Source organism: Zonotrichia leucophrys, chromosome 4 (assembly GCF_028769735.1).
Source record: "Zonotrichia leucophrys gambelii isolate GWCS_2022_RI chromosome 4, RI_Zleu_2.0, whole genome shotgun sequence".
Taxonomy (NCBI): Eukaryota; Metazoa; Chordata; class Aves; order Passeriformes; family Passerellidae; genus Zonotrichia; species Zonotrichia leucophrys.
The window spans coordinates 26,182,376-26,407,044 of NC_088173.1; the positions used below are offsets into that span (position 1 = coordinate 26,182,376).

Genomic DNA, 224,669 nt, shown 5'->3' on the forward strand with positions numbered 1-224,669 from the left:
GAGTGAGGAAAGTAGAAGCACCAGAAACAATTTGACAGAAAAAAATGGAAATTATCTCCCTAAGAAACTTCTTACAGCCTGATAGGCCCTGTCTGAAAGGTCTACATTTTACTGCTGGTCTCAGCAACTCTGGAGTGTTATCACTAAAAAAACACTAACCTTTCCTCTAGTCTCTGCAGTCTCAAGTGTTTTAAATTGCAGTGAACAAAATAGGTCAGGTTCAAGCTTGCAAAAAGCTATCATACCTCTGGAAACTTCCAAATGCTTCTATCTGCAACACTGTTTGGCTTGAGTGAGTGAATCCACTGCGGAATCACAGACCTCCTTACTTTGTGAGCTTAACTGTATCTTCCCATAAATTTAAATTTTATCTTTATAACATAAAATAATTGAGGTATATATTTAAACTTATTTCTTATTCTTTAACCAGTGTTTATTTACAACAGCTGCTGTTACTAACTTGTTGAAGCACACAGATCTTGCTAATTCTTTCTAATATTGCAGATTTTAAGCAACTTCTGTCAGAAAACATCACAACATCAGAATACAAAGTACTTATAATCATGTAGCAGTGAATGAAGATCTTTAAAAACATGCTTAAGAATTGTTGTCCCGATTTTTGCAAACTGCAATAATTTCTCAGCTTAAATGTCCATGAATTTCTCTGTTAGGTTTAACACCATTACTTCTTTGTTATTATAAACAGTTGGATTATAATTTCATGCCCCAAAAGAAAATTATATTTTCCAGTATATTTTGAAATTACACTGGAAAAAGAAACACACCTAAACTTCATCCCAAATAGAGAGACCAAGAACAAGAGGAGTGCAAGCTGAAGTAACTTGATTTACAGTAATAACAGATTGGAGCTGCCCACTAGTTGTTTTCACTACAAATCACGGTAGATAACAATCATCATTATGCAACTTCAGATGAAACCTGTTTTTCCTGATATATAATACAGACACAAATGACCAAAGTGCATGATGAGTTTGGTAATTAAAACAGCGACACAATTCCAAAACTTTATGAGGCTTGTTACATTACCAGTTGGCGTGAGCCTAAAAATGAATGTAAATTACAGTATAATTTTACCAGTCAGTTTGTAGAAATGATGCTTTCTAATTGTTCTCCTTTAATAAAAGAACACAAAAAAAAAAGTCTTTCCTAGTTCAATTTAGTCTTACTTCACAGTCTTACTACCTTTTGTGAAACATTAACCAAGATATTTAAAGTTAAATACAAGGAACGATTCCTTTCTGTTCCTTCCAAAATGAAATTGTGCACTGCATGCTGGCCCCTCTAACATGATCAAAGGTTTGTACCTAGGATGACTGCAGAGCATGGGGAGACCACAGCAACAAGGCCTAATGGGCTGCCTGTTACCCAGCTGTCTCTTTACATTTTGTGTGTGCTGCAGTGAGGGCTCAGTACCTTCAGCATTCAGCAACTGCCCAGCTGTGTAAAAAACAAAGCACATTTAGCATGTTTGAGGCAAATTAATCTTGCAGATTTCATTTTGCCAAACAGAGCAGGATGACAAGGCAACCAAGACCTAGCTAGGCTGCAGTCCTAATTATCTGCACAAACCTGGAATTGTAACCACTACTTCTGACCAAAGAATTGTACTGAATGACTAAGTGTAATTAATGTGATTGTTCTTCTCTAACCTGGACCTTTCACAATGTTTCTGCCTATCTCAGAGGCTGTTCTTCATTTATGTGTTTGGGAAACTTGTAGGAACACCTTCATGGCAGCCCTGAGGAATAAAGACTTCCATTCCATAACTCCCTGAGGCAGGGGTGGTCCTCTCCCATACTTCATCTAGCAGGAAAATGGCACCTCTCCCCAACCTTTTGTACAATCTACATTCCAGTTTGCATCATCACCTCCTCAGCACAGCTTGACACAGATCTCTTTGCCAGGGCTTGGATTCCTCACCAAAAACCTCTAAAGCATTCCAAAAACTTGAGCCAATAAAACACCTCATTCTTTTCTCTAAAACATTCCCAGCATGAGCTCATGGAGAAGAGTTAAGAAAAAGCTGCCACTGCAGGACAACACTTAGATACTCAGGCTTACAAGCTCCTTCCTCGCACACAGGAGGCCTCAGCATTACTAGCTAGCAATATTTCCTCTCAGTGCTCCCGGATTCATGAGGGGGTTGAGCATATCCAGGAAGGCATCCTTTAACAAAAAGGATTCTTTTTCTAGCTAGCTCATATTGCTGTCTACTGCATAAGCCATGAGCAGTCCTAACAATTTATACATCAATATGAAATGTCAGATCTTTGGTTTTATTTCTTCATTAGAGAGCTCTGTTATACCACTTCAGAAACTCTGTTTTGTCCTTACCTTCTCATTTATTCTCTGGAGGAAACTATCTGCTCCCCGTGGGATAATTCTCTGTGCAATTTATTTGGCCTGCAAGGTGAGCATGCTCCATTGACTACCCCTTGCAGGGTAACACCTTGCCTAAAATATACACAACACCTCCATTTTACCTTGATTTTTTCTTTTTTCTCTCCTGATTTAAAGCTTCTCTAAGTGTTTTCTCAAAGTACTCTTGATAAATTACTCGTGCTAATTCAGTGATCCAATTGCTGACAGAGAATGAGGTGGTCTCCTGGCTAACTTACCAAATGCTGACCTTGCACATACACTACAACTTCTAACTGTGAGCCAAGATATCTGCTGACAGGTGGTAACTCCTCCAGGATCTGCTCTCCTGTGACCTGCTGAGTTATTTTCTTGGCTTATTCATTTATTCCCTAAAGAAGGAAATAGGATCCCTCATAACTCTCAATTGTTAAGCCTGGCTCATGCGTGCTCTGACTTTGGTCAGGAACCATGTGGTTGGAGGATTTATATGAAGTGGAAAGGTTGTGATTCCAGCAAGAATTCCGCATGACCTATCAGCTGTGATTTATAGGTCCCTACAATGACCTAAAAGTATGTTGAATGGTTATATTCTTTCAGTCAGTGCTTGGCATTAGAAAGCAGTGCTTTTTCAGGTGATGCAAGAATGCCTCCAGACCTGTGCAGTGCAGAAAAATATTTTTTATAGTAATTATTCATTTCTGAAAGTTGTGCTCTATAAGTCTGCCATGACAAGTCCTGGCAAAGTGTTATCTGCCTTTGATTTCTGCTCAAATTTTTGTCTTTAATTAGCATTACTGCAGGTACATTGCTTAAAAGAATACACTCCTAGGGCACATCATTACTAAAACACATAGTATATAAATTCAGCCTTCCCTTTCACTTTGGTCTCATTGTGTGTTGGAAATTCTGGGGTGGTCTCCCACATTCTTGAACACCTGGAAAGCTTGTCAGATGCCCCCCTCTCCTAAGAGTGAGCTGATCACTATGCTATTGATAGCTGACTGCTTTCTGCATGGCCTCTCATCTTCAAAATGCAGCAAGAGAAAGAGAATATGGAACAAACACAATCCTGCAGCAGTTACAGGCCCAGAACCCATCCAGATACCTCATTCTGAATTTTTTTTATTAGACCTTCATGAAACTATACAGAATTCTGGGTAGAAGGACAAGAATGCACGTCTGCCTCTCCTTTCCCTTTCATAAACAGTGCTCTACCTGTTAGCCGGCACCTTTTCCTTCCTGTCATACAATGTTAGTTCAGCGAAGGATATAGTAGAGGGCAAAGCAAACAAGCAGTAAAACACTCTGACAGCAATTATTTTTGGTAAATCACGTAAGTCTGGAGCTGCCACAGAGCAAGTCTCAGAAATACGCTCAGCCTGCTGCTTAACCAAGCATTCTCTTTCCCATGCCACTCCAGAGGCCATGTGGGAATCAGGAATGCTTCTCCCTGTGCCAGTTACAGCAACCAACTGGTGCTGCTATGTTGCTGGGAAAATACTGGAGCAGCACACCACAGCATTCATATCCCCTTCTCATCCCTGTTCTTCTATCCCGTAAAAAACCCACATTCCTAACCAAACACAACATTACAGTCAGGAAGATAATTTTTTCATAATGCAGCATAAACCAAAGAATCTAACTTTCTAATGAAAGTATATTTACTTTCACTTTTTCATGCTTTTCTGTTAATAAAGTACACACACACACACACACTCACACACACAAAAGTGCTTATCTATTTCAGCTCTACTACAGCTGGCAAATTTGTGCAGTAGTGAGGGCACTTTCTGTTTTCCAGATTTTCAGTGCAGAACATGGACTTTTCAAAAGATCAAAGCAATTAAAAAAGAAATGAGTGTATGAAACTAGCTTCAAAATTGTCTCAGTCCTCCTGCTGTTCCTGGCAGTTTTGATGTGACTTCCCCTGCTTTCTTCTTTATACATCTCTCTTCACAGAATGAAGAACTACAGCCACACACAGGGTTTTCTCAAGAAAGGTTTCAACATAGTATAGATAAGAGTTTTCCTTCTGTATAAATTACATACAGGTTTTTTTTAATCTCCACTGAGAATTACCTTTATATTAGATTATCAAAGAAGATATGCCCACTCTACCTGGACTCTGATTTGAATTTGATTTGTGTTGCAAGTGTAGTAAATTAGGTTACCGCACCTAGCAGAGATGGAACTGATAGCATTCACTCTCATAAAATCTCATAAAAGTATGAATTAGATGTAGTCCTTCACAGAGATTTCTCTTCCTCTGCTAGCACGTGGAAGAGACTTTCAGATGTATTCGAAATGTTCCTTTTGGAATTGATTAAGATGTGGAGACCATATTCAGATCCTATAGGTTGTGGGAAACCAGCTCATTACTTTATGATATGAGATTTTTATGAACCTAGGAGTTACAAACAGAAGCTCAGTTGAACCCTGGCTAATGGGTTTCTGGAGTTCACTCTCAGTTTCCTTAAACACTTTGAATATAGAAGTAAATATATTAGATTTTACTTATCCCAACAGGCTTTTAAATGCCAGGAGAACTCTATTATTGTGAAAAAGTAAGTTTCACTCAGGAAGTTTGAAATCTATCCCGAAGTTGCTGAAATTGGTGAACATCATCTGCATTATTTTGACATGCAGATCAGATTTCCTGAGGTATAGAAACATGTTGATGGATGTTACAGAAGATGATTCTTTGCCACACAGAGCTGCTGTCTCCTTTGTTTTAAGGAAAAGAGATCAAATATTTTCCTTTATTTTAAACACACCTGTGCACACTCGGCCTTATGAATGATTTCATACATTCATTTTTCCAAAATAGTCTGGGAAGCAACCAGAGATCTTCTAGCATGTTTGGAAAACAAAAATTCTCAGCTAACATACACTAAAAGCTTTGGCAATTTTGAGAACACAATCCTTGTACATCAGAGTTATTTCCCATGCTTAAGTATTAGTCAAGAACTTAAAAAACACTGTAGTTCTAGGTCTGTTTTTATGATTCTTTGTAGTTCATTAAAAATAGGGTTTAGAAGCAAAGCAAAATTATCATAAAACAAATTTAGACACATTACAGAAACACTGCAGCATGTAGAGACCCAAAGAATCATATATACCCTTTCAGTTTTGTTATTTTCTCCCTTAGAATTTCTTCTAAAGAATGTTTCATAAAACCCTCAAGACTGCTCAGTCTGGTTTATGGTCAATTCATACCACAATCAGAATTTTGATGTCATTTCACCAATGAACTCTGAAGTTGTACCAGTGTACACCAAAGTAAAATGTGCTTTCAGATCACTTGTGATACAAAGTAGCCAATTAACAGTGGATACCCTGTACTAGATAATTATGAAAAGAGGCAACTGCTGCTTGCTTTGGATTTGTATTTGTTCGTCTGGTTTTTTCTGCTTTTGCTTTTCTAGATGCCAGAGGCAAGAGGAAACTATGGTTACAATGTCAAAGGTAGCTGAGTTGTCCTCACACTCACAGAAGTGCAGTCACTCCATGCAGGGCTGTGCCAACCTGCAGGCTCAGGGCTGCTGATCCTGGGTGGCCGGCAAGCGCTGGGGTGAATCCCAGTGAGTATGGGCAGAAGTCACACACTTTGTGCTGCTCTGCAAGAGCCGTAGCCAGTGCAGTGCCTGAGTGCAGGGGTCTCCTGGCAGTTCTGTCCTGCCCTTGTCCTGTTCCCCTGGTCAGCCCCATGGCAGGCTGAGCACCCTCTCCCAGGAGTGCACTGCTGCAGACTTGTTCCACTGGCTGGGCTGGCTACAGCAAAGGCAACTCCTGTCTATGCTTAATAGGATACTGGACCAACATCATCATTTTTAGGGAAAATAAAATTTAGCAATAAAAAACCCACTACAAAATACCTTTCACTAGGTTAAATTTCTTTTCTTGGACCTTGGACTCCTGACATATTTTTTGATATATTGATATATTGACATACTTCTTGATCTTAAGACTGATTTCCTTTCTGTTACAATTGCCAATACAGCATTTATAGTTATTAACAAAATACATGTTATTACAACCCAGTATGGTAGAGGGTCTGACACATTGACTTTTACACTACTACATACAAAGAGTGAAAGTAAATCACTGTAGGAAAAATAATAAGATATTTTGGAGTTCAGAAAACATGAATGGAGGTGATCTTTTATCTCTTCTGTTCTGATTATGCTATAAAAGAGCATGATTTAGTTTGATGAAGAGCACAGATGTTAATAGATGCTGAATTAGCCTAAAAACACAATTAAAAAGTGGTTCATAGTTTAGATTCAGACTTTGAACTCTGCTGTTAAAATTTGCATAACACAAGATGCAAAGAACGAAATGTTAAAAAAATGTCCTGTAGGAATAAAAGCATTGAAGATGCCCTGAGAGCTTTACTCTGGTCAATGTTGCCATGCCCTGCTTTATAAATCTTGTCTTATCTGTACTGCAAACTGTGAACACGTGAGGGCTCAGCCTGGATCCCACCCACAGTCTACCAAAAGCAGGAAAGAAGAAAAAGACTAGTGTGTGGTCCACACAGCTGACATTCAAGGGAAAGGACAAACACTCAATTGTGCTGATAAGGAGTCTACATGAATAAACTCTCCAGCTCTGCAAAGCATAATAGCAAATGTAAAAGAAATGTGTACAGCACCAGCAATGAAAATGTGAATCAGCAGCAAGATGATTTTTCCTTTGCAAAATGGAAAGTAAGTGCCTGATGATAAAATCTGCTAAAATGAACTTTATTGGTCTTGCAATCTTTGGAAGGAAGCAACCATGCTGGCTTTGCTGGCTTACAACTAAGATACCTAAATATTTTTAAATAAAATAGGAGTCTTCACTTAGAGACTGTTAGACTACCACAACAAATTTATATTTCTTTTATTTGTGTTTAATTATATCTAATATTTTTGTATTTACATGCTTATATAAATTTAGATTTTCAACGGTAGCCCCCACAAATAAAAAGCCAAATCTAGGAACTACCTGCTCTACCAAATTCCTATGTTCTACCTCCCTCCTGCAGACGCTATTTCTCTCCTGGCCAGTGGCCGCGGGCCACCAGAGGGAGCCTGCACAACTCCACAAACTGCAGGCACAGGGAGAGTGACAGAAGGAAAACCGGCTGAGCTGCTCCTGGGGATCCTGAAGAGGATTACTGAAGTGTTCCCAGGTTCCACTAAAACCTTTCACACAGAAGCCAGCCTTCATGGGGCATTATTTTGCTGCTTCAGTGTGGAAAAGATAGGAAGCTGTTCAAAGGGGATGAGGACAGTGAAAAAGGTTGTAGTAATCATGTAGAAAAGGGACCATAAACAACTAGCTATTTCAACGTTATATAAAATTAGTAAAACAGGAAAATAATAATTTATAGCATTAATTCCATCCCATTTCTCTTTCTTTTCTGTCTGTGTAGGGCCTAATCTGCCTACACTGAAAGAGACTTCAGAAAAGGAATTCTCTCACTTTTTGTCAGCACAGCATGGGTGGAATGAAGAAAAAAACAAGGTGACAGACTCAGTACTTGTAATTCTCCAAATATTTGATATTACTTCAAAAATTTCTTTATTAATGAAAAACTACTTTTAATTATTCTAAAAATAAGAAAACTGAACACAGCTTAATAATACATTTGCAACTTTCACCATCCACTGATCAGTGGATGCCTTTTTGAAGAAGATTTGTCCTTTGAATACCTTGCATTTGCAGTCATAGCATTCTAAATGCATTCAGTAATTTCTTTTCAAGCAGCCCTGTGAAATGCCAGGTTGAAGTTTATGAAAACGGTAAGATTTATGGAGTGCTCTTTCAGAACAAATTAGAAATTTCCTGTCATGACTTTATTGGAAAAAGATCAAAGAAACATCTCTCTAATAGTATTGATGGTTGTTATGATGGTAAATGTGTATTTTGCTGTGGAACACAGGAATGCAGGAACATCAAAAGGGAAGTGACGAAAGGGAGCAAGAGATGAAGGATGGGAGGGAAATGACGGCAAAAAGTCACTGACCGGAAACCGTGGGCAGTGGCAAAAGAGGAAACAGACAGGACAGTGTGTATGTGAGATGTCTGCAATTCAATTCTCTTGAATTCAACCTATTTCACAACATCCATCTGTGAAACTATTGGTGGCCACTAATGCCTGACCAGAGAGGCCAGCAGCCTTCCTGAATTGCAGCTTGACAGCCAATACAACCACTCTTATTGACTGTGACAGAGCAGTGTGAATAGATAGCCATGTATTCCCTCCCTGCATACCAGAGACCAGCTGAGCTCATTAGAGCCTACATCCAGGCCATGATTTTTTTCTCAAACCAGTAATTGTTGGATGTATGGAAAAAGCCAGAAGATAAATGTCTTGAGTCTAACAGTTACTGGGAACAAAAGAGCTATCCTACAGTCAAGTGTCTTCACTCACTCTTGACTCCAGCTACACCTAAGCTGCCATAAGAAGTGTTTGCTTACGCTGTTTTATAAATCTTCATGACCTTTATGAATTTTTCCCAATGTCCTTCTATGCTATAAATGCCTCAGATAATTGGAAAAATTGCTACAGGCTGTAAAAAGTTAAAAGGCTTCTCCCCCTCTGAAGAAATAGTCATTATGATTGGGGAAGTTTTCAAGTTAAAAGTTTCAATCTGTTGGGAAACTATAATTTCAAGGATATTTCTTCCATTTCCCACTAGCTACAACATCAAAGATTGGCAGAATAAGAGCTAAGAAGCTTCAATTAAAAAAAAAAGGTCCAATAATGTCTCACCTTGACCACAGCACATCTCTTGTGCCATGTCTAGAACAGCCTCAGTTTAATTGCTTCTGCAATATTGCCAATTTGTTGCATTACTGGAAAATATTGATAGTACTCAATAAATTTTTCTTATGTGTCAAATATTGCAGTCCATAAAGTCCAGGAGAATCATTGTTTTCACTTCTCAAGAAACCGAAGGTTTTGCATGGTGCAGTTCTGACTTACCTCTAAGAGCATTCAGGATTGGAAAAGAAAGGAATTAAAAAGACTCAAGGAGATCTTGTGTACTTTAAGTTTCCTGTGATGCTTCCGGGCCAGGTACAAGCTAAGGGCTCCCTCGCCACCTGTTTGATTTCCTGATTATTTCCATTTCTCATTGTTGGAGGTGGTGGTACTGCACTGACATTTTTACCAAAAGCAATCCAGGATTTGGAGCCTCCAAGGGGTAGCAAATAACACACAAAGGATTTCTTATATTTTTTCCATCTGACTTTTTTGTTGGACATTTCAGGTGGCCACATTACTAAAAAACTTTACAGAAAACAAAGAATGCTTTTTGCTGAGCATCTTAGTTGCTGCATTGGAAGACCTTATATTGATCAGATCCAAAGATTTGACTCAGATAATTCAGTGGTATCTTTGGTTCTTACTCTCCTTATCCAAGCAATAAAATAACTTTGAAGGCAGTAAAGGAAGTATTTTAAGGGCCCCAAGCCATGTGAACACAAGCCTGTGTGTTTGAGATCTGACATCATGGCCACTTTACAGCAAGACATTCATATCACTTCACCCAGATGATGCTTCTTTGCACGTTTAGTGTGTTTTACAGGGTCCTTCTGTTCTCTCTCCTGCACTAAGACACGGAGATGTTGTGTCACTGTGCCCCACCTAACACAAGTGATGCTCTGTACCCACCTGCTTTGCTACAGCCATCAACCCATTTAAATAAAGAGCAGAAATTTACAAACAGGAAAAAATGGCAATAGGTCAATTTAAAAACTTAAAAGATTTTAAAGCTCCAAAAACTTTGTAGCCTAAATTTAAAATTTTTGTTTCCTGCAATGTTTAAATGATCAGATTATCACCTAAGACTTGCACTAGTTTCACATTACAAATTGTACTGCTGGCTCTGGACTTAGGTTGGAGTCTGGAACTCTCAAAGTTTGAGAAAGTTTTCAAGTTTAAACATTTCACACTACTTGTGTCCTAATTATTTCAGTGTACTGGTATCTTTTGATATCAAACTGTATTTGCATGTATTTTTTAATATTTATTCAAGAACGTCTGTCTGAGATGAAATTTTTGTTGATAGAAACACCTGCAGGGATCTATTACAACATACTAATAATGAGAACTGTCTGCTGTACTTAAAAAAGAAAGGATTTTCCCTATAGGTGAACTGAAATGGAAAGGGGGCAGAAGATGGTCTTCACTGAGCAAGGAGGTAACTCAGCAAAGGAGATGCATGTGTGTGCTTCATGAAGGTATCTCTTTTCTTTCCAAATATAAAGTAACAGCTTTGGATGTGGGAAGGAGTGATATGTCTATTCATTTAAAAATATGGCCAATATTTATAGCATTCATATTTTCTCATTTTTAGGTCTCTACTTAAATATAATTGTCTACCATATCCATAATTCTAACTGCCTAGCCCAAGCTTATTTTCCTCTTCAGTTTTTAGAGGATAAACAGAAGAGGCACACAAAATCATTACATGTAACCAAACATCCTGTGTACATAAATGTACACACATCCATGCAGTATCCAGAGATATATACAAACCTATGAATATAGTGTGGACAATTTATGAGAAACAAGATAAATATATAAAGCTACTTAGAAGGGCTCAATTCAAACACCAAAGCACCTCTAATGTATTTCAGTTTTAAGCCCTGATTTTATTTAATCAAAGATATAGGAGGAAAATAATCCCTTACAAGGGTCTACAACACTTTCCAGGTATTGTCCAATCATGAGTGGTTCAGATACAAAACAGGTAAGATGTGTGGTGTGACATGAGTTTAGATGGCAAGAAATGCACCAAAATATTTATGATCAGCATAGCAATTAAAGCATAATAAATGGCTGCCACTAAAACTATTATTCTACAAACACCATTTATCCTACACAATTGCTTAAAAAATATTTTAAAGAAGTGTATATTAATAAATATATGTATACATGCATGTGGATAAGCTTTTTTATACATGCATACATAAAAATACATTCTTATATTATGAAATTTAATTTTTTATCCTTCTAAATTAATATATATATGTTGTCAGTGGACTTGGTTAACCACATAGTTTTCAAAAGTAGAGAAAATAGAAAGTAGAGAAATAGAATGATCAGTAAAGCAAAATTCCAGAAAGAACAGCTGTCTGGAATACAAGTATCCCATTGTTTTTAGGTTTACTATTTCCTGGCTTTTTAAGCTAAATCTTTAATTTCTAGTTGCTTTAGTCAAACATGGGGAAAAAGAGATTGCACCATAGCTTCCACCTACGCTGTCTACCTCAACAATAATTACTATTCTTTCTCTTAAAACAGCACTGGCCACAACCACAGCCAAAAACCATATGACTCCTCAAATGGCTCCTCAGTGTGCACCATAATTCTAATTCTGGCGATAAAATCCTGGCTTTGAGGATTTCAAATACACCATATTGCATACAGTTGCTGAGCATTATGTCTCATCTTCCATATTCTGCACAAGCATAATGGGTGAAAGGGCTCAGAGGAACAATTGTTATTTTTCTCTATCATAAATGTCAGCAACTGACTGTTTTCATTGTGTAGCTTTTATTGCATTACTTGCTTGGTGTCCAATAATCCCTATGAGCCATGATGCTGGAGTTCCACATCCCTGAGCCACTTTCACACAGCCCACACACCACTCAGCATCCTGCTGCCACAATAGTTATTTCCAAAAAAAAACTGTTTTGAAACAGTCTATTTAAAAGGCAAGGCCCACAGAACTGCACCATCCTAACAGAAAGACCAGCACAATTTATTCTGGAGCAAGGGAACACGACAGTAGAGTCAGCATTGCCTGAGTGCTTTGATTTTGTATTTGCAGATGCACCATAAAACTGCACATGTGACAGAAAACAGCATAAATTGTTTATAGGATAGGTGGGTGAGAAACATGGCTCCACTACAAGATTATACATACATGTATATGCTCCTGCATGTAGGAACTGATAAAAGGAAGGTGTGATGTATTACTGATAAGGGAAAAGAATGAATGTCTGTTGTCCCCTAAAGTGCAGAAAAGCAGGAAGGAAAGGTACCGTAAGCTGGTATTTGACTTTTGTACATCCAGTCCAGAACATTGTCCCTGGCAGTAGTTGGAATCAGAATTTTGAAATAAAAGTGACCAATACCATCCATTGTCTAGATCTAAAGTCTTGTCCTAAGTTCAGTATCCTGGATTGAATGCCATTTCCAAAGATTTTATTTCTAAGGACTATAACTTCAGATGTGTTTCCATCAGTTTTCAGATCTGCATAGTTTTTGACCTTCATGCCACTCTAGCTAGAAGCTGCATGAGAAGTATTTAAGGAAAGTCACTTTGCTGACCCATGACTCAGAGGGGTAGCTCTGAATCATTGTGCCTCTGAGGGTTACTCACAGGCTATGACAAGGACAGCTTCTGGCAACACAGGCTTCCCAGAACCTAGAAATAGAAAAACCTCAGATGTTTCCTCTGCCCTACAGTGCCACATCCATTTTCACTCTGACATAGCCCCTGCCCTCTTGCCTGAGCTGGTCGTACACCCATGCCCTTGTGCACCAGGGCCTGCTATGACCCTGCCGGTGGCAATGCCCTGCCATGCTCGGGGTAGGCCGACACTGGCAGCCACAACCTCCCAGCTCCTCTAAAAAGCCTCAGAAAGAGGCAGCAGTTAGGAAGGAGTAAAGAAGGCAGAGGGGAGCAGAGTAATGAGGGATGGAAACAACTATTGTTCTTCAGCTTTGGAAGCTCTGGAAATCCTGAAGGCTTAGCCTGGTTGGAGCCCCTCTGTTGTCGACCACTGCAAAGCAACCAAATGTGGGTCAGTTGTGCATCAAAGCTACAAGTCCATCCAAGCAGCATTACAGGGTGATCACACTGCTCTGATTGTGCTGACTGCAAGGGCAGCCTGCCATCAGCATAAACCACAAGAGACACTGCTGAATCAGCTCCTTCTCTGAGGAAAATGAAGCTAAGAAACCTATAAATCCCAGCAGCTACCCCACCACAGTCCAAGAGAATCACACAAGCTTTCTTCCTCAGCTCCTTCCTTCCATTTTCATTTAGTCAGCAATGAAATGCAGGGACATTATTCATTGGAAAAGAACTCATTCAAACACTAAGATGAGGGCTGGTTGGTAGCTAGGCTCTGATTCATAAACAAGCTGTTTGCATTTAAGGAAGGCATTAATAAGGCAGCTACTTTCAAGCACAGGAGTATTCAATGGGGGGGAAATTTTTTGGCTCATCAGCAGATGGCACCTATTTCACCTTCTTATCACTAAAAGAAAATAAATGGCTGTTACTCTTATTACCTGAGATGAGTAATAATTAGACATAAATTATTATTCTAACTTATCATGTATGCACATCGGGAAGTTGAGTCTTGCTGTGATAATTCCCCCAGATCTTTGGAAATTTTTCTTAAGGAAGCTGTGACAAGATCTGTGAGACAATAAACACCTCAGATCTGTACAGGTTCTAAAAGTGGTCTGTTACACAGAGAATGATTTCTCTGTTCTCAGCACACAAGCTATAGGATGAATGAAGCTCTCATTTTAGTCTGGGTTTTGTATTTGCATTTATCTTCATTTGTATTGCCTGACTTTTGCATGAGATTTATAGCCCAGCTGTGCAACAGTCCCAGCATGAAGCATTCTGTCAGTAAAAATGAAGAGCTACATGAACATGTATTTACAGCAGCAGTTACAACTGATTCATAGAATGTAAACAAACACAAACCCATCTGTAGTTCTCCATGTAAAACTAGTTAAAAAATAGAGTACAGAATTGGGCAGACATATTCTGATTGCTGTTAAATTTGTGATTGTAGACATATGTCAGATATTAGCTTTTATTCAATTTTGCTTCACACAACAAAGGCTATTTGTTCAAATTCAAGGCTCTAGCACATCCTTAGATTGCAAGAAACAAGCAATGGACATTCCCCATGTTCACTCTTCAGTGTGGGTCTACAATCACTACCCAACATCTCAACAGTCTATGATAGGCTGTTTCCAGTTTAATTTAAAAGGAATTGATGCTAACTGTGGCTTGCTGTGATTATGTGCTTTGTTATGTATTTCTTTTATTTTATTTTAGAAGCTTAGCTATTAAGAATATCTGGCAACTTTGAGCATCTTCATCAGTTTCTCTCTAAATCTGCAATTCAGAATTACTCTAGCAGGCAACTACAACACCCATCAAACAACATCAAAAACTATTGCAAGGAGAGGGGATGGGAAGACAGAGTGAAGGACAGAGATTTCCTAGTGCAAACTGTGTCTTGTGGGAAATTACATAATTTAAGCTAAGCATGAGACAAATGCTTCTTCATATTATTATTTTTGTGTGCAAAGGAAAATAAAACATCACCTTTATTCTTGTTCACGCCCCTTCTTCATGAAGCAGAACACCTGCTGTCCACTCCAATAGCAGAAGGTTCTGGCCGTTTTGTGCAGCAAAATGCTACCCAGAAACAACAAAATGGTAGCATTTTATGGCATTCTGCCTGGGTTATATAGTCCCCAACACTAAAATATGTTGTCCAATGGCCTAGATATCAGGGCGTAGATGAAGATCTTCAGTTTTTAATTAATAATACATAGTGCAGAATCTGAAAAGCTATCTATAATTTATGTATCAGTGTCTCAAAAGCAGTCATTCATACATTATATATTCAGACAGAAAATTATCTTGCTTTTATTTTCCAATAAAAAGTGTAAGATGTTACTATGTACCCTACAAAATGGAACAGTGCTACCCAGAGCTTTATAACTCTCAAAAATGCCAGGTTCCACTGGGTTCTCTTTGCTACAAGAGGCTAAAGGTGCAGAAGCATTACTTACTTAGCATCTCTCCCTCTCTTCTACTGGGCTTTTAAAAATGATCAGGCCACTTCTTGGATAAGTGCTAATTTACTCATAGAGTAAACAGAGGGGCAGAAAATGTGAGAAAAATAAGTTTATTGAAATGGAAGGATATTTTTTAACAATAAGGGGTTTCCAAGCTGGACTTAAGAAAAACTAATTATGGTAATACACCACAAGAACTCTACAAAATAGAGGGCCAAAAAAGTAATTTTTAAAATACAAATATATGCAAAGCTATTGCATATAAAGCATGTTGAATATTAACAGTCATTCTCGTCATGCTGTCCTATTTTCCAAGCACCCACCTACTTATGGGCACTTCAAAAAGGAAAAAAAAAAATATGCATACTGCATATGCCAAACGTGCAACTCCTAAAAGTTGCTTTCAATGCTGTATTTTCTCCCTATCTCTAGCAAGCTGCAAAGCTAAAATAATCCTGTATTTTCTCCCTCTCTCTATCAAGCCACAAAGCCTAAAATAGTGATATCAGGGTACATGGTGCAAAAAAAGTCAGTCTCAGACACCTCGGTCTTGGCACTTGTACATGCAGAGCAATGTAGACAAGATGCCAGCAGGATCCAATGAGCCCTCCCTCCTTCCTCAGGTGCTGGAGAAGTAATTTTTGGGAGGCTGAAAGTTCCAGTAGTCTGACAGACCATCTGGACTCTGCAGGACAGAGGGATATTTACAATTGCTTTGATGCAGCTCCATCAGAATGGATGTAGCACCGATGAAAGTGCAATTATTTTTTTCCAGACTTGCCCCTCTTTCATATTCTACACTCCTAAAATACCATTTGCTTTTTTGCCCCTTGGAAGTACTGAAAACAATCCAGCCTCAAAAGAGAAACAGAGTGACTGAAATAAGAAATATTTTTCAATATAAAGGCAAGGAGAGGATAAACCAATATTTGTGATGCATCATATGTGATGATTTGTGTGTAGTGATACTGCGAGGTAGGAGATCAGAATTCAAAAGACAACATTCAGCAAAGTGAAAAAAGGTGCATCAACCCACACAGAAAGGAAGTATAAAATTAATTTTTTTTAAATGTGGATTTAAAGTTACAATCTGAACTTTATTTGAGTCACTTCCTAAAATGCCTCTCATGCAAAGCCATGACAATTACTTTTGACCAGTATTATTTTGGAGAAAAGAAAACAAACAGTTCAGTGTGACTTACAAGCAAACAATCTAGAAGAGAAACACAAATCCTTGAGATTCACAAACGTCACTTTCCTTTATGAAGTCATAGAACGGTTTGGGTTGAAAAAGTCCTTAAAGATCATATTGTTTATGCCTTGGGCAGGGACACCTTCCGCTAGACCAGATTGTTCAAAGCCCCATCCAACCTTGGAAATCTCAACACCCAGTAAAAACATTTTGAAGATTAGAAGGAAAGAATTACAGCTGGGCAGGAAGAATCCCACTGTGACCCAAAATCTCACCATCTGTAAGACAATGTATCCTTGAGAAGACATTGCTTCTTTCTTATTGTAAAAGCGTGCTGGAAGGGACAGTCCATTTCCAGTCACTTGTGCCACATAAACTGCCAGAGCTATTGATAGATTTAGGATGGGTACAGTGGCCTCCACTGGGACAGGAACACACATTTTTTCACTGCTCCACAGCTACAAACAGCACAAGTCATTTTGGCAGCAGGAAGATGCAAATAAGCAAGTCTGAATGGCTGCAGAGCATCATTAAACATCCAGAACACACGATTTGGACTGAAGACAGTATAGCTCAATTTTAAATTCCAGCTTAGCCTCTTTAGCTGCATGTAGTTTGGCTGCTGAGTTGTCCAGGAACATAATAGATTATGATCATTAATTACAATTTAACAGTAATGGATTGAGCAAGGAGAGCCTGCTGGTTTGGTGTTGAAGAGTCCTGAGACCAGCTTGAACAAACTATCACAAATCACAACATCACACTTCCAAGAAAGGTACTTCCTGACTGAGACAAACGGCAGCAGGGATGTGCAGGCACTGAGATGGAAGTGAGAGTCAGAAGTGTCGAGCAGAAGAAACCAAAGACATGGTAACAGCTTTTCCAGCAATAAAGCATCTTTTGCTGAGCAGGCATGACAACACATAATCTAAAGATGTGTGTGACTGACAGTCAATCACTTTATACTGTAAAAGACCAGTCACACTTTTTCATCGTGGGGACTTCTTGTATTTCTCCCTAAGGTGTGTGGTGATCTTTCCCTTGGGTGAGAACGCCCCTCAAGGCTAACTCTCCAGGCTGAGCAAAGAGATTTGCCCACAGTCACTGGTACCGGTCAGTAACATCAATCTCTTCTTGATAAGCTAGCTCTGATTATATTAAGTAAAAAGTGCACTATATTAGTTTTATTGTGTAGTTAATAATTCTGATTACAGCCTTTTGTTCTTTTGACATTCTGTCCTTTTGCTTTTTACTATTTTGCAATTTTACCTTTATTCTCTTCTTTTTTACCAAATCATTATCAATAACAATCTAAATAAGGCACTCTATTTATTCATATTGAATACCCACATTTGGTTTGCCATCATTAATCCTGAAGGACAAAGCAATATAAAGGCTTAATGACACCTCTAGAATCCCTTAGCCAAAAACTTTGTCTGAAGTTCCCATTCACTTCCCTGACACTGACAGTGCTTAGTTGGCCTTTTGTACAGGATGCACACATGTGAACTGCAACAGTACAGACAGGAGTATGGAACCAACACTGCTAGCCAGATATATCAGCACAGTCTGGGCCAGTGACCACATTTCAAGAGCAATCCTATCCAAAAGCTCCTCAACTCAGCCTCCATCCATATGATTCAGGGTCATGACTCTAGGAAAGACATCGACAGCACCACCAAAAAAGTGCTCTGCAGAATTTGGACCAACTGATTTTTGGGGGTAGAAGACATCAGCTATGCCCCAATTTTTTCTTCACAAGTTTTTCTGTTCTAGTGTTTTAAAGAGCAATCCATGTATGTTCATTAGCATCCCTCCTCCTCTCAAATCTTCCCCCAGTTTCAGATTTCCTTACAAACAAGTCTCATTTTTTAAGTCTGGCTCAGTAATCTCAGTTTCCTGTTTGAATTGTTTCACTCCTTTCTTCCATTTCTTTGTTTAAGGATTGGCTTCAGTTTCTTCAGATGTGTTAAGTCAGGAGGATGAAAAAATAAGTAGAGAAAACAAAAATCTTCTTAATCACGTTTATCAGCCATTGTAAAAAGTATATTTTAAAAATGCCTGCAAAACCTCAAGCTCTCTAGCTCAGGCAAATATAAAAAAGAACTATATTTTAGTAGGCAAATGGCAATGACATATATGCTGAAATTGCTTCTGCAATAGGAACTGTTGGATTTTCTCATTAATTGAAAAGCAAAATATTGGCAAATTAAACTGTAATTTCAGCAAAGTTCTCTTAGGTCACATGGTCTGTTTTGTCTGTTCATTTTGAAGAGTTTTCTACAACCTGTTTTTTGAGTAACTCCAATTAAAAAATGGTAAGATCATTTTAGTGAAAGGTTCTTTATCACTCATTTGCCATGTGACAAATGTCTTTGAAGGCTACCAAAAAGTACTTAAGCTCAATGCTATTAGAAAATATTCCTTAATAGACATATTATTTTTTCCGTACTGTTTCAATTGTCTCTGAAAATTAATTTCTTGCTTGAAGAATAATGACTATAATCTGGACTAAATTAATTCTATAGTCAATGGTTAAATGTATGAGCATTACTGAACTAACAGGCAGAGGCTGTAAATCAACATTGTTTTAACAAACCATTACATTACAATAATTACACTTTGAAAAGTAACAAATAGTTCTCCACAAATAAAATGTCAGGACTGCATAATGTTGTATCAGTACTGGGAAGAAGAATAGGCTGCCTTAGTCTCTCAGCCACAGATGATCAATAAGAGGCGAGTGCTGACTATTGGATGGGAGATATATATCACCCTTGCTCTGGTTTCATTATTGGATATTTATCTTTGTATTCCCAAACATCAAAGTCAATACCTCACTGGTTTTAGATCTCCACATGTTGCTACCATCCCATTAAGTCGTCTTAAATTTGTCCTTTGCTGTTTGCCACTTGCAACTTTTCAAGAATGCAATTCAAGCATTGCCTTCCTCTATCTTCCAGACCATTCTGAACAACTCATTTTAGAGGTGAGACAAGCATTCTTCCAGTGTGACTCAAGCAGTCACTACTTTGCTAGAAATACTGGCAAATCTTTTACCAACTTGAAAAAAAATATTACCACATGAGAAAAAAAAGAGAAAGAGTAATGCCTAGGAAGGTATGTCCATTGACATTGAGGAGAATGAAGAGGGAATAAACCTGACTTGCACCAGCCAAGAATACAGCCCAAAGACTGAGTAATCTAGATCTAACAAATCCAGTATGTACGCATCCAGCGATGCTTCCAGTGGACTGGAGAAACACACTGCTCTTGGGAGTCTGAACTGACCTCAAGAAATATTTATTGTCTTCCTGGTCATTCCTTTGTTTGTGGGTTGCATGTGGCAAGACAAACCAGCAGTTCAATTATGACCAAGCTCTACTTATAATCCATAAACCACTGTGTTATAATCCATAAACCACTCTGTTTTCTACTTAATCAATTCAATCTACATTTTTCTAACATCCTGCTGGGTACTGCATCAAGTTATTTATTAGTGGCGCAGTTCTTCAATACACATTTTCAAATAGAGATATAAAAGAACCCTGATGTCAGACATTAAAAATTCATATTTACCAACAATTACTGTAAGATATACAAGACACATCAGGTATTACCTTTCTAAGTGTATAAAAGCATCTTGCTATATAGGATTATATTGGAGTATTGACTTTTTTATGTTGTAAACAGCATTTGAACTGGTTTCTAACCACAACATGATTAATTCATTTTATTATCACTGAAAGCTTAAATGTGGCAACCCCAATACACAGATTTTTGTTAAGCAAAATCTTGAGGATTAATGTGACTTGTACATGCATTCCAAAGCTTAAATCACGGTAACAGGTAATTGGACATGAAATTATATTCCATAGATGGGGGGGGTAGGGAGGGAAGAATTTATTTCTGCTCTCTGTTACACCTGTAAAAAACTTTTTTAAAACCCCACAAATGTACAATGTATGTAAAGTTTTTTCAAAACTACCTAACACTCTCTTGAGCACCGAAGATGCCATGGGAGGAAACAGCTTTTTTTTAGACATGCAAGAATGAAATTAAAGAATGACACAAATCATTTTCATTACATACTGGCAGTGCTTTTATATTCCAGGCCACCTATTTTATATTCTCTTATGCTTCATCTGTGTCATTAACCAATTTAATCATAATGGTACTAAAGAAAGAAGCTATTAGATTTGTCTCACTTGACCCATTTTTTCTTAACCGAGAGTGTTACTGTGTACAGTAACATTTTCTCTTAGAATCATGTTCTGTCCCAGATCTGCTTTATTTTTATTTTAGTGCATGTGAAATTAAATAACAAAAATGAAGGTCTCAAACACAATTTTTTTGCTTTCTTGAAAGCTACCCTACAAGCGGAGCAACGCTCTTTATTCTTTTCTATGTCTTGGTAAGATTTAACCAATATTTAGAAATATATCACAAACTTAGTTTTTCCTTTCTTCCACTAGACAAGAAGAGTGGACACTCAGCTAACTTCATGTTAATTCTTGCAGTAATATCGAACATCGAAATGCAGTAGCTGTGTGCAAGAGAAGAAAATCTATGACTACACAGCATGAATCTAAACTGCATGCAAACTCCTGCTAAAATACAAAAACTAACAGTATCATCTGACATGCAATATTTCCAACTGATTGTGTTAGCAATTACAGCAATATTGTCTGTATTGTACTACAGCCTAGCAATATTGTCAGTGGATTTCACAATGAAACCTACAATAAAATTAAGTTAGTAATCAACAGTGAATTAAGCTTTCAAAACCACTTCAAGCTCTTTGACAGAAAAAAGGCTTTTCAAACCTTAGCAGACCTGTGGAAAACAAATATGTAAGATGTGGAGGAAATTATAATGGCAATGTATTGAATGTTAATTATATCCAAAGGAAAAGCCAACATTCCAACAATAGCAGAATGCTCACAAAGGGAAAAACAAAGGCAGTATTAGAAAGAAATTAGTTTTGACAAGATCAGTGAGGACCTGAAGCTGGAAAGCACTACAGAAGTATATAATTGTCTCCAACTTAGTGTTATGAATCTAGGGTGTTTGGAAGTAAGCTTATATTTAAAATAATTTTACTAAAATTGAAGCTTGAAATTGATATTGAGAACAGCCAAACAACTTAAACACAACACTGACATCATTCCCAAGACATGTTTCTCCTGATTTAACATGGATTTTTTATTTATTTTCCCTCTAATGCAGCACTGCTTCATGATACATGCTGAGGTTGCTTAATAATTTAAGCAGTTTTTCCTTGCCTAGAAACAGTGAGTGTTCTTGCACCTCCAGCATAAATTATAAATTCTGTGGCTTTATGATATATATGAAGTGCAATCATTAGGAGGTTGAAGAACTGGGGAAACCTAATTCTTCTGCTGGACTTGTAGAGAGACTTCAACCTCTACAGACCCCACAGCAAATTTAATTTCTAAGTAGGAGTCTGCTGACACTGGCAGTAATACTTAGTCATATGCAGACATTACTCCAGAGAAAATCTTCATGACTGGGCTGGTAAAAGCAGTGTAAATTGATGGCAATAACCCTGCAGTTAGAGAATTGAGCTGTTTTGCTCTTAGAAATAATTCTGCTGGGTGTAGGCCTCAGTATACCTAACACTGTCTTGAGCTGCAAATAGTCAGAGACCAGCACAGTGTTCACCATTCATGTGGTGTCCTGGTCAGGCCAGTGTCACTGTCTCAAGAGCTGTGATGGCAGCAGCACAGCACAGAAAAGAAACGTGTTCAAGAGTAAACCAGTTGAGCTAAGTAGAAAAGGCCCAGCTGGGTCCAGCTAAAAGCACAGACCCAGAAGACTCAGCCTCACCATCAACAGGGAGAGGTGAAAGTGCACCCACCATGATGAGCAACTTGCACCACACCAAGCAGTCCTTTATGACCACCACAATCGTCACCAAGTCTTACCCTCCCTCAAACTGGGATCTAATAACACAACTCCTGCCCTACCTTCCCTCTCCATCTTCTCAGTGACCTGTCCCAGATGGTCTCCTTCCAGCCCTACGTGGATCACCCCACACACAGCACCTTGGCCACCAGAGGAGAGCACAGGTTTTGCCCTGGCAACTGCAGACCTCTGGGCATGCCATGCACACTGACCAACGCCTCCAGCAAGGCCTCCATGCAGAGCAGGGCCTCTTGCTTCTGGATACTGCTGAAGGTTTTTCTTTCCTTGGCTAGTAGAAGCCTGCCTGTTGTTTGATTTACAACCTGAGTAAAACAAATTGTGTTCTTCCTTTTAGGACTCATTTCCACAGTGCTGGCTCTCACAATGTAAAGAATTGGGCTATCACAATCCATTTTGTCCCTCATCCTGACACCCAGGATAACCCCCTAATTTTGTTTTGTTTTTACTGAAATTAGAGTTCCATTTTAGTTATTTTTATATTAAATACATTTGTATTTAATGATTGTTTTTCTTTTTATGAATTCCTATTTCCACAGTGAAGATCCTCGCAGTTCAGAATGCTCAATCATCCCAACTGCATCCAATCACTTTACCTAACCCATCTTTTAGGAAGCAGCAATTATTATTGCCATGGAAAAATAGTCAGATGCAGTGTTTCTAAATGTTTTATCTTTGACATATTGCATCCTCCATTACAAGATATCTCATTTGTGCTTATCCTGCTCACAGTTCAAGACTACTGACACTGTAGCGCTGCATCCCTTGCACCCAAAACCACAGGACTGGAATGAGGAATTGCCCAGATACCTGTCACTTAAATGAATAAAATCCAAAGGTAAAAAATGAGCAGCAAGAAACAAGGGGAGGCATTCCATGCTCTCTTCCTGATGTACATTTACCCTGACATGACTGGATCTAGATTAGATTTTCCCAGTGTCCTTGTAGCTACATGTTTCCTCTGTGTGGTAGGCCAGCCCAAGTCAGAAATTTACCAAAACCACCCACATGTTAGCAGAAGTGACTGAAAATAACCCCTGAAACATAACAAATGATAATAATCAAAAAGTATCTACCTGTGTAATGATAGAAACAGGAACAGCTCAGAGGTTCAGTTTTCCAAGTAATTCAGCTGGACACAGACCCTGCAGTGTGCAAAGTCTTTACAGAAGTAGTTCCCTGACTGAAGTTCAGCCTCCTGCAACTTGAGGTTTGTAGCTGATTGCAAACTCTGAAGGTGTTGTCACACTAAGACATCAATAAAGACTTCTATGTGAATTTTTCTTCCTCTAATACTGCTTGAATTAATTCTGCAGCCTTTCCTTCAGTTCGTTTTGGACACCCACATTCCTGAAACTGGTGCTTAGCAAATTCACATTTGAGATCTTTAAAACCTTTGTCATGTTTCACTAAAATCAGCCCCAAGACATTAAAGTTCAGGTAGAGAAGGTGAACATAGGAGTTTGGGTGGGCAAAAAGCACACATTTGTGCACAAAGTGGTTTGAAAAGGTTTGCTTCCTTTGAAAACTTATTTCAGAAGGTTCTTTCAGGTTTTCTGTAATCCTGTTTTATGGGGAAACTCCAACTCCTTGTGATGCGTCTGGCCTTTATTTTCAACTTGGAAAATGCCACCTTGATTGATATGTCCTAAATTTGGTAGCCAGTGCAGCAGTGAGCTGCAGTGTCTCTCATGGGCTGCTTGTTTTGACCTTTTTTCAGGTTTTGTTTTACTCTGCACCACTCCAAAAATTAAATACATGGCACAATATCATGGAGGGGCTAATCATACCACACCAGAACACTTGATTGCTGACGGACACCTCCCAGGTGCCTTCCATCCCTGAGCGACTTTTCTCCACTGGATGAGTGCGAGAGAAAACCAAACCCCAGCACTCTGGCACAGCCGGAAAGGCTCGACTCCCACCTCGTTTTCTGCCCACACCCCGAGCACCTCGACAGCAGAGGGCTCTTACGGCGGCTCCGGGGCGATGCCGGCTGAGGGGGTGTGTGTGTTCAGGGGAGGATATGGGTGGGGCCCGGGGGCAGCGGAGCCCCGCGGCCGCAGCAGCCGCGGAGGGGCCCGAGCTTCCGTCCCGGCGCCGGGGCGAAACTTCGGGCCGGGACAGCGCCGTCGGGCCGGGGCAGAACCCTCGGGCCGGGACAGCGCCCTAGTACTGGGACAGCGCCCTTGGGCCGGGACAGCGCCCTCGGGCCGGGACAGAACCCTCGGGCCGGGACAGCGCCCTCGGGGCGCGGCTTTGGTGGCCGGACAGCGCAGGCAGCGGAGCCATGAGCCCGGCAGGTCGGTGCGGGGCGGGTTGTGAGGGCGGGGAGGTCCCACACGGTGTTGTGTCCCGGTGCGGTGCTGCGGGTGGAGACCTTGCCCTTGAGAGTAGCCCTCAAGTGCAAGCTCTGGTCTTGTCTTGTCTCTCTGGTGCATCTCTCATGGTGTCACAGTACCGACGTAGCTTTGCTGAAGAGGAGGAGATGTAGCGCCAAGAAGTTGGGAAATTAAAGAATAAAAGTTGTATTAGCAATGTTAATTCGGTATGTGTGTACCTCCTCTGAATTGGCTCGTCATGTGTTGTGTCATTAATTAAAATGGATCATCCTCTTGCAGTGTCTCAGCTCTCCATATGGGATCCAGCCTGGAGTGTTCAGCAAAACCGTGCTAGACTTTGCACTGGAATATTAATTCCTTGTTTATGCTTTTATTGGTGTTTATTGCAATATCTGGGTGCCTCGAAGCTGTTAGTGTGTATTTTGTTACTTCCTTGGTAGTGTTGGAACACGTTATCCCATTGACTGGTGGAAAAATGTGATGAAAAGTTAAAATTACTTCTGAAGTCCTCATGTAAATCAGAGGCAGCCCTTAATCTGAACCAGAAACCTGTGACTCCATGTCCCTGTGTCCCAGTCATGTGCCCTTATTCACAGAAATACTGTCTATTTATGGCTCCCATTTCCTTCATGTGTCTTTGCAAGGCTCAGCAACACTTAAATCAAGCCAGTGACTGCCAAGCTGGGCACTCAATAAAAAGGAAATGAAAGACATGTAGCAGGATACCAGAGGTTTGACTGACTTGCTTGCAGGGAGATCAGGCTTATTTTCTTATTTTTGTGACTCTTTTATTAGATGGGACAATATTTTATCCTCATTTTCTGAATGAGGAATCAAGAAAGAGAAGTCTGAGAGCCTGAGTCTGAAAAGGTGACTCAATGCTTTGTTTTTCTGTTCTAGTTCATCAATTTAAATTACTGCTTCCAATGTCAAGACAGGTTTTTTACCAAGTACTTTATATTTTGGATCATTTTATAACATCTGACTAACTGCATTAGTTATTAGTTATTAAATGCAGCTTTGTAATGATGTTAGCTTTGCAAGCCATCTTTACCTACTACTCTCATTATACAGATAAAAACACCAGGGAACAAAGGCAGAATGATTTTTCCAGCTGTTTTATAATAAGTTAGTTGTAGATAAAATATCAAAACTCAGTACTGTTTTGCTTTCTACCTAAGGCTGGTGGTGAAATGGGTATGGTTATTGTACTGGTTGTTTTCTGTCTAGATCCAACATCCAGTACTGCAAGTTTCTTTAAAGAAGAAAGCTGCATATATGAGCAAAACTATACTTAATAGCATTTCCAAATATGCATATGCTATCCCAATTATTAGGCAAACTGATGTTTGAGGATGTGAGCACTCAGCAGGGCAGTATTCTGATAATGACAGAAGTAGGCTCAGTGATCATTCTGTATCAATGACAGGATACCACTGTGCATGACCTGGGGGCATATAGTTTGGAGTCTGGATCTTGGTGAATAAAGGCAGTCAAATCCTGAGTATGCATGTGAAATAGCTGGAGTAATTGCTGAGTAAATATGTAAAAACACCAAAGAGGGATGGCTGCTTTCCCAGCTGCTACTCGCAGCCAGTTCCACACATTGGCAGGGGAACAAGTAACAGTAGGCTCAGCCAGCAGAGGATGCACTGGCCTTCTACTCTGGCATCATTTATCTCTGTCCCTTTTTCAGGTATTGCTCTGCCTAAGCCTCATCCACCTGTGACCTCCACACACAAACCTCTTTCCTGCAGGTTTGCCAAAGATTCAAACCTTTCTTTTACAGAAAGAGGTCTGTTGTCCATAATGGTGCATAGAGGTCTGTTTTCTCCTGATGGAACAGCATCTGCGAGGTACTGAGGTTGCTTCAGGTGGATTGCCCAAGGCCTAGTCAAGCTCAAATCTAAAAGCTGTTTGGGATGCTTGGTGGGACAGACAGGCTTGTTACATGTCAGGACTCTGTAAAATACCCTAACCTAGATGAATGTTATGCAAATTCCATTAAAGCTGCTGTAGTTGGTAGAGATAAAACATCTGTAATGCATGATCTTTGATGATATCTGCCTTCCTTTTGAGACAGGAGGCACTGACAGGATAACTTCATTGCTATGCCATATTGGAGTCATCACTCCTCTCCACACTCAGGAATGTAATTATCTTCATTGAGGTCTTTCCTTGGGTGTCCTTTACTTACACACTGGACATTTTTTTCTCTTCAGCTGTTTCTGGGTCAATGTTTATGTAAGTGGTGTTCTGGGAGGGAATCTAGACAAGTAATACTTGATTTTTGTTTTTCTCAAGAATTAGGGAGTGCTTAAATTTTTAGTAGTAAATGATTTTCAGCTCCTTCACTTTTAGGGAAAAACAAGAGTTCTCAGACGATGATTTGATTCAAAATCCAGGAGATCTAGAGGTGGAGTTCTGAAGCAATTCAGTAATACCATCATAATATTAATGTTAATATTCAATATTAATTATTAAATGATATTAATATTATTAATAATGTATTTGTAATTTGAGTATCAAAGAAGCCAGAACTGAAGTACCTCGAAGCTATAATTTGCCTTTGGAAGTGTTGGGATGCTCATTCAGATTCAAAAGTTTATCCTTACAAGCTTTGTTCCTTATGCTGATCCTCTCCCATTGTGTTGCAAGCAGCAATTACTGAAGTTTGCATAGAAGCAATTGATCACCCACATTTGAAAAATTGTAGCACTGATACCACTGGTGTTGTGATAAAGGCGAAAGAAAGCAGCAATCTCAGTTTCTTACAGGAAGAACATTTGTGCCCAGGGACTCAAAACCCACAGTGTGACTCTTTCCCTGTCTGTGTATCTCTTGAAGCTGGTCTTTGAGGATTTGATTAGTTTATATACACCTTTATTTGCTGGTAGTTAATAAAGAATGTTTTATATCCTCTAACAAGCTTGAGCACCCCAATGTAAACAGCAGCAATGGTTTCTGATATAATTACATCCCCCAGGGAGGTCCAGTGATTTCTGACTATTGTTAAAGAAATAAAGTTGTCCTGGCCTTTTTTATAAATCAAAGTCAGACTACTGCAATGTGATTAAAAAGAGCCCTGTGTTTTAATAAATGTAAACAAAAATAATAATTTCAGAATGGTATTGAAAATATTTTTTTGAAACCATTGTGAAGGAAGACAGGGAGGGAGTCATAAATACCAAGATTTAAACTGGAATCTATTTCATGTAATGATATTGATGTTCACTTAGTGTTTATTGGCTCCCTCCATTGTAAAAAAGCAAGGCTTTGTATGAAGCCACAGTGGATAATTTATCACAGGCCTGACAGTTAAAGCAAACTGGTTTTACCATCCCCATCATTACTTTGTTTTTTAACATTTCTGTGAGCTTTTGTGTACAGTTAGGTAAGAAGAGTTCCACACTTGTTTGACACTGAGGCTGTTCAAGCAGCGGTACAGCTGAGTTTGGAAAGCACACATTTACATTTGGACCACATGCTTAACAGATGGAAAGGACTTGAAATTTTACACAGGTGTTTATAAATAGCTGCAGTCTGTGGCTAAGGTTCACTGCTGTTGCTTCTGTTGCTGTAAGAAATAAAGAATTCATGTAAGACCATGAAACTGAAATGCAGTGCCTTTGTCAAGTTTCATAGTTTTTTCTCTGTACCTACTGGTAAACTCACTTCAAGTGAGTTATGTAATCTTGCAGGTTTTCATAGCTGAAAAAAATGTATGACTGAAAACAAATGTATGGCTGTGTCTAGTCTTTCTGCTGGAGAGTACCACAGCTTCTGTCCAGCCCTGCATCCCTGAGTTTCCTTTCTGGGGAAACCAACATCAGAAAGGAGGCTTTCCTGGTTGTCAGAGTTTTGCCCTGACACCAAGTTAAGGTGAATCTAAATGGAGCAACTGGATCTAAGAGCTGACACCTGGTCCTAGATCCCCTACTCTAGACATGCATAAAAGACTTTCCTTGCAAGAAATAATGTCAGACTAAAATATAAACAATCCCCTGTCCCCAAACCTGACTGAGACCCTGTCACATACAGTTCAGTTTATGTCTAGATGTGCTTTATCCTCCACATTTCTCAGCACTGGGGAATGTGTTGTGCCTCTCAAACAAAGCAAGGTATTTTCATGTAAAAATGTAATGAAGTATATTTTGTAATGTAATGAGGAATATTTTCACTCACTATTTATTGTTATACGTGCTTCCAATTAAAAAGAAAATACAAAACCCAAACCCAAAAAGAAATATTAAATTTTTTAGTTGTTCTCTCTACAGGGCAATTGTTAAATCATAAAGAATAAATAATTCAAGTTTGTTTACTGTAGTCAGTATAAAGTGGTGTTTGCCTGTTTGTTTTTAATATTAGAGGAACAATTGTAATAACAAGCATTATTTATTTTCAAGTGGAAAATATAAAAAATTCTAGAAGCTTTGGGAAAAACAGAACAATGAATAGAATGACATTTATGAATTAAACTTTTAAGAAATAAGGTAATATATGCTAAGCATATAGTGTACCTTTCTGTTTTTCATAATTTTCATTTATTTGTGAAACATTTACAGTTTAAATAGATGAAAGAAAAAAATTATAGTATGCCTGGAATGAATTGAACATGGACAATTTTTAGTCATTTGAAGACTGAAAAGAAAAGCCTTAATTTAAGCAGTGCTGTGTCCTCTGTAAAAATGAAAGGCTAAATACAGTACAGGCTTCAAAGGAGTTTATTGCTAATATGCTAGTGAGCATTAAATGAAAACAAGCAGTACTTTAATCAGAGGCCACAAGTGTGGTGTTCCTCTGCTTTATTAAAATTTGTGATTGAAAAGACGTGAGCACTTGCTTTTTGTTAAATTATAATATGCATGGCCACAGAAATAAATTGCTTAAATGAACAAAACCATATTAACAGCAGAAACCAGATCTTCTGAGTTCGATTAGGTTGCCTTTAAAAATATGAAATACTGTGGGAAACTAGCAAATATGCAGTATTAAGTATAAAGCCCTTCAAGAAAAAATTATTTTCCTAAGGTAATTTATTAGTAAAATTCTTTTGCAATGTTTGCAGCAGCATTCCTGCAGTTCAGTTGTGATTGTGTGCTGCTGGCCAGGATTGTGTGCTTGGGCTGGTGTATAAAAACTCCCAAGAAGGTGGCCAGTGTATCTCACCTTGTACAAGCCTAGAACAACTTGTTCCCATTGTAAACTCAGTTTAGAGGGGCATTTTAAGAGGGAAACAAAAAGTCCTCTGAAAAATGACTATTTGATCATTATTTTTCAACTGCCTTTTGTCTGAGAGAACTGAAACAAACAATTCATGTGAGTTAGAGTCTCTATTCAAGTTTACTTCAAACTGAGGGAGGGTGAGAGCCCACATGCAGCAGGGGCAGGGGCTGGAGAGGAGGCTGAGTGAGCCCTTCCAGGAGATGGTTAGAAAGGCATCTCAGATATACAAAAGATATGAAAGAAGGAATGAAGGAGAGGTAAAGGTACTGGCAAGGATAATGGCACAGTTTTTACAATCCTTGATGGGATAAAGTGCAGGGACCCCAGGACCAAAGGGATGGACACAGGAACTTCTCTGTCTAATATGAATTTCATGCCAAAGGGGGAACAATTTTTCAAATGTTCTTTTGGTAAGTGGGAAAGACAAACAGGTGCATTTTATTCAACCACTATTGGTGAATGTGTGTGCTTTATTTTCATAGCTGCCTTTGCCCATTCCCTTCAAACACATTGTACAGGATTGGGAAAGGCCAGGAAGAATGAGATATAAAGAGTAAGTTGGCTTGTGTCCACTGAGTTGTTTTGTAGGCATGCTGTTTGTGGTAATTAGGTGGCTGAGCCTCATCCCCAATGGGCACAGCTGTGAGCAGCAGGTGAGCAGCACTGACAGCAGTGATCCATGGAGGGCCTGGGGCACTGACCCATCACCAAAGGGAACAGAGGGCACACCGGTGCAATGCATGGACAATGAGGGTATAAAAGGCTGGGCTGAAGAGCAAGAAGGGTGGATGCTTGCAGCTTTCTGGAGTAATGTTACTCTGTATGGGCAGATGCTTGAAGTCTTCTGATGGGGTATGGTGTTGTTCTGTGTGGGTGAATACTTAAAGCCTTCTAAAATTGTGTGGTGATACTCTGTGTGTTGTGGCCATCTCAACTGTGATGTATGCTGCGACACTGTTTTTTACTTTTTCTTTGTGTAACAATGTTTATTGCTTTTGGTTTTTTGGGTTTTTTTAACCCAGTTTAAGACTCTGTACTGATTGGGTGCAGCAAAACTGAACGGCTGCCATGAGCCAGGTGAGTTTTTTGGCTTGCTCAGATCCTGCTGCTGAGGAAATTACTCTGTGAGAAGAAGATGAAGGGAGGGACTAGGTTGGGAGGGAAGCTGTGGGAGAGTCTGCTTTGTATCCCTCACCAGCTAGCCTGGTAATGATGTGATGTGGGGTGCTGCAGGCTGCTCCTCACTAAGAGCTGAAGGGGCAGAACATCAGGGGTTGCTTGAGGTCACACAGGTTACTTGAGATCATTTTTCCTGACTTGAGGTCACTGGAGTCCCTGGTAGGGAACACTTGAGGTCATTTGGGCTGACTTGGACAGGAAGCCCCCTTAGTCCAGATGCTGCCTTTGGTCTTTGCTGTTTGTAGCATTCGACCAGGACAGCAGAGACAGCAGTCAGGACAGCTGGACATGTGTGGGCCTATCATACTCAGGTCAAGGTCTCTAACTCTCTGGAGGTTTGTACTTCTCAGCTGGAAGAAAAGGATGGCAGGCTTCAGTTCTCAGTAGCCATAGCAAGGAGCTCTAGTGATTCATGGACTAATATGAACTGTCATTGTCTACTTTATTCCCTTTATTTACTTGCCATTCCTGGTGCAGGGACCAGATGTGAAAAAATCAGGAGGGGCTGTTTCAAGTGTTCCTGGTTGGTAGGAAGGGTTAAATTAATGATAACTAGTGTTTGTAAAAAGGCAAATTGAGACAGAAGAAGAGGAGGGATTGACAGGAAAGCTAATGCCTTTCTAAACAATTTGATGGGTGAAGGTGTGTGTTACTGTCTTTGAAATGGGTCTTCATGTCTCTACTGACTCTGGGCTGCAGGTTGATTGCTGAGCCCAGGCAGCTTGGCTGCTCGAACAGACATGGGTCTGCACAAGCCAGAGTTTCTGAACACTGAGGTAGAGTAGTAGGTTCAAGGGGGGATATGTGGTAGGTGGTTGGGGAGGGCTATATCTTCCTGGGGCCCCAGCCAGTAGGGAAAGGAAGAAGACACCATGTGGCTGAGAGTTTGGGATCAAAGGAGGCTGTGGCCTCCAAAACCTTGAGAGAGAAAACCCCGTGTGCATGTGCCCCAGTGGAATCTCTCCCTTTATTTGTTTATTCAAATAAAATTGCAGGACTCTTGTGTCTCTTTTTTTGCCATAAACCTCTGGCATTTGTGGATTTTCCTGACAAAAGCAAGGCCTTCAAGTAAGCCAGATAGACTTCCAACATCTTTCTGAGACTCTAAATGATTCTAGCTCTGTCCAGAAAGTAAACTCTGGCAGCTTAATCTTACTTGAAGTACCTAAAGGTACTTTGCATTTCAAATTCATCTGAATCTTTTAAACAGTATTTTTTAAAGGTAGGCTTATATTATGAGAACTTTATAAAGATTTAATCAAATAATAAGAGTAGTCTTGCTTGGAAAGGATGTTCTATAGTATCTGGAAAATCTAATAAAAATGCACAAAACTCAATATACCTTTTTTCCTCCACCCCCCTGAGATGTCTGTTTGTAGATATTTCACTGAGTCTCTGGTTGCTGTAGACTTCCTACCTCTAAACATGGAATGCTAATTCCCCAGCCTAGTGTGTCTCAGAATAACTCTATTTAATCAACAAAGCCTTGTTGCTGTGCACTATCAAAGGAAATTTTGCCAGTGTTTTAAATCAGAACTTTAAGGTTCTTATACATGCTTTCTAGTTTTGCAACACAGTAATCTTATTGAAACTTTCAAATGTGTTTCTCTCCCATATCAATTCCATTCCCTGTTCAAAACTAGCTATTTCAGAGGAGGCCAAATCTAATTTGGCCTCGAATGAAATAGTCTGTAATGATTGAATTGGGGGAAAATGTATTTTCAGTGGAAGTTTAGGCCAGATCCTACATTTAACAGTTTGGAAGCAGAAGAATTTTCTGCTTAAAGGGTACATTCAGGATAGTTCCATTTTAATTTTCTGCTAGTGTTCTTGCCAAGCTATTGTCAGCTGGTTTTCTAAGAGTTTAAAAACAGTTATGTTTCATTGGCAAGCTTACAGCCTGTATTTCAACACTGATACTTATAGAATTCATTAAAATGGCAAGCCATGTTTCTGTATCTTAGCTTGTAAATATGTAATATATGCCATAGTTTTTGTACTCCCACATGCTGTTAAGTCCATGCTCATTTTGAATGACATGTATAATAATAAGTAGCGTTCATTTTGAACACAACCATGCCTTAAATAATACAGTTAAAAGGCAGAACTATCCTTTTAAACTGTGACAACTCATTCATTGGCTGTAACATTTTGGAGACTTCTGTGAAAAGTTTTTTTATCAGAAATCGAGGGTTGAACATTAACCTAAAATACTTAAAATATTACAAAAGTCAATTACACTAATTTATTTCTCACCACAATTATGCCACAGATGAGCATTGTAACATTTGAATTTCCAGGTATACGTGCTCTCCCCTAAACAATCTGTTTTGCTTAATAAGTGAAAAAGTTTTCACTTTTGTGTAACAAAAAACCAATCCAGTACTGGATAAATGATAGTTTAGGATCTAAGTCTTTATCAAAGTAGTAGAATTCTTTAGAGGAGTGTTTCCAAACTTAAGTTCCTCTACTTTTATAGGTATTTATTTCTTACTGAAAGATCAGAAGGATGAGAGGAGGTGTAAGCACTGTCATTTTTTGAAATTGACTTTTGAGCATGTTGTTCTGTTTGTGGATATTTCTCTTCTCGGTATATTGCTAAAATCTGGATCACTGAATTTTGATATCATAATGAGAATTTAATTTAAGAAATGTTTCATATTTTTGTGGTCCTGATTAGCCAGGCTGGGTACCTGCAAGGGCATTAAACACTACAGGAGGGTATAGCTCTCCAGTCTGTCCCATCTATAGAGTCAGTAGAAGTTGCTATGCTCAGGTGTCTCCTGAGACACCTGCTTTGGCACAAGTGTGCCCAAGAGAGTGGGAGCTCAACCTCATGCTCATGTTTAGTGTGCTCTAGCACTGAGTGGGTGTGGGCAGGGAGCACTCTAAGAACTTTGTTTCCTAATGCTGCAAGGCTACTTCCACGTTGGTAAGTGGTGTTCCCTGCTAAACAGGATGTGCAGAGCTCAGCAGTGGGGCCTGAGAGCTGTGCAAGGTGCATTGAAGAGAGGTTGTTTTAGACTCGCTCTGGTCTGGTCCCATGGCCTTTGCAGGCAGTGCATGTGAGGGGTGATTCTGAACATTTGAGATGTTTGTGCAGTTATCATGTTCATCTGCATTAAATGGAAAATGGAACAGGCAGAATAAACTCCAGAGATGGAAAATTAAAACTGCACATTGTTTTTCATACCTTTACCAAATGAGCACGTGGTTATTGCTGAGCAGCTGGCACTTGGTAGTGTGTTAAACTGTGGGATCCTGAGGAGTCTTACATTAGACACTAATGAAATACAAGTGCAGTGACCATGGTGATAGACCTATGATGGCATCTGCCTGTTTAATTTTTATATGTTTCTTTTTTCTGAATGCTCAAGAGGAAAGTAAAAATGTAGTTATCCAGATTTGGTTGAACAACAAGGGACTTGATGATGTAAAAAGCAGGATGCTTCATAATTCTTTGGTCCTGGCGTGGCTACCTCAAGCTTCTGAGTTTTACTGTATTTGAACTACACAGGTTCTCTGACTGTAGTGGGAAAAGGTTTATCTTGGTGTCAAAAACAGTTCAGGACAGGTTTGTTTTCACTTTCTTTTCTGTACCTTTGGAACTAGAAATGGATGATAGTGTGTTTCAAAAGGTGGAAGTACCAGTGAGATACTTTTCTTCCAGTGTACACAATTGTGTACTACTTTTCCTGTTTCTACCCCACAGTGAGACTATACTGCAATGTAGGGTGGGTATGTATGTATTGTATAGTAAATCTGTTTGTAAGAACCTCAACATATAGAATTGGTTTATTTCCAGGAAACATCTTTGTGGTCTGAAGCAGTAGTAGTTATACAAAAATATTTCTGCAAGGTCTCTCCACTGGAGGAGGACCCAAAATTGTTACCCAGGTAACTCTCCAATTTGTTCTTATTTTAGGACCAGTAATAATTTTGAGAATTTGTTTTGCAAGGTAGGGGGGAAGGTAATTGTTTGTGTTAAACCTATACTGAGGATGTGTTCTTATTGGAAAAATGTCTTTTGAATCTCATGAAAGCTGCAGCATGCATTTGGGAGTCACATTCAATTTTGCAAATACATGGTTAAATTTGTGAAGGCAGGTTGGCATTCATTTAACTAAGCTGCTTGCTTTATCCAATGGACAGAAATACAAGTAGTTTCTTATATAGCTGGGCTGTAGAATCTGTCTTAAGGCAGTGGAGAGGAAGCAGGGGTGGGTTTAATATAGAGAAGTCAGCCTTCAACTGAATTTGTTCCTGAGTGTTTTATTTAGCTTGGTTTTTAACTCGCTGTTAGCTATGTCATTGCTCATTTTTTTGAAGCTGCATGTTTATGTAATTTTCTACTTCATTTACTTCCTTCTGTGTGCAACATTAGCATGAATGCTGTTAAAAAGTTCAAAACAACTATGAAGTGGTTGTCCACCGCTGATGGGATATTTGTCTTGGGTTGTTCTGTTGTTAGTGTTTGGGTGTTTTTAGTGACTGTCCTTTATTTGTCAGAAAGGGAGGAAAGAAAAGAGCTAAAACTGGAGGACAATTTCTTCTACAGCCTCAAAACTCAGACATGTTATACATCAAACAAAAACTGCTTATCACATTTACTTAAATTTCTGGATGAATGCTCAATTAAATGAGTTGCATTAAAATATGGATTTATAATTGGATTGCAAAAGCAGGAGAAGATCAAGCCATCTAATTTGTGGGATCTCAAAAGCCCTCCCTCAGTACTCTGACTTGTGGCAAAGGAAGCAGTAGGTTTAGAAACCCAGTATGTGTGGATGATACACTGGAACAGGTTGCCCAGAGAAGCTGTTGATGCCCCATAAAAGGAAAGGTTCCCAGCCAGGTTGGATGGGCCTTTGAACAGCCTGGTGTGGTGGAAGGTGTCCCTGCCCATGGCAGGGTCTGGAAATGAGATGGTCTTAAAGGGTCCTTTCCAATCCAAACCATTCGATGACTGCTCTGAGAGTGCTGCCAGATTGCTACAGATTTCTAGTGTCAAGGGTAATCTGTAATTTAGGAGTAGTTGGGATGTCACCTACAGTTATTTCAGTGTATTTAATCACATTACAAATTCAGGTAACACAGAGCATAAATTGCAGTAAATAGTACTATTTATTGTTAAATATTGCCTGGTGATCAGTGTCTGTCAAGACCCTGGCATACAAATTAGACCACTTAATGTGTAGGACACTTTCTTGTTTTGTACATCAGTTGCCATGGTGTGACCTTCCCAGACCTTAGCTGGTGGAATCAGCTAAAGCAACTTACCCAAAATTTTATTTCTTACAAGATCAGTGTGTTTTTGTTTTGTTGTGGAAGCCCTATTTTCTGAAATATATTCTCTTGTGTTAGAGGTAAATGTACTGAATTTCACAATAATGTTTTCCCTAAATAATATCTGCTGAACATGTATTCCATTCTTTGTTTCTTATTTTGAATTAAAGTTAAGAATTTGTGAGAATAGGAAGTAACAATGGAATCAAAGGGGGCAGATAAAAAAAGGCAAGAGAAGGCAAAAGATAAAGCAAAGACATTGAATTTAAGTCAGAGTTTAAATGTGAGGATAAATCCCAAATTGCCTGTACTATGTAAGGATGAGAACATCTAAAGGCATCCTGATAAGAGAAATGCTGGAAATTAAAAAAAATAATTCAGATAAAGAGGATGCTTTTGTCTGCCCTAACAGGACGCTTTGAAATTAAGTGTTTTTAAAAATTTCATGTTTATAAAACCATAGTTATACTATAAGGGAAATCTTCAAGTGGTGGTTACGTCTGGTAGTGCAAACTTGATACAGCTTCCTCAGGTTTTCCTGTGACTTTAAAGACTTGTTCAGGTTTTCATGTGACCTTAAGGATTGTTCCATGGCAATCATAAAGGAGTAGCATATTACTCCAGCTCTTCGTGCTGTCATTATGGTATATTTCTTTTCATTATTTGTTCATGTCTAAATCATTTTTTGAATTACCTGATTTTGTGCTAAAATCTACTGAAGGTGCAATTTGCTCTCCAAGAAGTGACTGTAATGACAGGAGATTTTACCTCTTTGCAATTGCGATGGAGGAGACGGTCTACCTTGAAATAGAGAAATGGTTTCTGTCCTCTATATCCCATGTTTGTGTTGAGCCTTGTTCATTAGAAGCAAGAGCCTGTAGATATTCAGTAGATATTCAGCTGAAAAGATCCATAGGACAGATCAGAGAGAAAGGCCTAAACCAGGAAATAAGGCCATATTGCTTGATAAGAAACAGCTTTTTGGGCATAACATTAGCTTTGTCATGTTTGATAATCAGGAATCTTTCTGGTCTACCTGTGCCAGGTTGGTGCTGTGAAAGGACACCCCAGAAATTTTTTTGGTTCTGTTTTCCCATTGTTACCAGAGGGAAGATAAATGGTTTTCTTTACAGGGAAAACTAACTAGGTCAAGGGTAAACTGATGCCATTTCTACAAACATTTTTTCTCTCTGTAGAACCTAATTTTGCCCACTCCAGACCTCGCTAAGTATAGTAAGAAGAAGGATGAAGTCATGAGGCTTGATTTCATAGAGACAGAGCAAGTATTTGTTTTCACATACAATTTAGCAATTACCAACAGAAGGTACATAAAGGATGAAAATGTTCTTGTTACTTGCTAGTTAAATAGGCATTTGAGAATAGAAGTGCAGCCACTGCTGGCTGATACAGTGAGGGCAACAATGCCCTTTGTTTTAGGATAATTGCTTTAATTGAAACAGGTGTACCACAGCACTGCAGCAATTTTGCTACTTTGTATTCTCACTCTAAAGTTTACAAGTGGCTCTTAAAATTTTCATTTCCTTTACTGGAGCACCTCAGAGAAGCAAAATGAACTGCTTTGAAAATGTTTTCCATTATCTACAAGTAGTTCTAAAGTGCTTTCTGCTGTCTTTCCTGCAATGAGTGCTTTTTGGCTTCCTTCGGGGGATTTGCCTTGCAGAATTCCAGAAACCAAGGGCTGGAGATGCATTTTGAGACACATTTACTGGATGTGTGTGAGGTGTGCTGACTGGGAAAATCAATGCCTTCTTGATGAGTGAGGGGCAGTTTGTTATGTGAAGGCCACTCATTAGTGCTGAATTAAATGTTCTCATTCTATTTCCAAATGTTAGATTGCAGGAGTTGTTTGAAGTGCTAGTGAAACTTTTTCCAGTTTTTATCATACCACTGTTAGTGATCAAGGAAAGCAGTGTGAAGAGATGAATGGTGGAATCTTTGTCAAAAGATTGCAAAGGAGCCAAGAGACTAAAAATCTTTAGATTCTAAAGTCTTATTTGAGCTAGTATGTACGCTTGTCATTCCCATCCCACATACAGCCCAGATAGAAATGAATCTTCTTGAGATTAGAAGAAAAGTTTTGAAAATCTGAGTAAAGAGGGGAGTCTGGGTTATTTTATGCTTCCTGATATTTCTGAGGCTCCATTTCTTTTTCATTGTGTCATGACCCTCATGACTATATCCATAGTTTCATCCTACGGGGTGATGTAGGTGAGTGCAGTCAACTTGTAAAGTCTTGAATAGCTCTATCCTGGCACTGCTTGCCTGGATAAAAAATGCTGCTTCTTTTTGTGTGAGTTCTTATCACGAAAAGATGCTCATGATGATCTTTGAGAGTGTAGTCTGCTATTCACAAAAGAATTAAAGATGCAGTGGATGTCATTCCATATCACTTATATTGTCCAGATTTTTCATCAATATATTATGAGAAAGTGAGCAAGAGCTTCAGTGTCTTTCCACTTCTCCTTTGAGATATTTAACTGCTGTACTTATTTTAACAAATTTTTGCTGATGGATAGTAGTTCATTGCATACTGAGTTCATTCATTTCTTTCCTTTTAAGAGTGATATTTTTAAAAAATCAAACAACTTTCCATTCCCCAAGTGACGACATCTGTGACAGGAAGAAATAAAAGGGACAAACTTTATGCTTTGTCTAGCAGTTTGTCCTGTCCTTTCTCAACCTAAGGGTGGAGAACAACTTGAGCGGTTGTTTTCTTCACAGAGGTATCAAAGGCTGATGAGATTGAGGTGAGGATTGTAAACAGACTTGAATTATGTTTCTGTTGGGGCTGACTGTGGCAGGCTTGATATGTGGTTATGGGCAGCTGAGTGAATAGCAGGGAATTCCATTTTTTGGTTCCAGTACCCTAACTGGAAAAGGCTCTGGACAACCCTGAGAAATATGGTGATCCATCTTTCCATTAAAACTTGGATAAAAGCTCATGTTCAAACCTGACATTTTTTCATCAAAATGTCTTAAGGTAGTGGGACTGTAGAGCCAATTTTTATATCCTATCCTAATTATAATCAGCCTTATTTAAATCAAATAAACTCTGTTAGTGCTGAATTATGGAAACAACTGTAGTAAAATTCAGGTCAAAGATATCTAGAAGTAAAGCATTTCCCCCACAAACCTTTACAAACTCCTACAAACCTAAAAGGCCTTTAAAAAGATCGGGAATGAATTGACACCTGTGCAGTGTCATTCTCAAAGATGAGCATTAATAAGTGCTTCTTGATTATTTCTAAACACACAGAAATGATCTTTTACAGACTGCAAGATTCATAAACTGAGATATCTGTTAAAGAGCAGCTACTAGACCCCAATTTTCCATTTGTTTCTTTTGCCTTCCTCGTGTGTTTGGTGCATTGCAGAGTCCTTGAGGTTTCCTTTAACTCTCTAATATATTGGTGCTTTCTTCCCTTTACTATATCTTATAATTCTTGCCATAAAAGACATGTTCTTTTGCCCTATATACACAAGTTATTGATTCCTTCTTGGTCACAGAAATCTCACAGTATCTAGCAGGTTTTCTCAAAGAGACCTTCAGATGACATGAGTTGTGCTTTCTTGGGCAACCATGCACCAGTAACTAGAGAAGAGTTTTGCTTGTCAGAAGAACCCCTTTCAGGTTATGGATGACTGCAAAAATTCTCTTACTGTTTCTCATTGCTGAACTAATAATAAGTTTTATTTCTACTTTTGAGTCAGTTTGCAAGTAGGAGCAGATGAAGCACAACTTAATTTTGTCAGGATATGGTAGTTTCTATTACATTAACTTTCAAGGGAACAAAATTATTCTCTACTTAGATATATTTCAAGTGCAGTAAATTGAAAGAATTATTCATTAAGAGATGAAAATAATGAAGGGGAAAAAACTCTGGCTGAAAAGTTGAGCATTGTTATTGTATATTCAGTAGTGGGGAGTGTTGCAGTAAAGCCAAACTTGATTGGTTTTTTGTTTCAGGAAAAATAATGCTGTTCTAAAGGCAGAGTTTTGGTGGGTTTTAATTTTCAAGTAAGGTGCCTGCGTATGCATCTGAGTAGAATCTATGAAGATGAAAACAGTATCAGAGGAAAAAGCTACTAGTACATAGAGTGGATTTTTGATAGGGGACATCGTACCTATTTGTAGGGTCAACTTTGACTCCACATTTCTATTCAGGCAAGCATTTCAAAATATAATATTTCACCTTTTAATACAATTTGGGGCAAATAAGATGCAAGCCTTACATTCCTGCTTAATAATGAAGTTAACTCTTAATACAGAAGGGAGATCAATGTTAGAAAAAAAAATATTGCAAGCTTATAATTCAAACCATACCCATGTTTGGTTTCCCAGAGGTGACTTAATAGCACTTGCTGCTTGCTTCAATAAACATTGCACCAAACTGCAGTATGAAAAACCTTGCTCAACAGCATGGCTCTTCCCTCTGTATATAGATAGAAAAGACAAATTAAATAGGGGGAGCATATTGCATTAGAGCTTTATGAGATGTGTGCTGCAGAGCTTTTATTCTATCAAGTGTGGTGCCAGATATATTTCACTCTCCCTTTCTTATACAAATAAAGCTTTCTTTCTCATATATAAAAATCAATATAGTTGAGAAGAAATGCAGTTGAACCTTCAATAAACATCATAAAACCCCTTTCTCATTCCTGCTTAGCCAAGATCAAAGCTGCAGACTGCAGATATTCCATATGGAAGTGGAATTAGTTTGTCTTCTTTTATCCTTTCGATGCATGTTTCTCACTTTCATCTTTAGAATTTTTTGAGTACCTTTTTCAAGCCTTGTACTTTCCATTTGCACAGGGATGAATGAATGTGAATGAAATTCATTGTTTATGAGCTCATGTGCATACCCAAGGTTATTTTTTTTCTTCTCATGCACTGTATGAAGGATCCCCTACCTTGTATGCAGTTGTGGTTTTCTCAGTATTTTGAAAAGGTGGGCGGATTCACAAAAGTGCAGGACAAAAAATAGGGAGAGTTCTACCATGTCCCAGTTGTGGTGGGAAGAGTATTAATCCTAGTTTACAAACTGTAATGAAGGCAAGGCTAAGAGTTAATTCATGGGAATCTGAAGACCTTAGGGGGATGGATTCCTGAGAGCAGAAGAAGAGATGCTCCTTTAGGATTGCAGAAATATGAAATTATATTATGGCTGGAAGTTAGAACCAAGTAAATTCAAAAAAGTTTAAAGAACGGATTCTTAAATTTTCCTTATGGTGTAAGTATTGTCTTTATATCCACATTTTTAAAGAACTGCTCCAATGCTTTTAGTTAATAGGGACTGTATGTAAATAGAAGGTATGGAAATATGATTCCAATATTACCAGGTAGATTGTACCTGGGCTCGTCTGACCCTTGCTGCTGGGCCAAAGGTGACAACTGTGGTGTTTCACCTCAGAGACACTTTTGGCTGGCTGGGTGTTGCAGCTGGGCACTGAACAAATCCAGGCTTGTGGAAACTCAGTTTACCTCAGGTGGAAGGGCTTCAGGCTAGGGTGAAGAGGAAAAGGAGACGGATTCTGTCGGAGGGTTCCTATCCAGAGTATTATTCCATGGTCACTGACATCTGAATCTTGGTAACCACTCCAACAGAATACTGAGCACATGGTCCTGGCTCAATTTAAGCCCAGGGACAGGTGAGGCACCAACCAGGTGGGAGGAGGAGGGTCTCGGGGACGAGGGACACATGGACAGGTCAATGACCCCAGGCCTGAAGGGCGTCCTTTGAACTTGACCAACCACACGAGGCCTTGCTGGAATGTTAAGACTGATTGACAGCCCAGCAGGGGGTGAGGGGGAAGGGGATTTCCACACCTGGGAAGGGACTAAGATGTCTAAAACAGGAAATTGCAACACACTGCAACAAGAAGGTACTTGCTTGTTTCATTTTCTGTGATATGAAACTGTGTGGTCAGACTGGAAGAGCTTTACAGCACTGTTAATACAGGTTCTTCTTTTGAAAGTGTGCAGCAATTCATAGCTTTTTGTTTCTACTTTGTGCATGTCTGTCTGAGTATTATGGAAGATTAGATGAGATTCAGAAAACAACGTTGTGGCAAGTAATTTTTTTTTATCCCAGCATCATAAACCAAACTATTTTGCTCTGACTTAACTGAGAAATACCCTGCTTCTTTTTCTTATTATTAATATTCAACATTTAATTAGAAACAGGTATTTTTCAGATTGTTTTTACTGTGGGAAATGCAGTATTCATCTGTCCAAATACATTTTAACAAATATTACACTGTTTTAGTGTGCTGGTAAGAGTTGGTTAACTTGAAATATCATCACCTGCTACAATGTTGAGCATGACCCTTTATGATTTCCTGTGACAGAAAACTTTGTGGAAGGGTGAGCTTTCACAAATCTTAAAAAGATGGCAACAGTCCTTCAAGGAGTTTGTAGACATGCAATGAACTCAAGAGACTAAATGATAGAATCCCTTCTCTACAAGTTTCAATCAGCTTTTGCTGAGTAAGCTTTGTTTCAAGTATCTCCAGAGGAAAGAATGGATGAACAAATTGTCAAAATAATAATAGAAATAATTTATTCTAAAAGAAAAGGAGGACAAATAATTTAAGCATTAATCCTGGACTGGAGATATTCGTTCAGTTTATCCTTTTATAAGTGGGCTGATGTGGGATCCTTGACAAGTTTTTTATTTTCCTTAGCTACATCTGTACTGTTCTTCCAACAGTGCATCCCACTGCCCACATTGTTTGTGTGCCCCAGAAACATTTTAGCTCTGTGTACCCTCTGTTTCCATATCTCCTGATCCTCACAGTGCAGCAGCTTAGGCACTCAAAGGAGCTGTGGTGCACTGCAGGCAAGTGTCAGTCAGGCTGCCTGACCCTGACCAGCAGGCAGACACTGAGGCACAGTGAAGCAAAGTGCAGAAGCTGTATCTATTCCTCAGCCTCACGTTGTTGCTCCATGAGGCTGTGATTGTCAACTACACTGGGGCTATTAAACCACCCTGGCTTCATGTGTATTACTATTGTGTTACTCATCAAATCACAGTTTTTGGTAATTTCACACGATCATCAAATGACTGAGGTTGGATGGGACATTTGGGAGCTCTCCTGTACACCTAGAGCCAGGACCATATCCAGGCACCTTTTGAGTAGCTCCAAGGAGACAGATTGCACACCCTCTCCAGGCAGCCTGTGCCACTTCTCACACGAAGAAAAAGGCATTTCCTGATGCTCAGAGCAGCCTCCCGTGTTTCAACTTGTGCCTGTTGCCTCTGTCTCAAACTGTGACCCTAGTAACTCTGCGGAAGGGTATTAGTTACCATGTTTTACATCTTAAAGGGAAAGAACTGAAAAAATAGAGTTCTAGATTTCTTTTTGGCAGGTCTCAAGTAATTTTCTTAGAATAAGGACAGTAAAGAAAGATCATGAGTTTGTATCCTGACACCATGCTGACAAAATATCCTAAACATACCAATGAATTTTATAATGAAGTTGGATCATGTTCATGTGTTCAAATACGTATTCTTTACTTCTGTCATTAAAAGCTGTGTTCCATTTTTAATACTACTGCCTATTTGTCAAGGCTTTAGGAGGGAGCAGAATATGTGAATGCACTCTGCTCCCTACACTGCAGTTTCAATACTTATTCTGAAATATTAGTTGTTCTAAACATAATATCCTGAGTTATTTTTCCAGTATTTCTGTGGGCAATCTTTCTGCCTTGGCCTTAGAAATAAGGAGATGTTGTAATTTCAAGGTGATGAGCTGATTTCTGCTAAAGATAATTTCTTCAGCACCTTAAGGTTTTATGGAGGGGGAGGATGGGAACGATGACAGTCCATCTGTCTTCTGATGTTTTTTAATGTATGTAAACCACATTTGAAAATATTTTTTAATGTTTTTTTCTCTTTAGAAAATACAAAAGATATCCTCGTGATATATGAGCAAGAAGCAGAAGAGTGGGCTGTGTATTTAAAATCTCTTTTTGGACTCATAGTGGACAAAGAAGGAATCTTACTCTATGATCTAGAAAATTCATCTTTCAAGCACCAAGAGCTACTCTGTTTACTGTCTTATAAATGTAAACTCCTGATACTCTCATGTGGACTTCTTAACTGCCTGAATCAAAGGAGAAGTTATTTTCTGGAACAAGTTCTAAAACCTCTGGATAATGTGGTAATTCTGCTTTGTGGAGTGGAGAATTCAGAGATTCTTTATGAGATACTGACCTTAGCTGGTGGCAGCAAAGAGATTTCTACTGATCAGAAGCCTGAGGAATACATTTCTGTTGTTAAAGAAATTCTTCAACCAGGTAATATCCTACTGCTTGTTTGTAATCCTTAGGTGTCTTACCTTCTCTCAGCTCTTGCTATTTAGCAAAGATTTTGTCTGCCAAGCAGAATGTTGTGCATCTTTTGCATGCAAGGTGCTATTTTATTGGCATGGGAGCTTGTGCTTGAGAAAGACATCCTGCAGCTCAGGTTTTTTCTCAGAGCTTAACCTAGTTGTAGATGTCCATGAACAACCAAGAATATTCTTTTGAGCACTGGCGTAGAGAGACCCCAGCTGAATGAATGACCTAGCTGGATGTCCCTGCTGCCTTGTGCTTAAGTAGGTGAGGTTAAGTATGCTACAGGGCTTTAAAACTGTCCCCAATGTCTACACACAGTCTCCCTGTATGAGATGAGTGTTTTCAAAAATGCATTTTAGACTCCCCAACCATCTTCAATATTGAATAACCTTTTCCTCAGTACGTATCTCAGACTTGACAATTTGGGCTCATTTGGTTGTCTGTTTTGGTTTCAGAAGGCAGTGTTTGCAATTTCTGTCTGTGTCCTATATGTAGCTTCAGACTGAAGCTTCTTGGCCATTTTTAAATGGGATTAAAACTGTGGGACTGTACTCTGTGTGTGTATGTGTATATATAGGAAGTAACTGTGCTTAGCTACTATCAGTTGACACGTGCACAGGAAATTGCAAACCTTTCTGCAGCAATAAAGAGTTTCCTAGAAGACACAGGAGAGTTCTTTGGTTAGGTCAATGCATTCACAAGAATACTTATTACCTGTGCCCTTGGGACTTCAGTGTAATGCCAGATGTTTAGTAGGTGTTCAGATGATCACTTTGACAGTGACCAAAATCAGCGACTTCAGAGATTAGGAGAAAGCTGAATTAATGAATAGCTGTTGAAGGCCTCAGTGTCAGTGTGTACATCTTTACTGGGGATGCATGGACTGTGGCTAGGATCCGACCAGTTCAGTGGACTGAGCTAGATCCAGGACTGGAGGTGGTGGTGATGCCTGGTGCTTCAGAGCTAAGCCACTCTCCACTCTCTTAGCTTAGAATTGCTCTGGCTCTGGTTTTTCTGTGCACTCGTGTACCCTGGGCATCAGCCAGGCCAGCTTAGATCAGTGCTTGATAGGAGACCTCTGCTCTGCTCTCTGTTGCACAGTGAAAGTGTTCCAAGTAAGAGATTTGCTTTCATCAGAATGATTTAAGCTCTGAGGAAAGAAGATGCCCATGGTGCGTCATTATTTACCTTTGCTTAAAGGTAATGGTGTCTGTGTATAGGATACTCTTCTGTAGAATCTTGTTAAGCTCTTAGCCTTTGTGATACCTGTGACAGGGATTTTGACAGACTGCACATCTGGGAAAGAAGATTTTTTCCCTTTTATTTAAAATTATTTGCTGAGGGGTTGTTGAGTATATACAAGGATTATTTTTCCCTTGGAGCACTCTTTTTTGCCTTTCACTGGGACCAGAAACACAAGATTTCACATTTCTCTTCATGTGGATCATTGTCTTCAATCCCTTTTGTTTTCAGTGCTCGTCCCTAGGCCCTTGTATTCTTGACCCTTTTAGAGATAGTAACGAAAACACTTTTGTGTATATTCTTTGTCGTTTTCAGATCCTTTTTTTCCCACTAAACCCTTCATTACTCTTAACTTATTCTCCCAAGCATTTGTAGCTTCTTGTCTCCTCACTATTGACAAGAGCTATCGCTCTAAAAGTGACATTGAGCCTGAGAACTCAATAATGTGCTTTAATTACAATGGCCATACCACATGCCTTCCACTGCAACTAAATCCTGTTAATCCCTTAGGACAGTGGGCCATCATGATCCTAGGACTAGTGGATGCCAGGGTTGAGGAGTGGCCTCTAGGCAGTTGGAACAGCTGAAGGTGGATGCTAAATCAGGTTGTTATCTCACAGTTTAACACTCTCCAGGAGAGCACTAACAATGGCATAGCATAGGTGCTAGTAGTCACCAGCATTCCACTACAGATTTTCCTACTCAGGAAAGCTCATGGGCAAGGTAAGTTCTTAGCTGTCTCTTCTCTTTGCACTATCCCTGCAGCCTGAGATGGAAGAAGTGTGAAATAAGTCTCATTTTATGTGCCCCCACAATTAATTCACCTGCCAGATGGCACTGGTTTCATCTTCTTGGAGCAGACAGGGCTTTGTCTGTTAAAACTTCCTTCCGGCTCTAAAGTATATGTGCCAAATATACTAGGTAAAATTCAAAACTAATTCAAATGTTGAGTAAAACTAAATGGAACAGAAGATGCAGGGGCTTTTGTACTCAGCAGAGAGCTTGTTTGTAATGTGGTTCAAACACAAAATCTGAATGGTTTGTCATTCCTGTTTGAACATCTTCTTGGAAGAGTAAAGGGAGAGCGAAGATATGGGGAGTGATCTTTCTGACGTATATTTCCAGGATGCTGGCAGACTTTATTATATTCGTCTTCTGCATGAAGAGGATCACAAATATTTTTATTGTTGTCAAAAGATTCTTTTTGCAGGATTTGTTTCTACAATATTTCACTGTTTGAAAATGCCACATTCGGATTCGGATTCTGAGTTGGTTTTGAATTTTGTAGATCCTGTGACTATTGCCATAAAAAAAGAACCCCCAGAGAGGGAGGAGAACATTCAGAAGTTTTATTTTACTATGTTAACATCTAAGATGGTCCAGTGAGACTCTAGAATTGACTTTTCTTTATCAGCTTTTCCCAGTATTGTTGAAAGTAGAATTAGGAAATATATTTTGCTTGCCTCTGTCTTTTCCTTCTCCTGTGTCTTTCTGCTACTTGTCCATGGTCTGCTGAACTGTGTACCCTTTTTTAGGTTAAATTGAAATATTTTCAATGTATTAATTCAGTATCCTGGTGTACTGAACGTAGCTGGGGTTTTTGTTTAATCCTGAAAGACTTCAAATTCAGGCAAGCATGTGTTTATCTAAAGGATCTATAGATAGATATTTACATCTATAGGTAGTTAACTTAAATCCTTAAATGTCCTCAATTTCTCCTGAAGTTGTCCTCAATATTAATGATGCAAAAAGAGAACAGGTCTTATCTAAAACAATTTTCTGTGACGCTGTTTCCAAAATGCATTGACACTTTTATTAAACTTTTGGTGGGGCTTCTTGGTACAGCTCAGGAGTCATAATTATCCATTAGTCTGCTTGTGGTTTTATTAGGTTTCATTTTTTAAAGCTCCACAAAAGCTTTAAAACTAACTCTTGTCACTTCCACTTCCAGATTTTCTCCCAAGCAGTGATATCCCTTTTTTCTTTTAATGCCAAAATATGGACGAGAATTTACTTCTACAAAATTTGATAGTTGAGAACAGCAATCAAATCTATATATATCCATTCATTAGCTGCTATTTTATTAAAAAGTGAGAGGTACATAAAGTAATATAGCCCCACTAGAAAATGGTACCCAGAGTCTTTGACAGCCCAGGAAAGATTCTCAGAACAAATTTGGAACTTTTACCTGAGATGGCATGCCATTAATTTCTGATTGTTTACCTAAAAGATATTCCATGTGTCTGCAAGCAATTTTAATGACCAAGAAGAGTAATGTTAATAAAACTACTTTTGCAACTAGTAGTATGGTATAAATGTGGACAAATGAGATACTAGCATAGGGGGCTTTTCTCTCATAAGTAAATGTGGGAAAAGCAGGCTGAGAGTTAAAATAGGGCTTAACTCATGCAGCTATTTAGACCACTTAAGATACTGAGGGGCTAATTTCCATTGTGTAGACCAAAGAAAAGAGGAAGAAATGATCATATTTTTATCATAACTTTTATGGTATCTGTTTCCTGTTTCATTTCTAGTGCAGTGGCATCAATTTTATTGTGATTTGATGTAACATTGAATACTGAAGTAATGTTTCACATTTTGACTCCACTGCTTTGCTTGTTCTCCTGTAAAATCCTCTTCACATTGGTACTCAAATACAAGTAATGAATGCCAATGGGTTTCCTTAGGCTATGAGCAAGATTTGTGCTCATTTGTGATGACCTAAACACCTGATTTAAGTGGGAACTTTACCATTGGCTTCAGTGGGAAAGTGCTTCACCTAAATTTTGATGCTGACTTGGAGTCTATGAGAAAATTAAGCTCAAGTGCTTAAGCGAAAAAACCCTGAAGTTGAACAAGAAAATGACTAGAATTTTTGGTCTTGTTTGTTTGTGAATACTAAATGCTCTGTGTGTGTGTGACCTAAGTCTTGGTTGTGAAGATTGCTTTCCTGAACACACAAGACTGAATAAATAGAGAAAAGTTGGTGGGTGGTTCTGGCCTTGTTCACTGCCAGGAGAGGTTTCGATAAATGAGATCACATGGTTGTGCTTCTATTTACTCCTTCCCCGATGTATTTACATTGAGACAGTTCATACCACTGTTGGGGTTTTAAGGTAGTGATGTCATCTACTTATTGTAGACCACCTCAAACACCAATTACATTTTTTTAACTAAAATGAAAATAGTCTGTGTGACTGTATCATAAGCACAAGAGCACAAGGGACATTTTGTCAGTTGGTGTGTGCTGCAGTATAGCTCCCATTTCCATTTTGCCCTGACAATGAGTCTTTGAACTGCTCTGCAGGGACTGCTAAGATTACCAGAGTATTACATCTTCCTGAGATGCTTTGCTTCTCCATTCCACTCAGGAGGCATGGCAGTGCAGTGATGGGGGTTGGTAATGATTGCCAACAAAAAAACTGGTTTGTGTCACCAACTTCCTTCGTCTGACATGAGATCCTGGCTATTTCCAAGCAGAGGACAAACTCAAGTGATTGTCTGGAGGCAGCAACCCTGGATAAGATGTTGAGACTGTCATCCCCTGTCACTTAAACTGTTTGACTTCTTTCCTATTTCTGCTCTTTTTTTCTGCAAAATTCTGAGAAGACTTTACTTGTTAGGGTTTGTTTGTTAGGTTTCTTAGCAGCTCATGTTGTAATCTATGTAGCTAGTCATGGTACCCTTGGATTCTGAACTATGTGTCATGTATGTGATGGTTTTTCCTCTTATTTTTGCCAATAATTGGATGGAAAGTTATGACACCCAGAGAAGTGAGTGCACTGGCATCCTAAAGTTTTTTAGCGTGTCTTTTTAGATTTTTTTAACATTTTTTTAGCAGCATTTAGGACACACTCATTAAAATTTAACTTAATAGTAGAAGTAAGATGACTAGAACATAAGTGTTATTGCAACAGCATGTACTAAACATATTGCAATTTTACTTGTTTATTTAGTTTATAATTTTTTAAAAATAAATTAATGACTTTATCATTTTTAGTCTGCTCTTTCGAGGTTTGAAATGGACATCAACCAAATTTGTATTGTTTATGGCCCAGTTATCAGTCAGTATTTAATTACAGTTGTGAGACTGTTTCTCAAGCTGACAAATAATTTAAGACTCCCTACAGGTATGTTTGCAGGTAATGCTGTAAAATGGCTGTGTGGGTCTGTAGACTTACATGTGCTTCATGTAATGTATTATTTAGTCTGACTGAGTCTTGCACTGTGCTTACCAGTCACAATTGCTGAAAAGTTGTCATTGGAAGGCATCTGGAGAAGACCTCTGTGAAGGTACTCCTTGTATATTTTTTTGCACACAACTGTTGTTATAGCAAAATTGGTACTTGTAATTTCACAATAATGTTACTTGTGTTAGATTAGTGCCATCTTCTTGGAAATGGGATAAAATAAGGGGTCCAAACTAAAATTGTCACTTATCCCTGAAAAAAAATGCAGTATGACACCTATTTAAGTTTATAGTAGAAAAACAGAATCAGATTTTACTCTTGGGAGGGTCTCTGTGCACTTACTTAAAAGGCTGTGAGTCCAGAACTTGGTCCTGAAAAATGTTAATACAGTATCTTATGGGGCACAGACTGAGAGAGTTGGGCCTTGAGAAGAGACAAGTGAGAAGGGACCTCCTTGATGTTTATCAGTACCTGAAGGGAGAGTGCCAAGGGGGATGGAGGCAGGCTTAGTGATGGCCAGCAATAGGATGAGAAAGAATGAGCGGAAACTCATGTTCCACCTAAATGTGAGAAAGAACGACTTCTCTACATGGGTGACTGAACACTGGAACAGATTTCCAGAGAAGTTGTTGAGTCTCCCTCACTGGAGATGTTAAAGAGTTGTCTGGATGCAATTCTTTGCCATGTGTTTCAGGATGACCCTGCTTGAGCAGGGAGGTTTGGACCAGATGAGCCACAATGGTCCCTTCCAACCAAACCCATCCAGTGATTCTGTGCTGAATGCTGTTTGACCTCTTTTGTCATGGCATTGATGCACCCTTAGCACATTTGCTGCTGACACCAAGCTGTGTGATGCAGTTGACATACTGGAGGGGAAGGGATGCCATTTGGAGGACCTTGACAGGACCTTTGTGTGGGCTTGAAGTGAGCCCACACAAACCTTGTGAAGGCCAGCAAGGCCAAGTGCAAGGTCTTGCGCATGTCAGGGCAATCCCAGGCACAAACACAGTCTGGGTGAAAAATGGATTGAATGCAGCCCGGAGGACTTACAGGTGTTGGTTGATGAGACCAATATGTGCACTCACAGCCCAGAAAGCTGGCTGCATCCTGGGCTGCATTCAAAGCAGCATGGGCAGCAGGGTGAGGGAGGGGATTCTGCCCCTCTGCTCTGGTGAGACCCCACCTCTAGTGCTGCATCAGCTCTGGAATGAACAACTTATGACCAATGTGGACCTGCTTGAGCAAGTCCAGAGGAGGCCATGAAGATGCTCAGAGTACTGGAGCACCTCTCCTGCAGGCATGCTAGGAGAGCTGGGGCTGCTCAGCCTAGAGCATAGAAGGTTCTGGGGATAGCACAAGGGGGAATGGCTTTGAACTGGAGGAGAGTAGGCTTAAGCTTGATGTTAGGAAGAAGTTCCTTACAATGAGAATGGTGAGGCACTGGAATGGATTGCTCAGAGAACCTGTGGATGCACCATCCCTGGAAGTGTTTGAGGCCAGATTGGATGAGGTTTGTGCAGTCTGGTCTATTGGAAGGTGTTGCTGCCCATGGCTAAGGAGTTGGAGCTAAATGTTCTTTGGGGTCCTTTCCAACCCAAACCACTCTGTGGTTGTGGTACTGTCTGTGACCAGATCTATTGTATTATCAAATGGAGCACTGTCTTGTCTTCCAAACTGCAATGTCTGTATCCATTTAATGCACATGATTCTATTTTTATCTTATACCCAACTCCTCTCGCATTGTTTGCTATATTAACTTCTAGGGAAATGTCTTCCTCAAGAACACTTTTCTCACCAGCTCTGGTAAACTGAAAAAAAAAAAATCAGTCAAAGGGATATTTACTAAAAAAGCATAAATACAGATCTCTCTAGAAAAAGAAATGTAAGAATAAATCCAGGGTCTAGTTCCTCTGTACTAGCCCTTGGATTTGTTCTAAGATTTCTTTTTCTATCTGCAGAATAATAGCTTTATCTTACATTTAAAATACATATAGATTTTAATTAAAAAAATTGGAAATCAGTGTGATGATATCTATCTTATTTCTTCCTAGATAAACCATGGGATGAAAATCCTGGAGATTCTGTGTCTTACATCTATGAAGCAGTTCTTGCCGATGGTGAGTTGAATTCTCCTTGCCTTTCAGAGTATAAAGCCAGTACTTTTCAGAAAATTAAATTTGTTCTCTTACTTCTTGTTAGACATGAAAGGCAATAACCATCCCTACCACAGTATACATTTGTGTAAAGGAAACGTGCCTTGTTCTCAGACATCCACCCCCACATCAATACCCACACAATCTTGCGGAGTGTGAAAAGGGGAGGAGATACAACAGGGTTGAGTTTTTTTACTGTGATTTCAGTGTAGAAAAAAAGACATGGAGAGCTTTCCTTTTTCCTGGCATGAGGAGTTTTGCTTGTAAGAGAGTTGATTTAAAATTTAATTTATGTCAGTCCTACTCACATCACATTTGCAGCATCATTCACCAGGGGCTGGGAGAAGATCTGCATCACAGCTTCAGCCCCTGTTGACATTTGCCGTTTTAGTTTACTTGTAGCTGTGAAAGTTTATAAAGAGTTTTAGTAGGAATTACAGATTAATGAAAGCAAGTTAAGATTTTGCTAAAGAGCTATATAGCATGTTTCCTGTCCTCAGTTCTTACTTGGAGAATTTTATATCTGTGTTGACACTGATGCAAAGTAATTGGCTTAATAGCACCAGCCTGCTTACCAATGCAAAGGGACAAGTAAGTTATTCTAGAATTCCTGGCATAGCAGTTCTGTGCTGCTGGACTCTGAGGTTAGTGGCTCTCTTTCCTATTCAACCCCCTTCCATATTCTGATAAGGGTCTCTTTGTGAGTCTCTTGGCATCTTGGGTGTAATGGTGTGATCTCAAGCAGAAAGCTGCAGTAAAGGTGTGCTGGTTTATCCCTTGAGACCTATTGTCAAGGTTTCTATGAAGGTCTCTTTTGGCCTTGGGTTGAATGTGCCATGGGTCAGTGCACTGAAGTGTCTTGGTATGAAGAGGGCTTTCTGGCTCATCATCCAAGTGTGAAATATGTTGACCCCACCATTCCTCTCATTTATCACTGTTATGTTAAAAAAATGAGACAGTAAAATAGGGAATGGTTAGAGAAAAGAGTCCCAGGAAAAGAAAGGACTGAGGAGATGAGTCCTCTGAGCTACTTCTGTTTTCTTATGGCTGCTTGAAGAGCAGCTTTAAGTCGAAGTTTACTGTCAACTGAATGGTTGATATTGAAATAAAGTTATTTGGGCACTTTCCAGCAAAGTTGTGCATTAAAAGCAAAAGCTTCACTTGAAGTCTTTGCAGAAGTTCCCTGAACAGTGGATTTCAGTCAGCTTTTGGCTTTCATCCTGAAAGCACTGATTGTCTGCAGCCTTTGCTGGTTAATGATGTCTAGTTATTGCTAAGAGGACCAAAGGGATGATCCATTGTTGTGATAAGTGAAAGAGACAGTTAGAAATGAGGGATTCCCAGTAATAGCATCCTGTATGTGAGGTCATGGCTGACTCCCAGACGAGTATAAGAAAATGCATGGCAACATTCCTTCTGTAGGGATGCAACAGGGAAGAGTTACTTGATAGCACTGCAGAGCTTTGGAGGGAAAAGTAGCCCAAGAAGTGGAACGATTGGAATTTCTGACATTCAGTGCATCAGTCAAAGCCAAGAGAGATAAGATGGCAGCTGCAAATTAGCCAGTGTTTGTGCCTTCCAGAATGTAGGGTAAACAGACAGGGTTTGACTTTGGAAGAATTGTGAAATGTTTCCAGGGACTGTCTCTTCTCTATGCTTCTGCCTAATAATAAAGTGTATGCAGTGCTAAATTGAATGGAACACACAAAACAGAAGTGTGAGCAGAAATTATAAGCCAAGAAAGGGTTTTTGCCAGAACCCTATAAATTCCCAAAAGAATGGTGCTTTGAGTGAGATCTGAAGTGGATAGTGGCTTGCTGAAAGCTGAAGTTTGTTTTGTAGATACAAGCATCATTCAAAAGAAAGGATAACCTGAAAGAAGGTGGAATTTTAGCTTGAACTAGAATGAAAGTTGAACAGAAGTATAAATCTAAATGAGGGATCTGAAGCAACAGGGATGGAAAGAACAGTGAGTAGATGACAGGACATATTAAAAACAAGATCACTAAAAAAATACTCCTATATTCATTAAAACCAAGATAGACAGGGAATGAGCAAGGCGCTAACAATCAATAAGAAGTGATTGACTAAAGTGAATTGTGCAAGGCTTTGAGGAAAAAGGTCAGACAGTACATTGGAAAATGGATAAATGTCCGTTTTATCTCCGCTGTTTGAGGGGCCTGGAAAGGCCCTGGGTGGCCTTGGGGCAGCCCGCGTATCGAAGGACGAGAAGAGGCTTCAGTTCTTCTTTCTGGTTTTATGTTTATTAATTGTTTATCTAAAAGATGTTCTTTCAGCCAGCAGAGATCTGCACAGCAGTCAGCCATGAGCACACTGTCTCCGCCCTCCCGGGCAGCCACGTATCTTTATACCCATTGTGACGTATACAATATTTATCATTTTTCCCCAATACCATCTATTGTTATAACTCGGTGTACTCTTAGTAATAACCAATAGAAAGGTGCCACCGTGGCCAAAGAAGATGGAGGAGAAGAGGAAGAAGAAGAAGGACAGGACACACCCCAATTCCTCCATCTTACTCCTCTAAACCCCCCTGTACATAAATCTTAAACTTTGTGTCTCACTCTCTAATTAACTAATCTCTTCACCATTCACCCAGTGAAGCCCTCATCCTTGTCGTCTCCTGTGTAGGGTTAAAGTCCAGCTACCAGACACTTCTGGCAACATTCCAGGAGTCCCGAGCCCCCTAAGCTGGTCTCGGAGGCTCAGCATCTCAGGACTGAGATCTTGAGATCCGACATCTCCCCCTTCTGTTTGCCCCAAGAAAACCTCTTTTACAATCCGATTCATGGCATCTGGGACGACATGGATGAGGACTAGGAAAGCTATTACAATATAAAATCCTAAACTATTAAAACATAAAATCCTACCCTTAAAATTCTTCTCCAAATGGGAGAAATGTCAAAGAAATCTGCCCTTAAAATTCCTCTCCAAATGGGAGAAATGTCAAAGAAATCTACCAGCTGATCAACATATGATCCTTTGTCAGTTTTCCCTATAATAGATAAATTTACCCCATTGCTTATTGCAATTCAAGACTTTAAGGAGAAAACCTCCCAGTCTTTTGTTCTTATACAGAAATATTCAAGACCCCAAAGAGAAAAACCCCCAGAGTCTTTCGTTCCTCTTGTTTCTCTTCTGAGTTGTCCTTTGCAGTCTGAGTCCCGACTTTTGTCTGAGTATTCGTTTCTTCTTATATCTTGTTGAGGAAAATCGCTGGATAGTTGCAGACTTGTTACGAAATGATGCTGTAGCTCTGCTGACAACTGCCTCTTTGTTCCGCGATTGTTGCTGTTTGCAAGCTCACTCAGGGGTTACCTAGTTTTTGATTCAACTGACAATAGGGTTAGAAAACACACAAGCCTCCCCAGGAGGGGAGAGGCTTGGACTCCGAGGGTTTTTTACCAAAGGCACCAAGTCTGGAGAGGGCCCCTCCTCGCCTGAGACGTCACCGGGGGTCTGGCCCGCCCCCGCCCGCGCTCGGCGCATGCGTGCTTTCCGAGCCGCCCTCTGTCTCTCCCGAGGTAATTTTTTCCTCTCCCTTTTTTTTTTTTTTTTTTTTCCGCCTCTGAATTTTCCCCCTTCGGTCTGCCCCGACTCTGTCTCCGCCTCCTCCGACGCTGTGTGTGTGTGTGTGGCCTTTCGTCAGTGTGTGCGGCCCCCCCCGCCGGCACCCGCGCCCGCCGCGACTCGCTCCGGGTTTTTTGCGTCACAACCGCGCGCCCCCTGCGTCTCCCGGCAGCCTTCTGGGATTGTGCAATTTCCCCCATTTTCGCTGCATGGGTCAGACGCCCCGGCTTTGGTTTGTGGCTTCTCCCCCCCGGGTTTTTTGCGAGTTTTGCCCGCCGCGCGCGTTTCTGCTACCTTGCCGGCCCCCGGGGCCGCTGCACCCCCCGGCCCTGAGCTTAGCAAAGCCGTATCTGAACACGCGTCTTTTGTTTTTTCTTCAGCCGCGCTCCCCGCCTGCTCCGCCACTGCCTGGCTGCCGCGAGAAAGCGCCTCCTCCGATCCCTTTTTCTCCCCCCCCTGCTCTCCCCCTCGGTCCTGAGTCCTCCATGCTCTCTGGGCTTTCTGGACGCTTTTTGGGAGTTTCCCAGGGTTTCTGGGTTTTGGGACCGGGTATTTTAATAATATTTCTTGCTCTTTTTCTCCAAGAGCATTTTCCTCTCGGCCTTTTAAGGCCAGAGCTAATAATTTTTTCCTGGAGCCTTGCTCCCCCCTCTCTTTCAGAGAGTCCCCCCCCGGACGTCTGCTGCGTCTCGGGGTTATTTCTTCCTGGCCTTTTAAGGCCAGAGCTAATTTTTTCCGGAGTCTTGCATTGCTCCCCCCTCTTTTGAGGCCCCCCCCCGGACGTCTGCTGCGTCTCGGGGGTCTTCCTTCCTGGCCTTTTAAGGCCAGAGCTAATTTTTTTTTTTGTATGTTTGTGTCACACCTTATAAAGCGGACAAAATTTCCCGTTGTTCTTGGGAAGGTGTGCCCCCATGTTCTTATTTTTCAGGCTTTCTTACCAAATCTGTCGTTCAGAGCAGTCTGGACGTCTCGGTCTGTCCAGCAGATTACGAGAGGTGGACCCAGGGCGCCTTCTGGTTCCAGTCCGGGCTGTTCTGCTACGAATTCTCTTCGGCAGAAACTGAGAGATGGAATTCTCAGTGACTGCTGGTTTTTTGCAGTCTCTGCTGGCTTTTTTTTTTTTTTTTTCTTCTTCTCTCGTTTTTCTTCAGGACTTTGAAGGTGGTGGTGCCCCCCCGAAAGGTTGTGGTGGTCAGAGCTCACCCAGTGGAAGCCAAATGTCCTGTTTATCTTCCCCCGAAAGGTTGTGATGATTCTGGTCCGTCCAGGGACGCCAAGTGTCCGTTTTATCTCACCCCGAAAGGTTGTAGTGATTCTGGTCCGCCCAGGGAACGCCAAGTGTCCGGTTTATCTCGGCTGTTTGAGGGGCCTGGAAAGGCCCTGGGTGACCTTGGGACAGCCCGGGTATCGAAAGACGAGAAGAGGCTTCAGTTCTTCTTTCTGGTTTTATGTTTATTAATTGTTTATCTAAAAGATGTTCTTTCAGCCAGCAGAGATCTGCACAGCAGTCAGCCATGAGCACACTGTCCCGCCCTCCCGGGCAGCCACGTATCTTTATACCCATTGTGACGTATACAATATTTATCATTTTTCCCCAATACCATCTATTGTTATAACTCGGTGTACTCTTAGTAATAACCAATAGAAAGGTGCCACCGTGGCCAAAGAAGATGGAGGAGAAGAGGAAGAAGAAGGAGGACAGGACACACCCCAATTCCTCCATCTTACTCCTCTAAACCCCCCTGTACATAAATCTTAAACCTTGTGTCTCACTCTCTAATTAACTAATCCCTTCACCATTCACCCGGTGAAGCCCTCATCCTTGTCGTCTCCTGTGTAGGGTTAAAGTCCAGCTACCAGACACTTCTGGCAACATTCCAGGAGTCCCGAGCCCCCTAAGCTGGTCTCGGAGGCTCAGCATCTCAGGACTGAGATCTTGAGATCCGACAGATAAACAATATGATCACTGAAATCCTTTGGGGAAATATGAGCTACAAGCAGATCTGAAAACAATTGATTTGCTGCTGAGTGAGGGAAAAGATCCAGTTGTGGAATACTAATGACCATAATGTGAATATACGAGGACTCAGTCCTGTCAGTGATAACAGAATAAATCAGCTCTTCAGCCACTCACAAATATTTTTGTGTTTTCTTTGTTTTTGGTTTCTGTATAAGAAAAGAGCACTTGTTATAATTACTACAGAGCCATATTTTGAGACCATCCCTTGTGGTCCCTCAGAAAATTTTCTGTTCCCCAAAGAATCGTTATTTATCATTTGTACTAAGGTAGAAAAATGAAGCAATTGTACTAGGATCTGGGTGTACAGCCTTGTCACCACAACATAAAATATGAATGCATTATTGTGGAACTACAAAATAGAGCTAAACTCAGATTTAGGTACCCATTAGGTGATGCTCATCTTCTGAAAAGACTCCTCCCCTTCTGTGAAACAGCTTTGTCTTTTTTAACATTTACCACTAAAGCTTTTATCCTAGCACTAATTAACTGTAGCAATTAGAGATGGGCAAGTGGAGCACAAAAGGTAATTTTAAAGGATGATAGCTGTCTGCCTATTAAGTTTAACAGCAGACATGTTTTGGTCCTGCTCAGGGGTCTCATCAAGGTAAGATGTATGTGCATACATTTGTGTCTGTGTCCTTTAGCAAACTAAGCTGACAACAGGCCAGCATTTTTTAACAAAACAAATGGCATCCCCTTCTGCAGATAAAGAGCTCTAAGAGTACCTCTGCTATGCTATTCTTCTCCTATAATGCTATCTAAAATCCTATTTTAATAAAATGTGTCTGTTCTGTTGGATTAAAGGACATTGTCTTAAAAAATGATGACCTCAGATTACCTTCCAGTTCATAGATCTAACAAAAGGGAAATAATCAGGAGTTAGAAAAGAAGCATGGTTTTCAAATGTCTAAAAATATCACTCTTGTGTTCCCAGGAAAGTGGTGTACCTTTTAGTCCACTTTAAGGGCCAATAGCTATTTCAAACTAAAGATGAGAGTAAATTTCCAAGCAGCCTGTCCTCAGTGAGTCAGTCCTGCTGACAACTCTTTTTTTTTTTCCTTCTTTAGTACCAAACATGTCTGGAGTGAGTCTTTCTGCTGACAGCAGCTGTGGCAGCATGGCACAGGAGACATGTGGTCTCTTAGACAAATCCCGTGTAATTTAGAGCTGTACAGATCAAGAACAGTATCATAAATTTAATCCAGACATTGATAAGAGCCCTGTGCAGGTATTGAAGCTCTGGTGTCATTCTGACACTAAGACACCCTCTTTGGTAAATTACCTACTGCAGTCCAAGCTAGCTTCTGTTACCAGATTGATTTAAAGGATGCTGTAACATGGAGTATATTGTTCTGTGTCAGTATACATTCTGACAGTATACATATTATTAATGACATGTCTGAGCAGGGTGAAGGCTGAGAATGCCTTCTACCAGTGCCTCTCCCTCCAGCCTCTCCCACTGCAGTTGTGAAAGGACTTTAGTCATGTTAAACTTCATTATTTTCCATCCACGTTCTTTTTTGATGATTTTAAAGCATAGTCTTCATAAAGAGAATAGCTTCAAACATGGCCAAAAGAAAGTTTGACTCATCAGTCCTTGAGAGTGATACCTGTAAAAACTTAAACCCCTTTTCAGGTTGAATGTTGTGCCTCCCTGAAGTATGTTTTGGTTCTCAGACCCTCCTCTTTGTACACAACAAATCCTTTTGTATGTGTGTATTTCTAAAGGTAGCAGTGTGCCACTTCTGTGTCCAAGCACAGAGTGCAGTTTGAGCCAGTTATGGAAGAATTGAATTGGAGTTTAGAGGTAAAGTTGGCAGCTGCAGCTGGCCCCTTTGCACTAATAAGTGATTTGCAGGAGGATTTTATCAGACTAACAAGTTTTGGAGGTTTTACAACCCTGGATGCCTCTGCTATCAATCCTTTTGTCTTCAGTGGTACTTTTAGTCAGTAGCAGGAGGATAGCCTGTCTCAGTTGCAGCAGCACATCTCATTTTGGGCATTGTTTAGTGCTGTATAATCCTTCACTGAAACAGGTGAGAGCTGTGTGTGCTGACAGCACAGAGAAATGGAACAAAACCACCTAAGTGTTCTTACTGTGGTAGAACTCTAGTAATTCTGAAGTGGATGGAAGGACTCTATAATAAATCATTAGGCTTCAATAACTGAACTTCTGGTACACATAGAGGGACAGACTTCAGTTTACTTCTCCGTGGAGAAGTATGCAGACCCCAGAAACTGGAAATAAAAGGCTTGGGCTCCATCAACAGCTCTGCTCAGCACCCCAATGACCTCAGGCAGGTAGTTATTTCCAAACTAATCAGTATGCCTAACAGAAACTCTTGCTATGTGTCAAACTCAGAGTAGTCATGTTCCTAGTGCTGCTGGTGAAGCTGAAAGTCATGGATTTCATTGCAGAAAAAATAATAAAAGGAATTGATATGCAGTAAAAGAAGAAATCAGTCCCAAGGAGCATCTAAATACATCCATCCTGGCTAAAGCACTGACAAAATCAAACATGTCTCCCAAATCACTGACCAGTTAGAACCAGTTCATTGTTATGACTTTAGATTGCTTCTGAATAGAGTCGCAATCATATGACAGTATATACAAAAAGAAATGCCTACATTTCTTTTAATAATGCAAGTTATTTCTTAAAGATTATTGATAAACTTATGCTAAATTTCCTTTTGCAGTTTGGGGAATTATTTGAAGGCAGAAGCTTTTGTTTTTACTATCAGATCCCAAAAGGCTACGCATAATAAGACTTTCTTATTCTGTTTAGATGCATTCATGATGACTCCATTAGGCTACAGTTCTATCAGAGCGATAAATTGTTGTGTACAAAAACATACCTGATGATAAAATATTAGATGAACATGTACCTCCACAGCAAATCAGTCTTTGCCTGCATGTGTATAGTAACTCAGATGTGGGGTTTTTCAGGGATTGCTGTTATGGGAGAGAAATAGATGTTAATGAAAATTACAGCACCATTGGTTGCTAAGATGACATAAACACCAACTTTATATATAATATTCAGAAAAGGAAAAACTGTTCTTCATAGCTTTTAAAGGAGCTGTCAGTTTGATACTTATTTGCAAGAAAAGTTGTACACCACAGATACAGTAATAGAAATATTTTGGAGATGTGGGCAAAATAGGCCAACTTGCAGAAAGCTACTGTTTTTGACAGAAGAACTCAACCATGCAGGAGAAACTGGGGCTGAGAATGCATTTGAGAAAACAAAAATAACTGTCAGTGAATTTGCAAAAGATAGTACTCTCAACATAGAAGCATTATTTATGTTCACTAATATTTATATTCACTAAGTTTGTTCACTAATAAATATGTTTATCGTGGTTTGGAATTTATTCATCATAGAAAACAAATGAAAGAAATTAAGAATGAGGTCAGACATTTTTGTGTTTAAGTATGTATTAATAATTTTCTGTGATTTTTGGAAACCTTTTCATTCCTAAGCCTTCTCTCACCATTGTAAAAGAAAACTTCAGCAGAGCAGAAAAGGGGACTTGCTTTGAAATAATATCTTAGAGAGTGTTTATGGTAAAAATGAGTAAATCCCACATTTATGCAAGGAACACAGTCCCACTGAAAGAAGCCCAGTGTGGTGTATGTTTTCTGCCTCCCTGTTTTTCACAGCCTTTCTCGGGTAATGTATAGAGCAATTTGTGCAGTTAGAGGCTCCCTTTGAATCACACTCTGCTGTACTTTCTGCTGAGCTCATACAGCATTTACAGATATCCACATTTTAACAGGATTATCTTTCATAAATGTCTATGATAAACTTGTGGCAAATTGCAAGAAGAATATGATGTACAAATGTCTTTTTTTCCTGTTTTTTTTTCCCCACATTACAGACAGTTACTTCATTTTTTTCTGTATGGTTCTTCTTTAATCCATATTTCTGCTGGGCACTCACAGAACCATTTGCCTTCAGGCTTCTGAATTGCAGGGAAGTCACTTATACATGGGAACCTTTTCAGTTATACCTCACAGAACCCAGTGGCACCACCTCTGCCTTTACCTCATGTTGTGCTGGAGAGTGCATCTACCATACTACACAGGATGTCTCCTGCATCTAAAGCATCTGCTGTAATTCTCTTTTAGGTCTTTGACACTGGAACATGCTGACTTTTCTTTCAGGTGGCAAGGTGGCCACAAGTGCTAGATGAACTTGCCATTCCTTGTCATCTGCCTAACTTGATTTACCCACATTTCTCATTCTCCTATGTGATGTGTGATCTAGGGCTAATTAAAGACCTCTTTTGTATTGCAGTTTCAAGTTTTTCAGCGGGCATTGCTTTAGCAAAACTTGATGAAGAGCTAAAATTTGTAAAGCTAGCAGGCATTTTGCGTTTGTGAAACCAGCCTAATTTTGTCGGAGAGATTAATTTCATGGGTAGCCTTAGAAAACACATAAATCTTTCATAAGTTTGTTTTCTGCTATTTTTAATGCCCTAAATCTGTCACATACATTGTTGACTCAAAACATGTAGCAACTACCCAGTAATCAAAGACAGAGAACACTTCTAATTCTCATGTAGACTGCAGTAAGGATAACTAAGGAGTGTATTTGAAAGGTTAGAATTTGTGGGTGAGGGAGAAGGTAGATGTGGTAGGAGAGTTGCTTAGAAGCCGTGGTGAAACATTAGTTGTTGAATATGCAGGAGACTTGAGATGTATTATGAGTATTTCTCAGTTTATGTATGTAAAGGAATACAATTTGAAAGTCATTCATGAATCTAGTTCAAAATGTTCAATTGAAAGTAATAATATGTTTCAAAGGATCTTATGTAAGAGATACCAAGTTGATATATTGAAGTTACATGAATTAGGAAAGAACACTGAAGTGAAATTGAAAACATCCGTGCTGTCCCCAATTAAGTTACAGTAAGTGTGTGTTATATTTTAGTATTTAAAGTTAGTGTAAATGTAAGATCAGTCCTTTCAATGTGGCCATCAGTAGCAGATATTTGTCAAAAGTAAGCAAACAGAAGTAATCTGATTAAAATTAAGCATTACCCTCTATAATTGATGATAATTCCCAGTAGTTCTGCCCTGTTTACTCAAGGGAAGATTGTAATCAATTTTTCCTTTCTTTTTAGCTTTTGGCTCATAGTGTTGTCTGTGCATCAATTTCTTATACTTTGATCCTATAAGAAAGGATCTGGTTTTATTTATCAACTATTTTAATTGTTACTGCTACATTTTAGAAACCTCACTAATAGGTCACCATTATATAAAACATTGTAAGAACGCATTCACCAAGCAACAAATACCCTTTAACAAATCCTCTCTCTTACATAGTCCAGCATAATATTGATGAGCCTTTTATTTTTAAGATCTTCACCCTCAGTTATAAATTCTGAATTTTTCTGAAAGCCTCAGAAATTAGTGGAGCTCCTTAGCCATTGCTTTCAAGCTAAAAACAGGAGTGTAATGAGGGAAAATAATGAAGATGTCCAGAATTTAAATGTTCAAAAACTTGAACATCTGGCAACACCTTCTGCCTACATAAAACAAATATTGTCTATCATTGCTCTATTTGTCTTACTATAGTCTCATTATTGTTGTATTAATACCTTTATGAGCTGCTTTGTTTCAGTTAATGCCAACAAGCCAAGGCTTGCATCATCTCTGGTCTATTGCTTCTTCAGCATTGACAAACAACTTTTCATGCGGTTGTTTCATGTTCCACATATTGGGACAGATTGTGTGCAACTGCTTGTAGGAATTTGAGGGCTGGAGATGGTGGTTCCAAACTTTGGTGCTTGTATTGCAGTGATAATAGAGATCCCTGTAGTTCTTGGACTATTGTATGTGTTCATTGATTGTAAGGTAGACCTTACATTTAGTGGAAGAGGTCTTGCTTGATGGTTTTTAGCCAATAAATTGATAGCCACTTTCAAGTCAGCAGGAGAATACTAATCCTCTTTAATATCCAAGTCTTTGATGTAAGAGCCACATTTATTAGTTGTCTATTATTGGGATAGCTGTGCTATCACAGTAGTGACTGGGTTGAGGTTCTAATATTGCATTTAGATATTGCTAGGCATAATAAAAATATTAAAATGCAATCATTAACAGGAGAAAGAATGTTATCCTAATTTAAACCAACTTATTAGCAATAGGATTAATGTTCTCAATAAATGAATTATTGGCATCAAAAGGTGAAAATTACTATCATCTTTGATAAGTAGAGTGCAGACTTTAGAAATAAAATTGTCATGAACTTTGCATAGATTAGAATGCATCTATGTGATCCTTGAAGAACAATCACTGACAGATGGCTGACATCTGAGAATCCAGTGCCTTCCAGACTTGTTATTCATTCCTTTCATTTTGTCAATCTGATTGTGGAATGTTTCTTGTTACTGTGAGACTCCTTTGCCTAAAGTGGCAGAAAAAATTCAGAAGCGGCATGTGCTTCATATGAGTTATCTTCTGAAGTGGATTCTGTGTATGTAAGATTTATGAGTAACTTAAAATGTGAATACGTTCCCAAAATATGTGCTGTGGGCGTACATAATCACAGGATCATAATCAAAGGAAGGTTTGGGTTGGACAGGACCTTAAAAACCATCTAGTTCCAATCCTATGGCCATAAACATTGACAACTTTTACCAGACCAGGTTGCTCAAAGCCCATCCAACCTGGCCTTGAACAATGCCTGGTGTGGGGCATCCACAACTGTAAGGCATTTCTTCCTAATACATCTACTCTAAGCCCTCCCTCTTTGAGTTTGATGCTATTTCCCCTTGTCCTCTCCCTACATGCCGTTGTAAAAAGTCCCTCTCCATGTTTTTGTAGGCCCTGTTTAGGTACTGTAAGGCTGCTGCAAAATATCATAACTGTTTTCCTCAGCAAGAGTTCAGGGCTTCATTTTTCTAAAGAGCAGTGCTAAATAAAGTCTAGTTTTCACAGTGATAATCAGAAATTATTGCACTTGTATTCTGAGCTGGATTAGTTAAACTTCATTGAACTGTGTGTGGGTTCTCATTCAGAAACAGAATAGCCTTTGTTCAGTGTAGCCTATTTAATTTTTAAAGTAAATTGAAGTAAATGGAATTAATGCTACTTTAGTAAAGTACATCTACATGTACGTTCAGTGTCATTTTAACAATTTATGCTGAATTCATAGCTTTAATTCAGAATTATTTTGCCTTAAAGGCATGAGAATATAAGCAGGAGTAGGATGGCCAGTTTTTACTAGCTGTTGATGGTCATTGAACCTGCTTAACTTAGATTAGATGTTGAAGGAAACTTCAGCTCCTTAAAGGAACTATGGATATTTGACTTCCCTCCTTCCTTCAACAATTAAAGCATATCCCTGGATAAAAAGATTCTACAATAGGATGCCATGGCATAGCTGCATGTAGCAGATGCATTTATTATAGAGGTACTTTGTTAAATCTAAGCCCTAAGGAAGGCAATATTGGTAAGGCAAGGAAACATTCTATATCAGATGAACTGGTGCACATGGGGGAAGTAAAGGCAAGCGAGAATTGAGAAAGTTAACTGTAGATTGCCAGTACTGTCACTGTCTGGAAAGATGTCTGTGCCACTTGGGAGCACTATATGTTTTGTGTACCTCAGTCACTTGGGCACCTTTTCAAAGAAGTGCAAAATGGCTGTGGTACTTCTTTGAGCAAAGCCAAATTACTATTGTTCTGCATTCTGCGATCATGAATTTATTTTAATATTCTGTATCTATTTAAGAGGAAAATACTTACCTCAAAAGTTCTTTGTATCCTTAAATGTAACTGAGTGTGAGTGTTTGATAATTTACAGTAATACAAGACAGTGTGGATGTCTCTCAAGATATTGTCTCACCAGCCAGTCTAGATTTTTTAACTCTGGACTGCATGAAATTATATCAATAACCTAATGAGATGACTGCAGTATACTGACTAATCCTTTGTGATGAAGAGCTGCTGCAGTCCTTTGAGATGAGTGGCAGGAGTGTTTCACACAGGGTAATAGTGTCCGGAAAGGAGGAGTAATGATACAGTTGAGACATAGTAGGCAAAGGATACCTTTGCTAAAACCCAGGCTTAGTCAGAGCTCTGCAGATGTGGTTAGTTGGCAGTTCTTTTTCATGATTAAAATTCTGCGATGTGGTGAAGAATTCACTATATTCACTAAAGGCTCTTGGGCCTTTTCTGGTACAGCCAAACAGAAAATAAACTGATTGTAAGCTACCTTTATCACTGGCATAGCATTTCCAAATACAGATTATCCTATTTTAAAAAATATTTTAAAAATTTTTAAAAAATTATCCTATTTTAAAAAATCCTATTTAAAAACCCATCGTTTTTTCTATTAAGGCAGGCAAAGGCCGTAGATTCTCTGCCAATAAAATCTGTGCCTACTGTCATAGTACTATGTTTCAGATATCACTGCCCTCATGTAAATGATTCCTCTAGACAAGTGGATTGATGTTGTAAACATATAGCATGTGCTTATTTACATATAAAGAAAGGAAGAGTGGTAAAAATCCTGTTTTATTCTAGTGTATGAGCATTCTGAGATGACAACTGGGTGATCTCCTGACTTTGCTGTTCACAACTATTTGTGAATAGACTATCAGTCTAAAGGCTATGTCCCTTTTTGTTTTAGGAAGGCAAAGCATATGTGCAGAGCCTGTTCATGTAAATTAAGGCTTCAGGATCAAAACTTCAGAGGCGTGTTCTTTATCAAAGGAGGACATCTCATTACATTTACACTAAGGGAGTTTTGCCAGGCTTTCATGTGCTGTCCTTAATGTGACTCCAAGTCCCATATGAATAACACATTGGAAACCACATCACTGCCATGTTTTGTTGGTTTAGGATTATTAACAACATTCTTGTTTCACATTCTTTATTTCAGATCACCAGACTATCTCTGATATTAACTTGTCAGATGCCAGGGGAGCATCAGAAGAAACAGACCTCACTTTTAAAACAGAGGTACTTTCTGAAAGATTAGAAAGTGATGAGCAGTCAATATTGGTGCTTCCAAGAAGAATATCATGTGAGGTAAGGCTTCTGGATGCTACAGTCTTTGGAATAACAGTCACTGTTCTTCCCCTTCTCTTGCTGCAATCTCATTCATACTGTATCTGCTGTTTTTCCAAAATTGTCAAGGGATCAAAATGAGAGTGCACCTAGACTGCAGTCGGATTTATGTTGCCTTTGTGTTGCATCCATGCCGCAGTCAAAAGATTTGGAAGTAAAGTCATTTGAAGACAGCTCTATTACAGTTATTTTGAAGCTTGAGTTGAAATATTACTGTCATGTGGGCCTTATACTTCAGAGGGAGCAAATAATCAGGCACTTCTTGAGAGATGTGGGATTTGTCCTGGCAAGAATCCAGGATGGGTGTATGTATACATGCATATGTGCCCATACCATGAATTACACAGGGTTGTGTCAGCACAGACATAGTTTGAGTTTAAATTAAATCAGAAATATTTATATGTCTGTGTGTCTGCATGCATATGCAGTGGACATAAATGTTCATATGTGCTTTTAATCAGAGTGGCTGTGAGGAGCATGTGACAGCATAAACAGAGGAAGTAAAAAATCCAGCACTGCATTCCTTCATGTGAATGGACTTGGACTTGGCCATGGTCAAGTATGGAGGTTGCAGTGTACGTAGAATGTCACAAATTTTGTTTGCTGTCTGTCTTTTAAAGATGATTTACACACATTATTTCATTGTTGAGATCAGTTCTAAGGAAGTGACTGCCTCTAGTTCAGGCAGTGGTAGAGGGCTATTGTCTCACATCACCTGCTGCTTCTAGCTAATGTCACCTTACTGGAAGAGGTTAAGTGGGTCTAAAGTATTTTAGGTTCATCCTTTGTTTTTAAGATGGATATGATTCTTCTAGACTATAGAGGGGCCATAGAAAATGTAACAATTCACCTACATATGCATTTAAAATACTGTTTTAAAATATTCTCATGTAAGCTGAATTTAAAATCCTACATTAAATTTAAATCCTACATTCTTGTGTCTTTCATGTAAGAAAGGAAACACAAAAGGAAAGGTCTTGAAATACTAAAGGAAGCAATGAGATACCATCATATTTTGGTAGTATGATTTTTTTGCATGAAGCTGTTGGTTAAGCAAAGTTCTTTCAATACACTTTCGATATAATGTTACACTTCCAGTATAATTTTCTGAAGGCCTAATGGGAACATATTTTAATTTTGTAGAACCCTGGTGAAATATTCATTCTGTTGAAAGAGGAAATAGATGAAGAAACTCTAGAAGTGGAATTCATAACAGATAATCAACAAATTAGAATGCAGACAGCCTCTTGGAACAAGAAGGTCAAATATGTGAAAGCCCTAGGTAAGAAAAATATTCTTTACCTTTAAGAAAAACTAAAAAGTTTCAACTCCCTTCACTTTTTCTAATAAGTAGTTTTCCTTTCTGCTATTTAGTGGGTGTTTCCTGTAAATGAGTTTTGCACACATAACTTGTAATAATGAAGAGAAGCAAGGCTGTGATTTATGGGAACCTAGGTTCTATTAGGTTGGTTTTCTGTGGTTAAATGACAGGTGGCAGTCTTAAAATGTCATTGATTAGTTACAGATTAACATTCTCCAAAATTACTGCCATAAAATGCAAACCTAATATTCTTTTCTTATGACTCTGTTACTAAATGTGTCATTTTATATTTAATGCAGTAAATCTAGTGGTTCTCCTCTCCATAATTCTTAGTGATGCAGGAAATAGTTTCTTTTCTCTGTTCACATTCATGTAATTTCTCTGTATCACTCATCTTGGCTAGTTCCTAATGGGTTTTTTATTGCTCCATCCATAACTAGTTGATAACAGTTTCAACTATTTAACAGTTTATTTTAAAATCCCCATTCTTGATGGGAGTTAAGAATTAAAACATTTCTCACCTATGTATTCAGAGTATAGTTTGCTATTGGGCTACATGCTGTGAATTGCCAAAGGAACTTACATAATATTTTGTTACAAAATTACTGCAATATAACCTTAGATAGGAGGAAATACTACAATAATAGGCTACAATTTTTCCACTGTGGCTTCTTGGAACCATATTTTGGTAATTCTGTGACTGAGCACTGGTGAGACTGCACCAGTTGAGTGCTGTGTCCAGTTCTGGGCCCCACACTTTGAGAAAGACGCTGAAGTGCTGGATTGTGTCCAGAGAAGGACAATGGAGCTGGGGAAGGGTCTAAAGATTAACTCACATGAGAAGTGGCTGAAGGAGCTGGTGTTGTTCAGCCCGGAGAAAAGACTGATGACTCGCTAAAACCTACCTGAATGGAATCTGTGCCCGCTGGGATTTGACCTCTTCTCCCAGGCAGTCAGTGACAGGGCAAGAGGACATGGCCTCAAGCTGTGCTACAGGAGGTTCAGGTTGGATGTCAGGAGGAATTTCTTCACAGAAACATTTGTTACACATTGAAACAGGCTGCCCAAGGAGGTGGAGGAGTCACATCCCTGGGGATGTTTGAGAAATGACTGCATGTGGCGCATGTGCCATGGTCTTGTTGACAGGTTGGTGGTCCATCAGAAGTTTCACTCAATTACCTTGCAGGTGTTTTCCAACCTAATTGAATCTGAGATTTTCATCCTGAATGCTGGCCTGAGATGATGGCCACACAGGGGCTGAGAGTTCTTTATCTTTGTGATGGTGCAGAGAGTTTGTTTTCGGAAACATGACTGGAAAGTATGTAACAAGCAGGGAACTTCCATCTGCAGCTGGATTTCAGAGAACAGAAGCTGCAATCTTCTTGCATGTATCTCAAAAAAGTCTTCCAAAAATTTTTTTTGTGAGGATACTGTTGATCACAAGCAGATTTCTGAGCAGTTGAAGAAATAAAATGAGAAAAGTTAATGAAATATGAAGAAATTGTCAGAGAGCTGTAGCCAAGTTTAATTATGTTTCATATATCATTTGTGTTTGATGTTTAATCTGTTTTAAAACCTGGAAAAGTGGAAATTTGGAAATATCCTGGTTTAGGTCCATCTAATCTGATGTTATAGGAGATATACTGTGTTTTGTTGGTTTTGTTTGTTTTTTTTTTTAAACCCACATTTGGGCAGTTTCCATTTAAGTGATTTAATGTGATGTACTATTAGTCTAGCTTCTCTGGCCCTATTCCTCTTCTCCATTTTCAGAATTGCCCCTTTTTTCACTGTTTTGTGGGCAGAGTTAGTGCTTTAAGAAGACTGTGCTAGTATGGTCCAGCAGAATGCCTGGCACAACAAGCGCTAATGGGTTGGGAAATGTGCTCATAAAGTCGGCTTGTGCTGCACACACAGAGCAAATCATGCCTAAGTAACAGACTACAAGTGCCTCTCTCCTTGGCTTTTGCAAGGTAAACAACTGGAATGGATTAATTATACTGCAATTTCTGCAGCCTAGCTCAAATACAAATTTGAGAAGCTTGACTGCAATTAAGGAAAAATGTTTCATAAGATGAATAGCAATTGCTCTATTTGTGATAAATGCACTTTTCCTTAACATGTAGGCATAAGGGAGGTGATTATAGGTCATCAAGCTATCAAAGGGCAGTTGGAAATTTTAAGCATTCTGTTTTCGTCTCCTTTCTAATGTGAAGCAATATAATGGCTTTGCTTTATACAGATTTAAAGATATGTATTTTCTTTTGTCCGCTTTCTGATGTTAGACTGCCAAACTTGAATTAAAAAACTGACTACACTGAATCACCTGTGAAATGCAAATCCAGACAGTTCATCAACTCTATGTTTTTCTGTGGTATTCTCTGGTTTTTTACTCATTCCCTGAGATTTCTGGTCTGGGACTGTAAAATGTTTTCAGCTGCTGTTCTGATTTGTTATTTTATAAGATTTTCCTGCTGGCCCTGTATATGTAAATGTCTACTGTGGGGGAGTCATTAAGAGGACAGCACAGATTGAATACTATACTGCACTAGAGGAAATTGAACCCATTTTGAAGAAAGTGGCTGACCCAATAGCTTTCACTTGTCAGGTAAGTTGACTTCTCAAATTTTAATTAAAGAAAAATAGACTGTAAGTGACTTAATGAACTAAGATATAGTGTGCAATCATTTGATTGCACAGTAATTTGTAATGGCTCAGTAGCAGGCTCAGGATTAAGAAGCCTCTGAGATGTCAGGTTGTAAGCAAGTCAGGCAAGAGAAAACAAATTTTACATGATCTTTTTCTGTTTAGAGAGTGCCCAATGAGCAACACACTGCACTGCAAAGGTTGAAAATAAGAATAAATATTAGTGAAGTCCCTCTCCATTTAAAGAGTTATTTTTTGTATGTTCTGAAACCAATAGAAGCAAGTAATCTTAAACCGCATTTGGAGGGTTATTATTCACTCACCATCAAACCAAATTTTTCTGAAATAGCTTGTATGGAAAGCAGTAGGTTGCTGTTCAGGTACAGTCCATTTACAGCTGCTGAATTCTCATTCATGTGATTTGCTGGTTGCCATGCAGATTCTTTGTATATATTCAGAAAAAATCAGGTTTTGAGCTGTGTTTCAGATCAACACAGCAGACTGCAGTGCTCTGCAGCATGTTCTTTTCCAGTGGCACATAAGAAATAACAGGAAAAGAAAGCATATATTAAGGAAGCACAGAATCTCAAGTGTCATTTGTTGAATGTGGGTAGCCCAAGCAGACCTTGCCCGATGTCTATATTATAATTGCAAAGCCAGAACAAAAATAATAGATTGTTTTTCCACTGCAGACAATCTCATTTTCCTGTGACAAATATACCTTATCCACCACCTAAGGCATTACACTCATAACAAAAGGATTAATGAAATATGATGTATTGCATTATTAGTGTTCTATTAAGGATGAGGCTAGGCTCCTTCCAAGTACAAGTTACTTCTGTTCTAGAAAAACAGGGTGTTGCACAAGAAAAATAGTGCAACTCAAAGAACAAATGTGTTCTTAAATTCTTTATGGTATCCATCATTTTTTAGCCTGTATTTTGAAGTATATCTAAGTAAGTCTCAAACAGGTTTCATTTAAACCTGTATGCATAAGGAGTATGCCATAATGATTTAAAATTTATCATTAACATGGTAACCTAGAAACCTGCAACACACAAGGTATTTCCACAGTTATTTGTGGTATTCAGGAGTTTGACCTTTTGTTTAACCAGCATGACTGATATTTATTAAAGTACATGCAATTCAAATCATATTCAAATGCAAAAATAATTCTGTGCAGAGCAGTAGTGTACACTGGAAGATACAGTGGTAGAGTTATGAAGTATGTTTAACATTTCCTCACCTTTACTCCTCTGAATAATAAGCAAGGGTTTAAATGAGCTGACAATGCTATATGCTGTTATTTTTATTGTTTTAGTAACTGAAAAACTAATGTTGAAAGAATGTTTTTAATTGGGTAAGCTCTACAGTCAACACAATGTCTGTGGCAAAGTTGTATTAATACCTCTGTAAGTATTCCTATGTGTCTCATTTAATGGTACCTGCTGGACCTCAGAGTGCAGTACAGTAACTACCTAGGTAGCTAAAATTTTTCTGCAAACTTCTAAAATGAGCTCCTGATTTAATGTCAACAAGCTACATCATAAAGATGCAATTTACAGAACATAATTTAAGTTAATCTTTAAAATATGTTCACAAAAGGAAAACAAAACAGACTTGATACTAATTAGAATTCCCCTCAAGTAGGAGCAGTAGTAGTAACTTCTGTTTAACCAGGATAATTAAAACCTTTGAGACTATCAACTTGTTTGCAAAAGTATCCTGGGGCAGCAGTCATTTATCTATGCAAAGTAACAATCAAACACAATGGAAAACAAATCTGATATAAAATAGGAAAGCTTACAGCAATTATTGATTAAAGCAATATGACCCTGTGATCCAAGGGGAAGTTCAAGATTTTCACAAATACTTGCAATCTCAGAAGTATCTCTATTAAAATTCTGTGGTGAAAGCAAATGGCTGCATTAGTTCGTACCAAAGACACAGTGCTTTGGTAAAATGCTTACATTATTTTCTGTATTGCCTTGCCAACCTTTCCAGCTCCTTTGAAATGCTCCACTTTGTCCCTCAATAAAACCAGAGAAACAAGACCCAACAGCTGTTCAGTTACAGGTATCCATTCCTTTTAGTGATGGTCAGATGAATTTGTGGATCTTAGTGGGAGAATATCAATATATGGTACTTCTGCATTTATGGATCTGGTTTTTGCAAGAAATTAAAGATTTGTATTAGCCAAGGTTTAGATTAAACATAATCTAAGATTTTTACAAATCATGGTTTTGGATAAAATTCTTTGCTACATCTGATTGTCATTTTGAGTTCCAATTTTTTCTGAATTTAAAAAGCATTTACCAACATCAGCCAGACATTTTAAACAACCAAATAAATATTTAAAATGTAATTGAATAAATAATAAAATTAAATTAGTTTCTTTGCATGAGTTCTGAAAGAAAAAAACCTGAAATGTTAAAATAGGAAAAGTTGGGATCATAATAACTGAATCATAGTGCTGAATTGATTTGCTATTTGAGAATGTAGGAGGGTGAAAGTTGGCTAAAGATCATTATTTTTGTTTCTCTCACTTTCACAATTCTGCATTCAAGAAATTCTTACGGAGTTTATGTTCTTACAGTAACCTAATGTACAGAGTGATATTAAGGTTTTTATAATTCATAATTAAACTTTTTTATGTTTCATGTTTTACTTTACATCAGCTAATCATTTCAGCATTCTGCTGGATTTATATGCTGTATTGATTTTTCTCTCAGACTTTCTACCAAATGGAAATATTGATTCAATTATTTAGTGTTGGGGTTTTCTGGCATAGATTTATTTAGTTTCAAAATTTAAAAAAAAAATGAAGCTCAGGTCATATCCTTATTACTCAAGCTGGTAAGTTCATGTTAGCTTGAGTGACTTAGAATATCTGGAGAGACTGAGGAAGTCTTTATGACAAGCTTTGGTTGAATAATATTCCTGTGGTTGTGAGATACTTGGTATCTTAAATGATGTTTTTATCATAGTCATTAAACAGGATTCCAGTTACAGTTGGAAAACAAGAATGAAAATAAACTGCAGCCTCCTCTATGAAAACTTGTAAATATCTATATGATTTATGTGGTGATATATTGTATGCATCTCTACCTGATCCCCAAAGATACTTCATTTGAAACCCTATTTGATATTTCAATCTTCTCAGCTTATATCAACAGCTGTTTTTTTGAAATGTTTCTTTCTTCTCCTCTAGGTATGAAAGCTTTTCATATTCTATCACTGGCTAAAATTGTCAGAAATGCCTGACTGGTTTTAAACCTAGCCCGTTCTCATTGGCAGAAGCAATCCAGACATGGAGGTGCATATAAAGTAGTGTCTGATATGTAAGAACTAATGAAGAACTTCATCTTCATGTAAATGTAACCTTGTTAGTACTGCCTAAGCCAGTGGAATATGCTAATTTACTGGCTGTGGATGCTGTGTTTCAGTGGCACACATTTTCAGGTTAGCAGTTATTAAAGAAAGTAGGTAATCTTATTCACAAAAGTAGCAAAATATGTGCTTGGTGATCTCATTTTTCAAGGATGCTTTTGGAATCCCAGATGTGATGGTCAGCACTTGGGGCTTTTGGGATCACAGCTGTGTCCTGTTGCTCTGGAAAAGGGTGAGGGAATAGAGGCAGTGCCTACAGCTGGAGAGGTGGTGCTGTGACAAGCAGGGAGGCTTGTGGAAGGATTTCCAGTACTGGAGCAGAGAAATTTGCTGTGCTTCAGAGAGTGTGGAAAGAATTGTCTACAAACTCACTAGCTTAGTTCTGAGGGGCTGCAAGGGCATAGAGGGAAACTAGCACTATTGTGTATTTTTCTCTAGTGTTGTAAATCTTTATTTGGACCAAAGGTGGGCTTTCTCAAACTCCTGAGTGGCTCAGAGTTCTTTTGCAGAGTGACTAACTTCCAGTTCAACTTTAAATACAGTTCTGCTTCTGTTGGCTTTGGTGAAGCTTCCCCAGGAGCTTCAAGTTTGTAATGTTGTTGAGATTTCTTGGGAAGATTTCTTGGGCCTATAGAGGTCTGTGTAAGGTATGTTAAAATACATAAACACAGCAGAGTTGCAGTCTGTGAGTGCTCTGGGGCAGGAATGGGCAGTAAAGTAAAAGTCTCTAAACTGAATTGTTTCTTGAGGAGATGCCTTTTATGATATGGAGCTGGATAGGGCAGAGTGGCCCTATTCCTATTTCTGTTTTCCTGTTGTTTTAGCTGTTATCTTCATCTAAATGCTGGAACTGGCCCTTCCGTATGTGAGATAAAAGACATAGCTGCTTTTTTTTTTAATTAACTAATCTTTTTTTCCTGTTGTATCTTTGCTATAGAGGAGCACAATGAAGCTCACCATTACAGCTTAGTTAAGAGCATAGCAATGATTTAAGAGTATAGATTGTTAAACCATTGCTTAAGCCTTCAGATTTTACATCCCAAGAGTAAGAAGAAAAACAAAAAGTTGAGGTGGAAAACTTGAGGCAATTCTCACTGATAACTTTGTATAATAAGTGCATTGTTCCTGACTTGTAATTCATAGAAATTGATAGGCTGGTCATTAGAGGAAAGGCCTGTTCAAGTATGAGAAATTTTAACATGTTAAAAATATTACTTCAAACTTAGTTTGTCTAGAAACCCACTTAAATTCTTATTCTCTGCATAGTGGGGTATCTACTACACAGTTGCTTCAGTGAGTACCAATGGTTTTGAGCCTCTTTATTCATGACACAGGGTCTGCCATATACACTCATCTGAGAAATTCCTGTGGTGTTACTTGGTTTTGTCCTACTCTAGATTGAACTCTGTTAAGGCAATGTAATGATTATGTTTTGAAGACCTATTTGGAATGAGAGAGAATAGTATGGGTTCTTAATTGAATTTTTATATTATTCCTCTTAATAGCATGTAAATGTAGTGTTGTTATTCAAGTTAATAATTTGTGGGTTTTATAGATATTTTGGGAGGTCTTGCATATGCTTTCTGAATTTGCGCAGTAAGTCTTGTGCTCAAAATAGATTTTTATTCTTTTTTCCTAGGTGGAGTCTTTCCTTAATGCTTATTCCTTTCCTTATTGAACATTATTATATGTATTCACTATTATTGAATAAAAAATACTGAGTAATGTAGTGTGACATCACAGAAAGGGAGTGAATTATGAGGAGAAGAAATGCAGTGGTTTTTACATATCTTAATATTGGAAGGGCCAGGGTTAATCATGGGGAAAAATAAACAATCATATTGTTAGCTTCCTGCATAAATTTATTTTCTAATTCTTGGTAGGAGTTGGATGAAAATGATATCCTGCCTCTGCATTCCACATTTTCTGATCACGCCATACTTACTTTTCTTATTCCCTTTTAACAGCCCTGGGAATTAAACTTCATGGCTCATCAGTACATCCCCCTGTCATTTTCTCCTCAGCATGTCAGTCACAGACTTTCTTTTCAAATTCATATGCTAAGCATGTCTGAAGATGTTCTATTTTAGTCATCCGAGAATCATCTTGACCAGAGACAGTCTGGTTGTGGGAAGGCAAGCTTTAACACAGGGCTGCTGACCCTGAGCAGAGTAAAGCAACTCTGCCTGAGCTCTTCTCTGCTGTGGCTGAGCTCCTTTTGGTGCCCAGTGCAGCACAGACTGGGGTACACAGCTGTAGGGCTTGGTGTAAAATGTCCTTACTCTTCAAATCTCTGTAGTCAGGCTGCTCTTGTCAGACCAGGCAAAGAAATATTTAATTCTGGCTACCTTGAAACTTGTTAGGCGTAGATCTTGACTTTCTGCCCAGAAAGAGGCACTCAAAAATCTCCTGGCAGTCCATGCAGATTTCCCTTGTCTGAAGACTGTGTGTTTAGTAGGAAGCTTATCTATCTGGTTGATATCAGTTCCTTGTTCTGGCAACAATGTTTTGTTTTGGCTGATGAAACTGAAGCTGTTTCCTACGTAGACAAGTCCACAATTTTAATGTATAAGTTTTGGGTAGCAGAGAGTTACTATAATCTTTAAACTAATCTTGAATTACCGCTGTAGTACAGCATAGATCTTCCTGTCCTTACACTTCATCCAGGAGGCTTTAAGTCATGTCTGAACTTCATATGTTATAATGCATGTTTATATACAGTGGGATCATGTTGTCATAATTTTTGTGTTAAAATATCTCTTCTATAGTTTTCCAAAACTGTGCTTCTCTTACTGAAAAATCTTGCCATAATACTGTTTTGAGTAATTTGATTTACCAGCATTCTGAGGATAAAGTTAAAAATACATATTCAACAAATGCACTAGTTTTTATCTGGTTTTTTTCTTTCTTTTAAGCAGGCATTGAAATTTTCTTCTGTAGAGAAGGTAGACAATGTTCTGACTTCATTACTGAGAAACAAAATATCTACTTATGAATTCAGCCTACTCCAAAGTGAAGAAGAGCACCATCACCAAGCTAGTGAGTCACTTGTTCTATGTACTGATTTATATTACTGATGCTATGGTTGTTACATATAAATGTTAATAAGACAATCCTTAAGTGTTGAAAGCCTCTAGGGAAATGGAAGAATCCACAATAAAGACAACATAAGCAGAAAAAATGGGAGGAATAATTTTTTAAATCATTGCTTTATGGCTCAGTGCTTTGTATTTATACTTCTGTGGATTGTTGATCAGCTTTGGATTAACTGCAAATTGACAGCTTTGCAGCTGAGCAAATTCATACTTACAGAGAAAATGGTCAGTAAGAGTCATGTGGTGATGCCTGTATATGGTATAGTTTTTTTACTAATTGTTCTTCTGCAATGCAGTTTAAGCTGCACTTTTTCCAGTTATAGGGGAAATCTGAAAGTTTTCTCTATTTGAAAATAATGGATGGCTTTTGATCTTGAAACAGCACTAAACTTCTTCAGTCACTTTTAGTACCTATGCATTTAGTGGTTTTCATTACTTCTGGCAAAAAGATAATTTTGTTATTTTTAATTTTTAAAATAAGGCATCCCAGTGAGCTTAAAGTATGGTTTCTTTATAAAGTAGATACATTATATGGACAATTCAGTTATGCATCAACTGAAGCTGCCATTAATACAAAATGGAGGGCCTTGGTTGAATTCATTAGCCACTTACTGGGGATTCAAACTGGTTTACAATAAACCAAGAGTGTGCTTATTTAGCTTGTGTTTTTAAAGCATCATTATGATGTTATTTGGAATGTGTATTAAACCTCAGCATTTTTAGGAAATGTCTGGGGAAAAAAATTACTCAAGAAAATATGTTTTCTTTCTAAAATACTTGAGAAAGATATGTTCAGGATGCTGCTTGACTTCTGTTTTGTGTAGTTAGACTTTGGTTTTGAGAGAGAAAAGAGCTCTGTACAATCAGTGAACCTACCACTTCTCATAACTAAACCCAAACAAGTTTTGTAGGTAGCACTATGGGGATTGCCATCATGTTTCCTCTCCTTTTCTTTGTTGATGCAATTCACTCCTATGTATTAGATCAACATGATTCAACTTGTAATGTAAAAATGAGATTAAACATCAAAATTAGTGGGAGCAAGTAAATGAGGTGCCTATCCTTGACATTTTCCTGTGCAAGACTGCAGGATAGGGGTGGATAACACAGACTCAAGAGTCTTTCCCTGTGTGACTAATAACTATTAGATCTGGTGGTGTTTTTGAATATTGAGAATAATGCTAACCAACCTGCTATGGCCCCAAAAAAAGCTGGTGTGTTTCAAGAGCAAGTTGACTGCTTGAGGCAATAGTGACCTTAAAATGAGCTGGTTTGATGCGTGGCCCAAAAAGAAGGTGCAAAGCTGGATGCCCAGATTGTTCATGGAAAAATAGATGTTTTTGCAGTGCTGGAAGCACTCAGAATGTGGGAGGCTTAGACTCTCATCACTTTTCTGCCTGAAAGGTATATGAACCTGTGTCTTTGACCCCCATAAAAGCATCCCAAATAGCCACTAGATGTGTCCAGTAGTGGATGAGAGGAGTGCAAGTTTTCAGCATGAAGTATAGGGAAGAGAAATTTTATTGTTCTACATGGGTGCTTTATTCAAACATTCTTGCACATCAGGGTGCAGCTGATAAACTGCTGCTCTTAAAAGATCTCAATATGACCTCAAAATGGACCAAGAATGAAGAACTTATGATTAATTTTTTGGATAACTAATGAATTGCATGGTTTGACTTCTCACAAATTGTGATCTGTGTGAATAAAAACTTGGGATTCTGAAAGTAAATCCAAGAGGCATACAATGTAATGGAATTAAAATGCAGTATGATACTTTCCTGTACAGACAGTGGTTTAGATCAAAATATGATGAGATGCAAGTTTGCTTACATAATTTTTAAGCTGCCAGTCCCATCTCCAAAATGGCTGTTCAACAGTTTTTTAGTATCACAATGCAGTATTTGTGAGCAGCCAGTGTCTAGGCTTGTAATGTCAAGATAGGTGGCAAAGGTGCAAGAGGTTAACTCTGAAACAGATGAGCAAGCTAAATACAGACTGGATAGAAACCACTAGAAAATGTTGTGTTTAACACACAGCTTTAACTGGAGACAGAGCCAAGACTTGTCTGGGATTTTTAGTGATGGTGTCACCTCTTGTGAAAGAATGTAACTAAAGGTGGAAATACTGTCTGAAATATTGTACGTTCCATACTGAATTGATTTCAGGTATATTGTGCACACATTCCTTTATATTCTGGTAATAGAATCCAGTCAAAGCATACCAACAAATCCAAACTCAAATTTCAAAATATTTATTGAGGAATTCATTTCTTTTCAGAAAGCCCTGATTCTCAGAATCCTCAGATTTGGGAGTTTTTGTTGCATTGTTTCCTGTCCAAGAAATAACAATTTACTTGAGGAGAACCTGCTTCATTCTCCACTATTAACTATTTTTCCCTTTTTACAAGTTATTTATTGCTATTTCTCTAATTAAACTCAAGTACTGGTGCTTATGAAAAGTCCTAACTTGCTTTATAGAAAACAGTGCTTTTTGTCACCTAAAACTGCTAGCATCATAGCAAATTCTTTCCTGATTTCTGTAGTTCTTTTTTCCAAGTTGAAACATTTATCCCAAAAGAAGAAATAGAGTCTGGGTTTTTAGCTTCTGGCAGAATAATGGGGGGAGAGAGAAGGTAGTGGTATTGGCACTGTAGAAGTCATCTTATGTGCTATTTAAATTGCTAAGAAAAACAACCCTGTCCTGTTTCAATAATTTGGGAAATAAAAGAAGGATGTCTTACAAGATGTGCAGAAATATCACTGTAGGCTGCTCTGTTTCCTTACTTCAATTTTATGAAAATTCCCGCAGGCTAAGACAATGCTATGATAGAGTAATATTAGATTTTATGCTCTGTTTTATAGCTGAGGTTTTGCAGAATTCTCTGTAAAGAAGAGAAAGGACTATGGCAGGACAAAACATACAAAAAACCCCCAGCAATTCACTCTTAACCTTGTGTATTTCAAAAGGAACTTTAATTAAAAGCTAGCACTGGCCTCAATGTAAGTTGGAAGTTGAAGAAGCCACCTTAAAGCACTTAATATTGTGACACTTGAGGACTCTTTCCCTTTAACCTTTCCTTCCAGCTTGTGATCATCTGCTAACTAGTTCTCAGTGTAGGTGCCAAACAGCCGCAGCTTTTCTCTGTTAACATTCTCCATTAAAGCACTGATGATGAGTAAAAGCTGCTTTACCCCCACTACACCCTTACTGCTTTTGCTCAAGTCTGTATAGTTAGCTGAAATAAGTTGTTCCAGTTTCACAGCAAACAAAATCTCTAGCAATTTTCACCAATTCAGTGTAACAAACTTGCAAGTTCAAGAATGGTATTTTATACCTGAAGCACATGGGCTTTCAAATAATTACAGCCTTTTCCTATTGTGTATAATGCAAAACTTTATTTCAAGTGGTTAAACATGGTATGATGGAATTTTCTTTACAGCAGAACATCTAGCTTGTCTTAAGAGCTCAGCTCAATTTTGAGAATTGGCAGTTTAAGAACAGTTATAATTTAAAAATAAACACAAATAGATCTTTTAGTGGGTTTTTATTATCTGTCATTTTGACAGTGGTACCTATAGCTGTCAGTGATTTCTGCTGTAGAATCGGGTGGAAGGAGAGAAGTTCTTCACATTTCCTACCGACTTGGGAGGGATTCAAACAATTAGTGATGTCTCCTTTCACAATGAGGGCAAAAAACCAAGACTAGAAAGCTTCAATCATCTCTTTTGAGGTCATTAACCTTACTGTATTTCATAATTATAAATGGATTTGGGGGAGGAATTTCTGAGAGGCCAAGTACAAGGACATCTTTTTCCCTTCACTGCAAAGCTATTAGGGTTATGTTATTATTAAATAATAATGGGAGGCACAGCTATTAGGTTATGTTATTATTAGCTAATTGTTATTAGCAGTTAGTGACTACCAGTACCACGGCATGCAGAAATGGTCACTGAAATGTTGCTGAGGTTGCTGGAAGAACAGGCGCCATCTCCACTCTCAGTTTTGCATTTACCAAGACAGCAATTGTACCGAGGCAGCCTCAAGTAGTTCAGGTCTTTGAGGGAGGGCTTCTCATCAAGACTGGGAAAGTTTGGCCCTTGAAGATTACATCCTAGTTTGTGTGAGTGCAGGGTGCTGCCAACTGAGTGCCTGAAAATCAGAGTATTGAAAACTGTCTGAAGTTAGTGAAGCTCAGTCATCTGTGGCTGCTCACAATGACTTGTCTTGTGTCACAACTTGATGCCACCAGGTTTCAGGTTCAGGAGCAGAAGAGAATGAAACTGTCCATTTAAACCACTCATTTCCTTTTGGAGTTTTATGTAGACCTCACTATACCACCAATGCTGCTTTTCAAGTTTTCCTGCCTTTGCAATTTGTTTTCTAAGCAGTCAGAGTATCTCTTCTTCATGCTGTACACTTGGCTTGAAGATCATATCTAGCTTTCCTTCCATTCTTTAGAGTTTTAAATACATGCTCAGCATTATGTCATTTACACTCAGTGGTGATAATTACAGATACATAAAGAGTAAAGAACTTTATCCAATGTCACAGTAGGAGTGTTGCTGTAAAGTATAGGGCCAAGGAAAACTTAAGGCTCAGTGCTAAGTGAATGAACCCTGAATGCAATCTTATTAAAAAATTGGTTACAAAAATCTGAAATGAAATTGCAAACAAGACTCTCTGTATGACATATCTCATCCCATCCAGGTTAAGAACTGGTTAAGCTGAATCCTACAACCAATTTAGAGAAAAGCAGTTGCAAAGCAAACAAGGACAACAAACTTTTTTTTCCTGCTTACTAGGAGCAATATAAAAAAAAAAGTTTGTCTTAGGAAAATTGGTTTATAATTTTTTCTTTTTACCATCCTCCATGGCTGGCTAAGGTATTTCATTTGTTAATGATGTCGTTTCCTGTAATGTTCAAAGTATGTAAGTGTAGGAGTCCTGCCTGAATATCAAACTCAACTAGGGAGGAGTTGAGTGGTGACCAGGCAAAACAGCTCAAGTGCAAGGAGCTGAAGGAGTTTTGGAATACCTCTGTTCTGTGTTACTTTAAGAGTGCAGCAATGCATTCTAAGCAGTTATGTACCTGCCTAGAGCAGGCTTATGAATGTCACCTCCTCCTCTCTATTGGTCAAGTAATCATAGCATCCAGACCATTGGTAATATAGACTTGATTGCCTTTCAGATTTGCAACCAGTTTTTTTTTTATTTCATTACTATGAGTGGAAATCCATTCAGACCATGTTATTAATACTGTGTTAAGGCTCTTTTTATTGATTATATTTGACCTTCTGGTGTTGTCTAATAGGGTGCAAACTATTGAGTACCTATTGCATTGCTGGACATCTGAAAAAACAAATAGCAGAACCCACAAGTACTAAGAAGAGCAGTTTGAGCATTTGTGGAAGTTTTTTTTTTTTTAAATATTAGCTCAGGTCTGAACACTTTTTTTAAGAGAATCTTATTTTTTCTTACATTTAGAAAAATCTAGAGAAAAATAACAAGTCAAATGCATATACTCTGGGCTAAAACTGATAGTTCTTCAAATGACCGAATCAAACCTAGTTTGTGGAACTTTAATTAAAATGTTGAGCCATATTGAGTAAAGAAGTTGTGTAGCATGTACTTTAATACCCCTTGTTGCAGTACTTGTCTCAAAAACCTTAGCTGCTATGCAGTTTTACAATTGCCTATTGTAGCCCAAAGGATTTTAAAGCACACTGCAAATACAAGGGAGTATAAACTACAACACATACTCTTGTTGATGGAAGTTGAACCCGCCAAGGCTTCTAAAACAAGTGGCTTGTTTTACACAGGCACTGTGTATTTACAGTTTCTTGATTAGATTTTTATTTGCCTGGTGGAAATAAAAGTCAGGCAACACTAAATTTGTTTTTAAATCAGTTTAGAGTTGTTAATGGTACTTTTGATTAAACTGTAGCCCACTCAAATACCACCAAAAATAATATTGGAATGGGTTAGTGCTGGAATATTCTTTGTCCAAAATGCAGTCAAAAGTGTCCTAACATTTTTTTTCTCAGTTAGTACTTAGCTATGCCTATTCTAAGAACTGCTCTTGTTCATTTTTTTGAATATTGGGGTGAGATTTTACTCTCTCCCATATTATGATTCTACTGGAACAAAAAGGCTGGACAGGGGAAGTACAAAAATGAGCCAAATTTCACTATGCAGAAGAATGTAAAAATTAGAAAGTTTGTTAAAGACTGGCAGCTAAGAGATTTCCATAAGTCATAAGTTCTTCCAGCACACTATGGGCTGAAAATGTGCTGGCTAACCTGTAGACAACTGATGACAGGGATATAAAATAAAACTCAAGAAAGATAGAAAAAACTGTGTAAACTCCCAAGCTGTAGTCCTGGATGGGAGACATGTGGAAATAGACTGTCTGGAGTTGAAGGGACCATGAAGTTACTGCAAAAACAGGCAGGTTGAACACAAAGAAATTACCAGCACTAACTGGCATTCTTTAAGAGCTCTGAAGAAATTTTAAAGTAGAATATCTGGGTTTCTAACAGTGCAATATTTCATTTTTAGTACTAGGACATGTGACTAACCAGGAGTTGATGTCCAAACCCAGCTTCTCAGGCAATCCTGTGACTTAGAAGCAGGTTAATGTATCATTTCTACTGGACAAACTAATAAAAGTGTTAATTTAAAAAGTCTTCTGCAATGTGAAGCCTGACTTTGTGAATTTCTTGTAGGTTTTTTTTTGAGTCAGTAAACCTGGTTAAGTCAGTAACTGATTGGGTATGGTTGGATAACTGACCAAAGCCAGGAGACGGGCAATTGGGAAAAATCTTTTTTTGCTAGCAATACAAAGTGTTCAGTGTAGCAAGGAAAAAGGCTAATGGGGGCAGGGAATGAGACATTTAGTCTCATTTAGACATTTACTGCATTTATGCAGTAAAATTTCAGATGATATTCATTACAGGTAAAACCAAAGTAGTGCAAGTGAAGAAAAGTAGTCCTATGGTATCATCCAGAATTAGAGGATTTGAGCAGACTATTAGTGCTGAGGAACAAGACCACGCAGTTCCATGAGAACATCAACTTGTTGCTAGGCAGCAGATCAGAAAGCGAATGAAGTACTAGGAATTATTAGAAAAGGAATAGAGAACAAAACAGGACATAATTGTGGCAATGCATGAATTATATGGCACATCCCAAAGTTGAGTATCATGTGCAGCCCTTCTGTCATCTCAAAATAGTTACAGAAAAGCTGGAAAAGGTTGAGGGGAGAGCAGTGTGTGTGCTGGAGTTGGTTCTCTACAGGGCCCAATTAACTGGACTGCAGCCCTTCAAAAAAGAAATTATGAGAATGAGTAAATCATTGGAATTGCATAGAGGGCAGACAGTGATGGAGAATAAGATGAATAAGGGACTGGCAGTTGAGCCCTAGCAGGAGCCGGGCTCAAAGCAAACTACGGGGAGTGATGCCTTGTCAAGGCTGACCCAGAACAGAGACTAGATGGAGCAAAATAATAAAGCGTGTATTTATTAAGAGGCCTCAATAGATCCACCTTGGGCAGCACAACCCAAAATGACCACAAAATGGATGACTGGTCATGGGGTCTCACACTTTTATAAGTTCTGGTCCACTTGCATATTAGAGCTAATTGTCCAATTACAGCTTTAGCCCATGAAGTCCGATCCTTCTTGTTTTCTCTCTTCAGTCCACCATTGTTTATGCCTGAAATTTAGATCATTTGTCCTTGGTCCCCAGCTAGAGAAGGAATTGTTTTGTCTACCTATCCTGTGAAGAGAGCTTACTATCCTCTAATATGAAGCCTAGATTTACTCACTAAAGCAGATCAGAATCTGAAAAATACAAAAGCTAAAACCTGAGGTATGAAGACCATTCCTTCATGCACTGGGTAGGAAAGACCCTCAGGGTACAAAAAGTTGATGATGCCTGGGACAGGCTGGGTGCATGCTTGGAGAAGAGATACACTGCATGCTGACTTATGCATGCTTTTAATTGAAGTTCCTTTTGAAATACACAAGGTTAAGAGTGAATTGCTGGGGGGTTTTTGTATGTTTTGTCCTGTCATAGTCCTTTCTCTTCTCTGCAGAGAATTCTGCAAAACCTCAGCTATAAAACAGAGCATAAAATCTAATATTACTCTATCATAGCATTGTCTTAGCCTGTGGGAATTTTCATAAAGTGGGTACACAGCCAACCACAATTAATCAGGAAGTAGAGTATGAATGTAGAGAGAAGTATTTTCTATGCTTGAGCTCTTTTTCTTTGTTGTTACTTGTTTGGTGGTTGTTGTTGTATGTAACTTGTGTTTGCTCAATAGAGTTAAAATACAGGAAGATGCTGAAATGATAAATGGAATGTCCCAGCTCTCCAATGTAAAAGTGGTTTTTGATAGAAATTAATATCGGGTTATTTCTGATAAATCCTAAAAACTTTTGTCTAATTCATCTTTAAATTCTCTGATTTTTCATTACAAGGATAAGCAAACTTTTCCAGGTGTCTGGTAGTCCTTTGATTTTTCAGAAATTATTTTTAATATCAAAACATAGCATCATAAACCTGTAAAAATGTCCCCCTCAAAAATATTCTACCTGCCAAAGGCATGTCTTGACTGTAGAGTAGTCTGCCCTTTGCAAGAAAGCTTATTTCTCAGTAGAACAGAAGTGCTTTAAAATCCCCGTCAGGATAAAAATGAGATTTCTCAGTTACACCAGAGGCTCCTTTATTGATATGTGTATAGGCACTGTAAAACTGCTAATTGAGAAAATAATTCTTTGACTGTTAGTTCAATACCAGGAGCTTGAAAACTGTGATTCCACAGCACTAATATTCAAAAGACATTTATAGAAAAAGGTGTTCTATAAAAGCAGAACTTTGTTTCTTGAGACTTTGTTTCCATTATACAGATAGCCCTTTGGAAGAATTTCCTACCCTGCTTCACTGTGCCGCCAGATTTGGCTTGAAGAAACTTGCAGCATTTCTACTCAGTTATCCTGAGGCCACACGGGCTTGCAGAATAACCAATAAATATGGAGATGATCCAGAGAGTATTGCAAAGAAGCATGGGCACAAGGAATTAAGAAAATTAATCCAAGAATTGTCAGTAAGTCCATGTGCTTTCTATACGTCATCTACAACCAGGGGGCTAAGATATTGTGCTACTGAGATCCCATAGCCTTCTTGTAAAGACTAATATGTTGTAGTCCTTCTGTCTGAAAATATTGTTGTACTCTTGTCTGAGAAAGAGGGGTCAAAATGGGGTACAGCCACTTTCTTTGTGCACTGATGGTGAAGATCAGAGATTTTTCACTGCTCAAATCTTAGGCATGTAATGGGAAGGAGAACAGTGAGCCAGAAGTACCTTATGTGGCCTGGTTAGATTGGTGCTTTCAGCACCCAAATAATGGTTATATTGTAAGTAGTCTAGACCAGCTGTCTAGAGTAGGAGCTAAAGACTTCTTTAAAGGTCACTTTAAAAGGGACTTTGAACCCTCTTAGCACTGCTGTTCTTCACCATTCAAAAATGAGTTTTTTCCCTGCCATGGTTGTTCGTGCCACTGTGACCGAAGGGTAAATTTTATCACCTTTAGATGGAGTCAATATTTCTTCAGCTGGGTATGCAGGAGGGGTTTGGGGCAATAGTTGCTCTTCCATGTGAAAGGTAATAGTGAAATGGGGGTCTTTCCATAGTTCTACCATGCAAATTATTGCAAATGAAACCTAACAGAATTGCAGTAAAAAAGCAATGTACTGTAGTGACATTTGAGAGCTTTAACCTATTTCAACTCTTTTTGTGCTAACTGCAATATGTACAGATATGATAATTCTACAGTTTTTGATACTGCAATTGAGCTCAAATTTAACTCAAGAAAATGCGTTCCTCTCTACCATCCAGCATAAAGCTGTACATAAAACCATGCTGTCTTCCTGGATCACCATGTTAGTAATTTCACATATAACAATTCTAGCTGCTGTAGTTGCCCCACAGTCATCCACGCACTGGTCAGTCTGATGTGTAAGGTCAGGCTTTTCAGTTCTTGGAGTTTGCCAGTTTGGCTTGAAGAGAATGGAACTGTATTCCCTAACCTCCCTACCTGTGTATTTGGCTAGGTGCTGTTTTTGTATGGTCAGATGCTCCCAGTAAAGTTGTGTGTAAAGGATTGGTAAGAACAGACAGAATATGAATAAGGTGATACTTAATTCCTGGTGAAATACCTTGATTTCTTTTCCAAGATGATCATATGAGCTGAAGGATTGAAACATGGATGAAAAACCATTTTGGAAACATGGTTTCCTTTGATAATTTTTCATGATTAATGATAATGAAAAATTCCATAGGACATTCTTTTTACACTAGTGTTGTAGAAATTCAATTTCTGATGTGTCTTTGTTGTGCACTCCACATGGAACTGGAAGTTTCGGAAAATAGGTAATTTTGGTTTTATCGTAATACACTCATACTCTGGTCTGAAGGTTCTTCAAGAGAATACAAGCATGCATGGTACAGGCAGACTAAGGTGATACACAGAGAGCATGTGGCAATTCTACAGTCTTTTCACTTTTTAATAGACCTTGTCAGTGATGGAAGGCAATGCTTGTGAGAGTGGTTTATTTCACTATGAAAAGCATGTAAAGTGTGTGCATACCTTTGGTTAGCTTTTCTTTATTAATAAGATTACTAATTGTCCTAATAAAGTCTAAGTATAAATTTGTCAGTCTAAAACATGTATTTAATATGGCAATTGATCTCTAAAATGTAATTTTTCTTTAAAACACTTCTCTGATGGTACGTGCCTGCTATTGTTTGCACATGAACAGTTAAAAACAACTGTTCTCTGCTTTCCCAAGGATGAAAACTTATACCAGTATTGAAGTAAAAACTACTCTTTGGACACTGTAAATGTGTGTAGACTGGATAGGACATTCAGTTGTACTACCTGTTTTCAGTTGATTCAAATGGCTTTGCTTACTAATGCAACACAAGTGAAAATCTGAGTGTGCTTCAAGTCTGCCAAATGTGTAATATGAAGATATAGAAACATTAGCTCCAACCACTGGAAGAAAAATGGCTTATTTGTGTCCACTGTAATAGTGCACTTAAGCAAAAACACTTACTGTACCTCTGTAATTGATGGGAATATGGAAAAGAAGTATTTGCATGGCTCTGAGCCAGGAAGAATTTAGTTTAACCATGTTCCTGGAACTTCCCATTACAGCTGTAATGTTGACATTACTTATTATTAAAATACAAGTACTTTTGCATTTGGCATACCTCTCAATGTTTCAAAAGTGTTACTTGTGTTTGGTTATTCCTTTAAGGAATAGCCCCAAAATACAAATAGTAAATCATTGCTTCTATCTTAAAGAGCAGAAGGTTTCAGAAAAATGAGTGCATTAAAACATGCATTTGATTTTTCCAAAATCTTGCAAAGTGTCTTTCATTTGTTGGAGGAAAACCATCAAAACCCAAAAGTGTGATTTTGAGCTGGAGAATTCTTAGGGGAGTAAGAATTCCCTGAGATGATTAGAGAGAGCGCATCAAAAGATGAAGTGGCAACAACTCAGCTACTGTTTCTACCTTCAAGCCCAGCGGGCTGTACAGCCCTTTTTGGTGTCTGCTGAGCAGATCAGTGCCCAGGGCTTTTATTTGCTACTGCTTTGCTGCTAGGGCCCTCCAGCTTCCCTGTCAGCAGGCTTAATAGAAAGGTGCTCAGGGCTGTGTTGGCAAAGGTGGGCCATGGGAGCTGTCTGGCTTTCACAGGGGTCATCTGAATGGACTAAGTGCCCTGTCTCTGTTTGAAAGGGAAACCTCTTTCTGCAGCTGGACACTGACAGTGTCAATGTGGGGAGTGTTACAGCCACAGGAAAGAGATCTGGAGTGCCTGGTGGCTGTGCTGGGAGCTGATCTCCTGATGTGTCAGAGCAAAGCCCAAGGGAAGGATCCCACATCATGAGGCATGCTCCTCAGCTGGATGAACACACACAGAAGAGATTCTTCTGCTTTTAGCACCAGTGTTAAGTGCAGTGCAGGGTCATTAAATGCTAAAACCTCACACCCATTGTGATCCTGTATATATCTGTGCTTCACCATGGTAGTGTCTGCCTTCTGTGTCAGAATTTCTGCATTTCAGATGCTCCTTGAAAATGTCTGCTCTGGTGAGGGAACACTACAATACTTGAATGATTTGCATTAAAGGTACTAAACTGGTGAAACTGTGCTTGAAAGAGTCTTCAGTGAGGATTATAATGAAACTCAGTTTCAAATGTGCCAGCAGTTTATTAAGCAAATTGGGGGTTTTTTTTGCATTTTAGCACAATGAGCATTCATTTCTAATTTCTACATGTTTCATTATAGTTCAGATAAAGTAATTCCCTCTTCTGTAGCATAAAAGAGGGACACACTTAACACTCTGCAATAACATGCTGACTGGTCAGTCTTTTGATTTTTATTCCTCTCTACCTTCAAGTATTTGAATGTTTTCCACAATTGCCTATAGGCTGAATTGCTTGAATCAAGTGTGTCTATTTAAAACGACTAAGAGACATTTGGTAGGAATTCTGGCAGGAGTCCTTGTATTTGAGCCTTTGAGGCTTGGTTGATCCAGCTGATAGCTCAAATGCCAGTAGGAAATGCTTTCCATTAGCCACAGGTCAAAACATACCTGCAGTCAGCTGTTCCAGTACCTGTGACAGGTATTTGTAAAGTGACAGTAGTTCTCTGGCATATCAGGGCTTTATTTCAGATGTTTGCCTTCTGCATATGCTCTGTCTCTGAAAGCTGCTTTGACATGAGCTCGTTCTTCTTGCCACAAGCTGTGGCTTTCTAAATCTGTGTAAAAAAATCGACCTCCAGATTATAAAAAAATCACTGAAATTATGTTCTTATCCAGCACACAAAGTAAGACTTTAAAAATAATGCTAGGAAATTGTCTCTCATCTAGGTGTAAGGAGGGGAGTATGTTCAGTTTGTGACCTGACCATTTAAAATTGGAGATCAGACTGGTAGCCAGTTTAGGCATTTGTGCTTTGGCATAGGAGTAATTCTTTGTTCCAGCACTTTGGGTTTTTAATTTCTTCTTTCTTTTAATGTGAGCTGTGTAACTGAATGTGTCATAGCCAGGAAGATTACTGTGTACCACTGTGGTATACATCACAAAAAACCCCACAATTCAGAAAGTGTTTTATTGGTTGGTTAATGCAAATGCTTTCTGATTGCTGGCTTCAGCCTTTAAAGCAGATTCCTAGGGGTGGCATAAACGTTGTTTAAATATAAAAATGGAAGGGTTGTTTTTTGTTGTCACCACACATTTGAGACAGCACAAATTAATTTTTATTTTTAAAATACCTTCTGACATTTCAGAATTGGTTACCAGAAGCCAAGGACAGAAAAGGGAGGTCAATTGACCTTTTTTTCACCTGCCTTGTCACCAGGTCTGTAACAATTTGCAGCAGAGCAGGAGACTGATAGAAGAATTTTCTTCCTCTGCCACTAGCAAAACTCTGTCTGGATTTCTTGTTTAACCTAATTTTCTGTCTGCCTGCTTGAAGCACCCCTTAGGCAGCTATTGAAAATATAATAGGTATTTAATTCTGTACCTATTGGTGGAAATTCCTTCAGAATGGCATAGATTGAGATTGCCCTGCATGGCTGTTCAGAAGAAGCTTCTTTTCTTTCCAGAAGGGAGAATTACAGCAATTCTAACTCATCTGAGCTACATCCTGCAAAGCCTAGACCCTGAGTTACTGGGTTTACTGCTGCTAGAAGTTCCCTCAGTAGCAGAGAGAAGCACAGTCTTACAGCTGGTCATAATTTTCACTCAGAGCCTATTCTATAGAAGATATATGTTTTGGATAGCAGGGGAGGGAGGAAAGACATTTTTCTTCCTGAAATGCCAAGCTGTATTTTTATAAATCATAGCAGGCTTAAAGGATGGGCAGAAATGTAGTTTGAGAAGTAACTCATCATTGTACACCTCTCCCCTTTCATCTCGTACTTTGAAGTGCCTGGTTGAACCAGAATATAGAATCTCCTAAAGTATCTTCAGCTTGATGAAATAGAAAGCAGTCTACAGAAATAGGGTGTTTTGGAAATTGAGGGTACTTTTCATCTCAGTTGTTTTATGTGAAAAGAATCTTACTTAGCTTTGTAACTACTATTGCCAAATGACAGGAAATCTTTAGACTGCAGGAATCCCTTCACCAAGGATTCTCATAATTTGCTGGGGTGTTCTAGAAGCTCTTCAGAAATCAGCACTTTCTGAACACAGAAGTATTATTCTTCCATTTATTTTTAGCTTTGTATTTCTGTAAAAGGCTATGTAATGTGGCAGAGCTCCTCACCGAGAAACAGATTTTTACATATGTTTGCAATATCTTCCTCAGCTATTAATTTTCTGCCAGAGAAGGATTGTATGTAAAAAGATAAAGAATCTTAGATGAATCTGATTGCTGTCAATAGTTCTTTAATTACTTTAAATGCTATCCCAGTATTGCATGAGGCTGCAGCTCATTGATGTCAAATATCTGGTAGACTATGTGACAGAGAAGAGGATTAGTCTGGTTTCTGAAATTCCTTCTAATCCACCAGTGAATCCTTGGTGAAGCCTGCTGGATTTAATTCTTGCCAAAATATTTTAGTGCACAGAAATGTCAATTGCATGCATTCTTTGGTACACTGGAAATTACCTAGCTGAAATGAATAAGTGACTGTGGTTTTTGATAGTCTTCAGTGAGTGAGTATTCACAAATCAAATTCTTCAAGAGAGGCTTGCTATTATCCAGTCTTGGTGTTTTATGTTTAAGATTAGGTTTGGGGAATTTGTTTTGTTCACGTGTTCTCAGAGGGATGTGCTCCCTGTAATAAAAACTTGCTAGCATATACTGTCTTTTGAGGTCAGGCAATTTAGTGAAGAGATAAGATACAGACTGAGCACAGAAAATTTTGGCTTCAAGAAGGAAAGACTAGATTTTTAATTTTTAAAAACCAGCCATTACACTACTACATACATTTTAAAAGTTTCTGTATTGACTTTTATTCAGGCTAGAATCTTGCACCTTAACTGTGATTACATCTCCTGTCAAGAGGTATGCAATTGAGTGCAGCCTTCTTGCAGAAAGAATGATAAGTGGAATTGCAGATTTGGAAACCTTACTCTTACGTAAGATGCCTATTGAAATTTGTGTGTAATTTAGAATGAATGAGAATGTTTTTTCCAAAGAATTGTCTGGTATTTTGTCTCATCTTCTGATATTCCATAACTATAGCATTGACACAGTGGAAGTCAGTTATTTGCAATTCACTGTTAGTAAAAGCTTTTACAATTTTTAATGGGAACTTGAATACTAATGGAATTTCACACAAAATGCTTGGGAATTAGAAGTAGGGAAAATGCAAAAGGATTCCTTGATGATACCTCAGTTATTAAAGGTATTTAGGATTGTAATAGCTAAAATGGATTTTCAGAGGTTTTTTTGACTGTTTGTTGGTGTGAGATGAGCAAATATACATGGCTAGAGGGGACCATTTGGGAAGGTGGGATGGGGAGTGTCCCATTTTTCAGAAGTACTCTGTAGGCTGAAAAGAACCCTTCTTATAATCTACCTGGATTATTATTCTTTGAATTTGCTTGAACATCTAAAAAACATTTGTCTAAGCTGTTTATGTTAATGAAAAATGCAAATGCAATACTTTATAAGAAAGAAAGAAGTCACCATGTTATGTTGCTGTAGAAATCAGTGGCATGCCTATATCAAATGTGGCCTCTGTGTCTACAAACACCTGTGGATGTGCATAAATTGAAGTAGATAAAGACTGCACTAGACTGAGGATTTGTTAGCAAATGAGCTGTTTCTGCCTAACCTGTGTCATGGAAAGTGACCCAATTGGACATGAAATACTGTTGTGTATACGGGATCATTTTCTGCTGAAGCTAGAAATGTAGGAAGCTTGTAAAAGGTTAGAGACTTTTGTGGAGGTGGGGAACTTTCAGTCTCTGTGTAGGGTGTTTTCATCCTGAGGGCATGAGTTCTCTATCCAAATTACAAACGAGTTGCATGAAGTTAAGCAAGGAATTTTCCCAAGGAGAGAATGCCCCACAGTTTTCTATTTTAACAGATGTTCCTTTCACCTTTCAATTAACCTTCCTGCACTGGTGATATCACTAAGTGTATTATTAGGTATCTTCTTCCTTAAATACAAACATCTCAGAAGCCCTTACAATGCAAAGAAAAAAAATTAAGTCATATAAAATTATCTGCTAGCCCATTTACTGCAGAAGGAAGGATTGCTGAGGCATTTCAATGAAAAGTGTAGATGCAAGTTTTAGGTCTTGCCTCTGTCAGTTGCAGCAATTTGAAGGTATATCTGTGGCTCTCATGAAGCAGGTTTATCTTTACGTAGCATGTGCTGCCAGCCTGATTATCTGGAATATGCCCTTTGGCTGCCTCCCAGTGATCCGTGAGGAATCAAACATTGTCATATCTTACAAGTTGTTGAGAACAAAGAAAGGTAGTGTATCAGCAGTGCCTTTCTCCAGCCTCTCAGAAGAAAAAAAACACCAGAATTTAAAAGAAATGCAAATAAAAAAAGACCACCACAGAGAAAAAAACAGTAGTAAGGCTCTTTCAATTTCATGGGGGAAAATGAAGGAAGAGTAGGAGAGGTAAGGAGCTGTTAAAATTGTTGTGGTAATTATAATCTGCAAGCCAAAACCACCTACATTTTGAGTGACATTGTGAGGTTCTGAGGGAAGTGTTTTGATCCCAGAGCCCTAAGAAAAACTAGGTGGAGAAGCAAGAATTAATGAGTAAAGTTAGGTAAGAGGCTTGCTGAGTCCTTAGCAATCTGAAGTTTCAGTGCTCTGCACAGAACTAATAGTTACCAGGCTTTGCTTCAGCTGTAATTTATTGCTTAATTAGAAAAATTGTCTTTGGGCTCTACATAAATAGGATGACCATTAGGGAACGGCATTTCTCAAAGCTACCAAGCCCATTATATGGAAACTACCTAAGAAAATCCATTTCTGCTCTGCATAGTGTTAGTCCCTTTTAACACAGCCCTCCAAGGTCTCAATTTATAATTCTGTCTGAGGACCCTGCACAGAAGGAACACTCTTTATTTTGCCTTTGATTTTTCCTGTCCCCATATGTCTTACAATAAATTATTTAGTGTTTCATTGCCAGAACTATAGGGTGTCTAGTAATAATAGTTATTTCTTCTTTAAAATGCTTAAAAATGTTTTCTGAGTTCCCACACCCTACCAAACTCAAAAGAACCTGCAGCAGTTGACATAAAGATGTCTCCTTTTGTGGGGAAAAAGCCAATGTAACTGCTAATAGATTGCTTTATAATACATGTTAAATAACCATCACAATCACTGCAGTTGAAATTTATGGTGTGTATGTAGCAGACATGTGCAGGCCTCCTCAACCCCACGAGCCCCATGCCAGAATCTTCATCTTCACGTGTTGGAGTTTTGGGAGCTGTTCTTGGGCAGTTGTTAAAGGCTCCCCAAAGCTCTCACTCTGAATGTGAGGCACATAACTGGATCTTAGCACTCTCTGATGATGCCAACCTTCAGAGCCATGTTGGTGTGATTTTACTTGCTCTTGAGATTTCTGATTACTTTGCTGCTTCTGTAGAGCCTTGGGATGTGACTTGGAAGCCAATATTTTGAAATATTAAAGAACTGCTTAGGACCTGCAGTTAGCCACCTGTGGGCTTCTGAATTCCAGCTGAGTTTGTCTGCTGTTAATAAATACAACTTTCTAAGAAGCCCAAGAATAAAAGTAGGCAGAGATGGCTACTTTTGGTAGAGAATGGAAGAGAATAGCAAGTCCTCCTTGGGCTACAGAGGAAAACAGAAATGAGGTTCTGTGCCGCCATGAAAGTAATAGAGTAAGTCTGACTCCTAATTGCATCATTCAGTCAAGCCTTCAAAGATCCTTTTTAATTAGATGTATTTTAAAAAATGCTGCCAGTTGGTAGCCTGTACTATCTTAAATAAATGGGTCAAAGGATTGAACAAAAGTTTCCATGGAGACTATATATGACTGCAAGGTACTTTCCAAATTAATTAAAGTCTTGTGTTGCAAGGAAAAAGGTTAAAAGGTAACAAAATCTAGTACAGGTATATAGATCTGCAGTCGATTCTGGCCACTGGGGCACTTGTGATCACTGACAACACAATCAGTTAAATTTTAACTGTAAATCTACTGTATAATATAGCATTCTTTCTTCATAACAGTTAAACAGGACAGACCCAGCTGCAAGGCTGAGTTAATCACGCACATACAGAACAAGAAAAAACACTTTTTCTGGAAAATCCAGAACACATAATTTCAGAATTTTGAAAGTAGTTATAATAAGTGAGAACTATTCATATAATTTTTTCTAGATTATTAATTCAAGACTAGAGTTTTTAACTTTTTTCTTTTGTGCATATTAAATGCACCTGTGTAATGCAGAGAGAAATATATTTCCTACTAGGTTTTTAGTAAATAAAACAACAAAGAAGCAGGTTTGCATATACAGTATATCTGAATTGCATTGTGTTCATAACAATTCAGTCAACACTGAAATGTTGATTGGATACTGCTTATTTGTTTAGATAATAACTGTAGATTAGTCCACACATTTTTCTGATTGCAGGAAGTTTTGTGCTAGATTGGTACACAGATTGTTGTAATGGTCCTATCAGTGTTATTGCTTCTATTGGTACTCCACCACGCTCATAACATGACAGTATAGAAGATAGAAATGTGGTTTAGAATAGCCCCTGAGTGAGTAACTATTTTCAGGTTATCGATGTCTTCAATTTTTGATCTCAGCATTGAGAGGAAATATATATGATCATCTCTATATCTAAATTGGTGTCAACAGTGTGATTTAACAAAGTTATTCTAGCCTTTGGCTCATAAAATTTGCAATTATGTTTTTAGCAAAACATTTTGTAATTCTAAAGATGGTTCTTCATTTTATCCTTTGAGTGTTGCTTTAGATGTAATATTCACATATCAGTGTAGCTTATATGTAAAAGTACATGATGATCTTTTCTAGAGCTCAGATACATGAAACTTTATGCATTAAAATGTGATATTATCAATTAAAACTGGAATTATCTCACATTACAAAGATCTGTCAGTATTTGTCATCCTGTAGATCAATGGTTAATTGCTGAACTGTATACTAAATTTTTATCCCAGCTCCTGTCTTTTTTAAGAATTTCGTGCTCAGAGTATGCTAATTTTTTTAACATTAAAGTTGGAAGTTTATTTGGTAAATGTACAAATTAGAGAGATTAGAGACTCTCTGTTCCTATCACCTTTAATGGTCTGCAGAAATGACTGGAAATCTAAGTTCAGAAATCCCAACAAAATTATTGCCCCTGACCAATTCAGATCATATATTATGTCTGGGTACAGAAGAAGAAGAATTCTTTGAATCACAAACTTAATGTGTGTTATTCCACAATTTTGCTGTCTGCAGCTGCTGAGAGGAATGAATGTCAGAGCAGTGCTTTCCTGTGTATTTACAAGCCTCTGAGTCTGGATCTGCCCCACTGTTACTCCCATCTCAGCTATTCTGAAACAGGGCAGAGCCATGAGGATCTAACGTACGTGCCTCAATAAAATGTCATATTCTATTTGGGCTTTTTAATCTATTTCACATTATTATCACACTTTTTGATATGCTGTGGATTAGGAATGAGGTGCAGTTTCATTGTAGGTTTTTCCCATTAGATCTAGGATAGTGTTTATTTTAGCATCATCCATAAGAACTTTATTCTATCCAAAAATACCCCCAATACCATCAACACTCAAAATAATAATAGTGATGTGCATCTTTTGAATAGCGTTTGCAGGAACACAAAATTCTGTGTCTCTTCTGTGATGGTGGGTCCTCTTTCCCTTTTCCATCTGTACATGATGATGTCCAGGAAAAGTCTTTATGTTCTGGGACAATCCTTTAATAGATATAATTCTGGTTAGCATAATATTTTGTTGAGAACCCAATTATGTGAAAAAATTAAATTTTTCCTCAGAGTGGCTCCTAAAGACACATTTTCATTTTTGCCAGTCTCTTTCTTCTGTCTTTTTACAATTACTTTAACTTTGTGCACTGGAAGTTGGTAAAAAAATTGTTCATGTGTCAGGCATCTTTAAACCAGGTTCTGTTTCAGATTAGTCTTAGACTGTGCTTTGCACTCTGGTAAACTTATTCAGTCTTTCAGACTGCTCAGAAAATGGAGTATTAGACCTCTGAACTATCGCAGGTTTAATCAATGCCACTAGGACTTTGGAATGGAGAAAATCTCCTACAGAGAAGTTCTTTAGTCCTTCAGAAAAAAACTCCTTATTTCCCTAACCTTTTTATATGAAAAGGGCTGGAGTAAGTAAAAAAAGAAAAAGAAAAAAAATTAAAAAAGATGACAGTAAAGGAATGATTAGGTCAGAGTCCAAAAATTATTTGCAAAGGACAGTACAGTGCAGAGCAGAAGGCAAAATGCAGATGTGACACTAATCCATGGGCTGTGCCAGGACCCACAGGAGGACAAGGAATCATTGCAGAAATCTAATCTGATTTCTATGCTACCATCAATTCTATTTTACAGAAGTTATTTATGTAAAATTTAGGTTGGTAATTGACCATTTTGTTTGTTTGAATAGTGATGGATTTGTGAGCATCTACCCAATTCTTCATAATTTTGGTAAGTGGCAGTGCTGCAGTTTGCCTGTGAGTTTATGTTCTTTGGGCTGAGCAAGTAGATGTTTCTGTCCCAGGAGACTTGGTAAAGAGTCAAACCTCAGCTGAATACAAAGTTATCAAAGTAACTGAGTATTTTTTTGTTACACCTGGTTGCTATTTTCATTGTAGACCATTGTTTTGATTATTTAAAATATCTATTCCCTTTATCAATTTATTCACAACTACTGCATTTTGCTTTGACTTTGTTCCATAGTTCCAAGCCCTCAATAAACTTGTGGTAGTTTAGGTGCTTTTACTGTCATTTCCTCTTTGTCACTTCTTCTCTCAGTCAAAATTATGTTCATCTCTCTCTTAATCAAGGTAGCGCAACCCTTATTAAGAAAAGGATGAACACCTTTGGGCCTGTTAGATTTTATTTTCTGTACAGAAGTAATGGGAAGGTGTTTTCTAGGATTTGAGAAAAATAAAGGGAGTATAAGTCTGGAACTTTTGTTGTATGTATGCATAGATTTTTAATGTATGTGCGTTTTTTGGTTATTGCTACTACCTAAATTCTGTATGCTAATAAAATAATGGTGTTTGTATAAGATCCTGCTGTATTAATTATGCATGATATGTTAAGAAGATGTAAAGCTATTTTAGTCTACTGTTAATTTTCTCTGACTTAGTAGTGCTGACTGGTGGAATTGGAACACGACAGAGCTGTTGTTCAACCTTACATGTTCTTATTCCACATAGAGAAATGTTTTACTCCTTCATATCAGAGGAGTCTTTTTTAGTTTGAGATATGGGTCCTGACTTCTCTCTCTGTTCCCCTTTGTAACTCCTCTTAATGCCCTCTGTGGTGTTCACAGTACATCTAAATGACAATACCCTTGGAAGGTACCCCTGAAGTAGCTTCTAGTTCTGGAAAAAAGGCAGCAAATCTGCCTTTTGAAATGATGGGTTACCCTGTCCAATACTACTTGTACTGCTTATCAGCACACAAAAAGAGGAAAAGAAATGGCTGGAGCAGAGGTTGGAGCATAGCTTCATTTCACCTGGTATTTTCTGTGATAGCAAGCTGCAGTGATCTGCTCCAAGAGCAACTATATTTGTGTTTGTTTGCCACACTTGGAGGAGTATCAAGACAGCCAGGGATTTGATGTTCAGATCACAGAGACCTGATAGTTTTTTGAACACAGGGCATTTGACCTAGGCAGTTACCTAATTGGAGGGTAATGCAAGTTAGAGCATTATTTCTGAAGAGAAGGAATCTGTTTGTATGACACGTGCCATGTCTCTCTGGCTGTAGAGAGGAAAGCAGACAATGCTGTGGGAAAGCAATACAGCTATCCTAAAATAGGGGAGAGGAAAAAAAAATGAGGGATTCTGTGGTTAATAGTAATGGACAAAGAGTGATAAAAGCATTTTGGTCCCGTTTTGTGTGCTAGTGTGGATGCTGTCAAAAATTTTGCAACTGAGCGCGTTCTCCAAGTGAATCAATGCGTTTTTCAAGAAAATTACTGGAAAGATTAACCAGCTTCATAGCACAGGAGACATGACTGGTAAATTCAGAATTAAAATTCAGGTCTTTCTTTTTTGTGAGTTTCTTGTGAGTATGGGAAAAATAGTCTTTTTTCCAGAAATTCTTGTTTCTTGTTGCAGACATGCTTTTTTGATCGTACTGATCTTCTGAGTGAAATACATTATTCTCTAGGTAAACAGCAGCTGTTCCACATACAGGTGTTATGATTAAACTTCTGTATCCTCACTTAGCTAAATAAACATAATACCCTCAAGAAATTATCTCTTGCGTTGAAGCTAGCAGGGCAAGGTGTTCCTGTGTCTATATGTGTGTACCATGTACATGTCCTTTAAAAAAAACTTGGGCACTTACATGACAACACAGAAAATTAATTTCATGCATTACAGGTAAATCTGCAGTGTTAAAAACTGGCAGACAGGAAGACATTATTTGACAACCAGTATTTTTTAGGTGCTTCCAGATCTTAGTCGTGCTGCACATCTAGCAGTAGATTGGAGATGGACAGCTTGAGATGAGTATAGCTAAAATTACTTATGTAAGCCTCTGTTTGCAGATCAAATATATTCAAAAAGGATACTGTGCAGTTGGGCTCAGATAAATGAAAAGTTTCAAACTTCTAGTTGTGAAGGACTGAGGAAGTAAAAACTGTTTTTTGCAGAAGTAAAATTTATTTTGAAACTTATGAAGTCTAGATAGACTTTTGCATTTGTTTTGGTGTGTTTTGCTTGGTGCAGTTTCTCTTTTTGCTTTTTCCCTGCCACAAAATCTGTGAACATGTAAGTGGTTTAAGACCTATAGAATTCTCATTCTATGAATTCCACTATGTGTTACAGTGATAGTTTGAAAACATTTTTTAGATTAATTATGTGAAGTGTGTGGTCACAAAATTCACAACCTTATTACAGGAACAGAGTAACTTCAGTGACAACTGAGCTGTGTTATTAATTCACTTGCAAGTAGATTATTTGTTATATATTCTCTAATTTGCTGTGTCTTTATCTAAAAGCAACGAGTAGCTAGATCTAGGTGATGAAAAACAGTGGCAATCTATATACAAAATATCAGAAGGAAGTACTTCTGAACAAAATTAGTCCTGGAATCTATATTTTGCATCTGGTGGAAACAACATGACAGGGCTCCTCCTTGGTTTTTGTATGTCTGTGACCAATAAAACATAGTCAGTAGAGAAAGGTTTGTGCCTTTTTTGGCTTCTGACTCATGTTCAAAATTGATTTGCACATGTCACCTCGCCCCTTGTTTTCATAAGAAACTGTAGGCTGTTGTTCACAAAACTGGAGGAAGTGGCTGGTGTGTTGTCAAGTATGCAGTGAGCAGGCAGGGGTTTTTGAGAGGTCGGACTGCATGTGAGGAGCTTGAGGAGAGGTTATCACTATCCAATCTCTATTCCACAACTGAGTTGTCTAGGAGGGAAAAAGTAAGGCAAAGGAAAGGAATTTCTTTCCCTGACATGTTTTTTGCTTTTCCCCACCACTCTTCTTTCTCTGGATGATTTTGAAGGATCCAGAGAGTAGCAGATTGTGCAAATCTATTTCTGTGTTTTCAGCTCCCAAATCTTGTGGTATTATCAAGATGTTTTGACTGGGGCTTTCTGTGTGGTGTTTACTGTAGCTGATGGTTCAGTCACAGCTGTTTCAGTAACTGTTACTGTATCATTTATACATTTCATACTAAACAGACAAATTAAGTTTGGCAGGGATTCTTGCAGCAGGAGCTCAAGATTTGTAACTGGTACAGCTACAAATCCCTCTCTCTCTGCAGAAACTGCCGGATAAGGAAGGGATTTTGACTTCAAGAAGCAATGTGATTCTCATTTCTGAATTTCATTCTGAATTGTGGATCTGCCATTCCAAAGGAATGATGGAGGGAGGAGTCTCCCTGTCCTTTTCCTGCTTCAGTGGGAGGGGAGGAATGTTTTGGGCACACCTGCCCAGACCAGGTTCCCTTACATTGTAGTGTACACTCAGAAAATCCTTCTTGTCTGGGATCACAGGAAAAAGCCAGCATTCAAACATGGGGAGAAATTTAAGACTGCCTGCAGGTAGGCCAGCAGAAATTTTACCATCATTATTTGAGGCTGATAAATTGCATAACTGAATTTGTGATTTTTGTACTGCAGCAGTTTAGAAACTTAGACTAATACACGTTTACTGAGGATTTCAGAGTAACATCATGGCATTTGTTAATATCAGAACTGCTGGGTCTTGTTCAGAAGGTTCCTTCTGGCTCCATTTTTGCATGCTAGTATGTGTATTTTTAATCCAGTCTAGAGACCAGTGCCTATCTCAATTTGCCAATCTGATGTTTGCTAATCCATTTTTGGGGCTTGGGATTCCCCACTCTCTTCTGGGTTACTCATTTCACGTACAGAGATGAGTCATACTCTTCTTGTGAGACTATTAAGACTCTTGGCACTAGAAATGGAATTAAATCACAGAGGAGGTTCTGCAGAATCTTGTGATGAGAAGAATGCATACCAGTTGTCACTGATTCAGTTGCTTGGGGAAATAGCTACATCACTTAATGGTTCAGAATTGAGGAGGCTGAGAGTAAAAGGAGGACAGATGTGAATTTAAATTCAAATTATTGGGTTTTAGCCTAATGGTAAGAATTAGTGAGTTTTAGTTCTGAACCCACAATAATTTTAACTAATATAGCACCATATTATGGCCAATCGTCAGTAATATGCTCTAACATTAGTGATGGTGCTAATGTATTATCCTTATGCTTTATTATTCATTAAGTTATTTCCTTGGATATTTCTTTTAATTTAGTTTCCCTTACTCCTGGACTTGGTCTGTCTTTAGCCTATTGTATGCAGGAGATCTGCCTACCATTAGCAAATTTTACCGATTTCTCAGTTACAGTTTATGCTTTTCCAGAAAGGTCTATGTATTAGCAGAGAACTTCCTCTTTATAAGATACTTTTTAAGGAAGCTGAGAGGTTAGACATACAAACCTGCCACAGATGTATTTCTGAAAATAAAATTTAAAAAAACCCAGTTTTTAGGAAGAAAAAAAATTACTGTAGTTATTTATGAAGTGCTTAGTGTTTTCTCCTTTTTCAATTTTTATTTTCTCTGAGTGTTGCAGGAAATGCTGAAACACTAGAAAGAGCTAGAACTTGATGCAAGCAGCATAAGACTTTCAGAGAGTAAAATATCCCATTATGGAGTCAGCAGCATTATTTGTTATGGCACTTTCATGGCAGATTTTAGTAGTGACTCTCATTTACACCCATATATGAGATTACAACCAAGGCAAACAGGCTGGTAAGGAGTCTTCTCTATAAAGCCCTATTATCTTTCTCTGCTGTATATCAATTTTTAACAAAATGCCTTTCTCTAGGTATTTTAATAATTGCTATGTGAGCAACTTCACTCCTAGGTGTTGCATATTTGTTCATTGGAGCTTTTTTCCCATTTAATTATTCATCTTAAGCTGGGAGCAAAAGAATGCAGAGCTTCAGTAAAGTCAATGCAAAGATGATGGTGAACTTGTAAGGAATAGGAGAGCTCTCAGAGAACGAGTGCCTTCTAATTTTTAAGTTACTTGGCATTTTTTCAAATACTCTTACTGATTAGGGCCTGTTTCTTTATTGAAGATTTTCTGTGTACTTATACATTCTTAAAATGCAGTATTAGCTGTGATTTTTAAGATGGCTTCAGCTAAAAATATTTGATGCTGACTGTCAAAATACTGCTGGGGATGTGTCTGATTTCAAATGACTTGATGATGTTTTCTAAGCAGGTGTTTCCAGATTTTACAATAGTGGTGATCTTAGCAGCACAGTCTGAACTGGACCAAATACATTCAGATGGCTTATGTATGTGAGAAGTGGTTTTGTCAGAATGTCTCAAGCATGCTTGTTCGAGAGATGTGTATGACAGCAGCTCAGTATTCATAGCTGAAATATATTTTAGAGCATAGAATTAATTTGATTTGATAAGTGGCAGAACAGATCTGTCTTTTATTATTATTATTATCAGCAAGGGTTTGTCTTCCCCTATCCCTATAGTTTTTAAATAATAAGAAAATAGGAGAAAAATTAATATTACAACTTTTCTGACCAGAAAGTGTTGTCATTTTACCTTTTAGCCTTAGTGCTGATTTCACAGAACTTTGTTCAAGCCGTTTGTAATTATTTTCATTTTTATTTTGTTATCACTTATTGAAAAGAATTGTGCTTTTTGTGACTCAAGCATTGATTAATTCAATCCTAATTGTGGAACTAATGCCAGTAATACAGTTCTTCTCATTCCATCAGACAGGCTAAAAGATTGCCATTTTCTGCATTCTTCTTTTTTCTTGTTTTAGTAAAGAAAAGCAGTTATTACATTTCTCCAATTTTCAGAAGTAAAAGGATTTTGCAGAATCTTTGAACATTAGCTGGAGTTATTTCTCATTTGGAGATGAAGAAGTTCCTGACCTGAGTCAGAAGTTATCTGAATAATGAAACAATTTCCTCTAACCTCTGCAGAAGTTGCAGTATGAAAAGAAAACTTTCACAATTCTAATGCATATATAACAGAGTATTGGGGTGCAGCTAGAATCATATGCTCTTTATTCATATCTCATCTCATTAAACTGGACCTGTTCATACAGATATATCTTGGGTTTTAGCGGAAATATTCTATATGTAGGGCTGTGTGGGTTGACTTGTGTCATGTTTGCTCTGTATTGGTTATAGTAGCCATGCCCAGAGCTGGAGAGAGACAAGTTGTACTCCACTTGGCTTGCTCTTGCTACAAGGATACCGAAAGATAAGACTAGAGAATCTGTTTCCTGAAAAAGCTTACTTTGGGGGCATTAGACTCAGGAGTATAAGGATGAGAAGTTAGATATTCTCCAGTGTTTGGAGTCAGATACTGTGTCATTCAAAGCCGCACATCCGGCCACATCGGCATGGTTCTCCTGAACCTCGGTGGAAACACTAAGGCAGAGGTTTGCATGTGTCCTCTGGCCATGGACTTGTGGGCTTCTCAGTTTGGATGATTCATTGAGGATCTTTAGGAGTGTGCAGGCAATCTTCCATTTTACAGATGATGTGTTTTTCTGGGAAACATATGTGATGTAGCCCTAATGCAGAGGAGACCTCACCCCCTCACCCAGTGGGTGTAAATCGCGGCCAACGTTCATGTAAGGCAGTAACTTAGTCGTAATGTTGTGGAGAGGTTTTTTTGGTAGGACTGTACAACCTGAGCTCATATTTGAAGTTCAGAAGAGGCAGAGTTCATTATATAAGTACCCTGCATTGTTTATTCATCTTGTACTGATGCTGCTGTGCTGACCTTTCAGCACTGGAACTGGTATGGCCCCCAGCATTAAGGCAATGTAGTTCCTCCAGTTTCAATTGTGTCTTACAGAAATACCTATGCTAGAACAGTGCTTCCCATAAGGCCTGCAGGTAGAAGGAGAGGATTGAGGTGTTGCATAGGGGTGATTTAAATTGCTGAAAGCATCACAGTCAGAGGTATTAGAAAAAGCGGTTTTAATGTGGTGTTGTAGGAGTGCAGTTCAATGGCAAAGTTCCCTTTTCACTGCACAGCACAAGCATTTACTATGATTCAAGGCACAAATGAAAGTTACTATACTACAAGGTTATATTACTATATTACAAGGTATATTACTATACTACAAGTGATATTGGTCACTTACCACTAATCTGCCATGGATAACTGGTCTCTGCCTATAGGACCAAACTCAGGAGGTGCCCCAGTTCAAGAGGAGATCATGATCATCACCATGCAGCCATGGCTGCCTAGCAGAGAGAGCTCAAGGAAGGCTCATTTGGGATAAACTCATTGCCTTGCAGTCAGATTACGTGCAATGGGAAAGGTGTGCATGAGACTCCTTGTAACCCACAACTTCCTGTGCTCCTTGATACATGAGTCTTGGAAAAGGCACCTGCTATTCTTGTTTTACATGCATGGTCAGTGTTCCAAGCTCCTGTGTATTGATGGTCACAGAGTCACTCTGCTCCTTTATGTGTTTTCAGAGAACAGACTGAAACTAGAGGAGTTCTTGGCCTGGCTACAGCTCAGGCCTTTACCAAAAGGTTTTTGGTTTGGTTAAGGTTTCAAGTGCATCTGTCACACAGGGTTTTATGAACTAGTGTATTTATTCCCTTTCTCACCTCCAGAGTTCCAGAGAAGACTGGGAAATTCTCAGCTGTGGCAGAAAGAAAATTCTCAGAAGCTGGACGATACAGAAGACAAAAGGCAGGGCAGAAAGAAGCACCATAGCTGCTTTGGATATTTTCAGATTTCATTCCTCTGAAGTCTGAAAATGGATGCTGGCAGGGAGTTTCTTTCCTTCACTTTTCAGTTTGTAGGTGGAGAGGGAACAGATGATGGACAGCAGCAGCTCAAATTTCTGTTCTAGCTAAGCAGTAAAGCACCACGCTGGGCACTCTTCATCAGTGTTGACAGCAGCAGAGATGGGGGTGGACAAATGATACTAGAATAACATGTACATCACCAGGAGGATGTAGTCCAGCAAATGTGGGAGCTATTTCTGCTTTTTGAGATGCTAACCAACTCCTTACTTTTAATTGAGATTGGTGTCCATTACACAAGGGGTTAAGCTGTTCTGTGTCCAAGCCATTCTTTTACACTACTGTAGGGGAGTAATTGTCTGCATTTCACAGTATTTAATTTCCTTACCTAATTAAACTAGGCTGTTGTACAAAGAGTAAATTCCTCAGTGATTTACTTCATGTTAAGTAGATTTATATAGAAATCCGTGGTATGAAGCTAAATGGTTTCTACCTGCAGTGCCATCTGTCTAGATTAGCTATTCAGGTCAGCAGAGATCAGCAGAAAGGTGGCAGCTAGAATTTATTTTAGCTTTTGTTCTTTGTATTATTTTGCAGAATGCTGTCACCAGTTCAGTTACTTGATGTCTTTGTTGAACATCTCAGTGAAAGGGCCAAAGCTTGTTCTTTTTGGTGATGGACTTCTGATCTGCAGTATATGGGCAGAACAGCAAGAAAAATCTGTAGTTTCTCTCTCACAGATAAACAAACAAATGAAACAACGTCAACTGATTATTTACTATCTCTATGAGACATGCACTGGATGTTTTTTAAATGTTAAAATAATGAAGTCTGCAACTCTTTCATCCGGTAACCATGAAAACACTTGAAGAGATTACAAGCAATGCTATATTGGGATGATGTAATTAATTTTCATTAATATAAATTGTATATATAGAGCAGCTTTACAGAACATTATTTGCCTAGTAACTTGACTGAATGGAAAAATGCAGTTATATAGCAGAATTTTAGGGAAAGACAGGAGGCAGCAGTGAATTGAAGAAATCACCCTGTATGGACTCATGGATTCAAGAGCAGAAACCTGTTTTTAGTCTGTGACAGCATGTAGAGCTCTAGAGCTCTTGTCCATGATGAGGGATTTGCAGTAATATATGTTAATATTATGGTTTATTTTCTACTCATTGAGAGTGAAATTTCATTTCACTTAGCTGTTCAGCCTGATACATGGCAAAAAAGGATTTTTCTCTTGTTTTAATTTTCTTGACAGTAAATCTCTGTACTTTTCTGAAATTTCTGAGCTCTAAGAGGCTTTGGGGCCTTTGTTTACTTAGAGATGGTCCACATTTGCACACTCACTTCTGTTTATAAATGATTGGGGGCATTATTAAAGAAGTAGGGATAAATACAAATACATGCAACTTAGCCTCTAATGGGCTTATATTTACTAAATAAAAACAGAAAGTGGAAGGTTTCATGCAATTCATGGGTGGGGGGAAGCTACTGGGAAGAAGTTTTGATACATGCAGTATTTTAAACACATGCTAGAATAGTGTGATGCATCTGAGCACAGAATTTATTGCTAATTATAGTGATTTAAAAGAAAAATCAGTGTTGTCAAAATGTGGATGGACTACCATGCTCAGAAGAGTGTACTACTCCTCTAAGACTGTACTGAAATTACTTAGCTGCAGAGTTGTTTGGACAGATGGTCCCCATTAATTATTCCAATAATGAATTGGTAAAGACTTCATTACAAGGTTTCTTCACTGAAGAACTCCAAGTGAAGCTCAGCACCTGAAAGGCACTTGTGTGCTTGTCTGTTCCCATTCATGTCTGGATGGAGGTGATTAGATTAAGACACTAATGTAGCTGCTGTTCAGAGTTGACTTGGTGTTATAAAGCAATTGAATAAAGAGATTCACATTACCTCCACCTAGTACATTAAGAACAAAGAGCGCTGAATTGCAGTGTGTCAAAGAGTAGTAGACTTAAGAGAATACAAACCATCAGTTGATAAATTGGGTAAGAACAACATTTTAAGCATGGTAAAAAACTTTTGCATTTGGCCAAGGGAGTGAATGCAGCTTGCTAAAGTTATCTTTTCTCTTTCAGAATAACCAAAACTACTTTCTGCTTCACAAAATGATGATATGATGATTGCAGGATTTTATTGCATCTAGCAAAGCTTATATCAGTTATATGAGTGTGCTTTAACATATTGAAAATAATGTTCTTCAAATCAGAAGGTTGTGAGTCAGATTTCAGGGTGATACATTTCACTTAGGTACCATTGGAAATTAAATAGCAGGCTTGGTTTAATTTTCTCTTCCATATATTTGGAAGGCTTATGGGCACTGATTTTTATGCACAAATAGAGAACATTTTCTGGCTCACTGCCAGAAAACGATAATACCTCCAGCTTGTGTTCACTGATCACTGAACTCTCAATATGTCATAGTTTTATATACAGGTTAAGGTTTGTTCAAAAATATAAAATGGGAAGCTTCTAGTCATAATTCAACAGATTAACCATAACTTTAGAATTTAACCATTCACAGAACACTACAGATCTTTTCTCATAATCTGTGTCAAGAACTGATTCAAGAACATTGCAGAGACCACACATCCATTTGGCTGGATTTCTTAATTTTTATAGATAATTCTTTTGGCCTGTATACATTAGGTAGCAGTGAGTGATCTGTGAATGCAAGGCAAACACTTCTTGGTAGTTTTATATTTTTTAATATTGTGCTGTGGCTATTACTCATCTTTGTAGTCTTTTGAAAGCTCAGTGTTCATGTAGCAGGTGAACATATTGCCAAGCACTGACTGTTCTACAGCTCTCTGATAGGACAAGTAGTGATAAATTTGAGGGATTTCTCCATTGATAAATGAACTCCATGATTTAGGGTTTTACCTTTGCATGTTATTTAGAAGTGATCTTCTAAGTTTTAAGATTGTAGAATTTTGTTGAAGACTGTGTGGAAAACAGCCTGTTGTGAAACCCCTGTGTGTGCTATGAACACAATCCTGCATTTGCTCCATTCAGTGTGAACTAGTAGGATCTTTTCTGGTTTTAGTTTATTTGAATTGGCTAGCAAAATATTTTAGGCTAATCTGATTTGAGAGGTATAACCAAGATTTAGGTATTCAACATTCTTCTTTCACATAAGCACCAAATACTTGCTTAGTTTTCAGTGGAGTTAGTTTCCTCTGTCAGATGCTTGCAGATTGCAGCTTTGTGGCTTAAGAAAGACAGAAGAATCTGAAAGACAGAAGAATAAAGTCTTGAGAGGTTCAAACAAATGTCTTAATGACATGTTCCAAAGATTATATGTATTGTACAAAAATAGCAAATATTTATGAGTGGATTTTCCCAGAATTGTTTCTTCTTATTATTATGTAGAATGGCAAATGCTTTGATGGTGTTATATAATCTGGGGAAAAAATACTTTTAAAGAATTACACCTTACATGTTTTACACTTACTTTGCAAACAGTCCTATACAGTACAGTACTTAGAAGAAAGGCAACTCCATTTTGGATTGACACCAGAAAAACAGATTAAAAAATAAAAGTCATCTTTAGATCTTGTGCAAAGAAGGTATACATTAGATAAACAATGATGACCTATGCAAAAATGTAATTGCATCTACCTTTTTAATACACATGAAGTGCCAGTGTTGTGAATTAATCTGTTCAGTGCCTCCTGGGTGATAGTTTTCCACATCAAAGTAAATCCTAAAAGCCAGGTCTGAAGAAGTCGTCACTGTTTTGACAAGCCCCTTTGTGCCTGGCTGCTGGGAGGAGTGCTGCAGCACTCCTAACCAGTTGTGACAGAGGAAAGCTCATGTGGCATGCCTTGTTTGCCTTGATAGTGTGAGAAGTGTTTTCTCCTTTTATAAAATGCAGAGCTGAGGAAACAGGGGAAACGACCTACCACTCTTAGCACTTTTACATGCAGAGAAGACTTACATCTCACATTGTTATTGCTTAATGCCACCACATTTAAGACATCAGTTTAGAAAAAGAAATTTGAACAGCTGAGCTGTACAATAGCTCGGGTATATGCAAAGGTAGCATAGCAAGAACACAGTGTAAGAAATTGGTTTTAGCCATGTTATTGTAATGTACTACCAGTGAATATGTATTTCTGGAATTTTATTGTGTTCAGCTGGAAATACATAATGGATGGTAGCCACTTTTATTGTTGTATTATGTGTATTTCCAAAGTGTCTTCAGGACATCAGTACAAAGGCTTTTTTCTGATCATTTGTAATAGTTTGCATAGATGATTTGGTAATCCTGAAAAATGCATGAGCATAATCTTTTTCCATGCAAGTTTCATCACAGTTATAAAAGCAAACCTGGTCTTAGGATTAGCAGTCCATTTCCAACTGACTATGATGAAAGGTTTAGCATTTGGAGGAAGGGAATTTAACATACCATTGCCTTGTAAAGGTGTTTGCTTTTCTGCAGACTTTGTAAGAAGAAATGACAAGTGTGGAGCAGAGACCTTTGGGATTGTACTCCAGGGATGAATTCCCATGTGAGCTCATGCCCTGGTACTCAACACACAAGTTGTTCCATGTGAATGAGGAAAAAGCTTTGCTTGGAGTTTGACTATACCAGATAGCGGAAAGTTCACTCCTCGTTCCAGCTGTCTCTGTTTCCTGTTATTTGAGGCCAGTTCTGGGGAAGGTTATGTTGCAGATTTAGTGTTGGTGTAATTAACCCTACCTTTAGGAGCAGAGACCACAGCTAAATCCATTTCCACTTAGTATGACTCACGTAGTCATGTACAATAAACAGGTCACATGCCTTACCCGTGACCAGAGTGCACGCATGCAAAAAAGGACAATTCTTGCTGCTTCCCTCACCCCTGGTCAATATAATCTCATTGAGGAAAGTTAAAAATCAAATATATTTACTATACAATTTAACAGACAAAATATAGAATACATTTAAAGGAGGTATACTGAAATATGACCTTTTTCTAAGGTGTCTTTTTTTTTCTCTTTTGTGACCTGTGGGGAAAAGTACATTCTAGTTTATGTTCATTGCTACTGTTATTTCCTTAGAAATAATAAGACACTTGTTTATTTTTATGTGGTTCCTTATCTCAGTTTATTTCAAATTGACTCCTTTGATCTTCAGATATTTCATAAAATGGGAAATAGGTCTGTACAGTGTCTCCTCAGGATAACTCCAGTAGTATGAACTTTCAAAGTTTTCAGTGGAGCAAAATTTAGGCTCAAATGTCGAGTCTCTTCAGTGGTGATTCAAAATATTATTTTGAGCTGTTTATTTGGTCTAACTTGGTCAAAACCAAATACAATAGAAGGATGGTGTGACTAGAACTGATTGTACACTTAGCATGTGTGTGTGAAATAAGGATCTTAGGTGGGGATCAACTCTTCTACTTCTTCAAGCTCTGAAGTGAGCAGTGTTGTGTGTAAATGAGAAATGAAAACACAGTATTCATAAGTACAAATAAGGGCCAAAAAACTGCACAGGTGCAGTTCATTTCCTCTTCTACTTCCTTGCCCTCTGAATGTTAGATCAGCTCAAGACTGCTTATCTCACATCTGTTTTCAACTCAGTTCCTCTCCATATTCACAGCAATACTTATTTAGCCCAATTATTTTCATAAAAGTTGGTTTCACTGGGTCCTCAGCTTTCAGCAAAGTGGCTGAAAAGAGGTACAGCTTAAAAATCTAAGTCTTAAGTTACTGTGATTAAAAGCTAAGTTGATGTCAGAACAACTTTGCAATTGTAATGTTTCTGAAGTGATCTCCCATGTGACCCATGAGACTAAAGGAAAAACTAGAGAAGAGTCAAATATTGACATTTCCAGGTCAAAGATTAATTCAGATGGCCAGATCTGTCAGGTGCTGTGATCACAGTGGCTGTGTATGTTGTCAGCCTGAAATGGCATTTCCATCCTCAGATTGTTAAGCCTATCAAAAAATTGTGAAACAACAGGAAAGTTTTGAATAATCAGGTCCCAGTTCTTACACAGTAACTTTATAAATGCGCTATCTTGGGAAATAATGCAGTGGGAAAGGCTAAGATATTATAATGTGTAATAATTTGGAATTAACATTCAGAATCATCACCATTTTCAAGCCATGCAATCAAAAGACTTTTTTTTTTGTTATACCCTTTTGCTGAAAAAACACTCCAGCCTAATTAGTGGAAAGCCATACATTCATTTTTTCAGTTGCAAGGACAAAAGTAGTTGTCAAAGATTAATACAAACATGTATTAACATGTCTGTTTTGAATGGGACTGGCTCTGAAAGCCCATTTATTCATTTCACTCCTCACAATACTCGTTCTTGCCTCTCTTATGATGATTTCTGAGCTCACTGTATATCCCAGGGCTTCGCTTCATTGAAGCATGACAAAGACCCAGGATTCTGATTTTCTCCATGCAGGGAGCTCCTAGCTGTAAAATCCATTTGCTGATTGTTCTGCCCTCCAGGGCCAAACTGTAGTAAATGTGTTCTCACTGGGTGTGATTTCACAACAAAATGCTAGACTAATGCAGTGCTCTATTCTAGTGGAATGATATTTAATACTGTTTGGGTACTTCAGCAGAAAATTGAGCTGTGGACACACTGGCACCAACACAACTGCAGTGCTCACAGTGTTTTTTAATAAAGAACTCACTGGCATTGTCTCAGGGTCACAGCAGGTCTCACTGTGGCAGGTATTTGCTGGGACTGATACCACAAAGTCTGGACAGTGCTATGAGAAAATGAAAACAGGACTGCCAGCTTCCACTGTGCTCATTTGCAACCTTTTGACTGGCAGGCATTTTTTGATGTCTCACTCTCAAAACCTGGATTTGATGCAGGAAGCAGTTGGGTGTGTTAATGTTTCATAGCTTTCTATGTTTTCTGGAACAAAATAAATGCTGTTCCTTTAAATGAAGTTATGGTACCTTGCTTAATGGCAGCTCCAAAAGTGTTTGTTCCTGCAAAATGAGGAGACCTGATTCAGCAAAAGTCTCTGTCCCAGATTCCTTGCAGTTCACTGCTGAAATTGAAAGCAAACCATGCAAAATTCATAGGCTCCTGTCTACCTGCATGCAGTGGGTTTGCAAAAGCATCTATGACTCTAAAAATTATAAGTGTTTTTGATGGGACATGAATATTTAAGTTCTTTGAATGAGAGTGATTTTTAAAAACTTTCCCTGATTTCATCCCTATCGCTGAGCTGTAACCTTTGTATTCTTTTTAACTGCTAGGCTGCCAATAAAAGTGAAATCGGAATCAATTAGATGTTTTACCTTAAAAGAACCTCCTAACTTTTCAGAGTGGAATTTATAGGAGAAGTCCATTGACCCTTACACACAATGATGGCAATTCTGAGATTGAGGTAGAGAGATATTCCTGACTTAGTTCATTCAAATTTGTGGGAAAATTAGGTGTAGAGAGTTGGCTGCATTTTCTGGATGTTGGAGGGTGAAGAAGCAGAAACTGATCCTGCCTGACAGCTCGGTGATGTGAATCGTTAAGGACTGGTGTTGATTTCATTTCAACTCTTTGGTCTGCAGTGAAACTGCTGCTCTGTAAATCAGCTGAGAGTTAGGCTGAAACAATGAGGCGAGTTCAAGACTCAAGTTTTTCTTGACAATAAAAGTGAGTGCAGACTTACACAATATTCATAGAGAAACATTGAAATTATTATTTGCCCTATTCACTACTACTACAGAAATAGTGAGATATAGATTCCAGGTATGAGCTAAGAGGGCAAAGCAACAAAAATAATTCTGTGTTTTGTTCATATTATCCCACATCAATCTATTGAAATAAAAAGTAGGGTTTTCTAAGGAGTGTGTGGCATAACACAATAGATTTGCTGCTCTGTATGATGAGCAAGTTTTCAGTTAGGTGAATTTTATTGATGAAAGATGGTCATGCTGACAAAAGTTATTCCATGATTTTATGACCTAGAAGAAGTTGCTTTATAATCCAGGTCCCAGGAAAATAATTTATTACATCTTTTGAGCAGGAATTTTTAATGTGGATAGAACTGAAGAATGTTGTTTGCATTTTTTCTATTTTATAATTCAGAAAGAGCCAGAAGGAATTTTATTACTTTTTTTTTGAAGTTCGCATGAATAAAATACTGTTCTGTCAAGAGCTTGACAATACTGTTGAGAAGAGGTTTTACATAAAATAGTATTGTTACAGATCTTTTTATTGCTTGGTGCAATTTACTTAGGAAAGTCACATCTCTCAGAGCAGGATTTTTGTGTCAGCTCAAGAGTTTATGGTTTATTTTGGAAAAGGAGGTAGTGTTATATGAGCACTGAGCCAGATATTTTAACTGATTTTTAAACACAGTAAAAACAATGAATAAAACTAGGTAAAACTAGGATTTCTTTAACAGTCTTGGGGCAATTCTGAAGCAGTTTTGTCAGAATGCATGCTTTCGAAAGAACTTGCTTTGCATAAGTAGTGTTTTTCGGCAATGCATCTGTAGGTGGAGGATAGAGAGGCATGTTGAGGGGCAGGGAGTGGGCAGACAGGCATCCCTCCATCAGCATCTCTCTGCCGCAGGAGCTAGGGAGCACTGGGTGAAACTGGCAAGAGCTGGGTTTAAAATGTTGCTTTTCACAGAGCAGGTATTGAACTTCTGTCATTTATTCCCACAGGGTGCTGTGAATGCTAAAAGTGTGTCCCTTCGTTCGGTGGGAGGTTGGGTTAGTACCTGGAAGAGAAGGTCGTGGTGGGTAGGTTAATAAGTGGAGGGAAACAGGAAATCTCTTGAGCTAAAAAGGGTTCATATAGAGATTATCAGAGGTGTTTGTGTCCTGCTAGAACTGGTTTGAACCAGATTGTTCATTTTTGTTTTCTAACAGAATTAAATGTTCTATGACAGTTTGTTTGCCCTGGGGTACCAGATGAGCTGGTGAGTAGTAGTAGTAGTGTAAAGGTGAGTAGAACACAGGGGTCTAACAGGGCACATGGGGGGCTACACCAGGCCGTCACAAAAAGGATTTGCAACTGGAGCTTGTGTCCAACTCCTTCTGACACTGACCCTTGACTGACTTGTTAGATGGAAAAGGAAAGTGGGTTCAGACTCACTAATATTCTTTGTTTCTGATGCTCTAACAGAAGAATTTTCCTGTATGGTTTTACCTTCATAAATGTGATTACTTAATCCTCAAACTAAAAAGAAACAAAGACACTTAAGAGCATTTGAATTTCAAAGAGCAGAGCAGAATTATGCCTCCTGTGAGATACCAGTTCAGTCTTTACAGCAGTATTCTTTGACAGACATCCAGAAATGAGTGCTAGCTGTGGATTTTATTTTCAAAGTACTGTGTCTTTAACCACAGGTCTCCTGTGGTTAAAGTTTCTTCCTGCTTTTTTCAGGTGCCCATGTAAATTCTCTAGCTGGGCCAGTTTGCTATGTAATTTGAGATCTGAGTCTTTTCTGATTTCCATATGTACAAGAACAAGCACAAGATGATAACTTCATAGAGAATCATTTTTTTTTGATCAATAAATTTTGGTGCAACATTTCACTTGCAACATAATCTTTTGAAATACATGGTTTATTATACATTACCATTGTTGTGATTTTAACTTTGCCATTATTTCTTCTTGTCTGCTATTTTTATGGCACTGTCAGATCCCCAGATTAGAAGAGCCTATTGACTGAAATCCCCCTATTAATCATGTTTTGCTACTTGTTTTATTGTTTCTGGTAGTTTGTAATGGAATTTATTAGTTTAAATCAGAAAACTTAATTGAGCTCACATCTTGTAGTATATATCTTCCTTGTTTAGACTATTTTGAAAATTATTCTCTCCTGAAGAAAATGTGTCCACAAAATTTTAAACAATGAAAGCAATTAAAAGGGTTGGAAAAGTAGTTATCAGTAGATGACACAAGCTCTTTGGTGCAGCATTACTTCTACAGGATTCCATTTTGAACATGAAATGAGGGTCCTCTACCTGTTGGATTGCTATTTAGCAAAGGGGCTTTGTTCAGAGCCCAGAGGGTTTTGCTTTAAAGAGCTGGTGGTGAAATAGTGCAGGATAGGTCTACACTTTGCTGCTGCAAAGTAGGAAAATAGGATGTGAGGGTGTATGTGTTCTTCACACATACATGCACCTCTTAAGCTTTACAGTTTTCTTCAGCTGTTTGCTTTGGCAAGGCTGAATTGGATTGAGCTGTGTTGAGTAGAAATTGCTTCAATCCATGAGAGAAGTGGAAAATGCAGTTTCCCTTGCGCACCACAGTAGGCACAGAGGCAGCCAGAGTATTCCCTAGAAAGTCACCCTGGAAGCTACAGTTCCATCTCTCTTAACCTCAAAATGGGAGAGTGGCATTTAGTTCCCACTTCTTCTTCTTTAACAATTACCAAAATGTTCCCTGTAGGACTCAGTTTTTCATGTCTGTCTACCCTTACCTGGAGTTTACTACTCTTTAGGTTTGGTGGGTGGGGTGGAGGGGGGTTTCTGTGGTGTTTTTAGGGAAATGAGGCAGTTTCATTTTGGGTAATTGAGACAAACGCCATGGTCTGTTTGCAGGCTTTGGGAATACTGTGTCAATCTCCCATGTCCAGTCACCAGCTGGACAGGGAGAGCAGATTGGCTCTAGTTTGTACTGTGCTGCATGAGCCTACTGTGAGCTGGTTTAGATATTTTTGTGCAGGAGTGAAACTCCGTGCACATCTGTGGCTACTTCACATTGAGTTTGAAGATTTAAGTGGCCTTGATTGTAGACAAAGCAAGAGCTTAGTAGAGACAGCTTTATATCAGATAATATTTGCAGTTTCTTTGAATATTGAGAAAAAGAGAGACTAGCCAATCTCTTCCTTTAACTAGAATGCCACTTTTCTTCCCAGTACACTGAATTTATATTTTGGTAAGAGGGGACTCTGAGTGTGTGATAGAGCTCAAAATGTAGGCTGAATGCAAAGATAATCTGAGATCAGAAGGGAAAGTGAACAGAGCTTTGAAGCAACTTCAGTTGATCAAAATCTGTGAAACTAAGTGCAAGGTATGTGTTTGACTGCAGCTCTGAGACTAGTTGCCCCCAAGAAGATACATACACCAATCTTTCATGGAGTTGCTGCATTTGTTTCTCTTTGTTTTCTCCAAATATACAGTAATTCAGGATAAAAGTTCATTTTTCACTCGGAACAAAAAAATCTTACTGGCAATGTGAATGTCATTTCACTGAGTCAGAATAAGCTGTGTGTGTGTGTGCATTAGGGACTTAATGTAACCAGTCAAGAAAATAGGGATGCATTGGGACATTGGGTTATGCAACCACTTGTAAAAGTTGCATTATGTACCTCACTTTCAAAACACTTAAAATAACCCTCTGAACAATACCAGTAGCCATCAATATAGTCCATTAAATCCCCTGAATAATAATTGCACTGCTAGTCAAGAGGTACAGAAGTAAGTGCACTGGTAATCTCAGTTTAATAAAAGTGTCAGACTCTCATAAGGTAGCTCCTCAGATGACATAAATTGGTTTCAGGACTCCAAATTGCTATCTGAGGATCTGCCCCACAGAATATAATGCAGTCAAGGGTTGTGTGCACCGTCACAAACATTCAACATCTTTAAGCTACAATTGCTGCTTAGAGAGAGCTTTCTATTTTAGATTTGTGTAGTATCACTCCTTACTGTGTTAACTTCCAGCTTTCAGCCAAAGAATTGATAGCAATAGTAAGGTCCTTTGTGGAACTTTTATCTCTTTTCAGTGAAAAGCCTGATGGTTTTTCTTTTTTATTTATTCTCTCTTCTTTTTTTATGCTTTATTGCAATTTCATTATTGTTTCTATGTGCTAACTGAGGTAGGATTTTGAGAGGTGGAAGCACAGGTAGAACAGAGACAATGCAATATGTTGAAAGCCACAATATAAATACAGAAAGCAATTTGTTTTCAGAAGGAGAGCAAACTTTACACTCAGTATAAGCTCATAAATCACACACACTTTGCTGTACCCTACTATCCTTTTTAATGTCATCATCTTGTTGATAATCTTAAAGAATCCTAACAGCAATGACAGGGAAAAGATCCTGGCCTTGACCTAAATTCCCACCTGGCAGACAGTTCCTGCTGATGGCAGTGTGGTGGGCTTGGATGCGCACGGTGCCTCATGGCCCTCTGCTTCTGGGTAATAAATGGTTTTCCAATCAACCTGCAGATCTCATTCCCTTCTGTGACTGTGGAGACATTAGTGACAAATGCATGGCTTCCAGAATGAGTCTCCTGTGATACAGCATCTGAAAAATACATAAAAGCTGAATTTACAGGGCAGATACGCTGCAGGGTGTGTGTCAGTCTGGGCTCCCAGGCAGGGTCTCTGGAAGTGCTCTTGGTGGGAAATGTGGATGTACACGTGGGAAGGGAGCAATTGTGCTTGCTGGTCTGTCCCTTCTGTGGTCACTGGAAGTGGTCTAGACAGATGACAAAAACTGCTTTCCAGGCAAAATGGCCTCTGGAACAGCAATCTTGAAACAATTTCACATGCAAGTTCATTCTGTGGCCTTCCATCATTTTTAGCTATTTTAGATTGCTTTTGTGTATTCCTGTCAGCCAGATTATTTTTAACACTTTTAATCCTGATGATACCAGAGCTTTCATGTCTTTATTCACTGTCAGTAGTCCTTTACCTTGCAAACACTCATTGTAAAATACAACAATATAATACCATCTTGTGGGGGCCTGAATATATGTATTGTTATGGAGAGAGTCCCTGTTAAGATCTATGTATTGTAAGATCTGTGTGTTAAATAAGTGGGTCCTTATGAAGAGAGTCCCTGTAAGATATATGTGTGGGTCCGAGTTGCTCCAAACGAGCTACAGCTGCAAAGTCCTTAGCTGGGCAGCAGCTGTAGCTCGTGAAGGTAACTGGAATAAATAGGGGTGGGTCGAGAGCCCAGGTGGAGCTTCTGACAAGACTCATTGAGAACTGTGCTGCAGAGAAGAACAGCTTGGTGCAGTATGGGACTTGAGAAATATGAATACAACAAGAATGCAACACTATCTGTTGAAAATGAGGCCATTGGAAATAGTTTCTACAGTAAAAATAGTAATTTTTGAACCTTGCACTTAATATCATGGCTCAGCTTACTGCTCAAATAATTTTCTATTCCTTTTAAGTTGTCTTTTTTTTTTTTTAAGGGCCTGATAATATTTTCTCCTAAATTGTCCACTAAATTCATCTCCTGATGCTGTCGGTGTAACATCAAATTCCTGCTGAAGACAGTTGAAAAACCCCTATTAAATTATTTGGTAGACAGGGCAGAAGCAAGATTTTTGCTACAGATCTTTGACAAGCAGCCTTCTGTCTTTGTTTTATAAGTTATTCCATGTGCTTAGTTGGAAAAAAAGAAAGGTAGCAATGGCTTTGTGAGGAGTGCCTGTTGGGTGGTGTATCTGCAAGGTAAACTGGCAGCCAGTGTTCTTGCTATCCCAAGCAAGAAAAAAGAAAAGGAGGAATCCAAAACAAAAGCAGCACAGCATTTTGCATCGCAGTTGTAAAATTCACATGGGGAGGAATTTGAAAAATGTTTTGCTGCAGTCTGGAAATACTGACAGCCTCTCTAAGAGCAAGAGAGATGAGTCTAGTACTCATCAAATCTCCTGTTGTAGACAGTTTTTGCCTGCAGGAATCAAGGAAGAGGAAAAAAAATGGTCTCATTTGCTCTTAATTTCTTGATTCTCCACTCATGGATGTTCAGGGACTCTAAAATTATTCAGGGGAGATGAGGGAATTAGTGGGGCTTATAGCTAATAACTGGGAAATAAGAATTAGGCTGTAACTGCAGATTTTGGGGTAAAAAACCTGGGAACTTTGTAAGATGCTGTGTAGGAAGGTCAAATTGTAATGGATTTGAGTTCTGATGGAAACAGCAGAACAAATCCCTCCATACAAGTCCATCCATTTGCTACAGCAAGGTACAGCTGGCATGATTAGCTTCATGTAAAGCAGCAATGCCTGCTCTGAGCATGTTCTCCAGGTTTGTCCCATGCTATTAAAATGGGAGGGAGAGGGTGGGCTCTGGGTTCACTTGTTGCACAGCTTGGGACTTCTCTTCAGCGCTGGAAACAGAGTCTACACAAAGCCTGTGAACATGCAGTTTGGTTTGTTTCTTGGCAATCTTTTGTTCCTGTATTGTTATAAAATTTACCAGGGAGAAGAGGGAGAGTATCTGCAATGCCAGGGAGCAAAAATAACAGGTCATTTTAACTACAGTGAACACATATTTAGAGTGATATTTTACAAAAAGTTGGCTGTTGCCCCAGACAGATCATTTTTTGAGTCTGAAACACAGAGGAGTAGTAACTTAGCAACAGATCAGCTGGTGGGTCTTGGCTGACCTAAGGAGGCTGATGGAAGAGTCCCCAGGTGAGGAGGAGTGGGTTATAAAACAAAAGTGGTTGAAGTATGAGGTTTGGAGAGGAAAAGAAAGGGAAAAATTGCCTTTAAAAAAGGAAACTGGTGCCCTTTTCTCTTGAAAAGCTGTGTGTTGAACCTCTGACCTAGCCCCAAGGAATGCTGAAATATGGCAAGGAATTTGGAGTGCAGTAGAGCATGTGAGCATCTGTTGTTTCACAGATATTTGTAATTTTTCTATGTTACTTCATGAGGTAAATAGTCTAAAAACCTTGAAAATTTAGAGATTGTATGAGCTTTAAATTTTACCCTTATGCATAAGGCCAGAGCTTGTGACAAATTAATGCCTAAGGAATTTCAGAGTCTCAGGAGCCAGCCCTGCTCCTCCAGCCCTCACACTGCAGTCCTGGGAAAGGTGCAATAGCCACTCTCTACCAAGCAGGAGCACCAGAGAAAGAAACAGGAGGCTTTGTAGGGATCTAAGAGATTAAAGCAAGCAGCCTAAACATTGGGGGGGGCACCAGAGAAAAGATGTGGCTTTCTGGCACAGGATACAATTTATAGCACCTTGTATAAACAGCTAAGAACTCTAGTTTTCAGAAAAGGAGTAGAATTTGATTCTTCTTTTGATTATAAAGTTGAGGGGCTTTTCAATGCCACACATTTCAGCTTCAGCTCTTTTTTAAAATTCATCTTAAAATATGATCAGAGAAGGGAAAAATAGCCATTTTCTCTCTGTATTTACCAGAGCTTGTTTTTATATATCTGCAGTGATAAAAATGCAGGGAGATGGTGTCCATATTGTGAGTCTGAGTAGAAGATAGCATGGTTTTCTTACCACTGAAGCAATTTCCCAGTGATAATTCTTGGTTTTGGAACAGGAAGTTTAAGTGGTGATGTTTGTGGTTGACAGGAGATAAAAATGGCATCAGTTCTCTGTGCAAAACTTGTTTGCTTCAGTGGGTGTTGGGGCATGGTTTTAGTACTTCTCTCTATTTGTAGGAAGTTGCCTCCTGGTGTTTATACCACTGCTCTTTTTGTTGGTCAAGGCAGGTCTGCTGCTACCTTTTATTTTATGTGCACAGGATTGTTCACCAAACTGAGCCAGTACATCAGGATGCTCCTCTGCTGCTCACTAGAGCTCCCACAGGAGTTTCTCATTTCTGGTGTTTCCAGCTCTTTCCCAAGGGTCACAGCAGCTATCTTCAGATACTCTCAATGTCCTTTTTCTTTTTGAACCCCACAAAAGAAACAAAAATCTTGTCTTCAGCTTGTCTGCAAAGTGTAAAGGACTGGAGATGGCTGTGCTGTTCCACGGATGTTTAAGGAATTAATACATTTTCAAAGTACTGCTTGTATCACAGGGACCCTTTACCTTCAGCCATGGATGCCACAAGTGGTGTCATAAACATTCTGTATGTGTACAAACAAAGCTCTCTTTTCATATGAAGAACATGAATTACAGAACTTGCCAGACTTGAGGGTTATCTTCGCTTAAGACTGCCTGAAGGCATAATATTCTGACTATGATGTTGAAAAGCAACATAGCTTGATTTGAAATTTGATTATTTTTTCTTTCTTTATAAATTGCTTTCTCTTTTTAACGGTTCTCATTTTGTATCTCTGTTTCATTTTCTCTGGTTTTGGTGGCCATTTTCTTTTTTTTTTCTCCCTCATTTTCTTTTTTCGTTTTTTCCATTTTCCAGTTTTTCCTTTTCTCCTTTCTTTTTTTACTTTTTTGAAAATACAAATGTTCCATATTGACTTCTGTGCTTAAAACATTGCGACAGTTGATAACAGTGACAGCTTTACTACTGAATATAGAAGAGAATTAGGTTTATTGAAATATTTTAACCTTGTAGTTCAGTGAAAGCCTGTTGATATACACCTCACAGAGACTTTTCTGTGACTTAAATAGTCCACAAGTTGTGGTGGTACAGATGAACTTCTGTAATTAAAGTGCATTAATGCATTCTGTATGTTGAGTTGGAGTATGCACAGTATTTCAGGTTGTCATATCTGTGTTCACATGGACTAATTTGACAGGAAACTACAGTGAAAAACGCAATGTCTTTGAGAGACTGGCACCCTTGCTAGATGCTTTGTGGAACAAAAGGTTTACACAAAGAATTTCTCTGGCCACTTTCTGTTCTGGCTCTATAGGACATTGCCCTAAAATCTACTGGGCTGGTAAAGGATATTCTGGTACACTGATTAGATAAGAGACTGTCAAGGCATTAAACATGAAACAGCTCATTCCCTGAAATTTCTTTCTGTTGGTCTTAATAAGTTTCTCCTAGTGATTTGCCACCATTATAAATGAGTGCATAGCTTGGGTGAGAGTTTTGGGATACACAATCCTGCACTGAGAACTGTGAGGACAAATTATTTGTTTCAGCTTCTCAAGGTGTTTGGAGGCAAAAGAGCCTCTCCCCAAGCCCTTTTTGTGCCAACATTTAGAGTTCTGCAGAGCTCAAGTTTACTCTTCTTACATTATCAAAAGCAATTTGGATGTTGCATGTTTTTTTAAATTCTGCACTTACATCTTGAACATTGACTGACAGTGTTTTATTATATGAGGCAATCAAAAAGTTAAACTGGTGAAGAAGAGAAATCTGAATGTCCTGACTAGTTCAACATCTGAACATGTAGAGCAAAATGAAGTGAAATACAAAAATGTAAATAAAAGCTGTTCCTAAAGCTTCTAAATTGTGTATTTCACTGAATCAGGCTGAAGAGTCATAGTTGCTATTTTAGTGTGAAGTCATGGGTTATGATGAAGAACACCATCATATTTCCTGAAATAATCTCTTGAGGCAACATTTCCATCTCAGATGAGTCTTTTGTGTTAACTTTGGCAATTTCCTTGATATACTACAATGTACAAGTAGTATTAAGTACTAAAACTTCCTCTCCCTAGAAACATCAATGCCTTGTCACAGAAGCAGGGTTGTCATTCATCTATTAAGGTTTTAATTGAGTCAGTGAACAACCATCGACTACTGAAGTACAGAAACCTCAGTTCAATCTCTTATGTGGAATCATTTGCTGGTGGACACTGAGTTTGGTAGTGTGTGTTCATCTGTTCTCTCATCCTTCTCTTAAACATTTTATTGCCTCTCCTGTTTACTCACATCACAGACAAACCTAAGTCACAGAGGACTCCATTGTTTCCAAAACTGTGCAGGAAAGAGGTTGGTTTTGGGCTTTTTTTCCAACTTTGCCTTTTCTAATGGGAAGGGAAAATGATGTGAGGTGTGTATCCCTTGGGCTATAGAGTCCTGTTTTTTCATTTGCTTTTTGCAGCATGCTGGCAGGTTATGAGTCATATGCAGATCTTGGGAAGAACTTCCCAAGCAACAGAATCTGTTTGCATGTCAGTGCTTTTCTCCTTTCTTCCAGGTGTGCCAAATCACTGTCATTGTTAGTGAAATGGCTTTTAGCAAAATGTCAAAATTTAACTTATTCCATTGCATCAGTCATACAAAGCACTTGTATGTCTGCAGAAGCCGCAGTTCTGAAGGAGAGACATCCCATTTGAATTGATAGCAAAGAAATTATTAAATCAGCTGGGGCGGGCTCAGTACTTGTGAGCTTGTGTTCCTTTATTAATCTAAACTCTCCCAAAGTACAAGAAACATGAGTGCAATAGCTTCAACCAGCCCAGGTTAAGAAGAGTGAACAAATTGCCCATGGAACAGTGAGCTGCAGGTGTGACCAAGGGTCAAAGCCCCAAATCTTCTGTATTGATCATCTCTCTTCCTGGATGGGGTTTGATGCTCGCTATGTCAGCATGAGCTAGCCAGGGCCTGCTGCTCCACAGTGCAGCAAGACACTGAATTCATGACTCAGGCCCCAAGGTCCTTGTTTATGTCTCCATCTGGACCTCTCTCTTCTGTCAGTCTGTCCTGTTCTTGCTGCTGAAGTAGAGACAGCCTGGAAATTGCAAGTTTCATATTAATCTCTGATGTGATTTCCTGTTTTTCGGGAATGGTTAGGTTTTTTTAACCAGTTTGTTAAAGAAAGACATTTGGTCTTTTGTATCTCTCTTGCCTCTTAGTCTCAAGACAAAGCAAAAAAAATACTTTTTTTTGTTTTTTATTCTTGGGTTCCTCAGCCCTCATCTATGCAACAATTCAGCCAGCACTCAGAGAATACAAACATTTCAAGCATTTTAGACAGGAATAGAAATCCCAATATGAAATACACTTGGCTCTTGCTGATTTTCATATTCTTTAAGCTGTAACTCCCCTGAAATAGCATTGTCTCTTCTTTATGGTATTACTAAAGATTTTGAATTTTAAAACATATTGGATTTTAGGGTTTCCTATTCACACTGCTCACTCATTCCATCATAACCTGCAAAATTCTCTCAATGTTCTACAATTGCCTGCTGTGACAATAACATCTCTTCAGCATTAGAGATTATTTTAAAATAATTCCACTATAAATCCAATTTCTAAACATCCTCAGCATCACACACTGCTGCATGAAGTTACACATGCTGTGAGTTTGTTCAGTGAAATGTGAATATCCAAAATTTACCCATCACAGGAATTGCATGACAGAGTTTGGATGCCTTATTAAATTTCCATAAAAGGGAATTTGGGTTCTAACATGGAAACAAAAAGATAAAGCAGGACAGTATGCAGTCAATTGAATAACAATACCGGAGTGCCAAGGGCAACAGGTAATAAATATAATGCTCTTTTTTTTTTTTTTTTTTATTCCTGCTTGCCAGGGTAACCACATTTAATAAGAGATCAGTTGTGACAAGTGACCTTCAAGTGAGACACACTAGTCCATTTGTAACTTTGTTCTCCACAGACCCATATTTATAGGGGCATTGTATAGATCTTTAGATTCAGATATTCTTCCTCCACTGTTTCACATATTTAGGAAAAAAAATAGGTGGCAGAGCTTCATGTAAAATGCCACAGTGCTTTTGAGGCTGACACACATTGTACTACACATGAAGATCTGCCCCAGGAGTGCTGCCCAGCACGCAGATGCAGCACAGCATGACTGGCAGAGGCCTCAGGGGAAAGAATAAAATGGGATTCCTTTTGTAACTGACTGCTACTTTTCTTCCATCCGCTGTTTGGGTCCTTTCACCTCCCGAGTTGTTGTAAAATTACACAGTCTTTACACCCAATAGCTGCTTTCTGTGTGGTGCTGGGGGCAGAGAAGATGAAGGGGAATGAGCTAGCTAAAAATTGCTTTATGTCCTATTAGGAAAAAAACCATAAAATCTCTTTAAAAATGAAAGTGAAATGGTAGAATCCAACTGCTTAATAGTAACTCCAATACCTCAGCTTGCTTAAATTGCTTTTCTGTTATATAGTGTGGTATTATTGATAGTAGTGGCTACGAGGTGTCTGAAAGAGAGAAGGGAGCAGGAGAAAAGCCCAGTCCACTAATTCATTACATCCCAGGTTCATCAGCATCTCGTTCTACACTAATGCAGCAGGTGTGTCTGCATAAAGCAAAGCTTGGCCCACTGCTGTAAATGACAAACCTCAGTAACTACACTTCTGGATCCTGACTGTGGATTAGAAACACACAATGGACTGAGCAGGTAATTGTAGGAGGCTAACATTGCTGGTATTAAACAAGAACATGATGCTGTAGGAAACCCCACACTGAGTGTCAGATGTAGGTTGCTTTGCCCTTTTTCTCTCTCATGCTTTAGTCTTTTTCCACCTTGGCTCTTTCTGTCATTTGCTCCTTCTTTCTTGTCTTGAGAACTGAAAGTGCTTACAGGAAAGGTAATTTCAGAGATCTGTATTCATGTCAAGTTATAAGCTTGCAGCAGCTGCCATTAAAATGGCTGTCAAATACAGTTCTAGTGAGCTGTGCTTGCTAAGCATTTCTCAATAGTGATGTTACTAGCATAGAAGCAGGCTGATTACTCCAGTTTGATTGGCTTCCCCCACCCTAAACTGAGCAGAAAAACTGTTACTTCTTGGGACAGAAATTACATAGATCAGAAATTACATAGTTATTTGTATGTCTCTCTTGAAGCAGAAGTAGGTCTCAATGCATATCATACCATCAAAAGTGATTTTTATGGCTTTTAGCAGGTACTCATTTACCTTCTGCAAGCAGCCACTAATTGTATTTGAGTCATCAGTCAGGGAATATATTTCTTTTGGATTTATGCAAAACACCTATATTTGTTTAGCCTTTCCTCAGGTGAGACAGATTTTATGATATACAGCACACAATTCGGGGCATTTTGTTGTTTAACCCACATTTGTTTGTGTCAAATTCTGAGAGGATACAATGCTGAATATATTAATCTATCTGCTTTGGGGGATTACATGGAAAGCAGTTACAGGTGAAATCAGGCTGTGGTGAAGATGCAAGGAAGGAACCATCATAGGTTAAGTAGAATGGTCTTTGTAGGGGCAGAGACCCCATACCACAGCAGGCTTCACAAGTGTGTGTGACCTCAGCTGCAAATCCCATAGATCTGCTCTCAGAAGGACTCCAAAAGAACAGGTGACTGCTCACTGTTAGTTTGTTACTGTTCAGTAAGCAAACAAAGCTAAGAGAACTTGGTGTTTTCCTTAAGATATGGGAGCATTTCAGAGAGAAATACCACATAAAATTATAACAAATAAACCTCTATTTATTTCAGTAGCATCTTTTGTTAACTCACATCTCATGTTGTGAAAATTTTTGCTCAAACATCGGGGGTCTCTCTTCATAGCCACCAAGATGGTAAGAAAAATGGAGCACCTCTCCTATGAGGAAAGACTTGAGAATTGGGAATGTTCAGTCTGGAAAAGAGAAGGCTTTGGGATGACCTAATTGTGGCCTTCCAGTGCCTGAAGGGAGCCTACAAGAAAGATACAGAGCCTTTTTACAAGAGCATGTAGGGACAGGACAAGGGGGAATGGATTCAAACTGAAATAGGATAGGATTAGATCAGGTATTAGGAACAAATTCATTACTGTGAGAGTGGTGAGACACTGGAACAGGCTGCCCAGAGAAGTTGTGGATGTGCCATCCTTGTGTTCAAGTCAGGTTGGATGGGGCTCTGAGCAACCTGATCTAGCAGAAGGGGTCCCTGCCCACAGCAAGGGGGGTGATCTCTAATGTCTCTTTAAACCTCATCCATTCTGTGATTCTACAATGGAAATATTCAGGTGAAACACAAGGTGACTTTATATACATAACAGATTATTGAAAATAATTTTATTTTGCTGAGTTCAGTACTTTTGTTAGATTTTAAAAAGAAGCTTGGCATTCTTTTTCTCTACTGCTACCTTCTTTCCTCTGCTTTGGGGTCTGGATTGTCAGAGGGTTTGTAGAAGCCAGGAAGATGAACTTCATATTGCTTGTGTGCTGTATGAAAAATGGACCCAAATAAGATTGGATTTCTGTCTCTTTTAGCTGTTTTCTGTGAATGCAGGATGTATTTCTGAGACAATTGATACAGTTTGAATGTAGTAAATATACAGATATAGAATAAAAACAGCTGTCACTGAAACATGTGAAATCAGCAGAACACTTTAAAATGAAATGGTTTGTCTGAACACAGTAGTGTAGAGTCACTGACCAATGCATAGATTGTCTTTTTGGGAGAGAGAGAAGAGCTTGCACTTGAATTGAGTTACACTTCTTAAAGAGTTCTCAAAGTAGTTTACTGGTTGTTACCAAGTCCTGAACTTGCTTATAGAATGAAAAATTTATTATCTCTATTTTAGGAAAAAAAGAGGCAAACTCTCAGGTAGAACCTTTCGTCTCATTTGCTTTCTTTTACTGTAACTAGAGTATCACCATCCTTCAGTCCATAAATTGCAAGATGTACCTGAACTAAAAGAATAATGCAGAAAAGCCAGGGTACTCATGGCAAATTTATAATACTTGAATCTGAAAGCAAATCCTGCACCGTGTGTAGATCTATTTAGAGTCAAGCAAAAATAAGAGAATGATCTTACTTGGATTTGAAGACTAAATTTTGCAGAGGCTAATTATTTATCTGATTGACTAAGGGTGTAATTTATATAACACCTGCTTCAGAGTGGAAAAGGTTTACTTTTTTTAACATTTCTTACATTTGCCTTTTATGTTTTTCCTGCTTTTGTTGATTTTAGGTGCCTGGTATTACCACATGCTGTAGCAGTGTTTTCCCACAGAAGTGCTTCACTAGATAATTTTTGCTGGTTTTGTCTATGGTCTATGTTTTAATAGACATAGTTGAATGCAGTACAGGTAATGACTACTATTTCAACTGCTTTTCTCATTCTTTAGCTTTCCTATTGTTTAGGAATGCAAAGATTTTAAGAACCTGAATATTAACACCCATATCTGAAAACTCTGACTATTCTTAGCACATGTATGTGGAACATATTCTAGAAATACCATGGTATTTCACAGATTTAGACACTTTATCCTATTCCACATTAATGCAATATATTTTTAAAAGTTGCCTAGATAGAACAAAGCTTTTGCTAGTTTCTGTAAAAGAAGAAAAATTTCTGAGTGTTTACCAAGATTCGGGGCAGAAGGGCAGAATCTCAGAAGTCACCAGAGAATGCAGAAATTTCTGTTACTTGAGGTTGAATTACAATATTGTGACTCTTGGCATCTAAAATGTACTTCTCATGCAAAATACAGCAGCTGTTTAAATGTTAGGGTAGCACTCTGCAGTGTGTATATGGAATACAGGGCAGAAAATGAGGAATGATGATGTGTTAGTGCTGGAGAGCCTGAGACCAGTGATAAATCATAAATGTTCTGCCAGGAGCATCTATGCAACTTAGAGTACAGTCCATGACATCCTTGTCAGTAATCTGAAGCACAGGGCTTTGAAACAAACAGTACTGAATGTTCTTTTCCTCAGCCAGACCACGTTTTCCTCATTACATGAAAAGGAGCTGAAAGTTGCCTGGGCTGTGACTACGTTCAATGCATTTCCTCAATGCCCTCTGCACCCTCTTCCTTTCTTTCCAGATAGTCACTGATTCTTTCAGGGGCCCAAAACCTTGCTAAATGCCATTTTTTTTACTCTTCTTAAGCATCAGCTGTTCTGTTGTGCTAATCTTCAGCCTTCCAGAAGTGTTGCTCTTCCACTTGCCCATTACACTTTCACGTGTGTTTCTGTCTAGCTGCTACTCTGCAGTATTTGAAATATTTCACACTTGTGCATGATGTTGTGGTCATCCAAAATATATTTATGCTTTACTAGGGCAAAATTCCTCCCTGCTTATATAATTTGCTAAGAGAGTCTGGGATTTTCAGTGCTAATGACTTTTTCGTGTTTTAGATTAAAAAAAAGAACCTTTAATATGTGCCATCTAGGTGAAACAAAAGCAGAAATAAACAGGTATGAGATGTAAAATTCTGTTGTATTTCCTGTCAGTCATTCAGTCAATTAATCTTCAACCTCCTCTTCCACTTCCAGGGACCTGAGCATCTATGAACTCTCCTGCAGCTGAGAGTGTATCAGCGCTACAGGCAGTGCTCACCAGCAGAAAACTGCTGCTTGAAATTAGTATTTTAATGAACTAATCTCAGCAAATGTAAAGCAAAATCTCCCAGGCATTAAAGAAATAAGTGGAGGGAAAATTAATAACTGTGAATTTCAACAGGCAGGTGCTGGCTTGGCAAACGAGTGCAGCTGGTTCAGGTTTTGGTCCCACAAGCTGCCACAGCTCTTAGGGGCAGGGCCTAGTGGGACTTAGCAGTGTTAGGTTTGTGGTTGGACTTGATAATCTTGGAGTTCTTTTCCAACCTAAATGATTCTGTGATTCTCTCTCTGCTACTGCTGGATCTGCTATGGGAGTGGTAATTTAGAAACTCCACTGAGAGTTCAAGCAGTGTAATCATAGTCATCAAGAGAAAGAGAAGCTCTCTGGAGAATGGTTATTGTTTTGCCCAGGAAAAAAAGATCAGAAAAGCAAGGAAAAATTCTAGATTGAAAAAATTAACCTGTGTGAGAGCTGGGAGTGCTTTTGTGGAGTTTGCAATGATTACACAGCCTGTCAAACAGTAGTGGATATTTTTTTCAGCAGAATCAGTACTATACAAGATTTGAAAGTCTTTCAAAAAATTGTGTGGGTGTGTGAAAAGTGAAGTAACAAGAATTGTCATTAAAGGAGAAATGAGCTAAAATGAGTCTGAGGAGAAATTTTATTTTTGAATGTTCAGAAGAAAAATCCCTTGATACTCAGTAGCTAGATTAGAGAACAGCATAAATGCACAGAAGAGGGAAAGTGAGCACAAATTCTTCAAATGGAGACTGCAGCAATTTGATTTTTAAGAACATATTTTTGTATATACCAGTAAATTTAGTTTGCTGTGATTTGATAGACAACCATACAAAGTAAGTGTGAAATTGCACAAAATAATGTTGTGATTATTTAGGATCAGTTCAGGGATGATGGCTGATATGCAGTGCAGCAGATCTGCTTGTAATGAAGGTAAAGTAAACATACAAATGAAATGGTTTAATCAGGGAGCCCAGAAAAAAATTATTTAAGATTACAACAGACAATTTCAAATGAAACAATTCCTTTTTGCTGTTATTAAAAACTCTGAGCCCAAAGTTAGGTATTCATTGATGCTTTAATTTGTTTAGTTTCTTAATATAGTACAAATACTTTGTTTCAGTCATACATTTGCTCCAGACTGATCACAAAATCATTAGATTTTAGCTGTAGAGCATTTTATTTCTCATTTGTTCTATGTAATCTCTTTTTTTGGTAGTTATGTACATTTTATGTACCTTTAGCATAATGGAATGGGAACTCTAGAATTTTTTTATCTTTCGTTATTGCAGACAACATGGTAGAGTTGAGACTTGGGACAAATTTTATGCAGAGTGAATTTTACAAATTACTGTGAATGTCACAGTATTATTTTTACTGTCATTCTGTGTCCTTCTCAGTTTTGTACCTTATTTAGTATGTGGGTTTTGTGTTCTAATTTGTTAGGTTTAGTGTGATCAGCACATAAGCATGCTTGTCCACCAGATCATGTGATACTCCTGATTTGAATTAACATGAAAAAAAGGTAGAAAGTGTTGGGTTAAACTGAAACCCATACGGATAAACAAAGAAATTATGCACACACCAATGACCCCAAAAAAGAAATCTGGGAATGATAATGCTGCAGTTTTACACAGCAGGAACATACCTTTGAAGGATTCCAAAATCTTGTGTCCTGCTCAGGTAGAATCAAAGGGGAATTTTAAAGATCATCTAGTCCACCCCACCTGCCATTTTCCACTAGATTATGTTGCTTAAAGCCCTCTTCATCCTGACCTTGAACACATAAAACAGTTGGAATTTAAAGGCCTAATGGATGTTGTCAAAGGCAAACGGGGATAGGGGTAATATATATTTGAGATTCAACAACATGACTGTGTTTATTATGTCCAGACATCTAATAAAAAGCCACATGGTGTAAACAGCTGTGTGAGGAAGACATGAGGGGTTTGCAGTAAGTTATGTTTGCCTGCTACTCTGAGAAGTCATTCTGACTAACAGATCAGTCATTGCCTTTTGTTCCTAGAATGAGCAGCTTTATTCAAAAACAGTTACTGATGTTAAATACCTGTTCTTTTTGTGATCTAACCTGTGTGGCACACACAGTTTTAAGTCAGTTGCCTCTTGCCCAGCTGGATAATGGATGTCAGAGACACTGTGAGATCTGACATCTGGTGTTGATGCTGCGAGGCTTCCATAAGGCACAGTAAACTGAAGGGAAATAATGGAAAACACAACCTTGAAAGGCATCAGTGAGAAAAGTCCCAGGGACTTCTAATGCCCTCACACCTTTCCTGTAAACAAATAGAGCAGGGAATGGTGTTCTAATTCATTTCTGGGAGTTGGAAGCGCTGATCTCTGTGGCTCAGCAGCGCTGCATGTGCAGCTCCTGGGCACAGCCTGGGATGTGCAGCTGAGGTGTGGGGCTGAGGCTCTGCCTTCTCTGCTGTGGTGAAGCAGAGAACAGAGCTGAGGCCCAGCTGGGCAGCAGGGTGGAGCACACAGGGCCGGCTCAGCTGTGCTTCCTCAGAGGGCAGACTGCATTGCACATCAGCAGGCTCAGACACATGGGGAGCAAGCAGATGGCAGCAGCGCTTTTGGCTGGAAGGATAATATATGCCACTCGTGGCTTTTTCCAAGACAAGTCTTGCTTAGGTCAGGAGAGTGAGTTCAAGTGTTTCAAGGGCTGGATTCAGCCCACACTGCTTTAAAGCCCCGTTTGTTTCAGTATTGCATGGCAGAACATGTGCAGGAAAGATTTTTTCCACCACTGCTCTTCCCACCTGCCCGGCTTTACAACCATGTTGGTTTTTGTCTTGGATTGTAACACTATATTGAATGATTCATTGCCCTTATGCTTTAGGGTCTTCTCATGGTTTTTTGCAAGCTTGAGTTACCAAGAAGCTAATAGGGTACTAAAGGTGTTTGATATTAATAAAGCTAATGAACAACAATGTTGGATCTGTCCTCATGCATGCAATCAACTTTATGAAGCTCACTTTCTCAGTCATTTCTCCAGGTGCTCATACAGGACCCTGGGAAAATGAGTCATAAATACTTAAACAGTTCCAGTACTTTGATGAATATTTTACATTGTAGAATATGTGAATATTCGTAATTAATGCAGACTTGAGAGCTAGAAAAAGTTTTATAACCAGAATAGCTGGTCACTAGGCTCAGGGATGCAGTTTGAACTAAATGAAATATAAGTGTTTGCCAAATTGCCTGCTTGCTGTTCATGAAGACCTGAGAGTGCAAATGGAGAGTATTTCCTATGGTACACTAGTTCTGACCTCTGCATTCTGGAAAGTTCTGACAGGACAGTGATTATGGGCTGTAGGTTACACCACAGTGAGGGTGAGAGAAAAGGAGCAAAAACTGTGAAGGTAGATGGAAATATATCCCTTTTGCTTCAGTTGTTGCATTGAGAGTCTAAGCAGCCAGTGCTGACAGGTCTGAGGAGTGGTATGAGCAAATCACCCGGGGCTGGGAGAAAAAAAATCCAACTGCTGTGTTTCTGTCCAGTTTGTCTGAAAGCAAGAACATTAGAAAGCAAATCTGGTACACCTATGACAAAGAAATGATGGAAACATCCAGCCAAGGAAAACAATTTCTTCTGTCTTGAGGTGCTGAAATTACTTACCCTATTTACATCCCATTTTGTTCTGTGTTTAAATTCACTCCCGGGAGGAGGATGTTTTCAGTGTGTTTGTGTACCAGCACGTAGGCTTTCACTGAGGTCCAGGTCACCGGCATCTGTCTGGAAAGGAATACAGCAAGAGACACTCTCCAGCAAGTTTTTAATTGCATTGATAAGGTTTTGACCTTTTAAGTCAAGGAAATGGCTAGAGGGCTCTTTTCTGTGTAAACAAAGAAGAGGAGACCATTTGAAGTTGTCCAGACCGGGTAACCTTGGTGAGAGCAGTCTAAGATATGTTATTGTGTCTGGTTTCTATGACAGGAATGAAAAATAACAATATAATAGCAGCATTAAAAATAAAAAATTAAAAAGCATATCTGAGTGCATGCTTGCCGCATTGTGAAGGATAGGTTGAAAGAGTAGCAAGAGAACAACCCAAAGTAGGATTATGAAGTCCACAGGAAGTAGAAGCTGTATCAGGTTGCTAATGTCATGATAGAATTGTGGCATAGGCATTTAAGAATACTGTGAGAAGGACCAAGGCACAAAATGAAATTGAGCTAACAAGAAATCAGAAGTAATAAGAAATGGTTTTTTAAGGATATCTTTCAACAATTCATTGTGAAAATAGAAAGGCATATTAATTAGTATCATCTTGGCTCTTGTACTATTCAGTACCCTGCTAGCAATTTAAATAATAGAAAGATTTTTCAAATTCCTTCCAAATCCATGACCCAGTGTAGTGATTTATGAGTGGACACACTCTTAATACAGTTACATGAAATTTTGAAGTGTTTGCAGTTCACATCAACTTCTAGGTTTTCAAAGCTGTTGATTTTAGTGTTCAAAGAGGACTGTTTGCCTCATTGAAATGTGCACTGAAGAGAAAAAAACCAAAAGGTGCTGAAATAAAAAGTGCAAATGAGACAATCTCCTCTTAGTTTTCTTCTCTAATGGTATTTAGAGAAAATGCTTATTTTCTTTAGGACGCCCTCACTCCAAAGACACAGATATCCACATAACTGCACAGTTGGTATGAGATACTTTTAAAAGCACCACTGTGCTTGGATCTCGGCTCTATTTGCTCTTGCAGCCTTTCTCGCAGGCCCATATAGACTGTGGTAGCTTTAACCAGCCTTTGACAACTTGTTTCTCAAAATCCCAGGAGGATCAGGGCTCCATATCAGCAGAGGGGGAGAGGGCAGCTGCTGGAATCTTTTGGACTGGTGCCTCTCAAGAAAGTCACATGGTAGAAATTGGTGTTTCCTGGTGATCAGCACAGGTTCTACTCCGGGTGACTGGTAGTGACTTGAATGTTATCTTGTTGCTTAATAGTCAGAAGAGGATGCCTAAAAAACTGTGCCTGTAAGACAGCTATGCTGTAGTTGTCCTCTGCTCTGAAATGCTGAGCTACAGAGCAGTGGGAGACAGACAAATGAGCAACGCATTCTTGGCAGAACTGCAAACTCTGAATGTTGGGAGTGGGATAAGAAAGAATGTTGTGGTGATATGTTATAAACAAATCAGGCAACCAGATTTGTCTCAGCCTTGGAAGAACAGGCCTTAGTGTGACTGGAGGGTATTTTTGGGATGTCTCCTTGCAAGCCTGAATTCTGTCCAACAGGCAGCTGGAAATGCCCTAGAATCCAGAAGGAGATTAAATTGCCCTACACAAATCAGAAGTTCTTACTTTGTTTCTAGAAATATATGATATGGATGTATTTTAGATATAGCCATTTCTATTTTATACGTAAAGGCTAATGTGAGCTGTGATTGCTATATTTACCTGTGAGTGAGTAACTGTTTACAACTGTTACATGAAGTGCAGATGTCCAGATGCTTCTCACTCTTGCCATAACTTGATACAACATCACTGTTGGGTTAGATTCCTCTGAATTCTTTAATATTTCACTGCTCACTGTACAATAAGGTAAATGCCCCTAATTTCAATGGTGTCAGCCCCTGCCAGCATGGATGACTGTATCAGTTTAACAAGGTGAAAATCTTTCAAACACATACCTTACAAAGATGGCTCTTCAGAAGAGCATTGTGAAAAATTCTGACAAGATGGTTACAATAATGAATTCCTGAGTAAGGTACTGAGATAAGTCAGTTCAAGCTTAGTATTGGAACAGTTTTGAAGCTGTTAAAAAACTTTACCTTTTTGAAAGTCAATAATAAAGACAGTTAAAATGCATAAAAGACAGAAAATTAGGTATCTACATTTTGACTTTGAGAGGTGGCATTTAATCTTAGGACTTGAAGCAATTTCAGTCTCTCAAAGGACTCTCAATGCATGCCAGCATTCCTGTAGCATCCTGAAGTAAGGGAATTATTTTGAATTATTTTGCTAACTCATAAACTAGTTTCAAACATTCAGAGCCCTTTTCCATAGTCCTTTGTAAGCAGTCTTGTGCTGAGAACAACTTTTTTTTTTTTTTTTTTTCCAGTTAAGCTAGTTCTTCCTTTGGAAGGTGGCTTGACATCCATAAGAAATCTCTAGAGTAAATCAAAGATCCATTTTCAGCCAAGCAGGCTCAAACAACTTGGAAGTTCAGCTATGCTACTGCATTCAAGTTACAAGACCCAGCCCATATAAAAGACACTTCAAACTTAAACAGCAGTGAGCATTCATTCAGGGCATCAGGGCAAGGTTTGCAAGCTGAGCCATGGCATTATTCCAATTTAGTTATGTCAATTTGCATTCTTAAATAAGAACACTTTCTACTGGTTTTGGAGACACTGCACGATTTTCAGCTTCATGGTGTCAACATGCCCAGTGTCAGAGGAGACTTCTGTCAATAATTTATTCATTATACAGAATTTTTTCCTAGTGTAAACATATTTAGTTAAAGACTGTTTCCATCTGTTCAGCTTTTCTGTGTCTCACAGGTCCAGGAGACTTTTAGAAAGTGTAGTCAGGAGCTAAACTTCTGAATTGCATCCTGAATTCCCTACAACTCAGCATTATCAGCTGAGTTGGAGCAGCTATAATCTAGCAGGACAGCTGACCTTCAGTCTTCTGAAACATTCAAATTTCACCTTGAAAGAATTTCCTGGGTGTGGTACTCCAATGTTATAGCAGAAGAAATTAATGTATCTAGATCTCTCCTTGCTTGATTTCTTCTACACACATCTCTTCACAGGAAACATATCAAAGTCCCTTTTTACTCCCACAATATACTCTTACATTTAGCGCATGCAGGCCTGAATCTTTTGAGAATAAATATTCTGAAAAGCCCTAACTTTGGGGCTTTTGAGAGGTATCCTGTTCCTGTGAAGCATAAAGGAACTACATAAGTAATAGGGAAGTTCAAGAAAAACAAAATTCTCTCTCTGGTGCACACATTGTATGGGCACAGGAGGCAGAGATGAATCCTCTGTTGTTGAAGGGGAATATAGATGTGTAAAGATCCAGGTGTTTTTGTAAAGCAACAAAGCAAACCAGGGAGGCACCTGTTGCACAGTCTGGTGGCTGCAGTGCTTCAGACTGGCTTTCAGGAGATGGCTGTGTAAAACAGCAGCAGGGAAGAAGGTACTCTCAGTTCCCCAGAAAAACCTGCTATTTCTCAAAATATTTTCCTCTTTCATGCAGTGAGAACTCTGTCCCTGGGCAGTGGCTGTGGGTGCCACGAGGCAGCAGGATACTTGGAACAAACTTCTTCAGAGTCCAGCATGAGCTCCTGACAATCACTTTCTCTGCCATGCAGAAGTTTACAAGCTCTTCCTCTTGACTTCACTGCCCACTATCCTACTTGTAATTAACCTTGCAGACTGGATGTTATATGGACCATGCTGTTTCCCTGTCTTCTTTGGGGTTGCTGTATTCAAACCCCTGGAGTTAAGATTTTGTGATTCAGAACTCCTGATTAATTATTGAGGGCTCCACTGTGTCAATAGAGTATAGTTTTGTATCTCACTTACAGGAGAATCAAGGTCCTGCTGGGTTTCTTTAAAAAAACTGACACTTTTTGAAATTCCAGTTGTTTCTGAAAATCAGTGATTAACAAATGTGTGTTCTATAGTCTAGACAGCAGACCTTTCTGTAGTTGTGTTAGAGGCTTGCTTTTCAGAGGTGAGCAGAAGTTCACTTCTTCAGCTTGAGGAAATGCACTGATAATGTTTTAGAGAACCCATTGTTCTGACCCTCCTTGGGCTAATTTTGCACAGCACTGTGTGAACTACGAGCTTTCTAGAGGAACAAAACACCACACTGCCACATTTGGTCACTGAGGTAGGACTCCAAACATGCTTTGCAGTCCCATTTCTGTTTTTTCAGCACACACATGGCTTTTGGTACAAACCACTGTTTGTAATGAGCTCCCCAGAGATTTCTTGCACCCTTGAGCTCTTCAGTCATGCCCTGTGGACTTCATGTTTTTCTGTTGCTAATCTTTCTCTTAATCTTTGAGTGCTTCACAGCTGGGAGCAGAGTTGGGAACTGTGTGGACAGCCCAGCAAAGTGCTAGGGAGAGGAAAAGGCCAGTGAGCTTAAATCCTTGCTGTGCAAACTTGGTGTTTTGTGTCAGAACAGGGTGTTCTTTCACTGTATCCAGAGATACACAGGGATGTCCTTTTGCCTGCAGTGTGTAGATCCCTACATAACTGCAAATGCATGATGTTTCTGTCTTCACTTTCCTCCTAGCAGAACATTGTATATTATATCAATGGCAAAATGTGAGGGCAGGAGATGATGCTACTAAAACAAATATTCTCCTTTGTTTTTCTTTCTAGAACAATGCAGCAAGTGATTTCACTAATTGCAAGGAGGAAGAGGAAGACAGCGACACTTATGAGCTTATGTTAGGCTCAGAAGCTCCACCAGGCACGGGTAAGTCGTGTTGTTAGACATCTTTGTTGGTACTGTTCAAATTAATCTATCATGTCGTGCTTCAAATGAATTAATTCCTGGGCAGAGAGGGCAAGTTCCTCTGACACTTTCAATTTCCACATGTTACTGCAACTTCTAGGGAGGGCAGATGTCCTAAAAGGAAAAGACAGCTGAGGGATTCAGTTGGGATAATAAAGTTCTTACTCAGTAAGAGAGACCTCAGTGCAACCACCTCTCCTTTTAGACTCTGTAAATTTGTGGTCTCCACTCTTAATCTAGAAAACTGCTGAATTCTCCAAGCTCTCAGAGAAGAACCTTTATAAAAGGGGAGGCGCTTCCCTACAGGTGCAGTTGAGTCCTATGTGGAGGCACAGATAGTTGACATTTGCAGCTTGATGTTCCTACTTCCAAGCATAGATTGGTGACAAGCCTGTTGATGATCTGTGTGGTCATATGCATTCTCCTTGAAAACTGCAAAGTTGCTTGTTTGCATTTACCAATGGCATATATTTTTGCATATATCTTACAGTATCATGGATCTAGGAGACTAAATTTAATCCTCTTTTAATCTTGTTGACAATTTTATTTTTTCAACTGTCTCATACATATGAAAAGGATGTTTCTTAGTTGCTAAGTTCAAACTGGTTGCTTTAGCACATAAAGGTAGATGGTAGACACTGTGAAAGAAAAGCTTTGCTCTGATAAAGTTTTCACTGTCTCTGTCCATTGTATATGGGAACACCTCAGGGTGAACACCTGGAGAAAGAGCATTAATTGTACCACGTTAGCCAGGTAAATGCCCTAACCTCCCATTTGAATCAGTGGTGAAAGGCAGGCTTCACCAAAGGATAACTCAGGATGGAAACCTACCTCCAGGGCTCAGTAAGGTCTGCTGACAGATCGTGTAGTTTACTCTGTTACTTTACTGAGGTTGACTACTAAAATTTTGATGCTGTAATAGTGATTAAAATGTACACGTTAATGTCCCTCCACTTTGTTCTTGGTCCGTGGACCAAGAGACTAGAGACAGAAGAGCTCTATTTCCACAAGTCTGCAGTCATGTCTCCCATGGACCATGTCTATTTCAGTTTGGAGAGATTCAAATCAGACCCAAATCCCATTGTACAAAAAGCAGTAACACAGACATGTGAGTTACAGCTTTATTTTGCAAAGTGTTGCACTGTGCTGCTTTGAAAGTCAGGTAATAGAAATTCTGGAGGCAGGGAAAATGTGTGTGATTTCATTCTGACAGTGACTCTAGAAAAATTTAACATTGCACACACGAAGATCGTTTGTATCAGAGTAGCAAGGTACAGCAAAAACTTCCACTGTTGATTTAGTAAATATTTAAAAAGCTCTTCACTGATGGTATGAATTTGACAGCTTTCCTGCTGTATCAGTTCATAAAAGTTTTATTAGCCATTGTGTTGCTTCTGTAAGAATCCTTGAAACAAGAAATGCTTCTAGATGGCAATTTTTAAATGAAATAATGCCTTCTTTAATATTAAAAGCCAAGCAGAGCTCAAGAGATCAATATGCAGTTGGATTGAGATGCCAACAAGAATTTGAGGTGGATGAGGAAAAGAAGGATGACCTAAAAGACAGCAGAGAGGAGACAGAAGATGAAGATGAAGATGAAGAAGAAGAGGATTCATACAGCCATCACAACAGTCCTGGCAGTTTGTATGTCAATGTAAGGGATGAGCTCAAAGAGAGCAGGAGAGATTGCTTTTTTTGCAAGAGGCCACCCCCTCCTCCCCCTCGAAATCTACCTGGCATCCAAAGACAGTACAATCTGCAGAATTCATCACAAGGTACGATCTTGGGAGGAAAATAACCCTGGATACAAACACATGCAGGGGCAGACAATGTACTGCTGCAGAGATTGGTTTAATTGCTTGTGGAAGTAGCTGGGCACGATGGCCCTAGTGCTACAAGGCAAGCTTGTGCATATGAGGCCCTATCTCTGCAAAACAAGCATCTGCAAGGGATCTTTGCTGTATCAAAATACTCATGACCAGGTTTGTCAGGTAATGCTCTGGTATGGGCTGCTGGGTTCAGCTTTCCCTCATTCCACCCATCTCAAAGAGCTGCCAAATAGTGCATGGTACACTGGGTTTGCAAGAGAGGTTTGAAATAAAGATGAAGACTGTATTTTTGTCAAGTTGACTTCATTATTTACCATTTTAAAACATTAAATGCTATTATGAATTTATATGCAAATATTTAATTATATTTCATATACAGCTTGAAGTTTCACAGGTAGAATTAATAGAGAGTGGCCACACAGAGAGCAGTAACAGTATCTTACTACATTAGAGCCAATGTTATACAGATGTAAAAAGTTATATTGCATATTAAAAAGACAGGCAAAAATTCTGACAAATGCTTTTCCTTTTTTCCTTTTTTTAACACATCTGTCCCAGAGTAAAAATCTAAAATTTGTGTTGTCATTTGCTTAAAGTGATGAGAACCTCAAAGTACTATTGCATCTGTTTCAGGAGGGATGATCATCAATTTTTCTTATTGCAAAAAACAAGTATGCAAAGTAATTCAAGCTTAAATAGCAGTTTTAAATAGTTGCATAGGGAAAAAAATAACCTTCTTATTTGTTACAGACACTGATACGTGTGCACACAAATTGCTTTTCAGCTTCTCCACAGCTTATTACTGTTAACTATGTTTTCAAACGTGGTGTAACCTATTAGAGTCTTAAATTACCATCACCAAGCACTCTGATGTTCACATAATTAGGCAGAAATAGCTTGCTATAGGTAGGATTTTATCCTGTGTTCTGCTGTGCAGGAAAGGTATAGCTATAGGTAGAAAGTCGTAAGTGAATTCTATGAGAAAGAGGGGCAGCATAAAATTAACATTAAAGTGCATCTATATGTGTGTATAAATGAGGGATCAGTTTTGGCACACAGGATTTGTTGGTGTAGCTTTGTTATAAATGCCTTTTTTGGAATAGTTCTTATATGGCTACATCACCACAGTAATGTTACACTCTCTGCCAAATGCTCTCTGTCTGCATGTGGGTACCAGAAGAGAAAGTTTCCTGGTGTCCTGTGCCAGCTCCTGTGCTGGTAAAGCAGAGTTCATCTAAAAATGCTCCTGTGGGACTAGTTCATTTAAAACAGGCTCTGAATTTTTCTGTGTTTTGCTGTGGTTTCATCACTGGAAAATGGGGTATCAGAATTCCTCCAGATCAGGATGATGTTTCCTTTAAAAGAGGAGCTGTAATGAGTTACTTATACATATTTTCAGCCAGCTGCTTGCTTTAGGAGTTGCTGTGCAGTACCTCCAAGGCCCCTCTTCAAGTCTGTGTTTTGGCAGTAGCCTGAGAATGCCCCCTGTGGGAGTTGAAAGAAAGAATGTCCTACAGAGAAAGAAACAGAACTTATATAGTGACCTGGAAATAAAATATTATTCATATTATACACGGCAGGTGTATTAACACCACTTGTGGTTTTAAAACATATCTCTTGGCCAGAATGTATGTTAATGGTACATACTACTATTAATACATCCCATAACAAATATATCCCACTTACAAAGCCCCTCTGAACCAAATAAACAGGTAATTCTTTAAATAGCAACTAAAGGATTGAAAACACTAGTAGTGGCCACAGCCGAATTTAGCAGATACACATATGTGCAGGCAGTAAATTACAGCACAAGGGAAACATGAGTAAGTCCAGGGATTCCAGGCAATAGGTCTATGGTTTTTGCAGGAAAGATGGGTGATCATGCCAAGGAAGTTATAAACATTTATGGAAACACCAGCCTCAGTGACAGCTTCTAACTCAGCAGTTTTGTGGGTGTTTTAAGGCAAATCAAAACAAACCCAGGTATGGGGGAAACCAGCAATGCCTTTTAATGCTGTAAAAGGCAGCAACTAGAGCAAAGCAAGTTCTGAGTAGTTCTACTATGAAATATATGAAGTATAGGGAATACAGAGAGACGTGGAAGTTTTTGGAGGGGAGAGGGTTTGGTAGCCTTAGCATAGATTGTAAGAGGTCATACATTTTACCTACATTGTAGAGGACTTTTCAATTTCTTTTTCACCTTGGCCCACAGTAGATTTGTAAAGTCCTCAAAACCCTGTGGGAAGAGGTAGGAAACACAAAATCCAACATTTCCTAAATTAAGTTTCAATTCTTAAGTCATTTTTGCAACAGGTAACAAACAGCTTGACTTTCCAGAATGCCAAGGGCCACAGGTACCTCTTACTTGGCTTAACCATGAGTTACGTGTTAGTTACATGTTGGTGTAACTCTCTTGAGAGCAACTGGGGCACTCAGTGTTTCTGCAAATAAATCCCTTTTTTTTTGTGGCTAATAGCTAAGCATCTATATTTGACAATCAGGTGTGAAATCATGAAAAGGCCCTGAAGTTGGAATTTTTCCTTTGGGACATCCTCTCTACTGAGTTAGATGATCAGAATGCTCTGAAAATGAGCATGCTTTAGTGTAGAAGTGAAATGAGGTCTCTGCACTACTTTAGGAAACTCTGAAGCTTTAAAATAAGTCATCATCTCCTCTCTTTACCCTGTATATGCAATACAATCCCTTCCTTTTTCAGAGAGGACTTTTGTGATGGACAGGAGTAAAAGAGAGCAGAGTGATGGACTCCCGACCGCATGCTGTGGAGAAGACCAGGGTTCCTGTGAGGAGGACAGCGAGGAGGAGCACCCCTACACTTGTGTGGCACAGGATGAAGGAGTGTACGACCTCATCCTGGGGCAGGAGGAGCAGGAGGAGGAGAAATGGAGGCACTGCAGATCCTTCATCATGAACAGACCGCCAGCCCCTGCGCCCCGGCCCGTGTGCTCGCTGGTCAGGGAGGAGAACACTCCCTACATTGTACAAGGTTGGTGCTGCTGCCATGTAAATATTTTCTGGGAGAATGTAGACTCTTCTCTCGGTCTCTTCTTTTTGAGCAGTAGCATTTTCTAAAAGACTAAGATCCCTGTTCAGCTGCCTTCAAACCAACACGTTGTTTGTTTCAGTCAACCTATTCTCACCCTTCAAATGAGCTGACATCTCTGAATAATTTTCAGTTTGCAGCAGAGTCAATATCACAGTTTTTATTTAGCTTTTAAAAAATTATGACAATATGATAGAAAATGAAGAATTGCTAGGCTAGCTGTGAGTGTGTATGTTACAGCAATGCAATGTAGAATGTGCTATTTGAATTGCCTTTCATTCCAGTTTCTTTATCAAAATGGTTTTACCTAAGGCTAAAATCTCTGTCTTTGATTTATTTTTTTTTCTTCTGATGAGAAGAATTCTCTTTTCTGGCATAAATGCCTGTGTGAGGATTCCTCTTTCAAATACCTTTTCCTTTCAAATACCTTTTCTCCAATTTGAGATGCTAGGAATGGGTGTTTCTAGATAGGATCATTGTATTTCTTGAAGGAAAAATTATGACTTTTTACCAGTTCTATGAAAACGGGGAAACTCTTTTGAGCTATTTAATGGAAATACAAGACCAGAAGGGATTTCAGATATCTTTGTAATCCAATTCAGACTGAAACCAAATTTGAAAGTAACAAAAGGAATTCAGTGGATATACTGCAGAGATCTCTTTGTAAGTCCCAAAATCCATCCTACCTGCATCCCCAGCCTCTTCTACAAAAGTCTGCCAATGCATAAGAATAGATAGATGGTAAAAAAATAGGCTGTCAAAGGACACCATTACGTTACTTACTAACTTCATGCTGTGCAGGTTTTACACTAGAAGAGAATTAATACTGCCCAAGACATCCTACTAAATACAGAATAGCACCTCCTCTTTCATGCCTATCTTAGTTGTGGTTTCTTTTATTCTTCCTAGCTAGCTGTTTTCCTCCAGACTGTAACTCCAGGTTAGGGCCAGAATGCATGGGCTAATTCATTCATCATTAAGTTTCTCTTTCTTCAGCATATTCAGGAGGTACAAGTATGAATCATTACAGTGTAATCCAAGAATGGATGGGCATAGGGAGCCTGTTACAGCTCCACAAGTCATGAAATGGCTATTTTTACTGAGGTTGCTAGAGCAGGGTCTCAAATCTCGGTCCACTGTCATCATAAACAGTCCATTAACTTGGAAACCCTTAGTGGAGATGCTTTATTGGGGAAATTGCTTTTACTGTCTTTTATTGTACTGGAGTGCTTCTGCTTTGTTTATTGGCTAAGGCAGATGCTATCAGAGGAGCTGCTGTGATGGGGCTGTGGTTCCCCATCTGTATATACATATATTCATATGTTCACACACACAGGTTTTTTTACCTTAGCTTTCATGAGCATGTAGTGGTAGACAGATTATTTTCCAGTAGTTCTATGTAATCAGCCTCTGACTTATGTTCATTTGCTTACACAATTCATGAGGAAAAATGGAAACACTTCAAGAAAGCTTCAGCTGCCCACTCAGGTGTCTGTTATCCTACCTATTCTGCTGGTTCCAGACCTAGAATATCTCATTTTTGTCCAGGGATTCCTGAGTTAGGTAGTGAAATTTTAGACAGAAGGGATATATCTTCAGCTGAAAGATTGTTTTCTTGCTACTTGGATTGGCAATATTTTTCCTCCACATGGGTTAAATATTCTCTCTCTAGTCCAGCAACATTCCAGTTTCCAATTTATTATTTTAGGACTGTTTATATTTGATTTTAAAAAAATTGTTGCATCTGTATGAACCAGGAAACTTCATTCCAGTCCATCATTAAAACCTGCATGTGTCTTCAGACCTTCCTTTATAATTTTAACAGTGTAAAGTACTCTAGTTATACATATACACATTTTTCATCCAGCAAATAAACTGATGGTGGTTTTGGAGTTTGTTTTCATCTATTATATTAAAGAGAGCGACACAGATATTGCAAAGTCAAATAATCAAAAAGTTAGAATTGAGGTGGTTTTCCCCTTTCTTCCTGCCAGGAACATTTCAATACAGCAATAAGTAGGTAGCCATATGCAGCTGTTTACCTCAGATATTTTCTTTCATTTCATCTAGAGTTTAAAGTGGGTGAGCATTTAAAAATTTCATTGTTTTTTACTCACATTTTGTTTAAAATATAATTCATGCCTGATACTAGGCCCCATGTGTTATTTCAGACCCTCCTGTTACAAACCCTTTAATTCTGCATCCGCTGAGTTTTGGGATGGCCGGTATGAAGTAACTAAGATTCTTGAGGTGAACAAAATTACATAACACTTTACTCATTAAAAGCAGAGACACCATTGATTTCAGTGGCCACTGAGTTCTCAGAACTTCAAATTAAATCCTCAGTGTGTCCGGTCAGTACTCTGACATCAGGCAGTATAAGTTGGATTGCTGCCTTAAATGACTTGTCTGAGCTTTGGCTAGGGCTTTGTTGGAAAGAGAAGAACTGTCCTGCAGAGCAACTTCTAGTTACTTAACTGAGCCATCCTTTCCTCCTCTGTATTCACTTTCTATATGCTAAATACCTTTTAATTTCTAAAACAAATTATTTCATATCCCTGTAAGAAACAGATTGTCTTCACTGCACGGTTCTGGTTGGTCTTCAGAGCTGTTCCCTTCCGCATTCAGTAAGACCCAGGTCCTGTGGAAAAACAGAATGGAGTATGATGCACAGAGAGGGGCTGTGTTAAGGCTACACATTTGCTCACAAATGGATCCCCATGTACTTTGGGAGTTCATGAAAAGTTTCATGCCCCGAGGATGGCAGAGGCTGGTGTGATTGTGCAATGCAAGAGGAGCATTTTTTTCCTTGTACTTTATGTACCCATAGATGGGCCCATTTATTTGGTGGAGGGAAGTAAGCATTGCATAGCAGAAATGCCTTTTGCCTTCTTGATTGCATGCAGGTGACTCTTAAATTTCTTTTTATATCCATCTGGAGAAATTAAATGGCTAAATTTCCATGAGTGCCTTCACCACACGTTGAATGAAGGCCATGACATCACAAAAGAGTGATGTCTCCTTTAAGCAAAAGTGGTGGTGCTTCCATGAGAATAGCAACGAAGAAGAAAGCAAGCAAATAGCTTTCTTTGTAATTATCAGCTTTCAAATACATGGAATATCAAGTTTACACTGGGCAGAAAGCCTGCTCCCTGTAGTTTACCCCACTTGGTGTTCTGCACAACAGGATAGGGAAACTGTCGATCTATAGAAAGCAAACATGGGACTTGACAAGAGTCACTTTCAGAGCAAGATCTACACTTCAAGACCTAGGCAATAAACAGTTTGCGATGCAAGTTGTCACAACTGAGCTACCACAATTCACAGTTTGAGCATCTACCTTGAATTTGCTGACACATAAATTCTGGGAAACATGGGGGAGTTGAAAGATTTAAAACATAAATGTTCTAATCACTTTTACTCAGTTTCATTTATTATACTTTCAAATTTTAATGAACATTCAAACTGCTGTATTGAACACTGGTAAACAGACTGCATTATTAACAGAGAGTAGGTTTGTTCTTTAATTTAGTCCACTGCAAGAATTTTATCTTGTGTGTAAAAGGCTCATCAGCCAGTGGAGCTGCAAATTGGTGCCAAGTAGCTCATTGTCCAGATGGTGTGCACTTTTACTGTGCTCCCTTACCATTCCTTAGGTGCTTAGTATTCCTCTGAAGGTTATTTCAGTGTTTTGTTCAATTGTCTGCTGCCAAAACAACTGTTAAATAAACATCTGAAGGTGTTGTGGTTTCAGTTTAGAGTGCAATTTTTAATGTTCCCTATTGATACCAAGTTTGATTGAGCTGGAAAGCAAAGTCCTCTGTGTAGCTGTAGGAGAGATGCATGAGTTTCTGCAATGTCCCTGCCATTTCTGAAGCCTGACCTACTAGGAATCCCTCAGGGTTAAGGATTACATTACTGTCCTGGTTTAATCATTTACCTCTCATCACAGACCACTAGTATGAAAGGGTTTCTCTGCAGCAAGAATACCTGCCCTGCAGCAGCATAAATTTCCTATGCTATAGCCTTTATTTCTTTGCAAACTTCTCACAAATCCCTGAAGGAATGTATTTTCTCTTCTGTGCACTGAAAACATTTTGCTATTCAAAGATAGCTGTCTGTGGGACCTCACCGTAGGTTTAAAAATTAGAAGTGAAAAATATATTTTCCAGTTACTGTTCCAGTGGAGAATAACATTCTCATTGCTCATCAAAATCACAGGGTATGCAGAAGAAGTAGCATGCAGTGGATATTTTTGGGGAAGAAGAATATCTCACCTACAGAACAGACAGCATAAACCCACTGAAGTGAATAAATAAAATCCAGAACAGAACTGTTAGTGTCTTGGAAACTTATCAGGCTGATTACTGGGAAATACAGTGATCACATCCCGAGTCAGTAATTCTTATTAAGCCAATTGTTTAAATGCTTTATAGCAGGGTTTTCCAAAGTGAAGCCTCAGAGGCCATGCAAATTGCAAAACATACATGTCCCACAGAGGGATTTTGTAGTACTGTCCTACAGTGAGTATAAAGTACTGCACTGCAGATGAATTTCATTATGTATTCCTAACTTAAGGGTGTTTTTCCATGAATTAAATACTAGGAAGCACTGTTTGGCTGACACTTAGACTGGTTTTACAGTCCTGATTGGGAGTGATATACCAGCTTCACCCACTGTCTCCATTCAGTCAGATTTTTTGCTATCTGAACTTTGGTAGATTGAAACAAGTACTGAATAAGGTGCAGAGAGAAAAAAATATTTATGGGATGCTGTCTGGCTGCAAATCAAACTGTTCCAAACACCATATTTCTAGTAAAAACTTGTAAAGAGTTCTTCCCTTTTTGCTTTTCTCTACTCAAGAAAAATGGGACTAAAGAAGTATATTCAGGTTTTACACCTGGAGCAAATACTCCTTGAGTATGTCACTAAAGTCCTTCCAGCTTCCATGATGCACTAAGTTCAAATTCTGAAAAGAGCAGAGGTGTGAGGGCTGTTTTCATTGTGTATGGTACTGGGGTGCATAGTACATTGACACCACCCTCTGAGCAGCTCCTTAAACTAACTGGTGCCTCTTCTACTCACTCACTCACTCACTCACTCACTCACTCACTCACTCACTCACTCTTTACCTCTTCTGTAAGGAGGGGGTTCTGGTAATATTTTTATTATCTTGCTTAAGTGTAGGGGAGTCATCTCTATAGAGTCTCCTGAGGTCTCAACTTTGGTCAACTCTGTGACCAAAGTTGCCGAGATTTTAACAGATTTGAGCTCATATTTGTCAGACTCAGAATCTCACTGCAAATTGTGAAGGGAATTGCTGGTGAGGATATATTTATTTTTGGATTAAGATTTTCACATCATCATTACACTGTAATTCCTTTTAAAATCATTTTGCTTTTGGTCTGAAAAAATGTAGTGGCTCATTCTCAGCCAACTAAACAACTGTGGAAGGTAGAGGCTGGCAATAACCTGGGGAATTAGGCTGAGTGGATGTGATGCTGTCACTGAAAAGCCCCAGCAATGTAAGGGAGCATTGTGGCAGGTTGGTATTTCTGCAGGGGCACTTGGCATCACCTAGTCTTGATTCTAATGAAATGGCTGCTGTGTGTTCTCAAAAACCTCTTGAGTTTCAGGCTGCCCATTTAGGCCTGATCAGAATTCCTGTGCCAGTGTAGATGTGGTCACTTGTTTTCCTGCACTGATGCTCTTAAAACTGCTCAGTCTTTTTCCCTTTGCCTTGTCATGGTGTAGGTGTACCCAGACACCAGTGCTGCCCTCACAGGACAGCTTCTGGAACTTGAGCCTTTGTTACTTTGCACTATCCAGCCAACCCTTCTCCACAATGCCTGGACCTACCTAGATCAGATTCATAAGCCAGGATGGTATGCATTTAATCCATGCCCAGCTACCTCGCCTTGTGAAAAGAAAAAAGTCTGTTTACAAGGTCCCATTTCCTTAGTTGATTTCATGTTATGAGACACTGGAATTTTTGGTTTTCATTTTGAATATGTGAAATATTTTGTATAAATTTTGGGAGTGGTCATTAACCATCTCTTACAAAACTTACTGGTTAGCATTGCATTGATGACCTCTCTTGAGTCCTCATGCTGAGTGATGTTCGGTGTGTTAGCAAACAAAACAGACAAAAGGAAAATAGATCTAAAAAGATGTGAAAGAACATCTGCAGAGTTCTCCTCTCCTGAATAATAAGCATCATTCTACTATATTCCTTCCTTAGTATTCTCTATTTGTCATCTCTTGCTGTGCTACATCTAATTTACAATCCAATCCCTACCAGAAAAAAAGAACTTAGAGGTTTTATATGCCTAGGTGCTATGCATAGTTTAAATGTTAAAATATTTAAATAATGTGGAAAAAAATTGAATGGACAAAGGCAGGAGTCTCTCTCTGCAAAATATCCTGAACAATAACTCACTCCTCCTTCTCCATTCTTCCATTAATCATGAATTAATTACATGATGATTCTAAAATGAATGAAGCAAAAACCTACAAAGAACAAGAAGGCAGCTTGCAAACCCACTGTAATTTGCAACTGAGTTGTGTTACTAAGTGCAAACCTAGTGTACTAATTATTTGAATTATCACTTAGCCATGTGTTCATATAAAGATTTTGTTTTCCTGTATTTAAATTTTGAATGTTTCCTAGAGAAAACAGTAATAGATAATTTTGTTTGGAACATCAGCTCAATGAAGCTGATGAATAAATGCATCTTGAATTTCCTAAGCAAGCTGAATTCAAAATAGTGATATTTATTGATAGATTGTTTTAATCACTGTCTTTTCTCCTTTGTGTTTGTGCTACTGAAAGTGCCAAGTAAGTATGTATAAGGTATGATTAGCTCATATGTTCTTTCAGAGGGTAGGTTCATCAGTCTAGCTGTGATTGAATCACTAGTGCATAGTGGAAACTCTTGTTTCATTTTTAGAGGTAATGTTGCCAATTCAACAAATCAGGCAACATCCCTCATAGTTTAGGTGAGTAAAGTAAAATATAAATTAGAAACCATATCTTAGTTGATCATTGCCTCTTAGCTGATATGAGTTCTTCTCTCCCTTCATCTAACTCTTCCTGTGTTTTGATTTCCTGTGTTTCCTAATTATGTCACTAACCAATTTTTGAAATGTCATAGTGCATCTGTGACTCGTTAACATTACAGCTTTGTGTTAGAAATTCAGTTAATTCTGAAAATCAAATTCCTGTCCCTTTTGTCAACCTGCAGCTACTGTAAAAACTTTCATTCTCTTTTTCTAGACCCTTCATACTCACCACAGTTTCTTGCAGTTTGTTACTATAAAATCTTCTTAGTTCGGAATTATACACAAAAGACTTAGATTTCAAATTTTTCTAACCCTTTTGTGGTGCTAACCATGAAAATATCAACCAAATTTCAAGCCTCATAGCATTATTTACCTGCATGTGCAGACAGCCTGAAACAACATCTTTAGTTAGTCTGAGATAAAACAGGCAATTCAGAATTCCTTGGATCCCTCTCACTTTCCAAGACTTACATTAGGGATTTTCCCAGAGTTTTGCATATTTGCCACAAAATTTGTATTTTGTCCCACTTTTAAAATGTCGTTTTCTGGTTTCATGTCCTATTAGAAAATATTGCAGTAGTTTCATTCTCTCTGAGTTTGCTTTGCTGGAAGAATATTGAGGTTACATTACATTCCTAAAGAGAGGTCTTACTGCCTGAGACATAAAAATGTATTTAGGGCTTGCAAAGAACTTCATCTGTATCATGTAGCAGCTGAAGAGAGGAGAGGGAATTAAGTGGAATTACTTGTTAGCTCCCTCAGCCTCCTTTAATTCTGAGAAACTGCAACAGAAGTTTGTTGTAGACAAAAATTAAATGGCACGTACAGGGTTGGGGTATTTAATAAGTATATTTTGACTGGTAGTTTAGCCAGTCATAACATGAGTAAAAATCCAAAAGCATTCTCCTTCTGATCATACAGCTGTTACTGAAGGGTGCACAGTAAGTGTGATAGAAGTACTGAAACACTTTAATCAGATTATCTGTGCCAGACAGGCCCAGAAAATAAAAAGTATATATCCTTACTTGAAGGACTGTGACATTCTGACACTTTAAAAATTGCTATACTAATATTGCTTTACTGAAGGAATATTTACTTTATCTTCCATTTAAAAAATAATGGAATGTATCAGTGTGCAAGATTACCTGTATCTTTTATTTCCCTGCTGTGTTCAAGTAGCTCATAAGTAATTGGAGTGTGGGAATGAAAGGGTGAATTGCCAGAGTTCTCCCTAAACTTATGGCAATTGTACAGTGGATTGTTCCTGCCTTTCCAGGCATTCCAGAAGCAGGCGTTTGTTTTCACTGACCTCACCCACACTGAAGACTTGCTGCCAACTAAAATAATTTCAGCAAGATGCAGCACATAAAGTGGTTTTAACAATTTTACTTTTCACTGGAAGAGTAATTCCATTTCTGATTACTCCAACACTGCAAAACTCAGCAGAAATTTCAAAGCCTATCAATTAAAGTGCTTTCCAATCAGGCACATTGTTGAGTATGTCCCTTCTCCTCCTTATGCTGTAAAATTCAGGCTGCCTGCATTACCTCTGTGCTCTCATTACTTTAATTTCATCTTTAAAAGGAGAATATTATTTCAAGTAGAGAAGAAAACACTGCAAACATACTTAGTAGGATTCTTTGATAATTACAGAGAGAAATATTTTAAAAGTTGAAATCTATCAGTGTTTGGCTGAGCTAGGGGCATAAGTGAGAGCATGCCTGCTCTGCTGCTCCAGCAGAGCTCCCTTGGCCTGGGCCTTGGTCCCCAGGAAAATATTTGCTCCATTGAACTGGCACATTTGCTGCATTGCGGTGATGACAGAGGATTACTTAATTGGCAGGAATTATTCTAGGTTCCAGAATGTCAGTTTGTCTAGCAAAAATCAGAATTGAGACTTGAGAGAAAGCAACTGCCACACAGGCTATGTCAGAAACTGAGCAATTCCCACCTTCTGGGTGTTACATATGCTAAGCTGGAGTGCTGCATTTCAGGGTGTATCCACTCTGGGCACCTCGCAGGAGTGGGAATGATGGGCTGCTCTAACAGAGGGACTGTGCTTTGCTGTTTCTAATGCTTGAATAAAGTACACACAAATATACACACACCCTTTTTTCAGCAGTGTCACTATTCTCACCTGGTACTATTGGGGCTTTTTCTGCCTTAGTTTTCCCCATAAAATAAGGAACAGGCTAAAGTGTTTGTACCATCTGCAGAACTCTGAGATCCTGCTGTTTCTTCTAGACACGTAATATGCTAGTGTGATAAATCCTTTTAATTTTCTTCAAAGTGCCTTGTAATGGTTTCTGTAACATCAGTAATCCTGCCATTCTGTGCAACAGAACAATTTTTCAAGTAATTAACATTAGACTGACAAGTGGGTTGAAAAATACTTTTAGACTAGAACAAAAAAATGTATTCCAGCCTGCTTTTATGAATCTCCTTCCTTCACTGAGAATGAGATGGTTTTTATTGCCATTTTTCAGCTTCCTTATGTTCCTGATTTTGTTGCAGTGTTCCAGCAAAAGGCCTGTCGAGTGACCAGTGACAACAGCAGGACATACTGCGAGGCCAGGAACCCTGGTACAGAGTTTATTTTAGCTCTTTAACTACCATGATGTTTTTCAGTGGAGCTAGCAGAGTTTTGCTGTGACTTGATTTTAGGTGATTTAGCATCTGTTTTGCCACCTACGATTTATATCCTTAATGGTATTGCAGCATTAAGAGATCAGATTAAAGAAGGAAGACTAAAAGTTATAGTCTTGTAGGAAAGATTTGTAGAGTCAGAATTACTTTACACTTTTCTGTTTCCCTTCATGATTGTGATTAAAGCCAAGACAAGGAAGGACAGGAGGGCTCAGCTGTGCAGTAATTCCAGCCATGGAAAGACAAAAGTGGGGAGAGCAACAGTTCTCTCCTGGGTACCCCAAGATGCATGTAAAGTTGATTACTTGTGGCAGTCCAGTTGTTATTTGAGTTGTAGCACATTACAATGTTGCTGCTATAAATTCCAATTGTGACACCCCTCTGAACAATCCTTAATGGTACCTTCCTTGCTTGAAATGAAGATAGTGGTGCATGATGGAACGGAAAAACTGACCCAAATCCCATTGATGGACTAAATTTTTATCCTGGCCACTCCCCATGCAGTGAAATGGGTGCAACAGCCTCACAGAGGGCTCAGAGCCCCTGTTCCATGGCTGCTCATGTGTTCTGCATCAGCCATTCCAGTATCAGTATCCTGGGGAGAAGCAGTGCTACACCTCCCTGGAGCCAGCTGTGAATCTGATAATGCCCATCTCCCTTCAGCTATGTTTGTACCATAATCTCCAGGAACACTGGGCTGCAGTGTTTTCTTGTTGCTGCAGCATATTTAATAATGTATTTTCTTCCTTGGAGGAAGGCAATCTTTTGAAATTTCAAGATCCTTCCTGACCAAATTTTATCTGCAACTTTTGAGATATGTAATGTATGATGTTGAAGAAGAAAGGATAAAAAATACTGTGGATATTTTATATAGCAACCATTTCCTTTAAAATGTCAGTAATGTAACTGTAGTGCTAAAAGGAAATTATTTCATGAGCCAACACTAATGGAAAATCCATGGACCATGTGCAGTAGTAATGAAAGAAATGTTTGGGATGCTGCTCTGCTGCCAGAGAGTAATGGCAGAATCCTCACTGATTTATTGCATTTCTCACTTTGTACATTTTGTTGTAGAAGCACACAGAGGTCACACTGAGACAGTAACTTACAGCACTGTGGTACACAAGATCCCTTCTGAGCAGGAAGAACTCATCCACTTACAGAAACAGGTGAAAAATGGGGCAATTTCTGTGGATGAAGCCCTTGACAGGTTTAAACAGTGGCAGAACAAAAAGCAGAGACTACCATCCACTCAACAGGTATGAGTTTGAAATTTGTTCCTTGATAGAAATCTTGTTCAGATGTTCTAAAAGCAAGTTCTTGTGTTTTGGCTCCTGCATATGATGTCAAAAGTAATAATCATTATTTCTATGCAAATCAGCTCCCAAGAAGCTTGCTGGTTATAGTTCTGAATCTTCTAGATACCCGTTCCCACTGTTGTTTGAGAGGTTTTCCGAGTTTGGTTTAAGTCCAGAGTTAAATATGCTGTTCTCCTAAGACTTGTGTTTTAAATTGTTGGCTGATGTGCATCTTTCATGAAACCACACACCTTTTGTCACCAAACAAACCAAACGTGCTACTGAGCAGTGCCAGCTAACAAAACCTGACTATATCAAGCATACATTTATTCTAGCAATTATAATATATTAACTTACACCAGGCTTTATGCCTGTCTGAAAGGGTTGAATATACTTAGTGAAATCCACAATTGTTGGCAATGCTCTACAGGTCCTTTGTATTGAATGTATGGAGTAAATTGAGGTGCACACAATAACAGGATTTACAAAAACCCACACACTGAGTCACTGAAAGAACTGCATCAAAGCTGCAAGTCATGGAGAGGAGATTTGTTAATTACTTCTAAAAAGACACATGGAGGAAGAAGTTATGCCCTCATTTTATAGGAGGTCATGCATTAACAAAAATAATTTCTTGTTGTCCTTTATGTCATTTAGTAGAAAGAGGAAAAGCAAAGCTAGTCTGCTGCTTTTCAGAGTGAAAGAGCTATCAGATGCTGCCAGCAAGGAGAGTGCTCTTTGTGTTTGCATCTGCTTGAAAATCTGAGCTTTGTCATCACAGTGGAACACTTAACAGCCAAAGTGCAAGGGCCTGGAACAGTCTGGGGGCCCTTTCCCAAGCTGGGCACCAGCAGCACAGCACTAGGATGCCACCTTCCAAATCCATGCATGCAGATTAATTGCTGGTGTTGCTCTCAGTCAGGGGCATTTCTTGTGGAGGAAGATCGTATCTAATCTGTACCATGATAGCAGCACCAAGTTATGTCTTTTTTTTTCCTTGGTGAACTATAAGATATCCATATTTCAAGGAAGATTTGCTTGGCCTTTTTTCAGTGTTTTGGTTTTCAGTGCTTCAGGAAAAAAGCTGCTTTGTAGTGGTGGTTTTTACCCTGCATAGCATGTGTGACTTTTCTTTGGTTTTGCTCCATAGAAAAGTGCTTTCTTCTTAGTCCTCTATAAACATGATGAACTGACCACATGCTGTCACTGCAGTTTTTTGTCCTTCACTTGGATTTTTGAGGAAAAATTGCTTTTCCAAAAAAAACCAAAACAACCCCAAACAAACAGCGAAGAACACCCAAGACTCTGTAATCTAATGCCAGAATCATTTTAACTTACTGCTGGCAGGGATAACTCCACAAGAGTCTTAGGTAAAAATGCTAAAATTAACATCATAAACATTTTTCAATCTTTTAAAATTATTTTCCAGGAGAGAGATGCTTGGTGTTCAGAATGCTAAAGAATTCAGCTCTTTATAGTGTCTTACTATTTCTACAGTAAACTTCCATTACTGATTTCTGCTGCAGGTTTTTTGCTTGTTTTTTTACTTACAGGAAAAAGTTCATCACCTGAGAGACACCACTATCAGAAACAGACAAGAAAATGAAAACTTGAATGGTAAGTTGTGCTTTTTCTGCCTTTAAGGACTCTGAAGCCTTGAACTGTAAGTGTAGTTCAGAGGTCTGATCCAAACCCTTTTGGATCAGGCATTGAATTTGTAATGAACATCTTCTGTATCTGATCACATTTATTTTAGCATAATCAGGCCCTCAGCAGTGTCAAGATTTCATCCCAAAGATGAACTCACTGTGAGTTAATGGGGCAGAAAATTTACCAAGTCTCTGTGGCTCAGCTTTTCTGTAGCCTATTTCCTACTGCATCATCAGAATTTGGGTAGATGGCCTCTTTAGAACAATTTGCTTGATGACTTCAGTATTTTATTTGTAAATCAGCCATCAATTTGCAAATTCTTGATGAACTTTCTACTGCTACAGCAGTTTTTATGAGTATTGTGGTCATTATTTAAAACTGTCACAGGTGATTTAAGATGCTTTTTTCCCTTTTGGGAGAAAAAAGGGATTTTGTGGGGTGCCCTGTGCAGGGCCAGGAGCCAGACTTTATGATAATTGTAGGTGCCTTCCAACTCAGAATATTCTATGACTCTTTGTGATTGAATATGATCTACAGTAGTATGAAGCATCAGCTTTTTCTGCAAGTGGTTTTCTCTTGCTGTTGCAAAAAGAATCTGTTAGAGGGTATTGGTTTTAGGCCTTTGATTTCTGTAAACTTCAGTACATATGCTGAAAGGAGAATTGGGGGTTTTTTTCACATTGGAATTAGTACCATTTGTATGTCTCTGTTAAAAAGTATGACCTAAATGCATTATTTCCTTACTGCAAGAGAAAAAGTACTGCTTTCATTATTCTCTTAGACAGCGTTGGATTTATGTGAACTTGTGAGGTACTGTAATTAATTAAGGGAAATTCCTGCTGGCCCAGTAGCAGCTTTGCAGTCCAGATATTTCAGCTTTAATATCCTCTGTGGCTGGTAGGGAAGCAGTGTCCTGAGTAAAAGCCTTCAGAAGGTGCTCAGAGCCTGAGGGCTTGGGATCACTGCAGCTCATGAGAAGACCAGGGTGACTCTTGAAAAGTATTTGTCTGTAGGGTTTCATTTTAAGGCCACAGCAGCAGTCCTGCCTCTGTAGCTGTCCTGCTTCTCCAGAGTTCATTGTTGAATCATGCCAGCAGAAATGTAGTATCACCACCAGAATTGTTAATTTTGTGAAATTATCCAGTAACTCAGATAATGATCACTATATTCCCTTCTGCTCCTGACCTCACTGCCCTCTCTTACACTGTCATAGAGCCTGGGATGCATATAAATCAGCAGCTTTGCACTGCAAAAATACAGGGGTAAAAATCACTATGGTCTGGGTCCAACAACAGAAATCAAATATTTCAATGCTTGAAAAGAAAAGGACTTCCTCTAGAGCTGAAGGCATATCAATGGCAAGAGTAAACAAGGATTGCAGAGGGAGGATATCTACGTCCATAAATTCTCTGAAACAAAAATGACAGTCGCCTTCTCTTTTTCTTTGAAGTTCCTAAGGAAAGCAGACTAGAGAGCATTCATTTGAGAGACATTTTGTTTCACGTGTCATTTAGTAAAGTGGTATGTGTGAATGTCAGCTGTCCTCAGATTTATTCTAAGAATGCTAGTTTTTACATATAGATACAGTCTCTCCCTGCTGTACCTTTAAAAACATGTGCCTCCTTCTCTGAATTCCATGTTTGAAATCAGGATTTGGATAGTCTTTTTCATAGACAGTTTTTGAAGTCTTGATTGAGGATTTAAAGAGATCTCATCTGAAGTCTGTTAGAAAAGGAATTTTATTTTATTTTAATGAGAAAGGAAAATATCTCCTAGAAATTAGTATGGAATATAATTTTTACTTTCTTGATAAGTTTGATCTTGCTTCCACTGTAATGAAGTTATTAAAGAGAGTGGCACTCATTTCAGTCTTCCATTATAACATTTGATTCTATCTCAAAGTTCATGTCTCATTTTGTAACAATTTAGTATAGGACTGAATAATGCCCTAAAAAAAAAAAATCAACTGCAAAGCAAAAGGTTCTGCCACTCTTGGAGTGAAATATCTACAAAACACTGTTTTAAGAACAACTAAATAAGGCCTAAGGCAGGAACAATGCTTTAGCTCAATACTGTATAATAAATATCTGGTCTGACACATAGACATTGATAATAACTTTTTTTTTTTTCAAGTTGTTAGCCCACAGACCAAAACCAACAAAAACAAATACCTTAAATTAAAACTCAGGGAAATACATAGATGATTTGTGGACAAAAGCTCCACTTTTAAATCTGAGTAGCCCAGATTTTTCAGGGTGTACCACCAAAGTACTGAACCAGAAGGAGCCTATTGCCCATGGGAAACTTTATCTTTGAGCAAGGCTCCTTAAGCTTAGGTAAGGCTGGAGAGTCTTGGGTTAGTGCATGCCCACCAATAGAACAAATGGCAGCAGCTGAGACAATATTTATTCAAGGATTACTAGACAAGTTTCCTATGAAGTCTTAAAAAAACAACACAGCTTTCATGTGCATCCCACATCCTTACTTCCTAGCAATGGGAATATTTCAAAACCTGTGTGATGCCTACCTACAGCACTGGGCATTTGAATTACCTATGTGAATGTCAGCCCTTTCTGAACATGGAATTTCAAAATCTGCCTACTATTGCAGTTACATTATGGCACCTTGTGTGTAACATCCCACAGGTTTAGTCATCCAGCCCCTAAAAATATGCACAAGCTTGCAGAAACTACATAAAATGCTTTTAGTTGTTTGTAGTTAGCTATCCCCTCACAGCTAATCTCTGTAGAACCTTGAACTTGTTTGTTAGGGAGGGAAGTGCCAGGTTCCTCACCAAAACTGGGAATGACTGATGCTCTATGTCCTGGCTTGGCATAGCAGCAAGAACTGAGTATTAGGTGTCCCTGCTTCATTGCTAGGTAATGAGCAAGACAGAGGCCACAGAGGACAATCTATAACTCAGCTGAACTTGAGCAGACAAATACTGCATTAAGCAAATGTTAAGCTTGATTTATTATTACTGGTGGTGGTGTTGCTACAACTGTTATTTTTTAATGCCAGCAACTTCTATAATGATTGAAGGTAGGTCTTGGAAAAAAAGTTAGATGTTTTAGTAGTCTTCCAATGACAAATATACCCATGGAACAAACGAGCAATTCAGTCTTTGTTTCATCTGTTCAGTCTTGGCCTCCCTGGCAAGACTGGCAAGGTAAGTGGCCTGCTGGGGAGAGGTCAAAGCTTTTTCCACAGGCTACTCAACTGCAAGCATTTATTTCTGAACTGTTAAAAGCAGTAGGTACAGACACTGGAAATGGCCTTCGTATCAAGAAGGGCAACTTTACTAGCTGTTACTGTAGACATTTTAATACTGACCAGCTCCTGCAAGGTCCTTTAAATAGCCAGGTAACCCACTGCAGTAAAGGCATCCTCCACAGAATTTCATCTGCCACATTTTGATTTCCAAATTTGTAGATGCCCAACTTGCTGCCAAAGACCAAATCTCTTTCCCATCTTGATCCAAAAAGCACCCAGAAGAGCACTATGCACATTCTACAAACTGGCAGGTTATTGATTACATTTGCTATCCAAAATGTCTGGCTTCATTCCCCAGCCCTCATCAGTGCCTTGTTTTTAGTCCAAGTTGCTAACAGATTGCTTATTCATCAGTTGATGCCTCTCCAGCTTGCAGGTTGTGTCTGAGTTCCCTGAAAACTAGAAAAACACCCCTTATTTTTGAGGACAACCATCAATTTCTGTTTTCTCTGCTAGGTCAACAGGAAGATGAACAAAGACAGACCCTAATTTTGGCATTTGGATTCACAGGCACTAAAACTTCTTTAATCAACTTAGCAAAGTTGAAATAACATGGGATCCTGAAACACATACAAGCTTTTGTATGTTTGGACAGTGAAGGAGTCATAGAAAAGCTGCTTTTTCCTTCATGGCTTCAACAGTATTTCAGTCAGGACTTCGAAACATGTAGTCTTGAAAATACTTACTTGTTGGTAGTTCTCAATACTGTCCACTGGACTGGTGAAGGAACATCTTTAGCCTGGCTTATTTCCAATTTCTTGAGCTTCACATGATGCTCAAAGTTTAAATCTAGAAAATAACAAAAACTCAGTTTCCTGCCTATTTGTCACCAAGTCAGGTCTTCATGATGCTAGCTCACAGTCCCACTGCTGACAGGAGTTCTCCAAGACAATGAATATCCATGTATCTCTTACCTCTCCTAATTGTCACCAGGAGAGACCAGCCTTGCTGTTGGGAGTAAGATTTGTACAAAATCCATCTCATGTCATTCTCCCACACGACAACTGCTTATTTCTGTGAGTGTCTCTTGCTCCCCTGCTCCCAGGGACATGTGCTGTCTTCATGTTTGCAGTAAAGCACATAAAAAGTGTAGGAATGTGTTTTCTGAATTATTCAACTTCGGAAGATATTTTGCACAAGCCTAACTTATTGATTTCAGTGATTATTGATTGCATCTTTTTCTTTTTAGTCTACAACTAGGAGCCCCACAGACCAGGAACAGATGCCTAATTACCCAAGGTAAGAGCAAGTATATGGGTGCACACACACACACAAATGATTTTTGTCATGGAAACAAATACTGTGGAGGTACTTTCCATCAGAGTGCATTTGTGTAACAGGAGGGTGGAACTACATCTCAGAGGCTCTGATTTCACAAGATAAACCATTGTCATCACATAGTCTGGTTTGTACTAGAGCTTCTTTTTTATCAGCTATTCTTGTTTAGTGGAGGGCAGATTAACAAGCAGTGAGGCACTGAGCTCACCTGTGGGTGCAGCTGAAGACAGTTCCTGCCAGTTGTTGCCACTAAGGCAGGGTATGCACCTAAAAACTGTCTCAAAATCAAGTCCTACATCCTGTCTTCAGAAGCATTATCAAACATACTGAATAAAGTTGAAAACCATAGATACAACGTGTTCAGGCTAAACACAAGACCAATGTCATTTCGATGCTGGGAGGCTTAGAGGTGATGGTACTGTCTTCATAAACAGCAGAATTTTCCAATGGTTGTGCTAATGAGTTTCTTGGGTTTGGGGCATCTAATGACCTCTGTAATGGTTAGGGGGTTTAATTATTACTATCTGCTACCTATGTGCTTCCATTTATATCTCATTATATTACTATTATATTAAGATATTGTTATAGCATTAATATTTTTGTTGTTATTATGCAATATTATTAATACTATGAAGTAATATTAGTTCACAGTAGCAAACTGATCCAATTTATTCCTGAAGACAGCTGTAATTTTAAAGGCTTTGTTAGCTAAGTTACTGTGATTCAGTTTGCCTTTCCCAAGTGAGAGGATTGCAGTGTGGTACTGTTGTTATTTTTTTGAATTGGAACATGGATTCTCCTCAGTGGGGTCTCTTCTACCACCCTACACTCATGTGAAGAGAAGTTGCTTCTTGCAAGAACTGTGTGTCCATGTCTCATTTCCAGAGCCAACTGCTCACTGGAGTGCTGTGTCCATACCATAAAACAATAGCTGCCTCCTCTGCTGCTGCTTGTCCTCTGAATCACTTCTTCACATTCCCCCTCTTCAAAAGTTCTCATAAGAACAACAACAACAAAAAAATCTTATGACCTGAGCTGAAAATGAAAAACTATTGCTCCTTCTTCAGGAGGCAGCTTAACTCCTACACGGGCATTCCTAAAGGAGCTGTTTCCTTGAGTGGAGATAAAGTCACCTAACTTAATGAGTAAAAAAGGTTTGGATTTTACAGGCTCTGAGGCTGGAGAAAACTATTACAAAAACCTGGGTAATATCAGAGATGCTTATAAATTCCAGATTGCTGAAGTGAGATGAATCATGCAAGGGGAGAGGGGGAATTACCCATGGGATGAGAGTAGGTGATTTCTGTCACTTTAAGAAAACAATGATGAAGTAGATGTGGGAGAACTTGCAAATACAATTTATCCAGAACATTCAATAAATTCTGTTTGTGAATTATCCACATCAAACTGCAAGGTCCTCCTCCTCTGCAAACTATGGCCTCTCCATAGTTTTCTTGCTGTTTTCTGTCTTCAGATTGGTTCAAAGAAACCACTTCTTTTTTAAAGACTAATTTCAGCGAGATTCTTGAGTGTTTGACTGTTACAAAAAATAGCAGATACACATTCAAGACCTACCTTTCTGTTGCTCATGTTTTAACTCTCCAGACAGTTGAGTTTTCAACTCCAATGCAAAGTTCTTAGCCAACTTAGCTAAGAATCATGTTTTCCTTACATAAGGTGGGAGGAGGAGAAGAAAATTGATATTCAGCTGGGGGATCTGAAGGAACAGAATGGTTTTGATTCTCTCATTTCAACAAATACAGTTTGATCTTGTTCCAAACAAACCTGACCTATTGAGTAACAGGCATTTTTCATCATTACCTGCAGTGTGACTCTCCAGCCAGCTGCACACCAGTTTCCTCTGCTTGGCATCCCACACATGCTCCATGACAGCCTCAGGCTCCATCCTACTGTGACACCTCCATGGGATCATTGCTGCACTTCCTTGGATCCTCTTGCCAGGGCCAGCTCTGGAAGAAGACCAGTATCACTAAAGGAAATTAATAAGGTTTCTCATAAAGTCACCACTGAATTTTACACCCTTTTCTGTGCTTTTTTTTTTTTTCCAAGATGACAGCTGACAATTTATATAAAGGTGTATTGCGTGCTTTGGTTAATAATTTTTGAACTCATTTCAGTTTTTCCATTGTGCTTGATAAGTTGTTTAAAAGTAGATTTTATCCACAAAAGAGGGAGATTGTGAAAGGCTATAAGATTACTAAGTGAAAGTAAATAAAATGTAGCTTTTGCTTTTTGTTGAAACATTTTTATATTAACTCTGTATAAAAATTTGTCTTTCATAGGAATGAGGCTATTTCATCATCAGTTTAAATAATTAAATTTACACTAAAGCTAATTTCTTAAGCCAAACTATGTAAACCAGTACTAATTACCTAGTAATGCTCTAAAGTGATTCCAAGAATTTGGTTTACAAGGAAATTGTGTTTTGTTTGGTAAGTTGACTAAGGTAAATTGTATCCAGAACAAAATCAAATTATTTTCTACTGCATTAACACAGCAACAGTAAAGGAATAAATCTGGTTAATGGGTATAATGGTCTGCATTCCCATAGTATTATTCTACAAAATTTATGTGAGCATGTGATGATACAAGAGTGTGTAAGATGACTTGCCCTATTTCATGCACAAAAACAAGAAAAAAAGTCTCCTTAATATAAATACGTTTTCCTCCTGAACTACATGTTAAAGTGACAGCCAAATTTGGAAAAGGGGAGTGGATTTGAAGTTCAAGCCCTCAAGGCTCCTGTTATTTTTCCAATCCCAATACATTATTGTGCCAAGTGAACTATTAGGAATAAGAATAAGCCAAAAAGCCAATGTTCAAATTTTAAAATGATGACAGAATCTCAAAAGCATGTAGATTTAGACTAATTAAAAATATCTTTTCTATTTTAAATGGGTTGATTAAACATTTTCAGCAAATTATTAGTTCCCTGGGGAAAACCTATATTTCTGTTAGAAACCCTCCCAACAAATACTGCAGATGTATTGCTATGAAGTCGTAAATATTCAGTGACTGCTGGATTAGTCTGGCAACATAGCTTGTGTACCATACACAAAAAAAAGCCCTGAAATGTGCAATGTATTCCAGAGCTGGAAATACAGTCAGTGTCTGTGAACTGAGGGCCATGATGCCATCAGGCTTTATAGGGGGGAAGCTGGGATGTTATAAGACTTACCTGGCAACATGGAAATGGGAGTGGGGAGAATTATTTGGAAATCTAAATTAATATAAGCTGTTATTTCCCCCTTAAGAGGGCTTTCTGTCTCCCCTCAATAATATTTATATTATATATAAAATATATAATATTTGTATCTTGCAAACCTAGCTAGTCAGTGTATCCCCTGGCAAGCATTCCTGAGTTGACAACATATAGATGGAGAAGTAAATACAAAGAATTAAAAGGGTTGTCATGTTGATACCTGCTGTCTTTTCTGCCATTTGTTTCTTGTTTCTATAGCAGAGGAGATGAAGGGACCTTTCCTGGGAAGCGGTCAGTCCTCCCAAACTTCCAGGCAGGATCTGGATGCTCTCTGTGCAGCCAAGGCAGAGGCTGTGGCCCAGTGGCTCCTGTGCTCCAGTGAGAGGGCACCTGGGCAATGCAGACAGTTGTGGTCAATGGTAACAAACTACAAAACTGGAAATTTGCAAAAATAAAGCACAGACAGTTACGTCAAGGGAACAGGATGGTTTTTCCTGAGGAAAAATAGAGTGTAACAATCCAGCAACACTGCCAAACACACAAAGCAGAAGTCTGAGTGTTGCTCCCCTCAGGAAATAGAGGTTCCCTCTGTGTGCATACATGTATTTGCATCTCTAATGTGACACTCCACAGTTTCCAGCCCAGGAGAATTTAGGATTACCCATAACAAAGCAGCTCCTGCTTCTGCTTCTTCATCCAAGCCCTGCTCTAGGCATCCCAAGTAGGGCAGCACCAGCATTACAGCTCTGGGCAGCCCTGTTTTACAAAAAGCAACAGTATTTTCAGCTCTATACGGAGTGCAGTGCAGTCTCACAAGGATGCAAGACAGCAACAAGGAAGACTTGCAGTTGTCACTTTAATGAAGAACTACTTCTGCTACACCACACATTTGCTTGGTTCATCACTCTGCTTCCTCTGACTCCTGATATTATAATGTAGAACATCAAAAACCCAAACCAAACAAAATACAGCCCACCAAAACCCAGATCAACTCTTTCCAGTCTACAAAATCTTCCTGAAAAACTGTGTGTCATCCATAAAAATGCAATTTCTATGGTATTAAATTCTACAATGGCTAAGCAACAAGTTGAAAACAGGGCTTTTGTTCATTTGGGTTTTGTTTATATACACAGAATTCCCACCCACCCATACTTTGAGGCAGCCAGCCAAGACCCAGAGGAGGAATGAAGGGATGGATTCCCTTTTTTTTCCTTCCCAAAGGAAATTTCTTCATCTCAGCGTGGTTAATTATGTTCAAGCTACAAGTAAAATCATTATACTTCTGCAAAAAAGAATAGCATCTGTTCCCCACCCCTCTCATATTCAGTATTCACAGTCTGTTTGCTGCTGCAGGATTTCCATACCTTTCCTCAGGGTGTGCCACTGAGCTTCAGACTCATTTCTAAACAGACATTCCAACACAAAGGAAGTCCTGAAGTTTTCTAACCCATGTGCTTCACTAACAGGGAACATCAGCAACTGCCTGTTAATCAAGTAAATCACAGGAGCCTGAGAGCGTAACTGGGGCAAGATCCCCGTGGTAGGTGCTCTAAAATATTAGCTAAAACAGCTAAAATATTAGTTTCATTTATAAAACATTAATTTCATTTCATTAGTAAGCTAGGGCCAAGCTTCAGTAAACCAACCCATCAGCAATAACTCCACTCCACACTTCCAGCTGGCAACATGTATTCTATTAAACTTGAACCAATAACTCATTGAAAAATAAATACTTTTAACACAGTGACATCCAGGAGAAAGGAAAACAATGCAGAGAGATTTGCAGTGACTGCAGTTATCAGCAAGTCTGATCTGCCAGGAGCCCATTAGAGGAGAGGTTTCAGTGAGGCAGCAGTGCTCAGGGATTGCCCACTTTTGCTGGGGTAACTCACCACCTGGATGTGGCCTGTCATCCATGAAGGGGTGGCATGGCCTTGCTGGATGTTCACCCTATAAAAAAAATACCCATAGCATTTCAACACCAGTGTAACATGCAGCAGACTGAGAACAAAGACCAAGTCCTACCTTCATTTTACTAAAGAAGCTGCAATCCGAGCAGGAATGTAAATGGTGCTGAAGATTGAAATCTATCTTCACAGGAAACATCTACTGTGAGAAGAGCAGGAGCAAAATTACAAGAGTTGTCCTGACAGTGCTCCAGGGGGTGTGAATAACAAAGAGGAGGCAGAGCCATGCAGACAGACTGACTGCTCATCCCCTTCATTTACTGTAACCAGCTTTCTTCCTGACAAACTTCAGAGTCACAATTCAGTAATGCTGGAGTGAGTCATTGCAGAAATAGGCCCCAAGACAAGCCATCAACAAGCAAGGTGGAGGGGCATACTCAGCCACTCTAGACACACTGGGATGCAGGAGCTGAAATTAAGAATTGCATCAAGAGAGCAGGAGAGAGTTTAATGGAGGCAGAAAGTGGTCCCAGGGAAGCAGCAGTCAGTTTGTGCCAGCTCCTAGTACAAGAAATCAGAATGCCTGTACCAGCAGCACTGTCATTTCTCAACAGTAATTTCAAAGGCTTGGATGAGCCTCTTCTTACAGGAAAAAAATAAAAACAAACCAGGAATAAAGCATTCAGGTCTCAACTCACTTCTGCAAGGACCTTCCATACACACAGAGAGCCGGGGTCCCACAGAGGTGAAGAATCCATTGGGGCTGCCCAACACTTCAAAAAATACACATAAATTGCAATTGTTTGCAGATGCAAGTGACATACCATCATAAAATGTTCACCAGAAAAAGCTTACTGTTACCATCTATACAGAGAATGCACCTCGTCTGGTTTAAAACAAAAATACAAAAAGCAACATTTTTGATCAGTCAGCATTAAAGTTCATCAGTTGTAATGCTAAAATACCTCATTGTGAAGCATGTTTTCAGTCCTGGCAGAGGACAGGCCAAAAGATTTCACCCCAGAGCACTAATCTGTGAGACTTGGTTGGGTTACAGCAACTCTTCAGAAAGTAACTCTGGATCCAGTGTGCTTCAAGGCAAGACACACAGGTCTAACAATTATCTGAAAGACTTTTTCCTAGCATGGATTTGGTTAATTCAGCCACCTTCTCTGGAGCTTGCAATAGATTCCTTTGCTAGATTAAGTGCTGTTATCAGAAGTCTTTTCATACAAAGATATTTATAGATAAAGAAAAAAAACCCCAAACTTAAATGGAGATCACAAAGCAGACTTGTTAAACCTTGCTGTAGTTTTTGAGGTTATCATAAGCAGCTCTACCTGCAAGGTATGGGCTGGCACAGGCCTTTGCTTTTTATTACACCACAGGAATACCCACGTGGCCTCAGGCTGGAGAAGAGGATCCCACAGACATAATATAAATTATATACAGCTTAGTTTTCAGTCACACTCAGAAAATGAGAGTCAGGCACCACAAGGTAGCAGTAACTAACTGAACGTACAGCTTATGGCAAATGACCTCATCCTTCTCATTTTTCCATATTAGTAGGTTCATCTGTGCTTTTCCACCCAAATCTGATTCTGGCTAGGCTTCAAAATCTAGACAAAAACCTAGACATCAAATCCTAGACAAGCAAATGGCAGCAGCTGCCAGCCACCAAACAGAGCCCCCATCAGCTGCCATTCTTCCAAGTCATAGTTCTGGCTCACAGCACACAAGTGTGGAGAGACACAAAGGAGATGGAGAGTGGGAAAGGATTAGGCAAGGGGTAAATTGCACCATTACCACAAGAGGGAAGACTTCATTTAAGTTAAAAACTCCATCATAGACAATACACTCAAGTATTTACATTATTTTTCTATTTTAGGGTGGGTTCAGTGAATCTGTGACCACAGGAAGCAACAAACAAACTTCCTGATGCTGTCTCTACTGATCAATTACCTCTGGTGCCAAGCAAGCTTCCTCACTAAAAAAAAAAAAAAAGGAAGAGTATAAAATATTCTAAAAATCACTTTTTCCAGCCCTAACACACTAAAAACTTCGGGATTGATGTTACTACACAATGGCACACAGGTACCAAAAATTGCAGTGCATATTTTATCTTGCACAATTGCCACTGCCTTCCTGTACAGGAGTTTCAGTCTCACTTAATGGATCAGGCCCAACAGTGATACAAGTGCGCTGGTAAGGAAGAGTGACCAAAAAGTGATGAGACCAAAACAAGTGAGAAAATTCTACCCAGCTCTACAGAGGATTCTTCTCCCCGTAATCCATTGAATGAGTTTTAAGTTGCCTTTATGCCATACCTGACTCACCTTAGTTTGTTGAGAAGAGGCTAAAATCTGCCAAACTCCTGTTGGAAAACCCTGAAGTATTTTTATCTCTCAGTATCAGACACCTGTGGTCATTCCAGAAACAAGAAAAAGAAAGAATGATAATTTCATTGCCTTTTGAGCGTTGTCACATCATTTCTTATTTTCTCCTGCCCACCTAAAACAGAGCTTTACGAGATGTGAGCACACTGTAAAAGGAGTCTCAGGAAAAGACACATTACAACAGGATTATTTATTTTATTATTATTTATTATGTAGGATTATTTATTTTCTGGATACTTATTGACAATATTTCCTGCTACATGAGCTTGAGCACTGAACTTAATTGCCATCACTCAGTTATTTGTTTCCTCAATTTTTATGGGTTTGTTTGTTTGTTTTGCTGAAGTGTCATTAACTAGATCTTGCATTCTATTTCTGATTGGTGACCTGAACACAGTTCTTATTTATTTTACTAGCTTTATATATTAGATGTCAGATTTGTGCCTAATTGTATGCCTTGCAAAATAAACAGAATTGCACACTGGAGGCATTTCAGAATAAAAACACTAACTGCTTGCAAAATGAAGCTGAGATCCGGATACTAACAAAATCAGCTCCCCAGAGCATGGCTCAGCTTCCCAAAAGAGTCTTTGAGAAAGTTATACTTCTGCTGGTGTTTGAAACAGAATTACTTCCGACAGTCCAGTGCTGTAAAACACAATTTTGCCTTGGAAAACTCATCATTTAGATTTTTTTATTATTATTATGCTGCTGAATAAAAGCAGAAAATTAACCTGCACAGCCTCTCTGATCACTGTTAACTAAAGCAAAGTTCTAACAAATTCTGTATTATTACAGCAAGCTCCACTTCTCCAAGCTAATTTCAACAGCCCCTTTATGTTACAGTAAAATACTGGGAAAAAAAATGGTAGTGGAGTTCCTGAGGAAGCACATGGCTTGAATTGCACGTGTGAGAATGTGGGCATATTCTGGGACACCAACAACAGGGTGAAAATAAACTGTTCTGCCTCGGGGCAGAGACTGGTTTAGTTCACTTACAGAGTAGCCCCAATGAAGAGCTCAAGACACCTGTATTAAAAGGCAGCTGACAGAAGGCATTTGAAATGTCGCTCCATTTTCCACAGAATACCAAATTAACATAAACCAAAATCAAAGTGAACGAGATTAGATAGGGCTGGAACAAGTTATGCACTACAGGAAGGCATCTAAGTCCCCTAGTTCAAAGGAAGTCACACAACAATAATGCTTGTTTCTCTCCTGCCCAACCTTGCTGGAGCACTCACTGTGTCTGTGGGAGCAGCTGAGCCCCGCACGCCCTCCTCCCTCCATCCTCCATCCTCCCTCCCCTCCCATCTCAGCCTGCTACAAGTCCTGAGGGAGAAAAGCTGAGATATCCACCCACACTCTTCTTACGTCTCCCTTCTGCTTGGTTTCCATCCCAGGAGGCCAAAAAGGACGTGCTTTTTCCCCGTGGCATGCCAGCCAACCCTTCTGCAACCACACAGAAATTTCCTTTTTTGTTCTTCCTTAAACTTCTGCAAGGCAGCTACAGTCAAACCACAACATAGCCCAGAGAGAAACCAGCTCAGTGGTGGGAAACACACTTTTTTTTTTCCTCCCCATGAATACGTCACAGATAGCACCAAACTGAAGAGACTAATGAAACATCCTCATGTCTGTTTTGCTTCACTGACCTAATCTATTTGCTAAACACTTTGAGTTTTAGGATATCAGAAAATCCCATAGTCAGTTGCTTGCCCAGTCTCACACAGCCAAGCTCTCCTATCTAACAGCTTTCCATGGAGCATTAAGTTAAGCAAGACTCCCTGCACTCACCACAGAAGCTGCAGTTTATTTATTCAGAAAATTTAAGTACATTTTTAAGAACATTGGCAACCAGGGCATTTTTCCCATTCCTAAAGGGAGCATAGAAGCAAAAATTTGTCCAAGACAAAACCATATTGTATTCCAACAGCTGGGGGAGTAAAGACCCCTCCATTCTCTTCTGACTTGTATACCTCATTGTAAAGAACACATTAAAGTGGTGGGTGAGCTGATTCCAAGCCTTCTCTTTCCACCCACAGCTTTTATTGCATTTGCTTCTGCTCAATCATTCATTCATGCTCCCTCAGCCACTCGCCCACATCTATTCCTTGCTGACAGCCCAGCTGCACACACACATTCCCAATTACAGGAATGGCTTCTGTGTTCCAGTGCTGACAGAACAAGGGAGCAGTGGGGAGAGAAGGCTCTGAAAGGCCTCAGGATGGACCATGCCAGGTCTGCAGCACACACACAAGCAATGTGCCAGTGCTCAAGCTCACTCGTGCACAGCCACTGAAGCAGCCCCCAGGGAGCTTTTGCAAGATCAAATTGTTGCCGATTTTAGATGCAGAGGCAGCACTGTTAACCATCAATCATAGAAAGGGGTGTTTCCAAAGGAACTGAAGGCAGGCGAGATTGAAGAGCTTGAACTTGAAGAGCTCATCCTTAACAGCCACAGAAAAGGCAGAAAATCTCTCTGTTACAGTCCCTTCACTCAGCCTTTCCTCATAAGAGATGCTCCAGTCATGTGATGCTTCAAATTCTAATCAGTCATGCGAGGCCTCACCTCCTAACAAAGAGTCATTACTGAAGAAATTCAATGCAACAAAAATTTAGGAGAGAAAGCATTCATTTTCTACAGACACCATTAGAACTGTGACACCCAGGCACATCAGGCCCACTCTTTTCTGTCTCATTTTTTTTAGCAGCCTTTTTCCCCTTTTCCCTCAGGCTTCAAGACAAGCCCCAAGACAGTACAGTTGTGCCTCACACAGCAAGGAATCCAGCTCACCCAGCACAGAGCCACAAAAACAGTCCTGCTGGGAGTATTTCAAGTTCTCAGAGACCCTCCTGGTGAACCTGAGCATTACCAGCACAACATGATGGATGCAACAGCAAAGGAAAGACATGATGGGGCACAGACAAGGAGCATAATAGCAGGAATGGCGTAATTCCCATACTTTATCTTCATTATTTGACAGTTCACAATCTCTTCAGGATGAAACCCACAATCTTATCAGCTGATGTGCTCAGCTGATTGCAGTGACACACACTACATTAAATTCTCCAGCAACCAGAGTGTAATAGCCCTCACTTCTGCGACAGATTGAAAGTGCCATTTTAAATCTATTTGATTTTCTCAGTAGATATGGGTTTCTGATGAATCATTATGGCTCAGTGTAGCAGAGGGGATGGGTTCCAACCCAGCTAGATAACCAGCAGTGAAAACAAAAGATTGTGTAGCAATATGATATGCAAAGCATGGAAGAAAAATGATCAAATGAAGGCTTTCAACCCTGAATGAAAGGAACCAAGTTCTAAATTATACAGAGCATTAAATAAGTATGCCAATTTCAAATGTGGTGACTACCTGCTAGGACTATATAGCAACATTTACTCTCACTTTTAAAGAAATGAGGAGGAAATTGAAGGATGCTGCTGCAGTTGTTCAAGCCCCAGCTGAGATTTGGGCAGCAAGGTGTGCTATCTGAGCACAGCAGCTACTGCATGGAGCTTAAGTCTGTTCTGGGATTGCAAGATGCCACCTGGATGTTTTTCAGGGGGACCACAGCCAGTATGTGGTGGCTGTCACCACCTTGCCACAGGTGCTTTGTCCCTGGGAGTGGCACTCTCACAAGGACTGAGAATGCCAGGCTCAGAGACTCACCCCATATCCCAGCACTGCACGTGGAGCCACCTCTACCCTCCAACCTGAGTGCTTTGGCATCACAGCAGCAATTCCAGCCCTCTGAGGCATTGAACTCCAGCTGTACTGCTGGGAGGAAGGACTAAACACCCACTTGTATGGAATTAGGGATGCAACACCCACAAGCTCACATCTCAGAAGCTGACCATCTTCAGGCCTACAGTCATTTGGAAATTTGGCCCTCTCAGGTCTCTTCAGTAAGCAGCTGTTTAAAACTTCTAAAAAGCATAAAGCTGCTCAGATAGAGAGCCTGTATCTGCAAGGTTACAGCATATGCTAGATGTCTTGCCAAGGACAGAGAACACCAGAAAGCTCGAACCAAAAGTTAAAAGGTTCATTTTAGGATTATTCTACCTTTAATTGTTTACTAGTTGCTGAAATGTGTGGCACCTTTTCAGCTCAACAGCTGGCTGTGTTGCAAGGATCACAGAATAAGCTGACTTGGAAGGGACCCACAAGGATCAAGTCCAGCTCCTGGCCCAGCACAGCACCATCCCCAAGAATCACACCCTGTGCCTGAGAGCATTGTCCAAACACTTCTTGAACTCTGTCAGGTTGGTGCTGTGACCATTTCCTTGGGGAACCCGTTCCAGTGCCCAAACACCGTCTGGGTGAAGAACCTTTTCCTGATATCCAACCTACACCTCCCCTGACACAACTTCATGTGTCCTGTCACTGAGGACCACAGAGAACAGATCAGTGTCTGCCTCTCCATTTCCCCTCATGAGGATGTTGAAGACCACAGGGAAGTCTCCCCTCAGGCTGAGGAGACCAAACGACCTCAGGCACTCCTCATATGGCTTCCCCTCCAGAAGCTGCACCGTGCCCATGGCCCTTCTTTGGATGCTCTCTAACAGTTTAATATCTTTTTTATAGTGTGACACCCAAAACTGCCCACAATATTTGAACTGAGGCTTCTCCAGTGCAGAGCAGGGTGGGACAATCCCATCTCTCACCCGGCTGGTGATGCTGTGCCTGATCCCACCCAGGACAATGGTGGTCTCCTGGCTGGGTGGCTGAATGAATTCATATTACTCACATCCACTGCAAGCCTCCTGGAGTTTAATTTTTCACTGTGAAAGGCATCTAGCAAATATAAGGTATTTCTGAGAAGCAGCAGGGGAAGCTAGTCATGGGGAGAGCACTCTTCAGATGGTTTAAGATATTTAAATAAATGAGGCTTAAAAGCTATTCATTTTGAAACTACCCTTGCCAGTGATTAACATGTTGTAACAACTCAGCCTGGTGTTAATCTCTATGGGCAGACAAAAAAACATTAGCTTAGACTGTTTGTTCATCATTTTTAAACTGAAATTTCATAAGATACTTTGGGATGCAGTAACCTCTAGAGGACCCCTGTAAATTAATTTTTTTCCAAATATCCACAACCTAAGGAGAGAGGGCTTTAAATTAGTACCTTGCATTAAATGAAACAGCTTCTCATTGTGTTCACTGCAAAATGTGAATTAACAGAGGAACATCAGCAGCTGTGCTAGCAAATTATTTTATAAAAAATAATTTTGTTAGAGGCACCCTTTGCTTTCTCTTTCCTACATTCACACAACTGGACTTTAGTAAAACCAGCAGAGCCTTGCCCCACCTGAAGAGCCTGTGCTTTTGAAGACCATGCTGTACCAGAATAATTCAGACATATGCAAGCTTCAGGCAGGAGCTAGGGAGGAGAGGAGGGATGAAGGAGTTTGAAAGTTTGGGGGTTTTAAAGCACCAACATTTGAGGAAGTGGAGTACTTCAGCAGTGGGAGCAAGCAATGAATAACTCAAAAAGTTCTCCCTGTCTTAAGGGCAGTAAACTAAAGCTCCAAAAATACTTAAATTATAGAGAAATGGAGAGGGCTTAACTCAGCAGATATAACTGCACTTGTCAGTCCCAACACTAGATGTGAAAGCATAATTTATGATTAACATTTCAGCTGATACATTGTTAGTCCCAGTATTCATCCAGATAATATATCTGCTCAACATTCTTTAGTAATTTTGGCAAATTGGTTCTGATCAATGGCATTCTTGCTGACAGCCCACTTCTTAATTGGCATTGCAGCATAGCTTCAGCTTCCTGTCAGGCTGGGGATGGAGAGCCCCCTCAGCTGCAGCTCCTGTGCCAAGTGCTCACAAAGGCTGCCTCCAATGCTAAATGAAGAGTCACCTGCTTGTCCAGGTACCACCTGCAGAGTGTGGCTGACACACATTGAACTCACCACCCCATAAATGGGGCAGAGCTTCTAGGCCGTGTGGGGCAGCCTAGGAGTGCTGATTGCAGAGACCCAACAAGCTCATCTAACTCCTGTGATGTGTTGATAAACCAAGTCACACAGATCCTGACAAGCCCCAGGGCTGAAGTGACAAGACTACAAAATGCCAGGCTGAGTTCACATTCTGAAATCAGGTGCATTTTTGTTTCTATTATGAGTGAACCATACATTCTCCAGGAGCTAGGATGAGTAACCTGGAAGAAATACTTTACAATCACTTTAAGTAGATCAATTCAGAGAGAGTCTGCTGAATCTGCAATTCTTGCTAAAACATCAACAAAAACCTTACACTGAAGTAAGAAAATGATGGAGGATAAAGATAAAAACACATTGTTATTAATAGGAAAAAAAATTGCTTCCTTTTTGGACAACATGGTTGAAACTCCACATACAGAGTCTTAAAAATCTGTTGTTCTTTTCCATGTCTTTCATGTGCAAGTGACTTCCATGATGGGCAGTTGTGAAAGATTGGGAAGGGCTTCCTACTTTTAAAATCAGAAAGTCAAGTAAGAAAGAATAACACCAGAATAAATCTAAAGATACATAAAGTATTAACTTGACATGCCTATCACCTATAACTTCGAAATACAGAAGTGTGAACCCAAAAGGTAGGCTTGATGGAAAGCAAATACATATAAATTAGTCACTGCAAGTGTTGCTAAAAATACAGCTGATTCCAGGAATCCATCAATTTGAAAGCATATTTGACATGCAAACATAGTAGGAATTACACATTCATAAACATACCTCAGGACATGCCTCAGCCACTGGACTTGGGGAAAAAGAAATTCATCTCTAATGAATGTTTATACCTATCTGCATCACAGTTCTTATATTCCTGTCTATTCTTCAGAATGAGCATGGGCTCAGCCTATGGTTATTCACCCCACCTCACAGAATGCTCATCCCCAGCTATCAGAAGGAAAAAGAGGAAAAAGCCCCTTATCTCAGTAACAGGGGCTGCTCTACTCTGCTCTCATTTTAGTCTGGAAGCAGATGTACACAAAAAAACAACCAGAAGGAAGGAATTCCAAATCTTGTTTAAATCCAACACAGGATTATTTATGATGTACATGATTTTTCAGCCTGATTTCTCGAAGAGAGGGGAAACAGCATTTGTAGACTGAAGTGAAATTAGAAAGAAAGGAAGAAAGAATGAAAGAAGAAAGGAACAAATGCTAAAGTCCTGGTACCAAATGCAAACATCCAGGTGCTGTTTTGAAACCCACTGGAAGGTCAGGAGTGGCTTTGTTACCAGGTGTCAGTGCTGGGAGAGGCACCTTGAAAACAGCAGGAGCTTGAGCTCTCCTCCTGCCCCTGCTGAATCAGCCAAAGGAAACCAGCTCTGCCTGGCAGTGATTCACAGAGGGCGCCAGGGTGCCCTGCTCCACCCTTGGGAAAGAATGGATCAGCCACTCGTGTCCCAACAATAATCAAAGCAACTCCAGGGAAGCCAAAGGAAAGGCTTAGCACAACAGCACCAGCAGATCCCATTGAAAGTAAGTGCAGATTTGCAAGGCTACCTGCCCATTGCACTGGATGCTTTATTGGTCAGAATATGCCTACGTTGGAATTCCTTTGCCATTTAATTTTATGGGTCATGGCCCAGAAGAAAACAGAATCAGAAAATTATTGCAGTGAAGTAAATTAATTAATTACAAGTTACAAGGAGTACCAGTTAAGCATTAAGGCTTTTGTTTCCTCTGACTTCATGCATTTGTTGAGCAATGCACCCACACTCAGCCCTTCCTACCTGTTCCTCAGCATTATAGAACCTCATGAGGCTGTACTCATGCCACCTCTCCCTTAGAGCTACCCAAGTTTGGAAAAGGAATATTTACTGTAGGGTAAAAACCCCGTAGCTGTGGTTGACAGATGTTCTTTTTGTTTTGACATACTTCATCTAAATCCCTCTTCCTCCACTGAAAAAAAATGAAACATTGTATTGTTTTCACCTCAAGAATAAAAGACAGCTCCAAATATTTGTCCTTTATGAAAAACAACCCCGTCATTTTCCTCCCTTACAACTGCTATTAGAGCTTTACTATCATTTGGGGTATTTAATGATCATGCTTAAAGATAACATACACAAGAAGTTGACTCACCTTTCAAATAATCCATTATGCATTTGGTTTGTGTAATTTGTTGCAATAGGGAGGCATTGAAGAAATCCACTGTCTTAGTCTACTTGTCTAAATCATGCCTGCTTTGCCAAGAGGCCAACAAAATCCCCAGTAGGAGTTTGGACAGATTAGTAAAACTTACCCTCTTTATAACAGAGAATCTGGGTACCTGTGCACAAAAATGCTACACTGCTTGTGTAAAAGTGCTTTCAGAAAGAGTTGATGTGATTCATACCCATATTAGCACCCTTTGACAAAAGGGGTTTTTTAAATTATGCAATATGTATTTGCACAAAAGTACCTTTTTTCATGTACAAATATTGAACTATCTAATCCCCAAACTTTTAATTTTTTTGTTTTTTATTGAGCTTTTCCAGCTAGATTAGTCTTGGCATACCTGCAAGCTCTGCTTTTTCATTTCAAACCTGATGTTACATTTGTCATTCCTGTGTTACAGCAATGGAGTATTGCAAACATGCTTTTTCTTTTGAAAGAGTCTGCCAAGCACCAGCCAGTGCACACATGCAAGTGTTTACCTGAAGCCTTAATACCAATTGTCCCCATCTTACACCTGGAATATTCATTTGTAGTTGTGCAGACAGGCATAAAAATGTGGCTGTTCAATTGTACTGCTTTATACAAACAGGAAGGTATTGCTCTCTTTTATTTTTTTAAATGAAGATGACAAGTTAGAGGCATCTGCCTAATTACACTGGCAATTATCCATTTCAGCATAGGGACAAGCTCGTAAGGGCATGGTCCTACCTGATTTTATCTGGTTTAGAGGTGGCTTTTTACCTAAGCAAGTGACAAAAGTCTCAGCGTCATCCTGCAAGTGACGTAAGTGCTGGATAAACGCAGTCATTTACAGCAGGCAAGGGTTGCTGCTGGGATCAGCCCCACTGGACAGAGCTGTGCTTCCAGATGGTGACTGCCAATGCCCAAAGCAGTGTACAAGGGAGAAGGGAGGTGTTATCTCTCTATTCACACAGCTGCCTTCAGGAAAAGGTAACATGAGAACACTGCATTTATTTACATTAACCAGAATACATACGACATCTGCAAATGTAGGTGAAAATTCTCACAATATATTACAAGTTTCATTAGTTGGAGGCTTAAGTCCATTTTCAATATGTTACAAGTTTTACTAGTAGTTATCTTATTTTCTTTCACCTCATAGCAAGAAGTAAGATCACAGCAGGTTTAAAATCAAGTACACCTTACATCCTATCAAACTCTCCATGTGGGAAAAATAACTGATTGCAAACTTTATTCAACATAAAAATCCCTGTCTGGAAAACAGAAAAATGCCTGTATTGCATGAATATGCTTTAATATTGTTTGAGATTACAGCCTGCAGACCAGAGTGCAAGCTATCTCTCTTTTAGATTCACAGCCCCTCAGCCAAAGCCGTGGCACTTGATCTGTGCCAGCTCTTACCCAGCAGCAGCTGAGGAACAAGTGATCTTTCATTTGCCAAGCAGTAAAACCCACACAGAATAATTACTGAGCAACAGCCAACGTGCTGTAAATCAAAAGTTGTTGCAGAGCCACCCTCTCAGAGTCAGGGAATTTTCTGGTTGTGTTTTAGATGTCTAGACTAGTCTGAATTTGGAGGAGACCACGTGATGGTACAAGCACAGGTCTCACAGGCTGTGTCTTCTCCCTGCTTGGTAGGCACATTGGATTGAATGGCCTTTAATCACGTTAAATCCCACTGCTCTTAGTAGCTCCCAGGCATTAAGAAGAATGTTGAGTTCTCGAGCAAACAAATTTTCCTTTCTCCCCTTATGGTTTTCAAGGCCTGTGCTAGTGACAGCAGAAGCTACTGGAAAAGAATAGGAAACAGCTGGGAGAAATAATAGTAGGCACAGTGGGAAGGGGACAGGACAAGGCAGCTCCCAGGCAAGTTTTCTTTTCTAGGATCTCCACTTCCATGTGAACTCATTGCACTAAGGCCACAGAAAAGAGAACTATTCCACTAGACTGCAGCCCAGGACCCTGCTATCTGCACAGCTCTGCTGCAAGATTGTCACAGCATAAGCTTTATTCCACAATCTACTCCAAGCAACATGACCCACAGCATTTAGTATCCTCTCAAAAAGTATGGCCATCCAGTAGAAGACTTCTTTTGAAACAACAGTTTGTAACTAAACTCCCATGGATGGCCCCAGGACTGTGAGAAAGTAGCTAATTCCCCAGTGGCATGTCACCTGGAAGGGGTTCAGCAGGTCTGCTCATTGCTGTCCACATCCATCCCAGGGCCTGCCTGGGGTGACTCCCCTCCCCAGCCCTCCCCACACAGCCAAGCACAAGTTATGGGATGCCTCAAGTTGTATCTGGCTTTTAACAAGGACTTGCTAAGGCAGAGTCCCCATGACAAACTTTCCTATCAAGAAATGTGCTTTACCTGATAAGTTATTGTGCTCAGACCACTTAGAAATTGGAGAGGTGGATTGAGAGGTACTTCATAGTTACTGTTTAAAGAGATTCTGTCACCACAGGGTCTGAGTCATGCCAGGCCCAGGCAGGCATAGTGAGGCAGCCACTGAATCCATTCCTGAGGTGGTCAAAAGGTCTAAATGTCTCTGATAGGAGCCACACAGAGGCCACTGCTACCATAAAAAGCATATTAGTTTGTTCAACAGCCTTCTTGTAAAGCTTCCATAAAAGATGGAAGACAATTGCCTGCCAGAAGTTGTCCATCACCTCTTCACTCTGAACTGTACAACAGAACTTCTCCATCCAATAGCTATAAAGGAAGTAAATCCATAGCTGGTAGTGAACTAAAGTCTTCAACAACTCAAAATATTTTTCCAGAGTATGGCTTCACTTTGGTGTTTAAAAACTACCTGTGACTGAGAATGCCACTAATGAAGCTGAATTCACTGACACTGCTCTTCAGTGAGCCAAATTATTCCAAAAATTCATCTGTCAGTAACAAGCACTGACTAATGCCCTCTCAGTACAAAACACAAGCTAACTTGCAACAGATGATGCAACTTTAAAATCTCTTCTAATTGTGACCAACTCAAGAATACTGAGATCAATGCACAGCGTGTGCACGCTCAGAGTGCTGATACTCTCAGCCCTTTCTCCAGTTTCAGCTTGGTACTGCACACACACACACGTGGCACACATTCATCCTGGATTTTTTATCCATTAAAATCATAAAGAACATTCCTCCTTGCATTTATTATTTAGTTGGCCAAATTTCTGCAAGCATATGAAAAAAGCTTATAGACCACACCATATTTAAATACAATTAATTAAGATGGTTTGGGGTCACTTAATCAGGACATGCAACTATTTGCAGTTAGCATTGCTTTTAAGAGCAATTGTTCCATATTTCTCTTAAGAGTAATAAATTACAAGGTTCTTTCTTGCCTTTGTAATCCAATTTCTTATTTTATCTCTTGACTTTTATTCTCTCTCCCACATGTTCCTCCCCTAATTACAACTTCAAACATTAGAGAAAAAAACTGTCACAATGAATCAGATGGTTAGTCCATGAGGTGTGATATTCTATTTAATACTGATGTCAGACTGGCAGATCCCTTGGAAACAACACTGAGCTGCAAGTCAGCTGGAGAGAAATTCTCATAAGCTTTTTCAATAGTCAGTTCCTTTAGTTGATTCCATAGTGGATTTCACCAATGCAAACCACAAGACAGCCAAAGAGACAGCCTGCAGCAGCTGCAACACTTGGGTTTAAAATAGGTCATTTCCTATAGAAAAGGCACAGCAACTGGGTCTGCAGAACATGTTTATACACAAAATTCAGCTTTCTACCAAGGCAGGGTATTTCCCCTATGGCATACTATTCTGTATGCTCAGGAAGACATGAGAAATCCACTTAAATTTATGCACTGTCCTACCAGAAAGGTGTTAATCCCCTGAGAATCACATTTACACTATCTTTCCAACTATCTGCTTTTCAAGCAACAATGTCTCCTAACATTTCAGGGGTGTGAGAAGCTAGGCAACGACTTGAGGTAACCTAAAGGTCAGCAAGTTCTGCCTGAAGTCACAAGTAGTGCCAGGTTGGATTTACTCCAAGGCTGAAAAAGCTTCCCAATTCCAAGTTTGCGAGCTTTGAGTTGGAGTAACTCTGGCCAGAAATTTCAGTTTAAATCTATTTGAGTGTTATCCAGTTTCAATAGCTTCCCCAAAAGATTCCCACAGCTGAAGTTTTCAGCTTGCTCCCTGGTGTGTTCCAGGGAGGAGTAAGGGTAATAATGGCAGTGTGGAACCACAGCCTGTAAAATTGGCTCTGCAGTAACTCTCCCTTCAGCTTCTGACTTCGTGCAAACTGGGTATTCCACATGGTTTCTTGGAAGGTAAATGCACATGTGAGAAACCTGAAGTGAGTAAGAGAACAAAGACAGAGATAAGAACTCCCATGGAGATGCAGTTAAGACAAATATCGGGTCCCACAGTTCATAATTTGGCAGCTTCTTCTCAATATCCTGTTGGGTATTCAGTGTGATCTCTCAAGAAGGTTTTAGATAAATTAGGCTTAGTGCAGCATCAGGGAAAGCACCTGCAATCAGCAAGGTGTTTCCACTCACCTCCATGAGTGCAAAACGAATTTTGAATAAGCTTTCTTGTTTTTCATACAGATACAGGCTGTTTACTTATTTAAAAGGCAGTTCTCTCCTTCCTGCCTCGGTGGGTGCTCAGCAATTGCTGCATTCCTTTAATACAGCTGGAATATTTGAAGCATGAATCAGAAGGTAATACTGCATATAGTGTTTTGTTAGGTATTTTATGATAGATTACACTCATTAAACCTGTGATTACTGTTTGTATTTATTGTGTTCCAAGGAAGGATTACAAAACCAGTCCTACAGATCTGCTAGAAGGCTTAATTGCACATTTGCTGTATTTGCACCAGAAATTAAAAAGCAGAAAGTTATATTCTTTAGGCAAAATTAAAGTTTGCCCACACATACATAATTTCTTTTTTCTAGTTGCTGGATTTCCCCATACTTTATTGTAGAGTCCTGACATATAAAAGCCTCTATTTCTACACTCTACATGATGATTCAGGGATTAGAAAAGGAGAAATAAATGCAGTTGCACAAAAACTTAAAATTATTCACAGCAGTAATAGTCATTGCTAGTAAGATCTTTACATTTTTGAGCTGGCTTTTTTCATTTATTGATAGACTTGAGCTCAAAGTCCAATTCAGTATTTCTCCTAAATTTTCAAAGTGTTGCACGAAATTATTTGGCTCCAATTAAGCAAAAAAAAAAAAAAAAAAAAAAAAAGCTGCTTGTTATCATGAAAAACTTACAGCTCATGACAGGATGGGGGTTGGAGAAAAGGATGAGAGAAGATATACATTATAAAAAAACCCACCAAACCCAACCTTTTCTCCAGTAGCTAACAATGTGTCTTTTACAGGTCAGTAAGATTCAGGCATTGTCAGATTTCATCCTTTGGTGCTGTTTATTCATCACTTCAAAGGGATGTGACTTTGTTTCAGCCTCCAACTGTGACCTCTCATTTAACTGTAAGAAAACCACTTCAGATTTGCAACAGATTTTAAGCTTTTCTCCCTAGCACAGAGATCTTTCTATGTCATATGACAAGAATGGAATTGACCAACACAAGACAGGTAGGGACCTATAAGACTCCACTGAAGGGAGCTCTTTAACAAAAACACTTTTAACACCATCGTTTTCCCCTCATCAACTAATACAGCCCTAAAGCCAAGCTCCAAGGAAGTGACCCTGAGGGGTTTCCAGGGAACATGAGCAACACCAGACTCAGTTCTTTATAACAAACTGTGCAGTATGCATGCAACTAAACATCTGCAGTCTACCAAATACAAAAGTATTTTGCATAAAACATGTCTAGCCATGGTTTGAATTGCTGGCAAATTCCCTGTCAAAACTCTGTAAGGTGGGTGCAAATTTTAACAGCTAATCCATTTTCAGTGATTTCCAAAGGGTATTTTTCAAGAAGGTATTAACAGGAACTCATCACACATGGGAAGATAATGAATGTCTTTCTCTGTTTGTGACTTCACCAAGAATTGGGGTGATGCAATTGAGAGTGTTATTCTTCTGCAGTATTTATAGGAGGGATCCTGCACAAAACCTCAGAGCTGCTTTGAGCTCAAGGTGGATTTAAGCCAGGTGAGGACCTCTCTCCCCCCTCAGCCCATATGATGCAGTTTCATAACCAATGTTACTTTTCTGGAAGGAAAACCAGCTCATACAGAATCCAAAATGCACAAACATTACAGATGTGAACCAGGTATTTCATGGCAATTCTCCCACAGAATCATTAACTGAGTTGCCAGCAGCACTAAAGGCAATAAAAACACTACAGCCATTACAAAAGCAGCAACTGATCTGTAACAGAGACAAGCATTATTCTTTGTTCTCAACAAAGATGAGAAAATTGCAAAGAAAATGGAATTTGAGGCTAGGAAACAAGTTTCTCCAGCTGCTGTATCAGTCACCCAGATCAGAAAGGCTTCACTCACAGTTGATAATAGCTCTTTTCCTCTTGACATTCCTTGGAGACTACAACTTAATGGCCAACTGTGGGAGGAAAAATAAATTTCCTATATTGTTCATTATTTCCTACATTACTGAGCTGAAGGATCTCTCATTAGCAAGGAATTTTTACCTTTATAGAATCCATCCAAGTTTTTCAAAACCATACTGAAAGTCCTATTTCTGAGTTTGCCATTATAAATAAAATTTACATTTCCTTTCTTTCCTTCTTATTACTAGGTCAAAGGGAACACTAAGTCAGGACTTGTCTTAAAAAGAGCCCCTTGATTTTTGTGAAGAATGTGTGTGTGATCCTGTCCAGCAGCAGCTTTAGGAAAGGCACCTCAAATAGAAGAAATCTTCAAGATGCTCCAGTAGTTTCTCTTCCCATACTACAAACAAGAACTTTGACAGCTTCAGATGGCACAAAGAACTCACAGCATTTGCAGTACTATTTCCTGACACAAATGTTCCTATGATGGATGAAGTTTTTTTATCTTAATTTCAGGCAAAAAGTGTGTCATCCAATTTTAAGAGTAAACAGGGTAAGAATGGTGATTTAACCAAACTTGGGCACTGGTGATTTAACCAAAACTTTTTTCACCAACACAGAGATCAAGCAGTTCCCTCAAAGGGAACAGGCTAATAAATAGTCAAAACCCCCAATTTGTTTTACCAAAGGGGCAAGTGACATCAGACACACAAGGATACCTACATGTAAAGTTACAGTACATATGTCTTCAACAAGAGACTTGCCATTCCATTTTCCTTTTCTCCTATTTATTTTGCAAACGTTCAGTACAGCTCTGGAAGATTTTTGTAATATGAAAAAGAAAGGGAGTTTGCAGTATTTATTTTTTCAGGCTTAAGTACAACATTTATGTAATAGTGCTGAGTTTGAACATATCTTCAGCCCCTTCTGTAGGAAATCACAGTTGCACCCTGTTGCTAAGACAGGGCAGAGGAGTTTTGTCATTTCTTACCCAGAAAACAACCTAAGCAAGCACCAGCAAACTGGCAATCAAATCCAGCTCTGCTTTGAGCTTCCAGACTCCAAACTCCAGCTTGCTGTCCCCAAAATCACCTGCTGTAGGCTTTAAACAGCTCCGAGCTCTCACCTGGGAGCAGTATGGTGCAATGACATCTGCTTTATTACAATCCAGACTGCCTGTTCATGTCCTTCCTCACAAATATCCCAGTGCACACATCTTTGCTTGGGATCTGAGCTTTCTGCTTTATTCCACAGCTCAGACATCCCTCCTGTCCACTGCTGTGTGACTCAGCACTCGTTTCCCCACACCTGCAATCCCCCTCTAGCCCTTGGTGCCTGGGCTCAGCACTTGGAAGCTGCTCTGACCCGCAGCCCACGCAGGCAGGTTGTGCTGCCAGGGCCTGGCCAGTCTCGTTACCCCACTCTGCAGGCACCAAGAGCCGCTCTTGGAGTGCCTTCCAACTTTCTTAACTAGAAAGGGACAACCAAGGTCTCAGCCACTCAATGGAAAGTGTTCAAGGAAGCAAACAAAGTGCCATAAAGGATATACCCTATGTAATCTTAAAAGTCTTATAGGAATGATATTGATCCCAGCCTTCAAGTTAAGTCTGTGTATTTTTGATGAAAGGAGATTTTTTACTTGGCTGGATTCAACAGTGAAAGATATGGTCTTGCTAAACAGGAACATTAGCTCATTTACCTTGACTATGATGTGAACTAAATCATCAATCTGCACTTGGACCTAGATAGACAGGACATCCTTCCAGATTTGCAAAGCCGGTTAGGACTCTCCTGCATTTATCTATCCAGGTTAAGAGAGGTTCCATGTTCTTTATCTCTTCTTTGAAAGAATAAAAAGAGTTTAAAAATTCAGCCTGCACTACCACTAAGCAGTTTACTTTCATGACTACATAGATGCCACCTTGTCATCTTGGATCTCAGTGTCTGGAATAGAAAAGACCCTTTCATGCATTTGCCAGACAAATAAATGTTAATAGCAGCAGTTGGCCATGCTAAATCCCACTCCTGGGTAAAAGACCCAGGATCTGGCTGCAACGACTCACCAAAGGAACAAACATAGGGTTCTGACTTTCAGAACTCTGCTGTATCTGTGGGGGGCAATTCCTGCCTGAGGGAGAGCCATAAGTGGTCAGGTTTAAGACAGGGTTTTGATACCAACGTGTAGAAACACAGAAGGGCAGAACTATGAGAGTACTCCTTATCCTTTATAGTACCTCTTCCTCCTGTTGGCTTCCAGCATAACACACATAGTTTTGCCATTCTCACGTCTGTACACAGAGGGCTAAAAATTTTGTCTCTTTTTTAATAACCGTAGCAGCTTCCCTGAAACTTGCCTGCTGAGGAGACAGAAGCAAAGCAGTGTTTTGCCTCCAAGGTTTGAAGCACTTTGGCCTGATTTGTGTGTTTTTTGGAGAGCAGATAGCAAGTAGGTCTCCTGCCACTCTTATGACTGTGAAATTGCCATCCCAGGAATTGGCCTCAGCATTGACAGGCCTAGGGTCAAAAGCAGCTCTGAGGCAAGTTGACACTGACATGCTTTTATTTCTGTGGCAATAGCAGAGTGGCAGCTTGATCTCACCCAAGATGACTATCCATTTTCTAAGTGTTTTATAAATATTAACAGTTTGCAATGCTCTAAACTGATACACAGGATGGACCATTATTCCATCATTCCCATTTCAGGGAGGCAGAGAAAATTAAGGGAAACAACAGACTTAAGTGCTCTACACAAAACCACAGCAGCGCCTAAACTCAGACCCAACTTGTAAACCTTTGTCTGAAAGTCAGCAAATGTGCAGTGGGATCATGCCAAGGACTCACCAGTGTGATTTGGGGACTATTGTAGCCAAGTTTTTATTGACTTATACCCCATTTAACCACATAGTGGTTGCATTACCATGTGAATACAGTCAGCCTTGTTATAGGCACATGCTGCTGCAGACCCAGGAAACTTGGGCACCTCTGTACCATGTTCCCCAGGTTTTCACTAAAGAATCACCACAAACCAAGCTGAATGCTTCTTTATCCACAGTGTCAGCAAGCCCCAGAGTCTTACTCCTCTTTGATGTCTTGTTTTCCAGAAGTGAAAACAGAAAACATTTGAAATCACTAAATTTAAACATTACATGTTATTTTCTGCATTATAGCCACCATAACATACCTATTTAGGAATTTTGCTCATACCATTCCTGAAGCGGCAGGAGATTTTCAGCTAACAGACCAAAAACACAAGCAGAGAGCTATCAAGAGTCCTTGCTTCTCCCATCTTAAATACAGTATCTTCTTTGCTATTTATTCTTTTTGTTAATTACTTTTCAGTGATTTCCTGCTTCCCCCCTCCCAGCCAACAGTGAGGAAGTGATAGAAGTTTCTCCCTAAACCTTTCTCCAGGAAACTGCATTCATATCCATTAAAGTTAAGCAAACACACTAACATTTAAAAGGGTTTCAACTGTTTAAGCTAGCAGGCACCCTTGAATGTCCCTAGACTCCAGTGGTTTCATTCCCCATAGTAAAATCTCAGCAACTCTAAGGTTATCACCCTCATGAGAGAACCACAGAAACCTTCAGGTGGAAAAGACTTCCAAGATCAAGTCCAACTCTTGACCAATCACCACCATGTCACCTACACCATAGCAGTAAGTGCCACATCCACTCATTTCATCATCTCCAGGGATGGTGACTCCACCATCCTTCTGGGCAGTCCATTCCAATGTTTCACAACCCTTTCTGTGAAGGAATTCCTTCTGATGTCCAGCCTGAGCCTCCTCTAGCATAGCTTGAGACTATGTCCTTTCTGTCACTGGCAGCTGATCAGCCTGTCTAGATCCCTCTGCAAAAAAAAAAATAAAAAAATTACAAAAAAAAAAATCCCTCTGGAAAAAAAAAATAAGATTAAAAAAAAAAAACCCCACACAAAAAAAACCCCACACCAAAAACTCATTAACTGTTCTCAGAAATCACCATTCACACACTCTTAAAAATAACAAGCCCCAAAAAAGAACAAAGATAGGAAATTACAAGCTGTAAAACACACTGCTTTTAATTAGCCCAGACAGAGGAGCATAGCAAGCCCACTGTTTCACTTACCCCATTCCTGATGCAGCTGCAGTGGCAGGCATGTTGTGCTACACCCTGCCTACCCTGCTGGGCACCGGCACAGCCGCAGCAAGCAGGGCAAGACGTTTGGATTCAGGTACTCAGCTTCATCTTGGACTCAGCTGGACACTGATAGACACACAGCTGAACATGTGGACATGGAGAAACACAGCTGACCTGCAGCTACTTTCTCTGTCATCATTTTTATGGTGTTCACAAAATATACCCCACAGCAATCATGTAACTTCCAGCTCTTTGTGCAACAGCTCAGAGCAATGTTGTATAAAGAAAGGCTTTGTTTCAGGATTCCCTTGGAAGCACTACATGCAGCAGCTACTACTCTAATTTACTTGCTCCTGGAGCAACTTGCCAATAGTCCCTTTGCCTTGTGCTTCCCTTGGGTTTTCCACATGCTGGGCTGGAGCACAGCTCTCCAGCCAGCATCCTCAGCATTTCAGAAAAGCAGCAGCTCCCAATACAGGTTCAAAAAGGCAAACAAGAACAACACAGCTCCACACCAACCACAGTGGCAGAGGCTCTCCAGGTTTCCTACCTCACGGTTTCCAGCAATACTACCTTCTTACCTCCTCCTCAGCTCAAATCTACACAGAAGTCCAAAGCAGTTCAACCTCCTCTCTACATCATCTATTGTGATGCAGATTCAAGTCGCTTTCTTTTCAAAGCCAGGTATTCTGCTTTCTCAAAAGCCTTCAGGTAGCAAAGTCTCTCTTTGGCTCATGTTTAATCCCAACAGAAGCATGAGCAGCAGCAAGACGCCAGTAAAACCCAGGAGGAACCACCTGTTCTATTTCAAACATCCTTAAGAGTCCTTCTTTAATCCATTTGTGGTACATCTTCATCAACCTTTTAAAAGTTTTACAGCAGACTGTTTCCTGCAAGAAGCCTCACTCAACCCTGCCAGAGAAGTTGTGAAGACAATTACCACAGCTAATGGCTTCATGCACCACCTGGGCTGGGGCATGGCCGGGCCTGTGCTGCCTTCCACAGCACTGGGAGCCTCCTCTGTCAGCATGCTGGCCCCATCTGCAGCCCACAGTACTGCACAGATGCAGGCACTCACCTCACCTTGCTGATAATATATTACCACGTGGTGGGTCTTTCATGTGCCCAACCCAAGTATTTCCCACACAATAGGGGATCTTTTATGCTACTGTCTTTCAATTCTTTATAGCATGTGCTTCAAATGCATGTGGGGCTACCAGAAATCAGAGGGTAGGCATGACAAGCTGTAATCACCTACATATTCTGCTTGCCCTTTTCCAGTCTATATAAAGCATCAGCAGTTTTCCCATGACATCATTCCCAAGCCCTGCCTTCTCAGTATTCCTGCCCCCAAATCCTCCAGCTGACTCTTCTTAAGGAGTACTTCCCTCCTCTCAGAAGCACACTGCCAGACCCAAGCTTTTCCTTCTCTTCATTATTTGGTTTCTCAAGAGCTGGCAGCCTTATTTTCAGCCATAGGATCATTTAGCATGGAAAAGACCTCAGATGGAAAAGACCTCTAAGGTTGTCAAGTCCAACCATTCAGCTCACACTGCCAGGTTCACCATTGAACCATGTCCCTAAGTACCTCCTCCTCAATTCCCCTCACAGCAGCAGTAGGTGCTGTGCCATTCCCTTCCCATATTGACATTTCATCTTCTTCCCACCCTTGTAGCCAGTGCTGGGGACTTCACCTTTCAGACTCTGGCTTGAGCCTGTTATTGTCAGGAGCAACATTATGATTCCTGTATATACAGGGATTCTCAGATGATCAGCTGAGCAGACTTCTCCCTCCTTTGCCCTTAGTGAAGACTGAACAGTGCACAGAGGAGCTAGTGCCTTCCATATGTTCCCATCCTTTACAGAGTTTTTTTAAAAAACTGATTATTCTTGTTTAAAGTATAAAACTACAACATTTTATAACTTTAAAAAGGAAGTTACTGTTCACCACACAAGGGGAAAGCTCTCTTTGAACCATCTTTCACTTCACAAGCTAGAAATCACAGTGTGTCCGTGACACTAATTGCAGCATTAAGTGTAGAATTCAATTAATGTAAATAAAAGTAATTACAATAATTATTGCTACTGTGGTGCAATTATACTACTAATTGTGCCCTCTCAAATTATGATCACCCTGACTTGCATTTCTGGTATCAGCTATGTCATTATATACTCCCTGCCTCCCTTCTCCTTCAAAGGGAGAAAGACCAAGAAATTTCCTTCCTCACACACACCATTCCATCCCCTACCAGCAATCTAACCAAGCTCTCCTGCTCTCACCTGCTAGTACAGATATACTAACCTTAGTTAGGTTTAGTTGTTCAGGAGACAAATAGATACAGCTGCGGACAAAGCAGAAATTGTGGCTCACAGAGTGCCTTCTACCATGTAGGTATGGATCAATTTTTTCTATCAATACCAATATTTTCAAGTTTCTTGTAAACCACAAACTGGGATGCAGTTTCACTTTGAAAATACAGAAGAATAATGTTTCCTGAGCCCTCTAGGCTGGAACTCTGCAGGTATTTCACACCCACACAGCACAAGTAATTACCAGTCAAATGTGGTTACAGCTCCAATTATTGCTCTATAACTATGTTTGTACCTATGTTTGCGTCTAAATCACAAGGCAAATACGCTCTGGAGAGGAAATCACAGTCCCTGGTACACCAGTTGCCTGAAGCAAGCAGTTACACATCTACCCTTGCTAGGAAGCCACTTTCTTTCCAGAGGAAATAAGAGTGGACACAGAAGATGGGAGGGTGGAGAAAGGATGTTACTGACGAGGGTGACATCCCAACACAGCATCATGACATATCTGGACACCCACTGAGTTGACAGCTAGGAAGTACTCTGAAGGTGCACGGCTGAGATCTGCCTTATAAATAGACTGAACCTCTCTGTTGCGTCCTACTCTACGAGCTTTCTCCACAGCATGGCTAATTAGACAAGGAAACAGGATGTTAGTCAAGAAGTGAGGCTGCAACCCAGCAGCAAGTGATCAAAAAGTCTTAAAGAACTGATGACATGTAAAGTGTTGCAGAGAGCACATGGAACCAGAATAACATTATGGTGTTCCAAGTGACAATGATGCCTAGAGAGGCTGCCTGGAGCCCAGGCTTAGACAGAGTGAAAGAAAAAAAGTAGGTGCTTATTAAAAGGCCTTTAAATTATCCACCTCAGGCAGTACAAGAGCCCGGCCATGGCTCTACCCAAGATGGACACAAGATGGATGACCAGTCATGATTTTCACACTTTTATACGTTTTGGGCCATTTACATATTGGGGTTAATTGTCCAATTACAGGTCATGAAGTCCCATCCTCCCAGATTGTTCTCCTTAACTTGCCCTTGTGTACACTTTTGGGCCCAAAGCTGCAACAGTGTCATTGGTTCTCAGGCTGGAAAAGGATTGTTTTGTCTAACTAAACTTGAAAAGAACTCACTAACCCTTTATATGAAAGTTCAGAGTTACACACCAAGGCAGAATCTGAAAAATATGAAAGCTAAAACTTAAGGCATCACCAAGGGTTATCATTTTTCAGATGAAAGGCAAAATGCAAGTTCTTCTTGCTGTGACCATTGTTAGCTTTTCAAAAGTCACAAGCTTTACTTTCAGTGCAGCAAAAGATCCTTATATCATCCATTTTTACTCTTTTGTGGAATTGTTTTATGTGGCATTCACATTTTCTGGAAAAATCCCTTCGCCCAGGATTTTTCTCCTAGGAAACTAAGAAGCCTCAGAGAAAAAGGAAAACAATAATTATCTGATTTGCTTCTCCTGTGTTTTGCTCCTTTGGAATATGTTTGAAAATTGTTTACCAACAGGTGGTTGTTTCATTGGTTTCTGCTGTGAGTTGTTTTGAGTCAATGGCCAATTGGGGCCAAGCTGTGTTGGGACTCTGAAGAGAGTCACGAGTTTCCATTATTATCTTTTTAACCTTCTGTAAGTATCCTTCCTGTGTTCTTTAGTATATATAGTTTAGTATTCTTTAATATAATATAATATCATAAAATAATAAATTAGCCTTCTGCGAACATGGAGTCAGAGTCATCATTCCTTCCTGTCATGAGGCATCCTGCAAGGACAATAGTTTCATACTACCTTGTAGCTGCATTCTATGATTAAAAATAAAAAAATATGAACATGCAAAACTGAAGAGTGAGGATGTTGGTCTATGGCAGTTTTTATCCCAAAGGTGTTAGAATACAGTCATGATAGAACAAGTTTTTTAGTTGTAAATATACATTTAAGACAGAAACTCCTGTGCCCAGAATTCACCATGCAAATATATACTTTTACCAAGTTTTACCAGTCACAAACAGCTACTGTAATTTCATGACAGAGTAGAGCTTTCTTATTAGGACTGACTGCCTTATCAGCATGGCTGTCCTTCTTCCTGCACACACTGTGAAAATGAGCACACACTGCTGGGTTTTCCCAAGCTTGTACAGATCTCTCCCAACACAGCCCTTCACGCTGCGGCATGGACAGCCCATTCCACCCCTCAAGGAAGAAGTCACACACTGCAAGCCCAACTGCACCATGTAGGTTCCTAAGCTCACAAAACCATCTTGGCAGAAGGCAGTTCAAACATAAAATATTGTGTGTGTGATCATATAGAGGAATCACTCTATGCTGCCTCCATACCCAAAGTTCTCCCTGACATACAGAAGAAATCTTTTACAAATACTTCAGTGAACAAGGCCCTTTGTTGTTATCAAAGGAAGTCATACATTTAAGCTGCCATGTGATTTTTCTTTATGGTAATACAAGGAATCATAGGATTTGCTATGACTGGAAGGGCAATAAAAATAATAATTAGAAAAGGAGTAATTTCTATGGATTTATTTTTTGAAAAATAAAAAAAAGGTCAGGGAACCTCATCTATTTCCTTGCCAATTCATAAAAGCTGTATGTTTGATTTCTCTAATATACCAATGAAATTAAAAGTTAATAAAACTCTACTGAAAGAAGACAATTCCTCTGCTGCCACAGAAAAATATGTTCTTTAATACATCACCATTCATCATGACTGAAGAGGTTTTTTGCACTTGGGTCTGCTGTTTGTAAAAGGAGTTTTAAAATCACATCATAACTTACTTCTAATGAACACATACCTATATTTGCAACCATTACTAAGATTTTCTCGAGCAAAAGGGCATCTGTATTATTTTACTAATAGCTTATTAAAATGGTCAAGAGCTTCCTGTAGAATAGAAGTTATTAAAAATAAGTGAGGTAAAGAGAGACTGTGATAAACCTTACTAGACCTAACCAATTTCAGTACATGAAAACCAGAGAAATAATTTCAAATTCTTCTTAACATCACATACAAATAGGATTCTCTCAAACAAAAATGTTCTAAAACAAGTTTTCATTTGCAAGTCATTGCAACAACATAAAAAATTACAAATCAGTGACATAGCAATATTTTTTTTTTGTCTTGCAGAAACAATTTGGAAATTATTTACCTTTCTCCAGTCGATTTTTTATTGTTGTATTTACTGTTAGACAAGCACTTTATTAGCTTTTACGCATGAACTGGAAAAGTGCATTTTAGTGCAGTTTATATATCCTTTAGGCCAATACCATCAAAGCCATTTTGTATTCTCTAGCTTACTAAATCTGCTTGACTCATATAATCTTGTTTCATGTTTCTTCTAATTAGATTGCTTTTTTCACTCTTCAGCACTAGAGGAATGCCTGCTGCACATCATCCTCTCAAGAACCAGCCCAGCCAGAGACAACTGCTGCAGTTTTTCCAAGTGACTAAGGCTAGCTGGATATAAACACATTTTCTTCTTGTCTTTGATTGTCTATATCATGACTATTCTACATAAGAAAATATCTGGTATAATAGCTAATAAATGCTTTTATTGAACAGGATTACTAGTTATTATTTTTTTCATCTTAATAACTCAGGCATTGCCAAGAAAAACTCCACAAAACACCACGCGGGTAATTTTGCCAACTTCATGGGTCTGATTGTGATTTAAAGGACCAAAGAAAGCCAGAAAGCCAGTAGGAAATGAAGAACTATCCATGGAGGTGGTCAAGGGAGAATGTTTACAGTTTTTGCCCTCAGACTCAGGAACTATTATTTCTCTAAAGGAAATCAAATTTGAATCCTATGAATCCTTTACAGTGCTTTCACCCAGAGCAGCTGTATTATGGAGAATTACATTACTGCATAAATTCAAGCTACATCTTCCTTGCAGTTCACTTCCTGTGACATTCTGTATCTCCTATTTGTACTTCAATCCTTACTGTAGAACTTAACTTTTAAATGGAAGAAGATGCAGGAACTGTGGAGGGTATTTAAATTAGAACAAAGCATTATGATCTTAATATTAACCACAACACATGTAATTACATTATCTTCTTCAAAAGCACTGTAATAAGGGGAAAAAAAAAAGGAAACCATATGTTGGGTACAAAACAAGTATAGTATGGATTAAACCCCCAAAATAGAATGCAACCTTGCCTTTGACAGGTACATTACATCTACTGCCGGTAGATTTATGGGTTTCTCTCTAGTCTTCATTCCAGCAACCTCTGTCAGCTTGACACACCTGTATATTTTGAGTTGAACTGCAAAATAAGGAGATTAGTCTCTTCTCAGATTGTAGAGAGATAACTTGTGCACCAAGTGTAAGAGCTGTTAAGGTACCTACAGCATTCCTGCAAAGGATGGGGTAATACAGCAAAATAAAAGTCAAGAACTACAATAGGCATTTGGTATATATGCATATATGAAATTATTTGCTGGCACCTACCAATCCATAGAGTAACAGCCTGCAGAGGGAAATCCAAGCCAGTGTCCTGCTCTGCAAATCCTGGAAAGCATTGGGAGTCCTAGAATTGGAATAGATGTGTTTTATATGTACTGGACAAGGATCATAGTAAAAATGTACAGACAAACAGGTCCATACAGAAATCAAAAAGCTTTCTTATGTGCTGAATATCCCACTAGCAGAAAAGGCAATTTGGTTTGTGACTAAAGCATTATGCTCAAAATCAGACTTTGCTCCATCTCTAGTCTGCTCTGTGATGTAAAAGTAGGTTATTCCAATGATCTGCTTGTCTCAGTTTTTCCTCCTTCGGGAATTAGCAAAAATGAAGTCTCCTTTGCAAAAATTTGGATATAAAGGTGAAAAGTACAATTCAGGCATATTATTTAAATAATCTGATGAACTAGGAATGGTCACATTATTTTAGGAAGTCTATGAACATTCATAGTTACTATAACACATCATTGTCACACACAAGAAATGTCATTTGTCATTTATAAACAGCTTATATCCAAGAAATCAACAAAGAAAGAATTAAAGGAAAAACACAGTGGACTCTTCTTCACAAAACTTAGCACAAAATGAATAATGAATGTTTTTTCCATACAGGAGGTATCATTGGCTACTATATTTACATTTTAATACTTACAAGATATTTTAAAGTAAAGTATTATTTACAACTCCTGTGCAATTTTCCTTAAAGCTTTTATTAACCAGACACTTAGAGAAGTTATTTTTTCCTAAGGCAATTACAGATGAGATTCAAATAAAGTACTAAAGTAAATACTTTGCCTGGTAGAAAAAAAGTATGCTAATAAAGGATTAAAAATAAAATAGTTGTACCTTCCTACAGCAAGGAAATACATCAAAAACAGTATGTCCTTTGAAGCTGTAAAACTTGCTTAAAAATCAATGAAAAAAGTAACTTACTGGAGAATAACAACAATTCCTTCAAAGCAAAGTGGTGATGGAAATGAAATGTATTTTTAAATTAATTTCCTTCTGTTCATCTTACAACAGATTAGTAATGAGTAGATGAATTGTTTATTTCAGAAGAACACATATATATATGTATATATGTAAGCATGATTTTAGAAAATCCACACGCAACAGATTGTGGTAAGAATTTGTATATTTTATTATCATTTCATTCCATCCAACTGCACACAAAGAAATCATTCAAATTATGAAGAAAGCATACTGGAATGTTGATTTTAGCAGGTTTTTTTCCTAAATTCTCCTTTGTAAGACTAAAGAACTGATTTTTAAAGGGGTTATATGGGAAACTTAAGTATAAAACTTTATTATTTTCATAGAATACATAAAACTTGAACATTTTTAAAGTACTCAATGTTTCTAAAATATTATGGAGTTGGTAAACAGTCATAAATTTAACACATGTTCCCTCTAATTAAAAAAAAAAAAAAGTGGTTCTCAAAATAAATCAACAATTCCCTAGTGCATTTATAAAGAGAAAAGATCAAAAGCAGGAACTGGTATCTCTCCTTCCAGTGTTAATTAGTAATTAAAAATCTTAGCTTCATTAGTACCTACTCTGAAATGGTTTGATTTTTTTTTTTTCTTTTTTTTTTGGTGGGGAATGAAGATGTTACACAGACAAATCCTGCAACAAAAGTCATAAAAATTAACCAGTTTTGAAACTGCTTGCCTTCATCACAGTTAAAAAACTATATGAAACTGTACTATTTTCTTTTAAATACACATCTTCCTTGTAGACCTCAGCTTTCAGTTAGTCTGGAGTTGCATGTAGCAGCATGTATTGCATAATTCTACTGGCCAAGTAACACCCTTCCTCTATGACAGTTCAGATATGTCTGATAATTTTAAGTAGAAATAAAAATATTAGCATAATTTTTTTGGCATCACACAGAAGCTGACAGCTCCTACTATTTGGTTCAACTGCAAGTCCTAAAGAAGAATTTCCTGTATTTGGGGCAAGAGGGACGGATGGGCCTTGCCACTGTTTCAAAACCAAGTAGATGAAATTAATGTCCCTGTATGGATTTCAAGTGTCTTCCATTTGCAATTTGCTTGATGTCTCCACTCCTGATGCCGTCCTCACAGCTCGATATTTTCTGCATACAAGGTGATCAGCAGGATAGCAGTAAACCCGGTGAGCAAACCAGCATTCTGAATGAGGAAGAACGTCAGATCCGTCTTTCGTCCCGTCACTTTCTCCCGCAGCATATCGTTCATCTCTGGGAACTGAAAAAATAGGATATTTTTAGCTAAGTATTGCCATCTCGTGGTAGCATGCTTAATTTAAGGCATTAAGAAGTGAACCACATTGCTACTTTAGACTGAATATTAGAACTAACAGGGGGTGAAGGCAATCACAGGAAAATATCACCCTCATTATCCTGAAAAACCACTCCACCAAGGATGGTAAGATGAAACGGTGTTTTGTTCCTCTCTACTGTGGCTTCATCTGGCTGTGTCTCATGCAAATTTTCCCTTTTTGATTCTAGCAGCCTCCTAGGTTCCAACTGCTGGTCTCCATGTGTTGCTAAGAACAGCTGCCCTTATTGCTAAATGTTTTGTTTCTTCCTTCACTGCTATAAAGAGAAATCCTTGTTTGGGAAACAGAAGATTAGGATCCTTCTGCTTCATCTAAAGGAAAATGAAGTGAAGATGAAAACACAGGCAACCCCTCAGAAATCAGAAACCTTTCACGTGTGGAAGGTCTGATGGGCTTGCCAGGTGAAGCAAGGAAGAAGAGGAAGACTATTGGTGTCAAACTGGAGGTAACAGATGCAATAAGACATTACAGTGCCATGAAGGGATTCTTCATTCCATAATATACATCTTAATGCTTAAACACAAGAGCAAAGGGTGACTGATCCGCTGCTAACTGCAGAAACAAAGATACTGCCTCTGGAGCCAGTGGAGGTGATGGCACAAGAGTGCCGGTATGAAGTTCCCTGCATGGGATGATTCAGGCTATGTGTTAGCTGCAGGTAAAGTCAGCTACAGTGGCATTTGAGAAATAAGCCTTAAGTATTCTTCTGTTCTGCTGAGAATAGTATAACCAGAATACAATGAAGAGAGTTTATTTCAGCCCTAGTCAGGAAGCCTTCAGGCTGGGTAACTTCAAAACTGTATCTTTATTTGATCTCACAATACAAAAACAGCCATTGAAGGTACTGCAATTCTTGAAGAACAGACTAAGGTTAGTGGGAAGAGCCCAAAGTTTCCCAGAAATGGCTCCAGAGCTGCGTCACACTCTTGCACAACAGGGCAAAACCAGACTAACTTCATGCCATACAGCAAGGCTCATTTGTGCACACACCTCAGCATACATTCCCACCTGCCCACAGCCTCCCCACTCAGCGATCCTATTGGCAGAGGTTGGACTATGCCAATACTGGCAGAAAAAAAGAACAGCAAAAAGAAAAGGAGGAAGGCATGACATTCCAGTTAATCCTACCTGCTTCTGGACAAGCAAACCAGAAGGGTGTGAAAATCGTAAGAAAGTAGAAAGCCAGATCTCTGTACAGAGCACTTCAATACCCTATTTCAGACTTTTCAGGGGGAAGAAAAATTCAGATAGGTAACTGATACAATCCAAAAACCTATAAAAAGAAAGAGAGGAGGGTACAGGGAGAGAGACAGAAAGAGAGGAACAGAAAGAACAGAACAACAGATAAAAAGAAAAGAATGTTACCTACTTTGATGGATTTAATGACAAACTTGAATCACTACAAATTTATGCCACAAATTTTACACATCAGAGTTCAGTGCATTACTATTCATGATATGAGTGAAGCTAAACAAAAAGCATTAGCAATTAAGGTACTGCAAGCTTATGAAGTAATCTACTTACATTGTTTAGAACTCTAACAACATATTAAATCCTACACTATTACCTAAGCTATAGCAGTATTTAATGAAATAGTCACTATAAATATATGACAGTTCCTAAATGCACATGGAACCAAACTGGGGTCTCAAATCATTTCAGATTTGGGCCTCACTCTTCCAGTTCTGCACTCAAATGGATTCTCACGTGGCAGATGTAAACACCTTTGCATCCGTTGCATCTGTTCTTACAACACTGACTTAAACATAGTAAAACTTAAAACTCTTGAAAGATCTCTCTCATTTGGAGACAAAACATCATTGTAAGAGGAAAGTATGGAATATTGCTAAGTGCCTGTGAATCCAATGTCTAAATATGATCTGGATTTTAGCACAATTTCTTTTCCTTAAATCTTCTAGCACACTTTGAAAAATATATGGTCGACAGACTATTTGAATAGAGCTCAGCAAAATTTTTTGTCTGAACCAGAAAAATGAGGCTGGCACTCTTTAGTTTAAATCAGAATTTAAATCAAGTTTTTCATTATCACTGTGGTTACACAACACCTTTCATTCAACTCAAAACTTAATATTTAACTTTATTCTGTTTACTTTTCTTGCTTTTCCTTCACAACATGGTTTAAATAGACAAACAAACCTTTTAAAATAATGGGGTAAAATAATGTGACACTTTAAAATGCTGAAACAAAGTCTTCATACCCTTTTTACTCTGATTAAATCAGGCCAAATTCATGAAAGGCTTGTCTCTGTCTAAAGCCCCTTTACAATAATCATATGATGAGGTGAAAGGCCTTAGTGTTTCATGAACAAACGTAACTTGTTATGGATAGGTGAGGCTTTATGAAGCCTTACCTATCAGTAACAATAATTATCTATGCACCTCCATTAAGGGTTTAAGTGATTATATTCTATTATTATTATTATTATTATTATTATTATTAGTCACTGGCATGAGAAGGAGAAAATACTAAATTCTGCTGGAGAGACTTAGTGGAGTACATGTTTTTTTTGCAGAGAAATAAATAACTGAAAATGAAATTATATCTCACCATATCTGCCAGAGAGATGTACAGGAACATTCCACCAGCTATAGCAAAGATGATGTTAGGAGCAAAGTTGTTTCCTACTAATATTCCAAAGGCCAATCCAATGTAACAAGAACATGCAGATAGGAAATTGAAAAACAGAGCCTGCCGAGTACTCATTCCTGCATTAAGTAAGATGACAAAATCCCCTAAAAGAATAAAAAAATAGAAAATCATATTCAGAAAATGACATTGTGGTTATTCTGATGTCAAAAGAAGTCTGAAGACATTATTTGTATACACATTATAACCCTTGTTTTTCTCCATTGAAATAGGTGATGAAGATTTCCCTTCAATACTAAGAAAATTGAAATATTCTAAATAAATAGTGATGCAAGACTGAGCTAAGAGCATAGGAACACACCACTACCTATGATGACTTTTGGGTTTTAAATTAAGTAACACAACACTGTATGCACCATATATAAACAGGATAATTAGTACCTGTCCAATATATGCTCCCAGCTTCCACCCACCTGCACTTGGGAACTTCCTGTGCCAGATGTGTGTTTTGGTGCTTGGTAACTTTTTGATGAATATTTTTTCTATTAATTTGTCTAAACTTTCTTTCAACCACTGCCAACTTTACGCCAACACAACCACCTACAACAGAGATTTCCACAGCAAACAACATGTGCAATGAAGTTTCTTACCCAGTTCATGAGGAAACTCTTCACACAAGATGGCTATGGAGGTACTGAGCCCTTGAAGCAGAGACAAAGTGAAAGAAGCCCCAATAGCCAAGCCATCTATGAAATTATGTACGGCATCACTCAGTGTCACCATCCAAGCAATGGTCCCAATCTCTGACAGTGGACGCCCCTTGAGACACTTGCAAAAGCTGCTTTGGGTGGCTCCTTCCTGAAAACACAAAATAGAATAAAACAATTACACAAAGCACTGAATAAAGAAGTCAATGAATCACACTTCTCTCTTTAAATGAAGGCCAAGTATAAACTCAAGCACTGCTGCATATAGAGACCAAACTGCTTTGTCCAAGAAGCAAACGGCACAGCAGAAGCACCAAATGTTTTCTGTTTCAACAAGGTGACGTACAGGACTCAATCTCCCTTCTGACTGTGAAGTGGCACCTGGATGCCCTTCAGCTGAGACAGGTCACAGTGGTCTGAATGTCTCTCTGGAGTCTCTGTCAGATAAAGATGGCCCAAGCCTCCTCTGCCACCTCTACATAAGCATGTACAGTCAGAAGGATCTGACCTCAGTGGCTGGTAGCATCTGTATTTAAAACAACTGGCACCACATCATGGTCTCAGAGACATACTCAGCTACCACAGTACCAGAATTCTATTTACATGATATATATGATGTGTCTATACTGTAGAATGTGTCTACAGTATAGACATATTCAGACATTGTCACAGACATCTTTTGTGAAAAATCCTTTCTTTAGGATTTTTCCTTCTGGGAAGCTGAGGCCCCAGAAAAAGAATGTAAACACTGGTTATCTGCTGCTGTGGAATGCAACAGGTACACCTGTGATTGGCCCATGTTGCTTGTGTACAATTAAGGGCCAATCACAGGCCGAGCTCTCTCTGGGACAGAATCAGAGAGAGCTCCTTTGTTGATTCCTTCATTTTCTATTCTTAGCATAGCAAGCTTCTGAACTTTTCTCTCTATTCCTATTAGCATAGTCATGATGTACCATATAGATCATAAAGTAATAAATCCAGCCTTCTAATCATGGACTCAAGATTCTCGCCTCTCTCTTCACCCTGTAACCCTTGCAAGCCCGGCAACACACATTACATAAAGTTTATTTCTAATTTTGGGCAATGACAGTCAAGTCCAGCTACTCAAATTAATTTCTACAAAGTGAATGTTTAATAAAAACAGCGGTGGCTAATTTTGACTGCACAATTAAAGGCTCAGAGCATGAAATCAACAGGCTAATATAAAACTGCAGTGCACATACCCTCAAGGGATCTCACTAATTCTTCCCAGAAGTGGAAGTAATTTATACATGTAGTGCCATGAAATAATGAAAAACTTGAACACACATAGAAGGAACTGCCATTTTAACTACAAGCACCAACTAAGCTCCCCTAAAAATTCTTGGTCACCCATTTGATGAATTTCTATACACACAGACAATATTTGCAAGCATTATAGTATTTCCCCCATTTAAAAATTGCTTATATAGCATTAACTTAGTGCTTACTTACTGGAATATATCAGCAGCAACATATACATATGTGTGCTTACAGACACACAGAGGACAGAATCACAGATTAGTTAAGGCTGCAAGAGACCACAGTGGCTCATCTGGTCCAACAACCCTCCTCAAGCACACAGCACAGGATTGCATCCAAGCAGTTCTTGGATGTCTCTAATGAGAAGGACAGCATCTCTGAGCAATCTGTTCAGTGCTCAGTCCCCTGCACAGTAAAGAAGTTCTTCCTCATGCTCAGGTGGAACTTCCTGTGCATTGGTTTCTGCCTGGTGTCTCTTGTCCTATTGCTGGGCACCACTGAGCAGAGCCTGCCTCCATCCCCTTCACACCCTCCCTTCAGATACTCACAGACATTGATGGGTTGCCTTCTCTGTCTCTTCTCGAGGCTGAACAGACCCAGCTCCCTCAGCCTTTCCTTCTGAGAGATGCTCCAGCCCACTCATTGCCCTTGTGGCCTCTGCTGGACCCACTCCAGGAGATCCGTGTCCCTCCTGTGCTGAGGAGCCCAGAACTGGACACAGCACTCCAGATGTGCCTCACCAGGGCTGGGCAGAGGGGCAGGATCACATCCCTCGACCAGGCAATGCTCTTCCCAATGCACCCCAGGATGCAAGGACACCACCAGGCTCATGGACACACCAGGACACTCAGGTCTTTCTCTGCAGAGCTGCTTCCAGCAGGTCAGCCCCCAGCCTGTGCTGGTGCCTGGGGTCATTCCTTCCCAGGTGCAGGACCCTGCATTTGCCTTTGCTGGAGTTCAGGAGGTTCTGCTCTGCCCATCTCTCCAAACTGTTGAGGCCCTTCTGAAGGGGTATTGGCCAGTCCTCACAGATTTGTGTCATCAATGAACTGCTCAGGAGGCAAGTTCACCAAGTCCTTGATGAATAGGTTAAACAGTACTGAGCCCTGGGGGACACCACTAGTGACAGGCCTCCAATGACACCCTGACCCACTGAGATCTGCCAGTTCTCAATAAACCTCATTGTTCACTCATCCATTCCACACTTCCTGAATTTGCCTGTGAGGATGCTGTGAGAGACACTGTCTAAAGCATTGTTTAAATTAAGGCAGGCAATTTCCACTGCTCTCCCCTGAACCATACACATCTCTATTTTTTGAAGTAGAAGGATATAGAGGACCATCTCCTTCTCCTTAGGAAAAGATCAAAGAGTATTCCAATAAATTTTCTTTAATTATTAAAAACAACATTGCAAACTGGTTTAGTTTTGCCATATGCAAATGCTACCAGGCAAACTGATTTTTTAACTGTAAGGAAATAAAATGATCAATAAGTCCTTGCAAAATCAGGTACACTGCTTGATTTGCTCACGGCCTCTTATCAGATTACATTCTTGTATTTAAGAGCTGCCCTGGGACAGGAAAAAAGTTCAGGTCAGGAATTTCTGAGTCAGGTGCCTATTGCACTGCCTGGAACTCATAGATAATAAAGCCTTGGTTGAGTAGTGCCAAAACGACCACAAAGCAGCCCCTATTCAGTCTACAGGAAGTTCTGAAATTACACTTTTATGATGCAAAAATGAACAATGGTATCAGAAAGTCTGGAGTTTCTCTACTATTCCAACACATAGGTTTTCGATTTGTATTACACACTTACCTTTAGATTTTTCATCTCAACATTTCCTCTAACACAAGCAGAGCCAATCATTTTTTGAGATTATTAATTTGTACTTGTACTATTTCTGTTTGAGATAGGATCACTTACAAGTAATAGATCTCTCTCTTAATCCATGAAGACGAGCTGAACGTCACTTTAAGTAAGAAGTATTACAAAGCAAGTCACCCAAAATACATGAGTATAAGAAAATCCAAATATGATTAGCAAAGCTCTTCCACCAATTCATCCAACTTCCTGAGGTAAAGATCTGTTCTCTAATTTTTCTGTTCCCTGGTGACCATCCTTCAAGTAGACTACAAACTGGAGAAGCATTGTTTTGTAGATCATCCTGATTTCTGCCTAAAGCACATCATCTTTCTTGCGCATGTTTCTAGCTTCACTGAAGAAAGGGAGTTTGATCTAATGCACAAATTTTCGTTTTAAATAATTCACCCATTTTTTCCGCCAAAAAGAAAATTTATAGTAATTGCAATTAATTTAGGGTACCAGTATTGATTTACTTCTAAAAATTACTTTATTGATTCAAACTTCCAAAATGCAGAAACAACTGTAGTTTATAAACTAGGATTCGGTTTTTGAGGCACCTTTGTTTTATATATATATATATATATATATGGCTATCTGCCATTTATATTATTTACATTTACTGTGTTACTCTGAAGTATTGTAATTACTTCATGTAATCCATTTTAAATAATGTCTTGACAACTTCTCTAATTTATATAAAGTACAGTGGAATTGCCTTTCTGGATTTACATTCTGAAGTTTACTAGATCATGTATCCAGTAGAAGTAGAAGAACAAGTAATACACATTCTTCATGTTTGAAGACAAAGCAGGCTACTGACAAAATACCCTACAAACACAGAGGATTCCAAAGCAAAAAATTAGCAATGTCTGTCTCCTCTGGACTATTTCCATTTTGTCATGGTAGTTTAGCATACATTGAAAGAGATGCCAGCTAAGGACCTCTGTAATACCCAGCTGGACTATCAGGCTTAATTTTTATTAATTATTAGTGCAGTTCTACATCATTCATATCTCCACAGTTTATAGTAAACCAAAGACATCCTTGGTATTTATAGTCTTCTAAACACAGGGGGCTTTTTAAAAAGTAATGGCCTCTCCTTCATTCCCAAACTTAAGAAATTATACAGAGACATTCTTATTTCATCTTACGATATCTCAGATTACTATTTTATGATATCTCAGATCACTATTGCTATTTCCAATGCATGTCTAAGTCCCTCAGACATGAACCAGACAGGTCCTCTGGAGGAGCCCACAAGACCAAGAAGGAATCCTGCCACCAGGCAATAAATAAAGGCACTGTAGAGTTTTGTTATACAACTCTAACCATGTGCACTCAAGAACACAGATGTTTCAGCAATTTGTCTCTGAAATAACTTTCTTTCAAAGTTTCTGTTGTCAAGCCATATTTCAACGCAGAGTAGACACAAACTTTGAGTAGAGCACAAAGGTTTCCAAGGTTGCACTTACTGCTGCAAGTGAAAACAGAAAGTAGGTGACTAATTAAACATTTACTCTGACAGTCAATTTCTTCTGGTATCAAAGGAGAGAATATAGCTGGATCCCCATGGCTGAAAACAGTTACCACGCCTTAGCACAATCAGGCTTCAAATTCCCTCTTTAAAGCCTTCATTTTGATTTCTGACTACTCTGTATTTGCCCTCTTTAACAAGCTGTTGATTGTGAGGACATTGAAATTCTCTTGGGTCCACATTAGCTTATGCCAAATGGTTTTGCCTTAAATAGTACATTCTTGTAAAGTTGAATGCATCCCTACCCTCCTGTAATTACCCTAACTGCCCCAAAGCACCTTGGCCACAATGGCCCTCCCCTGACCTGGCCCTTTGAACCTCACTGGAGGACAGGACCAATGATGGCTTTTTTGTTGCTACACAACATCACAGAACCATTAGGTTGGACCTCTAAGGCCATCGAGTCCAACCACTAACCTAATTAACCAAGTCCACCACTCATCCATATCCCTGAAGAACACCTCTAATCACCTTTTAAACACCTCCAGAGATGCCAATTCCACCACTTCCCCAGGCAATGGCAATCTGTTCCTGGACTTCACAACCCTTTCCATGAAGAACTTTTTTCTAATATCCAGTCTAAACCTCCCCTGGCACAACTTGAGGCTGTTTCCTCTTGTTCTGTCACTTAATATTGGAAAGAAGACACCAACCCCCAGGTGGCACAATCTCCTTTCAGACAACTGTAGAGAGTGATAAGTCTCCCCCAAGCCCCTTTACTCCAGGCTAAACAATCCCAGCTCCCTCAGCTGCTCCTCATAGGGCTCATGCTCCAACTCTTTCACCAGCTTTGTTGCCCTACTTTGGAGACACCCCTGCATCTCTCTTGTAGTGAGAGATTTGAAACTGAACACAGGATTGAAGGTGCAGCCTCAGCAGTGCCACAGGGGAATCATCACTTCCCCAGTGCTGCTGGCTGCACTGTTTCTGTCAGTGCAGAGAGTAGAGGCTTCTTTTACTTGTTTTATAAATCTACGAAATAAAACTTAGGGACACTCATAATACTAATTCCCTCATGGTGCCCATGTAATTTTAATAATTAACCATATTTCTTCTAGTTTTTAAGATGTTTAGAATCCACCACACTTTAGGCATTTCTAGTGTAAGGACAAGTATAATTTTGGTGTTTTAAACCACGTGCATCAAATGCTCTGTGAGCCTGCAGTGTCAATGCAGAACTCCCAGATTTTCTCCTGGTTGTTAAGACTGCTTCTGGCTTACTCTCCTGCTTGCTCCTCTCTGCTCCCCACAACTTACTTAACTGGCTAATAAAAATACTTATTAAAAATACTTAACTAGCAAACCAAAAATCTCTTCTGTGGAAAAGGTCTGCCTTAAGACATCTAAAATTTTTTTACTATGTTTTTTTCTTTGTTTTTTTTAATAAGGCACAGTACTGGTCCTCCTTGCACAATACTGCTCCTCTCTACACATGTAAAAAGACTAAGGAAGCACAAAACTTCCTACTTCCATTTTCTTCTCAGACAGAAGGAAGTTGCCTTTGCAGTATGAAAACAAACACAAAGAAACACAGAGAACAAATCTGAAAGACAATAACACTTAAACCAGGAGGAGTGGCTTCTCTCTCAACATATCACCTCTGTGATTCCCACAGTATCCAAATACACTGTGTTACCACAAGCAGTGCTCACAATATACAGCCTGAAAGTTACTGTACTAGTTTTTCTCTTTAATCATTGATTGGTAGAGCCAGGCTCTCACACTTAATAGCTTTATGTATTCAGGAACAAAATATGGATCATTTTGTGTGATCAACGTTATCACAACAGTAAAACACACCACTGTTCTTTAAGCAAAACAGTAACAACAAAACCAAAATTAGCCAGATTAAATACAAGCTCAAATCTGATTAGATACATCTCTCTGTCCAGCCCATTCCAGCACTGATATAACATAGCCCTTTCTGTTGGATACAAATTGAGTGTGTCATTCAGCTTTTTCAATCTTGCCCCAAAGCTTGCCCTTGTATTTTTTTCCATATTATAAGCTTGACAAAATTTTTACAAAAGTAAAAAAAAAATCTTATTAACTCTTCTCTTAGGCATGCTTATATAATTGGCAGGGAAAAAATAAATAAATAGACACAAATTTTCATACCTGTGCTGAGATCACACTGATGCTGTCAAAACCAAGATTTCCATTGCTCTCTATGACAGCTGAATTTGCATAACATGTGCCCCCATTGCTAGATGATGGTGGCTTGGGTGAGTTAGGCTTATCCTGAGAATGATTCTCTTCTCCATTTTCAAGGTAGTTGTGGCCAGTCTAGGTGAAAAATAAACAAGTAGGTAGCTAATTAAAACAAAAGTAAAATAGCAATGTAAGAAAACAAAGACAGAAAGGAAAATGTAGGTGGGAGATCAGGGGATATTCATGTTGTCTTGCTTTCCACACCAAGTGTTTGCTGAAATGTGCAGCAGTGAACAATTAATTTTTTTAATTAACTCCAAACATATCTAAGTTCCTAACTTATCTCTTACTGTTAGCTAATCAGACAACATGGGAGACTCTTCATTTCTATTCGTTTATGTAGAACCTCCCAAGCCAGCCTGACCAAAAGTGGTCACCTTTTGCAGGTTATTCATGGTTGCTTGTCAAATAGAGCTCGTTAGTCTTCATCTGTTTACATAATTAAAGAAAAACAAATTCATTTTTTCTATTTCTAGCTATTGCAAACAAGGGACGGTTGATCATCATAATTTTCAGTATCAGCAACACTTTTCAGTACCAGCACCACTCAAGTGAGCACACAGAAGACAGGTACTGTGACACAGGGGTAGAAAGCAGAGCCCTGGGCAAGAGGAGACAACTGCACTGCTCACTGAGCAGGTCTGTGTACCAGGGCTTGGGGAAACACAGAGCTGAGGCTACTGAACACCAGAGTCAGGCCCTATCAGTGCAGATGCACTTTGCAGATGACCAAGAAGGTGTATTTGTCACACTGATTTCTCCTGCCCAAGGAGGAGATCCATGGGCAGACTTCATTCTCTCCACCTCTTAAATATTTCTATGTTTTTCTGATGCATTCAGCTACCACAGCAACAACCTGGCTGCGGAGAGCAACTGGAGTATATACCAAAGAGAGCAGACCACACTCACATCTGGATTCCATTCCCAGAGCTGCCTGTAACTCCCTCAAAAAAGTGAGATTTCTTGCCCTATTCATATGGGTTTTAAATAGATATATCAGAACACACAGTAAGGCTGAATTCCTCAGATAAAATAGGAAAAACCCCACATTTTATCCATCTAGCAAGTATCTCACAAAGTATGACAGGTACTTTAAGGCAAGGCTCTTTCACTTAGTGATAGGTTTCATTACCTTGTCATAGAGCTTTAGTATCACTTTAAGAATTCTTTCCACAAAGAAGAGAATGTAGAATCCACCAAACACAGCAACAGCTTTCTCAACATAGTTATCAACTTTTGGGTCAAACCCAAATGCCTAATAGGGAATAAAAAAGCAATGCAAATTAGTCTGTAATCTTAGTATTTTTCCAGAAAAACAAACAAACGTCACACTACACAGATATCCCTCTAGTACAAAAACTGTGTCTACACCAACCATCAGCTTCCATGAGCAGAAACTGTAAAAGATTCTGATATCATTACATTTTTTAAACTTGGACAATATGTTAACAGTGGAGCCTATTAAAGTTCATTGCAACTTTATCCAGTGTATTTCTCCTTTTGTTTAGAGGCAGAATACCCCTTGGTCCTTCCCAATGAACAACAAGACATAGATCTTTAGAAACTAGTATGCAAACCTGTAATGATTTGTATCATTATATTATCAAATAATATAATAATATGTAATAATTATATATATCATTATTATTATCAAATAATTATTCCCCTTGCTTACCTCTGGAATGAGCTGGAAAATTGCATTAGAAAAGAGAGTACCAATGGCCAAGCCCACAAAGTAAGTTAAAACCTTGGGAAAATATGACTTCTTCAAGAAAGGAGTTAAAATCAATCCCAGAAGTGATGCCAAGTTAATGATAGACACAGCCAGGAGCCCAAATCCCCAAACTGTGGATAAAAAAAGAGAAATACAAAATATTTTAGTATAACACCCACTTCAGTCTGCTTGTGATTTCTCTAATTGCTAAATTGGCACAGAACTAGTAAAAGAGTCATTCCTTGCTTGAAATTAAAAATCACAAATATGAAATTCTTAAAATGCATAGTTAGTTAAGATGCATACCTGCAGAAAGGAAATATCTGAAAATATTTTCTGGGACAACCATATTAAAAATGGAAACCATGCTAGTAGAATATATGGGCTGGCCTAACTGCTGGTAATGTAAATGAGGTCTCTCCACAGTCAACGAAGAGTAAAAATTAAGGCTTAGGCGAATAGTTGAAGCAGCTATAGCACAGAGAAAAGACAAAACTTCTTACTAGTCCCAGAGTCAGATTCAACTGACATTTACTTCTAAGAAACTCCATGACAATTCCAGTTGTCTTGGCTGTACCAGATATAAAAATCCTTCCTGATAAAGGATGACTCCTTCAAATCACCCTGAGGTGATATCTCAGTTCCTAACCCTCCTCCCTCCTCCTGTCATTCAAAGAAATTTTGCTGGCTGAAAATGCTGCCCATCACTGTTTTTCAACAGGTGAGGTGAGAGATATCTGATAGTTCAGATAATTATAATAGAGAAATGAAAGTACATTAAAAAAGAGCTTCTATATTTAAAAATAAGGATATGTGATTTAGGTATGCAATGGCAAACACCTTTCCTAAGAATTCAGTAAATGCAGCAGGGTTCAGCATAATTTTGTTTCCCTCACCACAAGCATAATCTCAGATATTTAGTGTTCAGGCACCAGGACTTGCACAAACCCACACCATAATTATTCTGGAGCCTGAATTATAGGTTGGAGAGGTGTGGTGTGGTTGTTGCTGCTCGTAGGCACTCACAAAGTTGTGCCTCTATAAGGAACTTTTTTCCCCTAGTGACATCTCAAATCCCTATGAGCAGAGAGAAAAACTTTAAAAGTTGTGCTGAAGAGATCTACAAGGTTGGCCCAAGTAATGCCACAGAACTACAAAGTAATCCAAACAGAGAGTTTGTCTTTAAAAATTAACCACAAAAATAATCAATGCCAACACAATGTTGCCTAGATGAGAACAGTTTCATATAATCCAGAAATTTGCATCATTATAAGCTTGTATGTATGTAGGTAAGTCACCACAAATTCCCCTCTGCATAGGAGAAACCAAGAGATCAGACTATGGTCAGATATTATTTCCTGGAACACAACTGGCAAACACACTAAGCTAAATTCCTCACCTGCAACTGGGATGCTCTACTCCGTACAGTGTCACAATGTTTTTATAAAATGAATTTCATATCATGTCAAGAACAGAAAGCATTAGAAACATTCAAAGCATTTGCAGATGTATCAATGCCAATTACAACATTCATTTGCCAATTTTAAGAGAGCCACACAGAGAGAGGGAAAAACAACTAGATATGGGTAGATTCACTAAGCTACATAGATAAATTTTTATTAAACTAACTTACAATTAAGATTGTAACTATATTTTTGAAATCAAATTTATAATAAATGGGTTTCCAGTGTTATCATGAGTCAGAAAACACTGTATAAATTTGGGATTACTACAGATGTACAAGAGTATTTTAGTTTTGTGCATGCACATCTACCCATATTCTGTGCAAAAATGTACATTTTTAACTGAGCTGAAAAAATTCCAAGACAACCACTGTTGGCAAAGTTCCTGCATTAAGGACTGTATTTCACAATATTATGTGCCTTAAAATGGTTTTACTCACTAGGACTCCATCCACACTAGTCTTTTCATGAGTCCACACATCTCAGAAAGCTGGGTAGTCTGACTTTATGTACCAGAGCAGGGCACTCAGATGCAGGGCTAATTCTTTCCCTGAGATGGATGGCTCAATCAGTTTTTGCTAACTGCTATTATTCTTTCTGTCTTTAAACTGTAGCCTCAATAAAGAGAAAATCAAGATACCCAAAGACCCAAGAAATCCAAAAAATAAAACTGCAGGAGTGCAAGTAAGATCCCCTCCTTAGAACACTGCTGCCCAGCACTGTTCCTTGTAAGAACAGGCAGCTCAGGCTCTTCTTTAACCTTGTCTGGGGATGAAGAGGAAGTAAGTGCATGAATACCTTTCTGAAGGAGTCAGGCAGGGGACACAGAAGGTGTTTGTCTTGGACACGAGGAATGCCACTGGGCAGTTTCAACTGTTTGATACTTCTCTATACACCTCCCTATTATCTTTCAAAGAGGCAAACAAGGGGAGGAGCTTAGTGTGCCCAAAGATCAGATAGTTTTACAAATCCCAGGACAAAAGACATTAAAATCTGTTGCCTTCCAACTTCTACTCTGCTTTGACATCACGTATTTTTTATTCAGAGTAGCTGCTCCTAAAGCTCATTGGACTGGTTTCTTCTGCATGTCTTGTCCATTAGTATTTTGGAATACACTTTATTATTAAGAGATCGGGGTCCCTGGGGGGAAAATTCACATAGGCACAGCTGGAAACAGGCATGAAGGATTTTGCTCCAGGGGCAGTAATTGAAATCATCTGGGCTCAATGCTACTGACAGATTCACTTTGTGATGGGGTGGGGGTGTATAAATCAACAGCTGCATTGGGCACTGGGCCTTTCTAGGAATCTCTGTTCAAACAGGGACCACCATGTGTCACAGTGGTTTAAAATGCCCTAACCATGGGCCTGCAGATTTCTTGTGCTGCAGCCAAGGGAGGGGCGGGGAGAAGGCTGCCTTGCTTATTTGGCTATTGGACATTGCTTCTGAGCTGGACATTGCTTCTGAGCCAGCCAGATAAAAGAAAAGCAAGAGGGATGGTTTAAGTAGCTTAGGAGGTTAACTGTAGGTCAAGGATTCCATGTTCAACCTATTTAACCAGCACCCCCTCCCAAAAAAAAGAAAAAGAGAAAAGAGAACAGATCCTACTCTCCAATACAGATCTAATGGTCTTCTTGGTAATATGTATCTGCATATGATACAAGCAATCAAGAGCAGCCATGCTAAATTGGTGCCATGGTTTCAGTGATTGCTCAATCAGAATTCCAATCTTTCCTTGACACAACAAAACACAGCTATGTTTATAAAGATAATCACCTATATTAATCAGAATGTTATTAATACTAGTACTGCAAAAGTTACAAAAAGTACTTCTGTATCTCTTCTTATGAATACTGACATTAGGCACTATTAATCCAACATCCTAACTTCTAACATTAATTCAGTTGATTCCCTTGGAACAGTTAGTTCATAGTTCGAGTCAGGAATACTGACTCGATTTATATCTGATCCTTTTAAGTGCAATAAGTGATTTCTTTAATCAGATAAATATTACCTGTCCAGTGCTTTTTACTGCACTGTACAGTTCTGTGCACAATAAATACAGAAATAAGAGTGAGAAAAAGAGGAAGGGAGAAGATTAGGGCTACTTAACCATTTAACAATCTTCCTCCTGAGGGGTCATCATAGAAGATGACATGAAAGCAGGAGTCAGAATTTGGAAAGAATATGAGTATTTTTCCCTCAGTAAACCAGTCACTGGCTTACCTGACAGGCGCCCTGCAAATAACTCCACTCAAATGTAGCCCAAGTAATTCTAACTCTACCTGTCTCCATACAGGCAGATTCCACCAAGTTCAATTTCCCATTGCAAACCACCTGCACAAACTTCCCTTCTGTACACTCATGTCTTCTTCTATTAACCAGCTATAAGTACGAGTCCTTATGTTTCAAGGCACAAACCATTATCCAAACAAAACAAGTCAGAAAGACTCTTCCTTATGTGGGCAAAATATTCCACAACTTCCTAGTCAGTTCTTTCACCTTTCTTACAGCATTTTAAACAGATCACCGTCAAGAGATACCAGTTTTGTTTGGATAGTCTACTGACCAAAACCAGCAGTTTATGTTCCCACTTTGGAACCATATCTTCCCAAACAAGACACTCCTGTTATTCATAGATAAATGCTTACTGTTCCTCTAAGAAAACCCCACTCCACTCCCAGCATTAATGCAAGTAATAGTAACCAACCTTGCAAAGAATGTGGTTTAGATGTGTCCACAAAGCTTTCCTGATGGTCACATGGGTGAAAAATTAGCTGTTGCAAAACTGCAGGACATATTGTAGAGAAGGTGGAATTTGATATGTAACTGTTGTTCGGTATCCCATGCAAAGAAAAGATTTCTTCACTAGTCAAGCACTGAAATTAAAAGGGATTTTGACAACTTAACACATTAATGCAAACCAAAAAAAAAGGCATACAAATCCAAGAATTACAACATGGAAGTACTGTAATGCATTTTCAGGAAAGTCTACACAATGTACACTGTGCATGAAAATAGTGTGATTGCTTGATGTGAAGCAGAAAGGATTCAAAGTACTTTAAGTTAGATAAATCACAAATCAATAAACCCCTTATTTAGGAGACAATTGGAGATCTTTTGCCCTGAGAACTCAGACAGTTAAACCTCATAATATATTTGGAAAAATAGCTTCAAAGCACTTAAAACCAAATGTAATTACAAAATAATTAAATTTAAGAGCAGACTAGATACAGTTAAAATCTCAGTAACAGAGTATGCCAGAAAAGGACTGGTAATTCAGTGACAGCTTATTCATGTAAGTGACCACTTGTACTTTACAACAACACTTATTTATCTCCCCAAATTAACTCCTTAAAAATGGTCTAAAGCCAAACATTTTTCATTCCTCTTACAGCAGCAACTCTTAAGGGCAAACATTGTCTTGTAAAACCACGAGATGAACTCCTGCTTGGGATCTTCACTTTGCCTTTAGCACAGGCAGTGTGCTGATGGGTCAACAATAAATGTACTCGGCAGTGCTAAACCAGGCCAGGAGCAAGGCAAGGCTGGTTCCTCTGTTTGTCATTTTCAACCAAAAAGATAAAATACAAACCACAAAGTATCATAAAAGATACATCTACAGAAAAAAAATTGAGTGTTTTTATGCAAAATGTTCCAAACTGCTGAAATCTTTCATCTAACGCTTTCTGCTCATTTACATTCTTTATTTCCTACAATGATAAGGGAAAGCATTCTTTTTCTGGGTGTATACAATACTTTTGTGCAGTTATTGCTGCACAACAAACACATAACAGGGCTGTCTCAAGACCAAAGAAATCAAATGTTTTCTTCTATTTGAGACATCAATTCCAGCATAACTCTCCCTGTAGCAAATCTCAGTATGATTGCAAGCAGAGAGCACTGGAAGCCTTAGCAAAATAAACACAAACGGTCACTCCCTGCTCTTCTCAGTTTTTGCAACCTTCAGATTACACAGCACGTCTCCAATAATTCAACATTATTATTTATAAGGCAATTAACTCCTAGAGATAAGCCAGAGAGATTGCAAGTCATTTATTTCATCGGAACTGCTTCCGCTCCTGTTAATAAATATTTTTGTCACTGTCCAAAAGGTGAAAGGCATGCACTCATCACCAGAATGTGACTCTCTTTGATTTGCTTGGATGAAGAGAACATGCAGGCCAATTCAAATGATTTCAGCTAAATTACATCCAGGATATTTCCATCCTTCCTCTTTAACTCTGCCAGTCTAGCAGAGTACTCAGGCACATGCTTGAACTTAAACCTAAGTGCAAATTTTGTTAAGGCCATGAGACCCTAAAGACTCAAATATACAGAAGCAAAGTGCACATAATTTCATCTTTCAATGTCAATGCTAATGTCAAAGAAATATCACACATAAAATAAATAGAGCTTATAAAAGAAGACAGATTTTTGCTTTAAAATATGTTGCTCCTTTTAACCTATATGAAAGTGAATAAAGTGAATAAAGAAATCATCACTGAAGATACAGTCTTTTAACAGGTCAATACACAAAACCACTGGAGCTTTCTAAACTGGCTATGTGTCTAATCATTTTACTGTAAACTCTGCATTTTGGAATAATACAAAAAACATGGCTAATATGCCCACAGCAAAACAAAGGGAGGATAGTTGTGGTCTACAGAACAGTTCCTGTATGGTGCTTATTTACCAGCTCACAGAGCCATTTCTGGACATTTGCAGTTAGAAAACTGAGCCAGTAAGAGCTGAGAATTTGCACCATAACTATCTCTGAAAGAAATCACCTTTAACTATTTCATTCCTAAGATACAGAATAGAGTATTAGCATTTTAAAATACCAATACATTGGTATTAACATTAATTCACAAAAATCCAAACGTTGTTGTGGGTAGGAAAACAGATAATGGAGAGAAACTAAATGAGACACAGCATAAATTAATACATCTGACAATTGTAACCTTGCCTACACACAAACCTAGAGGTGAGAAATACCATCATAGAAGAGCTCTTCCATGTAAAATTGAGAAAGAGCATTGTATTTAATTACTATTATGATTTTGATCAGGGACAAGCCCAGAGGATAATGATTCTTATAAATGATTCATTGTTATAAGTCACCTCATACTCTCGGTAAACTCCTACATACATCCAAGAGCTAAAAAGCAAGTTTGCATGAGTTCACCAACACAATTAAAGAATTAATTAAAAGACTGAATCTTTTGGAAGCCTTGGACTGGAGCAAGGCATGTTTTGCACACTGCAAAACTCAGCATTTATCTTTTCAGGATAAGTAAACATATTAACACAGCCATATTGTTGTAAAAACATAAGATATTTACTTTGTAAGACTGATGGACCATCTCATCAGAGAGAAAATTTAGCCTCATGGAACAGGGGACTGAAAATGATGTCCTGACTCACCAAACCTGCTGTTGTGTCTGTCCCCTGCTGTGCAGCAAGACCTTATCACGGTGATAAGGTGAGAGGATTTCCTGTAATGTGACTGTCACCGAGTGTTTAGTAAACAATTGCAAAAAATACATAACAAAACTGATCATCCCTGAACTGTTAAAAAGTAACTTTAAAAATGCTTTAATGAAAACTGGGGAGGAGCTTAATCATAGATTTCACACAGTTACAGAATACTGAGACTTAGAAAAAATTAATCAGCTAGGTTATTCAAACAGATGTTTACTTTTACCCTAGTAAGCCTCTCCCAAAAAATGATCAAACAATATGGGATTTCTCTAACTGGAGAAATTAACAAAATAATGCTACAGTAGTAACTACCTTTTAAAGGCATCAGTCTCTTCTGTGATCTGCTGTGTTCTTATCATTGCTCTACCTCTTTTATCTGTAGCATTCCACATGTGAAGCACTAAAATACTGAGCAGCATCCTACACTGCAATTTCTAGATGTTGCCAGATTAAATGCCAGCCCAGCCCACCCTAGGGCTGAGCAGTGGGTCCACAGTAGCAAAGCAAACAATAAATGCAGTGAATGCCTCTTTAAAACTAATGCCTAATTTTTTTAACTTAGTCTGAGCATGTGTAAGGCAAAATAGGGACATACAGCTCTGCCTTCCTCAACTTACTTGCAAGAAATGAAAGCATCTGATGCTGATGTGGTAACACCTTTGTGTCACTTAGGACAGCTAAAAACTGGATGATGCAGATGATCATCCCTTCAATAAGCAGCACTCCATGAGGAAGAGTCAGATGGAGCTGCTCAAATGCACTCGTGTGCTACAACATGGGCAAGGCTGGGAGCTGAGAACTGAAATTTACAGAAAATGTTGTAGAAATAAGACACTTAATGGGTACAATGGCTAAGCCTATTTAGCATCTCACTGGCCAGGCAACATCAGATCATGGTGTTGGATCAAGACCCTAACTCTGTCACTCTTGTCTCCATTCTTTCAAAAGGACAAGTTGTAACTAGTGAAAAACTACATCAAAAATCCTCAAGTCAAAGAACATACTAGTCAGGTTCTAGTCTAGCAACAAAACTTACTTGATTTTAACTCATCCTGAGATAAAAGGTAATTATATCTGATTACAAATATTAATTTTAAAAATAAATTAAATTTTGTCAAAATGTTTTGTTTAAATAATAAAATGCATTACATTAAAACACAGTACTCAGGTGTACCATCTAGACTGGCATAAATACAGGTTTATGAAAGCCAAAGAAGGAAATAGGAGCATGATTTTAGCACCTATCAATTACATCAAAGCATAAAAAAAGCTGACATTAACAAGCCTTCTTTCCAATATACCCATTTACCTTCCAAGCATTTTTTGACCAAAAATTTTGAGCATGTCATTTAGTGCTTTGGCACACACAATGAATTGAGTGATAGAAGATGAAGTATGGTTTAATGGTTTTTACATCTTGCTAATAATGTAAAATACAAAGTAAATAACAAACCATCTATTAGACTGCAATTGCTAATTTAACCCCTATTAGTATGACTAAAAAGTGTGGCAATTCCGCAGTAAAATGTGAAAAAAACCAGCACTGCTCAGTATTTGTGCTTGCTCAATTACCACTTATTTGTCTGACAAGGAGTCTTAGCTTACATATTAAGAAAAGGTGATAACAGAAAAATTAAAGAGCAAAGAAAATATTAACACAAAATAAAATAATTATAAAAGTGCACGATGAGACCAAAAGCAGAAGAAATTGATGACAGTTAAATACAAAATTCAAAAAGGATGCTCAAAAAATCCAATTTTTTTCTTCTACATTAAAAAATTAGCATCTTTACGGACATCATAGGACACAAGTTACCACAAACACCTACACAAGTATACACACAAACACTATCACCAACAAATTAAATAATTTTTTTAATTCTCTCTTTTCTTTTCAAGTCAACCTGGTATCAAAAGAAAACAGAAATCAATCAATCAACCAATCAATCTTCTTTAGGCTTACACACCCAGACTTTTAATCTTTAAGAAAATGGATGAGCTTCTTGTGGATCTTTCAATGAGATTAATAGGCTTACCAAAATAGTTGTGAATGAGACATTAAAACTAAACACTAATACCGGGATAAAATTACAGAGACTGCTCCTTCCTGCCAAGGGCTGTATCACCTGTCTCTTACAAACCAGCTCTCCACCAAAAATTCCTTCAGGCTTGGGATGAGGGACTCTCTGAAGAGCAGGGGTATGTTATCTTGATTGGAAGAAAAGCCTGGGAGTCATCCCACTAGGTCTGGACACAGAAGTTAAGAACTGAAAGCCTAAGATAAACCTTCTGCCCTCCTGCAGTCAGGCACTTATGCAGCCTGAATGGGTTCAGATGCCTCGAGGAAGACCTGGATCACTCTCCAGAGGTATTCACTTTCCTCTATTGAGAATCAGTAGAGCTTAGGCCTCTGATGCCTTCCAACACCCAAACTTGTATTAGGCCTCTTCATGTCTTCTGTCATAACCAGCAGATCCTGAATTATCAACTTGTAAGCACAAAGACTCATGGTGTCTAAAAAGAGGATTTAGGTGGTGGGAGTCTGCATTTGCCTGTGCCACCCGCCCAAAGTCATGGACATACCTGACATCCATGAGGGATCAAAATGAACTTGCTTTAATGGCTCAAGCTGATGGAGCAGCCATAAGGCTGATTTTAAGAAAGAATGCAAGGAACTCAGCAAAAAAGTGGTTTTTATTTCAAAAATCATTTCACTATGATACCCTAGATATAATTCAACATGAACATAATTAGAACACGCCTGTAAAAAGAATTGTTTCAGTTAAACTTCAAGTTACTTATGAGGGACATGCATTCATAGCAGTAAAGAAGAGCATTACTTTTTTTTCCCTTCTGTAGCCTGTGTACGAGAGCTACGTGCTTTTGCAGACAGAAAACCTGAAGGACTGAAGAATCTACTCATTTCTATGGACTTTTAAAGAAAGCTGCTTTTCATAGCCATACTCAACACTGCTAACTTGTACTTAGCATGTGTGGCTGAGAATGTTCATATTTGTAACACACTGAGTTGGAACAGTGACCAGGTTGTGAGATTTGAAAGCAGCGACTCCTGCAAACATTGCTATGCTTATACTGAATACTACATTGACTTCAGGGCAATTAAGTCCCAATTAAACCTTTCTAAAACAAAGAGAGCTTATTCGAGGTTTGTCTCCTTCAAAGAAAAAGCAGAAGAGCTTTTAACTCCACGTTAAAAAACAATTCTCAAGGTCTCTAGAGCCATCCCTCCTCTGTTTCTTACGGAATGGAATCAAACCAGAGAAAACAGTCATTTGGCTTTCCTTTCATTTTTGTGACTTTGTGCCTCTGATTTCTGAGCATATGGAAAACTCAAAATTTCCCTTCAAGGAAACAAATTCAGCCCAGGATGGTCCAGGTAAGTGAAATTACACAGATTTTAAAGTACCAGACAGATCTAAGTTTCTGATGGTGACATTAAACAGAGCACAAATATTTTAAAGAGAAGTAATATTTCAGTGATATCCAGACAGTAAATTAAATATCAGTTTAAAAAGCTTTTGGTAGATTAATCGACAGGTGTACACTTTGCACTCAACTTAGATAAAAGATGCGAAAATGTCTGAAAAAGTTTCTCTATACAAGCAGACCTGTTTGTATAATCGAGTTTTTGCTGCCTCATGACAACCGTATTTCAACAGCTCCTGAAGATTTGCTTATTCAGCTCTCGGAGGGAAACACTAGCTGTTCTCACACACTCCGTGCTGTTGGACAGATGCTATTTAACCGCGAAAAGAGAAAGTCTGAGAGCCGAGCGACGAGGAGGGAGCGCCAGTCCCAGGGCAGCCCGAGCGGCAGCAGCTCCCTGAGGCACGGCAGCTTCTCCCGCTGCCCTCGCCGGCACCTCTGCCCGCAACCGAGCCCAGAACCCAGCACACATCTCTGCTCGTTCCCGCCTTCCCTCCCTCCTTCCCTCCCGGCTTCACCGTGAGGAAACACGAGGGCGGCGAGACTTAGACCCTACGGAGCTGCCCAGCCGGCCCGGCGCGCTGGCTCCGGGACGTTTCCAGCCCGGCCGCGGCCGCGGTGGCGGTGCCGGTACCTGGTTGTGGTGCAGGTGGGCGAGCGGCAGCGCCGAGCCCAGGGAGGGCGCGGCGCCCAGGCGCTGCAGCAGCGCCGAGAGCTGCCCCGCCGACAGGCTGTGGTTGGCCCCGAAGACGTGCAGCACATCGTCGGCGAAGCTCGTCGAGCTGTCCGGCCCCGGGCCAACTCCGGGCCGCCTGTCCATCCCGGCGGGACGCAGCGACTGTGGCGGATGGCGCAGCCCCGCCGCGCCGCCCTGGCCCCTGCCCACGGGCTCGGCGGGGCGGGAGCGGGGCCCGCCCGCTCGGCCCCTCCCCGGGGGGCGTACTGGGGACGCGGGGCGGGCGGCGGCGCCGCGGAGCTCCCGGCCGGGCGTGGGGCCGTCGCTCGGTGCCCGCCGCGCCGTCGGGCCAGGCCGCTGACCGAGCGCTCGCTGAGCCCCGCCGCCCGGGGGCTGAGGGCAGCCGCGGGCCCCCCGCCACCCTGTGTCACCACAGAAGGTGGCGCGGGGCCCTCCGAGCTCGGCCCACGCGCGGGCAGCTGCGGAGGATGCAAAACACCCGGTTGCCAGCGGCCTCGGCCCAGGGGCCAAGAGTCACGCAGGCAGCAGGGTCATGGCCCCCGCTGCCGTTCCCAGCCCCAGCCCCAGCTCGCCCGTCTGCCCGTGACCCAGCCGCCCTGACCCTCTGCATGGCAGAAGGGATAACGCAGGCCAAGGTCCAGGCCCAGGCAGGCACACAGGTGCTGTACACACCTCACCGGCACTATCTCCTGAGCCCTGGCTCCTGGACCTTGGAATGAGTCCTTCGGCTGGCAGCCAGTTAGGAAACCTGCTTCTCACAGGCCCCCTCCCTCACACAGGCTGAGACATAGATTTGTGTCTAGTCTACTTTTCTAGGTGGGATTAATGCACAAAAAGGCATGTGATTTCATGCACGCCTTTTAACAAACAGAGAAAATTGTGACTGGTCACAGGTGTATTCCTGGGGGCTGTTGCTCAAGGGGTTTAGATAAAAATGCTAATGCTACCGGACAGCAGCCCCAGCTCAGCAAAGATATGTTCTGTTAAGTTATCCTGTAACTGCATTTTACAAAATTTCTTACATATCCACGTAGTGGACAGAGACAGCCTGTTTTCAAAGAGTTTGGTTTGGTTTTTTTTTAAAATATTCTCCTTTAGATCACTGTAGAACTATGCTGAATTACATGAGCTGATGCACAGTTGCGGATTCCAAATTTTCTGAAACCAGAATTTTGTACTGTGTGTGCCAAGTAGTCCAGGTAACAGCACCATGAAGGAGGCATGGTTAAAAAAGATACTTCATGAGCAGCAGAACTGATTTAGATAAATCCTTCATTAAAAACTGCCATGTCACAATGCACAAAGCATCTAGCAGGGGAAAAAAATGCCAGCAGCATTTTCCCCCCTACAACTGAGCGGGGGGGAAGAAAATCTAGAGAGCTACAATAATATTAATTCTAATACTGAAAAACATGTCACTGTTTCTGAATTTAGGCCTGAATCACTGATATACTTTCCCACTTCGATCTCGCTTGATTGGTGGCAGCTGAAACAGCCCTGGCACAACTCAGCTACGTGTTGTTCCAAATGTCCCTATCTGTACTGGTTCTACCACCAGCCGAGGCTGAAGATGCTCCACCCTACCCACTTCTCTATTTGTATGTGCATTTTGGCTCTCTTCCAGAGAAATCAACACAACATTCTCCTGCTGCTAAGGGAAGTAACAACATTCATTGGGCAGCAGCTATGTTATTAGCAAAACTGGCACCTCCTATAGTTTCTTCTTCAGTGTCTCCCTAAACAGCTGTTACAGGTCTAGTAACAGTTGATTATTGCATTCATTCCGAAATTTTAAAATTCTAGATTTCAAAAGTGACTTATGACCAGCAGATAAAATGGAAGCAACTGCAACCTGGCTATAAGAGGTAAATCAAAACAGGTTGCATCAAGATTTGTCAGCGCTCTGTTGTGCAAAGCCAAAGAGTTTATCTCAAAATTTATTGTTTTAGGACTTTTTCAGCAGAAATATAAAAGATCATTTAAATTAGTATAATTTAACTCATATTAGCATTCCTTCTAAGGCCTATATTGGCATAATGCTGAAAAGTTCAAGGAATTCCTGGATAATTCCATTAAGATTTATTCTCTGTTGGCAATCCGTGGCAGAATGAAAATTCTGCTTTATTTCTGAGACACAGCCAATTTTTTTCCTCAAGGAGTGATGCATTCATACAGCTCTAGTTTGAAATAAATATGAAGTTTCTAAACCATCTGTCAATGAGAAAGTCTGCAAGAACTAGAAGGGCACACTAACAGTAAGACAAGAGGTCATGTACCTTTCAAACTGTATGCACAGCACTTGAAGAATAACTCCCGCTTTTGTGTACATTTTTGTGATGTACAGACCTAATCAGAAAGTCAGATCTTTGTTGTGTCAAGTCTGATAAATCTTAGGCAAACACTACCAGAGCCAAATTCTCCTTCTAAAACTGAAAGAACAATGTGTTTGTACAACTGCAAGCCAGGTATTGCCCAGCAGTACTTCACGGTCCTGATTCACTATTGTTTGGTTCCTGCTTTTCTTTACACCTGTGGGCTGTTGCTGTTTCATTTAAACCACCACAAAGTGCCAGGGCAACAGATGGTGACTGGCAGTGGCAAGATGACAAATTAATCAGATCCCCAATCTTATACAGGGCCAAAACCTCTCTGAGGTGGGTTTCTTGTAAGAAATTCACAGAAGCTGTAGCTAATTACATCAAAGCTAACATGATTTGTAATCATACTTGTTATTTACTTACCACAAAGATAGAAAAACCCTGTTTGTTGTCATTCAAACTACTGAAAAAATCTATTTGAAAATAGAAATCATATTATTTACCTGCTGTCAGTTGGCAGGTAAAATAAACACACCCATCCTTTGTACATTTTCACCTTTTTTCATTCAACTCTTTTTTGAATTAAATATTTAAATAGGGTTAAAAACTTACATCCTGTAACTAAATACCCTTGAATGAAATGGCATGGGTATTTTGAAAGATCCGTGAATGAAATAGCAATGGATATTTTGGGGGAAGTACCCAGGCAGATAAGACTGAAACCCTTTTTCACATATTTTCTCAAAATAATTCTCTTCACCAGGGTGAGTAAATTCCCAGAAGTTCCATTTGTTCATTTTTAACTTGACCAGAGAGACTCAAGCTCTCACAGCCACTATACTTTAACTTTCAAACACTCCCAGTCATGAATTACAGATGAACAGTATGCTAAGATAGATATTCCAATATTACCAGCTCAGGAACCTTGCAGTTCTCCTCAGTTATTTGCTCTTCTAAACACCAGAAGGGAATTCTGAGATCAGAGCTCTAGAAACAGTCTAAGTGTACTGTGAATACTCAAAACCACCAAAGCCAAACACAAAACACTATTTGGCTTAAAATTCTTAACATATAAAAGCCTGAATCTCATTGATCTGCAGATCCTGACTCATTTTTGAAAGCTTGTGTACATGGACTGGCACTAGAAAGGCATTCTTGTAGATCATAGTAGAAAAGTTTCTGAAGCTAGAGAATTAGAAGGGATCTTCACTTTGAGGCACAAAATACCTCGTACTGTACCACTTTCAAAGGAAAAAGTGGGATCTCAACTTCCAAAATAGTTTGACTCTGTAATTCAAATCATTAATTAGTCAATTACAAGTGTGTGAGGCACAATATGGACCTTGAGGTATGAGAGGTATAATGGCATTGCTTTGGTAAATCAATCATAACCTGCTTCCTTTCTTAGGCTGCACTATGGGTATCATTTTGGTGCTGTTCATACCATGGCAAGCTTGGCTCCCACAAGAGGTTAACATTATGCAAGATTTCAACTAGCAAGAGGTGTTACTTGTTCTACAACCTAGACTAGCCAGTTCATTAGCTCTCTCTGTATAACTATAAAATACACTGTTTCTGATAAGAAATATGATACATTTGCTCCTTAAGACTAATTAGTTTTTTAAAAATCTTTAAAAACAAAACCTCTGTAATAACTACCTTAAATTCTTCACTGTTTACATTTTCACTTTTAGAGATATTTAAGGATCTTCAACCACAAGGATAAGAATTGTCTTTAATAGAGATATGCAGATGAAATTATCTTCAGTTCATAGCTGCTCATTAGAAAACTAAGCTTATAAAATTTCACTGACACTTTAGAAATACTATCTGTACTCATCTTGTTAGCATAGGGTCAAGATTGTTTAGACCCTGTTGCTACAGTCAAAGCCTTAAAGATGTTTGGAGTCTGAAGTTTCAGCCTAGGGCCATTCTAATTTTCAGCTGGTAAACAGGCATCTCACTCCCAAAGCCAGAAGCTGTTGGGCTACAGCTTTGGATGGTATGAAGTGAGCTAGTACCTGGAGAGCTGAACCAGCCTATAGCAGCTGTGGGTCATGACTCAAAGCCCCCTAGATAGGTGTGCAGAGAGCTAGGAAGTAATAAACTGTCTTTAAAATATAGCCGTATTCACCATGAAGATGAACACTGCTCATTTTGCCTCACATTGCTCAGGTAATCTTTACCAAAGAGTCGTCTTTTGGAAAAAAATACAGATCTTCTGAGATTATGGGAGTGAAAAAAAGCAAAAAGACACTACACATTTTTATCAGTTAAATTTCATCTTGGAGGAAAAGGGAAGTTCAACAGCTTGGAGTTCTTTTTCAAACCTTATTTTAACCCATACCATAATAGAAAAGAATTTTTACATTTACAAATTCAAAGTGAAACCTTTCAGCCTAGTGTCCCCAAGTCTTGCAAACAACACTTTTAAATTTAAATTTTCTATTGTTCTAAAATTAGCTTTAACAACTTGAAAGCCTCAAAACCACTGATGAAACAATACATGTTTTGTAGGAACATGCCTAGCAGTGACCTCTTACCTGCTGATGACCTTTAAATCCACCAGAGGACCCCAGGGGACGGTGTCGGTACATGACAGGAAGCTATAAGCTCAGGTTCTTTTGACATATCTGCACTGAATTGTATGTATCTGAAGAGCAAGGGTTGCCCCAGAATAAAGGAGAAGCAGCCATTTGTCAATATTAGTTGGATGAGATAAGCACAGTGGTGGCAGCAGGACGCCTGAGACACAACATGCCGGCGTTGGCTTTCACAGGCTGCGCTCTGCAGGGATCAAGATGACCCCTGTGAGACAGCAAACCAGCTGCAAGACTCCTCTAGGCTTTTCCCTCATAATCCAGTAGGATGAAAGAGTAAGTAGAATTTCTGGGGAAGGGCCAGAGCAGCCTTTCCAGCTCCCATCACAGGATCCAGGCAGAAAACAATTGTTCGAGACACTTTTCTAGATAAGTGGCCTTCAATACATCAGTCCCTCCCTTTGTTTCTTGGAAATACAGCTGCTAAACATGCTTGGGATAGCACATTCTTACTGAAAACATGAACACAGAGCTCTGAGTTCATGTCTGTACGCTTAGCACATCTACAAAATAGGTGCTATACCAGTCCCTGGGATTGGCAACTGTGCATTGAACCCAATTTAAGTTTTCAATAAACACTAAAAGGAGAGGGCAGGAAAGGGGCTACAAGGTACAAGATCTTTTACTTCAGAGGAAAACCACAATTACAGCTCAAACCTTCCTATTTTGGGATGCAGTGGTTAGCATAGAGCATCAGGCTCTTCAGTCACTTCTCTTCTACACAATTAACATTGACATTTTAAAAGTTGTAATTAGCAGATACTGCTCCAAGCCTGCATGAATTCTTAAGTACTGTCACCATGCCAACTTTCAATTCAGGATATACCTAAACTGTTGTGCTTTAACCTATACAAATAATA

The 224,669-nt window shown here is 39.1% G+C and overlaps 2 protein-coding genes across 4 annotated transcripts; one reads left to right on the forward strand and one right to left on the reverse strand.

Annotated features, from left to right (window-relative positions):
- The first annotated feature begins 30,519 nt into the window (after positions 1-30,519).
- BANK1 (B cell scaffold protein with ankyrin repeats 1) lies at positions 30,520-162,575 on the forward strand. Its single transcript, XM_064712302.1, has 16 exons — positions 30,520-30,682; positions 44,316-44,714; positions 52,237-52,302; positions 66,845-66,993; positions 68,176-68,314; positions 70,816-70,958; positions 77,302-77,425; positions 86,398-86,594; positions 138,279-138,375; positions 139,887-140,189; positions 142,960-143,247; positions 152,881-152,949; positions 154,087-154,271; positions 155,864-155,927; positions 160,423-160,472; positions 162,339-162,575. The coding sequence occupies exons 1-15, from the start codon at positions 30,520-30,522 to the stop codon at positions 160,431-160,433; spliced, it is 2,397 nt and encodes a 798-aa protein (XP_064568372.1). The 3' UTR covers positions 160,434-160,472; positions 162,339-162,575.
- Positions 162,576-194,676: 32,101 nt separating this feature from the next.
- Positions 194,677-219,068, reverse strand: SLC39A8 (solute carrier family 39 member 8). Of its 3 annotated transcripts, none has more exons than XM_064712275.1 (8): positions 218,829-219,068; positions 211,974-212,142; positions 207,762-207,931; positions 207,219-207,341; positions 205,994-206,161; positions 199,141-199,348; positions 198,452-198,636; positions 194,677-195,788 (listed from the first exon to the last, which is right to left on the reverse strand). In XM_064712275.1, the coding sequence occupies exons 1-8, from the start codon at positions 219,012-219,014 to the stop codon at positions 195,642-195,644; spliced, it is 1,356 nt and encodes a 451-aa protein (XP_064568345.1). In that variant the 5' UTR covers positions 219,015-219,068; the 3' UTR covers positions 194,677-195,641. The 3 variants fall into 3 exon arrangements, with proteins under 3 accessions (XP_064568345.1, XP_064568347.1, XP_064568346.1); XM_064712277.1 differs by lacking the exon at positions 194,677-195,788 and adding an exon at positions 197,011-197,104 and having other exon boundaries at positions 218,829-219,056; XM_064712276.1 differs by lacking the exon at positions 194,677-195,788 and adding an exon at positions 197,072-197,155 and having other exon boundaries at positions 218,829-219,056.
- Between the last annotated feature and the right edge of the window lie 5,601 nt (positions 219,069-224,669).

Excerpts from the sequence above, each read along its gene's own strand:
- BANK1 (XM_064712302.1), top strand. The coding sequence starts at position 30,520 with ATGCTGTTTGTGGTAATTAGGTGGCTGAGCCTCATCCCCAATGGGCAC. Across the intron at positions 30,683-44,315 it reads GCAATGCATGGACAATGAGG|AAAATACAAAAGATATCCTC; the intron begins GTATAAAAGGCT and ends TTTTCTCTTTAG. Across the intron at positions 66,994-68,175 it reads CAAGAAGAATATCATGTGAG|AACCCTGGTGAAATATTCAT; the intron begins GTAAGGCTTCTG and ends TTAATTTTGTAG.
- SLC39A8 (XM_064712275.1), bottom strand. The coding sequence starts at position 219,014 with ATGGACAGGCGGCCCGGAGTTGGCCCGGGGCCGGACAGCTCGACGAGC. Across the intron at positions 199,349-205,993 it reads TCAGTGTGATCTCAGCACAG|GAAGGAGCCACCCAAAGCAG; the intron begins GTATGAAAATTT and ends TTGTGTTTTCAG. Across the intron at positions 198,637-199,140 it reads AGAGTTTCCTCATGAACTGG|GGGATTTTGTCATCTTACTT; the intron begins GTAAGAAACTTC and ends TTATTCTTTTAG.